Source organism: Trichoplusia ni, chromosome 8 (genome assembly GCF_003590095.1).
Source record: "Trichoplusia ni isolate ovarian cell line Hi5 chromosome 8, tn1, whole genome shotgun sequence".
In the NCBI taxonomy this organism is placed as follows: Eukaryota; Metazoa; Arthropoda; class Insecta; order Lepidoptera; family Noctuidae; genus Trichoplusia; species Trichoplusia ni.
Genome location: NC_039485.1, coordinates 14116547 through 14337015, shown reverse-complemented (window position 1 = coordinate 14337015; position 220469 = coordinate 14116547). Strand labels below are relative to the sequence as shown.

General features: G+C 35.6%; 20 protein-coding genes across 35 annotated transcripts; 8 read left to right on the top strand and 12 right to left on the bottom strand.

The window, feature by feature from the left end:
• The first annotated feature begins 202 nt into the window (after positions 1-202).
• Positions 203-2484, top strand: LOC113497028 (60S ribosomal protein L13). Its single transcript, XM_026876463.1, has 5 exons — positions 203-287; positions 418-682; positions 1009-1158; positions 1491-1643; positions 2340-2484. Exons 2-5 carry the CDS (start codon positions 440-442, stop codon positions 2457-2459), a joined length of 666 nt encoding a protein of 221 aa, XP_026732264.1. The 5' UTR covers positions 203-287; positions 418-439; the 3' UTR covers positions 2460-2484.
• A 1002-nt stretch (positions 2485-3486) lies between these two features.
• On the bottom strand, positions 3487-6632 carry LOC113497027 (protein ALP1-like). The gene is made up of 2 exons (XM_026876461.1): positions 5742-6632; positions 3487-4839 (listed from the first exon to the last, which is right to left on the bottom strand). Exons 1-2 carry the CDS (start codon positions 6029-6031, stop codon positions 3957-3959), a joined length of 1173 nt encoding a protein of 390 aa, XP_026732262.1. The 5' UTR covers positions 6032-6632; the 3' UTR covers positions 3487-3956.
• A 92-nt stretch (positions 6633-6724) lies between these two features.
• Positions 6725-12751, bottom strand: LOC113497025 (zinc finger protein on ecdysone puffs-like). Of its 4 annotated transcripts, none has more exons than XM_026876457.1 (13): positions 12569-12751; positions 11653-11883; positions 11287-11364; positions 10048-10397; positions 9586-9697; positions 9349-9501; positions 8943-9272; positions 8280-8397; positions 7916-8019; positions 7568-7754; positions 7375-7491; positions 7161-7269; positions 6725-6975 (listed from the first exon to the last, which is right to left on the bottom strand). In XM_026876457.1, exons 1-13 carry the CDS (start codon positions 12734-12736, stop codon positions 6852-6854), a joined length of 2181 nt encoding a protein of 726 aa, XP_026732258.1. In that variant the 5' UTR covers positions 12737-12751; the 3' UTR covers positions 6725-6851. The 4 variants fall into 4 exon arrangements, with proteins under 4 accessions (XP_026732258.1, XP_026732259.1, XP_026732261.1 ...); XM_026876458.1 differs by having other exon boundaries at positions 9586-9694; XM_026876460.1 differs by having other exon boundaries at positions 12586-12674.
• A 2281-nt stretch (positions 12752-15032) lies between these two features.
• On the top strand, positions 15033-20627 carry LOC113496594 (exostosin-1). The gene is made up of 8 exons (XM_026875865.1): positions 15033-16197; positions 16598-16799; positions 17003-17122; positions 17803-18120; positions 18207-18328; positions 18855-19035; positions 19599-19843; positions 19971-20627. The coding sequence occupies exons 1-8, from the start codon at positions 15278-15280 to the stop codon at positions 20149-20151; spliced, it is 2289 nt and encodes a 762-aa protein (XP_026731666.1). The 5' UTR covers positions 15033-15277; the 3' UTR covers positions 20152-20627.
• A 937-nt stretch (positions 20628-21564) lies between these two features.
• On the top strand, positions 21565-27606 carry LOC113496345. 6 transcript variants are annotated; one of them, XM_026875519.1, is made up of 6 exons: positions 21565-21687; positions 24678-24790; positions 25307-25432; positions 25554-25625; positions 26698-26841; positions 27509-27606. In XM_026875519.1, the coding sequence occupies exons 2-6, from the start codon at positions 24710-24712 to the stop codon at positions 27578-27580; spliced, it is 495 nt and encodes a 164-aa protein (XP_026731320.1). In that variant the 5' UTR covers positions 21565-21687; positions 24678-24709; the 3' UTR covers positions 27581-27606. The 6 variants fall into 6 exon arrangements, with proteins under 6 accessions (XP_026731320.1, XP_026731324.1, XP_026731323.1 ...); XM_026875523.1 differs by lacking the exon at positions 21565-21687 and adding an exon at positions 21697-21853; XM_026875522.1 differs by lacking the exon at positions 21565-21687 and adding an exon at positions 21862-22026.
• Positions 27607-27695: 89 nt separating this feature from the next.
• LOC113496341 (probable leucine--tRNA ligase, mitochondrial) lies at positions 27696-31524 on the bottom strand. The gene is made up of 6 exons (XM_026875513.1): positions 31182-31524; positions 30613-31065; positions 29027-30377; positions 28715-28950; positions 28143-28379; positions 27696-28065 (listed from the first exon to the last, which is right to left on the bottom strand). Exons 1-6 carry the CDS (start codon positions 31284-31286, stop codon positions 27838-27840), a joined length of 2610 nt encoding a protein of 869 aa, XP_026731314.1. The 5' UTR covers positions 31287-31524; the 3' UTR covers positions 27696-27837.
• Positions 31525-32210: 686 nt separating this feature from the next.
• LOC113496344 (FUN14 domain-containing protein 1-like) lies at positions 32211-35610 on the top strand. Of its 2 annotated transcripts, none has more exons than XM_026875518.1 (3): positions 32211-32484; positions 32734-32929; positions 33677-33978. In XM_026875518.1, the coding sequence occupies exons 1-3, from the start codon at positions 32342-32344 to the stop codon at positions 33755-33757; spliced, it is 420 nt and encodes a 139-aa protein (XP_026731319.1). In that variant the 5' UTR covers positions 32211-32341; the 3' UTR covers positions 33758-33978. The 2 variants fall into 2 exon arrangements, with proteins under 2 accessions (XP_026731319.1, XP_026731318.1); XM_026875517.1 differs by lacking the exon at positions 33677-33978 and adding an exon at positions 35191-35610 and having other exon boundaries at positions 32213-32484.
• Positions 35611-35694: 84 nt separating this feature from the next.
• LOC113496342 lies at positions 35695-37656 on the bottom strand. Of its 3 annotated transcripts, XM_026875515.1 has the most exons (7): positions 37588-37623; positions 37408-37534; positions 37077-37240; positions 36762-36920; positions 36340-36435; positions 36095-36184; positions 35695-35952 (listed from the first exon to the last, which is right to left on the bottom strand). In XM_026875515.1, exons 2-7 carry the CDS (start codon positions 37510-37512, stop codon positions 35736-35738), a joined length of 831 nt encoding a protein of 276 aa, XP_026731316.1. In that variant the 5' UTR covers positions 37513-37534; positions 37588-37623; the 3' UTR covers positions 35695-35735. The 3 variants fall into 3 exon arrangements, with proteins under 3 accessions (XP_026731316.1, XP_026731315.1, XP_026731317.1); XM_026875514.1 differs by having other exon boundaries at positions 37408-37655; XM_026875516.1 differs by lacking the exon at positions 36095-36184 and having other exon boundaries at positions 37408-37656.
• A 474-nt stretch (positions 37657-38130) lies between these two features.
• On the top strand, positions 38131-40527 carry LOC113496540 (nuclear speckle splicing regulatory protein 1). The gene is made up of 5 exons (XM_026875795.1): positions 38131-38417; positions 38507-38651; positions 38858-39055; positions 39533-39698; positions 39781-40527. Exons 1-5 carry the CDS (start codon positions 38404-38406, stop codon positions 40359-40361), a joined length of 1104 nt encoding a protein of 367 aa, XP_026731596.1. The 5' UTR covers positions 38131-38403; the 3' UTR covers positions 40362-40527.
• Positions 40379-44059, bottom strand: LOC113496539 (negative elongation factor D). Its single transcript, XM_026875794.1, has 13 exons — positions 43908-44059; positions 43543-43610; positions 43119-43344; positions 42882-42991; positions 42652-42759; positions 42383-42532; positions 42166-42296; positions 41809-41996; positions 41486-41726; positions 41054-41264; positions 40795-40935; positions 40546-40675; positions 40379-40462 (listed from the first exon to the last, which is right to left on the bottom strand). Exons 2-13 carry the CDS (start codon positions 43600-43602, stop codon positions 40431-40433), a joined length of 1728 nt encoding a protein of 575 aa, XP_026731595.1. The 5' UTR covers positions 43603-43610; positions 43908-44059; the 3' UTR covers positions 40379-40430.
• A 2313-nt stretch (positions 44060-46372) lies between these two features.
• On the bottom strand, positions 46373-82128 carry LOC113496519 (potassium voltage-gated channel subfamily KQT member 1). 4 transcript variants are annotated; one of them, XM_026875757.1, is made up of 17 exons: positions 81970-82128; positions 81123-81178; positions 75055-75228; positions 73781-73915; positions 71611-71693; positions 69269-69444; positions 61664-61792; positions 61421-61531; positions 61002-61189; positions 60508-60659; positions 56907-57005; positions 52777-52847; positions 51096-51223; positions 48894-48990; positions 48444-48748; positions 48154-48260; positions 46373-46670 (listed from the first exon to the last, which is right to left on the bottom strand). In XM_026875757.1, exons 1-17 carry the CDS (start codon positions 82012-82014, stop codon positions 46420-46422), a joined length of 2307 nt encoding a protein of 768 aa, XP_026731558.1. In that variant the 5' UTR covers positions 82015-82128; the 3' UTR covers positions 46373-46419. The 4 variants fall into 4 exon arrangements, with proteins under 4 accessions (XP_026731558.1, XP_026731560.1, XP_026731561.1 ...); XM_026875758.1 differs by having other exon boundaries at positions 46400-46658; XM_026875759.1 differs by lacking the exon at positions 56907-57005.
• A 6244-nt stretch (positions 82129-88372) lies between these two features.
• LOC113496415 (survival of motor neuron-related-splicing factor 30) lies at positions 88373-90597 on the bottom strand. Its single transcript, XM_026875610.1, has 4 exons — positions 90377-90597; positions 90029-90291; positions 89181-89330; positions 88373-88846 (listed from the first exon to the last, which is right to left on the bottom strand). Exons 1-4 carry the CDS (start codon positions 90416-90418, stop codon positions 88576-88578), a joined length of 726 nt encoding a protein of 241 aa, XP_026731411.1. The 5' UTR covers positions 90419-90597; the 3' UTR covers positions 88373-88575.
• Positions 90598-91470: 873 nt separating this feature from the next.
• LOC113496414 (solute carrier family 12 member 8) lies at positions 91471-96659 on the bottom strand. The gene is made up of 11 exons (XM_026875609.1): positions 96300-96659; positions 95700-95880; positions 95374-95519; positions 94907-95162; positions 94597-94801; positions 94280-94514; positions 93473-93666; positions 93219-93321; positions 92837-92983; positions 92580-92758; positions 91471-92322 (listed from the first exon to the last, which is right to left on the bottom strand). Exons 1-11 carry the CDS (start codon positions 96486-96488, stop codon positions 92160-92162), a joined length of 1998 nt encoding a protein of 665 aa, XP_026731410.1. The 5' UTR covers positions 96489-96659; the 3' UTR covers positions 91471-92159.
• Positions 96660-100087: 3428 nt separating this feature from the next.
• LOC113496528 (lachesin-like) lies at positions 100088-163899 on the top strand. The gene is made up of 9 exons (XM_026875772.1): positions 100088-100935; positions 151405-151508; positions 158474-158681; positions 159023-159181; positions 159263-159391; positions 159471-159764; positions 159839-159934; positions 161612-161722; positions 162318-163899. Exons 1-9 carry the CDS (start codon positions 100773-100775, stop codon positions 162386-162388), a joined length of 1335 nt encoding a protein of 444 aa, XP_026731573.1. The 5' UTR covers positions 100088-100772; the 3' UTR covers positions 162389-163899.
• A 28845-nt stretch (positions 163900-192744) lies between these two features.
• LOC113496648 (general odorant-binding protein 83a-like) lies at positions 192745-195539 on the bottom strand. The gene is made up of 5 exons (XM_026875926.1): positions 195042-195539; positions 193834-193909; positions 193395-193483; positions 193107-193209; positions 192745-193014 (listed from the first exon to the last, which is right to left on the bottom strand). The coding sequence occupies exons 1-5, from the start codon at positions 195108-195110 to the stop codon at positions 192809-192811; spliced, it is 543 nt and encodes a 180-aa protein (XP_026731727.1). The 5' UTR covers positions 195111-195539; the 3' UTR covers positions 192745-192808.
• A 7218-nt stretch (positions 195540-202757) lies between these two features.
• Positions 202758-206186, bottom strand: LOC113496379 (GILT-like protein 1). Its single transcript, XM_026875569.1, has 4 exons — positions 205757-206186; positions 205113-205298; positions 204846-205019; positions 202758-204770 (listed from the first exon to the last, which is right to left on the bottom strand). Exons 1-4 carry the CDS (start codon positions 205868-205870, stop codon positions 204540-204542), a joined length of 705 nt encoding a protein of 234 aa, XP_026731370.1. The 5' UTR covers positions 205871-206186; the 3' UTR covers positions 202758-204539.
• Positions 206187-206425: 239 nt separating this feature from the next.
• Positions 206426-208853, bottom strand: LOC113496378 (splicing factor 45-like). The gene is made up of 7 exons (XM_026875567.1): positions 208505-208853; positions 208248-208428; positions 207801-207919; positions 207511-207717; positions 207212-207362; positions 206930-207024; positions 206426-206714 (listed from the first exon to the last, which is right to left on the bottom strand). Exons 1-7 carry the CDS (start codon positions 208658-208660, stop codon positions 206442-206444), a joined length of 1182 nt encoding a protein of 393 aa, XP_026731368.1. The 5' UTR covers positions 208661-208853; the 3' UTR covers positions 206426-206441.
• A 435-nt stretch (positions 208854-209288) lies between these two features.
• On the top strand, positions 209289-210558 carry LOC113496380 (MICOS complex subunit MIC19-like). Its single transcript, XM_026875570.1, has 3 exons — positions 209289-209466; positions 209737-209973; positions 210369-210558. Exons 1-3 carry the CDS (start codon positions 209338-209340, stop codon positions 210468-210470), a joined length of 468 nt encoding a protein of 155 aa, XP_026731371.1. The 5' UTR covers positions 209289-209337; the 3' UTR covers positions 210471-210558.
• A 299-nt stretch (positions 210559-210857) lies between these two features.
• On the top strand, positions 210858-214948 carry LOC113496377 (serine/threonine-protein kinase greatwall-like). 2 transcript variants are annotated; one of them, XM_026875566.1, is made up of 12 exons: positions 210858-211092; positions 211162-211410; positions 211489-211717; positions 211793-211936; positions 212044-212162; positions 212474-212655; positions 212816-213025; positions 213101-213314; positions 213463-213620; positions 213831-213955; positions 214202-214414; positions 214811-214948. In XM_026875566.1, exons 1-12 carry the CDS (start codon positions 211000-211002, stop codon positions 214855-214857), a joined length of 1983 nt encoding a protein of 660 aa, XP_026731367.1. In that variant the 5' UTR covers positions 210858-210999; the 3' UTR covers positions 214858-214948. The 2 variants fall into 2 exon arrangements, with proteins under 2 accessions (XP_026731367.1, XP_026731366.1); XM_026875565.1 differs by having other exon boundaries at positions 211793-211969.
• A 329-nt stretch (positions 214949-215277) lies between these two features.
• On the bottom strand, positions 215278-218095 carry LOC113496792 (mast cell tryptase-like; the record flags this gene model as incomplete). Its single annotated transcript, XM_026876115.1, is given in 14 exon segments — positions 215278-215450; positions 215453-215468; positions 215557-215702; positions 215913-215961; positions 215964-216053; positions 216142-216277; positions 216401-216567; positions 216645-216731; positions 216804-216856; positions 216859-216888; positions 217006-217145; positions 217301-217443; positions 217846-217998; positions 218075-218095. Coding segments are annotated over 14 exon segments (1404 nt in total), but the record flags the coding sequence as incomplete, so codon positions are not given.
• Positions 218096-220469: the final 2374 nt, after the last annotated feature.

The window sequence follows — 220469 nt, the reverse complement described above, 5'->3', positions numbered from 1 at the left end:
TACATAAATATATTGCGCCTATTAGGCTTACTAAAGCAATTTAATGCATAATACTTGTCGTCATCGTTTTTTAGCGTCGTGAATGGATTATTAGCATAATTTATATTAAAAATCTTCAGATTTTTAAATTCAGTCTTTCCAAGTTAAACATTTATTATTACATTATATCATGAATCTGACTCAAAATAATTACGATGTTAAAGTTTATTTATTACACAGCAACACTTCTATCAAGCTGTCAATTTCTGAATATACAGTTCTTTTTACTCAACTTCTTCCTTGCACCGGTTAGTGTCAATGTTAAATCTTATAATTTCATAGAAATCCTATAACCAAATACGTGAAATTATGTGGATCTAGGTGCTGTGACTATTGTGCTAGACTTTCATATTGTAATTTGTGGTTATCGTGTTTTAGGTGAGGTTGTGGTTATCTAAACATGGGGAAGGGAAATAATATGATCCCTAATGGCCATTTCCATAAGGATTGGCAAAGGTTTGTTAAAACTTGGTTTAACCAACCTGCGAGACGTTACCGCAGAAAGCAAAATAGGATAAAGAAAGCCAAGGCTGTCGCGCCGAGACCTGCTGCTGGACCATTGAGACCTGTTGTTCGTTGTCCAACTGTACGTTATCATACGAAAGTTCGTGCTGGTCGTGGCTTTACTCTACGTGAAATCAGGGTATGTGAAATCTGTTACATGATAAAAGCTTTTTTCTTATTTACCCATTTCATTTCTGAAATTTATTTTTTTGTTTGTGAAACTATATATTTGGGAAACTAGTTATATACTTACTTATTAGTATAAAAGCTCGGAAAGCTCGGAAAAGGATTTCAAACTCGTTTCTAGATTTTGTGTTTTCAGTCGTCAGTAACAGTGCACTGAATGGGCTAAGCCTGGGCCATTCAGTGCAGTTTAATTAAACAACTTCATCAATGTTTGATTAAGGCCCTGAGATATCTCTAGGTTTTGTGAAAAATGTAATGTTAAATTTACTACTGTTTTAGGCAGCTGGACTAAATCCTGCTTTTGCCAGAACTATTGGCATTGCTGTAGACCCTCGCAGGCGTAACAAATCAGTGGAGTCTCTGCAAACCAATGTTCAAAGACTGAAGGAGTACCGTGCAAGGTTAATACTCTTCCCGAAGGGCAAGAAGGTATTTGGTTTTTTATTAAATTATAATGAACTTTTTTCTATGTATATAAATCTTATCTTAATTAAGAGTATATATAGTACTTTCATTGATCCAAGAGTTTGTGGTGAAGGTTAAGTGTTTTGGTCTTGTAGAGGTCTTTTAATTCTTTGTTACTGATGTAAGTTATGTTCCGACTACACCTAAATCTATTTTCATTTTAATTAGTCAAAAGTAATCATATTATATGCTTAAGGAAGCATTATTTAACAAAGTGATCAACCTTTCATACGATTTTCACTTGTACTCATTATTCGTAAACTGTTTTATTTAATTCATGTGTTTTCATTCTATAGGTATTGAAGGGTGAAGCCAATGAAGAAGAGCGCAAACTGGCCACACAGTTACGTGGACCCTTGATGCCAGTGCAGCAGCCAGCACCTAAGTCTATAGCAAGGGCTATCACTGAGGAGGAGAAGGACTTCAAGGCTTATCAATACCTCAGAGGAGTAAGTTGCATTTGAAAATATGGTTTACCATCACTTAGTCCCTTCACATTTCAGTGAAACTCTTTGTGGAGCAGATTTAGAATTTCTAACTGATACATTCATAAACCTGTGCATAGTTAGTAACTCTGATTGTTATTCAATTAATGAAAATAGGTGCTTGATAAGAGATTTTTTCTGGGTATTTACTATGTGTAATTTGGTAAGACACCACTTGAATCATTTTAATGAATCTAATTCTAAATTAGACCCAATCCAGGTAAGCAACTAAAGTTGAAACTTAACTGTTGACAAAAACCTAGTATAATATAGTGAACTACAATAATTGTCTTGAGCCAATTTCAGCTGCCATTTAAATTGTACCAAAGACAGCAGTCTTGCCATATAAAATAGTGTCATTGTTAAATATATACATACATAAATATAGATAAATCTCTCTGCTACTTCCAAGCAAGACATACAATCTACAAAAAAGCATGCCTGATTTTGAAAACTGGATTTCACCTCTAATCACTATCATTAAGACGTGGTGCCTATTAATCTAACTTGTGTAATTAATTGACAAGCATTATAACAATGTTCAATGTTTTGTTATATAAATGTGTGTTTTGTTATATAAACCTGTACAATTCTTTTTAAGAGATTGATCAATCAGCACAGTAATTAAATTATTAAATCTTTTATTTTTATCTATTACAGGCGCGTTCTATTGCCAAACTGGTTGGTATCCGCGCCAAGAGATTGAAGGATGCTGCAGAAAATCCTGACGACGTCACTAAAGCTCCTACTGCAGTAAAAGAAACTAAAGCTAAGAAGTGATGAAATAAAAGGTTAAATAAAGATATGTTGACTGTTTTATTTTAAATCTTAAGCTGAAAGATATCTTTACTGTACCATGAGAATATGCCTGTCGAAATAATTATATTCATCGACACAACTCGCCATTACATAGACAACTGATAAACATACTTATATATTTCTAAATATATTCATATGACAAAAGGCAGGTACAAAAAAAATGATAGAGCTCATCACATAAATATTTATCGTGGGTCCCACCCACGATAAATGTATCTAATCGAACCCACGAACTCCGGTACAGCAGTCAGTGTCACTAACCACTAGACCAAAAGGCCAGTCAAAGTAGATCCAACTCGGAAAAATGGCGGCAAGCTCCAACATTATTTAGACAGGTTTCACAATTTCACTATAATCTATCGCCTATTCTTATTGCACGTTTTTATCCAGAAAATTTAATGTGATCAGAGTGGAGGAAAACCTGCGACGGCATAAACGTTTATTTGGACACTTACATGACGGTGTTGCATTTAACTTCCAAATTCCTTTGGGCCTTTTAAAATACCCGTAGGATAAACCTTCAATTGCCAGACAATCCTGCAAGAAATATGTTCCTAGCGTCAATCACGTATTTACTAGGTCAACTAGTGCTATGGCCCAATCCCTACTGCAAACTATATTCTAAGGGTAACATTAGACGTTTTACGCATTTCTAATTTTTGATTCATTATCTTCATAACGCGCGGTAACGGCGCGCGATGCAAATCGCGCGGTTAGACCGCGCGGATCTTATTTACATTAGCGCCTATAAATTCGTTCATACCTGTCCGCGCGGATTGACAAACCGCGCGGCTACCGCCACTCAACCGCTAGAAAATGAATTCGCGCGGTTGCCGCTCGGATCTATTTACTTGACGTACGTAGAGCGCGTTCAGTTGCTCTGCGGAAGCCGCGCGTATCGGACGGTGACAATGGATCGCTTCGACACCGAGCTATTCATCGATGAGGTGGAAAAGAGACCTGCTTTGTGGGACACCCAATGTGCAGAATATTCCAATAAAATTATTAGAAACGGAGCTGGTGGAGATTTTTGGAGAAAATGAGGATTCTTTGGAAAAAAAGGTTCTTTTTGGTCAGTATGTATTTAATTTTACATTTATCAGGGTAGTTTACATATTTTGTAATTGACAGTCCACCCCAAGTAACTAAACTATATAAAAATGTTGTTATTGTGATTGGAGGTAAGTATCGGGCCCGGGAAAAATATCACGTTAGCATAGTAACGGAGTAGCTAGTGACTATGTGCAACCGACGCGACGCCATCTTGAGTTTAGTTATTTGGCGCGAACTGTAACAAATTTTAATTTTGGAACGAAGTTCCTTATCGCGCGTTGTGAAAGGGGGCTAGACGGAAAAAAATCTCACGATTCTCACGCACGCAAACACCGCGCCTCGCTACTCGCCTCCAGTGAGGTCAACTTCGTTCTATCCGGGTGTCCCTTGACACCTCTCAAGTTTTTATATTTTTGTGTCTTGCCATTCTACACGACCCTCATTTACAAAGTAATTAGCATATTTGTCTCTAATATTTAATGATGACGGTGTACCCCTTCCTGCATGTAATGTATTAAGATTACTCATTGGCCCAGTATATAAAGTATCTTCAAACTGTATACCATCTCTAGTTCTAACAAAATTGTGTAGCACACAACAGGCCTTTATTATGTCTTCGGCAAAGTCTATATTAACGTTTATAGGCCTATGAAAAATGCGCCACTTGTTTGCCAGAATTCCAAAAGTGCATTCAATATAACGTCGAGCTCTTGATAACCTGTAATTAAATATATTTTTTTCGTATGATAGCCCTCTACCTGCATAGGGTCGCATTACAGTTTCGGATAAACCAAACGCTTCATCGCCAACTATGACGTATGGCAATGGCGTAGGATCTGTGTTAGATATTGGTTTAGGTTTTGGTATGTGTAATGACTTTTCTATTAATCTTTTATAAAATACCGAATTTTTAAAAATTGCAGAATCACTACTTTTTCCATATGATCCAATATCTATGAAAGAAAAACAATAGTTACTATCACAAAGTGCCAACAGCACTATGGAAAAAAAAGTTTTGTAATTATAATACAAAGATCCAGAATCATTGGGTTTTGTAATCCTTATATGCTTGCCATCTATGGCGCCAATGCAATTGGGGAAATTTGCATATTTTTCAAAATCTGTAGCTATTTTCTTCCATATATTTTCGCTGGGTTCAGGCATGACATTTTTTGCGACTTTTTCCCACAGAGCTTCACATACTTCACGGACAATTCCTGTAATTGTAGATTTGCCAAGACGAAAGTTGTAATGCAGTTCTCCAAAGGAACAACCAGTACCCAGATATCTGAAACAATATAATCTTGATCTGTATCGTTTTGTTTAAAAAGTTGCAAACTTTTCATTTATTAATTATAAGTCGCGGGCACCAGCTAGTTTAAAATAATGAGTGTCAATTATTTTATTTAAAATTTTTCAAATTTTTGAGTGTCTTCAATTATTTGACCGCTCCTGTATTTATAAGTCTACAATTTTGTTAAAAATACTGATTTCTGTTCCAGGTGTAACATTACAAAAAAAGTGGAAGAATATACGGGATGCTTATAATAAGGAATTCAAGAAAGGCAAATCAATTCCTTCTGGTTCTGGTGCATGTAAAGGTTCAAAATACATGTATTTTGACCGGCTTTCTTTTCTTCAGAAGACAGTAGAAAACAAAGAAACGACATCAAACATACATGAAGCCAAAAATGAAGGAATTCAAAACATTGACCAAAACCAAGATAATTTTGTTAATGCACGTGAAATACAACCAATAAAAGGAAGAAGACTAAAATTACTTCAGAAGAGCGATTGGCTGACATATTAGAAAATAGCATTGAATCAAGGGATAAAATACAGAGACAATTACAAGAAAGTATGTCAAAGCAAGATGATGATGATAAGCTTTTTTGTATGTCATTGTATAAAGAGTTAAAAAAAGTTCCAGAAAATAAGCGTTTGGCTACTAAAATTGAATTACTCCAGGTAATACAGAAAGGGCAGAAATTACCAGCGCCTATTCATATCACGAGCCAGCAGAACACGCCTAATGAAGTATTTTGGCAAAACCAACAATATTCAAACCCACAAGGATATTTTACAGGATATTCTACAATCGTACCATCGCCTTTATCATGCAATAGCACTGACGACTCAGTCTTCTATAGTACAAAACATATATTCTGATGTATAAAATAAATATCTTACCTTAATGTAATCACGAGTTTTTCTTCTGGGGCCACGCTTGACCTCATATGGGTATCATTAGATGCAATTTGTTCACTGATCATTTCTAATAATTCATCAAATGAATTTATCGACATTCTCAAATAATTAAAGAATTTTGGTTCAAAACTTCTTAATTTTGGATATAAAGTCTGAAACTGACCATGAGTGAGCCGATCACGTAATATTGGATGCACCCAATAGTGCCGTTTCTTCTTTCTTTCTTTTTTACGGAGCAACAAGTACACACATATTGCTTCTTCGACTTCCATGATTAGACTAGAACGCTGTCACTCTATGCGGATTACGGCACTCCGCATTTACATCCGCGTCTGTCTGAACACTTGCGTTTAGAACCGCGCGATTTGCATCCGCACGGATTCCGCCATGTCTGAACTAGCTCTAATACAATTAAAATTACAGACATCAAAAATCCTACAACCATGTACATAGACACTGCCAAAGCTATGATGGTGTTCAGTTCATAATTCTACCAAGTTCGGCTTTTGGAATCCCTTTTGTTGCATTAAGTAAATACAACCCCCGGCTAACGTTAAAGGTAAACAACAACGTAAATAGTGCGAGAAGTGACATTATTTCCGGTTACCGATTTTTTTGCTCAAACTATGAATACGATCTATTTTTGTGTAACATCTATAAAATTCCCGTGTCACGATGTTAGTTACCGTACTCCTCCGAAACGGCTTTATCGATTATTATCATTAATTGGTAAATACATTTCTCGATAAATGCAATAGAACCAATACTACTTAAAAATGTCTTTTTTAAGCCTCCAAAATACTAGAAGCTATCATATGAACAATACTTGACCACAATTAAGGTAGAATTACATACTGTGCTACGGCGCCAGGGGCTCAAAAATGATATGTTGCTTATATAGAACTGCGGCGGGTAATCGGTTAAGAAGGACGAAAAGGATACCATAAATTATAATAAAATACTCATTTGCATACAAGGCATAAAGTCATTTTACTAATTGAAATTATAGACTGCAATTATTTATTGCAAGTTCATTTAACAATTAATGTTAGCAGTTAAAGATTATTACTTAAAGTTTAAAATATACATATTTTAAGCAGGTGTATTACTTATTTCCGTATTGCTTTTCTCAATGGGAGCATCTGCAGTATCCACTGGATTTTCACCATTTTCAGTAGTCTTGGTTTTCTTGTCGCTCTTCCTGAATTTATCGTACCTAGGCAGATAAATGCATTGTTAAAAAACTGTTATATGCCAAAACACAAATTTTAAACATTTGTTCTGTTTAAGAAACTCAAGTAAAATTTAGAAAATCCCATAAGTAGGTCCAGTATATTCCAATCCCGTTTTAAGGGTAAGGGCAAAAAGCGCTCGTTTGTTACTTTAATTAGGACTGTATACCTTCCAAGGTCTTCCTCATCATCACTGCCTTCATTGCCTTGGGGATCTACTTCACGCAGTAATTCTCCAATATCCTTGTCCACATCAGCCCACAGTTTATCCTCACTCCCTAGAATATTTAATAAAACTAAGAAATAACAATTAAATTGAGATAAGTTTAATTGAGATCATATCAACAGTGTTGCCACAGCCTAAAAAAATATGATTTCCATACCAGAAGCAGTAGAATTATCAGCACCATTGTCAAGCTTTTTCTTATTTTCTTCAGCAGCTTCAGGTTTTATTGACTTTTTATCACCAGATTCAGAAGTGATTGTTTCTTTCTCTTCTTCTGAAATAAAATTAATTTTACTTGAAATTTGATGAAACAACTCCTTTTCTATGAAATAAATTGCTTTGAAGCTTACCTTTTTGCTGATGCAACTGGCGATGAATTCTTTCCGCGTGCTTGCGTAAAGTGCGAGTGTCACGGTGTTGCACATAACGACCAAGATGAATTCGTAAGCGACAATGGCGGCGCAATGCTTCAGCTTCTTCCGTGCCGCCTGTTTCGACGCGCGGCAAGTACACTCTGCACAATTCACACCACCAGACCTGAATTCATAAATATATACTCGAATACTTATAATGAATGATAATGTCTTCGAATTACACTTAAGTAATTAGATGTTGATGATCAATCAATTTAAAGTTATTGTTTATATATAAGAATATGATATATAATATCACGAATACTCGTCAATGCCCAAACGTACCTCCATTTTTTTGATATGTTCGCTGCCAATGTTTATTTCAACTTTTGTTTTTTTAGGAGATGCTTCATCTTTCTTTTCGCCGCCGGAATCGTCATCTTCTACCTCTGCGATAGAAGCGAAATTTCTCTTACAACAAGGTAAATAAGGTGTTTGATTAAATAAAAAAAATTGGTAAGGAACATAATATGAAGAAAATAACACGTATTAAATGGTGAAATGTTTGGAAGTGGGGGGCTAGTATTGCCACTAATCGTTAGAAATACTACTTATAACTGACATCACATGAGATTACAGCTAACTGTATTAACTATTTTTTTTTATTTACGTGATAATTTGTGGATTAAAGATGCAAAAATTTTCTTACCATCAACATCTCCAACTGAGTCAAGAGTCATAAAGTTGTCTAAATCCACATCCATTCCTTCGTCACCGCTTGCTTCAGCCTTTGGGCTTACACGTCTAGCTGACTGGCTGGCTTTTCTCTATAACATAGAAGTTAGTTAGTGGTTTGGATTTATTAATGAATAGAATCACATAGCTCGCCGGCGTTGCCGGTTGTCAATTGATTAGTGACTTGGTAAAGCAAGAAGTGTACGCCAATACTAGCGACAAAAATTGTACGAATCTAGATTTCATATAAATTAGACATTTTAAAAGAAGCACTTACTTTCTGTAAGTTACATAACCTATTATTACCATTGCTTTCTTGTCGATAGGTAGACAAACGGTACGTAGAGCATTACTTAGAAATGTAAAAAGTGCAGCAACAAAACATTTCAACTGTCTATCACAGTTCATGAGATACACCTTGGTGACCGACGATTTTACTCCTATGGGTATGAAAAACTAAAACAGGTAGGTATTTATTTATCCAAATATAACACAGTAGGTGTTTATTCAGTTTCAAATTAACTGATTTTTTTTTTTATGAAAGAACCTGAATAATCTGTTAGCGCGCAGCATTCGTCGCATTCTGATACTACTTAACATTTTATTGGATATCTATTACCACATAAACAGTATTCACCTTGAGATGTTCCAATGAGCAAATGTGATGTTCGTATATCATGGGCGATCGGAAAGTAAGTCTGCAGATCTGGCAGAAGGGCATGAGGAAGCGCTTCATGGCGCGGTGCGTGTCGGTGAGGTTGTGCGCGTGGCGCGTGGTGCGGTGGTTGAGGCGGCACACGGGGCAGAACGTGGTGCGCGCCGCCAGCACCGCGCCCGCCGCCGTCTCCAGCTCCCGCTGCGCGCCGCGCTGCGCCACGCGCATGCGCAGCAGCTGCGCCTTGTGGCGCCGCGCCACGCCGCTCATGGCGGCGCGGTGCTTGCTGGACACCAGGTGCTTCACGTACGCCTGCGCCGGGGGGAGCGTTACTGTCGTGCACATCGATGTTGACCCGTCCCGATACCGTTACTACGAACGAGCTTACCGCAAAAGTAGCACATTTCTCCTTGCAATGCACGCAGGCTAGATGCACGTATGGTCGCGGCCGAGGCGGCGCCGTATCTGATGCGGCGTCTGGTTCTTTGTCCGTATCTTCGCCCCCTTCGACCTGTTCACTGTCTGAAACTTCTGGTTCTACCTAATAAGTATGTAGATATGAAATTAGTTAATTATCAGAAATAATTAAATAGAAAGATATTGTGAAATCAGCATTACAAAATACCTTGGGCGATTTAATTTTAGTCTCCTTTTTTTCTTCAACGGCTTCCTCTTTTTCATCTGCATCCCAATCTTCTTCTGTTGAGGATGCTTCTTCCTTGGACTTGACTGAGCTGCTTGTTAATAATGAAAATATATTAGCATAGTGCAGAATTATATATCAATAAAATTATTTTGTAAGAAATTGTGGTAGTTATACTACCACAATTCACATTCGTCCCTTAATAAACATCATTCAGAGTCACTTAACAATTTCTAATGAAATTCTACTTTCAGTGAATATCCATTGTGCCATCTTAGTAGCTCACTTCTATGGCATATAGAGCATCTCCTGGGTCAATGATTAAATGGTTGACACTTCATTTGTGAAATTTTGTTGGAGTTTTCATACTAGTTTTGTACTTTCTTTTCTTACAAAAAAAACTAAATGTAAGCAATGGGGTACATACTCAATGTATCGAATTACCTTCGGCCTTTGAGTGATCGGAACGCACGGGTGTAACCCAGCGATCTTTCGCTGTATCGCCTAGAGGTAAATGTACCGCGTGAGCGCGGGGCGCCTCGGAAGGAGGCCCGCGAGCGCATCGAGCGGCCGCGGAAGGATCGTCGCACGGCGCGCGGCCGCGTGGCGGGCCGCGCCACCTCTCGCGGCGGGCCCATTCCGCTCGGCTTGCGGTAGCTCTCTCGGTTAGGCGAGCGTCTCCGATCTTCTCCACCGAACGATCTCCTTTCGCTGCTGTAACTCTCTTGTCGAGCGCCATATGATCCGCCGTAATGGCCGCCACCATCATGGCTACGTCTATCGCTCGAGGAGCCCTGTACACAATTCTCTTTGGTTCTTTCGACACGCTTTACATATGAAATAGAATAAAGTGTTTAATGGGTGGAAATGGTAATTTTCTTCCTTTTAGCCCTCGCCCAAAGTGTTAAGACAGTAGTATAAGGCACCAGTTAACTCCTTTTACAAGACAAAGTCCAATGCAATTTAATCTAGTTTGTTCTCTAGATTTATTGTCTCGCTTAGCAGTCAGGAATGACGCATATTGATAAAAAAATAAGTGTCGCATCGCATATGTTCACATGTCTATCATAGAAGAGGAATAGATCCAAATATAAGTTAAAGGGTAGGACGGCACTTATAACTCTAACTATTCTTTATTCCTTGTGATTGCATTATCATGACTCATGGTTCACTTTTGAATAGTTGTAATAAAGTATTGTTATCCTTGTTAATTCTTGAAGTGATAATTCATGCCTGAATGCATTTCAATACTGTCTGTTTGCCAAGTTATCATTGGTTTACCATAGATCTGCTTGTCAAATCCAAGAAATAATATAGTTTAAATTTTCTCTTCTCTTTATATTCAAGATTACCAACACATGGCTTTATAAATGACTAATTCTGCCAAATTTTTCGTAAGTTTTGCCTGTCGAAATGAGAGCATTCTTAAATCTCCCAATCTGTGTTCCTTAAGTATTATATAGCTATCAACTTGTTTCGAGACTCTGTTTACAATTCTAGAATTGTGTCATTTTTACTGCACTTTTTTACAGATTCGCTCTAAGTTTTGTGACGGCCATGACTTATTTACAATTTTGCTGATTGTTGTCGACTTTAGTGTAAAACATAGTATAATCTTAGACATTGTACAACCTAAGGTAACCTGTTCTTGGAAAATACAATTCCAAATCACAATATACTGACCTCCATTCTCATTCTTTTCCGGTCTGGTGAACCTGAGCGGCCACCATAATCTCGATTAGAATAACTAGCTGAACTCTCCTGTAAATAAGGAATTTGTATATTATTGTCACTGTGATAATCAAGTTGTTTTTACTGTATTATAATTAAATAATCAGTGATTACTTATTAATTTATCACAAGGCTCATTATAATTTATTACATCAAAAACTTTGATGCAGATTTAGTTCTATTGTATAATGCACACTGCATTGTGTTTTGAATGAACACAAATTTTCAAATGAAAATGTAATGTAATAGCATCAATAATATTTTTTTTTGTTTTTTTCTATAACTTAACATTATTTACATGTTTAGCTAATAACTCACAGAACGATAAGCTTTTTTATAATCCTCCATTCTGTCACGGCTGGAATTGTATCTGCTAGCACTGCCGCTAGTGTATCTGGATTCATTGTTATAAGATGAGTATCCACCGCGACCTCCGCGACTTTCGTAAGAGCCTCGACTGCTACTCCCTCTATATGATCCTCTGTAAGTGCTTCCTCGTCCCCCATTGTAACTTCCTCGACCCCCATAGCCTCTGCCTCGGGATGACATCTGAAGTTAAAAAAATCCTAGCATTAAAATCTTAATTTTCAGAAAAATTACAGGCACCCTCCAAAACTTTCTACAAAATAAACATAACCTATGAATCTAAACCAGAACAAAAGCTATGATTCGCACCGAATGGATGAAGTTGATTTATGTTTTTGTCATAACAAAAACATGATTCTGTTACTAATTTTGACGTGTTTATTTAATTGAAAATAAGCCATTGTTACAGCAAACTAGACCTTAAGTTGCTTTTAGGACCACCTAAATTTAAACTTACAATCCGAAACATTATAACAATCCAAGTAACAATCATTGGTAAGATAAATTAGTGCAATAAGTAAATTACTTGAGAGATGACGAATACATCTATTTCGTTATTAGAAATATCATGAGACATTTTCGTTTTCAAATGCATTAAAATTTAGCTATGCCACGTTATTCAACCAAAAAATGGAAAAAATATAGATTTTATACCACACATATCTCTGTAACTTTGATAAATTATGGGGATACGTGTAGTAAAGTTTTAAGGTTTTGCAGACGCCGGCGGCCGGCCACAAGGGCTCACACGGCTTATTTAAAATTGCGGAAAATGGCGTCGTTTATTCAGCAGTATAAACCGATTCCGAAACCAATGTTAAGTTTGCTGTAACATAGTAAAAATATAATATGATCCAATTTTACTAACTATGCAGTAATTAATACCGATTATTTGTTGCACACGTTTTACACCTATGCAGCTAAAATTTATAATCGTCAAATTTTCACTCTCACTCGTCAGTCGTCGACAACGAAACTCGTCTTGCTCGCTGTTCGACCAGTTCGACGTAGGGATGCCCGTTACGAGACGATACATCGCTATCGGTACAGTGCTATTCGATAAATCGATTTTTGAACCGATATTTTGACCATACGATCCGCTTCGATATATCGCATTCTTATAAAAATATCACATTAACGTATCGTATCAAACTATACCGGTGATTAATTTGTATAATTTTAAAGTTCCTATTACATCATCACTAAACGATGATAGACAGTGCTATTAAATATATTTTTTTTAGTAAGTAACGTCGACAAAATTGTTTATGGAAAAAGAACAGCCGGCTTTTGTTTAGACTTGGAAGTAGATTTTAATAAATCTTTGGTCGTTGTAGTACCGTCAAATATGATTAATAAATATTTAGTTTCAGTTCTCCTTTTTTTAACAAAACTTTTACTTCAATATCATTTCAAATCAAATGAGATAACGGTTGAGACATACGTTTGTAAAGACTAAAAATAATACTACGAATTTTACGCGAGGCATGCGATTACGATACGTTTACGATACGATATATATATATAAAGGAAATCGAGTATATCGCGTATCGATACAACCAAGTTCGATAAACTTACGATGCGATATATCGGTACAATACACTTTTTTATGTATCCCTCGTTCGACGTTCGTATATCCGGCAACCATAGATATATTCTTTGTCTTTGTATAAGCCGGCAGCAAGGCAACCGACCGAGCGATACCGCCCGTCACCTAAGAGAATTCTCATATTTGTCCTTAGTATTTGTCGTAAAAGACCATTAAACACTATTTTTGCTTTTGCACCAAAGTGCGAAGAATTCAGACACAGTAGCAGACTACGTTTAGATTTGAGAAAGGATAATGACAAAAAATGGAGTACTACAAAAAGTCCCTTGCTAAAGTTACTGACCATACTGCCAATGTATATATTTCTAGGCTTTCAGAATTATTTAATTTTAGAATTATACAAAACTAGCTGTTGCCCGCGACTTCGTCCCCGTGGGTAGAAGATATAAGTTATGATTTATACCTGCCCTATTTTTTTTTCACATTTTCCTTTGTACCTTCGCTCCTATTAGTCGCAGCGTGATGGTTATAGCCTAAAGCCTTCCTCTATGAAGAATTTTTCAATTTGGACCAGTCGTTCCTGAGATTAGCGCGTTCAAACTACTCTTCAGCTTTATATATTAGAGTATAGATATAGATTAAATTTGTTTCTGAGGTGGAGAAATATCCTTGCTTATATTATTATAACTTAAAGGAATATTCCAAAAAAGAGATAATGGAAAAAGCTTTATTAATATCCAAGATTTGCTTAGCTTAAACGAACGGCCTAAGCTAAAAATCTTAAATCTCGTATCAAATCTTGGATACTACTGTTGTATACTACTTTAGTATCGTGTCGCGAGTATCGAGTAGCGCACGGTCCGTACACACGGCATTGAATCGCAAGACGTGAATTACCTATTTAGCCAATACTGCGAAAAATAAAAGCTTAATAATGAAAAAAAGTACTACCAATAAGTGCTACCTAGTATTTTACTACAAATACATTCCTGATTATATCGAATACATGATATAAAAAGATACCAGCCGTTAAATTAACGGCATTTCCTACTACAACCCAAGCTTTTTCCATTATCTCTTTTTTGGAATATTCCTTTAAGTTATAATTATATAAGCAAGGATATTTACCCACCTCAGAAACAAATTTAATATTCAATAAATGCTCCGCCATCGTGAAAAACGCTGCGACTTTTGTGGCGACGACCTCGGCAGGCAGCAGACCTCGAGCCTCAATGAATTTGTATGGCGGGAGTCGCTTGGAGACTAAAATCGTCGAGTATCGAAGATTTGCGTAGCTTAGTGTACGAAGGGCCTTAGATACAATTTTACAGGTGATTTATTTCAATTGCAACTATAACAATGAATTCAAGTCAAAGTTTAGCAATGTTACAACGGTGGAGTTGGTTTGTTACTCATACAATTTGTTTTCTATAGCTTATTAGTACGGAATCCTCAGTGTCGCGAGTCAGATCACACTGTCTTAACTGTATTTTTTATGTTTTTTTTTATTTTTTATATGAACAGAACATCGCTTTTATTTTTCGGTTTATGTACAAAACTTACCTGCTACGGACTCTGTGATTATTATTCACTTATTTCTTTTTTACGCTTCTTTCTTTTTAATTCTATGTTGCTACTAATTCTGTGATTATTATTCTATTTATTTATTTTTTCATTTGCAATGCCCTAACGGCCCTACTGGCAATGGAGTATATAATGTCTTTGCATGGTCTTTGCCTACTGGTCAGTACCATAGAGGAATAATGTCAGTACACGGTACTGGTAAACTGACAAATAATTGTCAATGTCAAACATGTTACAAAGTTGATTGAACATTTTGTTGTTTGAAATAGTTGAAATAGCAAGAGGCATAAATAGTCAATAATCGAGTTGAACATTAATTTATTAAAAAACAAGAATATTTGACACCGAAATTGGTGCTATAACATCTCTTTTTGTTTGTCCGGTTGTACTGTATTTTATTATAAATGATTAAAGAGAAAACGAAATGTAAATTTAGAATGAATTATGGACTGTATTATAAACAGAAATTCAGTATTGGTTTGTTTTTCATTAGAAAGTGATAAAATGCAAGCAAAGAAACGTTTTATCCTTCTTTTTTTAACCTGCGTATTCTTATTATATTGCTATATTGGCACCTATAGTTGGAAATCGGAATCTAACAAAAGTAGACTGAGTCAACTGCCCAGTTTTGCAACATTGGAAGATTTATCAGGCTTACTTTCACTACCTCATATAAAACCAACAGTTGGAAAAATACCATGTCGGATGGACACTTGCTTTGATTTTTCAAAATGTGGAAAAGATCCAAAAGTGTATGTTTACCCTAGTGATGGAGCAGTGAGTGCATCATATCGTAAAGTATTATCAGTTATCCGCGAATCACGATATGCCACAAGGGATCCCAATGAAGCTTGTTTCTTTGTGCCTGCAATTGATACACTAGATGCTGACCCACTCTCTCCAGAACATGTCCCTGACGTATCGTCGCGTCTCTCACGATTACCATATTGGAAAAATGGACGCAATCATATCATATTTAATTTATATGCTGGAACTTGGCCAGACTATGCCGAAGATGCCCTTGGCTTTGACCCTGGTGAAGCGATACTAGCGAGAGCTAGTGCATCTGAGACCATTTTCAGAGATGGTTTTGATGTTTCATTACCTCTCTTTCACAAAGAGCATCCGGAGCGTGGTGGGGTACCACCTGCAGCTACTAGCAATCCATTCCCAGCACCACGACGCCATCTGCTAGCATTTAAGGGTAAGAGATATGTGCATGGTATAGGAAGTGAAACAAGGAACTCACTTTGGCATTTACATGATGGTAATCATCTAGTCTTAGTTACAACCTGTCGGCATGGAAAGTCTTGGAAAGATTTACGAGATGAAAGATGTGATGAAGATAACAAAGAATATGATAAGTAAGTTCTAGTCATACTAATACATAAACCTTTTTCTGAATTTGGATTACACTTACTTGTATTTACCATAAGTTTGTACTATTTGAGATGACAGCTATGAAATATTGTTCCCTAAACCTTGAATTTAGAAGGACAGGTTGCTTGAGTTATAGAAATTAATAGTTTGAGTTATACAGCCATAAACAAAAATGTATAAGTCAGATTTTCAAAAACTTGTATGGAACATACTAATCTATATAGTTATCATTAATAACACTTAGCAGGGTAGTTTATTAATAACACCACACTGTTTGTTATACAAATAAAATAGGCGTAAGAGAATTATTTAAATAGATTCTAATACTGTTAAAATTAAATGAGCATTTAGCTAAGCATATATAGAATAGCATACAATTTTCAGATTTGACTATGAACAGTTATTAGCAAACTCAACATTCTGCCTTGTTGCGCGAGGACGACGTCTTGGCTCATACCGTTTTCTTGAAGCACTGGCTGCTGGATGCATACCTGTGCTTTTGAGTAATGGTTGGCGGCTGCCTTTTGATGAAAGAATTGATTGGCGCCGCGCAGTAATTTGGGCTGACGAACGCCTTTTATTACAGGTTAGCATGAAGTTTTACATGTCATGTCATGTCTATTTTACAGGTACAAGAAGATTAAATTTATTTCCATACACTTTTCTATTGCATAAAATACTATTCCATAAATATTGTGTAGGTATACTTACATTCATCATTCTGATTATGTATGACCACCTCCTTGTATATTTTGTAGCATCTATAATTTTTGTTACTTCTCTTCCCAGGTGCCTGAGCTTGTGCGCTCCGTCTCGCCTGAGCGTATTCTTGCTCTACGGCAACAAACCCAATTCTTGTGGGAGCAGTACTTTTCGTCAATTGAAAAAATAGTTTTTTCCACAATAGAGGTAAATATAATCACTGTAAGCCGGAGTAGACCAAAGGTATAGTCAGTCACTGAATCTCTGAGCAAGGTCACTGTAAGCACTAGTATCATCATTGGCCTAGCCTTTTCCCAACTATGTTGCGGTCGGCTACCAGTCTAACCGGTTTCATCTAAGTACCAGTGCTTTACAAGGAGCGACTGCCTATCTGACCTTCTCAACCCAGTTACCTGGGCAACACGATACCCCTTGGTTAGACTGGCTGTCAGACTTTTCAAGCTTCTGACTACTGTAACGACTGTCAAAGATGTAGGAATAACAGCCGGGACCCACAATTTAACGTGCCTTCCGAAACACGGAGGAACTCGTTATGACAGAGATGGTCACCCATCTACGGACGAACCGCGTCAAGCATAGCTTAACCTGTGATTGTTTCACTTATGCGGTTATAGCTTAGCCACGAGCTCCTCCTGCACTGTAAGCAATAGTATGAATAATAAAATCATCGTTATTTTTCGTCCTCATGTCTCAATAAGTGTTCCTGGTTAAGAGGGATGGAAATATTGTATGGAAAAATTAAATTGACGCGTAAAGCTCGCTAACGGTCGACGGCTACATTCACCTTCATTTGTCAACGGCCTAAAATAGTGCAATAGGCACTATTTAATGTAAAGAATTCAGATAATATTTGCTTAAACTTACAGATTTTGTTGGAACGTGTGTTGGAACATAGATCTTCGCGACAACGAGAAGCTTTGATTTGGAATGCATCCCCCGGAGCTCTGGGCACTTTAGCAAACTATGGAGATTCCCGCGCGCACCTACCTATCGTGGCTCCCATTCTGTCTGCTCCCCCCTGTCCCTCAGCTCCCCTCGCTCCCTTGCCCGCACCGTCCATGCCTTTGGCGGTGCCGCCGCCCACGCCGGGTAATACTTATACTGCATTATTATACGTTCAAGCTACATCACCAGCATTACATAAACTGCTTGCCAATATAGCATCTAGTGCGTATTGTGAAAAGGTAATTTGTAAATTAACTCATCGCGTTTTAGGAATAGGCATTACATAATAATGATTTTATTAAACACGATTTTATTTAATCCGTAGGTCGTGTTAGTTTGGGACAGTGAGCGTGCAGCACCCTCACTCAAATCTTTAACGCGTGTAGCTGGTGATACAAGGGAGCCTCTACCTGTTTTGGTTGTTGATGCAACAACTCACTATCCTGGGTAATTAAAAAAAAAGAAACATAACTTAAGAAAATTTGCCAGAGTATGGAAATAGAGGATATGCCCAAATTAATCCAAAAAATATGTAGTAATAATTAAATGTAAAATTCTTGTGACAGCACCCTTGTCTAATAACCGGACAGGTTTCTCCTATTGTGCCCTGGTCCCCAATTTCGCTGTTTACAATGGCAAATGAATTATTATGTTGGAAAAATGCTTAGTAGTACAAATAGTGTTATTTTAATCCAATGGCCGATGAATGAATGAAAATTGGCTTAAAATGACACTTCGTATTCTCTTAAGCATTTTCCTTACTGGGATTATTTGGAAATTTATTATGGGACGCTACACTCAAGGTCAATACACTGAATTTCCAATAACTGTGTTGGCATAATCATTAAGAGAACAGGAATAATTTCAAATGTAATCCAATTTCCATTCATCCATCGGCCATTGTAAATAGCGGAATTAGGGACCTGTTTTCTTTCCTTTCCTTTTGTGCTAAAATTATCATGAACAAATTTAGGGAAGGAGTTTCGGCTAGATGGCAACCGTTATGGGCAGTCCCGACAGCTGCTGTTTTTTCATTAGATGGCGACGCGCCATTATTAGCCGAAGAACTGGATTTCGCCTTTCATGTGTGGCAAAATTTTCCTGAGAGAATTGTTGGATATCCTGCTCGTACTCATTTCTGGGACGAAGCAAAAGTAAGTTTAAATAAATACTCTTAAACTAATGACGGCTATAAAATGCATATTAGTAGTTAAGTATCGTGGTAGTAAATAAGATCTAATAAATAAAATCAAATAAAATATATTATAATAAAAAATCATTTATTGTGTAAAATAAAATTTGTTAGTAAGTAGCAAATTGAAACGACTTAGAAAAAATATAATAATAATATATAATATAATACCTGTTAGATTGGTAGCCGACCCCAACATAGTTAGTAAAAGGTTAGACCAATGATGTTTGGATCTGGTATTTATTGAGGCCTGCTATTTACAATGGCCGATGAATGACTGAAAATTGGCTTAAAATGACACTTCGTATTCTCTTGAGCATTTTCCTTACTGGGATTATTTGGAAATTTATTATGGGACGGTACACTCAAGGTCAATACACTGAATTTCCAATAACTGTGTTGGCATAATCATTAAGAGAACAGGAATAGTTTCAAATTTAATCCAATTTCCATTCATTCATCGGCCATTGTAAAATAGCAGAATCGTTGCCCAGGTCAGAACATTATGACACTATGTTTCCGCAGGGCGCTTGGGGTTACAGCAGCAAGTGGGGCTCGGCGTACTCCATGGTGCTGCCGGGCGCGGCGCTGGTGCACCGCTCGGCGCTGGCGCAGTACGCGGCCGGCGCGCCCGCGCTGCGCCAGGCCGTGCGCCGCACGCGCAACTGCGAGGACATCCTGCTCAACTGCCTCGTGGCGCACCTCACCCGCCGCCCGCCGCTCAAGCTTGCCCAGCGACGCCGTTATAAGACAGCGCATCATCGTTACAAGTAAACTCTTCATATATGCACATAAAAAACACATCATTGCCCATTCATATTACTACTAACATAAACATTAAACAAAAGTTTTATGTCGGTACACCAACCTTCATCATATTGTATATTTTTATTTCAGATCATCTTGGAGCGATCCGGAGCATTTCGTGCAGCGACAATCATGCCTCAACACTTTTGCCACTGCATGGGGCTACATGCCGCTTATGCGTTCGGTTTTGAGATTAGACCCAATATTGTTCAAAGATCCTGTATCGACACTTCGAAAAAAATATAGAAAAATGGAACTAGTGACTTCTTAATCTACCGAATTATAGATCATGATTTGATGTAGCCCATACATGCAGTAGCAATATATGTATAACACTATAATGTAGTTGTGCGTTTACTCGTACGAAAAATATTTGTTTTATAACGTCAAATGTTAGGTAGTGTGTAGATTAATGAAGTAAAGAGCATTCGTCAGCAAAATTTATGCTTCTTTGATGCACTAAAATTTTTGTGTATCGTAAAAATATTTTTTAATATAAGTTACACGAAGTTGCTTTAAAGCTGTTTAGCCATAACCATAACTAGTTAGAAACTCATTCTGTGATTAGTTGACTACATTTACGATCTTATCAACTTATTTATTCGAAAAAAAGTGAACTGTTTAAATAGGCCAGTATGGTGTCTGGCAGACACATTCATAATGCATTTATATTTCTTATAATAGTATAAGTGGAATAAATAAATGTAGTAAACAACAAATAAGTTCGTTTTCTTCTATGAAATAACATCATCATCGGCCTAGCCTTTTCCCAACTATGTTGGGGTCGGCGACCAGTCTAACCGGTTTCAGCTAAGTACCAGTGTTTTACAAGGAGCGACTGCCTATCTGACCTCCTCAACCCAGTTACCTGGGCAACACGATACCCCTTGATTAGACTGGCTGTCAGACTTTTTTCAGCTTCTGACTATCTATAACGACTGTCAAAGATGTAGGAATAACAGCCGGGACCCACAATTTAACGTGCCTTCCGAAACACGGAGGAACTCGTTATGACAAAGATGGTCACCCATCCACGGACCAACCGCGTCAAGCATAGCTTAACCTGTGATCGAATCACTTATGCGGTTATAGCTTAGCCACGAGCATGAAACGTGTATGAAATAACATACACCTAGTAAATAGCTTTTTAAATAAATACGCGTCTGTTGAGTTTGCTATTTCTGTGCCCCAATTCCGCTACTTACAATGGCCTATGAATTTATGGAAATTGTATAAAATTACACTTTTGTATGTGTTCCGTATTCTATTTTTTCCAATACAATATGCCATTCATTCATCGACAATTTTGGGCTCCTAAATGGGCTTTTTTAGGCTTCCCTACTGCACTTATAATCGTTTGGAATCTCCCACATCTAAACGTTTTGCAAGTCGTATTCGCATTTATAAGAAAGGTGACACAGTATACACCGGACTTTCATTACAGTTCTTGTTCAACGTGTAAAATGAAATTTATTTATGATGCTGTTGTTGACTATGAGAATATAAAAAATCACCTATAATTAAAAGTATGAAGGTAAGTGCAAGCCATTATTAGGTAAAATTAATGAGTGGGCCATCGAACTGCACCGTAATGGTGGGGCAGCATTGCATAAGTAGAACACAAGCTGACATAACAAATGACTGCTTCGCAATCAGCGCCAGCGATGGCCTTGGCCCCGATGATACTTGTGCGCGGGCTTCGTGCGGTTAGTGTGAACACAGTGCTACACAGTGCACTCGCCAGCCTAGTCCGCGGAGCCGGTGCGCAAGCGGCTCACCTAACGCCAAGTGTTCGTCGCGTTGTTAGGTAAAGGCAATTTTATATGCGGTAACTTGAATTATGTACAATTCAACAGTGCTAGATTTATATCACATTTAAAATAACGATTACGGCGAGCAGTTGCATTGGTTCATAGCCTCTATACCTATTATCAGCAAAAGTTCATGTGCAAAATATGTTAAGTAAATCACACGTAGGTATATTGAATGCACTTACATTGTTCATAGCTATAATACTTATCGTTTACTGTGTGCATCGTAAATTTCAAAATTTGGGTACCTTGAAGCAGCTGTTTGATTTAAAAGCTGCTTAATTATGTTTTGTGAACCTGCAAAGACGTGGAAATATCTCAGTTTAATATTTAAAGTGAGCTTTTATTATTTAACTCGTACATCCTTATATCGCGGTAAGTTTTCATTTAAGTAGAGTTACTGGCGGTCACTTAAAGAGTAAAAAAAATATATCTAAAATGACTTATTTAGACCTCATTCAACACGGACAAAGAATCCCTGACTAATCCACCTGGAGTAGGTAATAAAATAAAGATGTTTTTATATTTATTTAACTGAATTGGGTTTACTTTATTGTAATAAAAAAATAGTTCAAATTAGTTTTAATAGAAATAAGTATTCCTTTTTATTAAGTAGGTACCTACTTAAATTGCATGCTTATTTTACTACAGCAGTCAAAATAGATTTTCATTTTTTGGTGGTGGTGACCTCGCTGTTGAGACAAGTTATATGTAGGTAATAATTCTAACAAACGGTGAGGGAAAACATCCTGAGGAAACCTGGAATCGGATATCGCCAACCCGCAGACAGAGATCAGCGCTGAACCCGTCCCTATAAGGGCGAAGACGCCTGATTCTAGCAGTGGGACGTACCTATGTGAGCTGGTATTATTTGATGCATGAACGTTTTGACTGTTTTTTTTTTAATGTATTGCTGTTCATTTGATTGAGTTGTACAATTACATACATCTTACAGCTACTCCGCGTTTTACCAATTTTTTTTTTATTGTACCTAGGTTCTCGTCTTTCGTGAAGAAACCATAAATATTCGGTCTAAAAGTAGTCTAGTAGTATTTGGTGTCTCCATACCAAATTCGTAAAAAAGTGGTCCAAACCTTTGAGCTCAAAGAAGTAACAAACAAACTAACCTACAGGCTCAAAATTCTTTCTATAGTAGGTACAAAAAAAATTTAAAGGGGAAACTGTTTGTAAATTATAAGTTATGGGAATGAGATAGAAAGGTTTAAACAAAAGGCCTAAAGGCGTACAACGTTAAAGGGGTTACAACTCATTGCAAATGTAATGCTTAGGCGAATTCATTTCCTTTGAAAAAATACTGTTTATATTATTCCGGATCACTAAAGTCCAATGACATATAGGTGGATAAGTAATTTTCTAGCGCAAAAAAAAGTAGGAGCAACATAGCTATTGGTAAACGATGCGATTACGTAAATGCTTAATCAGTTATGCGAGCTTTTTTATTTGCTGCATTAGCTACGTACTTTGAAATAATAAGTAGGCAATTAAACACATTCATTGTACCTACCTATGCTTTTACGGTTGTAGTTAACTAAGTGTTAGAATCATAATTATCTAAGTTTGAGGTTCGTATGATGGGCAGGTGTGTACGTTATATGTTTGATATCACTGGCATAGAGTGCAGTGAGAGCTCATTATTCTAAACACCAAAATTATTAGCGACCCATTTTTTTTATCGCAAGCCAACCGATGTCACACCAATGTTATGCATTTCCTGAAACTGTCTAGTTGATACATTATCTACGCACTATATAGTTTGTAACTGGCCTATTTCGTATCAACTGCGGAGTAGCGGAGTTGATCTTGTAAGACGGGTTTTGGTTTTTCCGCATTTCTGTGTTACGAAAGAAATTGACCGTAAGCTACGTAAGCATGCTCACGAGTGTTCTACCCACATTTTATAAATATACATTTATAGTAGAAACTTAGGTACCTATCTATACTTACTTATAATAAGATGAAGTTAACTTATATATTAGCTGAGTAAAAAGTTTCTAGGCCTTTCTAAATATACTTACTACTAGCTGACCCAGCAAACGTTGTTTTGCCTAATTTATTTTTCTAGTTGTATGTATTTTTAATGCCACATTATAAAAAAATAAAAACAAAAAAATCGTCCGATAAAAAAATTGTGGTGTGAGCAACACTTATCACTTAGGGGTATGAAAAATAGATAGGAGCCGATTCTCAGACCTACTGAATACTCATATAAAATTTGGTAAAAATCGGTTAAGCCGTTTCGGAGGAGTACGGTAACTAACATCGTGACACGGGAATTTTATATATTAGAGATACACTTTAAGACAGAGTACCTTCCTACATAATAATAGGTAACTCAGTGTTAGCTGTTTAGGAAGTGAGCAAGCTTTGCATGCCTAGGTTCAAATTGTTAAAATCTAGTTTGGTACCCAAGGGAAATTAAATACAATAGGTAGCTACATATTTTCCAACAACCATGTGTGCGACAAAAAGCTCTTACAACACTTTGACGGAGGTAATTTTCTCAAGCAATATCGGTACCTATACACTTCCACAGCGGTTATGAGTTATGGAAGTGAATGGCTTCGATATTTTATCATAAGAATGGGTGCAATCCCTAACTTAAATTATTACCTAACTCGAATGTTAGTTTAAAATTTAAAATCAATAAAACCTACTAACCTATCTACCACTTATCAACACTAAACGCCCTCGTCTTTCGACCTTGTCCGAATTTACACACTTAAATACTAATTCTACGAAGGGTTCGAAGTGTATAAATAAATACTGTTATGTCTTCGCATCAGTAAAGAGTGAAAGAATTATTAAGAAATTTAACCTTATCTATTTTGTGATTGGTTCCTCTCAAGCCGTTGCGTTTGCGATCGACTACAAAATTTTATTTATACTTTACTGTATTTTACTTGTCTAATTGGTTTCTAACTGAATCATTGTAGTGTTGATAATAAAAACCATTTTGGTTATTTAGGAAAGGCGCCATTACTTGATCCAGCTTAAAAAATGGCACTTGCAGCGCGACACTGGGCTCTAGTTACATTTGTAGTAATTGCCATCATAATTCCCACATTTATTGCTCAACCAGTAAGTAATAAAATATACCTAAAAGCTTTTTTATTTTTTGTTTATATGTAGAAGAAAGCAACTATTTAGCTGTAACCAGTGACACTGGAATCTGGCCATAGCATTTCTTGAATGAGAAAAAAAGATGCCAGAAGCCCCAATCGAGGCCTAGCACAGGGACCCAACTCCGCTATTTACAATGACCGATTAATGAATGGCTACTGGATTAAATTTGAAACTATTCTTACTCTTTTAAGCATTTTGCCAACACAATAATTTTTAATTACTAAATTGACCGTGGGTGTTCCGCTCCATACGGAATTTCTTATTATTGTGTTAGAAAACTGCTTGGAATAATACGAAAAGTAAAAATTTAATCCAATTTGCATTTATTCATTGACTATTGTTAATAGCAGAATTGGGGCCCTGAAGTGAAAAACAGAAATTATGGTCTGATTGAAAAAAAAAGCAGCATGACAAGTAATCGTATTACCACTTAAATAGTAGTAGATACAAATATCTATGTGTTCGTTGCAGCCAACAGCACATGATGCAATAGAGAAAGACCGAGCTGCTAGACAAACAGCGATTAAAGCTGGTAAAAGTATTGCTTTAGCTCCAAAACGAGGATTTTTTGGAACCATTTTCCATGTTATATTGGAGGTACGTATTCTCACATAGCCATTTACCTGCTTATAAAAAGAAGTTTCGTGTAATTTATTGTGTGTTCAAGGCATAATTATTACGATTAGAATAAAAAAATGTAAAGTAATTTTTTTTTCAGCAAATCAACGACACCAAAAGCGCTTACAATCAAATATCAGAATTAGTTAACAATCAATTTGCCGATGATAATGTAAGTACCTTCGACCTCGAAACCATTGGATGAGAACCTAAGTGTATGTTCTCATACCTCAAACATAAAGTGAGGTAAGGCAAGATCAGTGAAAAACCCTAGGGGATGCCTAGACTTTTTTTACATACTATTGGTACATCAGTTTGAAATAAGTACCTCCTGGCTCATTAGTTTACGAGTGTTACCAAAATATAGTAAATGGCGCGATAAGTTAATCATGCTCGTTTTGTAAATGCCTTGGTTTTTGATGATAACCTAGAGAGGTAGGTAATAAGTGTAATGTCTAAAGAGTATTTTTAATGAGGGATTTTAAGTGGACCTATTTATTTGCAAAACATAATATAATGAACCTAATATTAAAGCAGCCTCCTATTATTTAGCTGCTTGTACAAAAAAATCTAGAATGAAAACCAGAGAATGTTAGGAGTAGTAGTAACACTCTAAAAGTATTTTGGAGTTGTAATAAAAGCGATGTTTTGAGTGTTTTAAAAGAACCTTAGTGTTTGGATATTATGATTGTACGAAAAGTCATAAAATGAAATTGAGATTCTATAATATATCTTCTAGCATTAACCGTTTTTTACCAATAACGTGTGCGCATGTAGATACATTTCACAAGCGTAAATAAATGCCGCTGTCGAATGAAGCAAGTGTCTTTGGAGCGAACAGTGAGTGACCTTTAGCACAAGACTGGCTGTTACAATCGGGTCGACTAGCCACCAAGTAATATGCACTCGACAGAAATGTTAATTTTAAGCTTTTCAAGGGCATTTTGAATGTGTTATTTTTATGTACCTAATAGTTTTGGCGAATTCACATTTATAACGCATGAGTAAACGAGTAGGTACGCGGAGATTTCGGGATCGCCCGATTATTTACGGGCGAAGGAGGCAAAAGTTCTAAGTGACGAAGTTGCACTGTGGTAATGGCGCGAAATAAACCAGATTTAATCGAATCATATTCAATGATTAGATATTACTGTGACAGTGTAGGAAATCATTTAAAACTTACTCTATATGAAGTAATAATATGTGGATTATATTATATATCTTTGTTAACAATGTATGTACAGACCGTGACAGCACCTCCGGATCCATCAAACAATGGAACTACAGAGACACCTAAAATAACAAGAGCAGAGTTCCTAAGAATACTTGACCGTAATCTCAAAGGACTGAATCGACTTCGTAATCTAGAATGGCGAGAAGCTAAAAAGGTAAAACACAAGTACCTACCTCAATTATCAGATTTTATCCACTTATTGTATCGTATTTAATAATTGATATACAACGTACATTATGTACCTACTAAGTGTACTCGGGCCGGATTTCACTATAAATTACCTACTATTACTCTATAGAGACACATATTTCTGCAAGTAATAAACGTCGCATCTTTTTAAAAATTTTGTCCAATACCTTAGATAGTGTTCAACTTCTGAATAACGTAGTTTTGTTTATAAACCCAACTAGATCTTGGTTAAACTTTGTTTTTAAATTTGATGTGTATCATTTTCATTGTGCATTTATTAAAAGGACTGAGCTAAATACTAGTACCGCGTTATCTGGTATTGTATTTCGCCTATTTTTTATAGCAATAGTGCAACCAACGTATTTAATCCGTCCCTGAACACTACTTCTTTTTTATGTCTATGACTTTAATAATTTTAAAGTTAGAATAGATCAGTCTCTTATCTAAGTAATCAATAAAAAAGATCCTTAAGTCCAAAGGGCTGAAGATTATCAAATACAATTGTTATTCTAAAGTGGGATATGTAAGCAAAAAGACAGTATGACGTATGGAAATAGTTTATGAAATATGACATTTTTACCTATGTATCTATTTTAAATAATAAAATTTACCATTTTTATATTTTTTTTCAGGATTCAGCAGCGAATTTGAAAGCCTACAAGGACGAAATATTTCGAGCAAAAAAAGCTAGAAACACGAGGTAGCATAATGAATAGTGGAGAGTTTAACATTAATAGATCACTTTTAATAAATTATCGTTAAATTACGTATGTAATACAGTTGTGTATTCTTGACCAGGTAGCCGAATAAAATTTAAGGTTGCCATTTCAAAGAGTTTATTAAGATTTATATCTATGACAGAATTGAATAGTTCATGACTGGACCATTAAGCCCTTTTTCCAATCAGATATTAAGTAGCAGTTCTAAATTTCATTTATTTCTAACCTTAAATGACTACTTACTAAGCTACTCCTTCGTCTACTTGCGCAACCTTTTGTTTCTTTTTCGGGAAAATGTGTAATATCGCACGACAGTCAGGATACAGTTCAAATTTTGTTCTGTGTATGTCCGTTTTTAGTCTTTTTTTAACAGAATCTTCGTTAAGCATAATTTGTAACGCCTTTTCGTGGCTGAGATTTGATAGATCACGAGCTTTTATTTTAAGTTCACATCGGTCCGCTCCGTCAACCTGAACCAATAAAATAATGAATGAATTTAATTATCACGAGCTTAAAAACAAACGAAATAATTTCTGTGGAAACTTACTTTACATAAAAATGATAGTTCAAAATCATCATCAACCTTGGGCCACTTCTGCTCAAGGACAGTCTTGCTCCAATCAATAATATTTTGCGAGTCGCATATTCTGTTAGGTGCCAACAAGAAACCTGCCCACAATTCAGAGCAGAAGTGTGGAGTCACTGGCGCCAACATTATAATTAAATCAGATAACGCTCTTTCAAATTCTTTGCTTTTAGCTACAACTTCTGGTGGTATTTTGTTCTGTAAAACAAAAAATGTTTTCAACATCTCTTATTGTAAATAAATGAAATTCATAATTGTTAATTTTATTTTATTTTTCTTTACACTATATTGATCTCAAAATGATAATATGTACAATTTTATTTATGTCGATAACATAAAATACCTTGGTTGTTTTTTCAAAGACTGACAGTGACAACAGGAGACCACATACAATAAGTGCAGACAGTCGACAGCAGATCATTAATAAACAAACAGGGTCAGTACCTACATACACGAAGATGTACCAGACACGGTCTTTAATCTTATACTTATGTTTTTCTTATATTTATGTACATATATTTTTAAATATTTACCCGTAAAACACTGGTTAAACTCTGTAATCTCGATATACCAACACTGAGCTTTTGTGTGTACTTATAATGATAGGTTGTGGTTGCTATAAAATAATTTCTTGATTCCCAAATTTTTCTTTCATATTTATTAAACTCTTCCGATGTTATTGAATGAGCAACGTTATTATTCCGGTGCTTTAAAAACTCCCTTATAGTCATCCACAAGCGATGTTGCCAGTTTAGTACTCCAGGTAGCGCTATAAAAAGACGAAAATTAGTAATCGGAATATAAACGTTGATGGAAAAAGTGCATACAATAATATAGAAACTCACTCGCATCTGACCAGCGCCGAGGCGTAGCTGGCGGAACATCAGCTAGAATAAGAAGTCGAGTTGTATCGCATCCATACGTTGACAACAGTCTTTCAGGGTTTTCCCCATTGTATTTAGATTTACTCATCTTTTCCCATTGGGTTAAGACAAGTTCACCAGTACTGATTTCTTTATATTCATTTCCAACCTTTTCAACTTGTTCAGGCGGTACGTATTTACCTGAAGTTTTTAATTTATAAGATTGTCCCATAACCATGCCCTGTACTACAAGTTTCTTAAATGGTTCTTTCTTTGGAGTCCATCCAAGTGAATTGAAGAAATAACTCATAAACCTTGCATAGTATAAATGCAAAACTGCATGTTCCTTGCCTCCAATATAAATATCGACAGGCATTTGATTACGAACATTTTCTACCGAAAATGGCATTTCCTGATTAGCTGGATCCAAAAAACGATAGTAATACCAAGAAGAGTCTACAAATGTATCCATAGTATCAGTTTCTCTTCTGGCATTGGACTGACATTTAGGACATTTGCAATTGACCCATTCATCTATTTTGTCTAGTGTTTGTATACCACTCTTATGAGAATCAGATTTTGGTAACTGTACTGGAAGTTCTTCATATGGAACAGGAACTACACCACACTTCTCACAGTGAACAATTGGAATAGGGGTCCCCCAATACCTCTGTCTAGATATAAGCCAGTCTTTTAATTTTGAGCTAACAAAATGACCTCCTACATTTTTATTAATAGCTATATTTATGGCTTTTTGGTTTTCACCGTCAACATTAATTTCATATTGCTCATTGCTAACAGGTATATTTAGTGATACAGCGGTGTTATTATCATCAGTGTCAAATATAGAACATGCAATTGATACATCCTTTCCTATTGGGTATATAGCATCATCAGTGATATAAATTGGCAGATCACGGTTTGTTACAGGGTTATGACAAGTAAGTGAATTACTCATATGGCATTTCAATTCATGGATCAATGGATGCCTAGGACTCATGGTTAAGAAATTTCCATGAATAAATTTATATGGTTCAGAAGTCCATACATCAAAGGTTTTAACTTGATTATTTACAGACAATTTAAAAGTAACTGATACTCCATCACATTCTCCAATCCAATGCTTTTGTAAATTTATGATATCTTTCCAATTTTCTAACTCTTCACTATCAAGTCCATCAAACAAGTCTTTGGCAAACTTTGTTGTTTTAATAAACCACTGTGTTAGGTACTTCTTTTCAACTTTAGCTCCAGATCTCCATGAACAACCAAGGTCATCTACTTGTTCATCTGCTAAAACAGTTTTATCAACTGGATCCCAATTCACTTGTTCCTGAAATTTAAGCAGATTGTTACATTTAATCTCAAAATACTACAACACCACTTAAAAAGTATTACAAACTGGTCTGAATGAATGAGTTATGCTTAGCCTATGTTCAGATGTGATGGCACTAGTAAGATACAAAGTATGCAGTAAGTATAGAGTATATGTATAGAAAAACAGATCAGATGGGTTTCACTCTCGGATTTAATTTGTTTTGTACATAGGAAAACAGAGTCATACTCACTTTACTTTGGTATGCCAAGCCCTTTTCAAATAACTTTAAAAATATAAATTGGGTCCATTTATAATAGCTGGGGTCACAGGTTGATATTTCTCTTTCCCAGTTGAAATTAAATCCCAGTTGCTGTAGTTGAGTTTTCATTGAATTTATATTTGTTTCTGTCCATGTATGTGGTGGGATATTTCGTTCTATAGCTGCATTCTCTGCTGGTAAACCAAACGCATCCCAACCAATAGGGTGAATGCAATTCTTGCCATTCAATTGCTGGAATCTCGCTAAAGTATCTGATATAGAGTATACACGTACATGTCCCATGTGCAAGTTTCCTGATGGATATGGGAACATAGGAAGGATATAGTGAGTCTTCTTCTTAAAATTGTTGGAAGGTTGATTTAAAACAACATTTGACCAATGTTTTTCTATTTTTAATTTAATTTCAGTATTGACATCTTCTTCCTGAAATGTGAAGAGCATTCAAGGCAACAATTTTAGCACAAGGTTTTCAGTACACCATTTGTATACCATCCAAATGCAAAATTAGATGGATCAAACTGAATGAATTTATGACTTACCCATAACCTCAAGCTGCTTTTGCTTCTATGCAAGTAACACATTAAATTCCGCAATAATTTTGGGTTTGGATAGTTCCGCGAAAGCGCCATTTGTATAGCTGGCATTATAGTAAGAAATATGCCGTAGTCAGATCGAAATAAAGGTGGTCTAATCAATGAACACTAGTCGGTCTGGCCAAATACAAACTTACGTACACTGTTCCTTCTTAACCTACGATTCGATCGTTACAAAATATCTAACGATTTTGTTCAAATTAAAGTACCTATTTTATACATAAAATTAAATTATTTAAATTTCTTTTGATTTCCCATTTTCACATTCCTCGTTTAGCCATCAGTAAAGAATCAGCTGTTTAATTCTGTCTGACTTGTTTCAGCTGTCAAATGCACATGTCAATAACATAGAGCTTGATCGAAACCTTGCGATTAGAAATTAATTTTATTTATTTTTTTATTAATTATTTATCGAGCCCCGCATAGGTACAGTAACCGTAACTTGTTTTTATTTTTGTTTATTCATCTTTGTTTCACACAGATAAGTACCGTAAGTACGTATAAATGGCTATTTTTCATAAATCTTTGACAGTCTTTACAGGTACAGAATCTCGAAAGTCTGACCACCAGTCTAACCGAGGGGCTATGCCCAGGGGTATCGTATTGCCCAGATAATTCAAGAGCTCAATTAAACACTAGAACTTAGCTGAATCCGGTTAGACTGGAAGTCGACTCCAACATAGTTTTGAAAAGGCCAGGCCAATGAGATAAGTATATGTTATAAGTTAAGCCCCTAGTTCTCGTATTTTGGATTATGAATGGTATAATATATCTAGTTGGCTATCAGCCTCTATCTTTTGCAAGATAGAATATTTATTTAGTTCAGTTAAACAATCTATAATCATAACTTCTAAGAAAGTCATCCTGGTACTATATGATATTATGATACCATCTAATAAGATGTTCGTAAGCCATTTGTAATCTGTATAAGATGTACATTAATTTTGTCTATGGTTATTCTTATTGTTTGTCTGAGTGAGTGACTTTTTATTATTCATTTTCATTTCAGTCCATCTCAGTATCCTTTCGAAGAGTTTGGCTTAGCTGGTGTTACCGTACTTATTGTGATAAATTTGTAGTAAGGAGCATAATTTCCGATACCAGATATGGCGAGGCCAGGTAAAGAAGATGCTTCGGAGGATGCTAAGAAAATAGTAGACGATGCTAAGAACTTTATTGAAAAGGCGATATCAGATATCGGAAAGACATCAGCAACAAAGCAGTTAATTTTAGGAACTGCGTCAGGATGGTATGTCACTTTTGTTTTACGTTATTATCATGTATAAAAATCCCATTGATATTTCCGAATTTAATACAAATTGTTAGGTAATAAAACGACGAAATTCTGTATCCTTGGTAAGGCCTTATTAAAATCTGTGATTCATCAATATTAATCTTGAGTTTATGATCTAAGAGACATGATGACTTCTTTACTTACTCAGATTTATATTTAGTCTTGTAATAATTTGCATTAACTGAAGTTGCTTAATATTTACAGGATAACTGGATTCATTTCAATGAAAATTGGGAAATTCGCTGCTGTTGGTTTAGGCGGAAGTGTTATACTGTTACATATTGCCAGCCAAAAAGGGTACATTGACATAAATTGGGACAAAATCAATAAGAAGGTTGATAAAATCACAGACAAAATTGAAAAGGAAGCCACAGGACAATCACCAGATTGGTTTGAAAAAGTAAGTACTTTCACTAGTATCTACCTATTATTAAATATACCTATAAATATATATAAAGGAAGAGAAAATTGTAACATCATTTTATTAAAGCAAAGGTCTTTTAAGAGATCTGGCTGCTCCTGATGTGAATCCTAGGTGCCTTATTGCTCAACATTACTTGTGTTATATCATGGATTATAGACCTTTATGCTTCAAAGTTAATTCAAAATACATACAATTATTGCATTTTACTTTTCCCACTACACTGATAAAAACGTGTTGCCTTGACCTTGGTTCTTGTAGTTGTTTGGTCTATGCAAACTGCAAACTTATGACTCAGGCTTACAACACAATCATAATAACTGAGTAATAGTAGACAAGACGATAAACTAAGTTTGTACATGACACTATTAGATCTTAAAAATCATTCTTGGGTTGATTAGGAAATTGTCTAGGAATCATTAGATGCAATATATTATGAGGAAGCAAAAGCCAACTGTTTATCTTAATGTAGTGCAAATGATAGTCGGAGTGCCAAAACCCTTTGTTTACTAATACTATCTTGGCTGGATATAAACTGATGTCATTACTTATGTTGTTGCTATTAGAACTTTCATCAAGACCAGAATAAAAGAGCAAGCAGTTTTTATAATAAAGTAAATTCTTGCAAATCTGTAAATTACACATATGTGTAATTACATAATTCAATGACCCATTAGTTATTATGAGGCTGCTATTCATATTTCAACTGCACTTTATTTGTTGCAGGTAATGTTATTTGTCAGGAATAATTCCTATTATTCAGCAGGGTTTACTGGAGGATTCTTTTTTGGTATTGCTTCTTCATAAATGTACCTACCTAAACTATATTTTGCTGAATTATTTGATTAAGTCTATATCTTTGTATGCATATTTCATTTTATATATCTCTTATTAAATAACTATATATTATGTTATGTAGATAGTATGAGATAATTTCAATTAGGATTCTGTAATTATTCAATATAAATAAAAAATAGTAAAATAAAACCTCCTTATTGTAAAAGATAGAAAATATAATAAACGCAAAATTAATGGCATAAACATTTGTTTTTTTAAGTTTTGGAATCACAAATATATCCTTGTCTACTTGGATTTATAGTGTCATGTGCATACTTGTATCCTTCATTAACATGAAATATTCTCAGGGTCCACCTCCTTAAATATTATTACTATGATTGACAAAGTCCTTCACAACCACACTAATACTTCAATATGTGGCTGTAGGAACGCTGATCTCCTTTAATTTGACTTTGCCTTAAACAAGTCTGTAAATAATGCTGAATTATACTATCTTGTAGTTGCAGTTCTTAGTAAAACATTTTCTCAAGGTTAATCATTCATCTGGTTAGGTGTATTAGTCATAAATTCATAAATATTTTATCCAATTATGGTTATGATATTAATGGTCATGGAAGTCATGTTCAATAATAATACATCCATTTATAAAAAAAGTATAGTGTATAACAGTCTTTATTTAAAAAAAAACATGTTACTTTATCTGCACCATTTGTTTGCTTATTTCTTTTTCCTTAAAACCCTATATTTATTTTGACAACCAAAATTTTCTACTAGATAGTTGTTAGACTGGTCCACCTGTAGTAGTCTACATATTACATTTTGTAAAGCATACAACAGTCATGACTGGTGTGTGCTTTACTAACTCTATTAAGAGACAGTGTAACATTTTAAAAAAAACGACTTCCGCATTATGGAATTTAATCCATGTGTCGCGGGGGGTTTCACAAACATTCAATTCACATGCACAAAGACACCCAGACTTAAGACAAGCATTACTGGGTCACGACTTAAGACGTCGACTTAAGACAACATAAAAAGGACGAGGCGATGCTAACGCGTCGTTCGCTGTGTCACCGAATATCCAATCACATCAGATACTTGGTTCCCTTCTTCACATTCACATACATTCTAAAGTGTGAAGTCATACTTTGGAATGTATGTGTTCTATGGTGTTTTCAGCCAATGGTGTCGTAATTATTTAAAAAATTATGTATAAGTACCTAAAAGTGACTACCTATAGCATTAGTTTTCGCACAACCTCAAAGGCAAAACCTGGGCTAAAAAATCTAATAGTAATGGCAATTTAGTTTTATTATTTAATAATTATTCATAGATTAACAAAGGGTTCAAAGGAAAGACAAACGTTTTGTCTTCCTTTATATTATTTTTAAATGTTCTTAAACTTTTTTACAATTATGTCGTATTCTTTCTTGATTTTATAGGTCGAGAGGTTTGTGGACCGTAAATTGGATAAAGCCGAAGATTTATTAAAGAAGAAGGAAGTGAAAGCTAAACGTTGGGTGCACAATTTGAAAGGAGATGAGCACTACAGGGCCACAGAGTCACACGTATTTTTGGCTTCATTTGCTGCTGGCATGGCTATTGGGCTCCTGTGTGGAAAATAGACCGTTTGTTATTTATGTGTATAATACACAGCAAAATAACTTAAAACTGCATTGCATTACTAGATGTTTCTGATATTTTTCAAACAGTATGATTGTCTAGTCTGCATCTAATGTATGCAACATGTTATTATAGAATCGAAATTATGTCCAATTATGTATTATGCTTTTAGGTTAGTTGTTAACATTTTAAGATTTAACCCTCATTAATAAACTATATTTAAATATCTTAAAAGAGAATCGAGTATCATTTTTAGGCCATAATAATTTTTCGTTTCTGCTTTAATTAGCGGAGGGTTCATTACTATGAATAAAAAAAACACCTTTTCACTTTTGCAATTATTATGGGAGGTAAAACAATTTTATTATGCAACTGTTTTATGGTAATAATTAAATAACTCCTTAGATGACAAACTCTCTAAATATTCCCTATATTTAGTTAAATAATCTTTTTTTAATAAACATACAGCTCGACTATACTGGTTCTTCTCAAACTGAGGTAATGAGACCCAAGTTATTTTATCAGCTTCATCCTCAGAGTATGTGCAGGTATTCAACATTTGAAATAGGTCCTTCCCTGTCCTGAAAGGAGATATAAGAAATAAGAAAAAGTGATGCCAATAATAATAACAAAAATATTTTATGTATGTTGTTATGTAGAAAAAATTCCTAGGCTCAAACAATGCAACCCATTAAAAATATGTCACACAACACAAATACTTACTTGAAAGTTGGAGGTGATGGTTCCTCTAATAAAGCTCTTTTATTATTTTCATTTCCATCAAATGATTCTACTGTGTTTTCATTTTGATCACTAAAAGACAATATTTAAATAATAAAAAAAAACATGGCAAGCTTAAACTCAAATTTATAAAAATAAAGTTATTTATTAGATAATGCAACATGCTATGCAAACTGAAGCAAATTAAAATAAGGGAATAATGTGGCACTCATATCACATCAACTTACTTAAATGGTGGAGGTAAAGGTTCTGCTATAGAAGTTCTTTCATTACCAACATTAAATCCTTGTGTGATCACACTTCCTTCATTTTGAACTTGATTACTGTAAGAAAATTTCTAAATTGAATCAATTAAAAAAAAATGAATGAGCCCATAGGTAAATTGCTACAGAATATGGGCTTGAATAACTATTGTACTACTTAAGAATAGGTTTTAAGTAGGCAATCTCTTATCTATGCTTACAAAAGGTGAAAATTCTATGAGAGTTGGCCTTAATTTGAGAAATTATCACCTCAAAAATATAAAAATATAAACTTTTTACTGGGTCTACCACCAAGGGGAAGGGACCAGTAAGATGGAAGCCTGCAACTTGAGAAGGCAATATGTAGTAAATTGCATCAAGTAATCTGCTCCTATAGAAAACCTTACATTGTGTCTTGTTCATCATAAACTAAGTCAAGTTCTGTACTTTGTTCTAATTGTTCAGGTGGTTCTTCTTGAGTTTCCAACTCTTCAACATTATTTTCATGTTCCTGATGAGGTAGTAATACAGTTGAATTTGGAGTTTCTACTCTTGAATTGTTCAACCTAGAAATTAAAGGTAACTTAGTAAGTATCTATAAATAAAACATATTGACTTATTACTATGAGTTTTCATTTATTCACATTCAAGTTATTAACTTTTATCTCTAGATGCAATTTGTAAAGTTTAGTAAGACTGAAATTCACAAATTGTACATGTACCTTGAGTCTTTTGCCTTCATAAAAGGCTCTGCATTTTTTAACTGATCTATAAAACGCAATTTATATTTTTCTTGACAATCATTGTATTTTGCATTAACTTCCTGTTTTTCCGACTCACTTAGAGACAGCCAAGACTTTGTTGCTTCTACTAATTTTGAAGTATACTATAAACAAAAATTAAACATCAATAATCTGCACCAAAATATTTTATCGAATTATATCTTATGAGCTGAGAAAAAATTCATAAATTAGTAAGTTTCACCAGTCAGTAAAGATTAAACGGTTGGAGTAAACCGTTCGAAGAAAATTCAGCAACTTTAACAACATTTACCTTAGTTTTCGATGATGATTTTTGTTTACAGTAAACTTTTATATAAAATGCTAAAGCAGTGGCTGGAAACTTTTTGGATTTCCTTTTTCTATTATTTACTTCCATTGTTCTACTATTATGTTGTAGAATAGTTCAAAATATTTAGTATATAAAAGTAGTACGCATAAGTCTATTTTTTATTTAGTAAACAATAATAAGTTCTAATACAGTGTGTTCTGTCAATTCTGTCTGAAACCAGTGAAACCCCGGAAACCCGTATGTCTTATGTCAACTGCGGTACTTTATAGGTATATAGTCTGTGAAATAGTGAATGCTAAACTTTTATTTTTTAATTGCTGCCCTAACTAAATATATAGGCTATTTTTGTGAATAACTTGTTGAGTTGTCGGTTTCAAATACAGCACTGGCCTGTTGGTCGTGGGTTCGATTCCCACCCAGGACAAATGTTTGTGTGATGAGCATGATTATTTGTTCTGTGTCTGGGTGTAATTTATCTATAATATTATGTATGTATTTAGAAATATATAAGTATGTTTATCAGTTGTCTAGTAAATGTCATAATACAAGCTTTGCTTAGTTTGGGACTAGATTGCGTTCTTGTAAAAAAAAAACGTTATTAAATATTTTGCTATAATACCTTTAATTTTACAGCAATGCCAAGTGTCCAAAGCAAAATAAAACTTATTGATAAACGTTGGCAATGTTGACATTCGACTGACGGACAGACAGTTCGCTGTTCCACTGGTTCGACACAATTTGTTGATAAACTTAGATTATATACCTATTGATAAATGAAAGTAGAGGTTAATAAAACTATTCTGTTATATTTGTATAAAATTGAGAAAGTTTAATATATAACGTGGATAGATTAAGTGACTGCGAGCAACTTTGTGTCTGATATAGTTTTTTTTCCATGTATTCGAGTTTGTGATACACCATCAGTTGTTTTGTTTACGTGGTTGTAAAGCTTGTTGTGGCTTCAAGGAAATACAGAAAATGTCGAACAAAAAGTATGTTAATATTTCAATATCAATTAATTCTATGAGAATTCCTTCTAGTCAGGGGCGAAGATTTAAACATTTGTTACTTTTTGTTACAGATATGGTCTAATACTGGCAGAAAAAGGTAAAAAGCAACCAGTTTTCCAGGCTTCGCGAAATGTATTTGGGAATGAATCCGATTCTGAAGACGATGCAAATAAAAAGCCTGTTTTGCTTAGACCAAGCGATAATACAACAAGACAGGTAGGTACTAGCTTGAGTTCATAAATGGTATAGTTGTAGTAATTTAAATATCTGAAATTACCATTTAATAGCATTTCATTTTCTTCCAGGTCAGTATCATCATCCCTCTTTAATAATTATGTATAACTTACAGACAAAAAATTACCTCAAGTCCTTTCTAGTCTCCCTTGTGACTTTTTGCTGAACGAATTTTTTTATTCCCATAGGCAAAAATAACCCAGGAGAAAGCCCTAACTGAAGATCCAACAGTTTATCAGTATGATGAAATTTATGAAGAAATGGTAACTAAGAAAGAAAAAGTTAAGGTGAAGACAAAAGAAGAAAAAAAGCCACAGTATATAGAAAACTTGATGAAAGCAGCCAACAAACGCAAAATAGAGAATGAGAGAAGAATTGAGAGACAAGTGAGTAAAGGAAAAATTTAAAATCATGTAATGATCTCATTGGTCTTTAGGTTTCTGTCTGTTTAGGTATTTAAAATAAAGTAATTTTTTTTTGACAATACTGAATTTATAACTTAACAAACACAACATAATAAAAAAAACAATTTATTTCACGGGTATATTTGATTTTGTTATCTTTGTTATTTTACAGACAAATATAATGTGTATCTTTTTTAAAATACCTAAACTAACAGAGTATACTTGCTGATTTGCTGGGCCAGACTTAAAGTCATGGCTGTGGGATTGAATTTCTGAAGTTAAATTGATTTTCGATTTATGTTAGCCTTGTTTTCTTCTACCTCATAGTTTACCTATTACTTGTGATATGCTGGCAAACCAGGTGAACACTTAGTGTATAAATTGCAACCTTTTCTCTAGTGTTAGATTTTATTAATAGTTCTTATACATATACTTACTTTGATAACTTTGACATTATAGGTGCAAAAGGAAAGGGAATTGGAAGGAAGTGAATTTGAGGATAAGGAAGTCTTTGTGACATCAGCTTATAAAAAGAAATTGGAAGAAATGCGTTTGGAGGAAGAGCAGGAAAAACGTGAAGAGTATTTAGAGAGTATTGGAGATGTCACAAAACAAAAAGATTTAGGTAATTATAACTTTGGGGTTATTGCTTTATTTTGTTTTCTTGGGGACTTTTTAATGTGACCAATACAATCTTAATTTTTAAGGTGGTTTCTATCGTCATCTTTATGAACAAAAATTGGGTAAGGAAAAAGAAGTAAATGTAGATACTCCAGAATTGGCAAAGGAAAAGACTACTCAAAGGCCTAAAACAACATCTGAGTCTATTGATACTCAAAAGAAAAGAAATTATAGGAAAAGAAAATCGTCAGATAGTAAAACCAGATTATCTGAAGGAGAAATTGAGGATTCTGATGAAGAAATTAATCGCGTCAACCTTGATGACATCCGAATGGCAAAAAGAAATAAACAAGAAGAAAATATTGATGCTGACTCTGACTTTTCAATTGATGAATCTAGTGATGAAGAAGGTAATAGTGAGGAAGTAAGCCAGAAAAATAAGGAAAAAAAGCTTTCGAAAAATGGTACCATAAAAACAAATACAATAGAAAAAGAAAATGCTGGTAGAGATAAATCACCCAAGCCGGAGAAACAAGAACTCAAGGAGAATAAAGAAACTATAGAGCCTAAACCAAAAATTGATATTTGGAAAAAGAGGACTGTCGGTCCAGTTTTTGATGAGGCTCTAAAGAGGTATTATGAAAGAAAATCTGCAAGGGGCTGCTAGAAAAACAAAACGTATTATTGTTCTAAAGATATAATTTTGTTTTCAAGTCTTGTTTTATTGAATGTTTCCTTAAACTACAACATAATGAGCCTTGCAGTGAACTGAAACAAAAAATAAAGTGTGATTAGGACATAATACAGAATTAAAGTAATTATAAAACAGTGTATTTCGTTGAATTATTTACCAATAAATTCTGAGACAGGATCATTTTCTCCTTCTGCTCTCATAGTACCAGTAATTTCTTCATTCTCAACCATAGGTAATACCAGTTGGACGAATTCTGGTGTATAAGGGGGCGCAATGGCGTCCAAAACCTGCAGAGTAAAAGTTACAATAATTGAAATCAGGTAAGTAGGTAAACAAGGTCTGCCTCTATGGTTAAAATTACATAAATATGAATATAGCCATGATTTTATGAAAACGACGATCTTACCTCGGTGATAAAGTATCTGATCAAAGAAATATCAGTGTCACCACGTTGCCAGCACTGTTTTATGTAACGCAGGACAGGCACGACGCATCCTCGGCTCAATAAGTTAACCATACGATCAAGTAACATTTTCTTCAACTCCAACTGTAAAACGATAGAGCCATCAAGTTATTTGTTTGAAGTTTTGTAAAAGCTTACAGGTACATTATCCGAAATAAAGTTAGGCCCTAATTACATGGATTGAGGTGATTATAGGGTTTACCTGTACTAAAATTTCCAATTCATCCTGTGGTGATTCAAACAGTTGCACAAGCAACCTAAGCAATCTATGATGCAACAACTGATGACAGGATGCAACTTCATCCAACAGTGCCAAATGTACAGGGCAATGTTCTGTGCATAGCTTGAAATACGAAGGCTCTGTCACCACACATTCGACCCATACTAGGACACCCATTCCAACGACTGGAAACCTACAAAGAACATAACATTTAATTAGGAGGTAAAACGAAAATTTACAAATTTCATACTAGCTATATGTTTTAGACACCATACATATTCAGCACGCTGTCGATATGTATAACGAAAAATCATCAGTTTTTGTTTTCTCAAATAAAATATTTTTCTAAAAATTTTTGATAGAGTTCACCATATTCACAAGAGCACTGCGCATTTTGAAAGTATTCATATTTACCTTATACAATGATATAATGTCGGTAATTCCGCTATCAATTCACTTGAACTAGCAGAACTGCTGCACACAGCGTGTACTTTTTCGATAGCTTGCACAGTTGCTTTCAACTCGTCTTTGACAGGCCTACCAGGTGTTAGCCCTTCACATACACTTGCTGCATAAGCCAATAAATACATGTATTTTGATTTATGTTCAGGATTTAATTTGCTTCCTGATTTGAATAAGGAGTCTACAAGAAGTTCTGAAAAGACAAAACCGGGATTAAAATGGTAGTACTTGATGCAAGGTTTTTATGTGTAGAGGAGTAAAAATTACATAGGTACCTAAAAACTGAGGAATTCTAAGCAAATGTACTGGCGGCGGTTCTTGCTGCGTATAAGCTCTGAACAATACTGAAATGTCAGCTGGGTTGAGTGCACCACGCGACAGCATGGCCGCTAACGCCGTGCGAGCATTGCGCCAGGATTCTCCAGCTGTTAAGGCCAACGTAATTGGAGTCACATCATGGCCACTGGAAAAAAAATGTGTTAAATACAAATTATTACCATTATAACTGCAAAACAAATTAAATTGAAATTTGTTACAGCAACTTGAGAAAATCATATCGACTTTATAATTTCATAGGTGTCTTACTAATAATTTGGAGAAATTAGTCTTATTTTCTATTAGGATAAAATAACCTTTGTTGTGCACAGCGAGTTATTTCTTGACCAAGTCTTTTCATGATTGCCCCACCCCTGGGCTCTTGCGACAATATATGTACAATAACTTGACTGTATACATATGTGTGTGCACCGTGACAAACCATTTTCTGTAATAAAGATTTGAATAAAATTACTGAACAGACCTAAAAAACATTTCATAATAGTAATTTATGTTAACAAAAAAAATACATACGGCACATTCATTGACACTGTTTTGCCAGTCATCAGAACTTTGCAAGAATCCAACTATCGCCGATTTTAGCACCCGTGAAAACACTTCTATTTGCTGAGCTGCTGTTGATATGCTCGTAATTTCTCCTTGGAAGCCAGCATCAGATATTAACTAAAACAAATAAATGTAGCTGGTTAGTCTTTTCAAAATATAAGTTCAATGTTAGGTCCAGACACAAATACTAACCAATTATAGAAAAGTGATTATTTTATTGAAACAATAAGCCTTACCTTAATAGTAAAGTTCAGCATGAGACAATCTGGATACTCTTCTGCTAGTCTATAAATCAAAGACCGCCAAGTTGGATGCTCAATCATCTCAGTTAACCAGGCTGGAGTCTAGAAGAAGAAATATATGTAATAGGTTGCTACTCTACATGCAGGTTAAAGTTTTGTCTATTTTGTTATTAGAATTAAAACTAAACCCCCTGCGACACAAGGATTAAAAAAATATTACTTACTTCACCTTCCTCTGTGAAAATAGTATCTGCTTTTTTTGGGTCAAATGTTTTTAAAATCATATCTTTTAAATGGTTTTCAACCATTGCTTGAACCTCAGTCACTTTGACACCTGTGAAATTGATTACATTATAATAAAATAAAATTAAACAGTTTTTATTTAACCATTGCACATATCCTGTATGGATGTGATGACTCATAATATTATTTGAAACCTAAATTGAATCTCCTTAACATACCTCCGAGTATGAGCCACTCTGCTAGTAAATTTGCCATTTGTGCTACAGCACTGTAGTTGATTGACAGCTGTTCAATAACTTGTTCTGGATTCCCACCAGCTTGGAAGTATTTCTTAAGTTGACTGAATATGCCTGGTTCCATGATGTAGTCTGAAGTTTTAAATTTGTCAAGACATTCATGTAAGACTTCCTCAGGATTTTCAATAACATCTTCATTTCCATCTTCCTAAACAAAGATAAAGGTTAATTATTTAATGACTTACTTATGTATATTTTTTACTTATGAGTAGTTTAAGTTGGCACTGAGATTTCTATGAGGCCAACTGTCTTGAAAATCTGTATTAAACATATTTTCTCTACACCATAGTCACAGCTATAAGTTACTTTTTATAGTTTGTAAATTAATAGCAAATATTGCTCATACCTCATATTGATTATGATTGGGAGCTTCCCACGTACGCTCTTCTTCATACTGACTCGGCATTTTTTAGTCTACAAGAACAATAAACCCATTATCAAAAAACTGCTGGCCTTCCTTAAGTTGTATGTTTACAACACCCGTTTTTCCGCCGTCCTTATCCTGTCCGAGACTACTTTTTTAGGTCATCGGAAAATGAACAATGTAAATAACACTTTTTAATTAGTCATTAATCAATTCATAATTAATATGAATACTGAAGTAAATAATCTTATTACGGCATCTATTTGTTGCCCATACGAAAGGAGGCAATTCAATTAATGTGTTTATTTTTTAGTAATTTACTATTCCTGATCATTTATAGTACCTACCTTTAAAGAACCACTGTGATGAAATAAAGATTTAAGGTTTATTCCCTCAATTTTAAGTACATTTAATATAATAATCTCACAATCATCGAATCCCTGGCTAGTATTTCTCAACTCAGGTCTCAGTTGTGATTGTTTCATTGCTGTCAGATTGACAATGACAAGCGTTGAAACCATCGACGCCATTCATCCGATAATAGATAATATACAATTACTTATGTTACAGTGATGTCACATTATAAAGTCAGGGATACCTAACACTTTTAAAATGATATTATGTATTTTACTAATACAGCAATACATTCTGTATTATATATTTTACATTTTTTTTTATCATAAAATTAAAAATCGACGTGATGTTCGCCGTCTGCCGCCAATCGTGGTGGTTTATAGGGGGCGGAGGGGGAGGGCCACATGTAGTGTATCGCCAGTTGGCCCTTAGCAATTTATTTACACTATCATGTGTACAAAGGTAGTTTTCCGGCGAATCTTAGGATTTTTTTTAATTCTGCACTACTTTGAACTGTTGATGATACCTGTTGTGTTGATGGTATCTGTTCGCTTCCCATGAAGTTATCTCGTGAAAAGAGATACTTACGGAATAAATAACTACAAACTTAACTGGGCAGATTTAGTGTACTTCCTGAGGATCACTCTCGGTTAATACAATTAATTTCAATTTAATCTTATTTCCATTCATTCATCGCTCATTGAGAGCGGAGCGGTCACCTCGCGGTTGGTACAGGAACTAGGACTGAGGAGATCTGCAAACGCTGCGGAGTAGATGCAGTGAGCGTACAAGTCCATGCTGAAGAGCACTAGCTGTGCCACTGCTCCTGTGAGCTTAATGGATCAGTTCGGGTATAATAAAATTCAGTTAGTTGTCTGTGATGAATTTATTTGTGCTGGCTTGTTGCTACTTGTGTCAATTAAAAACAATTGAATCGGTTTCGAATAGTTTCGATTATGTTAATTTGACAAGCGAAGGGTTTTTACGTGCTTTAAGTCTAGAATGTCCGGGATTTCAAGGTATTGTTAGGCCACATCCCGAAACAATTTCGTCGGTAATGCCCATACATTACTGTAAAATACAAATTAACCCTTTGTATAAAGATTTACTTAATTAGGTAGATAGAATAATCGTGTAATAAGTTTAAGGAATGAAATCTTAAAACCATCTTAAAATACCGTTTGATTTGAACTTTTACAGTAACGTACGACTACCTTGGTAATATTGCCAGTAAAACGTTATTTTCATTTATATACAGTGTAAATTGACTTAGGTAAGTAAGTAATTCATAAACATATCACAATTCATAGATCTAACAGTTAGGCAATAGTAGGTCCCATTTTATTTATTATTTTACTGATCTGATGATTGATTATACTCGGTTTTAAATTAATACGCTTTTGAATATTGTGTATAACCAGCGAAAAAGTTATGATGCCCATTTGTTGCGGCATCGGTGACATGACATGATTTTGGTCTGGTATACATTTTAAGTAAATATATATTATAGGTAGATATTAAATATATATACCAATCTTTATAATCTTACTTATTTATTTGATTTTCAGGCAATAATTTACCCTGCTTTTATTAAGAAACATATCTAAAACGTTAAAATTGGTTCAAGAGTTAACTAATAAGTAAAAATATACATACAGCTTGTACCGAGACGATCTACATGTGCGCCTACTTCATGTAGAGTACTATATGTATGTAGTCTGTTCTGTAGTGGATACTATCAACTATAGCTCTGTTCGGCATGATGGAAAACTGAATGTCTATCACAGTTTCTTTGTCAAATATGTTAATGTCACCTATTTGTATAGAATCAATATAATTATTTGTATGTAATCCCTACATTATTTGCAAACGTCATAATCCTGGATGTTCCACTTATAAAACACTAAGTCGTAGGTATAAATTTTTAGTTTTAGGCATTTAATAATATCTAGCCTATCTATCTTTCAGCATTGATGATTTATTCGGCTTCGTTAATTGCGAATAACATTTCCTAAATAACATTATAGGTCTATATTATTATTATTAAACAACTTATTACAAAAATATGTACAACTTAACATTAGATATAGGTAAACTTTTTAGAAAGTAATGATCTCTATTTATAGGTACGTAAACTTCATATAACTTTTAAAGCAATAATTAATTAAACAATTTAAGCGTAATAATAAATATAAGGTACATACGGGGTCTAGAAATCCTTGGTCTTTATACAAAAACGAGTGGAAGTGGTTATCACAACATCAACTCGTTGTATATTTTATTTATTGGAGTTTCACAAGACACTTTATCCACTACCTACTTGTCCGACCTATACTATGATTGCTCATTTCTCATTACAAGCACCTATCTATAAGGAAATTATGTGAATGGACAGCTTTGTGTCATTTTTCTTATTGTGCGAACAACGTAGTACATATTTACAATCTTAAAGGCGTTAAATATTTGTAGGAAAGCCTATATTTAAACGGATGCTAAGAACGCGACTCAGACGTCGGGTCGTAACAGATGGAGGTCGACAGCCACGTCCCGCCTCTGGTTGCGCATGATGCGGGGCTGCAGCGAGACCTGTGCGGAGTCGCCGAGCAGCGCGGCGTCCTCCGCCAGCGAGTCGCCGGAGCCGTAGCCGCGCTCCTCGGCGGCGTCCCCCTCGCACCACGACGCCGAGCCCGAGCTGCCCGAGCGCGGCTCCGTTTCCACACCCGCTGAACAACTGGCGCAAACTTCTGTAATCATATCTATACTTAAATATTTCTGAAATTTATTTTCAGGACGTAAAAAAATGGTGTAGGAGTTTCTTTGTATTTTGGATAGCTTCAAATCATTTCGATAAGCATCTGAGACAACTGAAACTTTAAATATTGATGTGAACGCGCGTGTATTATTTTTTGTCAATGTGTAAAAATATTTAGTACTTACAAATTAGATTAGTAAAAATTTAAACGAATATTAGGTAAGTAATTTGAATGTTCATTTGCTTGTTTTTACTAACCATATTGATAAAAGGTGTTTAAATAAAGAATACCTAACTGCAGTACCTGATACTTTATCAAATAAATGTGGACGTCTTGAAACATCTTTGCCGGTAAACCTAAAAGCTATTTAATACTTCAAAACGAATCTACGTTACGAATACATGCGAAAATAGATGACATGTGTTTAAGAAAAGAAAAAAAAATAGCTTCAGAGTATTCTGTAAACTCATAAGAGGCCAAAGCCACGCTTTGATAATTATATTTCAAATTAATAAATAGGTACCCACTTATACAACATGCAGCGTATTTTTAAGATCTGGACTAATAAATAAAATAAGAAAAGGAATGTAATTAATCGACCACTCCAGTTATCTAAGCTAATGTACTAATTATTACATTTTATTTCTGTATTTTAATCAATAAATGGGTACCTACTTCATTCTAACATGAAGATGACATGATTTACATTTAGAAACAAAATAATCATAAGACGATCATAAATAGTATACATTATATAAAATCTACAACACCTTTATAAATAGGTACATTAATATGGTAAGAGTAAACTGTAGGCGGGTCTAGGAGGACACAGAGAGAACTATTAAAACATTCCACACATCGATAGGGGTAGGGTGTAGGACTCACTCAGCCGGCGGCGGCCGTTTACTATGGGGCTCTCCCATGTCGTCCGTCAGAGAGAGGTGGACGACGAATAATCTTCATAAGATGCTGCAATTTTGTAATATTCGCATATTTATACCTATGGCAACGACGGTTAATTGGTTAAGTGGGCATCATATTAACTACACGCAGCAGTCTATTAATAAGTTTTCTAATCTACGTTACAGAAATCAATGTGGCTCGGTGTTTCGATGTCGATTAGAATGGAGGAGCTGTGAATTATGTAGAGATTGTTCAGAGCTAGTGTAGTGTTTTGGATGAGTACATCATTTTGATATGTGCAGAAAATGATTAACTTACACTTCGTTGAATGAATAGTGCTTTATATCAGATACTTACTATATGCATATTTTAATTATGACGTCACCAATACTAGACAGCTAAGGCGGTCTCCAAACAATTTCTACAAAATATTTTAAATATTGCGATTGTCATTTGATTGATGTATAATTACAAATTTTATCTCAGGCAAGGTAATACTCCTAGATTTGTTTTTAAAATTATATACACACATATAAGTGATTCGGTAGGTATACTATGTATTTATAAGGTGAGGGATACCAACCTGAACTGTCCGTGACGAGCCGGGGCGGCGTGTCATCACGGTCCGTCGGCACTACAATTACTACTTCGTCGTCTCTCGGGGAATCACCGTTCCGACTAGAAGATGTCCTGTAAATATTTATTATTCAACTGTGCATACATTCAAGTGGAAATTGATGAAAGCTTCAATCTGCTGTTTATTAACAAAACTAATTTTAGAAGGGTTATAAATAAATTATGAAGATGGCCCCAAATCTGAAATGATCTTATGGAGAAATATTTTTGGATAAAATTCTGAGAAACAGATCTTACTTTACAATGACTTTCTTTTTCATGAATCTAGTGCCTAGATCAGAGTATCCTCTGTTCATGGGACGCTTGTAGGGCACGAGAGGTGCCGCGGCGGGCGGCGGCGGGTCGAAGGTGCGCGACACCGGCGAGTTGGGCTCGGAGCACTGCTTCTCCGTGAGCGCTGGCCGCAGCCGCACGCACGGCCCGCTCTCGCCAGACGCGCCGCCTTCTCCACTGTTGGCCCCGCTGCCTATCCTTCTAGATCCTCCTCTGTCTTCTTTGTACAATTCTAATAAATGATCCAACTTACTTTCTATATCATCTACCTGAAAATAAATAGGCATGTGTTAAAAATTGCTACTTAACCTGCTTCTATTTTAAACAGGTCGTTTAGTATTGCTAGTGTAAAATTCATTTATACTGTATGATAGTTGACTGAAGTAGTAATGTATGGCGGAGATGGGCACTTACTTGTCTTTCAATTTTAACTACTCTGGAAGCTAAGCTGATTTTTGATGCGTACACATCTTTAGCTTTTGATCCTTGTTTTCCAAGTATTTGGTCTAACCTGTTAAATATTAAAACAATAATTACATCATTTTCAATGAATTTAAAAAATTGATCAGGCCTAAGAATTCGTACTTATTTGAAATAACAATATGATTTCTTTCTGTATCATGGTAAGGTAATTCTTTGCTATCATTGCATACTCAAACTTATACAAGTATGGGCTATTCCCTAAAAATAGATTTTTAAATAATTTGTTAATGAAGTAATCTTTTTTTTTTTAACGGTGGGTTAGCGACTTCGACTGCATACTTACGTACAATAGCATTTTTATTAACTTAAAATTACAATCGGAGGGTAAAGGTTGTGTCCATGAAGCATGAATTTCATCGCGAACAGGTGACAAACTAAACGCAGTTGTTTCTATATATCTACTCATCTAGGCAGTGCAGAATTTATTACAGTACCTAATTAATTAAGCGTAATAGGCGTAGCTTAAATTGCCTTTTGTGATTTTTATTAAATAAAGAACGTGTAAGAGTTTTAAGCTAAGTGCATTCAATTTAAGTTTGAAAAAAATCCAATAAAATCTACTTTTAAGCACATTTGAAAAAAAGATTGTTCTTGTTTAAGAAAGTTGTTGAAGAAAGGTTGTTCTTATTTAGCTTTGATATAATATTGTAATTGTCAGATTTACGTATTCAGCAAGCCATTCGGTAATCGGTACTTAAAAGTTAAAAGAAAAATCAATTAGGAGCACCTGAGCTATGTCAAACAATTGTTATTACTTTATTTTTGGTCTTAGTAATATTAATGCAGCTCTATAAGCGTTAATTTAAAACATTCAGCATAAAAATGGTATTATTTTCAGCGAGTTAATATAATTACAGAGCTCCTACATTTAACCAAGTTAGTGACTAATTTCATTATTGCCATCTGCTTCCAGAGAGAAAACATACCATATTTTAAATGATATTCATCTAAAATTTTAAAAACTCTACCATATTTTAATATGCTCGTAGTAAATTTTATACAAATAGTATGTGAAGTTCCTTACATTGTTTTAAGAAATGTAATATTATTAAGCTTCTGCTTTTATGTAGATTGTAAATATAATATTATTTCATCTGATGACTTATTTTTTTTAGTAGATGTTTATTGTAGAGACAGGAAAATTTGGTGTGTTCTCTCCTTGGCTAAAAAACCTTTTTCAGGAATATACACATTATAAAAGTGTGTACGTATTGTAAAGGCATAATAATTAATGCAGGTACTGTGCATTTAATCAAATACATGCATGTGATACATGCATACATGTGATGCATAATATTCGAATGAGTGATTTAAACCGCCTTATTCCATACGGTTTATGTTTTGTAGTTAACTGGTAACGTAAACTTACCTATTTATAGGTACTTTATGTGAGCAATTTGATGTACGGGTATTTAAGAAAAACGTATGAAAATGTCAATACAATGCAGATTGGTTGAAACCTGGTTTTCAATATTTTGTACACGTATGGTCGAGAAATGTATTAATAAGTAAATACATTTCTCGACCATATCTACGAATGTTTCTTGGCGAAACCATGAAGCTTGGCATCCTTGCCTTAGCTAGTTTTATTTTATTGCGTCAGTATTTTGTTACTAGGGTGTAGCTAGTTTACGAGTACGTTCCAGATAAATTCCTAGGAATAATAACAGAACATTGTATAACGAAATACTAAAAAGAAAGAATAATCAAGTAGCACTAACTTGTAAATACACAATGAGTACAAAATAAAGTAACACTTAACATTTCACAACATCTATAGAATTTTTTACAATCCAACTATTATTAAACTGTAAAACTTTTTTACATTCGACATTGATGTGATCGTAACTACAAAGCAATTCAAGTTTTCAGTTACACAACATTGAGACAGTTATATACAATAATTAGGTAACACAGTACTGAAATGTCACACTTTATTTACGTATACCTACGTGGCTCGGTGGGCATGTTAGTTATGATCAGATGTCTCGTTATAGTCGGTAAAGCCGGCGTGGACTGGAGTACGAGCATGTAGCGAGTGGCTTTACAAGTAGCTGATGATGAGTGAATGAAGTAGCTGCGGCGCTAACCGTCGGTAGTGCGAATGGCCAGCAAGAGCCTCTCTCGTCTCACCTGTACTGCAGGTTCTTGGTTCTGTTTAGCAGGTCTGCGTGCCCCGACGAATATTGCTCTATCACATCTTTCACGTCGTATGGTTTCAATGCTTCTCTAAATCTCTTGCGTGCCACAAAATACTTGAGCTACACGGAAATAAAACACACCCTGATAGCTGAAGTTGGTAATAAGTTTAACCTATTGTTTGTATAAACATATAAGGGCGACGTTTCGAGTGGTGTTACATTACACAGAACTGAGGTAACTACAACACTTACGGGTGTGTTACGTTTGGTTTTGTATGGATGTCAATTGTTTTAGAAATCATCCTATGTTTTTCTAATTTAAAGGGTACATTCAGGATAACCGATGTCATGTAGCCCGTATGACATGACCTACAGAATACAGGGAGTTACTATGATTTAATCAGATATACAAACATGCAGTATTCGGCAGTTAAGTATGTGGCATTATTTACTTTTGGTTTGATTGTAGGCTAATTAATTTGTTATGGTGTAGGTAGGTCTCGTCATGAACTATTATGCATTAGCTATTATTATATATTTTGTGTTTAGACCGAATCAAAATCGCTATAATTTAGATGACACACTAAATCTTTAAATAATTTAGATAAAAAGAGTACACGCTTCCATAAGAAAAGTACATGCAACATTTTTGTAAGTGTAATATAAGTATTATCACCGTTACCTTAATATGTCTGTACAAACTCAATATGTATAATGTACCTTATAAAAGAAAAGTTATTTTAGTCTCCTAAATAAATGTAAACAACATTTTATTTTATAAAACTCCTTGACGGGCGCTAAGATGATACTGTAAGTGAGGTACATCACTCAAACGAATAAAATACAATGGAAATACGTGTTTTCTTAAGTGGTGAGAAAAGAGATTCTAGCGATTTCGAGGCAGCCACGTAATGTACTGTAGTTATGCATTATGTATAGCGTTGCACTCACTAACTACTGAGGTAGGTAGTAAAGGTATTAAGTTCGATGCCAAGTTTGACTACGAAGACATTACAAGACACAGTCCAGACGGAAAGTATAGTAGGTATGTAGAAAGTAAATGGCAGTGCATGGTGTAAGGGGCGAGCGCAGCTGAATACCTAGTCTGGACGTTTTTCACTCGGCCCAGCAAGTCCACGTGGCCCGCGGAATACTGTTCAATAACGTCCTTGACGTCGTAAGGCTTTAGCGCTTCTTTAAACTTACGGCGGGCAACAAAATACTTCATCTGTCAGAATATCACAATTTAGTTACGAGTTGATATTTAACAAAAATATTTCTGCCATTATATCAATTCCCAGGTCTATCAATTGTATAAAAATCTACTACCGTATGTCATCGTCTTAGAATCATATTTGAACAAGAGTTGGTGGTTGTGCAATTTTGTTTTATGTTATCCTAGTATTATGTAAGGTCCCGTTGGATTAATATCGAGTAATGAATATTACTCACGGGATGAAATAACTTCTAATTCCTTCGTGTTTTTATTGTTTTAAAGTTCAGCGTTATCTGATATTGCAAACGTTAAACGTTTTTCAAATCGGAATTAGAGTCTTTGTTAAAAAAACCTAAAATTTTAAGCGCTAATCGCGAATAAATATATTAATAATGAAGAGCAACATGAGTTATCATATTGACCTATATAATTAAAGTTCAAAGGAAACGCTACGTACCTTTCTTATGAATCGTATGGCAGCTTTGTGTCGTGAAGTCAACGTCACGCAACGCGGCTCCTCGTCCTCGTCTGCACAAACAAACAACGTATAATTTTGACAGAAAATGAACGATATGAAATAAAAAATATATGTTATTAAACGACTGATCATCATCGTCGGTTATAAGCGACATGGGCGCTGGCTATGTTGTTCCTTCATAAATAAAAATGCAAGGCTAAGTATGACAAACAATTCTGCTTTAATTAAGTATTACCATATCAAACAGTGTTACAAGGTTACAATGCTAAGGTAACGCGTTCTTGGCACTTCTGGCTACCTAAATATGATGGCGAAGTCGTTGTATTTGGCGAACCGCATAATTGACCCTATGACGTATAAATACAAACATATAGGCTGTTTAAACGCAATGCGGTTTATAGATTTTAGCTATTGACTTTAGAGCGAACTTCAGAATGTTGGGCATTGAAGTGGACACAAGTAATTAAATTTGATATAATCAAAATTAAAATTAAAATGTACAATTGTACACTACACCAATGTTTTGTCTTTTTAAATAACACACGCACTTTGATTGATTTTTCTATTTTAAGCACTTTTCCTATGTGATAAAAATCTTTGCATTAGTATTTATCATTTTAGCCGACCCCAACATAGTTTGGAAAAGGCTAGGCCAATGATGATGATGATCATTTTATTATTAAGAATATCCGGAGAAGAATTATTCTTGTCAACATCATAATATATTGACAATATCTAGTAATAAAATGCGATACGTAAATTAAGAAAATTAACCTAATGGCTACGTCTATACTGTCTCTTATGACATAAGTTTACCGTCTGTTATCAGCTGTCATAAAAACAAGCCATTCCCTCGTACAATCTCGAAGGAAATCAAGTTTCATTGGAAAACAGCGTGTGTTCGTCCGCGCTCTACTTAACTTGAAACTGGGACTGAAACAACGCTAACTGAAACAGTGTATCTGGCGTTGTCCTATCTAATTACTCACTCACTTTATATTCTTTGTCGCTTGTTTACTCTATAAGTGTCTGCTGCAAACCGAACGGATGACAAGCATATTAACAACGTAATATCTAGTTTATTAAGCGTTGTGTTTTCTTTACATGTTAGGCGCGGCTTCATAAAGAAAACATTTTTTGTTCCACACAATTCATATTCTGTTTATCTTATCTTCTATGGTGATTGCCTTACTTTCTAAAATGTGTCATTAATAGTAATCAATCATTCCCAATCAGTGATGTTGATTTTGGTTCTGGACTGAACGTAATAGGTACAAACGATGATATCCGCCTGTGAACTTTCATTCCCCGACACTGAATGAAAAGTATCGTAGTGTCGTGGAAGTGGCAAATAAATCGCGGTAGTTTGCCAATTCGTTTCCTTCTAGCCCCTTCTAAAGGGAGGGCAGAAGCACTCCGGGATTTTTATGGGGAGTCCTGCATACCGCCCGCCCTCCTCTAGGGCGGTAGAATGCCATAAGAATGCTCCAAGAAAAATTAGAGCGACAAATATAGAACTTTCAGCTAACGTTTAGCGCGCTATTATTGGATGCTTGTAATACGATCTAGCGTCTATTAACAGCGTAGCGCTTACAATGGGATAAGTAGGCGACGCTGCGTACGATATTTGATATTAATTATGTGTTCGGTTTAACACGAGGCGGCCTTGAGTGACCCCGTAACCTTTCAGGGAGCGGACGTTATTAGTATTGCTACCTTTTCACCGGTGCGGCAGTAATTTCTTACATGCTTCAAAGTTTTGAACAACACCCAAAGGAAATATAAAGCATAAGATGCTTATACGCTAGATAAGCTTTAGGGTAAGTATGGTCTTCAAACTCAGTTAAATGCATAAATGTCTATTTTTGCTTTTGCAATAGTTTCACATGGTATTTTGTTTATGATTACCAACGTTGTTAGTATATTCACATATACTACTGCGCGACTATTGGGTTTAGATTTTTTTTGTTACCACACAGCCACCTATTACGTAGGTAGGATACCAATGTTGTGAATCACCGTCCAAATTATTAACTGTTATTTTAACCTTCTAAGGGTAAATCAGAAAAAACCTTTAACATAACGGTTCAATTTATGAAGCGTTAACATAATAATGCGTTCTAATTCTAAAACTGGGGCAAATTGTATGTATGTTGACAGCAGAAGTAAACAAACTTTTATAATATAAACATGTTTAGCGCAATGGAAGAGACGGACAGTTAATGAAAACATGAGGAAAATAGAGAATATTATGACAAGGATTATTAAATAGACAAGATACAAAAACGTAATTCACAACGCGGCAGCGCCTGAAACTATGAAGCGGCAGAAAAAATGAGTTTACACAAATGCTCCCCTTGTCGAGAATTAAAGCCCTCGAGCACCGCTTATCCCACGTCCAACTGTATAAGTAAGTACTAGCAAATATATCAAACCTATGATAGAATTGTAGAGACGACTATAAAACGTTAACAAAGGGTTTATGTTTGATATAAATGGGATACCGTTCCGGGACAATGCCATGTGCGAGGACGGTACAAAGTAGATTCGTTTAAGGGTGACAGCACATTTAAACACTGACTAATGCTTACACTGTTTTGTTGAAACATCGATAAATTTCAAACGTTTTGTAAACCTCGAGCAGTAGGGCTCGGAGGAGCTTTTTAGTCGAGTCAATCATAAATATGGGAGTCGCCGTCGCACATTGTAAGCATATTTATGCCTATATTTTATATCATTTTAGGATCTTTTTTGGTCTCTCTAAAATATTATTCAGTGTTTAAAGTTCCTAGCTAGAGAAATTGTATCTTCAAAATCAAAAAAATGTATTAATAGTGACTCAATCGACCGTCGCGTCGTCTTTTGCCAAATTTGTAGTCACTAGCGTTAATGGAAAACGCTTAATTGAATGAAAATGACAGTTTGTTTCATTCCTCGTTTCACGTGACTTTGATTTGTCATTTTCATACATTCGAGGATTAGATATCTATTTACGATTACAATGTTGTAATATCACTTTGCGAAGGAGGCTGGTCGTTAACGTACAACGTAAAAACTAAAAACTACGAGTATATTACTCTGAGGCTCCCAGTATATATGAGTAAGCTTCAGTCTCACTCATAGCATTCGCAGTGGTAAAGTTTCATTTGATTTTATTCTATGAGGCATAAAGGTCGTATAAATTAATGAAACGTAGATAAGAGGATATTTTATTTGTTTAGTTATTCCGAGTAACAACATAAAATGGGTGAATGTAATCAACAATTGGTGATTTTGCCGCGTTTACGAAATATTCTTTATAGGAGGGGAGAATAAGAGATGTAAGATTAATAGGTAGAGGTTAGGTTAATCAGTTAAAGGTGGAGAAAAATGGTTTTGAATATTCACGTTCACAGTTCACACATTGCATTTCCATATCGTAACATGCGTTATTGTGCCTAAGAAGATCAATTGTACCATGCTACATATTAACAAAACATTTTGATAAACACATTAAGTACATACATAGGTATTAGCCTAATTCACAGAAACAATTAATCTATGTGACAATTTGACAACACTTTATACGTCATACGTACATTAGATATTTGTATGTTGATCAAACCTGAGTTTTATTATAACTGACTTATAAAATGTTGTTCAATGCAATGTTCTAGGAAACTACACAGCTAAGTACATTCATGGACACTGTTGTGTATGTTTTGTATATTGTAATACTTATGTTACAGGTGCATCCGATAGAGCTGACAACAGTTCTAATATATACCAATACAAGTTATATCAATGACATTGATTTCTAGACATTTACATATGTATAAAGCGCGTGTCGTATAGCTATTGAGTTAGTTTATACACATCTTATACACAATCCACAGCTCTAAGTGTAAACTTTTGTGAAACATTACGCTGAAAACTAGGTGGCGGAAAGTAGTGAATGTGTTTGAAAAATACAGTCTTATCAAACGTCATACACTACATATGTACATACACCTAGTGAAGAAATGTTAATCTACTCGAAAGCGACAGTAAGAGCATCTCAACAGACAAACAGTTTTGTCTAATACGAAATACAGCTAGTTGTAGATATTTGTTGCTTTTCCACTTCTTACCATCAGAGTTTTTCTTGGAGAGGGCTGTCTCGGCCACAGAGTCCTCGCTGTGTGACGGGTTGACGGGCCGCGCGCGCGCTGGGCGCCCGTTCGTCGCGCCTGCCACACACACGCTCACTTCAACACTGGACCCACACCCACTTATCTACCCTTCCTAGACTTACTTCTGCCACTGCGACCCTACCCTGAAGCGAGGCTCACGCCATCTGAATATTGATTATACACTACGTATCTTGGCATAATATTTCATACCAAAACACTCCCAGTGATTGATAGTAATTACAGCTTATCCCTGTCTTAAATCACCCGGTTGTTTTGTGCCATAAACACCAAGCCATCTGTCCGCCTGCCAGCTGCGTGTTTTTATATTGTAGGGTAGCTGGTGGGGACGACATTAAACTAGAATATATTTATAATAAAACTGCCAACTCCTAACACACTTCGACATAATATAAAATATGAATTAACAATTTAAACATCTCAAATGTTCTACAAATAAGTCATTTTATATATATATTGTAAGTAAACAACGATAATATTGATTTATTTCTAATGTGTTTGGTTTTTCATTATTCCATAACTTCTTTTTTAAATGTCATCTAATGCTAAATGCGCTTTAATATCATCCTTTAAATGAAATTTTCCGCGCCGTATAGCTTATGCTAAGTAGGATTCGTCTTTCATCTTGTTTTATATTACAGGGCTGTGGAAAATGTCTCGGGGAAAGAATCCTTTTATATCTTCTCTCAAGAACAACCTACTCGTTAGTGGATACGACGTAGCAGTGATTTTGCGCTTAGTCACTGGTCGTACGCTTTACTTTGAATTGAAGGCAGTAAGTTAATTGAAATGTTTAACCTTTAAATAACATAAGTTTGTTCTTTTGAAGTTAATAATATAATTCTTTAAGCTGCATTGAAGAAACACCTAAATAATGAGGTCAATGCAGCGGTTGCCATTTAATGTCTCGAGCAAACTATCGATCCGTTCTTCGTCTCTTTCTGACTAATGTGCAAACGCTTTAAGAATGTAGCTTATTGTACTTAAATTATAGAGGCACAGCGATTCCCTAAATTACTGACAATTATCGTTACGCCGTCAGTGGACTACATCAACATAATTATAATTTTGTGATTGATGATAATATTGGAAAGGAATATTATTCATGTTAAAGGTCACGTCACAATACAATTGCAGTACAATTCTAGTACAACGCGTTATTTTTTTGTTTTCACTGAATGATGGCAGATCTGCCGGATAGCGGCCAGTTATCAATTCCGTGACACGGGTGTGAGCATTGATAAATAGTGGGTATTACCCAGTAACGTGGAGAAAAGCCTATTGTATAGTAAAAACAAATAAAACGTGCGAACTGTAGAGGGAATGGAGATATAGAGACTAACTGTTTTTATGACAGCAAAAGTTGTTTACTTACAGTGAAAGCGTTTCTTGTGCTTGTGCATTAGACGGTTATAATATTATCAATTTAGCTGCCAGCACAGACCCGGTTTACTTGATTGCACTGTTATGCTATGTCACATTAATCTCAATATAATTGTAGGATCTGATTAAATCGAGGCGTGACATGATCAAACATAGGACGTGCGGTTAGTAATTTTGCAGATTAACGGATAAGTAGCGGACTTATTATTGAGAAATTAAACCTACCGTTTAAATAGAAAGAAATTCAAAATTAGCCTAGTAATTATGTAAACATATCAGTTCAATTGTAAAATTACAATAATTAGAAGAAAAAAATACGGTTTTGTGACTGAGTGAGATATTTCATAAACTAGTTCTTAAAAATATTATAATACTTTATATTTGCCTGTTTCGATATCACTGTCTAGAAAATTCTAGTATTAGAAATTGCAAGCAGAATTTAACATGAGTCTGTTGATTTCTAAATAAGTCGGTGGAGACAGGGGAAATGGGAATGTCAATACTGAAAAGATGTACCTGAACCCAGATTGTTGAAACATAAATTATAATAGACAGTGTTATGCACATTATTAAACTTACTGATAAAACAGTATACGATCATCTCTCACAAAGGTACATAAAATATCGTGAGGATAAAATACCTATAAATATGTTACAGGATTCCTATGAGCTATCTGGCATGCATAATAAAAAATGCAAAGCAGTGTAAATACTTTTAATTAATTATTATTTATTTAAATACGTAACCGAACTTAAAATTACAAGCTTATAAGAAAGCCATTCCAGTAACATGAGGTCGCTTGTATAATCTGGAAACCCATTGTGTGAACCGCGATCTATGATGCTAAATGAACGCAAGTCTTGCAGTCGGTATAAATTAACGAAATAACATTTTAGATTTGATTTCTCTAACCATAGCACTTAAAATACGCGGAAGCAAATGTTATTTGGAAGCCACTTTGTCAAATATAGGTATATGAAGCTTCTGACTGCCATACAAGTACGAGTAAGTACTGTAAAGTTTTCGAAGCGATATTTTAATCTACGCGGGTGCATTGGTATTCCAAAAAAAGTGAAAAATAATAGAAAGAAGTAGAAGATAAGTAGGATGTCAGCAATCGTGTCTGGAGCTAAGAGACGTAGCCCTTATCGCCGGAGGGTTGATATTAAGTCCGGGCTCAAAGCTACGTCAACATGTTCGCTTTTCGTGTATTCACATATTTCTGGAAAGTATTTACTAATAAGAATCAAGAAACGCAGCGGAAGTTTATCGACTGTAATATTGTCATGCCATAGTGCCGTCTAAAATATTTATAACAGAACCTTTAAAGCAGCTTTTCCAACAATGTAGTAGACAACACGCACGGTCCCCTCCCGACGTATGATTATCTACGGAACAGGGCAATAAATGACATCACACTCCATTCCAGCGAACTCTTCACATGTCACAAACACTGCACAACACTGCGCTAATTAAAACGGCTCGTCAATTGAGAGTGTGGATGAATATTTGTTCTTTTTGTTGTGTTACCAACTGAAAAAGTTTGCGATTGAAGTGCACGACGTTTATGGCTTGTATGTGGAGGAAGGATGTGGCAGCGAACATTTTATTATGTGCTTTATATTGATTTATTACTCCCAACTTGTTTATCTGTGATCTGGTCTCTACGCTCGTTAGCCGATGTGTTGTCATTTGTTGTCTGATTTCCCTCTTCATTTAGTTTTGACGTGATGTTTTGTCTCGAGGTTGTAGCCAATCTGATTTCTTGGTGATATCTTATTAGCCTGCCATAGCAATCCGAATGCTGACTGTATTAAGTAAGTTTTCCATTATAGTTGTTTAAAAAATCTTATGAAAAGTCCATGCTGTGTGTCCATTCTTAGAAATGAGTGATTTAGTGCGAATCCTAATAAGGCTTTCCGTGTTGGTTTATTGAAGTAAGTATATACTAAAGCTATGTTTGTCATTATTAAATGAATTTAAGTTAATAACAATTATTCATAAATGTATATTTTTTAGTTCATAATGTACCTAGTAGAGTTGTATTAAAGTAGGTTAATGGTGGTCGTAATTTTCTTAAATTTGTATATGATAACTGCTTAAAAATAAAACTTCGAAGCAGTAAAACTTAAATGAAAAGTAGAGGTATATTCTTACCGAGATTTTCAGCACTAGCATTGACGTCGTATCTGTGCGCGGGCTTGGAGTGCGGCGCCGGGGAGTGCAGGGACGTGCTCTTGTGGCGGCGGATCGTCGGCAGCCGCGACACAAACGATGCATTGTTCTTGAACGACGCACTCATCACTCGGCTGTCAAATATACACACGCTCGTCACTGGTGACTGGAAATTCCTCACCCACGTATTGAGACCAGGGGCGTGCAACGCTCAGTTAAATTTCAGAGTTGCACTAATCCACAATTTTCGTGATGAAAATAGCGCATAGTCATCCAATTAGACAAAAACAAACGTAATTTTTATCAGAGCCTTCTACTATTTCATCTTTTATGTAGAAAATAGTTCTGTGTCCTCTCATACAGAGCACTATACTACACAATGAATTAATAAGACAGTATAGCAAGTGCAGTTGAATAGTTGAGCATCTGCTGTACGTGCCTACTTGTATATCATAAATAGAAATGATTGAATTTACCTGGGCTGTGGGCTGGGGAGTGGCACTTGGTGTATTTTCCAAGTAGCCACACTCATTGAGTGCTCGTCGGCCGCGTAGCACCTCCACAGTGCCTGGATAAGTGTGGCGGCCGGCTGACGTCTTCGAATCATATGTTTTTGTCGTTGTTGTTGCTGTACTTTAAGTGCAAAACCGGAACCCAGTATACCCTGATTATAAAAAATAGGAAAATCATTTATTTTACACGTTGTATAACAATAATAATGATCGTGATTGTAGCAATCTGGAGACTGACTAATGTCTTTGTTTGTTATACAAGACCAATAAATCTACAGACACGACGGTAATAATAAATGAATCACTAAACAAATAAATTAGGCGGATCCGATACATACTGGAATAGATTGCATTAGTCAATTAGATATGTAAGTGATTCTCACGGCAGGCAGTGCGAAGAACGAAATTCCCAAGAGCGCGCAGAAGGAGGCAATGAATTTGCCCTGCCAGGTCTGAGGCACCATGTCGCCGTACCCCACTGTGCACAGCGTGATCTGCGATTACGAACGACATTATAACAGCTCCACATCTAAATACACCCATCAACTCTCTCTTACCATACTTCTTACGAGTAAGGCAAAGAAAACAATGCAATAACTATTTAAAGCGAAAAAAAATACACTTACTACGCCCCACCATAAGGCTTCCGCGAAATTTTTGAACTTGGTGTCAGCGACGTCTTTCTCAGCTAGGTAAACCAAGAACGATGCGAATATCAGTCCTAGGAACCCAATGTATAAGGTAGTGATTAATTCCTGGAACAAAATACATTATTTTACCCTATATTTAAAATCAACTTACAAAAGAAATGAAAATAGATTTTGTTATACCTACGAATAAAAAAAACATCGGAAAGCATTCCGTTTTTATGATTTCCATACAACTGATATTATTTCAATGTCCCTTATATCTTATCATTAATATTACATTAACGTTGCCTTCTCCAAACATTAAGTTCTGGCGAGAGTCTGATGGGGTCCAATTACTTTAGCTTTTATTTTCTTTGTAATGGGTACTTACGAGGAGGTCGTTTATTGGCTGGGTATTAAATACAGTCACTGTAGACGTTTAATCCAGTTTAAAGCCATACGTACACATCACAAAACTGCATCTTGTATTGCGAAAATTAAATGTAAAAGTGAACAAGCAAGTAAACATTTTTGTTTCAGCGATTCCTAGGTATTGGATTTTTAATTTTGTACGAATGTTCTCCTCGCTACCTTCCTTTGCCTCTGCTCAAAAACATTAACTTACATACTTCATGTGTATTTGGATTACACTTCTATATTTTGCAAACACTATAGTTCGGGCACCTGCTACCTAGACTCTTAGGCATCTGGGCAAAGCATTTATCATATCCTCCTTGGCGAAGAAAACATTACAAGGAAATTTGCACGTCTAAGAAGAAATTCTGGAGCACGTAAAATATGTAGGCACGTTAAGAATGTTCTATTGTGCCGACCGATGTAAGAAGGTATAGGGAAAATACGGAATTCTAAATACCAAGCTTCCGACCAAGATGTCTGTTATTTACTCATAGCTATGGCATTTAATGGTATCTATATTGTGATATTTTTTAATGTACCGTATCTCGAAGCTTGGATATTACTTTATTCTATACAATTTGTCAATTCAACATCTAGCATGTTCATCATGCTTCACAAAATCTCAGTAGATATTCGCCTCAAGCCCGTTATTCAATTTACCACAATTACTACAAAAAGTTTTCCTACTTCGAATGATACTGAAATATAAGTAAGTGAATTTATGAAGACAAGAAAATTGGAAATAAAACCAAATATTTACAACCATTTCCTGACCAAAACACCTTTCGAGCTATAAAGTCAGGAAGGTGAATTTTTGCGGATGAAATTGTTACTTACACTAAAATATTGTACGAGCGCAAGTCAAGTCCCCTGTGGATAGGCAAGTCTCGTAGACGTATAAACTATTCAAGACGTAAACAGTCAAATAAAAGTCCCACGTATTAATGCTAATATTAGAAATTAAATTAGCACCCGTCTGCATTGAAACGAGATGGTAGCATTTGTGCTTGCTTAAGAACGAAATGTTCCAAAGTCAATAATGTAGCAGGAGCGAGCAATGCGGCAGTGGCTCCGCTTTATTTGCTCTGCATTGTGATCATGCAACTTTAACCTTAAGCAATTGTGAGTAGATATTGAGTCCCTCCGTTCTTGTAGCTATAGCTACACAAACTCAACCATGACTTAGTAGGGAGGAAATTGCGGCCAGATCCAAGGAAATGCTTACTCAGCAAGGCGAAACTTACATAACACGTTAATTACCTCCTTAATCTAAAAATGTGCGATATAATAGGACTTTTACACATTTTCTTTTTACCAGTGTTGAACGAAACATACTAGTGACTTGACCTACAATCCTATTATGAAAGTAGTTTACAGTCGGGTTGTTTGAGATTTTATTCCACCAAGGGGACTATTTTGTTTCAGAGCACAGATTAAAGCGGCACTGATTAATTTACATCGCTGTTCTTTTTAGGGTTATTCCGGCATGAAATGACTTTTTAGTTGCTATCTTGTGGTTATTTTTTGTTGTCCGATGCATGTTGAATGATTATAGTAGGGGTTTAGCTTCACTTACTTTTAGAATTACATTTACACAAACAGGATGCCTTCAATTTCATAAAGATGTTAAACATGCCACTCACGAGTGATCCGTTATTTGGGGATACATAACGCAAGAACTTATTTATACATGTCAAAAATAGTGATCTTCGATTTACGCAGTTGCTTTCAGAGAGAAATGATAATCTTAGCATTTATAATTAACTTGTCTCATCAAGAGATCTTTGATTATGCTCAAACATTGCACAAAAATATGCCGTGAAGTGAGTAACGTTTATCTTGCATGACTAAATGGATTTTCTAAACGATTTTCCAACTAAAACACAATCGTATTTTACATAGCAAAAGCTAAGAGCAACATTAAATCTATTACTGTGTCTTGTAAACGTATTTATCGACTAGTAAATTGTTCGAAACCAATTTATTGAACTCTAAATTGTAACCGACCTATCAACAATTAAAGAGCGAAGACGCTTTAATGCGTTTTTTTTATTTTGTTTGTGTATTTAAATTTAAGATTCTGATTTTGATTTTATCACTTCCATTTGCGTTCTTTTGATTATACCCACATAAGTGATTAAAACGCAAAATAAGATAAAAACTGTATCTATTTTTATGGAGATGTTAATCCCCGCTGACTGTACAGATTTAAGAGTAGGTCACCAAGCCAATTAATACTGCGCGCCGTGCATCGGGTTCATACCTCGCATGGTGCAAAAAATGCATGTTACACAAATTTTGGTTCAAAATCTGAAATATATTTTATGTTCGGTGGTAAATAATGTAGGAATTGTTTCTTTTCATTTAAATAAATTTAACATCTGTAGAAATGAAAAAACCGAATCATTATGAATAAAATATGTACGAATATGAACATGTTACTAATTATAAATGCATTTGTAATATGTACGTCGTCAGATATTATCATGGAGTGACCTACTTATTATAAATTACAGCTTCAATAAATTATGGCAAGTTAATCTTGAATAATTAAGAGTTTATGATTAACGATCGTGGCGGGCTACAAGGATCAGTAAACTATAATTACGTTCATTTATAAACGCAAACAAGAAACTTTTCTACGATTTACAAACTAACAATAATATCTAGCTTATTTGGTGACCTCAAGTCTAAGAGGAATGAATAAAAAAAAACTGGTGTTGCACATAGAACTGCTGTTTGATAAAAGCATGAAAACATGATGGAATGTATATCATAAAGAAAACATACATTTTAACGGACATAATCATTTTATACATTCCATTCAAACAATTTTAGGGTCTTAATAGATATATTGTATGCTCGAGCAGGATTTGATTTGATTTGTCCCTGTTATCATTTCCAAAAACTTTAAAATTGCAAGAAAACCTTTCGTTACGATTAGGGCAACGTATATTTTTTAAATAATTATTGATTCAGTCCAGTATTGATGTTGCGTAGGCAGTATTTCTGTTGTTGAACTGGACTAATTGATTATGAAGTCTGTATAAAGTTCACTAATCAAAGGAAAGTAAATCAATCGAACTTTACTTGTTCTTTAATTTTAATTAAGTAAGTTTATTGAAAGTTAATGTTGCCTCAATTTTATTTTAAGAGCTTTCAATACAAATTGAATTTGTAACAAGAAAATATATTTCCCAGAGAATTCTATTTATGAATTATTCTTATTTGTAATAGGTTTATTTGCGTTTACCCACATTACAAACTAAGTAAGCTACAAGTTGACGTCCTTTTATTTTTTACTCCCGTTACTTCACTATTAAATGAATATATCATCAAGCCAAAGCTGCGAAAATAGAAGAGTATACGTTCGCAGATAAAATAGGCATATATTTTTGTTAATAAGCTCTAAAACTATTGAACTGATTCTAAATTGTTACATCAATACATGCTTTAGTAAGGATATAGGCTTTACGCAATCACGCTATCGTCAATAGAAGCAGAGCTGCAATGACAAATGTTGTGAAGCCGGGAATAAATTATCACTTTTGAGCGTGTGCTGCGTCATCGGTTAAACTTTTGTAAAAGTAATGGATGATGGAATTTTTCCTCTTAAAAAGTTCCAAAAAGAAAACGCGGCGACGACGATGTCTTTTCAGGTTGAAGTTTTATGAAAATACATTTTTTTTAAAACAAAGTGTAGTTTCGAAGATTTAAAAAAAAAACTTGATAAAATGTCGAATCCATAAAATTCGAATTGATATTCGGGCTTATGAGACTGTGGTAAAATGTCATTTCGGTGCAGTAAAAAAAGGTGCTACGATAATAGGTCAAATGTTTTCGGGAAAATGAAACTCGTTCAAACGTTTTTAAAAATTGTGGTAGGTAGCCATGCAATTGAGCAAGTTTTTTTTTAATATTTTACACTTTTGATCGCCCTTTAAAATAAATGAAAATCGAATCGCTGTGTTCGCTAACATACAGGTCAACATTGAGTCATAAATAAGTCAGGACCCAGAATACTGCCTCGTGGCACGCCATCGAGGACGCATCGGGGCGAAAAGGTGAGAAGTTACTTTTAGGTTAATACTTGATAAAAAAGCAGTTTCAGAACAAGTTTGACATTATTACGTGTGATAATTAGTCTGTTCATCATTTCCCGTGTAGTTTCTTTACCAAAAATTACATTGGAAGCGTGTTTAACGCCTCTCACATGCACAGTTAAAATACTATACGCATGAAATAAGTGTATTAAAGTGCCTACCAAGCTATTTAGATAAGCGACATTATAATGAATAATATATGCAATATGCATATCGAATCTAAAAAGTTTTTGTGCTCAATTACGGCACACATTGCGTGAAGATTTTAATAATGTAACTGACTATGAAATCGTATATTCAAAATATAAATTTGTCGTTTAACTTTCTGCATCTTGTGGATTAAAAGTATTTTGGGAAATAATCTACGGTTTATACCGTCAGGTTAAGAAAGATTTGTATTTTAGTAGTGAACATTGAAAAATAAGTGCCCAAATACTTTTCCACAAAGTCAAACTACGTCTCCATTTGCAGCTTTGCATTTCGTAAGTGTTGTGATAAATCATTCCCGTCTTATTAATAAAGTTTACAAATCTTCTATGATAACGTTTGTGATAGTTAATTTGAATAATCAACAACTTCGAGTAATTATAACAAACTAACATCGTTTGTCTGACAAACTATAGCAACATTTTCTCAAGGCTACAGAGACTACAGTTTCTAGAATGATTAAATCTTTTTACCAAATGCTAGATCAAACAAGCTGCAATATAGTTAGCTAATGAAGTGGCTGGCGGAGTGGATTCTGACATCACACACGTTACAGACAATATTATTTTTAAAAGGGTAAAACATTTTTCCGACGGTATCTAAGTATGACCTTTAAAGTTCACATTAACTGACTAGTTATAATAACACCTGTAGGCACGTACAGTTACAATTAATTTTATAATTCTGTAAATCTGTCTGAAATTTTTGCAACTTCAAGTAAATTTTACGAAAAGGGATGCCAAAGGGACACAACGTGTGCCGTAGTAGCGAATTTCGCTTTACCTTCGTCACTGCGAGTTATAAATGTAACCTATTGTACCCTGAGTAGACTAGATTACGGTTCCCTTCGTTTTCCGCAGTCGGTCGCGGCCTAGCTATGCAAATTTCTTGAAAAACGTGCGGCTACAACAAAGAACTTTACCTACACCCATACCTATAGACACTCAACAGCACTCTAGACGTTCTGTACTTAGCGATTATGATGCCTCTTTTTGTTCGTATATCGAGTATGATTTTAACAGTATTTATATCACTTCATACATGATAAATTAAGGAAGCTCATTTTTTTTATTTCAAGGCTGTCCGTAACTTCATTTCTTTTAAAGTATCCACGTGATACCATTTAGGGGCGCATAAAGTTGGGCTTTAGTGCCTTATCGTAGAGTAATTCAGGTGAAATCCGGTGAATTCCCCTTTTACAACGGCGATTGTCGGAACACAGCTTTCGTGTAAACTTTCATTATGTTACCCGATGCAGTAAAGTGAAAAATAAACTAAATAAAGAATAATTGAGAATTAACTCGGGTTTAAAGTTATTGAGTCACTGAAGTAAGTTAGACTTTGTAATAAGTTTCAATCGGCTTATTTGTTATCAAGTACTTAACTAGGTGGCGTGGATTTACTGTTAGCCACAAGAATAATGTCTTTCAATCTCGCTCAGGAAACAGTTTTCAAGACACTAGAATTAACAACTTACTGTGTTATTTAGTATCAAAGATTCTCTACATGTGTTTCGGTGAAGCCCGGTGATGTTACAAACGCCACATCACTGCATGTAAATAAACACTTTCTGTAAGAAATAATACGTTGATATCGAAAAAAACTTCTGTTCTTATTATGAACGGTCCCCTTCTGTTCACAATCTACATAAATGATATAGGGGACTGTTTCCGAAATAGTAAGTTTTTATTATACGCAGATGACCTTAAAGTCTTTCACACAGTTAAAACAATACAAAACGCACTTCTCCTACAAGACGACCTGCACAGGTTGTCTGATTACTGTGATAAAAACAAACTTAAACTTAATATTTCTAAATGCAAAATAATACGCTTCACCAAAAATAAAAAAGCTATTAATTTTGATTATACCCTGTGCAACGAAACCTTACTCAGTGATTCGACTATCAAAGATCTTGGTATCCTCCTGGACAGCAAACTGCATTTAAATTTACACATCGAAAAGATCACCGCGAAAGCCTTTCAAATGTACAGTTTTGTAATGAGAGCCACAACCGATTTTAAACGGCCCGCCACTTATCTCTATCTTTTCACATCTCTTATCCGCCCTCAAATTGAGTACGCCTGCGCTATATGGGACCCCTATTATTCCAAATATAATACCGCGATTGAAAGGATACAGTGCAAGTATTTAAAAGCTATGCAATATAAATGCCACATAGGTTGCTCATCATACACTGACATCCTTAAAAAGTGCAAACTACTCCCGTTAAAATCCAGACGTATATTGTTACAAATAATGTTTCTTTTCGGGCTAATACACAACAACTACGAGTGTCCCGAACTAGTAAATAACATTTATTACATAGTGCCTAGAACAGTGATCAGAAGGGAAGCACGAACGTATCCGCTATTTGCTACATTTACAAGTCGCTCAAATGCGGGAGAGCGAGCACCCTTACAGAGAATAGTTAAGATCTATAATGAGAAATTTACCGACATTGATGTTTTTGCCTGCAATCGACAAATATTTAAAAAAAGAATTACGGACAGCCTCAGCATATTTGATAACCTAGATTAGTTGCTTTTACTATGTTTTGTAAGTAAATCATAGACTAAACATGGATTGTACCTTTACATTTTGAATTTGTAATACGTGGAAACGTCGTGGATTGTACGATTACCTATGTATAATTTGTAACTTTTCTATTGTAAGACACATTGTACAATTGTTTGTTTTCCCAATAAAATAAAATAAAAATAAAATGAGTTGATGAACCTTGTGAAACTTTTTCTAATATAGTATGTTTATTATCCTGCCCTGAAGAGGTATATTCACTCTTCTCACAGGTATATCATACTTAAAATAATCTTTAGTGGATTAATATAAAAATAACCTGATAATAATTTCGTACCTGTCGATGAGCATAAACGACGGAGCCGAGAAGTTTCCAGGTCCCGCCACGTCTGTCCATGCGCACCATGCGCAGGATCTGGAAGAAGCGCAGGCCACGCAGCGCGGACGCCGCAAAAACCTGCCCCGACGACCCCATGCCCAGCACCACCACAGACGCTAGTATCGTCGTCACATCTGTACAACGAAAACAATGTTTAGACTTTTATCGTTTTTGGGGAAAGGGCAAGGGCTTAGATAGAACTCATTTTTCTTGTATTGGTTAATGTCAAATTTATTTATTTAAACTTTTACGTACAATTGTGCTAATGCAAATAGAGCTCTCATTTAATTTAATAGAAACCTGAAAGATAAAATGAATTGAATATTGAAAGAAAGTTTTCGTAAAATTTCTCAAAATACAGTTTTCGCGTTATTTTTTCTTAGCTGTCATGGAATAAAATGAACCACGATTTAAGAATTTTTATATTTTCGTTGTCGGACAGTTCTGAAAACTCGGTTCATTTTTCTTGTTCTGAAATGAAATGTTCTGCTTCAATTCCTATTCTTGTAATGAATTCTGTTTTTTTTTCACAAAGGTTTCACTTCAATTTCACGTTTAGTCCAATTTAAATTGGGCTCGAAAACTGCTACGTCGTAGCATCTCGTAGCACTTTTGAACTTTATTGACAGCAACTATATTTACTTCACAGCTTAATTCTTTTATTCGACGAATAAGCCATCTTTTGAGTTTGTGCCAGGGACAGATTTTAGCATGTAAAGTTAAAAGGAGATTCGTTAAATTAGGAAACGTATCTACCAAACATGAGTTTTAGTTCTCGATCAGTTTTGCCGTTGATTTCCTATTAACCGTTATCAAATATTAAGGAACAATGTTTTCGCGTTTATGGTATTAAGATTGACTATTAAGCTTCGTTAAAATTAAAGCTGCAACGTTAATTGGTTTTGCAACAGAAATCACGTTTTAAATTTTATATTTGAAACAGGCCGCAATCGTTGGCCACGCGAATGGAAGTACTGCAACATTAATATATAATTGAGGGGCGATGGCACCGTTCATTTTATTGTCGCCGGCAGTAATGTCGTGCGGGTATGTGTGACGGTTAGTACGGTCTCGGGCGGCCGGCTCCCTGGAGAGCGCAAAGCGGTCACACGAAACTGGTGTCAGGGGAACGCAGCCCGAAAATGCGAAGGTCATAGCGGATTGCTCGCACCTGAAATAGGGTCACTACGTCACGGTTTATACACAAAACGTGACTTTTACTTGGAAATGTTGAAGATGAAAGTACATAGGACACAAACCTACGACATTTTTTCCAACTCCCTTCTTTTATGATATTTGTTCGGCATTCGCGCAGAATTTCCTTTGACGATTCTTGGAAGACGTTTTAAATTGGGTCTCCTCTGTTGCTCTTTGTGTGTTTGTTTATTTACGTCCTTAACGTGTAGTGTCAACGAAGTTTGTTCTTTGTTTTGTTGTTTTTTAACCCACCATTTGGTGATCCTCGTGCAACGCAAACAAATGTTAAAAGTATAGTCTTATATCAAAGATCTGCACAATATAAAAAAAAAGATTTTTTAAAGAAATTAATGTTTCATTTAATTATATCAGCCATTTTCAGCCATTATTGTGTTGTATTTGTAAAATCTTAAGGATTACCTTTCAACACTCCCGCTGCTTTATAATTGGTCAGTATTGCCGAATTATTTATACATTCAAATTAAAACACAATAGCCAATTATTTTCTTAAGATCTTAAGCAATTACGTAACATGTTGTACCGATACTCGTTTAGAATCAAAGTATTTCTCGTCGAGAGTTTCGCGTTAGTAAGACATCGCCAAGTTACAGGAAAATGCTTACAGGAAAAGTTGAGCGGATGAGGACGAGAAAGTAATTTGCGAACATTTTACATATCAATACCGGAATATCTAACAAGTAAAGCAATTTATAAAAAATGTTTCCCTAACTTTTGTGCTTGTTTTTAAATAGGCTTTAATAGCTGCTCAGCAACTTGAAAAATTAAATCGTTAATTGAAATCTGGGGATTCTAGTAATGAATAGCGGCCATTACTGGAATGATTTTCCGATTAATAGGCTGATACTGGTTAAGTGAATTGATCAAAAACGGTGTTTGTATTGGGTAAGGGTATTTTATGTTTTGATTTTTATTTTGTATGTTATTTGTTTGGATCAGTTATTATGATTTTGTTATATAAAGCAATCAAAATAAAAAGAAGGTTTTGCTAATTTGCAATTTACGAAAATTGGGTTGCGGTAAAATGGCCACGTTTAATACTATACAGAACAGAACAGTTCACTTAGTAAAAAAACATAACTTACCTATTATACAGAACGGTCGCCTCAGGAATTTGAGGCGACCTATTGAGCCTTGGTACCGGGACCTGCATCCTGACGACCATAACCTATGGAACAAAAATCAGTTTAAAAAAAAACAAGGTACACTTATGAACACAATTTGAATTTAAATCGTGACGTAACGAAACTAATTTTTAGCACGATATCTCAATATTAAACTGTATTGGTAATGTTAATAATAACACCAAAAAGGGAGACGATTTAATCTGACATTCTATATTTTTTGTCACTTTGGGTTTTTTACGGCCCTTCGTATTTCCCGCATAGGCGCAGTTTGCTTGCGTCACGACACTTGATATTTAACCTCCCGTATCCTGTGCAATTACGAGGTTATCATATTTTACTACGCGAGTAACGTACGTGGTAATAAAAATTCGTACGAAGTTTACGATTGATTTTATAAAGTGCCTATTCCACACAAAGAGGGTAATATAGTATATACCAGATATCAATAAAAAATATTTAATATAGCATGTAGGAATAATATGCTCTAAAATAAATAGTGGATAACTAATAATATTATAGTTCAAATTATATGTCTGGGTATTTCGTTAAAAATACCCAAAGATATATACTAGATGTGGGTAGAAACTATTTAGACACTTGCTTTTGCAGCTTTGTTCGCCTGAGACCGTTTGAGATCACAGGTAGGTGTCGCAGCGATCAAGTGTCGGATACCCGGCGTCAGCTGCACGTCGACTATATTGAGCTAACTTTATACCACACTACACACATACTGGTGTACAAACTCGTACGTGTGTGGGTGTGAATATTGATGTTCGAGTATAAGATTCTGATGGCGACCTTTACAATGTAGCCAATCATAAAAAAGTTTGCATTTGACATTCGTGTCGTAAAGAGTTTCATGGAGTCATGTAATACCAAGCAGCGTCGTAGCATCTCAACTAAATCATTTAAAATATTAAAACTCTTTTCTTCAACTAAATTTACAAACAATCTCGCGTAATTTGCAAAAGCAAGTCAGACTGAAAATTTCGTTATAAACAATTTTCGTTTGTCATTTTCCACGGAACTCGTCAAAGTCAAATAGTTAACGACGACATGTACTTTGGCCCTCTTTGTGTTTACCACAATGCGCCGTGGTCGATATTTTCACACAATGCCTGTTTTTGCTGTTAAGTCTGACGTAATTTTATGAACACTGAAAAATTCTGATATAAAATTATTTAGTTGTTACCGAATATAAAATCATTAAATTTCATACTATGAAAAGGCTTCTATTTAAAGCTTTTAGTATTATTTAGAGCAATTTACTTAGTAAGTTTCCACTTGGTTTCCGGCCAAGAATAGGCTAACTTCTTCCCGACGGACTCGGGGTGTTGTTAAAGGCGATTAAGAGATTATATCATGAGGATGGGCCGCAACTTCTTTGATGTGTATTAAAAACAAACTTCAATCAACATTTAATTAGTTTCGTAGCATCGAAAGTACATAAGATCACTTAAGTTTGTAAAAGCATAAGTACATTAAGTATACATGTTAAGAGTTACCGGCACACCGTTGCGAAAATTCTTAAAATTTATTATCGCTTTATATATTTCTATAAAAATGTATAAAACATGGCTATTTTCAGTATTCAATTTTTATTAGAATATTTCCCACAAATATCACATCAATGTTACGACGCATACTTATCAAGTGAAATATCCCCACCCAACTATACCCTCGCATAAAAAGTTACGGCTTTTATTAGTCGAATAGAGCAAAATACAATAGAAAAAACTATAAAAATAATAATGGTCTGGAAGTGTACTGAAGCCAGAGTAATCTGTCTACGTTGAGTGACGAATTACTAGGTACATCACGCGCAAAGCTCTCAGACCAGTATCTATGAGAGTGTTATTTACAGTGTGGTCCCGCGTACAAACAAAACACGGCCGCTGAAAAACGATAGCGGAATTGAAACTCGAGATAGACAGTTATCGCGCCGTGTAAACTATTGAAATGGATATTTATAAGCGCGCGATTTCTACGAGAATTCTTTTAGGAATACGCAACCTTTTTTCGGATTCAATAGTCTCTTTGAATATATATCTGTGCTATTTTAGAACATGGATTGATGTTGTATTTGGAGGATTGAAATTGTCCTAAGTAACTTAACATCTAGACTCACCTTAAAAAGAACTCGATAGCGAACCAAATAACAACTACTGTCTCCATATAGAAAAGGACAATTCCTGCTTTTGCTTCGTATTCTTCAATTGTAGAAAATACTGACAGCGATAAACACATGAACACCATCAGAAACCTGAACAGAAAAATGTTACTTTAAATCTGACGTGACGTTTGTAATGCCAATAGAATGCCAGAATGTTGACTTAACTATCAAAATCTGACGTAATTGAATTCGACGATAAATACGTTAGTTAACATCGAATGGGATTAAGCGTGTTCCTATTTAACTCCCACGATTTCATTTGCAGCTGTTGTGTGGAATAAGATGCGTGTGATTTCATAGAAACGTGTATTTATATTATTATAATAACCGAAGAGCTAGCTAACACAAAAGTCTGTGTCTGGCTATAATACTAAGAGAGATTGAATCGAGAATCTTAATTGCGTGCGTTATTTTAAACGAAACGTGTCGTTTTAAATAAGTCTATTGAGCATGAAGCATTTCTTGTAAAATAACCTGCGTGTGTTGAGCCGCACGAGAAAATATTAATATAATTGGTACTGGCATATGGTATGCGTATAAGTTACAAACACGAGTAGTGTAGTCTAGGGCCCAGTAGTGGCATTGACTTCGTCGAACAAAATTACAACGAAAGATTCTTTCATTGGCATGTTGGGGACGCACGCAGCAAGTCGTAGCCTCGTAGCAAATCATAGCGGGTCGCCGGCTACGACGCCGGATGCCGGAAAATATTAATGTTAGGTCGTTCATTACAGAGCTCTCTGTTCTGTTTACGTAGCTACAGTCGTGTGTAAAGGTCCCGTTTATTACACGGCATACGAACGATAATTCGTTTGAAACTGCCACTCGAGTAATTTTCGTCGAGAGTCGTTTCCTTTTGGCAGACTATGTCTACAGCTTCATATCAATTTGCGTATTTATATGAATATTAACTAACACATATACCATTTTGGACAAAAATACAACAACTAAATAGAGATTGGAGCCTTGTATAGATGATATTTAAATTATCTGTTACTGAAACTACAAACTACTGTCGTATTTTGTAGATATTGTTATAAGTAAGAAAAAACTTATTCTATCACGTAATGTATATAAATAGATACCTGTACCTATTAATATTCTGATTCCGAAAAAGGCAAATGCGATTTGTAATGTCATCTGTTTAATATAACGCACGTACTACCTGCCGCCAAATTTATTGTTTCTGATATTGGACTATTAAAATAAGTTGTTCGAGGGCCACTTACACGATCATATGATAGAGGACAGCCTTGACGCCCCTGGGCCGTTCGAGGAAATTGTAGAACTTGGACTGGAGGCGGCGGTAGCGCGCGTCGCGTCGCGTGGCGCGGTAGCTGAGCGGTTTGCCAAGCAGCGACATCCGCGGCGTCGCCAGCCGGTCGCCGCCACTCTTACACTCACTGCAACCAAGCACACCGCCACTACGCTCAACCGAGCCACATCATACTCCACCCTAAATGACAGACCATGTGCCCAAAACCAAGAACTCATTTATTGGGATTATTCATTGACCTGTAATAAGGACAGCAATTTAATCCATTGCGTGGTCCATCTTTCCTTACTGGCACTATTAACTCTCTCAAAACGTCAAATTAATATATTTTTTACATTATTTGCCTCAGATTTACTACTCATACACGTTAGTTATATTAGTGAGGAGGTTTAGAGTCTAGTTATATTCATTTAATAATTTTAGTTATTTATTTAAATCACTTTTCTACTCTTGTTACCAAGTTTCATTTGTTCATCATGTGGTATGAGTAATATTTGTTTATGATATCTAATAATCAAATACAAATCTTTCGGGTGTACCAGAAGACGATTAAATTTTTAATCTGGTTCCACTTTTTATGGCAACTTTACAAAATAACGCAATAGATTGCTTCGTGGAGATTTTGGTTTAGTAGAATGTAACAAGTATTAATTATGGAGTTATTTTTGCATAAACTGACTAATTTTTTAATTACATTATTTAAGGAGTGTACATATTAGTCCCATAAAAAACACAGTAGGGAAATGTAAATTAGTATTTTCTTTGATTTAGGTCGAGTACTTAATAGAGCTTATAGAACTTTTAATTGCAGGATCTATTTAAGTAAGTTAATTCAGAGCGAGTATCATGCTTTCTGTGAAGGCTTGTGCATTGGAAATAAAGATGGACAAGTGTTTGTAGTTCATGGTGTATGTGACTTAAACTTTGTAGCGAGTAGTGAAGAAGAGGAAGGAAGAATAATACCAAAGTAAGTGGCAAGAGTGTGCTCCAATAAGGCGGTAGTTTTCAGGGTAAATGCAATATAAAGCGACATATTATTGTCGACACGCTGCAGAGAGTAATAAAGTTAGCAGCTGCCTTGTAATAAGTCCATCTAGTTAAAAATACTGACATGAAATTTCCCTTTGCAGCGCTAACTGCTTTTTGCAGAATGAAATTCAATAAAATCGCGTGCCGTGGAAATTCGAAGTGCTTTGCTCGAAAACAATTTTGCTGGCTCTGTGCACGACAAAATATAAAACAGAAAACCATCGTTTTAGTAATATTATAACTACTAAGCAAATATAAATACACAACACACATTCAAAAATGCTTTCCTTACACATAGATCTAAGTTTACCACAATATTTATGAACACAATCTGTGACAATTTGAGATAAAACGGTCTAAAAGCGAGTAAAAACGATTACTACAGTTACTTTTACCATACATAAGCGACAATTAACATATAGTGATAAATGCAGTGTGCCATACATCGTAAGTTACAGTTAACTAGCATTTTGTATACTCTGTTCTTGGCGCGACTACGGTTTCGTTTATCAACACGGCGGAAAAGCGATGAAATCGCGACGATAAACTTGCCTTCTCGTCGTCGCTCCGCGCGCCGCTGGGAGACGTCCTACCCACAACATCGTATCACTTCTAGCTACAACCGCTGCGAGCCAGCTTTCATTTCGCAAAATTGGATAGTTGCTACCATTTACGAATACGTTATGTTAGCTATAATAAAAAACTAAGTTCAAATGAAATACTTTGTCTGAGTCATGTTTATATTATTGTGATTTAATTGTATAATTATTGTATACGTCAATTTTTTGTAATAAAAATAATTGATTCAAATTGAATACAATATCGGCTGCTATTAATACAGAGTTCAGTCAATGATACTTATATTACGCCTATGCAGCGTGAAAACGGATGTGCCTACAAATACTTAACTGTGTTTTTGTAACCGATGTGTAAAATATTATGCGCTCTGTAGTAGCACAACTATAGATTAGTTCCAGTATTGTAATCAAATTCTAATTAATATACGCCGTGTAATATCTGCAAGAACTTTATGCATTAGACAGAGAGCTTTGTTTCATAGATAGATTACACACGCACTCAATCTTGGCCAACCTGTCTATTAAAGCATGTAGATGTATGTCGTATTTTCTGCTGTAATGCCAAATGGATTTACCAAGTGTTTTATTGTAGTGATTTACGTATAGAGGAGTTTTAGTTACTCTCCAAGGGATATTGTGTGAATATTCCGCACTAAACGTATTATAACGTGACCTCAATGTCAAATTGAGCATACGAAATAAGGGACCATTATGGGTTAAGTAAAAGCAATTTTCATGACATTTAACAGCACAAATTTATTCAGAGGTGCTTACTTAAATATAGTTTTTTTTTTCTAGTAGTAGTTACCTACAACATCACCCGTTTGTACAAGGGAAATGGGCTCATTCGACTTTTTATTGCTATGTGTATTCAAATGTGTTACAATAAACCGAGACACTTATAAAATACACTTAAGACAGACAGATAAACGAGTAATCCTTGTTGGTGAATGACATCTTAATGCTTAAACAAGACGTTATAAGACGAAGAAGGTATACTTGCCTAAGCCGACATCAAAGTCCGTGTCAAAGTTTCCCCCTTAATTCTGCTTACGATGAATATAATATCATGTATACCTACCAAGTTAATTACCTTGGCGTGAAAATTAGCCTTGCTGCTAAATGAGTTTCACAGAATTTATGCGTGCATATGTTGTTGTTTATTGGGCAAGTCGATAATGCTTGCGAAGAAGTTTTTAAATATTATAAATGTGCTTAGGCGTAGAGGAATTCTTGCAATAAGCATTTTCAAGATTATTGTGTTTGTGATTTATTTTAAGTACGTGAATAGTTTTAGTAGTAGAGTATTATTAAAGTCCAGTTAATATAATAAAATTAACGGAAATTCAGCATTCATGCATTCTTTGGATCGACTTTTTTTCGGGAATTTCCGGTACTGATACGTACGTGGAGCACTCTGTCAATGACTCAGTTTGACGGGATAGATCTTATAGACTTAAGCAATACATTGTAACAAAACATACACGGCCCTGTATTGGCTTGCCATGTTGTATGATTAATAGTATTAAGGTGTGCGCCTATCTCGAGGGATTCGACGCCGTCATGTGCAGACTATGTGGCCTGTGTGGCCTATGTGCTATGCGTACATGTAGGTCAGCACACCTCGCAGGGCCCGCAGGGGACTGAACGACAGATATCATTTTATTGCATTCAATGTAAGCCTTTCGTCGCATCGCAATTGTGTTAGTTTGTTGTATTCATATAACACATTGTTCATACTTATCTATCGTGATATGATTTGTCAAAGAATAAAAAATACTCCGTCAGCATTGTCGTAAAATAAACCATGTTATTAGTGGAAACTACAAAAAGGTGAAAATAATAGATTATTATCTGTAGTTATACATTAGGGAACAGAGTCAAGGCGTAGGTAGTGATAAAACAGATACGAGTCAATGGCTGTAATGACCTCGTGCCGGTGTTCTCCACAGGGATCACGTTTTGATCCAATCTTATTTTTACTATCCATAAATTATATTAGATATCCACGTTGTGCTTGCCCGCAATAATTGTTTGCAGTCATGCTGTTATTACGATGTGGCCTTTTATAGCCAGACAATACCTATAAGCTCCGCAAGGTTAAGTATGTTTAGAGTACCTACCTATCCTATGTAGGTTTTCGTGTGCAATCATTTTAAATTAGTTTTTTTAACTATGTACATACTCACTTTACCGAGGATGTAAAGTGTTCTTGTCTTAAAAAGAAAATAGGGATAATAGACAAATAATGGGCGTAGAGTTACATTGGGAACATTGACAAGCCTTTATGAATAAAGTAAGGCGTGATCTATAAGGAGAAAACACAACAAAAGTTTAAATAAGTACGGAACAAGTCCATTCAAAATGGACAACAATTGATTGTGCTCGTATCTCAACTGGCAATAGGATCGATTGCTCGAGAAAGTTTTCACTGAAAGAGTTATTTTCCTATGGCCGAGTTAAAGCTAGGGGTCGCCATTGAACGTTTCCTTCTACTTTGAACTGAGGCTGAGTGAAACACAATCTGAAACGACATAGCTTCTCAACTAGATCAAAATGTGTTTGAAACGAAGGATGTTACAACGATGCTACTTAAAAGAAAACGGTTTAGCTTCACACTTTTAACTATATTGACAGAGATTTATTGATTGTACATTTTTTTATCGGAACCTCTACGAACGTACGTCGATAAATTATACCTGTAGCGAATAAATTGCTCATCGCCAATTGAATTTCGATTAACCGCTCACCAGTTAATCATTTACAAATAAGATGGCTGTGTAGTTAACCACGTGCTCCGAGAGCTGAACGAACTAATTCACGGTTTCATGTGACTTACAGCTTCAGGTTAGTACAATTAATTAAAGTAGCTATTTCAAGAGTCGATTGAAAATGGCTTTTATTTTCTCCACCCTACGGCTACATGCTACCAATTATTCGATACAGGGAACTTCTTTTTAAATGACAGTTTGACATTAAAAAATTGCCAATTATATTTTAATTATCTGTAAAAACGTTTCTTTGTATTAGTACGATGCTTTTGAGATTGAAAATTGTCTGTTATGTTTAACTTACATATGAAGCACTCTTCTCTGTAATGTAACTACTTGATACAGTGATAAGTTTACATTGTACTCATTTCTACTAAGTGATGCAGTAGGCAAAAAAATTAACGAGTAAAAAGATTATGATTGCGCTCTCCTAAATGTATATTCCACATTTTATATTCTATTTGTATTTCATCCATGCAAGCTATCAGCTATCGAATGACGTTCATAGAGCTATTATGTCTACATGTCACGGAGAGTTGAATATTTATTTATTGTTACTATTCACGCCATTTTAATTGACTAAAACATTTATAAAAACCGTAATATCGTGATTGACGGAACAAGTGCTTTTTTAATCAAAATTACTGATATCTTTCTATGCGATCTCCAAATAGATGGAACTAGTAAATTAGACTACGTAAAACTAGATTAAAGAGAGACACGTTTTCATTAATTATTTGCTTGTCTGATTTTATATGTTAAAATATTACTAACTTTTGTTATGCACTTTGTGATTGGATTAGTTTTGTGTATTAAAAACGCCACAAATTTGTATTATATACAGTAGAGTGCTAACAGGGAAAGTGACCAGGAAATGTGCGTTTGTAAGTTATAGAATAGTATTGTAGGTAATAGTGTGTTCAAACCCAGGTTTCGAGGCATTCAGTAGGTACCTACATTTCCGTTAAGTTCAATTGAAATTATGCCAATTGAAATTTGATAGTTTCTATTAAATATTTAAGTGACAGATAAAGTATTATTTCCTTACGGTATTAAACAGTATATTACAGAAGTTAGAAATTTAATAATAGTTCTATTATATACATAGTTAAATTTAGCTACGTAAATATATATTACAAAAGATGGACAAGTTTCTGGAACACAGATATAATCTGCTTGTTATAAAACATTTACAAAAACTAAGTTTTATTTTAGGAGATTTTTCAAATTTATCTATTATTTTGATTGTAACTGATTACATAATGATGTCCAGTTACGTAATTAAATGGAACCGACACATGGGACGGAAACATTTAGAAACTATTTAAGGACATTTAATTAATGTAATCATGTCAATGAAGTCCTAGCTTAATCATATTGATCTTATTTATAGGATTAGGTACTCTTTATGTAAACACTTATTAGCTTGTAATTTATATTTTTACACTAACTAGTTATTTACTGAAGCAAATAAAATTATTTAGGTAGAAGTTAGGCGAGAGAATTATTTTGAAGATTTATAGTTTATTAAAGAGTATAATTTATCTAAGGACAAAAATAACTAAGGTAGAATAAATAAACAGGTAGGTAGGTATCTTGTCTACGCAAGGTCTACGAAAAGAAAATAAAGGGTAATATATTACCTATGGCGTATAGCATCTTCATGTACCCGAACACGCCTTGTCGATTTCATTTTCACCTAAACATTTTATGCCAATGAATGAATAATGTTATTTAAATAACAATGAAAATTTTATTTTTAGCTATGTAATGCTTTTGTGATTCAAATTCATAACTCTATTACTGCTAATTCGTGTGGCGAAGAAACAAAGACAGCGATGTAGTTGTGTGGGTTATGTAGAGTCACGTTGGTATGTAGTATTTGTTTGTTCCTGTTTATCTTTACCTCGGCAGTTCAATTTCTTAAGTAAACTTTAATATTTTATATTACCATAGCATTTAAACAGTGTTGCTGATTTTATTTTAATTAATACAGAGCTCTAAAATATCCAGCAATAACACATCCCAATAAAATGTAATAAATAAATATTAAGCAGAAAATATAATATTTGATATAAATCTACTATCAATAAACCTACAACGTAATATAAAGGTTTGTGATAATTAATTAAACTTTATGAAGGCTGTCAATTGTTATGAATATCAATTTGGCGTACTCGCGGCGGCGCACTGTCGCTTGCCGCCGTCATATTTTAATCACGTAATGTAATGCGAAAAATCTGTTCGACTAATGCTACCTACCTTTAATGGTAAACTATCGATCCAAATATAGAAGGGTACTTCGAACGCCATTAAAATCGAAGTCATAGTCAGCAATTATATACAAAGGCACAAAGCACAATGCGATATCGAACAGACATGCTATTTATTTAATTTTATAATCGACCCATTTAGTTTAATCAATCGACACAATCGTTTCTCTAAATACGTGTCGTGCAAAAATCGAAACACCAGACATTAGTTACGTACCTTAAAATTCACAGCCAATCTAAACAACTGAAAACTGACATCCATAAATATTTACATTCCGGTAGACGTGAGACGTGTAATAGCGTGCGTTATGGTGTCGGCGCTGTAGACGGTGGTGTGGTGCAGGCGCGGCGCGGCGGCGGAGGCGGCGCTGGCGGCGGCCGGCGGGCGCGCTCGGGGCGCTCGGGCGGCTCGTGCGGCGCGGACCATAATCCCCGCCACTCATGAGCTCGGCACGCGCGCGCGGCGACTGACGCGGCCCGCGGACGCCGACTGCCGCGCGCCGCCCGCCACCACGCCGCCACCGCCGCCGCACCACCACCGCCGCCCAGCGCCCGCCGCCGCCGCCCGCACTCCTCTAATTCTAATTGTTGGCCACCTCTGACGATCCAGGTCATCGTACCTGCATGTGAATTTTTTCCTGAACGGAAAACTCAGGTCGGTCCTACATATTTAATATTGTGATTCAATTCAAGCCGAGATTACGTACCTACAGTTTCATAAAAAGTTACTAGCAAATAACTTAGGCGGGCAAATTTTTTATTTAGCTGGGAGGTCCCTACAAAATATTTAAAAGAAGAGAAACATTTTTTATAGCTACCTAAGTAGACTATATAAATTGTGTGCCAAAATAAACAATCGCATGTGTTACCCAAGTTTGTGTGCTCTACAAAAAATGTGTTAATAGAGAAAGGAAAACCTCATGGGACTGACCCCCGTCCTATCTACAGCGATGTACAGCTGTAGGGAGTTGAAATATTTGACTTCTACGTTTTGTGTATGTAACAGAATAATAATAACGCTCGTAACAGTTGTATCGCACGCGTTGTGGTCGTAGTCGTAGCGCAACCTAGCTGTTTAAGTTACGGACTTAAAAGTCCGCGCTTTTATAATTAATTGCTTACCTACTAAAATTTTCTTATCTTGATTAAATAATTAAAAATGTATAAACCTTTTAAAATATTACTAACTTTTCATTCTTAAAGTAATAGGTAATTATGACCGATAAAGTCATCGAAAGTCTTGTTTAGCCTTAGTTGTCACTAAAGCATAATTGGAAACGAGATAATTGGAGATGAGATAATAAGTGTAATAAAGATTAAAATTAATTTTGTATTACCCAGCTAATGGTGAAAGCAGTTGTTCGATGGAGGGACTTTATTAGCCGCTAGCGTAGAGTTTTGGCTAAACGCCTTCCTCTGTAACAAAGGTTTGATAATGAAGTTGATTAGAGGAAACTTTCGACTGGAGGCCTGTTTTAAAAGACTGCCCGATTACTGATAATGATATAATCATTCGTGGTTTTTGTAAAATGACCATAATCAACTCGCTGCGTAGTTTCGTAGCACTCGTAGCGCTCATGAATTGGCTGACTTGAATTTTTATATTCTTGAAAAGTCGGCGTGATGTTCTATTGAAAATATTTTTTTCTAACTATAAATTTAAACACTACAGGTATTTAAATCATCATCGAATTAACATAACATGCTTCCCAATAATTGAATGTATAACTTGCAATTTTTTTATATCAATAACGAATGCAATGTACACAGACTGAACATTCTTGTGAGGAGATTTGATACAAGCCGTAGGTAGGTACTAGATAAGCAGGGTCAGAGCTATACGTAGCTCTACAAAAACATCAGTAACCCTTTTCTTAGCCGAGGTTTACGACTCGGCCCGAGAGATAAGTTGCTGACATATTGTGTGGTTCATTCCTACATACTTCAACGCATCTCTCGAAATAAACTTGTTGTTAGTGAAGATATTTCCCAATTCTTATTGCAGATCAATAGGTAATAATAACCGGAGTGGTGTTTAGAGTTACTTACGGGATTACTTTTCGGTCTGCAGGTATAATAAGTAATTATAAATTTAATGGCTTATTTGCCCAGGAAAATTCTAATGCTTTTCCGCCCTATTCCCTGAGGAAAGCGGTAGAGTATAAGAGGCTAAAACCACCAAAGTAACACTGTCTCTCCATTATAGGGGATCAGCGGGACAGAAATGCAAACAGCCGCTGAGTTTTGAGAGGGTTGGTAAAAACAAAACAAATACGCAATATGAATGTAGGTAAGTATGTAGTAATGAAGATGATGCCTACGACTGATATCCTAGTCTTTTATTTAAAGATTAAAAGTAATAACTGTAAAATATGATGGCGTAGTTACGGTTTGAATTGAAGTGGTACTAATTTACGGCTTGTATTTGTAAACATCGAGGCGCACATGACTGATTTGCTTACATTAACGCCTACGCGCGTGCCGTATATTAGTAACCTATTAGTAAAAGTTACGTGTAGTCTGTGTTGCACTGTGATTACACTAATCCGATAATCAAACGACGACTAATTGCAGTCCGAACGAACTAAAGCTACAGTACATGTTACTCAAGGAGGGGTTAACTTTAGTTTTAGGTTACACGCTATCTTGCGATCAGTGTTCCGATTTGTTAGATGAGGAATTAAACTGTAGTTAGTATGAACTACGTTTCATGTCGCTTTCAAAGATAGTTTTCATAATTACCTACCTTCCTGTACAATACACATTTTTATAAGGGTTCAGCACCCAAAGGGTAAAACGGAACCTTATAGCCAAGGCTCTGCTGTCTGTCACCAGGTGATATTTCATGTGCCCTTGTAATTTTCATCATCATCTTAGTTTAATCAAATAAAGATGTACGAGTAAGAATGCAGGCTATGATACATTTGTATTCTTTGTCGTTACAGTGTGATCGTCATCAATCAGCTATCAAGTTATCACATTGTCGGAATAGCTGAAAAGCGAGTGGTTCACCCGCAGGTATCTTTGCCCAAAAGTACCTAAGACTTCAAGAGATGACTGGAGGCTTGACGATACTTTTCAAACTGGTGGCTTTGTGAAGCGCGCTTTCATAGTGAAATGTATTATTTTATATATATTTATGAATGCCACGGACACGATTTGTTTTACAGCGGAGGCTGACGTGTATTCAAAGCGGTTAATCCATCAATGTTATTGAGCGCGAGTATCCGTTCATTGTTATATTTGTAAAACTAGAGTATGTTCGAAAGGTATATTTTGTATGAACGCATTTTTGACATATTTTTTGCCTTTTTGTTACGTCTTCTCGTATTATTTTGGTTTTGTTTACACGTAGGCATTGTTATCTGAATCCTGAAAAATTTACAGTCTTATGCAGTTCTAAATAAATATATACTTATACGTTTGGTGACTTTTCTTTTCTATACGGTTTTTATTTAAATTATTTTGCCTAATAACAAATTTGGTATGAAAGCTAGGCAAATAAACGGATTAGGAAGGTGGATAGGTGTGATCTTTTGAGTTTCCACATAATCGTAGGACTATTGAAAATCTTTCATTGTTATCTGTGTTCCATAAGCAGAATCATAGTATGAGTGGTATGATATGGGTTTACGGTTTGAGTGATAATGCAGTAAAATTTCCGTAGCTCTCGTGTTTAGGTAACGGAATTTACTGAAGTAATATTAAGATAACATTGTTAACTCCATCACCCCATATGGCTGGCATATCCGTCACAATTTTATATGAAGCAAAATCCTAGAACGGACTAAGCAATGTAAACCGATTGCAACAATCTATACTAATATGTAAAGCTGAAGAGTTTGTTTGTTTGTTTGAACGCGCTAGTCGCAGGAAATACTAAATACTAAATTGTATAGACCATTCACCGAGGAAGGTTTTAGACTATATACCTACCATCACGCTGCGACTAATAGGAGCCAAGATACAATGGAAAATGTGGAAAAAACAGGAAAAATTATTCATATTCGAGGGCTTCCGTTCAAAAAATCCTAACTTACTATATGTTCTAACCACGCGGATGAAGTCGCGGGCAACAGCTAGTACTTTATAAATCCGGTGCCTGTGAGCATGGGTTAATAATGGTCCGGATATAATATATCTTTGTATTACCTACATAATGAATGATGTACAAATAGATAATATAATTAGCTAAGAATATGAAATAGTTGGTAACAAATAGGTAAGCAACAAATTTGTGGTAGGTGCCTAAGCTTTCAAATATCCGCAGTAACAAGTAAATGTTAACATAAACAACCTTATGTGAAACCGAAGCGAATAACAAATAGCGCATCATTGGGAATGAGCACTGACCCGAAACAAAACTTGGAAAACAAACCCAAAACCTTCAAACTCAGCAGTTAGAAGTGTTGTTTTCGACCACAAGATCAAAGAGGCAATCCCCGTGATGTCTGACATACATACCTACTTATTTTGATGACATAAATTACTACTTACCTACATATAATAAAACGACTATCAGTGCCTGCTTGAAGTAGGTACCTACAGCCTATAGCAAAATAATTGTAGGTATCTTGATTGATTGTACCTAAGCCTAAATTATTTTCTTTGTATGTATCTAGCTGTGTTAAAACGGTAACAAATACAATTTGAAAATAAAGTGTAATTATGTTTATTTAATTAAAAGTAAGACTGGAGCAGTTGGGGAAGTTGCTAACAAGCTCGCCCCCAGGAAAATTAACGGAAATTGGTTTGATTTCTCTGTTGATCTGACCTGTTTGATCTCGTAATATTAGATTAGAAAAAATATTGCTTGTAGAGTGATTATTTTTGAGCATGGAAATTATATAGTTAAATACTTAGTTGTTTAAGTGTTTTACCGCTAATGTCTACAAAAACTTACAGAATACTTGGAGTGCTCGTTATGTCCCTCCTTCCGGGCATTGCCTCAACTGCCAGCGTAAAAATGATAATGTCCACTATTTGGCAATATTGATCGATTAGGTGTAGGTACAGATAGCAATCTTAGGTCTTTATGATGAAGCATTCGAAGAACTTGAATTTTAGAAAAGTTGTTTTTATATCTACCCAACTATTACAGGAAGACTCGTTATAGCACAGGCACTGTCTTTCGTTTAATCACTATGGGCTTTTAACGAGCGTTTTTGGTTTCTGGGAAAAGCGAGCGATCCACCGACGCGTGACGTCGCTAATCGATCTGATAACAGTTTGCGTGATCAACTTACCTACGTAGCAGCAATGGATAACACCGTTCTTTGGAGGAAATCCAAAACTCATTGCCACTACAGACTATGCATAAATATTTATATAAACATGTAATTGTGTTAATAGCTCTTACATTGTTTAGGTTTTTTAAGTAGATAGGTAGACAGACACGTATATAGTTGGTACCAAAAAAAAGCAGACTATTTGAATGGAATAACCTTACCTACTCTTATCCACGCGGTACAACTAAATTGATTAAGAAAAAATAAATATCAGCAATATAAAATATAATCTACAGTCGGATTAAAGCCATGACTGCGTTTGATTGCGTTTTATTCGTGTCGGATTCGATTTCATTACGTTCGTTCATGAGCGACTGGAAACCATACTTCCTTGTAACATATTGCTGCTGCTACCATATCATCTAATTACGATATGTACACGTAAAATATCCTTACCCGCGATTAGAGGAAGAGATTAAGGTCCATACCCTTAATCTTGAACGCCGAAGTCAATATTTTTAATTTTAACTCTTTGTTTAGTTGGAGTTACATATTGACATGGATAATTATTACCCTGTTTGGAGAGCCTCATGTTGTACACATGTACACTGGTTACGTTTATAGAACGGAACCTTTTAAAAGTGTTCCGGAAAACGAATCCTGTAACCTATTAAGTATATTTATTACAAGCTTAGCGCCGCGATTTACGGCTGTTTCACCCTCATTCCGTAGACAGCAGGTATCCAATGTGTTAATTCAGGTTGATTTAGATGCGCGGCCAATTTCTTTTAAATCGCTTCTGACTTTGCGTGAAAAAGCATCCTCAGGCATTGCCACATATATTATGATATACTTACTTATAAATCAGGTCTACAGCAATCGGGTCCATATGACGAAGTGATGTTGAATAAGTAATTTTGAAATCTAACATTCGTATCCCAGCAATGAGCTTTCAATGGGGTAAGAAACTCAATTCCCATTAAATAGGATTTTAAAGATTTTAGTGAAACAAAGGTCAGGGGTTATAGGGTGCGGACAACAAGTCTATAAGAGACAAATATCGTAAACTTTTACGAGCGTCAAGGAGTAAAGAAGTCAATGACCTCTATTTTCAGGACAACCGTGGGTGGCTTGCGATGACTGTCCATCATGTTTTTATGTACTTACAAAAAGAAAACAAAATCGTTAAGAACTAAAAGGGAGTTCTTACTCTTAGGGTCTCTTTCACCACCGCTACATAAGTTTCCGTTAAATTACTTGACAGTTTTTTTCATATGCAATGTCAAATTTTTCAATTTATCTGCCAGATAGCGGCTACTCAGTGATTGTGAAACAGGCGCTTAATGTAACATATATTATGAGGTAACATTCAAATGAGTAATACAAAAGGCATATATATAACCATAAGTGTTTTATTACATGAATTCATTAATGTGTATGGGCACAATTTATTGCAATATCTGAAAATCTGATATCCTGTTTCAAGTTTTTGTACATAAATCACACAATCCCTTCCAGTTATGTAGAACTACAGGTTTGGAGCACAGTGTTGGATTTAGTAAGTCTAACTTATACTAACCACCATTTCACATTTATTATCCTCCTTTCTTCCACTTTTCTCCTGGTGTGTACTCAGTCATAGGTTTTCCTGATATGCCACAAGTGCCAATGCCAACTCTGCCAGTTAAATTGTCTGGAGAAGCAAAAATGCTCTTAGTCCTAACACCTGGTTTTTTGGCAGCTTTGGTGTGAAATGAGAGCCATTTGTTCTTTTCACTTTCTCTTTCCTCTTCAATTTGTTTAAACCTTTGTTGTTTTTTCTGCTTTTTCTTTTTCAGGTATTCTCTGTTGTAACCTTTTCCATGTCTGTAATAAGAATAAGTTAAAGATTTCTTCATAGAGGTAAATAAACAACAATAGCTTAAGATTGAAAAAAGCATTTTTATAGTGTCAAATAAAAGCAGGAGTATTTGAAATATTCTGTATCAAACACTGAAAAAGCTGTTTTAGCGAAGATATTAGAATAAGGGGACAGAGAGAGCACCTGTCTTGGCACAAATGTGTGTGCACAAGTGCTAGCAACACTAGCCACCTAGCCTAAATCAGTCAGGACATTATTATTATTGGACAACAATAAGATACACAAACATCATTAAAAAGGGGTAATTAGATATTATAATTTTACATGATTCTAACTTACTTGCTTTCATCTCCGCTGTGTGGTCTCTTAGTGCCTGAGCCTGGCAAAGTCTTAACATCATTAACAGATACTACTTCTAGACTACTGTAGCCATCAAACTTTACTTTTAAGTTTTCTTCCGTAACATCTTCAATAAGAGCTTCATAGAATCTAAAAAGACACATTGTTTTATTAATGAACATTCAGTATCATGGTGTTTTGTATTAATAAATGTAATTTAGTATTGACAATCTGTACTCTGTAATTTCAACTTAATGTGTGTATGGTATGTGAATATAGATTATAGGTTACCTTTGTGCCAAATTTCATTCATCCAAACATTCAGTGGTTTTAAGCATGAAAAAAGAAACAGACATCCATCCTCACAAACAATTAGGTTTAGAATATCAGATCACTTGAAGGTATTTATTATAATATTATATTTTTGATCAATATTGGTTACTTTCTTTTGGTTATGAAAACCATTACTTCCATATGAAAAGTAAAAAGTATCTGGTAAAAAGAATTTTAATGTATTTGTGTAACAACAGATCTGACATCACTTATTCAAATGGAATACTTCTTTTTTTGAATTATAACAAAATATAGACATACATAATTAACACATGCAAATATCGCAAGGATTGTTAATCATCCAGGTAATTATAATTATTTACAATTAATACATTCCTGATAATGATTGGTTTTAATTGTCTTTTACTTCAGTAAATTTGCAATTAGCAATTTCAATATGTATTCTTTTAAATGTATTAGTGAATATGCATGCTAACTAATGTTTTCAAGGTTCCAGGTTCTCGGAAGGATAACCGGTCGTGTTGTTGAAGAAAACCAATATAAATTTTACTCACTGTCCATCTGATCTCCACTTAGCTAGACATCTTTCACCAACTTGCCAATTTGAAAAGAACTTGTGCGTGGTTTCGTCATCCTCGGCCGCCAACAGGGAAGCTGTAACATCATGATCATTACTAGAACCATGAATATTAGAAACTTTGGAGTCACCATCTTGAGTTTTTATAAGATCTTGAGTCAACTCTATTACTTCCTCCAAGTCAGTTTTTAATTTCAGCAACTCCTCATTCTGAGCATCCGTAAGTAACGCTGCTTCCACCTGGAACGATCAAAATTAACAACATAACAAAATGCAACAAAGACAAGCCCCGACATAAATAATGATCGATAAATATGTTTCTGACCTGTTGTAGTTGCAATTTATAATTTCTTAAATCGTCAGCCATTTTAAGAATTCACTAGTTCTCTTCTTTACCGATATCAGTAAATTAATAACATCACAAATATAGTTTTATTGTGCCTTGAATTTCTCAAAATATATTTTCTCAGCAACACGCTATTGCAATAATGCTGTACTATTTTTTTTTGAGAGAGTACAGTCTGTCTCTGTCTGTGCTCTTTTACCACAGATTGTAAATCTCCACAGACAGCGACAGCTATGAAATAAGTCGTCATAATACAGATTAAATATACAGTTTAGATTTTTATATTTTACCTGTTCATTAAAAATTAATAAATGTCTTTTTTTATCAAAGAGTAGGTCAAGAGTAGGTAGATCGAATTCCTAAAAACGCTGATAAAATAATAGACTCTTAGAGTGTATTAACCCTTTTAGTTACTAAAAACTAAAAAACTATCCCGGCTCCACACGACTTCGATGCAGTTATTCTATGCACTACAGAATTTCGTTGTACACATTTCTATACAAGTTTTAGAGTGAACGTCGGAGCTTGATTCGTAAATAAGTGTTGTTGTGACATTTAATTCAATCATAATTCTTTTGAATACCTTTTTATTTTTTTATAATTTCGTAGAAGCTTACTCTTTTATCACTCGTATCACTGCATTAGAATCTGTTTCGCAGTTCTATAGATTCTAGCATATGCATAAATATCATATAGATATCAGACAGCATATCGGTATCTTTCCACCCTTGAAATTAGGGCTTAAAGAAAATGTTCTAACCGTGTTTTGCTTAGCGCGGCGTAATAGAATGAGTCATGCACATTGTCTCTACAGAGCAGCAGATCTTTTTGCTCGATAAAATCATATTTGCCAAAACATGCTTAAACCAAAAGGTACAACAAGGTAATTAGGGGCACATGTAACGCTAGGCTACGTTTTAGTTGCACAGACTAAATTACTTAACTGATTGAAAAAATCGTTTTGAATTCAGTCACTTCGATTTAGTAGTGGGCGATTGCATTTTTCCAGGAGTGTAGAACACTGTTCTAGTATATTTTTAGTCTTTATTTTATTGAAATGTAAAAATAATAAAAATATAAAAATAATTTATTAATAAAATGGTCCAATTAGATATTATCTTACAAACGTAGAGTACAATTTATAATAAATATATAGCTTTATTAATAATTTCTTAATTTAAATCTTAACAAATTCTAGTGGGGACATAAATTACAAAATAAATTGTTATGTACAGCTTAGATCAGTCATACGTTACAATATTGTTAGATAGTTTATCAGCAGTTTAATGACGCGATGTCGTTAATCATTTAGAACATTTTTCCTGAAATAACTAGGGTACTTATTATTGTGCGGAAATTTTACTATAAGTAAAAATAAATCTTAAAAACATTATATAAAAAGCGTCAAGTAGATAGCTAGTCACGAAAGTATATTAAAAAATTTAATGAGAATAAGTAGTTCATGTTTTCATTAGGAAATTTATAAATCGTATTCATTAAAATAATTGTCAAAAAGTATAAAGTATAAATGCAGGTGTATAATAAGCCTAATAATCACAATTTAACCGAATATTGGAATTCTTCATTGTCTGCAGAAGACGATAATTTAAATAGCAGAATATAATAGTCGGAAATATAGAAGACTGGAATTGAAGATACTTAGTACAAGAGCTCTATTTGATCGAATATTTTAGCAAGTTTTGATTGACGTATTGTGTAAGCTTACAAGTAGCAATCTCAATATTTTAAAGCCATAAAGTCCTTAACTATCGACGCTGACGAGATGGCTTTGAAGGGCAGTGGACTGATGGTAGCGGCGGCGTGATGCGAAGTCTTCGTTGTCATCGTTCAATCGCTCCTGTTCTAGAGTTATATCTGCATGCACCGGGGTCACAACCAACTGTTCGTATTCTAAAGGCCTCTTTCTGTGACGTAAAATAATGAAATTAACTTTATTATGTTCATTGTTTATATTACACATCTCATTTACGAACGAGTAAATTTTTAAACCTGACAAAATCCGACTGCGAATCTTGGTACCTAACAAAACTTTAAAGAGTTGAAGAAATATACATATATAAAGGTCAACATAGAGTGTACATGCATATTAATGCCTTCTGACGCAGTTGGGTTATAAATATAGTCTACGATGGTAGATACTCTATTATCAAAAATAGCTTACCCTATTAATTGTAGGAAGGAAATTTTCATCCAATGGAAAAAGCGGAATTCGGATGCTCTTCCTGGTTTCAATGCTGGGTTCGCCGCCCCAATGTAAAGCCAGAACAACCACAAAATAATGAGGCAGCCGAGAGCGTAGCCCCAATGGACAAGAAACATGAGCAGTAACTTTATTGCTACCTGAAAATAAAATAAATGACGGGTGGTTTTTTTCTTAAGTCTGAACCTACTAAGTATCTCTTTTCTTTTTTCACTTACCCCAACAAAGGATAGCCAACGGTTACATAGGTGAGAGTACCAGTTTTTGTTTTTGGAATGAACGCTAATACTTGGTCGTCGAACGCCGTCTCCGTTAGACATCCGTCCGTTCATAATTGCAGAATCCGTTGGTGAAGGTGTGAAGTCCTAGAAGAATTTGAAAATTTAATTATAATTATATACTTATAACATGGTTTTATTTATGCGGAATTGTGTTTAACTGTAATGGTGTTTATACTGTTTTACTTGTAACTGTATTTATTATGCTGTTCTAAAGTAAAAATGTATTTAATTTGTTATTAACATTGTAGGAAAAGTATTGACGACTCTCGTTCTTATTTTCGCCACTTTTTTAAAGTAAATAAAAAAAAATCTCTCTTACCCCAACGTTTTTATGCCTTATTCTTTCCGGGAACAATAAATCCAGATCGCTTCCAGTGGCGCCGTACACTTGAGTGTCACGTTGTGATGAATGACCTTGATACCTGTTTACAATTTTTAATTTTATTAATATGTAAGATTGAAGGACAATAGTATTCGATCATTTCACAAACTTAAAATTATTGCAGGGTTTAAATAATACATCTAGGTTTTACCTGAAATGTATAATGGTAAAAAAGAAAACAAAAATCATACCTCATTTCGCGTCTATGTTGCAAATCAAAAGTTTGAGCGAGAGCAAAGTACGAATAATCAATGCAAGCATATGTGAGGAGGAACGGCATAGTGACAATGGGTGCAAGTTGGTTGATGTCACCGATTATGATGAATGTGACTGTTACCACGGCAACTACCACCATCGAATATACTGGTACTTTGTTTGGACCTCTCTGTAAATAAACATGGCATTATCTAGACTTATTTGACTCGTTTTCTATGCTTTGGTATAAGTCTATTGTGGAAGTTGAGCTTGAAAGCCTTCGCGAAAACTAGTATCAGACAAGGTCTTGCCTTTCCTAATAAGTAAATAAACTGTTTGAAAAATATTTTTTTATAACCAAGTGAGTGAGTATTACGTCGTTTTAAATTAACCTACTTTATTTGAGTACATACTTAACTTTTACTTCAAATTACAGTAACTAACGTTAAAACTAGTTTATATTAGGTGTAAAACACAATTTTGTAATAGCCGGTATTTTTTATTTCTTTATGATCTGATGGATGAATTTGGGTTGGGTATACAACTAACTACCTAGCATTATAGATGAGTTATTAGTTACATTACTTAAGGCCGCGTTAAACCAAATGTATAGACAGCAAACTATTGTTAGAGCATAATTTTATGTTACCTATTGATCTTGATTCATCATGAGTCTTACCAACTAAGTGTGTACAAAAAAGTTAGGGCATGGCAATACAATTTAGTTCAATTCTGATAGGGGGCAGGTTACTAAACATTTGGTTTGAACGCTGCTTAACAAATATTTCCTTTTTTATATTTACCCCATGTCCAAGAAATTCTAATCCTGGTATAACTTTTTCATTGGCAATGCTTTGTAACACTCTTGGTGTTCCGTACATAGCGCCCAAACACGAGCTCATGGAGCTGACATACAATCCAGCAAGCAATAAAACAGTCACAGCTGAAATATCGGCTGTTATCGATAGGTTTTTAAGCAAACCTTCCCGGGTAACTGTAGCTGCTAATGTTACTATGAACATCAGGTATAAAAACGTCCTGAAAAATACAGAACAGTATTTAGATGTATGCTCATATGAATGCAAAAGTGTAATTCAAGGATTTTTCTAATCTAACATACCCTGTTCCAATTGCAGCCAAGGAGCCATTTGGTATGTTTACAGAGGGATTCTTTAAATCTCCACTCATATTTATTCCAGCTAATATGCCAGTGATGGTGGGGAAAAACACTCCAAAGCATTTGAACCATGTGTAGCCATCTTGGTAGGCTGGCCATGTATTATTAGCTGCAACACCACTAAGCCATCCTTTGAATTCAAGCTGTACTGTAAGAAGAGAGAAAAACAATACAATAATGTCATTTATAATTGGGTAATTTTTATAGCTTTTTAATGTATCAAATTTAGTCACTGAATTATTAGAACACTTACAATGAGGATCTGTAGGAACAGTGGTGAATGATCCCACAAAGAAGTCTAACGCTGCTAACATTATGATCATGAGCAGAGCAAATTGTAACTTCACTACCCATTTTACACCAGCCACATTTATGGTACCCAATAGTAGTAGAGCAGCAATAGCAAAGCCTCTTGACACCCACTTGTGTGTGTCACTCAGCGGGTCATCAATGACAAAACCAGCCATTGATTCACCAAAACCAAACACATTTAAGGCACAACCAACAGCCTGAAACAGAAGTGATTATTTACAAATAACAAAACTAATTGTTCAAATTCAAGTAAGAATAAATGGAAATTAATCTAAAAGAACCTAAACTGAAACCTTTTTCAAGACTCTGAGATAAATGATTTCATAAGAAACCATTTGAAGTAGTTTTGAATATTTTTTATTGATTATCAGGAAAGTAACAATAAAATAATTTATTTATATTTCATACCTGACCAAAACAATAAATCATGCCAAGAGCTCCACCCATCCTAGACCCTAAGGTGTGGGCTAGCAAGAAGTATACTCCACCACTTTCTATTCTGCATCGTTCACAAATTCCCACAGCTGACAATACTGAGATCAATGCTACAAAAACTGCAAAAGAAACATCTCAGTTAAGTATGTATGTAGTGAGGTCTAATGTAAATAGATTGCAAACTGATAATATACTTTAATATAGACTTGAATTTATCAAATAAATCATTGTTTAATTAAATGTGAATTTTAATTTTTTGCTGTAGCTGTATTATTTTAATTTTAAGTCTTGCATTATACCTGTAAAAAGCACTATAAATATTGCATTTACTAAGCCAGCTTGTCCCACTATCCATCCTGATCGTAAGAAGACAATGACACCAAATATGTTTATGAGACATGATGTGAACACCCCATCCCAAGTGCCAAACAGTACTGGCTGGGATATGAAGAAGTTTGACTTCCACCATGGTACATCACCCTGAAACACAAGTACACAAGCACTTAGAAAAAGAAGTATTGCATATCATTCTTTTAAATCTTTCCATTCATTGATTAGATAAGTGTGGTATTAGTATTTACATGTTTATAGCGATTGCCATCTTTTGTTAAGCAAATATAGGGTTAAATGAAAGTAAATGAAATTCGTAAATTAGTCCAGTTTCAATGTTATTATAATTTTATCTTCATCAGACTATTACTAGCATGGATGAAGCAAAAAAAAGGATGTGATTATGTATTTAAATTAACATTATTTTGTTAACCTTCATATAATTTATTGTGAACTCAAAACTCGAAACTTAACGCAATTGTTTACATTTGCACAGCAGGCACTACAATAAAATAAGAACATTATATTTAGGGCAGGGCACATTATACAAGTTTGTAGGAACTTATTACCTGTATGTCTGCAAAAATTTCATTAGCTCCTGAAGCTTGGTGTCCACCTGTACCATATTGTGATTCATTGCCCAAATCCACGAAGCCTCCGGATTGTCTTCTCATACGAGCTCTATCAAACCCTGGCTCTTCACTTCGAAAACTATCTATATCTAAATCATTTCTCCTTTGGCGATTACTTTGATCCATTGTAATTTAAATCTTAAAGATTACGTATGAATACTAATATAAAACATTGAGACACATATCTCTAGCGACTGTTTACTTATCATGAAAAGTTACAGCGCGTACACTATTCAGGTGTTGCAAAACGTCATTGATGACTAAATAGCAAATTTATAAAATTGATGAAATTACGGGAAATCTACTTTCTTTGTTTCACAGCCGAAACAAGCAATAGCGAAAATTTTAAGTAGTAATTTGTATGCTAGAATTATTACATTACAACCTGGAATGCTTCACTGTCAATACGTTGACATTAAGCGGAGTGACATTGTCAGAAAAATGTCAAATATTCATAGACACGCAAGACCTTACCATTAATTTACTGATTGGACATCTAAGTATTTTGTCACAATAAACTGAATCCGCATAAAGACTTTTTTTTGCATATCTTTCAAAGAAAATTATCCGTGCTATATGTAAAAATTCGTAAAAATATTAATGGAACAATTTATTTGAGAAAAAAGCAGCTTCCTCACTGAATTTAAACCTTGTATAGTGGGGGTTTAACCGATATTTAATTTACATACACAGTACTTATAACCCAGGCGTAGAATAAATATCAATAAACCATATAAGTACTTGTCACTCGCAGGCGGCAGGTATGGAACAAGCATAATGTTGCATAAAATGGTCATAAGCGTGGAGACATTTTCTCAGCATATTAGTGGAGCTAAATCTAAAATTGAATCATGCTATTTACTTTTACATAAAGCAACATTACATTATATGGTGCAAGTATATTTAATTTGGGAAGTGATTGTTAACATGATTTATAAATTAAAATGTTGGTAACTTATGATCGTAAAACAATCACAGTTACACGCTTACACAATTACAATTCATCAGACCGTAACGAGGTTATCTTTTAAACAGAAATACATTTTTTTTAACCGACCAAATCGAAATTACTGCGCTTTAATGACATCCAATCAGAATTTGACGATGGAATGAAGAGAAGTTGAGGACAGAACCTACAACTTTACAGGAACTTTTTCTCTGTTAAAGAAATTGCAGCAGGCTAATCTCCAATCTACTACTTTTTTAGACCTCTGCATTTTCCATCAACATTTCTATAGAAAGAGCTGTGGATTTTTTTATTACTACTCAAGTTTAAAAGCATATAAATAGGGGCCGATACTTGTAAATTTAAGCTTTTATGTTCCTTTTATGTTGTTTAGTGGTTTAACGTAAGGCTGGATCGATTTCGATGGAATTTGGAGGGGAGGTATCTGCCACATAGGCTTTTTAAATCCGAATTCGTTACAGAAGGTTTAGGTACTTCTTTGCAGCTATAACCGACATCTATAGAAACGAAGCCGCGAACAACTGCCCGTAGGCAAATAGAAGACAAAATTAACAGACCTATTTCAACTAATTAGTTCCTACTTACCTATTTCTAGATTTTTGCAAAAAAAGCCGTAGGTATCGAAAGCAGATACACTTAAGTTAGGTTTTGTAATTCACCATTCATTACGAAGTTACCTACTTTGTCAAACTTAGATTACGGGGAAGAAAATGTTGAATGCTACTGAAGTTCTTTTATTTTGAACCAGATCGAAGTAATGTGGGAAGTTCAAGTTGTGAAGAATTGTGAACAGGAGAGGGCGCTAAAATGTACACGTCGTCGATTGTATTTTGTTTACCTCCCCACCCTGCCGCTCTCATACCTCAGGCACAGATTACTAAATAGTTACTACGTAACCTCAGGTTGTAATTGGCACTTACGCAGATTATATAAATCTATTAATAGAAAAGTGTAAGGTAAGTAGATAAGTCGCATAAGACGATGTTAGTTCGGGAATGGATCACAAAAATCTTCTGCTTACATACAACCCAATATGATGCCATAGGTTAAACGACTTCGAAATGAAACTACTGAGCCAAACTTGATGGTGGTACCAAATTACCGCTATTTTACGTTAAATGAAAAAAGAATCAACAAAATCGGCTTATCCATTCCGAAGATATGAACACAAAAAAAAAAAACAGAATACGGACGAATTCAGAAACTGCTTTCAAATTTTATTTAAATGCTGCATTAAAAAAAAACTTTCCTTTACTCTTATGTTGGACTTATGATCCTGTACATAATACATAAATACAAACTTTTAATATCTGACCTGCAATAAAAAAAGGAAACACATATTCGAATTTAGAAAATATTAAACTACATAATATGAAGCTATCTTAAAACCACATCTATATTTTTTTTGTCTCAGATACCTACTTATCTACAAAACTGAATTACTTAGTGCAAAAAAGTTCGTAAGTTACACTTATTATATCATCGAATAGCTTAACTTCTGCCAAAGTGTATTCCGAAAACCATTAAAACTTCTGGATATTACTGAACTGTTTCCGTGTTCTTGAGAAATGCCGGTTTTATCCGTACTTATATGCGAAGTTACAGGTACCTTTCTTTTAGAAATCTCGGTCGACTTTTAATTTACGATGTTCATCCAATTAAATAGATACCATTCCGACCTAAGGACTTTGAAAAGATCTTGCTTTAACATTATGAAACAGTGTCTAACTACTTTTCGTTAACGTTAACTTTATATGTAAGTATTACGCTGTTATTAGTATTACAAATTAAATTAATGAGAATAAAGCATCAGATAACTTATGTGAGCAATAGAAAATGGATGAGGCTGAAAAGAAAATGTCATTGAACCTAGATTAGAAATTAAAACCTACCTTTATTTTAGTATTATGCCTCATTTAATAAAATTCTTAGATTTTTTTTTGTATTTGACTTATAAGGTCTAATCTCACTTATTTTTTTCTTCTGTGTTTAAATATTTTTCTCCTGGATGGCAAAATTATTTCAAACCTGACCGTCTTTTGTTATTTCTGAGACAGAAATAACAACATTTGTTGTTTTAATGACAACAACCTTTAAATAACACATATACACATTAAATGTATACAGGTATTTATCTACTTAGGGAAAATCAGCTTTGTTTTCCAGAGAACAGAAATTCCATCAATTGACCCGGTTAAGTTAATTATTTCATTAAGTTTGTTCCAGGGTCGAAAGTTCGGTCAAGGTTGGCAAATAAGCAAAATATTATAGGTATTGATGTTTTACAACGAGCGGGAATAACACAAGTTCATAGTTTGACATAATATTATTTGTAGGTACCTACTTAGATTTGTCTTTTTTGTATGTTATATGTATTTAGGATTTTAAGTTACTTGGTATGAAAGGTTTATATAAAAATACACTAAATTAATACCAAAAATACTAAACAATATTTTTATTAAAATTTTATACTAATTACCTATACTTCAAAGTTTTTGTACAAGAGATAACTCTACTTTCTTTTTGTATTATGATAAATCCTATTTTGTTGTCCGCAGGTTTTCACTACTCTACGTCAGCTAGAATCAAATAATAACCACTCTAAGCAAGTCCCTCAAATAACGTGATTCAAGGAAAACCGTGTCACCCCCCAACCCGCCCCCGCCCTAAAGATAAGTGCCAACCTGAATTAAATTATATTCCGGTACGTATTAAAACAAAATAACAGTCAGATTGCCCTAAAATGTAGAGTACAAAGTAGAAAAATGTCTTAGCCGTATTTTACAAGTTAAGCTAAACCTTACTACAATATCTTAAAATGTATTCAGGAATATTACAATTTACCCGAAAAGTACATAACATTGCAGAAAGGTAAATTGGTAGGTGAAATAGCCGGGAGTTGGGTCGGTACTTCGACATGGTTCCGGGCGCTATCTTAATCGTCCAGCGTTTAAGCATATTTATGTAGCAATAAGTTATCAGGAGCCTAATTACGGCCGCGAAACCACCTGTCCGCTATCATCTGTACATAGGCCTTCGCATATACTTCCGTGCGTCTTACGCGCGGGCCCTCCCCCGCGGCGCGATTGGTCCGCGAGGAAGCTGCGCGCGCAGTGGCCCTCCTCGCGCCGGGTGTGAGACGCGGCGACTTCGAAGGAGCCGGTCGCGGCGCGATGTGCAGCCGCCGACAGTACTGCCGCGACCGAGTCGCCACGTTGCCGTCGCCCGCCGCACACGATACGCCGCCGCCGACACCGACGCCGCGACGCGTCCGCGCGATACGCAAAAACCATTTTAAAACTTTTTCTATAAAAGCTTTAGTTCATAGTTACTTTAAATGGTTGAAACTATACAACTGTTATTATTTTGACAACTTTCAGAAACTTTAATAAGTTTTGTAGTGGAAGTAAATGTTTTAAAAGAGATTTAATTGGTGATGTGATATGGCTAGGCGGCGACAGCTCAGTAATTGCGTAGGGGTGCAGTGTGCCCGGCTGGTGGTGGCCGGGTGCGCGTGGGCATGTGCGCTCGCCAGCGTCGCTGCTGAAGCTCACGCTGATGTTGATACGTCCACTGGACTCGGCGACAATACACTCACCAACTCAGGTACACTAGCTATATTGAAATAACTTATGTACCATAAAAACTCAAAATTAAAGCCAAAAGTTTCCAGCGAGAGATTACGGGTGTAGCAAATAGTTGTGCTTCTAAAGATAACAGGCTTAGAATGTTACGCTCTCAGCTTGTCGTCGGGTCTTAGGGTAGCGGGTTTGAATCAAACGCTGAACTTCAAACCGTCGAGAAATAAATACAGCTCAAAAATATTGGACGCTGATTTTCACTTTAACACAAAAATAATACCCACCTAACTTTTATTTACGATAGCTACGGAGTAATATAACTACTGCTCATATTATGCTGAATAATGAAGTCATTTTATTATCAGCGCACTACTATAAATAATAATATTATCAGCATATAACAAGTGTCAAAGCGAGAATTATAATCACAATGCGCAGAAACTACTTACAACAATTTAAATGTAACAAATAATTAATAATTTTATACGAAAAAAATTCTCTAGCTAAATCTTCGGTAGGTAGGAACAGTCTCGTTGTAACAAAAAGGGAAGAAAAATATTAAATTATACAATGATGAATGAATGTACATAATTCAAAGAAAATACCTACAAATATCTGCCACTGAAGTTATAAAGAGAGAATTGAAAGCCAGTCAATCTTAAAGACAAAATTGGATTGAAACTTGTTTTGTGATGAGGGGTAGAGTTCTCGATTAATTAATTTTGTAAAGCTTTTAAAGATCTATTTCTTGTATGGAAAAAAGCTGGCTAGGATCATGAGTTATTTTTTGTTGTAGCTAATGGAAACATATTGCGCTTTTTTAACTCTGAGAAAAGCGATTTTCTCACCGTCCTGGGTTAAACCACAGGGGAAAAGATACCCCGGGTCACGTTAAAGTACAAGCTAGAGTTGATGGGCGTAGTCTCTATTTCATCAAATCTAAGTAGTTAACCTGAAGCAAGTTAAGGATTTTTTTACGGCCAATCTTTAGTTTCTTTTTACTGACTCTACACTTGCAAGCGAAGTTACTTAGTACTTACTCCAGGTGACTTATATTTCTAGTAATATAGAGTTCCTATAAGCGTGATAAACTTCAAGTAGAGAATCATTCATAATTTTATAAAGCAGATTAAAAAAGTAGAGAGCGTAGAATATTCTTTCGCGGAAACTTGTTAAATACAATTGATTCTAGGAAGCTTTGCTTCATTTTTAACACTTAAACATACCATGGTTTTTATTGCATATCGTGAATTATACGTTTTTATTTATTTTAAATAGTAAGCTCCTTAAAAAATGTTTAGGAGATACTTTAGGGATAAATTCTTTAAATAATTTTCGAATATTTTTGTAAAATAATACACGTACTCTATAAATGTAATAGAATCGCACCCTATGTAACCTTAATCTCAATGGGTGAGCATTAGTTAGAGCACCAACAGCTCTAGCGATCCCTCTCGGGAATACAAATGTGATGGTTTAGTATTATATTCTGTTATCGTAATAAAACATGTTTTACACAAGGCATAAAATATCACAATGGTTCGAACCGCACATTAACCACAGACACTTTTTTATACTTAGCGGGACTTTGTACACATTATAATTTTTGATGTGTAGATTTAACATGATGTTTAAATAATAGCCGTTGGATTGTGCCTCATATCCTATGCAATATTAGTTGCACTAGTCTATTGTTCCGCATGCGAATAAAAGGCGTTGTATAAAATACTGTGATTTGTTAGCTAATTAATATTGTATTACTTTGATATCACGTTATTGTATTAATTTATATGGAAGTTTAGAATTCAGGTTTATCGTAGCTGTTCAGTTGTAGGGGTCGAAATAATGATTTCTGTGTATTATCCGAAATTGAAGTTACTAACAGTACAGTACACCGTATAACCCATGGTGTAAATGTAACTTAATCACATTCTATCTTAGCTCTCTTGCTTTAACTAAATCTGGCTTAGATTTAGTTAAACTAAAGAAATATGACTATAGTAGAGAAGGTTTTTCTCTATCATAGTCATATTTATTTAGTCAGGTGGTCACTTTTAGTTAATGAATTTACTGCCGTGAAATTTTGGTGTTTGAGAAAATTGTTAATTGGGAGTAGGTAATATAATGTATAGGGTGCGTTATGTTATTAGCTACATCAGCCAATATCTAAGCGGCTAATTAACACTAAACATTAAGTTGAATAAATTAAAACCTAACGTTGGCAGTTTAAAATTTGTTTCGTCATCAGATTTTTTCTCATTAGGAGGGTTTCAGGTAACCTAGATATGTGAGGGTTTTTATTTATAAATATTTTATCTGCGATGCATCATGATTTTAAACCAAGGACCAAACCTAAAAGAGAAGACGCCTACGCATTTATCAGGATATAGAAATAAGTCGTCTAGTTTTCTATTAAAATACAGCAAAACATTATTACCTAGATAAAAAAGTGTTTAACTTAGTTCATTAATTGAAGAACTCTCTACGTCACAATGTCACAAAGAAAAAAAACGCAAAAGAGAAATATATTTTGTCATTATTTAATAATATTGAATATTGTCTTCAAATATTTCTGTTATTACCATTTCAACGTTCTTCGTTAGCGTGACGGTGGGCGGTCTCAAAATAGAACAACACCTATTATGTACTCCTTACTTATGTACGACGTCTTTTAATAAATCTTCACTGCAATAACAATTTAAATTGTTTTCCTGGCATGCGTTACACAATTTAAGTTATAAACCAGCTGTATGTATGTAAATTGTATGTAGTAGCGGTAAATATAATAAAAAATCAAAATATTTTAAGTATTTGATAGAAATCTTAAAGATAATGTTTGAAGAGTTATATTTTTTTTTAAATCACCAACCTTATTGAGAGGAATAAGTTCCTGTGTACGGTTCTTAACCCGTAAAGTACCTTTTTTTTTAATCCGGTGTTATCGCAACTGTTTTAGAGCCACTGATGAAACTATTTAGTTTTCGGTCGAAAATTGATTTTCACCAGGCCAATAATCAGTGTCTTTGTAACGAGGACACCATGTGTAAGGCTTTCCTATTTTTTTTCTATAACTTTTAAAAATTACTTTAGCGTTACAAATATTTGGTAAAAGAGGGTAGGTTTGTATCATTTCTTACAGCTGTGATTTAAAACTTAGAATTCAATCTGGGTTGGAGAAAATCTGTTTCAGATTCTTCAGATTTTTTGGAATTAAGTTGTTATAAATTGTCAGTGATGGTATAAATTGTATGATTTTTGTTTTTTGATCTTGATTATTTGAAATTAATCAATCTCATGGACGTTACAGACGAAATAATGGTGTCTGACTTTTTGCGTATCTTCTTCAATTTTAGTGTTGCAACGGACTTTTAAATACCTTTATTAACGCTTCTAATATGGAATATAAAGATTAGCTTGAGGAAGTCCTGTTTGCAAAATTACTTTAAATATTTATTCCATCAGATTTTAATATATCTCGACCCGTACAAATATCAAAATAACTCCTTAAATCAATCAAGACATAATTTTAATTACAATGCAAACAACTTAAAATAATTGCGTTCAAAGTGTAGTAATTATACAGATGCATGGTTACATTAACATTACACGAAATCGCGTTAACAGTTAGGGCCCGTGCATCAGATAGTCGGAAATAGTGATGCCAGTAATTTGGCCAGTCATAAATTACTCGTTTAACTGAATTACGCGAGTTGAAAGCATTCCGCCACTGTCGAATGCGAGCTGTTTTCATTCCCGTTCTACTCGCACGACCACTGATACGCAGACATCCGATGCACTTTACAAATGAGCTTTGAATCAACAAAATTTCATTTGCGAACCATTTGCCGTCAATATTGTGTCAATCTTAATAAACAGTACGGGAATCCTATCAGATAGCTGGACACATGATACTAACTTGGTTTGTCAAGTGATTTCAACAGCAACAACGTTGGAAAGGAAAGCTTTTAGATAAATCGGATGACGCCTGGACGCATGCGGCCTTATTTCGTTCACGTATTGAATTTACTTTTTAATTCTGAAAGGACAAAAATAAAGTAACTGTGTAAAAAATAACAAATCCTATAGCCCTTTGCCTTATTAACTTTAAGATTCTGTTTGGTCAGACACACACCTATAATGAGCCAATAATATTATTATTCAGGAAGCATGGTACGTTTAATCAATCCGATTGCTGAATTGAGTAAATCGGTAATTACAATTCAGATTGCAAAAGAAAAACCTTTTAAACATATTGCTCAGCGCGAACAGTTTGTCGTAATTAAAAATGTTATTAATGCTGTTATTTTTGAAGCTTGTATTGTGTGTTGGTGAACTATGAGGTGGAATACTGTTTTATTTCTGAGAACGTTGAGCATACCAGAAAATATTTTTTGTTTTGATTAGTCTAGCTTCATAGAGCTACTTTTTGATAAACTCTTTATTTATGAAAAAAATACCCGCCAAGTGTTGACTTCACCTCACCGACGGCGCTGACTATTGCTAAACTTAATTTTTCTTGTTATTTGCTGCAAGAGCGGTAAACGTATTACAACAACTTTGAAAACTTCAACTGCTTAGCTATGAGGGTTTATGAGGTAGTCTTGGTAACATATACGTGGAGAGGTGATAGACAGTGGAGCTTTAGTAATAGGATTCCAATTTTGCTTTTTGTTTACGGTCCCTTAATCGATAACTGCTCATTTTTAGGTACTGTCATAAGTAGTATTTTTGTTTTTGCTTGGTAGGTACCCAAAGATCAAGAAGCGTTTTTGTATCTGTTTGTCTATCAACAGGCTATCAGGTCTCTGTGAACCATGTGTTTCTGTTTCCGTTATCGTCATAAAATTTATGAGTTTAGAAATTAGAAAAACTATTTTTCTCAAAAAAAAAATAGTTTTTCTAATCTATTTGTACGAGACTTTAAGGTTACATTATTTGCTTTTTTTTACAACAATTGATACCAATCATTTGGCCAAAGTTCTGCTAGGTATTTGCTTTTCCTTAATAAAACAATTGACTTCAGATCTATACGTAATTAGCATATCGTTATCTGAGATTCCTCGGTGTTAATTTGTTGTAAACTACTTAATGACTAAAGCGCCAAGCTTCATAGATAATGCTAGAGCGATACTGGGATCAGATTTCTGGATCGACTTAAACGAACCCTGGCTGTATTATCTTAATTGTTTGTGTACATAAATTACTAATTAAATAAATAATACTTAAGTAAAAAAGGAAGCTATTAAAATCTTGTAATTGCATAAAAAATAAAACATTATGTATGTGAAAAAATCAACCGTTAAATTATTACGGTCCGTGAGACATAGTCTGGTGACAAGGTGGCAAAAGTAAAGACGGTGGAGTATAGGATTAGATTCCACTTTTACTTTTTGGGTGTGAATTAATAAAAATGATCAGCTGACGTTATTCTTGCTAAAACGACTTGATCAATTATTTGGTTTGATTCTATTTTGTTATGGGGAGGTTTACATGGGCCTTTCCGTTTGTGCAATCAACTGTTTTTGCATCACAAGATCGGCATTTCTTAAAACTTATAGAGTTTTAAGAAATGCCGATCTTAAATAGTAAGAACCCAGAAATTATCAATTTAGATATTCGTTATACCTACTTCTTGTTGCATTACAAGCCATCATTTGATACCCATATTTAGAGATATGTAAAAAGAAGGTAATGCGCTGCCATTTTATTGAAGACCATATTTAATTTTGACTTTCATTATACAGTGAAGAGTGCTCTGGCCAAGAAGGAGACGGACGTGTCGTCCTGCATGTCCGTTCTTACGAGGAATGAGGGCTTGGCTTTTAAACCAATCTTTCGGGAAGAAGTCCAAAAGGACATAGGCCGGTCAGAGTCGCGCTGAAGCATGAGCAAGCGATCCCGTGGCTCTGGCTCAGGCAGTTGAAGGGGCCCGGTGTGGTTTTAGTCGGTGGGAGTCCGACATATCCTCGTTTGTGATACACCCCGACACAAGGATTAGACCTTAGTGCGGGAGTGTTTTTAAAGTCCGACTCACACTTGACCTATTTTTTAACAAGAGTTGTGTCAACTTTTTGGTTCAACTTTAAATAAAGATTTTGCCTTGTCCAAATAAACTCTTCTAATATATAAAATTCCCGTGTAATATGTAAAAAATCGTTCTAACATATAAAAAACCACGATGTTAGTTACCGTACTCCTCCGAAACGGCTAAACCGATTTTTACCAAATTTTATGTGCGTATTCAGTTGATCTGAGAATCGACTAACATCTATTTTTCATACACTAAAAAAAATATTTTAATTTTTTGGACGAAATTGTTTGTTTTTTTATATAATGTGGCATTAAAATACATATAAATAGAAAAAAAAATATATTTCTACCAAACTTAACAATACTAGGTGCGTCAACTAGCGTCAACTCATTATCTCAATTCTCAATACAGTAGATAATTAAATCAATCATCTGTTTATGAACTAAGTATACTTGGTAATATATACTTATTGTTTCATATAAATATAGTTTACTTTCACACTCATTGTATTGGATTTCATCAATTAGAGGTAATTTTATATCGTGGATAGTGTAATTATTTTATTATTATGTTAAAATTAGATTTTTCAATCTCTCTGAAATAATAGTAAGTATCTAATACGATAAGAACCAAAACTGTAGTATTATGAACTGGTATATGATTTTTAAGGCGGCGTATACCTTGTAAAAAGTTGTAGCTGTCATAGATGTTGTATTTCTGCTGCCGCTCTAGCAAAAAATATCTAAACAGAATTAAATAATGATATCTATATAAAATCCATTCTATATTGGGGTTCCTATCCCAGATACATGTTTTTGTAGATACCTAATGGTACGAAATCTTCATGCGCAAGATAGACTCGAACTTTTTTTATTGTAGGTCTTTGTTACTATCTATATTTATACAAATCGATGCCTCAAAGAATAAAACTATGATCATATGATAACAACATTAATCACACTGTTGTCAAAACTTCAAAATAGTGAGAATTTGTACCGTGTTACAAATATTCTTGAGGGTTGCGATAATTCTACGTCATGCATAAACGACGTTTGAAACTAACCAGATGCAATTTATTCCACAACTCAGAGCTTCCATTCAGCGAAGTTCCTCGGCCTGAACTACCGATAACCGAGAATAGTGTAACGAATTAATCAAAATTTCACCTCGGGGCCTAATATGAGTCATGATTTCTGGTAGCGAACAATAGAGGTGGAGGCGCACTCGAACTGAAGTTGAATCACTACGTACATTCGGAGAGAGTTCCTTTGTTACGGAACCGAGTAATGAAAGCGCTAGCTGATAATAATTTACGAACAGCAGAAGTGTCGCTGTTTAATGGCGAAAATAGGGGTCCGAGGAGCATTCCAGCGCGGGAGCGGGCGCCGGTGCCGACTGACAACCACGCCGACAGCAAACTAAAATAATTATCATCATTGTCCCTGGCCACGGCGAGCGCTTTAATTGTTCATTTACATTTGCAACGATGATACCAGTTCCGAACTATTTCGCTCGGCGTTTATTTTACTCTCGCCCGTTCCGCTGCCGTGTTATTGTTCTGAGTTAATGGCCTGAAAAATAGAAATGATTCGCAATTTGTATGATGTTATTGTTGTACGTAAATTATAGCTATAACTTCATTTCCCTGCATGATTTATATCGGGAACTTTTATGGGCATTACAATGGATAAGTTTGTGATACTTGTCCTGCTTATTCAACTAAGGAATATCTTATATCCAGTTAATTTACATGCGATGCTACAGGTTTGTGATCAACTGTGGGGGGATCTAATATGGTTAAAGGCTTTCTGTCATTTAAACATTTTATTAACCTACTCTCGCAGCTAAGTGTTTGCATAATGTAATTAAATAAAGACATTGAGGCATGAAATGAAAAGCAATATCATCTTGATTTCTATCAAATTGTAGATAAACTTCAGTACCAACTATTAAGGACGTTTACCGTTACATACGCTGTAACAGTTCCGCAGTGTGTTAGGGGCACATTGCTAATACAAAATGAAATTACAAGAGATGTTCGCGGAGTCCTCCCACGGCATTAATTTGTATCAAGAATTTGTAGAGATTTAGCTTGAGCCGGGACGGAGTGTTCATCGCAGCCGGCGAGCGTTAACACTTATTAAGGGGGTGCATCCCTGCGACAGATGTAGGGGAGGGCCCGCCATTTGCGTAATGTCAGGAATGGTTACACTCGATTTAATAAAACTCCGACAGCATTTCATTCTGAAGAATTTAAGAGTCAATTCGTTTTAAACGCCACTGTAGTATAGCGAGAAAAAACCGTGAGCCGAAACGTGCCTCGAATACATTGCCAAGGCTTGGATTTCTTATCGGTAGCAATTGAGATGAGTACTTATGGCTTTTCGAGTGGCTCGGCTTCGTTTAATTTGTTGTTTCAGCGTGGAATTTATATTACCGTCTCCCCTCACTTTACATTTTTAGGAACGTGTTCCTTATTGGCAAGTCAAGGTGAAGACAAACTTTGACTTCGTATTTTTGCTTTACTTTGAGCACTTCTCCGCGGAGGTTGTGAATAGTAAATAGATCGATGACCACAGGTTTGCAGCATGTAGTTTGCGGTTAACCTGTTGACTCGTTGTGGTTGCGATGTGTACCACACGTACGTACGTGTATAGTGCGAGCTATTAGTCATACCAGCTGCGGATAACTGGTCCTCGTTCATTATTCAAGTTCAGTTAGTTTCTGGTGCGTACTGCGTCTCAAGTTGCGTGAGCCCGCTCAAGACATAACTCTCAGCGTTCGATCGTCTCTGGCTGGGATATAACATCGTTATTTTATATCTCCATCTTTATTAGAAGCGTCTATCAACGTTCACACAGGGATTTTTCCGCAGGCATCATAATAGGACTGTATAAAATTATAGTGCTATACTCATTTTACTTGCAAATATAATCACATTATGTCCAAGCTTTGTGAGTCGGTTCAGAAATTAATAGCAACACAGAGCGTGTGTCGATCGAAAAACACAAGGGGACCACTCAGCAGATGCTTATCTGCACACGCGTTCTCTGCGCCAACCGAACTCTCTTCCCACCGAGTAAATATCTTGTTATTACTTCGTTCAATTCACGACCAATAATATTTTATAACAAGCATTGGCAACATTAAATAACTTTTGAAATTGAATACCAAAAATATATTATATACCTATACAAAGGTGTGGGTAGCTTACTAGACGTAAATAGTTTTGATAATTTATATTTCATAAGTATTGTTTAAAATTGAATACTCTTTATATATAGCCTTGCGCCTGCTGACGGACTACGATACGTGTTTGGATCAACCCTGTACATGACGAGGGTTAAGGCGTGCTGCTGCTATTTCTAATTTAAATGTTATTTAAAAAAATGTAATTCTTTTGAAACAATTTTAACCACTTTGCGCTTGAGTTTAAATATTTATAGCATGCAATTTACATTCACTTTGATTTCACAAAATAGTTTTTCTTTCTTACTTATTAAAACTTCTTCGTTTACAACAATAACAAACTATTATTATAGAAGAACTTGAGCTTTACTATGTAGTTTTATGAATAAAGTTGAATAAAATAAAACGACACATATGAGTGCTAACAGATTTACATAACGATCATAAACGAAATATATTAGTAGTATTGTCAGCATCCAGAATCTAATTATCCATAAATATGTGAGTCTGTACGTATAAAATAATATAAGTAGGGTTCTAAAGGGACATTACACGAGCGTTTCTAGTAACATGTGGCGTGTAAATGTGACTAAACGTAATTAATGATCGATTGTAGCTTGTCGACCATAGAGAATGGTCCGCACCCTCCGCAAATCTTTACCGCTTCAAAATGGGACTCCCCAGAGACTACAGCGCCTTTTAATTTGCCAGTATTAGGGGTGTACCCCGTATCGCTACCGTTATTCCAAAGATTATTTTTCTAAATTACATATTTAAGTTCGTTATTGATTAAAGTAGGAAATGTTTTAAAATAAATGTTTTTAAATATTTAAATTGCTGGTATTTAGGTCCTTGTAAAGTTTACAAACAGAGTAGTATGCATTACAACAGCTGTTGTCAGTAATAGCTAGTTAAAAAAAAGATATTCTACAACAATTATCAATATATAGCAAACCCTAGCGGTTACAAACTATAGCTTTTCAATTTCTTTATTTCTCATTGAAGCACTATAACATTATAATTCAGATGCTTAATATTGAATTTCTTAAAAAATATGTAGCATTTCCAGTAGGCAGTTATCCCTATACGCTTAGTTCAGGCTAATGGGAATAGATGGCGCTGCCAACCACAGCTGCAAAATGTACGATGTTTTAGAAGAAAATATAAAACGATTAAAAACCTATGCGTATTTTGAAATCTGTACGATAAGAAAAATGATTATTTAATTTTTTAAAACATAAATCATAAATAATCTTATTAGTACTCTATCCCCCGTAGCTCTATAACAGTTTTCCAGATAAAAGTAGGTGTTCCTACGTTTTAATTCAGATTGTTAGTTACCTGCATACAAACGCCTATAGAATATCAACTGACACGTTTTTTGTTAATATTTTTTTTGTGAGCAGGTTATTTAAAAGTAATGATTAACTTTCACATTTAAGTGAAGATTAGATACATTATTTTCAAGACATATTATGATAGTAAAACGTACCTATGAACAAAATAAGACTTCAAAAAGCACGTTCGGAACATCCGTTTCGAAAATCTTGAGACTACGCCTTAGGGTTTAACAGTCGTGTTTCTACAAAATACACAGCCGTTCTTGTCGAATTTTTAATCGTATCGGTTCGGGAAAATATCATTTGTCCTCCTTGGTCGCCCCGGGGTGTCGGGGTTCCCGGCTCCTAGCTCCCAGCGGTGAGTGACGTAGCCGCAAGATTTTAAATTCATTCCATCCTGCAATCATAAATTTTATTTTGGTATCATTCTTGGATATTGAAAACAATAACATTTATATATGCTTGTAGCATACTAGTTTTTAATGATCATTTAAAGATTTGCGTAGTTAATATTGGACAAGCCGAATTTATGCGCGCTGTACTTTACTATACTGTACTATAATTATGGTAGATAAATGCAATCATAAATGTATTTGCTTGCCAAAAAAGAATGATATCGTTATTGGTGTACCGGCGTGCGGCTCTCTGGGAATATGAGAAGGCAAGTCCGGCGTAATGTTTATTTGATACAAGTAATCGCCACATGATGTATGGAAGCGATCGGCCGCGGTCGCTCGCCGCTCACTCACCGCCGACGCCGACGTAAGGTTTATGATGATTATTCGATCTAAATGATGATTTATTACAGGATTAGGCAGGCACACGGTCCATTTTGTGGGGAGATTGGCTTTATTTATATTATAATACCATCCTCACATTAAATCGGCAAGAAATCGGCTTTACTGAATATTAATCACTGAGTTATTTGTAAAATGTTTGTAGGGGATTTATGAAGGAAAAAATTGATTTATAAATGTCAATGTTGTTAACTGTGCTCACTGCTCTGTAATTTCATTTCCATGTTGTTATCATATAATATGGGAACGTTTTTTTCGACTTTATTTAAAGTTCCCCAGAAAAGTAAGAGAGATATTGTTCGTTTTATGTTCGCTTATTAGAAGAAAATAAACTTAAATTTAGCGGGTAGCATGTAAGACATTGTTATAGTACAGAAAAAACGATAGCAGATAGCAGCATATTAATCGTTCTCTTAAAGTTCAATCGATATCAAATCACCTGAAACAGCTAAAGAAGTACATTTATTCAGCATCTTGTAGTGTTTTCCTTCAAAACAAAGTTGGTAATCTTTATATTATTATCGTTACTCCAAAAGGCAATTTAATTTACCTTGTTCCCAAGGTTTAAGAATTTAATATTGGCAGCAGCTTGTTTCAATGGACGGATGCTTTTTCATTCTCATAATTTTTGAACGCAAGATAACAAATTAAGATTTTATAAAAGAAAGTGGTCTGAGATTCCTTGTTCAGATATTGTCCCCGGCGGCCAATGTAGTAAATAACCATTATAGCGAAGGACATCCTCAAGCTTGTATCCAAGACAAAGGTAATCACATTATAATTTCAAATTAACCTAGTTGGAACCGACTTTACGAAACAACAATATAATCTAAAGTTGTCATTTTAATTTGTTGACAAAAACGTTTGTTTGTAACAAGTTCGGTTTTCTTGACCTAGTGACATATATAATTTACATAATTACTATAATTAGACATAAGCGGGTGAATTATTTTAAAAGATCTGCTATATTCATTGCATAACTGACCGTGAATTCTACGTCCTAACCATTGTTTTTATTTTCAAGTTATAATCATGTTTTCCATTTGGATTGCGCAAAAATGCAAAATGCATAACTTTTAACTTTGGGCAAAGAATAACAAAGACGCCATTTAAATTACTTTAATATAAGTTTGTTTCTTTGAATCGCGATGTTGAGGGGAAATTTTCGGAATTCGTCTTAAAACATTTCTTGGAAAGAAGAAGCTTCCAACGTTGGCAGGAGTTAGACGGGCCTCAACATGTAGAAAGTAAAATATGAGGCTACAAATAAACTTGCAACAAACACCGCACTAAAATGTGACCGGCCACTGTTCATTGAATATTTTACAAACTTGCTAAGAAATTACCTGACATGATGCGACTGCATGAATACGAACTTGGCAGTTGGACTTCCAACTTCAATCCTAATTACTTTAAAAGAACTAACTTAGGACGAAGATATATCTTCATCTGTACTTTCATATGCGTTTCGTATAATTACTTAATATGCTGAAGCTAGTTAGGAAAACTATTAATTAATTAAAATAATCAAATAAGTTTCCTTTTTCAGACGTAACACTTGAAATACTTAGTATAAGCGATTACGTAAAGCCCAGACAGTTAAAAAGGATCAGAACTGCAATCGTCGATAATACAGTAGTAGGTAACATGCCCCGCGGCGACCGTTGATTCAAAAGAAAGACAAGTAGAAAGTTTCCCGCCGAAGACATGAAATCATAGAACGATTTCTTTTACGACTTCGGTTTCAACTTCATAGCGATGAATTATGCAGAGAGGAGAGAGATTTCCTGCGATAAAAGTCGTAACACCCAAGAGTCTTCTAAAAAGAACTCTTAGAATATGATAAGGGAACGAACATAAAATATTTAAATTTGGATTTTTTTGTCAGAATTACTGTCTACCCTAAATATTGATATGCGTAGAATATCTAAATATATCTGAGTAAAAGATAAATATGTTGTAACTTTCCGGCTTTTAGAAATGTTGATATTAAAAAAATAACCACACCATGCAAATACCAATCGTTAGAATGTGTGATGACCGTTGGGGTATTACTTACTACTTGTTCAATTTCAATTATTAGTTGAATTTACTTATATCTATGGTATGAACATAGGTAGAACTTCTCTAAGTCCAGCAGACGTTCGCAACACTAGATAGCATGCTTCGGTATTCTTTTAATTGGTATTGCAGCGTGGAATTGAACCGAAAGCGAGACCGCCGCAGTCGCCAGACGCAGCAGTGAGCGGGGTGCGCCGTGCGCGTCCTGAATACCTAATTGACTAATATTAGTTGTTCCGAGGGGGAAGTTCCTTAGAGGTGAGCACAAAACTTGAGACAAAGAACACGTACGAGCCCTGTAAGGGCTACTTTTTAACTTTTAATACGCGAACTTGATCCATCACTATAATACCATTACTGTAATATGAAAATGATCTAATGATCAAACCGATTCTACTTTTTTTTCTGTCTTTTTAAAACTAGCTCAACTAAAACTGGAAAATATAAACCACCAGCATAGGAATGTTTGAGCAACTACTCTTAAGACTTAATCAGTACTTACATACAAGCGGTAAAGTTTAGCACTCACTTGACTGAAAGTTAGTTCATAAAAGCTATATTGTATCCCTTTCAAGTTGCAATAAAGTGCCCTGAGCTCATAGTACGTACTTCGCAAGAACGTAGGTTTCAAATGAAATAAATTCCATTAGCGTAATTGGTAGCAAAAGCGAGTTATAGGCCTGTTTCTCGAATCGCAGAGCGAGCGCTCGCCGGTTTTTAGTCTACGGATGAAGCCTTTTAATGCCACAATGACAGAACAATCATAAAAAATGTGTCCTCGTTAATTCTCTACAATATTGTTTAAACTTTGGAAATAAATAAAGCACAAGATTTGTGAGTTGCAAAAGGCAACGCATTCCCTGAACACAGTTTCAGGTTACTTTGTTATGCTAATCTTCATAATTCTTTAGGCGGAGAAAGTTGGGGCGACTTGCTTTTTTGAAAATAACTTGTAATTCAGTCGTAATTTGTTACGCTGTTGAATGTTTACTTACTCGGACGAAGTTAAAACCCGCAGGTTTACCGGTATCTTATTATTTAAACTTTTACATATATGTATCCTAGTATTGATTTTGAGATGCAAAAGTCACACGAATGTTTATAGTTATTAACAATTTGTACGTTTTCCTTCTATCGTAATTATAAACTCAATAATCAGGGCGCCTTGTTCCTGAAACTAACCTGACAGTTTTGTAAAGCTCCTGCCTTGTTCAAATTAACGAAGAAAACTTCTCGATCAAGTCCGTCTACCTGAAAACACAAAGTAAACTCCGTGCCTTCGCAACTTATCCATTAACTTAAGTAGTATCTGTAGACAGCATGGGAGAGAATAGTGCCTCCGCCGCCGTGTTAGAGATAGTTTGAGCGTTAAACGAAATTTATGATATTAGATTGATTGGTTAGTATGTACATGTTTAGTTAGTGGCCTTTTGTCTTACTTGTTTACTTAGTATTTCACTTGGTTCAAACTATTTGTAATTTATCATGCGCATAATTTGATGTGAAAGAAATGGCTGTACGACAGTCCGGAGTCTCGAGTCACCCTTTATATTGTGCTGTTGTTGAGGAAGCCTGATCAAGCGTAACATTTTCAGAATGTTAATGTATATCTAGTAAAAATTTATATGACAATATTTCAATAGGGTTCTGATAAAATCACAGAAGGGTTTCTTAGCGGATGGTTAGTCAAGGTTTAAAAGTCGTGTCATGTTCTCAATGAAATCTTCATTAATTTCAAAAACTTCCAACAATTTCCTTTTGACTCGAGACCCGAAAATGAAAAATTATTTCTTGAATTTTTACTTTACTTAAAATCTGCACAACGTTGTAGTCGACGGCCGCTTTATTATTTATGACAAGGAACACGAAACTCATCTCGAGTTATAAACTTCTTGGAATTTCTCCTGAAGTAATACAGAGCTATTATTATGATGTCCCCACAAAAAATATTCGCTGTGTAGCGGGGCCAGGGTCGGGCACGGGGGAGCACTGCCGGCTGCCGACTGCGGGTGCCGGGTGAATGTAGTCCCGCAATGGAGTTCAAGGGGGACAGACGTCTCCGACACCTATTATGGAAAACGTCATTTCAATTCAATGCTCCCGAAATACGTAATAACAAGTTATCTAATAAAATTGTCGTCATAAACACGTAAGATGATAATGGAATTTATATTTTTAATTTGATTATACAGCTAGAGGCCATGAAACTATGAATACCCATTGTTTCTTATCGCAAAATTACTAAATTGTCTTTAAAAAGGAATTAAAGCACATGAAAAGGTAACCAAAAGAGAATAGTCGAGATAATATCGATTAGCGTAAGATTGCTCACGAGACGTGTGCTTACCGAGGATTTGGGAATGCGCTCTCTATGCGGTGATCTTTTTACGACTATTCGACAACCGTAAACTTTTATCGCATTCCTTATCCGGGAAACACTGCATTCTAAGCAAGGCAAGGGTTCTCTTCCCCTAATTGTTGATAGCTTTTAAAATTTATGTAGGTTTTATGAGATCATATCTGCTTCATGTTGTGAATTCTGTTTCACAATTGTTCATATTATAATTGTTCGCTTCGGTCATTTTATTTGTTGCACAGCAATTTGTCTGAATTGGATCTTTTTTCTGTTGAATTTTTAGATAATTAATATCTCATTTGCAATAGTTCTAATCACTTAGTTTAATGGGTGCTTAGTTTTATTGTTGTGTCATTTTGATAGGTCACTTAGCTTTTCTGGCGGGTGTCAAGATTTTGTAGAGCCTATTTTAAAATTTAAAGAAGTAACGTCTTAATGTACTTATTTATGAGGTTAGAAATAATTAATCTATACTAACCATTGTTCTGACGAAACTCAATAGAAGTAAACATATTTTTATCTTTCTTAACTCCGACGTTACCTATACAAAAGAAATACATACGGCTTAAATGGCTTACGACAATAAAAAAAGTTTTTGTGATGTTTTTCTTCCAAACCACTTAACAAGGTTGGCGCACGTAGACATGTTTGTGTCTTGCTTGCATTATGACACCGTGTTACTATAAGATTTAGAGGGGACAAAAGTGAGGAGACGCGGCGGCGCCAAACATGTTGCCCACTTTGTCATAACTACTGTACACTGCGTAAGTGTTCTAATGTCTAATGGAACTGATCCACACAACTCATTCCGGGATGTAGTGTACTCTTACTAAATGGATCACGAAAAAACAAAGATTTGTTCGGCTTTTAAGTCCTCAGACTAAGAGAGCTGGAAGGACGTAGGTGATTGCAAAGAAACGTCCAACTAAGGGTATTGCAAATATAGGACACAAAACATAACAGAAGCAATTGGTATTTCACACTTACCTAAATCGATACAAAAATGTCCTGGATTTATAATGTACTAAACTGAATAGAAAATAAACAAAACAGCTAGTAAGATATACCGATAACCTAAGAAAGGGCTGGTGTAAACTGCGGAAGGCGGGAGGCCAAGTGTTATTGCTTTTGTCGAACACTAAACTATTCTGCGCAAAAGAATATTTTATAAGATTTTATGTTATAACTTTCAAACCTAGTTGCCCCTAACAAAACATAGAGTTCATACATGTGCTTTATAGTTTTTGCGTCTTAAAGAAACTTGACAAAGACACGTAGTTTGAAAATAAGCTTGAGTAAACTGCAAGATTAAAATCGTGTTAGGTGTAGATAGGTGCGGTCGTTGCAACGTGACAGTTACTGACCGCCTTTATCTAATAGAGCAAATATTACGTACCGAGTATTAACTTGTTTTTTTTTCTTTTTTAAAACGTGACTTTATTTGCTACTCTTTTGTAGAAGAAAATGCAATTATTATTTGGTTAAAATATTAAAATGAAACTTTAAAGTACACTTTAATATCTAGGAAACCTATTGTTATGAAGAAACCTCATCTAAGGAGTTCAGTTTGAATAATAAAGTATCGGTAGAGACGTCAACTTGGGCAAGGCGAAGTTTCCCTATTCACTCATTACGGCGGGGACCTCTTGTTGCAGGTTGTTGTCATAAAGTTAACTCCTGCGCACTTCCTCTATTCGAAAAATAAACTTTTAATAAGCCCCGGCGACATAACATGCTTTGTTTAAGCTTCCTCCTGAAACTATAAGTACTTACATTTCAAATTAGTAGCTGGTAGATTCGCGTAATTATCATAAGAGCTTCAAAGTTTATGATAATACAGAAGTTGTTCTACCGTTTTGTTTTTGTTACAACTGCGACTAATTTTAGTGTAACGATGAAAAACGCACAAGTTAACATAGTGAAACTGAGTTAAGAAGCACGCAGCGGGCGATGTCTCAGGCCGGCGTAATATACGCTAACGGCCCGGGACAAGACAAATGTGTTTTCTCTCGCTTGCTATTAGAAGCTTTCCGCTGGCTCCGCTCTCGTGTGCCCCCTGGATCTTGATTGAAAACGGTAGCTTATTATTGGATTTTTAGACAATGTGACAACAACGTTTGTGTCGAATTGTTTGCTTCTGGCGCCATTCTCGTCGCCTCAATATCGTTTGCCGCTGTTGGTCTTTTCATTTGCCTTATAAAACCTTAAAAAAGATTTTATTTAAAAGCATGTATGAGTGGTGCTCGTGCGTAACTAATGAGATGAAGTTATATTGATATGATGTTCGCAACTTTACATCAGTTTTTACACAGGTATTTTTCAAGAAATACCGGTTTATACTTATTTAATTTAGAATTCTGAACAGTAGATCAGTGAGTGAGGGTATATAGACACGGGAGCTAGTGACTTAAATCGTTATACAGATATAATATAAAGACAAGGGTGGCAGCATTCACGTCGCAGCTAGTTAGCAGGGCAAACTGGCTCGTCGTCGACGCTCGCGTAAATTAAATTTGTCTCGAATGCTCTGTGAGTGTGGAGCCGAAGTCCGCCGAGCGGCCGGAGAGTGTCGCTCGCGCTCGGCACCGCGCCGGCTCTCGCGGCCGTGCGCGGCGCCGCGGGCCTTAACCGCCCGAGTCCTATGCGCTCCCTCCCATTACTGTCACACTATTTGTCTATCGACGTAAGTTCGTACATTACGACAATCTCACAAGATAAAACCACATTCAATGTGGAAAACTTTGTGTTTCATGTGATTTTAGCTAAGTAATGGTGGATTTGCCTGTACTTTAATGAATTTTGTATGATTTATATATTAGATTTCTGACCTTATGATTAATTTATAAGGCTTTTGAGTACACAGAAGGAAGTGGAAACTTGCAGATGATCAATCTGTGGTGTAAAGATAAACAGTTTGATGGTTGATATCTTATAATAAATTCCACCGCAGTAGTTGTAGAATTTACAATACCTACATAACAAAATGTTCGCTCGAGAGGGGTGTGAGTATAACATTGTAGCATGACTTGTGCGTTTTATCGAGTGTTGGCGAGATTAATGGCGGCTCGTCGCACGCTCGCGGCAATTACACGCGCAATGTGGCAGGCCCGCGCTCGCATCATGGTTTTGTTGCGTTCATCAGCCGAATGAACGTCACCGAAATGACGCAGCCGACACCGACCCGGGCCGCATTTGCTTTACGATACTCAATAATGCGACGAATTCTCTGCGGACTAAGAACAGATTGTCTACCAGCAATTGTACAGTTATTTTGCGTTAGCAGAGAATGCTTTTGCACCCTAATTTATTCACGAAAATATCATTCCATTTGATATTTGGCTGCGACACAAATGTATATCTAAATAAAATTGTATCTTTAACACCGTTTCTTAGCTCTACTAGCTTGTCCTAATATTTCGACAAAAACAGAACACGTCGGTATGACATGATAAATGTATTCATTAGGAATGCAAATTTATATAATTTCCTTCTAGTAGCCACGCTCTCATACATATGAAATACTCATTCATAAAATATTCAAAATGGTTTCATGCTCCTTAATTATCTGTGTTTGTACGTTGGCGAAAAGTTTCATATGTTTCACGCTATTTGTGGCAGCGTTGCATCTTTTGCACTTAATTAAGCACTATCTCTGGCAATAATCAGAAAAGTAATTAATTATTTGTTTTATTATGTTATTGTCTGCATGTAAAACGTTTGTATTAAAAACTCTAAAGTGTTTAATCAGACTAAAGTAGTTGCAAAATAGTGCCAACAAACACTGTTTTTTTGTAGAGAATGAAATGTTAACACAATTAACACGTACTAAAATATCAAGAGACAACAGACTACGATAACTTTTTGTATTGTTTGCTCAGCGCAACAGCAATTTTCCGTGGACACAAGTACATAACGAATGTTTGCACAAGTTCCAACGGTAATGCAGCGGCGGCGTGTTTCACGCCAACGCTCTTTACCCGCACAACGAAGCCACACAATGATCACACAGCCTTTACAACCGACTGCTAATACCGGACGATTTCCAGGTACAATTAAAAACAGGTCAAACAGTTTGCAGGTTTATAATAGCCGAAAACATTATTAACGTTGTGTGGTGTTGGCAAAAACTTTGCATTTTGTACGAAAAAATAACGTGTATTCATTAAAATATTAGATGTTTCGCCGAATAACTTTTTATTTCATTTAATTTGTAGGTGCAGCTACTTTCTGTGTGCGGTGCTCTGTCGTAGCATTTTGTAGCGGTCTGTAGCTCGTAGCCTCGTAGCACGTGTCGGCCGGTCGCGTCAGTTGTGCGTTGCAATTACCCGCTAAATGACGACTAGTGATCTTGTTTGCTTGTACATTTCGTAACATGCAACTACGTTCGAATTGTCGACAACGTTATAACAGTTTTATTAAAGATATTATTCGTACTTGTAATTGCTGTTTTAAACTCGGTGACTCATGCCGCTAAAATGCCATACAAAGGCAAAAAAAGAGACATAATTATAATATTTGTTGAAGAATTTGCATGCCAATAAAATAACATACAAAATTAAACAAAACTACTCTTAATACCTATCACGTTTGATTTCAGAAATCTGAGTACTAGAAATAGCTATTTTCTTGTAACACGCAATAAACGAAAGAAAACCAACATAACAGCCACAATCCCACAACACTTTTTCGATCCCATTCAATAAACAATTCGGAGAAATCTAAACATACGTTTACCAAATCTGCTAAGAGGCCCATCTTGCCGCTACGTGACTGAATCGAAACGAATTTGTCCTACTAAAGCCGCAGCTTTTTTCTCACATTCGATGGACAGATAGAGATAGTAGTCCCTTCCAACGAATGGTCACACTAAATCCTTAACACTCAACTTCACTGTGACTTGCAGCACTTTTCGTATCATCCAATGTTTACAAAAGAGATCAGATAAACTGAAACTCACGAAACGGTTTTATTTAGCTCTTAATAATATAATCTTATTATCTAGGTTTACACTACTTGCGTTTTTATAGGACAAATAAAACCCTAAAATAAATAGCAGCATAAAAGTATAAACCATAGGGAGACTAATAAAATAATGCTGGTATGTACTATTTCCTTGCAGTTTTATGAAATCAGAGAAAGAATAATGGAAAAGATTCGTCAGGCAGCGAGCGAGGCAAACGCGCCTCGCGAGGCTCCCACCAGGTGCAAAGATGTTTCATGATTTAATTTGGGACTTAGGGATCTGCTCTATTGAATCTATTGAACCGTACAATCTTTTTATCTCAGTCACATTCTGCAAGCGTTCGCTTGACGTCTTCGCGTTTATCGGGAGATTTATTAAATCATCACTTAACGTGATAAAATTGTTTACCTGAACAAACAATCAAACATATGAGTACTTACCGGATACAGTTATTGCACAGACTTGATCTAAAGTATTTAAGATTTAACCAATTATTATAAATGGCTAATCAAAATTCATACTACTGTTTCATTTCAGGTCTAATGGTTTTCGAAATATTCAAATTACCGCAACTCACAGACACTGAACAAACGCACAAAAACAAAATCACGCATGGCTGGGCCCGCCGCGAGCCCACACAAAAATGAATGGGTATTTTGCTATAATGGCGACCTCAGACAGACAATGCGCGTTCAGTTTATACACAAAAATTTATTGAAATATAAAATGATGCTGAGCGGGAACCAGTTAAATTAATTGTGTACATATTGTTTGTACTATATATTAGCTTTACTCAATTCAGGATTTTAAAGAAAATACATACATGATGAAAATGGCATGAAGTTATTAGCTACAATTAATCTATCAAAAGTTTAACTAAGTACATCACCCTACTAAGTGACACCTTGAACAGTAAGAATTAGAAGTTGCAGCTTTTGATAGAATAACATTTTCGTATTTCTTATTACCTAAATAGTTTACCAATATCGTAATAGTTTAAGTATTATTTCTGTAAGACGATGACAGCGTGTTATTGCAATGTGTATAAAGCTAACTAACGCTGGGGCAGGCGCGCGCGCGACGCATACCAAGCAGGCGCTCCGGCAGCCGGCTCACTTCCTTGCCAGGCCTCAGCTAATATTGTGCTGACTCACATACCTTTTACTAATGTACACCCTTTATCGTTTTATTTCCTTTTTACGTCAACGCTGACGTGATGCGTCGTAATTAGTTCTAACCTGTTTACCTGTATTTATTAATTAAACGTTATGGATCGGCGAGAGAAGCAAGAAAAGTTAGTTTTGATTAATATTGGAACCAATTCAACATTCATTTGAATTTAAAGATTTTGTTTGAGTCGTCTGCTGTGCGTTCTAATTATGATAGTCTCGAGGTAAATAATTTATGTGAAATGCCATTACTGCAAAAATCGTCCAATAAATCACGAACTTTGGCAGAGTTCATCTCCGTAGTAATTGAGACTACATCATAATAATACTGGGGCGAAAGGTAACCTCAATCGCACCTATAGCTAACTACATTCGCAGAATAGATGAGTTTGAATCAATTCTATGTCTATATATAATAGGTATATCTACCCAAATGATAGGTGACAGGTACGCAATTTGATTAGCAATATTTGAGTTAATTGGTTAGGAATTCTATAAAATCTCATTGTGAGTAATTAAACAATTAAATCATTAAATGTATCAGTAAAATAACGATAAATGAAGCGTAGTCATGCAGTCATAACACCTCACAATACACTCAGTTATAAAACCCTATGTTTACTAGAGTAATCAATAGTTAATAGTCAGTGGTTCAATCAATCCGAATAGATGTTCGATCAAGTTTGCCATTAGAATTTGAAATCATATTCAAATAGGACGTAATTTACGTATCAACAGTATGTGTTTTGATATGCGAATTATGTGATTATAACTCAATGCATCTGACGCGTGCAGTAATAACATTGTCTGTAGATATTTAGACAGATGTATGGCGTGACTTCGTTGTTATTGCATCGTACTGGCGCGGTGACATACGTAACGTGAATGAAAACAATGTCATATGAGACATTGTTGTATGTTTCCCATAAATATTTAGATATAGATACATACGTTAATATCAAGCTTGAATGGTTTACTCATATAATACGTATAAATTTTATTGTATTGGTTTTGTTTCATCTGAAAGGAAACGGATTTTGTTTTCATTGAAGTGTATAGGTGTATTGAGTACTTATTCGCATCAAGAATTTGATTAAACAAGTATTATTCATGGCCATTTATATCGCGTTAAATCAATATCGTCTTAAAGTAAGTAGGTACATAAAAGAAACGCGCCTAACCGTGCGTTAATCCCGGGGAGAATATAGCCAGTGTGTAACTTCTCGCCCCTTTATCGTACCGTTGAAATCGTACTTCTTTGTGAGTAATCCCTCCACGTCCCAGCCATGTCGCCGACGAAGATAGAGCACGATCTTCACAAATAATGTCACATGCGATTCGTTTCAGACGACGTGACTCGCATCACCGTGGCTACCCGCCGTGCCGTGCATAATGGGATAAATATGCTGCGGTTATGTGCCCACACATGGCCCTCAAATTAAGTGAGCGCTATTTAGTGCACGCGGCGGAACTTCCTTGCCCGCTTGATTAACTAGATTGTGTTTACCTTTACTGCTGCCTTATTAAATGCAAGATGTTTGCCACGATGCGGCCGCCGCGACGCCGAGCACGCCGCCTGGCGTCATGCGCCACCGCGTCTGCGAGCATTACGGCGAACGTCAAAGATCACGTTCTGAGTACAGAGTTAAGTGCTAAGGTGCTAACGCATTGAGGAATACATTTCGCATAAATAAATGATCAAAATTACAAAAGAGCGAAATGCAAAATTAAACAACTTGTTTGTGTTAGAAAATACAGTTGACATTTCTCATAACTCATTTCCTAGAAAGATACAGGAAAATTGTTTCAGTCCAAACCACTTCACACATTTAACGGATCTAACACAAAATAACTTTTTGAGTTCTAATATGATAGTGATGCTTCTAATTTTTCTTTAAAGTCTTTCACTAATATGTGTGTCGCGAAAAAAGAATGCAATTCCAGGAACGTCTCAAGTAAAATATGTAATTTGAGATAAAGCGGCATCCCATTCCAGATAAGACGCAGCACGACCCACGTCGAGAGCCATCCGACTCGTTACGAGCCGCCCGAAGCGAGGTGTGATACAAAATCATCAATCTTTCCCGAGATTGTACTATTAAATGCCTCTTCGCTCTTTTCCCTCGAACTCGAGACCAGAAACAAATGTAAAAAGTTGTGTGATAAGTTCAATTTGAATTTGTAAAGCCCCTTTCAGCGTTTCTCGCCTGTTTATCTCGGCGAGGAAAGAACGGAAAATACAAAAGTAAGAGATAGGAAATGAAGAGGCGGAAAAAAGTGTCGGGCTCGGAACAAACGCGGGAAAGTTGGCGTTATCCGGGAGACAAGTTAAATCGCAATTTATTAGGGCGTACCAGCGGGCTTAGCACCGGCCGCCGCGAAGCCGCCGCCGGAGCTGCCGCCGCCCGATCATATCGCACGTGTTAACCGACGCACAAACGCACCAACCACGCACTCGTGTGCTCTTATCAAATAAAACAAAATTATATGAATCTAAACATAAGTTTCTTTAGCCTCTGCTTCGGTCACATAGAAAGTTTAATATTGCTTTTGTTTGCATTTAATTTTCCATAAATATTATTTCTACATGGTACACATTTCGTCGACAAAGTTGCACTTACATCACATGGCTGCAGCACGTGCTTATGTCGCGGTTGGAGTATCACGCATCTCCCAGCCTCATTCACAAATCTTTATTCATGCCCCATATTTACTTGCAGTACACGGAGAGTGCGGTCTGGAATATTTTAACATACTTTCAATCTCAAATGATTGTAATATAAAATAACAAGCGTTGTTTTAAAACATTTTGTAAGTATTTGTTTTGTCACATGTTAACGTAATTTTGCTAAGCCATTATTATTTAAAAATAATAGTCGTTGATGCACACATTTAATTTCATGATTGTCACAATAACATTCATTTTATTTGAAACATAATGTTATATCTCATACCTGCTAATTGTGGCAGAAACTAATCGGATCTCCTTTCGTGTGCAGATTTCATTATCTGTAGGATCGTGTCCACCGGCCCATACATATTCATACGCGGCGCTCGACGAGTCTCGCGCTTGCACGACTAAATCACCGTCGTTATGATCCAATTTTTATAATGACATTTCCTTTTTTGTCTTTCACGTTCTTTCCGTCTATTCTTGTATTGGGCTTGGAATCTATTTCTCAACAAAATCAACGCCTACTCTCGTCGATGTTGCTTCCGTTTGGAAGTTCTAGTAACAAACTTTTTAATTAGTCTGCGAGAACAAACAAGCTGTGTCTCTTAGTTTCTTCGATACACTGTCTTCGTAGGTACATACTTGTCTTTACAAATAGGATAACTGCCTCCGTCTGCTTGGTTATTTTAGGTGATTTATCGAGCAATCAACCGCATGAATATTCGAACAGCTTATTTATAACATTAATTAACGAAGTTCAGGTATATTTTACAGCGAAGTTGTTAATTAATTAACCACATAATTATGTGCCTGTATCTGAATCGCTCCAACTATGCAGGAAATCTAATAACATAACAGGATTGTTTGTCTTACGGCGAGATGCTTTAATGAATAGTCAACACACCGACAGCGTCGCATTGTGAGCAGATCGTCATTGTTTTATTAGCGCTATCGCAGCATCACGTAACAGCGTGTTAAAGCGCATTGTGCTTGTAATAATACCGCCTACGGAAACCACGCTCCGACCGTACAAGGGGCGGGTAACCTTCGACATTAGAGAGGCCTGCTCTGAGCCGGCAGTTTTTAATAATACACTGCTAAGTGATAATTAATTGGTGTTGAAAGCATTGTAATTATAGTGTTAATTTGCAAGTGTCGGCGAGGTGGCGGGTCGAGTAGCGCAGTCGCGTCGCGTGGTGGCGGTGTGGGCGCAAGCCGCGACTGCCAGGCGCCACAATTACACAAGCCTCCGTAAATCATAAACATCAACCCTCCATTTAATCCAAATAGTCCGTCGTTAGTCGAGCAGGCTGCGTCTAATTTGTCTCCTGTAACTGTAGATTAATTTATTAACATTAATTACATGACAATACGCATTACCTTGTTGGTTATTAGTGTAGGGAGTTATGTGTAACTTCTTTTCATCTCCTGCGTTGATGTCGATTGACACTTTATATGGATTGAAGCAGTGTCATTTTTAGGGATCCGTACCTGAAGGGTAAAAACGGAACCCTAATACTAAGTCTTTGGTCGCTATAACAAGTAATAACGGGAGCAAAAATTGAGTTTGAATTTTTTACAGAAAATTTTGACTCTACTGAGTGATCAATTTCTTTTATATTTTTTTTTGCCTTTTTGTACGGAACCTTGATCGGTTCATAAAGGAGTTCTGCTTAGCAGTTCCTAAAAAACGATCATAATATGCGTAAGTATCTTTAACGTTTATTCGGTACTAGTCTTGGTTAAGGGATCCAGAAATTATTTTTTCTTGGAATATATGTTCTTTAAGCTATCAACTTGTAAGATGTTTCTGTGGATACTTAAAACAGGAAAATATACTTGCAAACAAAACGTTGATATTACAAAAATCCGGCCAACTTTATTCCCTGTTTTATTAATCTTCTTTTGCAATATGTTGCATCAATTTCCTAAACTATAACTGGCTTGGATGAAACTAGATTGAGCATAACTTTTTATGAGGCTTTTTGTTACGAACTCTTTTAATAAATGTGGTTATTCAACTTTATCCAGTGAGACAAGAAGCGACATCAGTCCTTTCCTAGGTATATAGTAATACGTGGTATTGATTAACTGTAGGTTTACTGATGTTATACAAAGCAGCATAGAGCTTTGTTAAGTTTTAAATATAAACAATAGGTACTGAGATAGAAATACCAAAAAGTAGCGATGCGACGGCATTTAAAAAATTGTGTCAGTGAAAATTCCTCTCGATTGTTTGAATAGTGCGTTGCGACTAGACACGTGCATATTTCTGCGATTTTCGTAGGCATGTGTGTCAAATAAATAATGTAGTGCGACTATGAAGCATTCCACATTGAAACGAAAAATATTTTGAAAGTGCCATCAATACATTTCATTCAATTTGCATGAATTTTTGTCCACTGTAGAGTGCTTTAGCTTTTACTCACTTTTGTTGCTACCTTTTAGATCTAGTGGCTTTATGGCACTTTTTCGCTATCTATATTTGATTGAAGTCTATAAAACAGGAAAACTTTGGTGATATTTTAGTAAATATTTGACGAAGCGTAAATGCTGCGCTACCAGTTAATAGATAGAAAAGTGTTTATGGCATAGGATTGAGCATTTAGGCCACAGATGGTATATTAAAATACTTATTTCATTGTATTTTAAAAGTTTGTGCCGACACATTGAATGCCAAATTAACAATACGATTCAAGTTTTAAAAGAAAAACAATCTGTCGGGCCAGCATTATTCATCACAACGAACAGTGTTATGTACATACAATGGACAAACACAAATTCTGTGATAAGTCCGCTTTGAAGGTTTGCATTTTGTACGGTTTAAATAAAGGGCGAGGGCAAAGCGGTGCTGATGGTTGTTTGGGAAATTGTGGAAAATTGCCCGCGAAAAAATTACGTAGAAGAGCGGACGGCGGCGGCCACATGGCGCGCGACGATACGCCCTACATAACTGATGACTTTTCAATGGCCATTCATTCGCGGACACGCCGACACCGGCCACCGGCCGCCCTTAGCATCACACATAAATTTATGAAATCGTTCGTGTTTATGCGATACAATTACCTCCGTACCGGTATTGACTTGCCCATAAATATGCAAGGCGAATACTAATTTTGAATGCCTTTTGGTTTAATATTTAGCGATTGATAAAACTCTAACCGATTTTACAATTATGCCAGTTTTACAGGGGCACGGTTGATTTTTATTCTATTTTTTCTGCTTCCAGCAAACTTAGGAGGCTAATTACGGCAAAGACAGAAATGAAAACCTCTTTACAGCGTAGTTCTTGTCGGACTCAAAACATATATTATTTATATTCAAATGTGCTATCTCAAATGTATTGCCTTTAAACTAATTAAAAAGTTCAAAGTTGATTCTTGAACGAGAAACATCGATCGGTCGAGACTTCAATACGAATTCGGTCTCGGTGGATTGGTATTTTCGTTTAAACGTTCAAGATAAGTTAGTTGAGATAAAAGAAATAAACTTACTGCATTGAGAGTTTTCATTAGATTATAAACGTAGATGTATTAAACATTGACTTAACTATTTGTAGACGCAACGAAGGAGCATTCATATAAATTTAATCTAAAATCTTTCTCCATATGAAATAGAGTACCAGTCTGTATAATAAAAATTTTGTATACCTAATAGAAATATTAGTCTAGTGCTTCTTACTCATGCAGTCTAAAAGTAGTAACCAGAGTAATGCTTCAGCAGACTCATCTAAGACAATTTATTGTTAAAACCTCTTTTGGAACATCAATAAACAATTTGTAAAACAAATTTATTTGTAGTTAGAAACAAAAAGTAGATTTCAATTCCTGTCGAGTTATTGTAGCAGCACACAATTGAAGACAGGAATAGAGGTTGAATAATTTATTTTAGGTACAGTTGTCACGTGTTTGAACAGGGTGAAACATGGCCGATTCACTCAGCCAAACAGTGGCGTACAAAGCAAGAGCACCGGCCATTCACCCGCTCCGGTGCACCGTTTTTCCACCTCTCAACCTTTTAATTGAAACAAAATCGTACACACCGTTCAAATTGCATTTATAGTACCGGTTCAACAAATATCACTAATGTAATAAACGCTTTCCAGCAAATTAATTTAACGAGAAATTGATTATTTTGTCTTCTCCAGACTAGTGACTTTAGTATTATTTGATTTTACAATTAATAAATGAGTTGTAGTTTACACTACACGTGGCTATAGGAAAAATGTAAACATAATTAAAAAATGTTTGTCCATTAATTGAAAAAATACTTTAGTGAAGCAAGAGATACATTAACATAAATCACTGCTGGTTTAATATCGTATTTTAAGGCATATGTAATGTTTGACGTCGGCCTTGTAAATATATTATACGTTTCAGCTTGCTTAAAGTTGATACTCAATTATATTTTGTGGACCGATGAAATTACAAATACAACATTATACATGTATTTTACTCATTTTATTCAATACCAAATTTGTTTTGCGGCTTTCTGTACTAAAAGTATTTTTACAAAATCAATCTAAGGACATCGTCTGGCTCTCAAATAACCTTAGGTTTACTTGACAGAACGGCGAGACGAGAGATTTATGTGTAAAGAATGTAGCTTTTCTAGTTTGCACCGTGATTTTATATTCAAATTTTTTACCACGTTCTTCGTGCGTTGGACTTAGACTGATTTTAGGGTTACAGTTTTACTTTATTTTAAACGATGTTATTACATTTCCAATAGAGTTAGTTTTAAATGTTTTTTTTACATGACAAAAGAGTCAATAGTTATTCAAATGTTCCGATGTGTTAAGTAGTGGGGAGCACGGGTAGTCGTCGACGCGGCCTCTCTCGAGACCGGACGCAGGCGGGACTCTTTTGATAAATATTTTATACTCCTCCACTGTACAACACACACATAAACTAAGATGTTTCTTTACGGTTCGATTAAAACACTTCATTTTATATACAAGCTGACCCTTTATTCAAAAAGCTTCTCTTTGTATGGTCAAAAACCTTTCTCAATATTTGAAAAGCTATTAAAAATACCTGCGAGTGTAAGTATAGACAGTCCATTATGTGCTAAGTTTAAGGTCTGTGCTAATCCGGGTTCACAGTCTTGTAATTTTTGCGAACTTGTTTTGAAAAGGCAGGGAGATTACAAAAAGGAGAGGGGTCCAGTTGAAAGAAGACCGGATAAAAAAAAACCTGCGGTCGGAATTTGTGGCAAGGAGGGTGGCTAGCAGAACCCCCTAACTCAAAATTACACGTTATCGACATTTTGGCATAAAGACAGCCAGAATGTATTGAAAAATTCTATGCGCAAAGTAAATTACATTTTCGACTCTAGTTAGGTATATTATAAAGTTCGAATCTATTCGTAGATATTTGTTTGTGTCGAGTTGTGCTAGCAGAAAGATGTAGGTACCATACAGGAAACTTGTTTGCGATGTGAGTCCGCTATCAGTTAAATAAATTAGATAAGACAGGAAATTCGCAGTTGCCAATGAAGGCACTTAGCAACTTTCTCTGGAGTCAACACTTTTATGTGGCAATTTAGTTAACTTATTAGTCTGTTTTACTAATTGCAATTAATACTAAGAAGTTTTCAAGAATTAGCAGCTAGCTTAGGGTGTGTCCGACACATTAGCTGTTGCCCGCGAATCCGTCTGCGTCTCCCTCAACGGCGTCAACACTAGTGTAGAAGTATGGATATAACACAGGTATTTAAAGATAAATTACATTTACTTCGTTTGATGTTTACAATAAAGTAAACAACATTGTTACATCAAAACATGGTCCATTGAACAAGCCATTCCCGGTGTATAGTTCTGTCGCCGACATTGGCACTATTTTGCATAAATCAGGAAATCAAAGTAACATTTTTTTCTTTTTATCGTTTCCTCTTGAAAGTCCCACAAAGCTTAGCTACCGCAGTGCTCGGGGAACAGACACGGAATATTGTCTGCCTGCACGCTTCGCATTTCTAAGCTCGGACGCTTCATTTAATCAAAACCTCGTTCTTTGAGTGTTTATTTGACAAAAGTATCTGTAAACCGCTTGGAATTTTTCCATTTGGTTTAGCCATGCTAATCCATTAATGTTACTATTTAAGGGCATGTCCAAATAACATTTTTTGTTGGGTACAAAATTGTAAACATAGTGTTATAAAAAGTATTAAATATAAAATTCCAGATTACGTAATTTCAGTAATATAATCGATAGAACGAGTCACTTGTAAGAAAAGTTTTAATATCTATTCCGATTAGATTCAGTGTCAGGAAGGAACGCAGATAGCGTCGGTGGAGTTGGAAGGAAATATTAGATGGATCGGGCTTCGAATACAAATATGGGGAGATAGGGAAATCGGATTTGCCAGTAGTCCCAGACGTGTCGTATTATCGGACTCTTTTTGTGAAACATATCACATTTTAATAAGACAAGGTTCCAATACGACGTATATCATAACCGCGGTATCTTGTCGACTAAAATGGAGTGAGGGAAAAATACTAAGGAAAGTTAAAAAGTTGTGATTAGTTACTGACTTGAGATCAAAAGAACACCTAATACGTATGCGTTTGAAGAACATAATATTTTAAACGGGTATACAGGTACTAACATTATCTCTCCAGCCATTGCCATATTTTATGTTGTCAAAGTTACATTTGAGTATACAAATGTGCCTACATTACCGTGAAACGTTTCAGTCTACATTGAATCGTCGCTTAAGGGTGTTATAAAAACCGTTTCGGGAATCGTATTAGATCTTTATTTGAAAAACGAGACTTCGTCCGTGCGTCGGTACTATCTCAAGGGCTGACCTTTAGATCGACACCCTTTCCTAAACCGTTTTACCGTTCCGTCACCAGATTAAGAACTTCATTTTATACTTTGCAACCTAATTTGTAGTCATCGGAATTGCTATAAATAGGAACAATGTTGTACGCTACGTTTTTTGCACATTTCGTAAAATAAACGACTTTATATTTATTAAAGTCTTCTTTAATAGAGAAGGCAAAGTCAAGTAAAATTTATAAAACACAGCAGGGATGAAAAGCCAACAATTACCTAATTTAAATTTTGAAATATCTTCGTTTGCTATTAGAATTCTATTTTATTCGCATCTTAGAGATTTCAGTTGGTATAAATCGTAACACGGCGGCGCACGGCGCTGCGCTTCACGGCTCGGCACGGCGTGCAAAAGTACGGCGTAGAGGTCCGCGCCGCCCGCGCCCGCCTCGGATTGTTCTCTCACTAATTAAATCTCGCCGACGACGACGCGGTTTCAAACCGACAGCCTCTTAATTATTGTTCCGGCTCTTAACATCTGTCTTAATGTCACTTTCTGTTTAATTCCCAAATTCTTTAGCTTTAGATATGTTATAAATGTTAATTTCTTCGTGTAAAATCTTAATTATAATGAAAGTAGTAGCTTCGGTATTAGGTGTACTTTCCATTAAATAAATCTTCCAAAATTTACAGCTGAAAAGTATTTGGTAATATGTAAATAAATGTCCCCATCAGAAATGTTATTTAAATTACTTAACCGCCGACATCTGAGGGGTGGCTACCTACAACCGTGTCGAATTGCTAATCTTCTTTTCAAGTCGGTTAAAAAAGCTTTTATTGCGTTAAGAAGGTAACTGCAAAAACATCCGAAAGTTTTTAATTTTCTTACTGGTATACAAATTGGTTTCTGAAGCTACAAAAGGAGCACACGCCCGCTTCTTGGGCGCGGGCGGTCCGAGGGCCGAATACAAATTAAGAGGCAGACTTCGTTCGCGCAAAACTAGTTAATGTGTGCAGCGTCTGGATTCGAGATAGTTCTAAAAGCAAAGCGACTATCTAGGTAAGCTAATCATTCACTTAATGAGATGCTTTATGTTTCACTTCAATTTTCTTGGACAAACAATTATTTTTAAGCGAATCGTTTTTCTACTGTTAACTTTTATTTTAAAGAAGTTTTTTCTTAAATGATGTTATACAGACTCAGGTCATTTTAAATGAATTAGTACGGTTTTCACACGTAAGACCTGATACAGATCTGTTTTCAAAATGCGTCTCCGATATTAAAATAGACTCGGCAGTTATAAATATAAGCACGGCTAAACTGTTTTACGTTGTAAATGTATATTCAAGTAGTATGTGGTTATCTTATAAATATTTGAATTTAAGAAATGAATAAAAACTTGTAATTAGTACTCAGTTGGGAGAAGTCGGGGCGGCTGCGTCGAACGCTTTCTTAATTATTTATGCGCTGCAGGCTGAATAAGGAACACATTTTCTTCACTGCGCCAAATTAGCGGAAAAAAATCTATAGACAGAGATTTTTTGTATTCAAAAAGCAAAGAACGTCTAATTTTAGGGAGTACCTACAGGGCAGACATGTTTTTTTTTCAGTACCAGATACCACAGAAATGCAAAGCTCTTTTAATGCTATATGCATAGTTCATTTTGCTTCTGAATCCGGAAGCTAGCATATGCGGACTACCGCAGAATGAAATTAGTTGAATATATTTTAAAGAAGTAGATCAGATCGGTGGCGTCATACTCCCAGCCGCTCTCCAGTACAAAGGGTCTGAGTACAGCGGGCGGAAAGTTTTAATATCCCTCCGATTGGATTTGGCCGCAGCTAGGGACGAAGGTATATTGAAAGGAAATTCGCATTCAACACTAATACGTACATCCAATGATAAGGAAATCGACCAAGACGGCTTACCTCATTTTGTTATGCTTTTGTTGATATCTTCTACAACATTAAATTATAATCACATATCCTTCATAACCGTATAATGTTATGATTGATTTCCTTTTTACAATTTAAAGGATATGATTTTGATTTTTTAAAAAATATAAAAGGGTTTTAAGCGGTACATTTTGTAATACTATTCGAAACACCAGTAATAGATGTCAATAGCATTCACAGCCAAACTCTGACAGGACTACGTTAGACGTCGAACGATAATTTTTCGGCTGCCCGACTACGTCGCTAGGGCAGGAGGGTGCGTCGCTGAGTGGACGAAATGGGGAAGTCTCTAAATCCATATTCGATCAGAAGGATCTGCACTGAGCCGATCTGACAAGCTGCCGATCTGTTTTGCATTTATATAAACAGCTTTTTACCTTTCTTATTGGTATTTTCCTTCTCGATTTTTTTCAAAATGTTTAGATGTCAATTCAATAAAGACTAATAACTTTATTTTGCTGATGTAGTACTGTTTAGAAATGTCATCATATGCGAAAAACGTTGGCTGACTTCCAGACTGTAAGTTATTAACTATGACATTGTGGGAAATGCAGTAAGTTTTAAAACTTCATCGTAATGGCAAAGCTTTTAGTTCATAGCCCGTGTATTGTTTGCATCAACATGGTGACTAATGTACGGATAAGGATTATAATAGTTTACAAGATGTTTTAGAAACGAGTATGTTGCATGTAAAGGTCGGTTAAAGAGTTCCACGTAGGTATGTAGCAGTTTACATATACGATGGCTGACAGGAAGCGGTGCGAGGCGGCGGGTGCGGCTGGACCTTCATCAAGCGGTTGACTGGTATTAGGGCGTGCAATTGTTCCAGTGCGCCGCATTCCACACTCTATACAACACATATTTCACTCTGTGATTTCACAAATTAGCACCCATGTCTGGGATGGGCCAGAATCGTTGAAAAAACTAATCATTCATCTGGACGCTGAGTTCTTTACTTTAAAACTTGGAACACTTTCGACCACTGGTACAATTAAAATGTTGGAAATCTCATGTTTTGTTTTCGTTGCGTATCATGGAACAAAAACTGTTTGTTTAAAAGGTGTAATTACAAAGTCCCTCGTGTACTGAATTTTCCGGTATTTTCGCGCGGTGTACGAGTACGTGCCGTAAAAATAATTCGACGCTCCTCGGGGATCGTTTGTAAAACGTCACGCGTAAAACATATTATAAAGCCAATAAAACGTGTTTACAAGGGTGAGTAGAGCTCGCCGTCCTCGGGGCGTTTCCTTTCCGCGCGATATCCGTAAACATTTTAGCGCTGCAATAAATTTAACATTATCCAAGTCGCGAGACATTCTGTTTTCTTCCGTCCCGGGATCAGTTGGTTAACGGTTGTAATCTCGGCTGTCTCGGATTTTCTGCTCTCTGGTAACAGGAATTATACAATTATGTGGCTTTTGCATGTTTCTTTTGCTCAGATTTATTTATGGGGAGTTTTCTACTCCTCGTTTTTGTCGTCATCCATTCACGGATTATGAGAAAACGCCTATGCTGACATTTGCGTCAAAATATATAACACGCCGTCACAAGATGATTAAACCTATCCAGTTGACTATTTTTAATGCTATGATTTTAATAAAAAATCAAAGTTTTTGTTTTATAAGCCGCTTCGGTTCAGAAATTATTATATTAAAGAAAATGTATGTGAAGATTTATGCAAATTCTAAAAGAGTTTAACACAAAACTGTGTTAACGAGTAAAAGTCGTTACGGTGGATTAGCATGGAAATCCGCTTAGAACCCGTGTCTTAACTTCCTTACTTCAAATTAGTAGGAGAAAATAAAAAGCAGGCTGTTTTTCTCACCGCGCTGACAGGGGGCGCCTCGAGTGGCCGTGAAGCACACTGTTTTGGTCAATGGACGCCCATCTGCTCTCATTATGTCGTGAAAACACTCTTTTGGAATTTTATGAGCCTTATAAATGTTTAACAATGCGTTTATACTCAATCCCGTTTTTGTGTGCATCTCACTTATTATTCAACATATGCACTGAGCGTATGTTGGAGTTTTTTTTTTCGTGGCAGTACCTACGTAGAACTTATGAGTCACTTCAGAAATTGATTTGAAAAAGTCTTCATAGGCGTTGAGGCTTCCTCTGCCTGTACCAGAATTTTCTTTTACCGTAGTGTTTGTATTGTAAGTATACCTACAACAGATTAAAGAAATCAAAGAAGACAAGAGCTAAAAATATACTTCAATACCTATCTCTAATTACCCTTAAGAAACGAAGCAAATCGAATACCTACTGATTTAATTGTTGTCTGATCAGCACTCGGTTAATCAAGAGCCGGGCATCAGATAATAATTTCACAATAGATTAATCAGAGACATGTCTGCTGTCTGCATTGCAATGCCCTTTTGCAACGCTGATCCACTTTTCTACGGATGCGAGATTAAAGGGGAGAGTAACAAAATGAGAAATGGAACGATTTCAGGACGCATTGTTAGACGGCCGCCCGTTGTCGGATTTATGACAAAGAACAGCGGATGATTCAATCAAGCCGGTTCTTTAGTTTGTTATATTCATGTTACAGGAGCCCATCTACGAGCCTTATTGTTATCACAGCGTTGTCTTTTTGCTCCATTTGCGAGTTTTCTTTCTTAAATTCATTTTTGCAGAAAATCTTAAGTGGATCGAGATACCCATCTATTACGTTTATACAGGCTTAGTTATAGGTACGGATTTTTAAGCTATTAATAGCTGAATGAACGTTTGGTCTAGCCTTTTTATTTTGGATAAGATTGCTTACATTTTACTACTAATTATAGTGAAATTCCTCTAGTTGCAAGTGTTTTAGTGACAATATTTATACAAAATTGGTTTCAATTAAGTTCAAAATAACACTAGCTACATTTTTTAATAAAATTATTCTGTGAAGGTTGCTTCTTTTAGGATTCCATAACCAAAGGGTAAAAACGGATCTGATTACTGAGGTTCCGGTGACTATCCTTCTGACTGTAGGTCTTTCACCAGATTATTTCTCGTTAATTGAAATTTTCACAAAGAACATACTTATGTTGCCGCTATAATACCAAATAAAAATCGACGTTAAGCAACGGTTTTAAGGATAACAATTTGATTAATAAAAAAAAAATATTCGTTTTTCTTGGTCTTATTTATACAGAACCCTTGTGTCGAGAGTCAGACTCGCAATAGACCGGTTTTTATGTAAACACAAATGTAAGTTTAAACGAAACTTGCTAAGCATATTTGAGTAAAAGCTTAGTCACAATAGTCGTACATAACATAAGTTAATAATAGTTGTAAGAGAACTCGGTATGTTTGCAATAACGGATGTTCGGTTGCGATGGAATGTCATGCATCCAATACTACACAAAATTAGAATTTCGGAATAAGTTACATATGTGGGTGAACTTAAGTTCTTGTTTAGTTTACTTCACAAACTAACAGGAGTGTATGATATTGTTATTTGAACAAGATGTGTGTTAACTGCCTTTTCAAGTTAGCGCGGTGATTGTGTAAAAGGGCAAACTTTCAGTAAATAGGTATTCAGTGCAGGAGAGCAATTTACAATTTAAATATTCTTAATGTCTCCAAGTTGTCGCAGCGAAAGGGGGCTGGAGGCTCATGCCGGGGGGAGGGGGGCGAGGCACGGCAATACCAGCCACTTCCACTACATCAATCACTCGCGGACGCTGCGCCTGAACATTTCTAATTATTCGCCTCGCTTTGAATAGCCGAAATTCTTATTAACTCAACATTCACATCTATATCACCATTAAGACTTACATGAAGCAGCAAGCAATGTGAGGAACTTACAAAAACAAAAAAATGAAGTGCATACTTGTTTTATTACGTCGTGGCACTTCACAAATTTCTAATGAAAGTGTACAAAGCCCCTATGAGCAGACGGTGCTCATTCCTGACTTTATTTTGAATAACATAACTGAACAGGAAGGTGAAACTTAATTTAAGAGCGCGTTCTGCATATTTTGCGAGAGGCGTGTTTGCTCACAAATGTCGCGAGGGTCCGGGGCTTGTCTCGAGTGGCCCTCGAGTTCGACGAGGGCTCGAGGTGACAGCCGCCGTCTAATCTTCGAGCTTCAAGTTTATCTCATTGATGTACTTGAACCACTTCCAGTAACAGTTCACTGATCAATTACCGCCAGAATTGTACATTTGGTGTATTAGTTGGTGTTTTATTTAGAAAGAGTAATACGAGTGCAGGGTATTGCTTTGGTAACAAATATATACAATACAACACAAACGTTTGCGGGGAACGAACTTGTTTTTGGCCTGGAGACCTGTTACACTACTTTGCCATCTGTGCAGTCAATTCATCAATAATGAATTTATCATTGGGTGAATAACGTTGTTCAGTTCGGCGTTGATGTAAAATCTATTCTTCGGTGAATTAATTACTTGTTCATTATGTATTCTGAATTTATAACGATGACGCCTATTAACAATCAATTTGTCAACAATTTGCACGTACATTTGCTAGTCAATGGAACATCTCAAAATAGGATAATGCGAATATCTGTGACGCTATTTTTCTGTCCAGTAAAGAGTAATAGGTATGAAATATAAGGATCTAACATAAACCACTTTAACTATTGGAAGTAAAATAAATTACGTTACTGAAATTTACAAATTATAAAAACGCCGCAAAAATATTTTGGACTGGCCTTTTTCTTTGAAGTACGTTCCCGGAATAAAACAAATTAAAATGTTTGCTTATTTTAAATAAACAATCATATTTACAACTAAAATTTTAATTATTTTTTCGCATTTGAGTGCTTATAATAATACAGATTTAATCTCCCGTTTAAATTAACAGTGCCCGATAATTAATACTCTCCTCATTACCTTTAACCAAACCTTAATTAATTATGTTTTAATTGTTGTAATGTTCATAATATTGAATCATAATTATGAACGTAGATGAGAACACCTTAATTTAACAAAAATACAAAGTTTAAAGAAAGTTTTTCGGGGAATAAATTTATTTTAAAGTTTTACGCTATTTATGTAGATAACTTCGTAAAAAACATTGATTGATAAGTATGAAAATAAAAAAAATGTTTCGGAGATGAATCTACCAATTTAATAAAATACAAATACTTAGCTAGAGTGCACGTCTATGCATATAATATAAATCATCAAAAAACGTGTGTAATACACTGGTATTTTCTCGTCCGTTGAACGGCTAAGCACGCATAACAAAAGCCACACAAATAATAATTATTCACAACATTTTCCCCTGTGAAGGGTGTGAGCATGTCGGCGACACAATAGATGTGTTTACAGGAAATCACAACTGTGAACGTTCTCTCGACCGAAACATTCCGAACTCACACTTTTTATATGAATCCTAATAAAATGAAACTTCGTAGAATAACGTACTAGGTTACTGTGTCCTCACCCTTCTGAAAGATCATTAAGGTTCCAGAATGTAGACTATGTCTTTCCCTGAGATTTGAGCTTAATTCGTACATACCAAGTTTAATCGTGATTAAGCCGTGTAACCTCGGTATTATAGCGTATGTATACACTTAGAGTAAGTTTCACTTTCACACACACACTGATTTTGGTCTGCCCATGAATGGCAGCTATGGCGGAAGAAATAACCTATTCTAACATTAAATAATATGATATAAATTTTTGAGCACAAATGTTTCTCATACTAAAATCTGACAACCTGAAAAAATTAACAGAAATCCATAATTTTCGTAAAATTTGCATCTTTCTTCAGCTTTCTATTTCTGTTCATTAGTTAATATGCCTTACTTTCATTCATGTTTTTATAGAGGTCTGGCGACCAACAAGTAGTGAACCATTTATTTTTGATGTAATTAAAGACGTTTGGCGCGTCACCAATGGCTTTTCGTCGCGAGCATTGAAATGATTGCGAGTTCAAAGTGCTCCGATAGCTGAGGGTTTTTTCCAGTGCAGTAGTACTGTTAGTAAAAATGTATATTTTTACCGTACATTTTATTACAGATATCTACAATTCAATTATTGTAGTTTACTTTTCTTTGTCTTACAAAGTTTTAGTCATAAAGACCAACTTAAGATGTAATATTGAGTCTTAAACTGTTTTTAGTGACGTTAATTTCACAGATTAAGTATACATACATCAGTATAAACCATTGAGCTGTCTCTTAAATACGATAAATAGGTTGTTTTTAGAGTTCCGTACGTCCGAACAAAAATCGGAACACTCGTAGGATCACTCGTGTATCTATCTGTTCGTTGGTCTCAGTCAATTATCTACTTACTTACTTATCTTATTACTTGAGTTGAAATTTAGTTCACATATCACGTGTGTCTTAAACGCCGAGGTTTGTGACATATCAAATGGACAGCTTTGTTTGGTTTATTTCAAAATAATGAATTTTGAAATTACTCAATGAAATAGCCAAAAATTACCCTTATCACCGAAACTGAACAAAAAATATGACAAAACTGATACTTTTTTATTTAAAGTTTTTAAAACTTTATAACATAGGTTATTTTAATGGTCTATTTAATGGAGCCTTCAGTGTCGTTTCTTTAATGTATAGATTTTGTTTGATAGGACACATTTTTTAATTATATACGTTGCATTAATAGTAAATGCTTATGTTCAGCTGACAAAGTTATTATATAATGTCTGTAAGAGAAAAAATACCCACTGTCGAAGAGTCAATAATAATCACGATAAATGTCACTAAAGTTCAATACAGTTACCTTTGTTCTTACTTCCATTAATTATAAATCAGTGCTGGCTTGATCACAAAAATCAGTCGCCTTGCAGAAGAGGGATGCTGTATTTGTATTCATTCACAGTTTGAGAAGGCGTTATGAATAAGTATGGCATGTTGGTGGCATTATCTGCGTGTTCGGTAATATATTCAAATATGTATCAAGCCCCATCCGCACCATGTTGGCGTTGTTATTTTATTTCGCACGCGTGACGCCGTACATACCAGCTTTATTTTTTTCACGATACGAGAATATCATATTGTCCTGCCGTCGTCTGATATTTTTGCATCGACACCTCTCAACACCATTTACTTACCGCATAATAATTTAACGTGTTATTTACGAATTTAAAACCATTATCGTTGGAAGATGACAGAATATAATTTAGAAATGTAACATGTGAAAAATAAAATATCTTTTCAACTTAATATGTTACGTTGGTTGACCACTGAAACATGTTTTTATTATTTTCACACAACTTGGAGACTAGACTGGAGATATTGAAAGAAAAATTGTTGAACATAGGACAGTTGTGTCCGTGCTCTCGGCGTTCAACGGATATTGATTACTTGTCTGTAAGGAATACAAATGTATCAAGGAAACTGTGTTCTAGCGCTGTTCTGAACGCCATCCTTTGTACTGACATCTAACATTAAACTTCATAGCCGACCCTGCGCTTTATATTACAGTAACGACACTTTATACTGAAGATGTAGGACATAGAAAATTATATTTATAAAATAAATATTTACGCCAATTTTTATGTAGCGCTTTTCACTTAAATTTTATAGTAGCTTGTTATGATATAGAAACCGGGCAGCTAACATAGCACGGGCAATGAGTGCCCCAGGCAACTAACTAGCAGGTGCACGTTAGCAAAGAAAAATGAAATAACGCAAAAAGGAGAAGTCGAGTCGGGCGAAGGGGGACGCAGAAACCGTTGGGGTGGTTCTTTCGTGGAAAAGCCAGTTTCCTTTAGTGGAAACAGATAACGATCCGCTGCCGACGACAGAATACGTAACTGCACTCACTAAGCATACATCTACATACTAACGGAACGCTTGCCTATCAAAGGTATCTCACACAACAGATTCCCTTTATTGAGCAAGGAGAAAGTGCTCAGTCAGTGTTGTCGTCGCGATCATATTCCGCTCCATTCACTCTTACTGTATTCGAACCACATGAACGTACTGCTCTCTACGCCAATTAACTTTCTTGATAACATAAATACAACTACGTAAATATATGCTTGTCAAATAAATTTTGAAAGCTAGAAAATTCAGGGCTCGTTCCCGATGAGTCGCTTTGGAGTTGCGATGGGGTTGGCGGAATTAGCGGCTGAACGAAATCTGTAAAAATGGCTACACAAACATATGCGGCAAGCGGAAGGGATCATTGATTCCTAAGAGACGCTGCGTCATACATCCGTGCACCGCATTGCAATGCAAAATTCACGACATGCCGCAGGATGTTGAAGGCAAATTAAGGAAATGTAGTTCGACATTATGTTGGCTGATAGTATGTCAATCCAAACCCTTTCAGTATTATAAATACTTTCCCATGTTTTCTGTGTTTTTTCTACGAAATTATTGTCTGAGCGGAATTAATTATTTTGTGGAAAATATTGAATCTGAAAAAAATATAAAGTATATTTAAATGTGCAAAAACTTTAATACGCGAAAACAACATAGACACAAGAACATTTGATTGTAACACGTAAATTTTTTCTTCGGACTAAGTTGATTTTGTGAAACTAGGTACTTTTTTTGTTTGATATTTTTAAAAAGTTGTTTTTTATACCATAACCTGATTGTGATAGAATACTTTACTAGTGGAAAAATTTGGTTTGCTTATTTGACCAAATTGTTTTAAGGCTGTTCGTTCATTTACCACATAAGAACTTTGACGTCACCCAGTAGACATAACTCTTAGTGCTCAAGTGCTAAGTGCTTCAATATCACTTAGGTTCACACGGACACATAAGTCGTACGACATTATTGTTCTTTTGTTATAGTTGTATAAGTATACATGCATTATGTGAATATAGTACATATATGGACTTTGGATCATTTAATCGAGTAGATAAGTGGTTGGTTCTTTAGGAATTTTCTTAGAAACTCTTTCATTTAATGCTACTACTAATATTCGCTTTTCACAGTAAAATTGCCTAGGATCCTGCATCACATCTTCGACCTTCGATATAAAGATATAATTAGAGGAAAAAGCTAAAGACGCGGAATGGGCAAAATGTTTAGGTCAACCACTCTCTACAAACTCAATATTAATTTAATTATAAACCAATCAACGCTTATTAATAAATGCGCGTCGCGTTGCAACGTTAAATTGTTTTCGAATTCAATTCTTTTGTAGTAATTACCTAATATTAGTTAACAGGGTGCAATATAATTGTCCAACGTGTTTCGTATGTGGTATGCTTGTGTGTGTGTAGTGTTGCGTGGACCACAGGCGCGCGGTGCGGGCGCGCTCGTGACCTGCATCCATTGCGTCGTCGATACGGCGGCGGCGGGACGTGCCCTCCATTCTGTTATATTGTATTGCCAATTTGTAAACATACGGTTTACTACTATCGAGACCGGAACAAAATATTACACAAAAATATACGAACACATGAAAAAAATTGCCTTGAATTTTAATTCAATTTATTAATTGACATTGTTTGTTAATGATTAAGTGAATATGGTTTAATACTGGTATTCTTACCTGGTGGTGTATGTTCCATACACTAACTACCGCATTCGATGAAATAACTGCCATTCAGTTTGCTTTCACAGTCATCCCACTAATGAATCGCTAAAACGAAAGAGCGAACAATTAAGTGCGATACTTTAACCAATGATCGAATATAAGGAATTCAAAAATGAAGTAATAAGTTGGAGATACAAGGGCGGGCGCGCCGCACAGTGCGCGCTTAATGGGCGGCATTACCATTCCAAGTCGGTAGGTGAGCGCGCAGCGGTAACCCGCCCGACCGCCTTGTGAATATGCAAAGTGAAACACGTTAAATATTGAACTACCGTATTGTACGAAATTGTGCCTAAATGTGCGCTTTAATTCTAAACTCCCCTCACAATCTACAACTTTTAATTTGTGTATTATTAAAGCCAAACTGCGCAATTTACCATTACACTGGCTACATGCCAACTTTAAAACTTCCGAATTAGAACAAATTAGAGGTTTATTATAAAGTAAATAAAAGAGATCTTTCTACGTACCTAGAATACAATTAAAACCTTGTTTTTTTAACCTTCTTACTTTTGTAAAGTCTAGCTGTCTGACGCTGTCTTCTTTCTATGACAAGTTTCACTGTTACAAAATAATCTCGAAGAAAAGGAAAATGAAATGAAAGTGTTATATTATACCTCCAGATAAGCAACAGTTGAGACTTAACTTGTAATTCTATTTTAGAATAACTTGGTTGCGTCTGCAGTTTGCGACAAACGGCTTCTCAGAACTTGGCCTTTATGAAGACATCTCGTTGCCCGTTATGAAATAGTTAATTATACTTTGGTTCTACAGGGATATGCCACAAATATTACTAATTATCGTTGAGTTCGTTCTAGAGTTTCACAATCTGATGAATCTAAAGTGCCTGTAGTCACGATTAGCTAAATAAACTTTACAAATTCACAAATATAAATAGCCCCAAAATAAAAGTAAAATGCATGAACACGAACATTATTACGTTACGAAGAACATGTAACGTAACAACTAAATATAATAATTTATTCACACGGATGTATTATGAAAGTTGTACAACATGCCGTAGATATGAACACGTCATTCAAGTACAGAATACGAATCTAACGTGAGGAGAATATAATAACAGTGTATCCGCATAAAATATTTCCCGATAAACTGATAAAAAGCACACGCTGGCATGTCAGAGCAAAAATTGCCAGGCGTCGCGTCCCTCGCCGCGCGGCATTGTGCCCGAAATGACACGCGAAAGGCGTCAAGAGCGGCGCGCTCCCGCCTTCACAAAAGGCTTACAGATGCGCGCACCAGAAGATTTTAATGAGGCAACGACTCTGTGTGATTTTATCGCGTGTGCCGTAATGAGAAATAACCAAGCGCATCCTCTTTGACTGCGCTCATACGGCGCAGCCAGCAAAAATGCTACAAGTGACATCTGTGCCTCCTAATTTATTACGAGTGCAGTAACTCACATACAAAGACTGTCACTTACTGACAAGTCTGCAGAGCTATGAATACAGCTCTTTCATTTGAGCAAAGTTGTCTCTGTGCTCAGTGGTACTAGTATACATATCGTCAGTTACCTCAGTATAGATTACCACATGTAAACAAATCGTGACTGCTATAAAATCGTCTCCGTTTTACAAACGTAATAAAACAAATTAGGCGACGAAGTAAGTTACGAGGGCCCGGTACACTGGCCAATTTTCATCAATGCAAATCACGTTGTCGACTCGTCAACCCAATTACCAAGAAGTGAATTTAAATAAAGATAAGTATCGCCCTCGAAGAGACAATGCTAATAGGAGGCGGAGGCGCGATAATAGGCTCCGACTGGGGTTGAGCGGCGCACCGCGGTAGGTGCTTTAATTAGATCTCACGACTTACGCCGCCAGCCCCGAAACACTTGTTCAATTAGTGATTAACCTGAAGAAACTTTATTTGTACAACATTTAGTACTCTTCTTTACATGATCGTTTTAAAACCTTGTTGTTTGTTAATTTGTATGTTAATTAAGTTATTGTTAGTGTAGTAGACATCTACTTAAGGTGTACATTATGTTGATACATGATATTATCTTATGTTATTTGTCTCGAGGCCGATTCGCAATTGATTCGTTTATTGTGTTATAACGCAAAATTTAGAAACAGTATATCATACTGACAGGCTTTGGTGTGAAACAGAACGAAACTAATATGTTGTTGTAATCGTGAAACCATTCAGTTGGCACCCTCATAGAATGTAGTGAAAATGTTAACAACACAATATGAATGAATGCAAACCAATGTTATATCTACATGTTGGATTCACAGACTTTTTTAACATTTTCACCTTACTACGGATTTCATGCCAAAAATATTATTTCATATTGCACCGGATTCCAAGGAAACCATGTAGAGAAAATCTTGTAATACACATCTGAAGATGCACTCTTATCTAAGACTATAAGTAAAATGGACACAATGTGGTTGACATATACAACAAAGGATAAAGATATACGATGTACTCTGCAGAGTCTTGAGTATATATTTATGATTGAGCAACAAGATTGAATGGCTGTTCCGGGCATCACAAGTAAGCACCGGTGACAGTAGGGGAGAGCGGGGCGTGTAGTGAGGGGGGAGGGGGCACCGCGACCTGTCAACATCTGCTTCCGTACTTCCGCTTAACTGACCGCGACATGACCCGGCCTCGATGACCCTAAAAACATGTTTCTGGCCAACAAAACATCGCTAAAACAGATTAACTTGCACTCATGAAGGTTTTACCTTAGTCTTTGAGTTGCGAATGTTTTGATTCATGAATATGTACTAGTGTTATGAGGAATTGCGAGTAGTATGCCTGTCATGTCATGATTATTGATAATTAAGGATTAACTATTACTAAGAATTATTAACTAAAATCGGCTCATAAACGAGGAAGTTAATGTAAATAACATAAAAAAGCATATTTACGGTCAAATTGAGAAACCTCCTTTTTAAGAAGTCCTTTTGAAATACTAACCAGTTACCGGAATTGTATGTATTAAATGTATTCTCCCAAAACTTATAGTCTAAAGATTCAATACAACCTAAGCCTCTATAAGTGTTAACGTAGTTTTAAATTATAATTAAAAAGTTACAGTATTGACAAACAACTAATAAAATATCACAATAAAAGGAAAGCAACTCAAATAACAACAAAATTGGACCTACATCATTTTTTCCACAATCCGTCTACTAAAACTAATATTATGTATGTTACTTTATTTCTATTTTCTGTATTCACTCAGGGTTTATGTATCTCGAATAGTCACGTCCGTGTCCCGGCGAAGGGTAAAGCATACAAATAAGTGAAAGTCCGAAACCGCCCAAACACCCGCCGCCACGTTCTTTATCTGCGGATCTCTTAAAAGAATTTGATCGTATATGAGAATATTACGAGCAACATCTGTGACAAGGGACGTATAAACTTAAATATTTGGCTACAGGACCTCACTTACCATAACAAAACTTTATATTGATTTTGTTAAACTAATAACTAAGTTGTGCCAATTAAGTTTTACTAGCGCACAAGTTTACAGCAAGGAATAGGAGCACTATGATGAAAGTGCAGTATTAAGATATCTAAGTGAAAAGCGAACTTTCATAAATTGTCTTTAGATCCCAATCTATCATAACTTACAAATACACATAATACTTTTAGTTTTCATACGGTCTTAGATCATTGAACCTAAGAACAGCCGCTATTATTGACATAGGTAGTGCTAAAGGTCAGGGCACGGTAGGCCAGGTTTACATAATCCTTTAATTCCCTTTAACGATACACTTGCAGGAACTTAATATAAAGGAGCTTATACAATAGCAAAAACTTTTGAATTTTTATGTTGTAAGATCTTGATCAATATTATAGTGACCGCTATTATATGGCTGCAATTTTTTAAGAATTTTTAAGAATTTTCTCAGAATGTAATGGTTCAAAAACAATAATTGGGTAGGCCTTTCAAAACAGATAAAGCATAGAACGATAGATAGGCTATTTGTCACGACGTCGCGTCACTGGTATTATAACGAGGTGTCTGTGTAGCCGCAATCAATTTGGCGGTGCGGGCCCTGTCAATTTGCGGCGGGACCGAAGTCGCGCCGAAGCCGGTCCGTCGCCGGCTCGTCTGCGGCCCGTCCGCAACCCGTCCGCGCCTGATGACTTCCGACTGACCGCTTCTCATTTGCATAAGGGCCAGCTTTAATATGAGATTATTCCCGAGTTAGGAGCGACGAAGCGGTCCCATTCATTATTAGTTTTGGAGTATTTTGTAGACCCAATCCCGGACGTAATTATTTGAATTGCCACTCGTATTCGACATGTTTGTTGGTAAATGCAATTTGATTAAGTGCTTTGTATTTATAGCGATTTACTGAAAACGTATAAAAAACGGGCAAACTTTGTTTTTTTTCATTTATTATATTTGTTTGTACCCAATCATATTTTCGACGTTCTGTAGGGATCAATATCCTGAAACGTTATATTTCAACATTCAGAGCAGATTTGCAGGGCATTAATCACCTTCATAACATAACTAAATGAAGCCATTAGCTTTGAAAAGATCAATCATAGGTACGTAGGTATAAGGCTTAATGCAGCATAGAGGTATTACAGCATGTAGGAATTTAATCGACACGATGTACACGTCGCTACATTGTAATCACAACAATAGTACAGCGTGTAGCCGCAGCGGAGGCAGCGTCTTGCCATCGGTGACAAAGGGATTACCCCCCTCCCCCGCACCGCTGTCTGCGGTTTCTTAATTAACCCCTAAATACCCTTGCACGCGCCGCACTGCCTCGTGCGGTATGTAAGATTATTGCCAACGTTACCCTTGTTAATTTTAATGTACGGTATTATTGAAACAAATAGAAGTCCTTGCCTCTTCGAGTCTTATTAACTTAAACGTGCGCATTACTCGTACGTTTCCTCTCAGTGGGGCTCATTAATGGCATCTTATGTGTTTAGTGTTCACGTTTAGTATAACACTGAAACTCATTTTACAAGTATGAAATAGTAAGGCAGACATTTTGATGTAGATGTACTGGTTTTGTGATTTCATTTTGTAATCTACCCATATATAGAGAACATTGAACATTTCATAAAAAAGCAGCTTGCTTAACCAACAAACGTTATAGAAGCCAAAAATACTTTTGTTGTTTGTCAGTGCGTTTGTGTTAGATGTAAAGGCTTATCCGATTAAAATTTTTTTCTCTGATGTATTGGGGTTAGCACTTAACTAGTCAGAAAATTAAAGAGTTACGCCAATTTAGCGAATCATGATATATCCCAAAAATACTTCACAAAGTCACTTTTTCAAGCGAACGGAAGAAGTCACTAGCGTGACTATTAGTAAAATTATGAATTATATTTTTCGCAATCTTACTGTGCATTGTGGCTTTAGTAAAGTTTTTGTCGAAGTAGTAATCTAAAATTAAATATATTTTAATCAAAGATAATAATTTTTAATCAAATCTATCATCATAATTTCTATTCTTGAAAAATGGCTCATCCGAGTTTAATAAAACATGCCTAAGAACCACGAGCCGGGCATCTGTGTTACGAATAAATCGAAGTCGAATTGGTCCACTCGTTTAAACCCATCAATGCAATACCACACGCGCACACGTGTAGTGGTGAAACTCATAACACTCCTGTCGGGGTTGAAAACAAGGATAAGATTCCGTACCCTATTATTTGTATAGTTTCCTTCAAATGTGGATAGTAATTACACGCCATACAAACGATGTCACAGTTTTTAATTTAGATCGATTCATCAATTATGGCGCGCCACTCCATTCCTGATTGACTGCGTAACGATCTTAAAATTAACGACGTGTTTGGAATATCGACTGTGTAACAGAACTTCACAAATGAATACCGCGGAGCTTTACGTAATGAATACGCGTCATCGTTACTGTTATCAATAACGTTACCATTGTTACGATGGAGACTGAGCTGAGGTAGAGAAACGCATACACAGCTAATAGGGTGCGTTATAGATGTTAATGCGCGATTTACATCGGTTGAGTCAGGGGCACCCGGGTAGAAAATGGAGCGTCGTGCTTAGAGCTAATACGATCAGGTGAGCAAACACGCAACAACCGGAGCTTTCATCTTCAGTCGGGTATCTCTTAGAGCCATGTTCGTTAACACAAATATAAGTAGGTAAATCTAAATGTTGGCACTGTGGCAAAAGTGCTTCGTCGCCCTACAATATTACACTAATGTAGACTCTATTACGTGGATAATTTTATTTAACAGATTTTACAAAGTAAAAAGTTATTCTGTTAAGTTGCTTACACATTTTCTATAACATTACGGTAATAGGTATTTTTAATGGTTTTATATCGTGTGTTTTATCAGAGGCTTACAATAATCTTTTCTATCAGTGTCTAACTCACCTTCCCAGTATTCTGTCCGATGCCTCGGCAGTTCCCGCATTTCTGCGTGGGCAAACATGTGGAAGCTAGGGTTAATTAATAGTAAATGACTGTTTAACTAAGTGTTAGGATACACAGTCAGACAGACGAGTAAACACTGCCTTATGTGTAGATATGATACTCGTAACTCTTGAAAACATTTTCAACGCTTTAGTCTCCACTTATAATATTTATTTATAGAAATTATAAATAATAATTGCCGCGAAGTATGTATTATGATGTGCGAACAGTATACACTAAGAAAAATGTTTGTCTTTTGGGGACATCGAATCTTAAGCACTGATTAAAATTAAATGTTAAATGTGAAATATGTTCAATTTTCAAAGTTGTTATAAACTTTTCATGTATTTATTTTCCTTACAACTGACAGATAAATCCATTGTCTGAATGCAATAGTGATATGTAAACAAACGGGGAGTAGACTAACTATCGCCACTGAACAAGTTTATTCTCCAAACACTAACACAGACACATTCACGTAGCTAAAGGCTTGTTCAATCGGACCGACTCGACGATTCATGTTTATGCTCAAACAACAAGGTTAGTCTTTGCGCCACAGCTAAATAAACCCTATTGACTCCTCGTCTCAAAATTTTGTATTCGCGACATTAAACATCCCAACCATTAATCAAACACAGCACACTGAATGCGAGCGTTTGACTGTTCCTTGACTCAATACTGTTGTCGGAGACATCGCCCCGATCTTTACATAGATTCCACCTCTCCTACGGGATGACAAATGTTTGCTTGCTTATTCAACCCCAGTATAACCTCCTTCCTCGCCCAGTTCAACACTTTCAGACTTCTTCTGATCGTGTTTTCACCGCGCAATCCAATACTTAACCATTCCGCGCTTCGTGTAGCGACATAAAAGTAAGAACTTAAGAAGAAAACAAAGAACGCCAATTTGGCAAGTCGAAGACAAACGCATTTAAAATGGGCAGAGCAGAGCAAGGGCCATCTATCTTGGAGCTTGATAAACGACGACATTATTCCTTATCGCCCACTCAATTTGTTTAAAAGCGTTCTGCTTTGATAATTTGAGAATTACAAATCGTATCTCCTGACACAAAAATGTCCTCATAACTGCAAAATCTTGCCAGCTTGATAAGGCTAAGGGGAGATCACTTCAATTTATCTAAATTTATATCTTTGGAATAAGCCGCGACTACAAAGGACGAAAATATTGGTCTTATTAACTTTTACTGAATGTTATAAATGTTCGGAATCATGATCATGGGATTACAGAAGTGAAAGTCCTTTTTTGTTGCAGTCGTAGAAGAGCCGGAGTTTACGGATGTCATCCAGAACGTGACAGTGCCTGCAGGTCGCAGCGTGCGCCTCGCCTGCTCTGTCAAGAACCTCGGCTCCTACAAAGTAAGTAAATTCCTTTATCTTGATCTTACTACTTCCAAAAAAGAACAACAGGTTGATTCATAATGCATGCACCAAACAGACTACTTTCTTTCCAAACCGAGTTATTTATCGCAAACACAAATACGGGCTTCATCGAGATAGCTTCAGAGGCGGCGCGGCCGGGACGCGACGCCAGCGAGCATGGTGAAAAGACGACAATATGCGTGGCGGCGAGAGGAAACATAAAATAAGAAGCATTTTATCATTTGATTTAGAACGAGCCGCCGTAATAAAGTGTCCATATAAATGGAGGAAGATATGATTTACAACCTCTACGCCGAGTTTGCACCTCGCTCTTGCGGCTGAGTGGGTTTAAAAACTACAATATTTTCACGAAGCAGGAAAGCTCACTATAGAGTCATTTAACCACTACTACTTTGTCTACTACCATTACATCTAGTTTCTTTTTTAAGGATTTGTACTGTTTAAACAATTAAACAAACTTTTTATCTATCTGTATAATTCTTGACCGCTAATGTAGTAAGTACTATTAAATTAGAGATATTCAAATGTTTCATCTAACACTCATCGCATAAGATGAGAGATTAAACTTAACGACATGAATTTAACGTCGGCGTATATCTGTAACGAGTAGTGGTGGTAGTAAGTAGCTGTGGACGAGCGGCGACAGGCGGTGCGCGGAGCTCGGCGTTCGGCGACCGGTGACCGGACGGCCGATAAGCCGCAAGGTGACGCCGCGCCGGCTAACTGCCGACGCGCCCACTCCCGCCGGGGGCTCGGTTCATTCGGTTCCCACTGAAACTCCCTGCACCCTCTGTTAACCAGAAACGTAGATTAGTCAGTAATAGCCAATCCGTAGGTAAATACTCTGACGTCTGGTGTCTACGTTCGTTTAATTTATTTAGTTCTGACTACAAATCCAAGAGCAAAGTTTATTACAATACTACTATGAATAACTCAGTACAAGTCAAACAGCAGAACATCAATGGATAATTCCATCGATTTCCGTTTGGCCGACTTTTTTATTTTATTGCATTTACTTGTGAAGCTGTCTACGGTGCGGGCGCAATAAAAGCCGAGATAGTGTTCTCGTACTTCTGAAATAAAGGCTTAACTGGGGGAGCCATCACGGTTGCCTTGTATTGACAACAAGAAGCGGATTTCACCGAAAGCCTCGCCTGTGCCATTAGTTTCCCGCATCGGTTAAAAAGATTTGCCTTTTCGCCCGTATTTTTTTAGAATTATTGACTCATGCGAAATATTGCGATAAAATGACGCTACTTTTTGCACGTGCTGTTATATTTATAACCGTACAGCGGCGTGGGAAGATATAACGAAGCATTTCAGAATCTATGACAACGTTATTGGTATATTAGGTTTATAAAAAATTGTTCAATCACCGACGATGTTTTAGTAGTCTTTCCAGATGTTTTTTATTTCCCGATGGTGGACATTGGCATTATCTATTACTAAGATATAAAGCTGAAAAGTTTGTTTGTTTGTTTGAACGCGCTAATCTCGGCAACTACTAGTTCAAATTGAAAAATTCTTTTTGTGTCGAATAGACCATTCATCGAGGAAGATTTAGGCTATAAACCATCACGCTGGGACTAATAGGAGCGAAGATACAATAGAAAATGTGTAAAAAAAATAGGGCGTCTTCTAACCATGCGGACGAAGTCGCGGGCAACAGCTAGTTAAAAATAAAACTAAAATTAGATAATCTAGAGAATTTCTGCAGTATTTTACATTAAAAAACTACTTCTGCACTGGGGGAATTAATAGTTGTGTTGAGGAGGATTTCACAAAGATTCAAGTCATATACACAAAGACACCCAGTCTCAGGACTAGCAGTCGTTGATAACATAAACGCTGGTCCTACGCAGGGATAACCGACGATAACCACGACGGTATTTTATTTAATCTTATTAAATACCGTGAATTCCTTTTTTAATTTAAAGTACCATATTTTTTATCTACGGAACATATTCAGAGTAAAAGAAAGTAAACGTCTACTTTAGAAGTTAAAATCTTCTGATAAGGTAATTCAACATTCAAATAAGCGATTCCTATGTAAAATTTTATTCATGACGCAATTCGACGAAAAGATTTCCTATTTTATGCAAATGTCTGTAAGTATGCGCACGTAGCCGGTTCATCGGCATGAAATGTCAGATAGTCGGCAGTAGCACGTATGTGGGTTTGCAATAACATGCCACAACGAGTCGCAGCAATGTTACACTCGCGCCGCATGCGAGCGCCGCCTGTTCAAATTCTGGCATATTTCTCGTGCCTTAATACTGGGGCTCGCATGAGCAAACTGAGCGCAAGATGAGGGGAGCAGAGCACTTGTTCCGACGACCGACCAACTGCGGTTCTGCCACTATAATGATCGTATTCACCACGCCACTCCAAATTATACCAATTCTTGTTTTAATTAAAAATATTGTAGATTTTTTTTATTTCAATAACCTCGCGTAACGTATTCTCTTCAACGAGGATTTAAAATACTTTTACTGTAGCGAAATCTTCTTAAATTGGAAGTTACGTTCGTAAAATGTTTTCGATCAGCACTACTTACATGAGCCCCAAAATAACTTATTGGCCGAAGATTCCGTGAAAACTTCGAGAGCCCTCGGCACAAATCCGCAGCTGAAGAGATCTCTAAGTGGGCTTTTAGCAGAACTAAGCTAAGCCGTCTCGTGCAAGATGTTCGCTCATTTCTGTCTACACCATTGCATTAGTGTGTCAACCCTACTAACGTTTAGTGACGTGAAGCGTAGAGCAAAAATCGACGAACAACGGACTTATTGAACAGCGTTGAACTAAATGTACTCACTCTTTGTTTCTGTTTATCTATATTTAGTTTTTTGGTAAGATTTCTATTTAGTTCTTTTTATCAGTTATGTTTAATTAGCTCTTAATATCATTCTTATTTTCAATATTTAATTCATGAATCTAACAGATTTTTTTTATAAACTTTGACAAATAAGTTTATTTACATCCACTTCTTTCGTATGATTGTATGTAAAATTTCCTTTTATGAATACGTAACTCTCACAGCTAGATATTTATCATATTTATGAAGGTTGTATCAAACGCGACTGCTGGGCAAATCTCTCCAAAGACCAGTAAAAAGTATCTTAAGTAGTTTTGCGAGCTTTTATCTCTTTTTGCTTTGATCAGAATTTCACAATATAGTATTCCATTTATCAGATCATCTGATAGAATATTGCAATGAATGTTACTGATTGTTTGTTTAACTTTACTGCTACAAGAATATTTTTAGTGTCCCGATTTAGATACTCGTAGTTTTATTTATGAGTTCTAACTTCGTACCTCAATTAAATGGAATGGTCGTAATATTGTCACAGATAACGGTTAAAGGAATGGGTACGCGGAGAATATTAAGTTAAAAAATGTGAACCATTCCGCAACTTGAAACAAACAAAGTTAGGATAATAGCGTAAAATGAAGCTTCTTAAACGTTCCATAATTAAATCTGTCGTAATATTATTAAACACGTCTACGAATCATCTCCTGCGGCGATAGGATCCGTCGTTAAAGAGGTTCGGTGCGGTGCGCGGTGGAATGGGCAAAGTTTGCAACGAGTCCATTATAAATCAAACGATGCCTTCCAGGCATGTCCTGAGGGACGAGAGCGTCTCCCGCCGTGCCACCGAACTTCAACTTTGCCTCCTTAATGTCTCAACAATTAAGATAAAAAGAAAAAAGGGCCTAAATTAAAGGTGGTTAAAAGATAACGAGTTAATAGGCCGCTTTAACTTTACCACTGAAACGTTGAAACGAGGATTTTCAGTGTTGAGTAAAGTTCTACGGTGCCTAAAATAACAATAGTCTACCTAATATTGTTATTTTAGGGTTAAAAATTTCCTCTATCTAAAACGGTAAAAATTTCAAATGAAAAATTGTAAATTTAAAGTCCTAAATGCTAAATTAAACTGAAGTCAAAAATGTAACAGCAACCTGTCCATAAAATTTGCGGTTAGGTGATTTTGCATATTTGACGTAATGGGCCGCATGCCGGCAGCGGTGCGAGCGACGGCAACAACTCGCGTAACGACGTCGTGACCTAACTCGTTTAGGATCCGCAGACGAATGAAATTAGTTAGCCGGTACCGTTATTACGAATATCATATTTTCATCTGCCACTTCCTCCAGCTTCATTAGTCACTTAGCTACCTACGTAGTTATTAACTGTTTCGCTTTGCTCTTATCCAAGTACTTACTAAGATGAAATTAATATTACGTTTGCTTCAATATTTTTGTTAAATGAAGATGGTGTATGAAAAGTATAATTTCAACGAACTCCAAAGCGTTTGCGTTGTAACTGGTTGTAGCTGGAGCGGGCGGCTGGCGGCGAGGCCTCGCCTACGATTGCCGAACTTTGTTAAGTTCAACACTCAACGCTTATCTTCAGACCGCTTATAAAATTTTGATTCCTATTTAATTTTATCTTAATTGTTCGAACAGTAAAAGAGAACTTTGAGCAATATCTCTTGGCGTTATAACGGTTTTAAGATAACGACCTTAATCTTTGGTTTCGAGTAGATGTACGTTATGGCAGATTCACGTTTAACGGTTTGAATGATTTAATATTAATGTAGTTCATAAGAATATCGATGTGGCCAAATTACTTGAAAAACTGTCCATCCAGCCGGCGACAGCAGTGCGCGGCGTCGCGCGTCGGCGGCGCGACTCGACGGGCTGCGGCTCGTAATTCAATCAGTGCGGTGCAGAGGGACACACCGTCGTGATTAGATTAGACGCCGGCCACAATTACGCAGATCAGATTTACATCTACCGTCGCCGTCGTCGCTGCCGCCTGCGTTACATACCGCCTCATTATTGCTACTAGAAAAAAATACACATTTTATGCTACCTACTTTTTTAAATACATTTGTAGTTATTCATGTCAAATAGACAAGTCTTTGAAAAATAGCTAGCTATACAATCGTACTTAAATATTTTGAATAAAATAAACTTCATATAAATCGCTGGAAATATAACTAAGCCTGTTTAATATCCTTGAGCTCCAGGTTACGCCGACAAGTCAGGTCGCCGTCATTAGAGGGGTTACCGTCCCATTGCATAATAAAATGGGCGAAGTTTGCTCAAGTCCATTATAAATTAGACAGCGGCTGAGAGCCGCATCACTTAAGATAGGTAAGATGTGACCCGGCACGAGTTTTAGCTCCCAAACTTCTCGTATATTGCCTTCTCGATCTTGATAATAAGAACTACCCATGATTCAAACTTAAAGGATTAAGAGATAAAGAATGCACGTCGAACTTTTAAAGCTCAGAAACCACTTTACTCGACTTAATTTTTCTTGTTATTACCGTAGTTTAATTAATGGTGTACGTGTAGTTTCTATAGGAGTTTAAAAATATTCGAAAATGTCCCTTAATCGTGGATTGTTAAAAGTTGTGGAGCGCTCAGAAGTTTAAGCGCGCTGTCTCTCAATAAATATTCTCAGTTGTAGATTGCCTTTTACGGAAATTGTTTACTTCAAGCTAGAAGAGAATTTTAAAAACAACGCCATTTTTTATATGAGCGGCGCCGGATTAAGTATTCCACAGACTAATTGAAAAATTATAATAGTCTCTACTAAATTAATGGCATGTTCGAGCGAATTATATCTTTTTTCTTCTTGGGGGAGATTACAACTGGCGATTGCTCGTAGCGAGTATAACAATCTCGGTAAAATGCATTTTAAGCGCTTAATGCCTTGGAAATTGGTGCGAAGCGAGGACGCGATGGCAGCTCCGAGCAATTACACAGATGTCGCGGAGACGCCGCGCACACTAGACGTCACGCGCCAAACGCAACATGCTGGCCACATTCTCAGTTCAAATACACAATGAATCAACTAACCAAAACCTTTTTGTTCAAGGTGTTACCACCTGAATAGAGTCTCCGAGCTCAATTTATGTCTACTTACTTAAAGTATTCAGGAATGTATATTGTTAGAACGTAAAAAAACCTCAATGATAAAAAAAAATCTGGTAAAAATGAATTACCATACCTGATAATGTTTACAAGATTTATTATTGGAAGGAGGTGGGTAGATAAGATAGTTAGCCTATCGCCTATTCCTAGAGAGAGCCGTAATGAATTTATCCTCTTAATGGTATAGAGGTGACGACACGTTTAAGTTGATACAGTAATTAGCTTATGATTAGTCCAGAATATTAACCCGGTCATGTCATTAAAAAACATGAAGGTAATTTTTTCTTACAGGTATTAAAATTTTGCAAGACTTTTCGTTGTACCTTTATTCTTCGAAATTTTCATTTTACTGTTTGGAAAAAAAATTAATTTTACTTTTAAGGTTAATAAATATTTCACAAAAAGATCGAATATTAAAATAAATAAACGCGTAATAAACGAAATAAACCTGTATTACGCACTTGGTGACAGGTGAATTATTTTTGACATAAACTCGGTACATTTATTTATAAAAAAAATATGTTCTCGGAGAGGTCTTTAATTTCCGTTACGTCACTCGTCCAATTGGGAGAGCGATTGGAAATCATTGAGGCGTACTCCACACCCTAGTTTCGACGTTTTACATTTTCTGAAGGTAGGCGCTTATTTAGGGGAGTCTAATATTAACATCGTCTCGTTTTCAAATCAAGAAATGTAGCAAATGATGACTAAATATTTATTTGAAAACAATTAGTATCAAAAGCTTTACCTACAACTAATTTATTTAATGGAAACTTTTGATAATGTACTGAAGACCTTAACCGAAGTTTGAAAATGTAGCCTGTGTAATATTAAACATTATTTATGTATACCCAGAAACAATAATATTGAACAGTATTTTTAAACAGTTTATATTATACAAGCTCTCGCCATAACCGGCTTCCCGTATCGCAAGCCAATATCTATTAAAGACTTAACCACGGGAGTATATCTTAACTATTATTTTTAAACAGGTGGCGTGGATGCATTTCGAGCAGTCAGCGATTCTGACGGTGCACAACCACGTGATCACGCGCAACCCCCGCGTGAGCGTGACGCACGACAAGCACCGCACCTGGTTCCTGCACATCAGCGACGTGCGCGAGGAGGACCGCGGCCGCTACATGTGCCAGATCAACACCGTCACCGCCAAGACACAGTTCGGATACCTACATGTTGTCGGTTAGTCGTAAAACCCCCAAACAATCACCAACATGATGAAACATTTTATTTCATCAATGTTCTATTTCAGTGTGCCTTATATCGATATCGCTCAATCTGTTTGTGAGCTACAATGCCACAGACAGACACGTCAAACTTAAAAAACCCAACTATTTGCGTCGGGTTCCAAAAGGAAAACTCGAGCTCCGCTCCAAACAGCTGTGTCTGTTTTTGTTATTAGTAATATAAAATGATAACTTGCTTACAATCTACATAACTGAAAATAAATAAACAAACAATTACGTCAGTTAAACGCTAATGAAAATAACTGGTTGTCTAGTGGTATTAATGTTTGTTTATAGTGCCGCCGACGATCGACGACTCATTGAGCTCGAGCGACGTTATCGTGCGAGAGGGCGCCAACGTCACGCTGACGTGCCGCGCTAATGGCTCTCCTAAGCCCACCATCAAGTGGAAACGGGACGACAACTCAAAAATCTCCATCAGCAAGGGCCATTCCGGTGACACATCGAATAAGTTCATAATCGATATAGATTTTAGCTTTAGTTTTTTGTTCTGACTTTTCTATCGTTTACTTTTAGTGTCTGAATGGGAAGGCGAGGTTCTGGAAATGGCAAGAATTTCAAGATTGGACATGGGTGCTTATTTGTGCATCGCTAGCAACGGTGTACCGCCAACTGTGTCGAAACGAGTTAAAGTCAGCGTTGATTGTGAGTCGCACAGAATAAACTATTTTAATAGCAGACATTAACAAGTGAGCTTTTTAATTTAAATATTTTTTCTTAACAGTTCCACCGATGTTATGGATCCCTCACCAACTGGTCGGTGCACCACTGTACTACAACGTGACTCTAGAATGCTTCACGGAGGCCCACCCCACATCTTTAAATTACTGGACTCGAGACGACGGGCACATGATTCACGAAAGTCCGAAATACCACATGGAAAACACAGTAGGAGTACCTGCATATAAGACCCACATGCGTCTTCTAATTAGGAATATTAACACAGAGGACTATGGAACCTACAAGTGCATAGCTAAGAACCCAAGGGGAGAGTCAGACGGCACCATCCGCTTGTACAGTAAGTACATGAACGCAATAAATTGCATGTTGTAACATATTGGTCTGTATTAATAACTGGCTGTTAATGCGCAGCGTCGTCGCCGCCGACCACGACGCCTGATCCTCGCGCTGTCACCTTGCCACCGCCCTCCAGGCCACCTCGCCGTGACACTCCGCTCACAGACAAAGGTACAATAAACTTTCATGTATATTTTGCAATCAGCTGAGGTCTGATCTCAATTATATTGAACTGAATCACCAAGTTCACATCACAGAGAGCTTTCACGAGTGTGATAGCTAACTATGTATACGTACCAGCAAGTGTGTGTAGTGCGTATGCCCGGAGAGTAATTAATTACACCTCGCAACGTCGTGGTCGAATGAGTTTATCAATATCTGATATCAATACCAATAATGCATTGAAACAACATTTTTATGTCGGCGATTTCGTTTATTAAGAGATAATATCACCTTTACGAGTTGTATCCCCCACGAGATCGTTCAGTTTGTTTTCATTGTATGCTGCTGTTTCAGTTATTATTAGTGGCCGTTATATTTGTTTATAGACCGTAAAGTATTACGACGATCTGCTTGTCGCCAGCCGGTAGTTTGTTAACTGGCTCCGAATGTTATGAACCCTCATAAACCATAACCAAATCGTTTATAAACAAAATATTTTATGAAGTGCGGCTATTATTCGGCCGTTGTAAAATTATTCTAAAATCGGTTTATGTTAAGTTAATAGGTGTAAGGAATAGGTGTCTACACAACATCATAACTTGATTACTATCGTGGAGTTTGATTATTACGGATTTTTTTACACGCACTTAAAAAGTCTCTTCCTGACAGAAATGTATTATTTGAATTATACTTCCGTGCGGAAAGTGTAATATATTAAGTGTAATAATCTAGTGTAGTATAATACATTTTTTTCTGAAAATACAGTTATCATTTTTATACGAAGAACTTAATAATTGGTAATGATTTAAAAACAATAAAATGTTATTTCAACACTCATCCAAGACTTCCAATTTACTTTTATGGTTTATTTATTTACAATAGATAACTCTTTGGAGCTATAAAAAGCAGTATGGTTTACGTCTATTAAGTTTTAGTATCGTGTATATTTATAGTCGACGGTTGGTTGTTAGTCATTACGTTAGAAGCATCGATGTACCGTCTGTATGCATTGTAATATCTTGGTGTCGTAAGTTGTTTGGCTCGCGTCATTACTCCGCCGTTATTGGGAAGTTGGGCATTTTCCCGGCCACGCTGCCGCCGGACAACATCTTGCGCCAACCTATTACAGACAAGTGTTCACCCTCCTTCCTTGTTGCAAACTCTTAATAAGCTTTGTTAACACGATAAATTCAAAATGAGAATCGACTTTCTATACATAATGCGCTCGAATAGCTTAGGATGAAAAGCGGCAAAGTGAGTTTATATCAAAAAGATATCAATAACTGTGTATGGTATTACAATATCTGTGAGCTGAACGATATCATTTGAACATGTTCGCGCGAACTTGAAAATCCCATTTAGGGGCTGCGACGGCACGAGTGTAAGTTTTGCGGCTGGTTGTTTTTGCGCGTGGCGCGGCCGACGGCGCGTCGTCCACGTCGGGCTCGCTACTGTTTTATTTTTTGCAACCATTACGAATTTACGGCTGGCTCCGGCTACTCGACAATATTGCGCAACTTTTCAATAACTGTTAGCCGACCGCCCGCCGACGGCCCGTCCCTTGCCATATTGAATCCTTTGCCCAATCAGTTTACTTTGTCGTTTTTCCTTTATAAACTTTTTAGGGTGATCAAAACATTTTCGCCTCTTAGCGATCTTTGAACTTATATTTTATTTTTGACGCAGGTACTAAGTATCAGTCGAACCTCAACGAAATCGATAAGGGAAAGCAGAAAACAGATGAAGGCGGTGGGAAGACGCACCTCAACTGGGTCGGAGGAGCTTCGCAGGTTACAGGTGAGCTAAATGTTACGTTCTATCCAAAAAACTTATTTACATACATTTTTACTATATAGACATAAACAAGTCAACTCCTCACCTCATTGTAAAGTGTGGAACCAAGTTCTGTATAAACAGGATTAAGTCTTCATCGCATAAACTTGACCATCTCGGTTGCTAACTGTATCTTACAATAACCCTACATCTACTTCACCAGAAACTTTCTGAGACTGTTCCTTAGTTCTCTACACTGCAATAGAGTGTAGTCAGTGTCCGATTTCATTTAGGAATTATATTAGATCCGTTTCTTTAGAAAGATTTATCCTCCTTAACCGCAGTTCATTAAAAGTTGTTACGAATAGCGAATTCGTTTTAGCCTTTTTTATTTTAACATATTACTAAAACACAATGCCATACACATTATTAGTCCAAAATATTTGTGTTTTCATGGAGTTTTATTTTTATTAATTTTTCAAAATACAAAAAGTAAACACGTTTATATGGAAATGGAAAGAGAAAATTAAAACGACACATAGGGACTGTTTGTATCAAATTAATAACAACTAGAATTACCAGAACTTTACTAGATAACTAATTTCAATTTTTGTTTTAGGTGACGCTGACTGGCGGAGAAGTTCCATGTGGGTAGTACTCCCAATAATCACGGTGCCGTATTATTTTTAATTCTGTTAACCCATTATTATTTGTCCACAACCGTTACACAGTTGTGATCGAGGGTGAACAATGTGTAGCGGTGTAGCGTTGCCCGAGCTTGGCTCGACCGATACAGTGCAAATTAAAAGGAAATTGTTTTATATCGCTCCCATCCTCACGCCATTTAATATAATGACGTCAGAACAAGTTAATAAACATGTTTATTTATGTAGTAGTTTAATGTTCTACCGTAATAATTTGTGTTTAATAGCTGAAAAATATTTTAGAGGCAGCGTACAACGAGCTTTTATGTATAGCCGTAATTATATCACATTTAAATAAAAACCGGATTATTTTGCAACATTTTACGGTACTTATATTTAAATAATAGCAATAAGCTCATAAATATTGTAATGTCGGTCCTTTATTCATGTAGCGTTACTGAATTTATGTCTTTCGCACACATGAAACATGTCTGCCTAGTGTTGGGATATTCTAACATCAAAACCAATTTAATCGATACTCGGCTTTACACGAGACTCATTTCAGAGCTTTTAAACGTTGAAGCTATTTACTAATTTGTTTTAGGCCCCACATTAGCGATGCTATTAACTTCTGTACGTTCAACATTGTTACTAGTCCGAGAACTATATTAATTCCACATATTCATTCATATTTTTATATTTTTTGTGTATAAGGTTGCATTGAATCCGGTTTTTATTATACTCCTCCCTTGATATTAATATAAAGGACGCATTTAATTGAATATTAAAATACTAAAAACAATATGTATTCGACAACCAGCCGATGCCGAATTGAAATCGAAGTTATCGTAACTGAGCTTAGAGCTTTGACCAAAGATCAAACAGATACCCGTTACATAAAAAATAACACATACCTACTTTAGTAACACTTATGAATTTATTGTCCTTGGAAGCAGGTAAACTAGAATAAAAACAAAATTTAAAAACGTAGTCACATCGCCGTCGTTATAATGGTACCATAGTTTAAGAGGTTTAGGTTTCATAACCAAATATTCGTAATTACTGTAAGAGTTGTTGTTAATTATATGAACTAAAAATTGTATGTACGACAGTTCCTCGAACTAATATAATTCACGGTTTAGCAGAATTGATCCGTGTCGACAAACATTTATTTTCGCGAGTGACAGCGCGCTAAGTCTGCTCAGCCGTGAACGTATGTAATAAACAAATTCACTGCACACATATTATTATTAATATATAATACAAAGTGCACTATTATCATAGTTATTGATTTTAATATAAACTAAGAATATAAGAATTAGATAGAGTAAGACTGAATGAATTATAAAATTGTGTCTTTAGAGGATATTTAAAGTTTTATTATTTGTTGTGCTTATGTAAACCTCATATTCGCTGTGATAAAACTTTAATTGAATTGACGACATTTCAAAATTACAAAATTATACATATTATATAGTTTCCTGTATCGTGCCGTAGTAGCGTAGCCATCTGTATTCCTAACGTAACTCCTGCCTGCCCTCGACTATATTTCCAAAATTGAGGTAAAGTAATCTTGTGATGCGTGAATAAAACTTATAAAAATTGCACGAACATATATTTTGTGCTACTATTATATTTAGATTTCAATACCTTCGGGTATTTTCTAAAGAAAATATTTGGATTTGTACTTTATTTGAATGTAATGCTGATTTAGATATAATTTACACCATTGGTCTTTAACAAATCCAAACTTCTTCTGTCAATTACCTACACCTAGTTTATACGTAGTATCATACCTATATTATGTAAATGTTACCGTTATCATGTTGCCAAATTGCTATATATAAGATAACGCCACATAGATAGAAATGTTGTAAATATATTCATTAAGCAAAAGCCACTGAGTGTGTTTTTAATAACAGAGTGTGTAATGAATGTTCATAAGGTCAGTGTACGAGACGGACGATTGTAACGGTGCGACGTAACCACACGTAACGATGCTGAGAGTGAGTAGATAACAAACTAAATAAAGCTTGTTTTAAATACTGATCTTTTAATAATTTATATATCCAACTAGCACCCTTATTAGTAAACTTATATAAGAACTTTCGATAATGACGATGAAATTAAATTGATATTTTGTAAATAACAACAAACAGACGAATTTTTCGTATAAACTCTAATGTTTTATAGCTATAAAACCGCTGTAAGTGTCAAAATAATTTACGAAGAGAAAGTTTCCCCCGTCATATTTTGATGGACCAAAATGCTTGCAAACAATCTGCGGCGAATCTTTGAAGATTAGGGCCGGCTTTGAGGCGCCGAAAAGGCTCCAACTACGTATGGACGAACGCCAACTTGTGTAAGCCAATCTAACTTCTTTTAAATGTGTTTTTGATATAAAGAACACATTACCGTACGCATCGCTTTCGACTTCCAAATCCAGCACCAAATTAGCTTTTGATTTATAAGGCTTTAAGTTGTTCAAGTTTGTAAATTGTCTACGCGCCAACATACTTACACTTTATGAATACTGATACTTTGTTTGTGATACGCACAGCCCAAACTTGAGTGCTTAGAAGAGGGACATTTTACGAAAATATTCTTTTAATGAATTCTTCAAACTGTTTCACGCTCATTTATAGAAGCATGTCTCTGGACAAGCGCAGAGAAAGCACAAACATTTTCCAAATAATATCGTCGAGCTCGACGCTCGGCTCCTCTACATCTCGGTCCGGCCAACTCGTCCTACAATAACAAGCCCAGATCTCAAATTATAATGGAGCATAACAATGGATTTATTACAACAGCCACAGTTTCTCTTTATAATCTTAGAAGGCTAGAATACTTGATTATTATTTAATTTAAAACATCCAATATTAAAACCACTATCAAATTAAATTGTCTTTACCTGTAAGACGAAATCTATGATAAGAAAAAAATCTATTACACTAATTAATATAAGAAGGAGATTAAACTTTTTCCTTCCTTCATTGAATTAAGCCATCACAAAATGAATCTTGTCGATTTTCAATTATAAAATAGTCAGCTGATACCGCGACAGGTCGCTCCTTGTATCAATTGAGAATTAACTCTATTCTCTTGGGTTTAAAGCTCAAAATGCAATGTGCATCGAGTGATAATTTATTGCCTTTCATCTAGAGTGCAGTGTTTGTAACAGTAGCCTCATTACTTAGCGGCGGCGCAGTAGGCGTGTGCTTCCGTCGAAACCGGATATCGCAGGGCGTACAAATAAAATTAACGCTTATTGCCATTCACTAAAAGCACCCCAAATTAAGAGGTTCGCTTTTCATTGGCTTCCACTTCGAGGTTTACGAATGGAGTAGTTATGTTGTTTTCTTTCTTAATTGTGTTGCTGAATCCTGAGTGTTTTGTTTCTTGTTGGAGCTAAGTACAAAACAGGTAAGTTTGTTCTGATAAGATGGTTATTTCTCCGGTTGTTTGGGGTAGTGAGCTGTCCAGGTGATTGCTAGTTAGTGTAAGACAAGTATGACCCGTGTTTCTCATTCGCAACTCATTTGATGCAAGTTATGGTTTACTTCTCAAATCTTAAGGAATATCGTATATCACGCTTCTCACGCTCTTTACAAGCAAAATGTTATCCTTAGATTATTATCAACTAATTAAATGGATTTGTTTATATTTAAAGACATTTAAACCTAGTTAACTGCGGAAACAGTGACGGTATCTCATAAAATTAGGAACTCCGTACCCAAAGGGTGAAAACGAAACCATATTACTATTTAACCTATTACTAAGGCTCCGCTGTCTATTCGTTTGTTCATCCGCCTCTCACAGGAGTATACCTCATAATCCGTGTTAATCAGACAGTTCGTTGACAAATTCACCAATACAACTACAACAGCTGGAAACTATTTTGTCATGTATCATAAAATACTGTCGTAAGGATATACAATTATTTAAATCGTTAACGTATAAGTATCAGTAACGAAAGTCGACTTAATCTCAACACATACACAAATAATGATAAGCCAAAGCAAATCCTATTATATCCCGCACTAAAGGCACACCCTGATTGAAGACAAATTCACGGGGCGTACAAGTGAAAACAAAGCAATATTCTCCGGGTCGGTGATCGTTTCGGTCTACATAGAGCCTCCATAATTTTCAGGAGGCAAATTAATCCGAGCACGGCTGGGCTGATCGGCGGTCAGCGCGTCCTCGCATACTAATGCTATTGTTTATCGAAGGGGCTAATCTGTGCGTACCAGCCGTCACTGTCCACCCTCCAAATTATAACGGATCACTTTCGGCCGCATCTAATCCTACGCCCCGAGCCGTCTCGATCGCCAACGTGGCTCGAGTATCCGACGATACATGTAATTTAATTTAAAAAGGGTTCACTTATTCATATTTTTATGAAGTTTGCTCTAAAAGAATCCCTACGGAATATTTATCTCAAAATATCAATCTTAATCAAACTATATTAAAACAAACAATCTTGAAACACTGTCTTGAACACATCCTGAATGCATCTCGACACAGCTCTTAACAGACTACGAACCAAATTTCAATTTGCAACTTACCTACTGACACAGTAAGTATTATAAAAGAAGAATAGTAAAAGTATTCCTAAACTATACCAACACCACTAAGGCTAAGATTTTCACCATCACATTCATTCAGAACTATAAAACAGCTCAGAATAGCATTCCACGACAATGCAGAAAGAGGTCATTTTAACGGTACTACATGTGTAAAGTTGTTAAAGAGTCGTCCCACTCTGAGTGATAATAAAGGTAACCCTCAGCGGCACCTTTATCGTTATCGAATAAAAATAATCCCGGGATTTTTGGGATGATCGTAAATTATAACGGGATTCACAGGGGTGGTTAGAGTAGACGGCCGCGCGAAGCGACGCCTCGCCAGGACTCGCTAACAGCTTTTAATATTGACTTATATTTATATACCTGTCCAAGAATGGCGGTTTATGGATATTTTTTCCTAAACAAAATCTACCCTAATTTTGTAATTCTAAAGCAAAAGAAACAACAACAAAAATAAAGCTCCTAGAATCAAAGATGAAATCAAAACACTATATTTAAAATATGTATAAACAGCCGCCTAAACAAGCTTTTGCATAAGCTGAAATTTATTATTCTGTAAATAATTCATAAAACGTCTCTCCACGATACGACACATTTAAAATGAACGAGACGGTAAAGAGTAGAGTCTAACAATAACCAGACCCCAACGCATATTTTTGACGGTGTGAAGCGCTGAAAATCCACCGATACCAACAAAAGTGGCAACTGAAACTAATGAATTATTCATACCGGCGGCGCGGTGCATGTTCTATCACTGTTTTATCTATTGCGGGGCTTACGGCGACCGCGACCCGCGCCCCTCGCTCGCGCTCGCCCGGCCCGCGCAAGGGTTAACTACCTTGCAACCAACAATTTTAGTGCCGTTTGAGAAGACTAGATAAGCTTCATGTTGGAAATAAACATTAGCGTAATGCGACCGCTAACGCAGTTACTGCTAAACAAGGACCGTTCGTTTATTTAGTTCAGTATCTGTTGTCGATGCCATATTCTTGGATATCATTAGATTACATAGTTTACCTTTATGTTTTCTTAGATGTAGCTGAGTTAGACTGTGTTAATATCAACGATTTGTTACACAAACAGATTCCATTTAAGGTAGGAATATAAAAGAAAAGTATAAAAGAAACTCTTTAGTCTATGATGAAGCTAGCAAATAGATAGTGTCAAATAAACAAGGATAACAAAGTGGCAAGTTTTCAACGTGCACAACATGTCGGCGGGCGCGATATTGCTTGTGGGCAGACGCGACGACACGGCTGGCGGCGGCCGCGCCCGCTGCCGTAAACAAGATAAACCCGGAGCGGGATTCCACAGCGGCGGCGTGCGGCGGCGGCACGGGCGCGGTGCGAGCGCGGCGCGGCGCGGTGCGGGTGCGGAGCCTGCGCCCGGTAACGCACCGCCACACATAAATCTGCACAGATTTCATTGCCTTGATTCACGGTTCCACCGGTAATCTTCGCAAGGATTACTCCCATACTTTCGAAAAAAACCTGTCTAACATTTTAGTGACCCAATAAAATACTATCATTTATCTGACGGTTTCCTTGAAAATTAGTTTAACTTACCTATTAAGTTAAACTAATAAGTTAAATAACTTATTAAGTTTATATCTTAATAAGTTATTTCAATAAGTTTATATTAAACTTTATGGGCAATAAAATAAAAACTTAAATAAAAAACGTTGGACACTACCATGGAAAAATGGAACTTTACATTTAATCCTTAGTAAAAGTTAAAGTGGCAATGATACATGAAAGCCTATTTTACTATTAACACATTGATTAATATTAATTGAATTTTATAAACACGTTGATTAATTTATTAAAATTGGCATAGGACCCAAATTAATTTCACACCCTGCTTTAGGGTGACAAGGGCTGTAAACGAGTACATAAAGCACTTGAGTTTTTGCTTCTTTTTAATAATAATGAAACAAGATAATTCACGGATTATTTGAGAATGGTTTGACTAAATGTTATTTAAAAACATGTTTTACGATATACAAATATTATTAGTCTACAACCAATCCCACTCTGATTCAGCAAACGTTTTAACTAAAACAGTTTCGTCGCTTCCTACACGATGAAATCGATAGTTATTGAGACGGAATTGAATAAGCAAGTTAAGGAACTGTTAGTAATTGTCTGACAGACTACAACGTGGGGTCCGGGGACCATCTCGCAAGAGTCGCCTTGCCGTCTGCGTACTATAAACAACTTTCGCAATTAAACTTTTATTCGGTACATCGATATTACTCACTCCCGTTTATATTTTGTTTATCAACGAAGTTCAACTTGGAGTTTAAGTTAAAGGACGATCTTTGACTCTTAGACCTGAATGATCTTTTGACCCGAATATACCCGAAATTATACGCGGTATAATTACGCGGTAAGGAATACAAAAGCCGCTTGTGTTCGTGATAATAATATGATCGAGCCCACTTCTGGAACTTTTCAATTTTCCAATACTTGAGCTATATCTGTCGCTACGTCTTAATTAATGGACAATATTTTTTGTTCATCGAACACAATAACGACTTTAAAAGTCTGTAGTTTCCAATAATAGTCTGTGAGTCTATTGATAAAGTTTGCTTATTACGATTTTATGTGAATATGTTTGGGAATCCACAAACTTGTTTACATAGAATTCAAATTGAGTTTTTAGTTTGAATTATACAGTCGCAGTGGCTGCCAACTGAACACTGCAATAATGTAATGTTTAGTACCCATTTGTTAAGGTTCTTAGTTTTTGGTTCTACAAATGAGTTTGGAACTGTTTTATTTAAATCGAATTATTAGACTAGTGAGAACTCGATACTAAATCGAAAATACTCCACTTTTTGTAGTTTTTGTGAAACAGTTATTTTATGTATTTAAATTTAGTTCCGCTAGCTTCTTCATCACGTAACAAAATGTATAACGCACATATTTATTTTACATCGACAAATATTACTGCGAAAGGTATTTAGATATATTATGAAATTAAGTATTCAGTACTTTATACCGTTTATGTAGAAAACACGAATACTTACAATCTCTTACACAAATCGCCATATTATTCAAGCTTAAACAAATCTTGTAGGTTAATAAATAAATTACACATGTAAGAGTTCAGTTAACAGCTTACAGCGATAAACGCAGTAAACGTTATATGGTGTACCACGAAAGCCTTCACTCAATCTGTCTCCGCGAAATGTTTTACAGCCTCTTATTAATGTGGGATAAGGAAACTCAAATGTTCATGTGTTAAGGTGCAAACTCACTGAAGCGCACGCAATGCACGGGGCGCTCGGTATCTGCTTAGTTTCATTTGTTTGTCGACGTGCGTCTATCTTTACACAGGAACATAACATGTACAATGGCAAAAGATGAGCTCTGTGTCCATCAGATACAGTGGCAATGATCACAAATATTTTCTTGTGTGAGAAGATTCACATACGTGCGTAACCTCCGTGTGCCGCTGTGGGTTGCTGCCTTAATCGAATATGGGGTAGAGTCGGGTAGAGTCGTGTCGCGATCGTCGCCGGTCTCGGGCCGGAGCCGGCACGCGCCCGGTGCCCGCACATAAATCTCGCCGGCAATATGAGACGCCGCAATATCACAATAACCCCTTCCTTCCAACCCGTCCTTACTACACACCAGTCACGAGACCTGCTCAAATTGAAATTATTATAATATAACATATCCAGTCGCACTTTTATGAATACATGTATGTATTATAATTTTGGTAATATTTTGTGCCGGATATGTATGTCGAACTCTATTTCAAGGGGCTTATTAAATATTGTTCGATGTTTTTTTTATTATAATAACTGTATTTATACAGAGTACATATAAACTGTCCTAATTCTAACATTAACGTCAACAAAGAAAGATTATTTTTTTTTAGTTTCGAGAAATGAATATCTAACTTATACTCATTTTTCAACGACACTGTAGTGACCTACTTATGAAACCACCTAATCTTTAATCTTTATACGAAAGTGTTTTGCCAACAAAGTTTTATACAATAATGACACATCAAGCTAACTAGTAATGGTTGTCTGAAAGAGTTCAGCAGATTGCGGTGAGGTCATCAATTTTACTGTTCCAAGTTTCAATGATGAACAATAAAGTGCTCACTTCATGAAATGATATATAGTTACATAGCAATATAGGTATATTTTTTTAAGAAATCCATTTTCGGTAAAGCAACATACTCTTCACTCATAATTCATATTGTTTTTCATTTAATAATTTTCTTCGGTTAAGTAGTTTTTAGTTATTAAAAGTAAACAGGTTTATACGAGTTTTTCGATCCTCGTCTTATACTAGGAAACTTATCTTGCGACGATAACTGGGTAACATACCCAGATCTTAACAAACCGATACTATACCTTTATCCAATATTATATCAAGTGATAATACGTTTCACAACTGAACAACTCCGATAGACATACAAAGGCCGAATTGAGGAACTGAGGGAACACGTTCTCATTATTCAAATGCATCGAAGCAAATTATGGTAATCTGGGAAACCTGTTCTGTTTGACTAATATTAATAGGTAGACAAACATCGGCGCTCACTGTGCGTCCTACGAACGCTACGAACGGCCAGCTACGAACTTGCTACGAATTCGCTACGAGCGTATCGCTTTGCTCATTCAGTATTTCACATCGCCTTTCGGCAGTTGTTCGATGACTCAATAAACAAACAGGACACGTATTTACCTATTTAGGCATAAAGGCCTATTCGTGCCAAAAGCTCTGTTTGCCATTTTCTAACTTTAGCCCTGTGTTTTTTGACAACGGATTTTTAAATTAACGCTTACAAGCAGTGTTTGTGTTAAATGTAAAAGATTTTGAAATAGGTTCATGTAAATCAAGCATATTACAAACAAAGATAGTTCAATAGTATTCTATATTATATTCACATGCAGACGAATGTTGTTTGTATTCCGAGCCGCTCATAAAACAGGTATATCTCCAACCAACGCAAACAACAAATATAATAAGGACAACACTTAAACAAATAGGATTAGCCTACGATTTGCAACGTTCATATGACTTCGAGCTCGTAGTAGTTGCTACGACCGGAGCTGTTGAGCAAACAATGCCATCTCTCTAGATCGATTATAAGATACAATTTGATTGTGAAAGGGATGTTGTGAGAACACTCGATAATGTAATTCAGGCTCTTATTTGCGTTACAACAACAAATAAGTTGTGAAAACTACAGTGACAGATGGCAGAATTAAATAAAGCAATACTATTTCCAGATGTCACGTTACATATGTGACGTGTTCATCGACATGGCGAGTACGAGGCGCGAGGCGTGACGTGACGTCACGATTGTGACACCGCTGTCACGCCGCGTCCGCGTCCGCGCGGCTCTGTGGCCAAACAATAACAATACATTACTTTTACATGCGGTAATATTGCATTCATTCGTATTCGAACATATGTAACTGTGTTCAGCGTTTAGGTTGTAATTACTATGTTACATTTATTATCGTGGAGTGCAAATATATGTATGTATATTGCCTACCATTTTGTGTAAAAGGTTAATAACACTGAAAGAATAATAAATAATTATAATTCGCGAAATATGTACTAAAAAGAGATAATATAAGGAAGCACAGAAGGAACGATGACTTAGCGAGTGATGTGATATCACTCGCTAACGAGCATCTCAATGAATAAAACAACACCTTTCTCGAAAAAATATAAATAACCTCTTGAAAAATGGTTGCCACAGTCGGGTATATTGTTTTTAAATCGTGATATTACCTCTAGGAAATTGTCTTATCGCGACGTTAAAATTGATTTTAAAAACGATTTGAAGGTTTATCCTGAGCATGCTATCTAATATTTTTAATCGTTTTATTTTATGCTATCGGAAATTTCATTCGGCTAAAGTAATTTTCCACGAGCATAGAGCGGAAATTACCACATAGTGTAGTGACGTGTTCGACAAACGTCACGTAGCCGGATCCGAGCGCGCAGATCCTTATATCCAATTTCCGGCCGTTTTTGTTGGAAATGAGAATTAGCTGACGTGACGTGACGGAAAGTTAAATATCAATGTCGATCGTATCAATACCGCGGCGGACATCGGTGACGGTGCGATCAGCTTGTTACGTAACGCGAGGGGACTCGCGAGATAAACGCCCTCCTGTCTAACAGCTACCATAAATGTTACCTATCACAAACATCTATATATTTTATGTCCACCAGTATACGACTTTTTTACTCATAAAGGTGGACAAATACATACATACACAAACGATAAATACAGTCGTTGTGTTTTTATATAACATTCATCCACGAGCAAACTTCTGACATACGTGGATACACGAAAAGTTCTTTGAAACGGATAAGTGTGTACAGGTACAATAATTTGCTGAGATGTGAACGATGACATTGCAATTTCATGTCCTCGCGATCTCGTTGAGAAGTTGAAAAGGTATGTATTTTTATTTAATACATTTTTTTGCGAGTGATATTTGGTTGTGGAGAGGCTTCGGTGTCACTCGCGGAGTCAGTGGAGCGTTCGTAACGAACTCGGCGTCTGCGGTTCGCGCCGCCGCGCGCCGCCGTGCTCGACCCTCGCCAAGGGTCGCTCTCACCTCGCAAATAACTCGCCTATAATTTACTTCCTTCTGTCAACCAGGTGCATTGAGTGCAGAATACTCGCGATTTTACGGGGTTGGGATTTATTTATAAGTATTTCCATGATGACAATTTATTTTAGATGTTATGTTGATTGTACGTAAAACCTTAGTATGAATAATGGACTTGCAAAAAAAAGATATAGCACAAAAACAGAATACCGCAGTCAGTTTCTTAGTTGTGTTTGCGAGCGATATCGTTCTGAAGATATTACTACACATCTCAATATTTATGTGGTATCTAATCAAATTTGTTCCGGGTCTCTGAGTTTTAGTGACTAGCGCAAGAACCTTCGAATTCCTTATGTTATATGAACGTGACACAAGTTCTCGGCGGATTTTTAGGTCATTACTTACGTCTTTCTGATATATAGGTATTTCACAGCTCATACTCGTAAGTCATTAATTCACTCAAACATATTTAGAGTCAATACACGATCCATTAATATTATTGCAAGTATGCACAGAATTGTAACCTGCGTCGGCACTCAGTTGGCATGTTATTGAAAACCAGACTCGATGCTTATGAAAAATTACTTTTTCGTCTCGTGCCGTACGTTCTTGGGCTCCCTTTCGTTCCGGGCACGGTCGGATGCAAATACGAGATTCCTTTACTCGAACACAATAGACGTAATGCTGAGCTCCGCCACTGGAAAATGTTGAGATAAGTTATTTGTCTGTTAGCATTTTGTGCGAGTACATTATCATTTTGCGACGTAAATATAGAATGTAATCATTTGTCAACATTTTCTTTCATATTATGTATTGAAACGAAAATATTACAAGTCCATTTTTCTGTCAATCTAGTCAATTTTTATATTCAGTATTAAAAGAATATCATCATTTATGTTACATCTATAGAAATTATCTAGACATGTTAAAATTAAACAAGTTAAAATTAGCTATTGAACATTAAAACAACTGTACTCACACGATTTTAATGAACTTCACCAAGACCCGATTAATTGTCAGGACCCGTCACTGTTTCTAACGTTTCACGATAGTTTTAAACAACATGTGAGTTATAAAAATAAACATAGGTACTCTAAAAAAATTCACAACTATGAAAAAGTTTTTAGAAGAGGTATACACAACAAAATAATTCATTAATTGTTCGGTGACAGAACCAATAACACTTAATCATTTATAGAAAGTAATTGGTTCTATAAAAAAACGTGAATTTTGTGAACACGCACAATGCATTGGCATAAAATATTGCTTTTAATATTTAACAATAGACTTTAACGCCAATGGATTTTTTAGATTCGACCAGATGCTGAACGTTATTTATAATTCCTAGGTTAGTTTCCAATATAATTGATATTTAGTGAAAAGAATCCAGTGGTGCAATAAAAAGCATAATTTATGCAATTTGTCTTCAGACTTAGTACTTAAATATTGCGCGTAAGATATTTCAGTAACAACATCTCATACATATGGCAACCTAATGCGCAACGTAAGAGAAAATTGTTGCTAAGCAATCGGCAAGGAAAAATCAATGAAACTCATTGGAACACTGACTCAAGGAAACGAGTTTATCAACAATTCACACTTCTCTTTTATGAGGATAAATTTAATTACATTGAAAGCATTAATGAAGCTTCAGGTATTAGTAGTACGGAGCCAGTTAAAGCCAAGCTTCGTCGGTTGGTTAATGTGCTAAGGGGTAGGAAAACTTTCAGGTAAGCGTCTTCTTTCGTGAAACGTGATCTGCCTACAGTATGCACAGAGTCTTACTTGTGTTGGGTACACGCTTGTCCCGTTTACGCGAGAGATAAAAAATACTGTCACCATGAGTTAGAAACTTTGACGGTGATGAGAGGGCATAACGGGCTACTTCCAAAACATAATACACTTTTTCAGCACGTTTCCTGAATCCAATAGAACCAGTTCCCAAAACTTAGACAAGTTAAGAAATAAGGGTGTAGGAAATTACATGCCTGCTGTGGAGGGATGACATCGGGTGGCGTGGTAATAATATTGACCGAATTGAATAAAAAATATAACAAATATTTATTTAATGTTGAACATGACCCACACAAAAAGCCTACTAAATAAAAAATCTAAAAGATCTTGCTTCGTACAATCTACCAACTCTGAGATGAATCAGAATACTAAGATTTAAACACGTAAAAATTCAACGTTGTAGGATGTTATATTAGGTACGCGCCACAGCTCGCTGTCATGGGACCGACTGAAGATGAAAATATAATAATAGAGGCGCATCAAACGTGATGTTATTAAGGGCTTCCGTGACCGGGGTTGCGATGGCGCGCGGGGCGAGGCGCGGCGCGGCGCGCACGCACTACGCGTGCACCGCATACAGACCCATTCACATGCAAAATCAACTCCTTACCAAAGCCTACGCGACGTACCTAAAGCAAAGCGGACCATAAATCTGCCAGTCTAACAACTACATGAGATTGGATTCCTTTACGGCGGACATTTCTGTAATAATGTTGCGGACGAACTATTTCGATATTTGAAAGCAAAATAAAATGTGGCTTACGTGCTACAACATTTAATTATAATTTGAAATCGAACTTATATCTCGGCATTCTTTTGTCTTACAAGATTCTTCAATTGGCGTGCAGGGGAAAAATCTTTTATTTGTTGTAGAAGAGAAGTAACGCCCGTCGGCGCCTAATCAAGGAGTTGGCCGGGACTTGCGCCGCTAACGAACAGGTGTACCTATAAATACTTTCCGGGGCGATTGCTTCAGGCTTTAATCAGCGCCGCAGCACCACTTTACCGCTTTTCATTGACTCTCGACTGACCCGCTAGTGCCGATTGGAAACCTACACTCCGGGGAAATACTGCCTCAGGAAAATTAACGCGTTTTTCGGGCTTTGAGTTTTATGTTGCTAAATTGTAAGAGCAAAATCGAATTGAAGTCTCCTAGAAACTAGTTCTAGGAAGATATTAATTAACCAGGTTTTTGCTATCAGAATATTGGTGCACATTTATTTTCAAAGCTTAGTTAATCTCCATGAAATATAAGTCAGTTTAACTGTGCATCATGTAGGAAGATCTATTTTATCTGATAAAAAAGTGCTTTAAAATAGGTGATTATTAGTTTTTTTTCGGTTGGATCTCTTACTACTGATTTGTAAGTAGGTTATATTGTTTGATTGATAAAACATGTAAGTACCTTTCTTCTGAGTGGTAGCAAGATGGGTCTCAAAGTACATATTATAATTGATAATAATAGTGAATATATCATACATTATTCAGAATAACTATTAAAAGAAAAACAAATATAAATGTAAATAAGAGATTGATGCGACTATTCACCGCACGTCGCAAGCGCACGCTTTGTGCCAAACTTCGACGTATCGAATTAAAAATGAATGCATGCGCGGTGGAAACTACTAGGGTTGGAACACCGCATACAATTACTTAACACCCCGGGACAGTGCTTCATGTTTCAAGAAGACAAGTCTACATTTTTATTTGAAATAGTATTAGATTCACGATTGCAACTGCTGATTTGTTTTTGCGATATGTTGTGTACTGTTGAAGTGGTAATGTGTAGATACATGCAAAATACACTAAGTCTGTATATGTATCTATATATCTTATAACTGCAATACTGAAATTCACTACGGAATTTCTTCGCTTAGTTTTGTTATAACTCTCTTAAGACTTTACAAAATTAAATGCAGTAAAGAACACATTTACGTAAAATCGATTACTTGTCACGGTTTAGATGTTTATTTCGATAATGATTAATACCTACCATATAACTTCGCAAATAAGAGTTGTTTTAGAAAAAATATGGTAAAGTTAGTTAATCTTAAAAGACCCCCTTTTTGAAACATTGTTCATTGGTGCTCCTATTGCCCATCTAGCCTTTTTCGATAAATGGGCTATCTAACACTGAAATATTTTTTCAAATCGGACCAGTACTTCCTGAGATTAGCGCGTTCAAGCAAACAAAGTAACAAGCTTTATAATATAAGTATAGATATATTCTAATGCGAGACAACCCTACGCAACGACGTCATCAGAGTATTCCGCAAACATTACGTGCTTCGAACGACCTTTCAATAGGAAGTAGACTCTGCTTTTAATTGGATCCGCACTGCTTCTCACTATCTGTCCAAACACCACCTCAAAAATGAACAACTTTTATCAAACTGTTGCAACTAATTAAAATTTGCCATCGCAGCTTTTATAACTGAGCGTCAATTTTACAGTCGAAGAATCGTAGAACTACACCTGTCTCTATTGTGGTACTCAACATAGTTACGTAAAATAAACAAAACACTCGCGGCATTGTACAAAGAGAATTTATGAAAGTCATAGAAACCAAAATTGTTTTTAACGATATCCATATTTAGTTATTAGTAAAACTATATGGGTATATATTTTAACATGGAATCGTTGTGCGAAAGTGATATGAAAAAAAAAATAACTTTTTTAATAATCCCTAACCACTATCAGAATGCTACGTCGAAATTTTTATCAATGAACTCATATCTGTAACCACAAGTTGGATTTAAAAAAAATTGTGTTACTCTACGATTAATAGGAGTAGAGCAGCCATGAAATATGTAAAAAGAAGTTGAAGAAGTTGCGTGCGCTGTGTCAATGGTTGAAGCTACTTGAAAGTCATGCACGACGGAATAGTTGCCTTTAACAAGTTGCAAAAGAAAAAGAAGTCACATATCTTTTGAAAACTGTTTTTTTTTTTAAGAAAACTATGTTTTAGGCTATAAACTTTGTTGCTATAATCAATAATTATTTTACTTAATCCCTACCGGCATAAATACGGTAATCGTTACAAGTAGCAAACAGGTTGATAAGTATTGTGAAGTTTTCTTATCATATTTAATATCTATTCTATTTAATATCAAACACTTTGTAAGCAAATTTCAGACAATTTTATTCATTCATTTTATCATATAATTATGACCGTGATAATTATAACTATGCAACAAAAAAAATATTGATGGTGAGTTTGAAAGTTATTAAGAATATTTGTTTTCAACGAATGTTAGATGATAACTATAAAACTAAAAATCGGATATTGCACGCCATTCTTACAAATTTTAAACAGCAAGCACAAAAACATAGCAACAATATGATATAACCCTACTATTTGGTTATTTACCAATCACGTAACCATAAACAGAAACATTTTTCTATCTGTATGATAAATAAGTCCCTTTGCAACTGACCGCAATCTTTATAATAACCGGGGCATGCCTATCTCCGGTAATGAATACAAATAAATCAGAGAGAGCATCGCAAACTCTTCGAGTAAATTAATATAAAGTTGTGCAATCCTACGTGCATTAGTATTCAGAGTCTACGTTCATATAATACGGAAACGAAAGATTTTAATGAAAGCCTGACATCGCTAGCCTGATATAGAGTTGATGATTCATTACCTATCCACTAAATAGCTGTTTCCGAACGCTGTTTAACCCTTTTTGTGGTTTGTTCCATGACACAATTATACGGAAATACAATTGTTAAGTTATATGTGTTTTTATTGTGGCTTAGGGAACAACAAATGAAATACCAACATTTAAACAAATGAATAAGCAAATTGTAGTCGACTGATTAAATATCAGATTCATTGTTCCAAAAGCAAATATGTTGAGGTTTTGAAACAACGTCAGCAACTATTCTGTGGGTTTTATCAAACCCAAAAGATCAATTTAAATAAACAGTATATTTTACTAACTATTATAAATAGGTACATAGTGTGGCATAAATATTAAACATCAATAAGTTTTTAGTTCACACGACCTAGTGCCATCATAAAATAGTTAATGTTAAGCAGTTATAAAAGCGTGGCGTCGCGCTACACGGCTTGATGCAGCATCTCTCGCGTTCTTCAACTGCAATAATGTTATTACAGAATCATAGGATCTAGTAGAAGTCCTAAGTTTGACTTTCTTCGGTGTCTTTAGTTGCAACTATCTCCAGTTTAACAACGAATCGTTTTATTAGGAAGAACAGTAGCGGGCCAACAAGAGTTTCACAATTATTCATAATCGTTATTCCTTCACTCCAAGAGGAAAAAATAATAATCTGAAATATACGAGTATTATCTGCTCTCAGTGTGTCCGTGCAAGAGCTCCGTTCGCTCGCGGTGCGCGCCGCGCCACGGCGGCAGCTGTTTCTTCAGTACTTCTTCTGCGGCCGACCATCCGATGTTCGCGCTCATCTTCATTATTTGCTATACATGAATAGCTAATAGAGCCTCTTTATTTAATAGCTCATTTGTATAGTGCAAGGTTTTTGAGTAGGAAATGTTTTTTTCGTGTGTCTCTTAATCTCTTTGAAAATTGTTTTTATTCATCAGTTACTCAAAGGAACAAAGCTCCAAATTTTTACGAATAAAGTACGCGAGACATCAATCTAAGATTCCTGACATCTGCCAATGTTAAAAATATCTGCGCCCTTAGGTTGTTATATTTATGTATACTTAAGTACATTTATACCACTGAAAAGGGTACGTTTAATGCTGAACATTTTACCAACCTACGCATATTTATTAAATATCGTATTAATGTCTATAACTAAAAAACAACTGAAGTTATTCCCAGTCATCCGATCTTAAAATCACTTAAACTTTTTCAATGAAAAAATTGTTTAAAGACGCCAACTTTTTTTAATGAAACAAAAAACGTTTATTGAAAAACAAAGAAAAGAAAACGCCGCTGGCCCAGTTTAAAAATCGAACACTTGAGGAGTGGTGTAAGGTGGAACTGTTGCTGGAAACTTTTGTTAATTAATTTTATATTTCTCTATAGTTGTTTTAATAGTACTTATAATCATTTTTATTCTTTTTTAATTTAAAGCATTTACAAACAGTGCTACTGCATTTATATTGAAGCCAAAAGACAGGGTTCTGGATTTCGATACATCTCTGTCTACGTCATACTCCTCAGGGGAAGGCAAGTTCAATAGATAAGTAAGTATGTAACTTAAAGCTTAGAAACGTTATGTTCGTGCCAAAAGCGCTCTTGCTGGGTTTTAGCAATTGCTCCAGGATCCATAATAATCTACAGCATGCAATACCGAGATTGTTTATCATACTATAGGTGACTATAAATAGCAATGCATATGTTTAATCAAAATAATTTAAAATAAAACAATTATTAAGCCTCACACAAATAATTTGAAAACTGAAAAGCATTTTATATTATAAACTATCAAAAGCATTGTTTGTCACTGAGGTTAAAAACAGGTGTGCTTTTAATCGTCAATAATTATAATTAATACCTATATAGAATTAATTATTCCATCAAAGCCTTTTACCAGTCATATAGATAATAAGTACCACAAAATAGCAACCATTCGTTTTATTTATTATCATCAGTTCGTCTCACAGCTATCAGTTAATAATAAATAAAATGCAATTCAAATCGAATCACCAACACTAAGTTTAAACATATATAATAATTCTACTTTACTTCGTGACGTACATACGTCATAATTATATTAACTACTTTTTAACTTCTTTATATATTTGTTTGGCGCTTCAGGTGGTTTAGACTTACAAAAAACGGTTTAGTGTGAGTCCGACTTGCGACATTGAGGTTTCCGTATAAGTAGGCTGAAATAAACAAATCAAAATGAAATAACAAGTATAATAACAGTTGCTCCGCAACCTCTTTCTTTAATTTTACAGCCCTATTGAGACAGATCTGCGATGTCTTGTCTCAAAAATAAAAATAAAAAATATTTCAAAATAAAAACTAATGATATGATTACATTACTTGTCTTTAATTAATATCTTAATATGACATGATAGGATATCAAAGATAGGACACGTATGACATTCCAAGCAATTAAGATTCTTAATTTCTTGGAATGACATGCAGGACATCAGTCGGGTCCGCTAGTATATCTATAAAAAGAAAAATGGTACAGGTAAACCTAATGTTGTATTAATTGATGAAATTCATTCATCATGATGTATTATGACGCAAATTTTACGATATATTCCACACGAGAAAAACAATTTTACACGGAGTTTAAACATACACACTATGTACTAAAAACTACAAAACCCATCAAAGAAGTCAATGTAAGTAGGATACAACATCAAGCGGCACCCCGCGCAGTGGCGACGCGCGGTGCGACTGTCGAGATCTGCCGCGCGCGCTACTCCGGCCTCATTAAATCTTGCTATTTGTTTAGGACCGCAGCTCAAACACGCCGTCACTCCGCCAGGACTAACAGATTTTACGATTTAAAATATTTAGGTAGCAATTTTACCTCGGTGCGTTTATGACAACAAACATTACGGTTTGTTGTACTCTAAATTGATGATAGGCAGAAATGAAAACCTAACAGCTGGTGTTTTCACGAATTATTTAAAGTTCAAACATTTTGTTATTTATAACTGTTCATAAAGACAGAACTGATTATACATGTGGTGGCTTCATGCGTACAAATGCCTAGACCGATTAATTTGAGCATAAACACAATCTTCGTTCAATCCAATCCGATTTCGACATATAAGATGCCTCTACAATGCAGACTGCTCAGTAACGTAACAATGTTCCTGGAATATGTCATCGGCGCTTAATACAACCACAACAGTAACTCGACATATCCACTACACACTCGGATAGCATTAAGTTCGTCGGAACGTACCGTTTCCAGCCAGATGTCACTTCACAATACCAATGCACGTTGACACAGTAAATTTTCATTGCAAATTCTGTCATCGTGCGACATACTCGGAGAGGCTGCACAAACAGTTGACTTACAAATGTCAAACTTAAACGAACCGGAATGTGCCCCGTGTCTAACAGTGACTCGCGTTCTGCAAAAATGTAAAGGATTATGTAGTCATATGAGAGTGCCACTGTCAACTATGTAGGTTAGGATATGAATATTAAATTCATACAAAGTTACCATTGTATTGTTCGCATGCAGTTTCCTGAAAACTTTTTTCGGTTGTCCTCTGTTTATTCCGAGCCCAAAGCGCAGTCACTGTTCAAGCCGGATTCCGAGTGACGAGTAACGAACCACATACATACGTCTCCGAAGCGCACAATCGTTCTACATAAGCTGCAGACACAAATATGGCGGTAAAACTTCTGAAAAATTGAGTCGTACCTTTTTATCACTTGATAGTTTAATTCTAAATAAAAAGTAGGATAAATGTTAAATCAAACTTAAATAGCTAAAGCGACACTTTTGATATTGAATATAATTGAAAAACGATTTGAATTAAGATTCTGAAATGATAGCTGTTAATTAAAAGTTAGTTAAGCACGCAGTTGTATACACAAAACACGAGATGTGATATCAGGCATTCTGATCATGTATTCAATTACTGTCATATAATATCATTTTTCATTTGGTTGAGCCACCTGCCGTGAGATGTATTAACAATTTTCACTAGTTTATTGAAAGGGATAGCGACTTACCGCACGTGCTATATTCAATAAGGATAACTTTAATAATATACCAGGATGATATCTCATTTCGTATTTAAATAAATATGTATACTTTTTGTCAAAAGGTTTAATGCATAGATACGTCGAGACAGAATAACTCTTCCATCATTCATTGAGAAGAAATAAATTAATACGTCATGAATGTTTTGATTTATTATTGAATCCGATTTGAATAGTTTTTAATTATAAAAAAGATACCAAAACGCCATGGCTTTTACTTCGACTTTTTGAGTTGAGTTCAGAACAGAGATAGTGGAAGATAGGAAACTAACTACGTCCTTGTTTAGAGTTAATTCGGCTATCGTTGCACAGATCTAAGACGCCACATTTCATGACAAACTCCTGGGCAGAACGCATTTATTAGAAGTTACATGATAGCTTCTTTTGTCAGTTTGGAGAGACTCCTTAGTTTTTTAAAGATGTTAAAGAACAAAACCAATGGTCCACGTTCATATTACTATTAAAATGGACGTTAGTCGGTACGTAATCAACACATGTATCGAACTCCCCCAAGGATTTTAAATTTATTCTGATCAACTATTAGATTGTGACTCTAGAAAGTTTTAATAAACTAGCTTTTCGCCCGCGTCGAGGTCGGTTATATCGCGTTTCTAAGAGAACTTTTTAAAGGTCCGGGATAAATTCTATCCTATGTTCTTTCTCAAGGTCAACTCTATCTCTGTACCAAATTTCATTAAAATCCGTTCAGTGGTTTAGACGTGAAAGCCTAATAGACAGCCAGACAGACAGAGTTACTTTCGCATTTATTATATTAGTAGGGATATGGTTGACCTAATTCACAGGTCCTAAGATTTCTTCTCATATGAAGTTGCCGCGATTCAATCAATCCCAATATCACAATTTATTGGTATTTTCATTTTTCTTTAAGTTGAAAAATATACCTTGGTTTACGAAAATCGGCGCATACGACTGTAATGTGTGATGTCATGAGTTTCAAACAATTAAAAACACATTCGATGCGTAACATACTGATCAGTGTGTGCTCAGCTATCCTTATTTACCAAAATTATGAATACAACAAAATAAGTTATCAGAGATAGATATGGCGTATAGATCGAGTCATTGATGCGACAACAATTTGCCGGTCCGCTCGGCTCGAGTGCTGCTATGCAAATGCCCGCGCTCCATTTTACGCTCGGGCCGGCGGCGGCTGCGGCGGTGCCGGGCGCCGGCGGGGGCGCGGGGTGCGGGGCGCGGGCTCGGGGGCAAGTGCATGCCGGATGTTCCGCTGTCGTCGCAGGAAATTGAGAGCGTTGCATAAATCCTGATCCTACAAACCAAATTTGATTCGACCTAATCCGGATATTGATACGAAACAAACACAACTCACGGATATTTTAATGACATCACAGGTTACTTTCACTGTATACAACATCAAGGTTTGGGTAATTGAGTTTCTTTAGATAAATATGTTTGGAGACGTTCTTGTGGAGACCTCGCAAAGTAACGAAGAATGCCGTCGAAGTGAAATATTGCTAAGAAAATTGAATACGTGCAAGCATTCAGAGTTTTCGATACCCTGTCGGTGGGTATTCACGGATCTTTAGATTATATCGATGGCAATGATTATTCACCTAGTAAAAAGATAATTTACTTGACAAATTAATTAGTAGATCTAAAGACTGTTCTTACTTATAAATAAACTTAAATTTAATCTTCAATTTAAATAAATCTTTTGTATATTACTCAGCTATTATCACCAAGTGAAAGAGGATATTTAAAAACCAGGTACAAGCCCACGAAACAATTAAACAACACAAAAAGCCTCAGACAAATTGCTAATTCTTATAAAGCAGGATAAACGAAGATTAATCTGGATTCGTTTGAAATACACAAAACAAATCTTCTGCGAAATTGCCCGAATGAAACAAATATTTTTGTACTATTTGCAAAAAAAAAGATGAATTTGATAAGAAATTCCAATATTAAAATTGCGCGGTGGCTCTTCCCACCTGTTCTCTGTGATTAAAGTGCGTCTCTTCCAAACACTCGAAACGAAGACGACGCCAAATGCAAATGTTAGCTTAAAGAAACCTTTTGCGGTGAACCGAAGGAAAAAAATTACGTGCCGTCTCATCTAGTTGGAATGTCATTTACGTGTTGTATAAATACGAAACATCAAAAGGAACTCTTTCAAATAAGCAAACAGACTTTTCTTCCATTCACTCGAGCAAGCGTAATTCAAGGCACTTAGTTGGTAGACACATAGGTACGTACGAGTACACGGACATCAACACACACTGTAATGTCTAACAGGTCCAAGTGATTTTATCGACACTGAATAGAGCTAGGTACGGGGAGGGTACATTAAATTCAATAACACGAGTTAGGGAGTTCGACGCTCGCTCCGACCGTCCTCAAAATAAGTAAAGAAGGAAAGTTTCGAAAAACTCCGCTCAACTTGTACCATGTTGTATGTATAAAAAAATGTGGGGAAACTAAAATAATATGTTTTTATCAGTTCATGTTTTAGGTGCTTGTTATTACGAGCACATGTAATATTTATCCAGATTTACAGTTATTAATAATCACACTATACAAAATTTTGGTGATGTATATTGTTTGGGAATACTGATTTTTGTGCACTCTCAATACTACAGAACATTTATTTTACACGAATGTACTTCTGGTTCAGTTAAGTGTGTGACTACGACAAGTGTTTATGTAACGTTGTTTAGAAGAGCGATGGAAGGAGAGAAGTAAGAGGGAGTTGGTCTAAAGCACTTCGTGTTTCGTTCATGCAATACATTGTCATGTGTTGCAGACTCAAAATACATTTGTTAGTACATTTTCATCTTCACGAGTTGGGTCGCCGCTGTGTGCCTATCAGTAAACTACTAAGTGTCCCGCAGTTTGCTCTCGGATTTCCACTTGCAAACATGTTAACATCTAGTTAACCAGAAGTACCTACAACTTCCACACATGCACTCGAGTCGCTTCCTAAGCAAACAGCTCTCTTATAAGATCTATTAATATTAAGTTAAAGCTACTTGTAGGTACAGGGAACTGGATTTGCCTTGTGTATTGTTTAATAAGGGGGAAAAAACAAAGTTCCGTAGCTATAAGATGACGAAACGGCAGCATGACTTGTTTGATCTGCATATGTAAAATATTTTAGTGAAGGTCAAGAGGTCAAGGTCAAAATTTGCTAAAATCATTTTTATTTTAGCAAATTTTGATGTTAAAATGTATGTATGTCGGGGCAAGAAGGGCTCGCGGCGCGGGGCGCTGCAGCGCACTGACGCGGCTCTCATCAAGCCATCATTATGGACGCGCCATGTTTTTAAAATGGCTTTGGATTGCGCATAGCCGTGATCCAAATTAATCCCCTACTACAATGTTGTTACATTAAATTGGGATAATCTGTTTTGAGGGAAATATGCTTCGTTATTATGAAAAAACTTCACAAAGCTTCGATATTAATTATTCCCCACTGAACCTTTCCGTCAGGTCGCGACTTCCGTCGTGATTTTGCATATAATTTTCTACTCAATGAACGTAACCCATTGTGTGCTAAGCCACAGTGTGAATTATGAAAAATGTATCACTTTTGTAGAAGCCAGATAACGAAAACGTTATAACTATCTAATCAACTATTTATACTTGATAGAAAAAAATATTGAAAAATAAATTTACTTAAGTACAGCAAACTTAAAAACTCATTACTATTTCCTGCTTTTCTTTATTTTATCTTGAGCTCTTATTTTTTAAACATGAGAAAGGCAATATTAGCTTACCTTAACCTTATGTAAAAAAAATATTCGATAGAGAAGAAAAAGCTTTTAGTGCCTTTTATTCAATTACTATCAAGGTGATAATAAAAAATCCGGGTTTAATTTACAACATTATGATTTAATAAAACATCATCAACCGGGTATCGAGTAAGGTAGACGCGTAGTTTGAGCAGTACGAGCGGTTCGTCGCGGGCGGCAATAACCGGCACAATGCGGTGGTACTAACGACGAGAGCCGCCCCTCGCCCTCCCAAACCGGGAGGGTAATAAAACCACGCATTCCACTTGCAAGTCACGGACTAGATTACCGCGGGACCCGCGACATCCTTCGATGCGATGTGCGATGTGCGATGTGACGATCACCGCGCCGGTTGTGCTCACCTCACCAACATTCATATTAAACAGCTGGGTGTAATTAACCGGGAATTTGTTTCATTTCTATTGAAAGCTGGATTGGCGAATGCATGAGGTTGGTTGATTGAAATTAGTTTGATTAAATTGTACTTTGTCTACTGTGTGTGCATAAATATATTGTTTACTTAGATTAAAAATTGTTTACTTCACTTGCATTAAAAATCGATCAATTTACGGATAGGCAGAGAAGATAGCAAAAAAAATACTAAGATGTATTAATATTGGTATATTGTTTGGAAAGCTTCGTGCCGTGACAAAATCTTTTAATTTCATAGACATTTTTAGGGCGTAGCATATTATGCCCACTAAAAGAAGAATTCATGAATCGTGATAACTTTTTGTAGACAAAAGAAACAAGTTATAGAACTGACAATACCTTATATAGGAACATCCCCTAAAAACTAATGTAAACCAAACGCGAAGTCAATCAGAAATCAACGCAGGAATCGATATAAAAGCGGAACGACGACAACCGTTTAATATTTGACCATTGTTGCGAGCACGAAGCAGAGTAAATTAAGAGCGAACAAAGAAAAGTGTGTGCTATCAATAAGTGGCGGTGGAACTGGCAAATTGAATTGAATAAAACACACAAGTCCGCTAACGAGCCGGTGTTTACCCAAGTGGACACTAATTGGCTTAGCCAGCGGTCGCCAACGCGCTTGTGCGACGGAATAAAGAAACTCGAACACAGTTTTGGTAAGGACGAGGCATTTCACTACCTTGTTACATGAAGTATAAGTATTTTTTGAGAAGGTCACAACTTTGACTTTCGATTTGTGTATCGCTGTACTAACGAGTAATTAAAGTACAATTACTTTTTTCAAACTCAAATGTATTTTTGTACCAAGCCAATATTGAATCAAGTAAATTAATATACAGAGATAACTACGAACAAATTATATCAAACTTAAGTAACTTAACTTGAAAACAAAATTACAACCCACTGCAGTGTCAAGCAATCAACTTAAGTGAATAAATAAAAAAAGAAGAAAATCAATTTACAGACCCTATGGATATCAAAAAACCTATCCTAAAGCACCGTTATTTTACTTAATTTGTAAGAACCAGCAAAACAATTATACATAATGCCACATCTGACTTCTATTCACGTATCGTTAATTCCGTTCAGAATTATTCGCAGGGTGACTTCAGAATGAAGATGCAATCACTGTGACTGGCGACATGGCCTTATAAACACAAAACTGACCTTCGTTCTACAAACGATTAACAAAAACAAAAGATTGAACAAAAGAAAAATAAACTATCTCCGTAAGAAACGTTCAAATAAAAAAACAACGTACCTGCGAGCGGATTTTTAATTTGGCTGAAACAACAGGCTCGCCCGCAAGGTAAATTTAATACAATATTTATTTTAACATTTTTCTGAAGTCTTTAAAGAAAACAAATAATTTGGATTCTGCTATTAATAAATATTAAATACCGCTGAAATACGAGTATAGAGCTATGATGATTACTTTTTTTCATTATACTATATAGGTACTTATAAATATAAACAATTAGCTTTGTAAATTCATTTTGTTACAGTATTATTGTTACAACAGTTAAATAAATTTGTATTTGGAAAAAGATTTGGAAAATCAATGCCTTTTCGACACGAATTTTTAAAAATCTTCATCTTAAATCATCACCTTCTTTGAAACGATAACAGCCATACTTTATAGTCGATACCGTGTAGTATCAGCTCAATACATTATTTTAATATGATGTGTATTACCAATACAGCATGAATATTCTGAGCGCAAAAGTAATTTTAAAGGCTATCACAGAAGGCGGGCCGGTCGGGAGCGGGCGACGGTGGCGGGGAGTCTAGCACCCACTGACATCAGTGGCTTGTATCTTGTGCTGAATTTGCATATAAATTGTATCTTCTGGTCACGCCGACCAAGATGACACGCGTCTATGATGTGACCGCTACGGTACACAACTGCATATTTAAGCTAACTCTAATCAACAATATTCCATATTGATATACTGCGGACAGGTTCAATATTTCCTCATTTTATGTTTTCTGACGTGACGTTTTGTTATAGGCATGTATGGATAATCAAAATGAAGACTGTAATATCTAACTAATGTAGAAACAATGCGTTGTTTTACTTTTACCCGCATTTTCAAACCTGACATAATAATACTGTTATAATATTTCTTGGAATGCATAAAATTTGATTATTTATATAATCCGTCAAAATTTGTCAACAATACTAAGGCTAAACGCAAATGAAGAATTAATAAAGCTATCATCATCTACAATTTTAATGACCGATATAAATCTACGTTGATCGTTACGAAGCAAAATTAAAGGTTATATTAGTCTTCATCAGCGCGCTTCCGAAACGATGCAGGGCAATAAAACGATGAAAAGAAGCTAATTTTTCAGCAAATCATCTCCGGACCCCATGAAGTCATCAATATTCATTTTGCGGCGCGCCTCCGAAACAAACACCTTTCCGAAGGAGCACAACACTCTTCCTTTGAGCGAACCACGCCGGGGGCGCCGCGCCACACCGCGCCACACCGCACCACACCGCGCCGCCACGCGTCACGCAGGGAGAGAGGCTAACTCAATTTATTTGGATAATTGGCTTGTTTCACTAACGTTCCCAACTCACATAAATTATTAGTTTTTTGATAACATCATAAAATAATTTGTTTCCATAACAACTAGTTACATTATTTATAGGCATACTTAACTTTTATTTGTTAAAGCATTCGGTAACTTATTCTTTGGATGCATCCCTTGTTAAGAAAAAGTACTAAGAACTTTCTTGTTACAAAAATACCTCATAGTACATATACGCTCATAATATACCAACAAATCTTGAAGCTTATTCCGTAGTGTAAGTAGTTAGGATCGTGTGTAAATCAATTGTTTGTTTCGATGTTAGGGATTATCAAATCATTATGCCATTATGATCAGACCTATTAATATTCCGAATAGGGAGCGGAATAATTTGGGGTAGGTCTAGCGTTCGGCTACGGTCGCATTAGTCAGTCTATCGGCTACCTCTGTCCCCACCGAAACGGAACTCTAGTCGTAGCGTACAGTCGTAGCAAGTGTGCGTAGCAATTCGTAGCAAATGTTCTATTTTGGAACTACAAGGGTTACGCGGTATGTTGTTTTGATCATAACTACTCTGGATGATTGTTATTTAAGTTATCATTAAAAATTATCACACGAAAATTATACACGAAAAATAATGTTATTATAAAATTAATGTATTTGTCACGCAAGCGAGGCCGGGGGAGAAGTATAATTTTGTAATTCAAGAACGACAAAAAATTCTAGAATTACCATTTTATTACACCGTTTTCTCTTGTAATTAATTAACAGAACGCCAAATTATCGGCCATTGTTTTTTTACTGTCAAGCCGTCTACCATTAACGACACTTAACCGAACATCATTAGAGTTCAGAAGACACATAGGGGGGTACATTCACTGAATGATTCCTTTAAATAAGTCCAGTAGAATTTCAGTAGATTGTAGCTATTTGGTGTAGCCAGTGCACGTACGCGACCGCAACGTCCAAGCTAGGCCGTCATTACTGCGGCTCAGCGCCAAATTGCGATATCCGCTGCTTTTGCCGAGTGACCGCCTTCAGCTCCCTGTCCAGGTAGTTCGTGCAATCAATTTTATCATTTAAAATTAGAACAACCTGGATTTTATATACAGAAAGAGTCACCAAAGAGTTTGTTTGTTGTTGTATTGTAAAAGTTGTATAATGTCTGAGCCTCGTAGACAAGTAGTTCAAAAGTAGAGGTTGAAGGTGAAGAGTGTCGTCTTTGTGTAGCGACGGCCGCGCTGGCGCCCCGCCGCGCTCCCCACGCTGTCCACAGTAACAAGCCACTCCTGTTTATTTTACCGCAATGAATTTCCTAGCAATATTTTCTTCATTTTTTAATTTTGAATACATTTGAGCACAATTCTCCGTGGCGGTTGTGCGCCCCCGGCAATCTCCAAATTGCCTCTTTATGTGCAGATGTTCCGACCCTCGGTTTTTCCGTCTTTTAAATGACGTTTTGCTGTTAAATAACCTGCCCTCCTATTGTAATGTTGGTTTGTAAGTTCACTTTCTATTTCTGTGGCCATTGTCAGCACCATTGTAATGCATTAAAATGAAACCATTGCGCAAAGAAGTTTTGAAGACGCATAGTTAATTCTTTACAACTCTTTTGTTTAAAGTCATTATAACAATCACGATAAGATTAACGTTTAACATAACCATCAAAAAGCTAATTATATTTACAGTAATACCCTATTCACAGTTTAATTTTGTTTTTGGTAATACTTTATTACAGTCGGCTATTCACAAAAATAAAATTAAGGTTAAGGAGCCACAAGCGCTACCCAGAACTGCTTTCATTCTAAGTCCTTTTAAATTTAATTTCGGTGGGTCACTAAAGATCACAATTATACGTTTTACAAGATTGCAACTCATTTATTTTTCCGCGAACAAATTATATCTCGTGAAGCAAATTAATTCCTTAGCATTATACTTCTTTCAAGATCTGAATAAATTTGAACGAGATTTTATAAAAAAATAGACGATCTCAGGGGCCTGCGGCTAACGCCAAATTACGTCTTTATTTACAAGTACCTAAACATTTTCTTCCGCTACGGAGAAGGAAAGATGAGCGTTATTTTTAATAGAACCGGAACATAAACATTATGAACTTTGTATGTGTTTATTTGCTATTTACGTTTGTAGTAAACTAATGCATATGGAATACAGGCCTGAAACCAAACTTTTAACAATAGATAAGTAAATTCAGTTTCAGTTACCTATATTTGCGGCAGTTATATTTTCAGTTATGTTTCAGCTATAATGTAATAGGCAAAATACTGATCTTTTCATGAGTTAATGTTAACTACGGACACGTGGTGTCAAGAAAAGCATGAAAGAGACTAAATGATGTAATATCACTATTTAGAACTCTTCAGAAAAAGCCATCTTGCTTTCACAAATGTTCTTAACGAACCTTCCTACCTTAAAGTTATTTTGGCTTAGTGTTAGAGCACAATATTCTTTTACCATTTCTGTCGAAAGAGTTTAGAGAAAATAAAAGGCCAGTGTAATACACTTAGTTAACTTTATTTCTATAATCGCAATCCCTCGCCAGTTGCTTGCTCACAGCTTAGAATAAGAAGTATAGCTGAAAATGAATTGGACGAGTTAAAGTTGAAAATTAGTCGAGTAACCTTTTAATAACACAATTAATTACTATTACCTGCCGATGTATTATATGGACTTATCGCCATGACATTTCAAGGTAATAAAAAATCGAACTACCACAAATTCAAAATAAAAGGGAAGACAAATATAATTTGCACCAAAATCAGATATAAGAAAGAAGTTAGAAGACTAATATTTTACAGAGAATTTGTACTAATTATAGGCTGCAAATTCTCAACTTCCAGTTTTAAATTTAAGGTAAAAGCACCGCAAAAGCATCTAATTATTATATTAAAAGAGCTCAGTAGCTACATGCCTCGGGCTTGTCTTCGGTATGAGATTATTTTCTTTTTCAATTACTGAGCTCTCAGAGACGGTAAATAATGAATTATTAAATCTTGTCTTAACTAGCATCTCCGATAGTAATACTTAAGTAAAGCTTTTATAATTATGTTTTGTTTTTATTAACTGCAACCAATCATTGTCTCTTGTGATGTGGAAGAAAAGAGTCTGCAAGTGGTCTGTTTTGGCCAAAAATAACATATTATGTCCAGTGTTACTTACTGCGGGATCTTTATCGTAAGAACATTTGTGCACGTCAAATGCTCTTTGACATTTATCTTTGTCCGGTGTATCTTTAAAGAGAATATTAATAAAATGTTATTACAAAATCTGTAGAAATACCTATCACTATCTTAAAATCGAATACACAAAAAAAATAACTTACCGAGGTGTTTACATCCAAATATCATGTTAGAAGTTCTGTCGTAGTATTCATCTGGGATCAAACTGACCAACAAATCATAGTCCACTACATCATTCTCGTCAACCTAAATAAAAAAACAATAGTTTAAAACAAATTCTGTATTTAGTTACGTTAAACGCCGCATCTGTGTACATGTTTAAATGCAAAGCAAACAAATTGAATTAAAAATAAATTAAATGTCTGTTTGTATCTAATTTCGTGTTCACGGCAAGGGTGAAGAGAGAAACAAACAAAAGGCAGATAACTCACGAGACTCGCTTCCTCCATCAGGCAAAACATATAGCACTTCAATTTCACGTCCTCCTTAAATATGCCGTTTTCGCAATTCGTTATATCCTCTGGGGGCAAGTAAGAATAAAGACTCTTTAATGTACGCAAACATGAGACATTGTATTTCAAAACAATGCTAGTGGAATAAACACAGAACATTCGCATGGAAAAAATATAGAGTACAGCATACGTAGATTATTACTAAGTTATGGTATTAGATTTGAAAAGTATTTGAATTATGTAGTAAAGTATGAAGTGTTTTATAAGTAGTTGTAAATAGTAAAGTGTAAGGTGCCCTTGTCTGTTCGTGTATAAGCCTATGGTAGCAGGCTCAGAGCTTAGCCGCGCCGATTGCTCCGCGTCATTCGCATGCTAACATAGAACAAAGGAGGAATAAAATTTTCTTTTGAACACTTACCCTCGGCAACCCCTGTTTTACTGACACACTCGTCGTGAACAGTTTGTATTATTTCTTTGATTTCGTCACTGAACACCTGAAATTGAAATATAGTTATTATAGTGGCTTATTGAATACTTCTTGCTTACTGACCTACTTTTGGTGTTACAACTGAAAAACACCGTTAAATCCTCAAAAAAACAACATGTTATTCTTAAAACCAGAGATTGGATGTCTCCAATAAGAAAAATAATGATACTTAACATTTTTTTATGACTGCATTTAGCAAAATGTACATAAACCAATAAGTAATTACAGTTTGTCACATCAAATCAAATCATTACATTTTTTGAATTATTAAGTGTAGTGGCTGAGACCGCGGAGAGTCCCCGGCCTCTTGATCTACGCGACTACCTTTGAGAACAACGTGGGGGAAATAAGTCGTTTCAATATTAAAAATGAGATAACATTCTCAAAGAAAATATTAAGTCGCTGTTCCCCCGAGTCCAACCCGATGCGCATCAACTTGTATCATAATGTTAAATATTAATTTAAATGGTACGAGACTGTCTCCATTGTACTTGTGGATTTACCGTATACGTTCATGAAACCCTAGTGGAGTTACATATTATTAGCTTTTGATTATATTACTTACAAAATATACAGTTAATACATTCTATACTAGACTAGGTAGACTGCATGTTTAATAAAAACTATGGTAAAAAAAAAGAGATAATTTTCATTTTCAAGAAAAAATCGTATGCCAATCTCCACATCACTTGCCGTCATTTAATATCTATTCTTCAGAACGTATGTAATTAGAGCTAATATAAAAACAAACGTGATCGTGTAAGTCGTGGAGTCAGGACCGCAGGCCCGACGGACGGCTGCGGCGCTCGCGATGCATTACATATTCTTATTCGACGACGTTGAGCAATAGTGTCGCGAGTCGTGCGCCGACATCCATCCATCAGTCGGGAGATGCGACTCCGCAACCCACACACTTCATAAACTTACACAAAGGACAAATTTCCCGACAGGAACCAACAAGTAAATTTTAAATTAGATTACAATCTATGCCGAGTTACTCATTCATACATGGTGGTAAGAAATTAAGCCCATAATGAAATTTAAAACCTTAATTGAATAAAGCAGAACGTATCATAACTATATACCTACATTTAAAACTATAGTTGAACATTAAGGTTATTAAGATTAAGGCAGCTTACCGGCTTGTCTTTGCCGCCATTAGCATAAGCGACCAATATGAGTAAGAAGGGCAGCGTCCCCGTGAACATGGCGGCCGCTGCCTTCACGCCACTGGACTCCCGGCGCAACTAACTTGTCTTATATTACCGCGAACTCCACCCCAACTAAATCACACGGTTAAGGCGGTAGTTATCCAAAGCCAGCAATTAACGCGTTAGAGGTGTTACGCTGCAGTACAAGCGGTAATCATGAGGCGGAAACTTTTCCTACCATGAATGAGTAAGCAACTAGCTAAATACACGTTGCAACTCAGCCTTAAGATAACTTATTAGGTATTCTATTCAGCCTGAAGAGCTGTAACTATCAAACAAACTTTCTTTAATATAGTAAACTTATTGGCTAAAGTATTTTTTTCGAGCGTGGTGTATATTTTTAGCAAACACATTTTTAATTTAATAGAAAAATTGCTATAATTACAATGAAAAATCTTTCAGCCACCTTCCAACTCCAAGGTACTTACTATTAAACATTCGCACATATTAATGTCAACAACAATTCCAGTAGTTCATGTCTCCAAAAAGCTCGCAGTATAATCATAAAAGATAGAACTTTTAAGCGCCAGTTAAAGCAATGAGTACCCACATGAGCTTGGTTAACTCATCGTTTAACTCTCATGGTAAACTGGATTAATGGTTAATTAGCATCCTCATATTTTTTCTGTCATGAAATTAATAAACAATTACCTTTTTTGCATTTGGAACATTAATTTGGCCCTGATAGTTAATTTCCCAAATAATTAAAAACATGTCTACAACACATATAATGCAAAAGCGACTACCATTTTAGCACTTTAATAAAATACTAGCACATACACAGAACCCGATAACATTGGCTCGTGGAGAATATATTCTGATAATGATTGAATAACAGATGTAATTAATAACATGTTAGTGGCAACCGTGCCACAACTCATTGACTAGTTATCAAATAATAATAATAGGCTACAGCCATATATTAGTTAACACGCAGTTGTTCTCCTTGAACACCTGTATACATCTCCAGCTACTTATTAAGTATATCAGCATGACAACATTTTATTTTCATGCACATATGGTATGAACTTAAAGTTACTCTGATGATGATGAAAAAATACCTTAATACAAACGTACTTAAAAATTTTACTTAAAACTTGTTTGCAATCTTTCAAAATTTATTTATCCATTTTTTGATAAGAAACAATCCCCACACTAAAGAAATTAATCTCCATCGCAAGAGGTTTCAAAAAGATTCAAGTTACATGCTTAAAATTTCGACAAAGACGTGGCACTATTATGCACGGTACCAATTAGCCCCATCGTGATAATAGTTTCCGAACGGGTAACAACGATAATTCAGTTTGAACCAACCAAGAGTGACAGCTTTCCTCGAGTCATTTTCCAACTTTGTAACAATCTTTCATTGTTTTCGCCGTGAACAATGAATAGAGCTTACGTGTTTCTGTTCACCCTCGTCCATTGTACTCTGCACAATAATAATTATAAAATGAATGTCATAATTTGCAATGTTCGCCGGTAAGGCGGCCTGGCGATATCAGTCTAATGATTATTAATGGTTTCAAAACAGCTTGTGTAGTTACCGCTTAACTTGTAATGCGAGGTCATCGAACATAAATTGTTTTTGCTTTGATAGTTATAAGTAATCAGAAACTTCGACTGAATAGGTTTCAGGTATCAAAATATGGTTTACGTTACTACTTTAATAATTATTCTGTTAGTATGGACCCGTCACATATAATATCTAGAGTCTGTGTAACGAGTAGCTGATCCATAGTCTGTGGAACAACGTTTTCCCAATATTCGATTCTCTTCCACGCATTTATACCTATGCCGTGTTCAATCGACATGAAAAATCCATTAGAGTTGTTTGCGTCGGCAACTGGGCCGATAGGCGTCGCCAGTGACCGTGCCTAAGAGGATTTGTTGCTTCCCCGTCGGCTGCATCATGCATCTGTGCATTCGTTAGCTGTGCATGCGCATTCCGACAATTCAATACAATGGCCTTTCATTCCGGGGAATTTTGTTAAAACAGTGTCAACTGCTGTAACGTGTTCCGGTGACCGTGCAGGATCTTATTGATCCCATTAGTCTATTCTGATTTTTTTTTTTTTTAAAGTTTCGTCCAGTAGATTGTAGAATGTTTTAAACCAATTTTGGAATCTATTTACTAATAATAAATAGTTTTGAATTGTCACCTTTTCTTCATAAAACTTTAGATAAGTAATTAATAATTGTAATAGCTATTCATTGACCGATACCTCACCGTATTCTGATATTTTAACTTTAGCAATTATAAGTTTTTCCCTAACCGTCTCTCGAACGATTTCAATTGATATAGAGCAAACTAACTCGTAAATCAGGAATAGACAAACTTTTGGGCACACAAACAAGAGTTCCAAACTTAAAACGCAAATTACTTAGCGCACCGTAGCGTAAATATACTAGGTCTTTGACTTATCGTAACATTTTAGACTATTCGATATGCCAAACACATTTCCAAAAACGTTCTCTCGTAAAATTCAGATATACGTCCTGGCAAAACTGTTGACTAGTTTTGGTAGGAAACTTTTTACAATATTTCTATTGTATGTAAACTCGTCTGACTATTGCTGACTCGGGGTAACAAGTAAACTTTCGCATACTACTCGTAGAGGCGCGCTCACGAGCGTGGCGCACCGAAGTTTGAGCGCCGAGCGCCCAGCTGAGATAAGAGCTCGTCGTGTGCACGCGTCAACAGCGCCCCTAATAACTTACCTTGTTAATGAAACACATTCCGCGAATTATTGAAATACGTGATATCAAATTTTATGAATGACCACAAACAGGAACGTAAATCTGTCTCCATTGTGAAAAAATATTTAAAACTATATAGGTACCTAATAATACCAGCCTTTGACCATTAGAAGGATGTGAGCATTCATCACCATACTAGCTCACTGCAAATTGACGATAGTTTAAAAAATAATACCACACACAAATACCCATTGCAACAAAGACAGAGATATATTCCGAATATTAATGTTACAATGTTGTAGAGCTACCAAGTTGAACCAATAAATTCGTACTGCTGGGCCTCTAGACGACGCGGACCAACCGAGAAAGAGCAATTCGATTGTCTTCCGACCCCTGCACCCTCTGACAATAAACGTCAGCACACGGCAGCTTTCAGCGCCTAATTGTTAAATTAAGGTCAATACTTCCTATCTACTACCAGTAAACTGCTATCTAGATACAACATAGGCATAATTTAGCCGCATTTTAAAATCTTATTTACACTGGCTTTTAAATAAATATGAATCTATTTAATTTGGGTTAAAAGCAAACTGAAAAAATATATGTAAAGAAACATTTAATAAAGCTTTGATAGTTAAAAAACGTTCAAAAGCAAGTCAGACTCGCTGCACTGAGGGTTCAGTACTGATCCGCTCAAATCAATTTAATTGTCATCCAACAGTTTTATGACCGTAACAATCATCGTCTTTAATATATTTTAATATTAATTATTTGTTTTATATTATATTAGTATTTCTTGCTACACGACAACAGAAAAACATCATCTGTAAAAATTACAACTGTATAGATTTCACCTTTCTTGAGATGCAGCCTGGTGACAAACGGACGGACAGACAGAGGTTCCTCAGTAATAAGGTACAGTTGTTACCCTTTAGGTACGGAACCCTATAAAATTACTTTGGTAAAATATGGACATCATTAATTTGTAAAGCAATAATCATTTGAAGATAGTGAGGAGAGACAAGTGGCGAGGACGGAGTCGGAGAGACGTCATTACCGCAATCAAAGCACCGAACGCCGCAGAGCGAACCCCGCGCCCGCTAACGACGAGTGCTCTCGATAAAAATTAAAAACACGTGCAAGCCCAGCCTGAGGAAAGTTTTAATGAGAGTACACGGCTCGCATTCACGTACAGATACATATATCTCAGCCTGTCTCGTGTACACTGCACACCCATGCCCTCCGAACATCTGGCTATGTTTTTATGAAATTACGGCATCTTCTTAACATGAAAATCAGGATAGTCTATGCTTCCTAGTCTATGAAGGTCGCGTAAGGTCTGTTTTGTTTTATTTTACCTCTGAAGTATCAGTAAAAACATTATGTTCCCTAAGAACCTATTTTGAGCCGTGAACTTAAAACTTACCTTATCCGTACAAAAGTAAGTCACGAGTCGAATAAAAAAATGGCAGATATGTCAATTTAATACCTAATACAAAAACCTAAGAACTAAATAAAGATCATACAACAAATAAAGGGTTGAAATAAGACGTTATCTAAAATGGATTCTGGACAAACACTCAAACTAATTTATTTAAAAATCAATAATGTGTAATACTCTAAAATGGTCAGTTCAAAAATAAAACTGATTTATAACAACGAGTAAAATCTTTTTGGCAAGGTGCATTTTCCATTTTATGCATATCGGTACGCTTTCGGTCAACATAAAAAATCCATTAGATTTGTGCATTGGCTTAACGAGAGACGACGGGGGGCGGCTGCGGCAGGCGAGCCCCGGTTGACCGTGCGTACGCGGCTTTATTGCGTTCGTATCGGCAGCGATAGCCTGAAATAGACGGGTAAGCCTCAGAGGTAAAGCGTTCATAGACGTTTCCTATGTTAACTGAGATCAGAACGCTATTATTAGCATTCGTTTATGTTATGTAAGGAGATTTATATCAGATAGTTCATACAATTAAGTAGATATGATTCTACCAATTGTTACTTCAAAATAATGATAATTATAATTAATAGTTTACGGGAAAGTGACGTTAATATAAAATTCCCTATATTTAAGATTTGCTTGTTATGACCGACGAAAAACTATAAACAGGAGTCGCTTTTTTGTTTAATGTAAAAAAGGGTCCACTTTCCTTTTATCTAATTGCAATAATTCGCTGCATCTAGTTATATTAAAAGTAACATCTAAAACAAAAATCTAGATACTGTTCGAAACAAAATAATGTTATGTGACTGACAGACTTTAGATTTTTACCTTTTGCATTCAGTCTATAAGTCCATATAATATTAACGTTATAACAAGATTTAAAGGTGTTTGAAGATATAGGTTAAAACCAGATACCTGCGTAGCTACCAAGTATATGTAGGCCCATATTACATCGGTTTCGAAGAAGATACTAGACATAAAAATGGTCATATTATGTAGGCATTTCTACAATCCTACCTATTAGGTATATACGTTGTCATAATGTTTTAGTAAATGGTTAGGTACGGATTACTCAATACTCAATACTCAATTATTTATTGATTAATAGGTAATATAATTCGCGTGATTGGGAATTGTTTACAAAGCTCTAAAGATAACATTAGCCAACTAATCTTGCTTGATGTTATCTTGCCAGTCACTAATCAATACTAATCAACTTTAGTTTGCTAACAACTCATTAGATGCTTATTCATATGATTAATATTTCTGTGGGTAGGTATGTGATTCAAAAGCGTTATATCGCCCTGCTGAAAAGTTCTAAAATTTACAAATCATGACACCCCTAATGTTAAGTTTTCCAAACGTTTTACTTATCATTACCTTTACCCCACTTAATTGATACCTACAAAATAAGCTATTTTTATTAATCTCAATAACCCACCCTCCTTTGCGATGCGCAGTCGGGTAAAAACAGGAATAAATTGTGAGAATCTTTGCAAAACAATAGTTGGAAATGGTGTACGCGAGAAAAAGCCGGATGCAAATGCCATTCATATTAATTAGCAAAGCGAGACGGGGCTTTTACGAAATTAGACCGTGATTTCAGTGAAGATTTATTGTTGTGTTTGAAATGGTTTCCAGAGCAAAGGTAGCCATTTAGTCGCAGCAAATTGGTGTTGTCAGAGCGGGTTTCAAATTGAATTGACTGAAGTCGCTCGTTTGCTTTGTATACTGAGCCGAGGAAAAAGGTGGAAAGCTGCTAATTTATTGCCTTCACACACATTATAGGAAAGTGGAAGCTTGATGCAAATGATTAATGACCGTAGGCTAACGGACGCGCGCCCGTTCTCGCGGCGAGCACGTCGTTTGACAATTATTAGATAATGTGGTTTTTCCAATACATTACGGACGTGGTATGGAAAACATTATATAGGTACGTAATACTTTCAGTTTGGAAGTTATGTGAGCTGTATTTTTGCCGTACATAGACCGATTACTCCAAATGCTCATAAAGCCTTTACGGCCTTTATAACTTTTTACCTAAATTACTATCTTGGGTATACCTATACCATGAGATGCTTTGTTACCCTGTAAAAACGTATAGCAAAAAGGCCTTTATGTAAAAACGCCTTTTAGGTGAATTCAGTAGGAAGTCTCTACCTTTACTTCCCATATTTTTTATAGTAACTATCGTGAAAATGATTCATTATTAAATAAAGCAACGGTTTACTCGCGCGCATTTATCGGGATTCCCCGACTAGTTTCGGACCCAACCATAGTCCTTAATCATGGGCTGACGCGGCGGACTGTTTTTACGTTTGTTGCCTCAGAACTTCGGACAGGGTGAATCGAATTTGTTGATTTTTCATTTAACAATAACTGTTATTTAGTCCCATGAAAATTTCAGAAAATTTGGCTCAATACTTTTTATTTGAAATCGGTTGAATGCTTTTGTTTTTTTTTTTAATTATTATCTTTCGATTATAGCATGCGCACGATATTTCGCACTGTAGCGTGGACAGTAGGGTGTAACTGTAAGATAATTCGGGGTATTTCGAGCACTTAGTTCCAATAAAAAGAACAGATAAATTATCTGTAGCAAAATATTGTTATATTTGGAATAGTAGTTTATGAATTGATTTTAGTTCAAATAAAAAAATGCGCGGTAAATTATAAAATTTAAGAATACTTAACCATCATATTACTTAAGTCATAATGACTTTTGTTCCGATAGTGATTTGTTGGATCCATCTGGATAGGTGTACGTTTAAGTATTAACTAAGTGTCTGTTATAAAGAGGTCGCCTAAAACATCATAAGTAGATTAAGAGAAAAATGGTCCAAATGTGTCTGTATTCACACCTTGTTAAGGGCGTAAACATTTTTCAAAGTAGATACTGACGTATACGTAGGTACATTAACCACAATAATATTTTCATTATCTGCCTAGCCTTTTCCCAACTCTGTTCGGGTTGACTATAAAATAAAATGAAACGATTTATTCTAGAAGTAGGATACATTATTACTTTTACATGTGTTTTTTGAAAATCTAACGGCTTCTAGTATCATCGGATGTAGTTCCCGTGTTTTACGTGGAGCGACATAAATATGTATAGTATATTATCCAGTGTCGTTATTCTGGAAATACCATGTTTGATCAATAATAAATAATTAGATTAATCTGTTGCTTAGATATACAATTTTGTAGCAAACGTAACGCATCTACTAAGGTTTGTTATCAGTCAGACCAATAGTTACTGTGTTAGTACGCATATAAGTAAGTCTATAAACATTGCTTTGTTTAATCTACTATGCCACTGAAGCTTACGTTTTACTAAATATAAATGACGATCACGTTACAAAACACGTTCTTCGAAACATGTTATGTCAAATCGTAAGATATTTTTCAACATATTGTAACGAAACGTAAATGCAAAACCAAATTAGTAATAACAAAAGAGAAGTAGGTACTTTGGTTCGAAACTAATAACAAATCGATTATATGCTTTTATCAAATCTTTATTTCTTAAATTCCAAGGTACTTACACAGTTTGTTACAATTCGAGTTAATGCATAAAAGTAAGTACTGGTGTACAGGAAAATGGGGTATAACAAAAATTAATACCCGTTAAGTTTAGATTTTAACGGACGTTTTCAATATTCATAATTATGTCGTTGAATTTGGCTACTAGAGATAGTTTTGTGTCAAAATTCTGTCTATAGTCGCCAAATCGATCTATATAATAGATTGAATATTAAACGGCGTTAAATGAACAAAGTAACAAATAGCCAGCCTCAGAGCGACTATCCACATCGGCACCTGTGTATACATAGCGAAGTAATTCACACATATTTCATTATTTACATATTTGTCAGTCTACAATAAAGAAATATTTGAATAACAAATAAAGAATATGTCCTTCAAATGATATTATTATTCTTCATATAATGTAGGTAACATTTTGAAAATTTCAGGATACAGAATTTACAATACATTGTTTAGACAATTATTTTACAATACAGGTTGAAATGTCGACAAGCAGGTTTAAAAAATAACCTTAATTTCTAAAACTTGATTTCACGAATTTATGATACTATCGCTGTGATATATTATAAGTTACTATGCAAAACATTTCCTACACTAGAAACAGTAGCATACCTTTAAACACGTCTACATATTTTGTATAATGGAATTTAAAAAAATAAAACAATACTTTCAAATAAAGCAGTCGTTATCATCGGTGATATTAATTATTTTATACCAAGATTTTTAACCATTGTAGCATATATTTCAAATAACAAGACTGATAACATTTCAGTTTAATAAATTGATTGGTTAGGATGTAAAATTATATTTTAACTGAATAAAAAGCAATAGAGGTTTAGATAGGTTCTAGTATACAGTATACCCACTAGTCACTCAGATAGAAGATAACTTACTTAGTTTTTACTCAGACTTTCATTTAATATGATTTTTATTATGTTTAGGTTTACATTTAAATTATACAAATAAATGACGGAAAATTATAAAATATAGAAAAATAAAAAGTATAAAAATACAACAGCTGGAGTCTATCACTAAATGCAATGCACAACCGACTGCAGTTCCACACGTAAAATATATTTAAAATTATTTGTTCAAAAACTCACTAGATTTTTTAGGAAACACAACCCATAATTTAATAATTTAAAAGAAATTAACAACATCACACGAATTTGTATACATAATGAGAATTCGAGTTGAAGAAATAAGAGATACCACATATTCTACCTAATTTCAAATTCCCATTCAGTGTAACAATTATGTTTTATATCAAATTTAATACTTTGGTAGCCTTAAAGTTTCCAAACCTCACCACTAAAAATATAATTAGAAAAATATTTAATATAAGTAAGGTAAAAGGTTTTATAAAGACCAATACATGATGTTCAGTTCAAACTTAAAGATTATGGTCCTTTTAGTCAGTACTTGTTCCTCGAGTTTAGATAACATAGAGTTTGAACCTACACATCTAGTATTCTATAGGTGCATTACATATCAGGACACTATTTATACACTTACAACATTATAAATGACGCAATTTACACAGGAAATAATATAGTTAATATAATTAATTGGATTAAATGTTTAAAAATAATACAATTTATGTAAGTTGACTGGAATTTTATGGAAGTAACAATATGAGCAGCCTTTGAGCTTCAATTGACAAGACATTACAGTTCATAATCTTAAATAAAATGCTGAAGAATATTGTGCATGTTTGGCCGATCGAATTTAATATGTCACAAACAAGGTGGTGGCAATGGCATATCAATCAATTTGCATACTTCTAATAAGAAATTTTTCAGTATTGCCGCCTGATTACCTCGTGAACCGTTTAATGTTATTGTTGGTATGAAGGTTGGCTGCAATATATGTGTATCATCTCCATGTTTCTTTAGCAATGCAGACCCATGGTCAGTGTTAGCACAATTCTTAATAGGATCTGGACTTGTCTTCATTTCTTTAGCACACTAAAACAGTAAGATAAAAATTTACCTCTTATCATTATAGATAAAACAAAATAATTGATTGAATAGTATATTTACCCTGGCAAGAGCATTATCAGCATCCATATTATCTGAGATCATACATTCTGTTATCTGAACAGACGTTGTCATATTGGCCATGGCCTCAATGGCGCAGGCATGTATTTTGTTGGCGTAGCACTCTTCCTCACCGTGTTGGCATTGGAAGTAAAACTTCCCATTCTCTTCTTTGGTCTAAAAGGAATTATGACAATTTAGAAGTTGGGGACTGTTTCGCTAGAAGACTTATTTCAACTAATGTATAGTATAATATTCTTGGATACTCACTGTAGCCTTCCCATAAGGAACTAGAGTGACCTGAAGGAAGTCAGAAAGCTTTTCTGTCACCGGGCCCAAATGTCTCATAAAGAAGTGTTTTGAGTCAGGGCAGAGAGCTTCATAGTACACCCTCACCTTCACCTTGTCCTGTTTGTGTTTATTATAACTGTCATCTTCTAACTCCACAATACCAGCCTGTAAGAGCAACAATAATACCACAAGGTAAATAAAGAATAAGGATTTGGCTCCTAATTTAATGTGAAAGTTCCTAAGGATGGAATTCAATTCAAATTCTCATGACCTTGATACGTAAATCATCATATATTATCTTTTACTGTAATTTTTATTTCTTTCTTTTATTGGCATGTATTAAACAGACCATATTTTAGTACATTTTCTTTGGATACAGTACATAAACCAGTAACCAATTCCAAGTTCAGAAACATAATTATGTTAGCTACTTATCAGGACTCCTGATTCCAACAATAATGAATTATTATTATACATTTATGCTTAGTCAAGGTTCATTAATTTTTAATTCAAGAAATTAATAACAGATAACGAAAAATGAAGTCTTTTCAATTTGTTGCATAGTGATTGATACACAGATAAGATTAAATCGAATTAATTTAATTAATAGATAAATCGCTTACCTCTGATAATTGCGTGGCGGGTTTATCTGGTAGCAATCGAAAGAACTGCCACAATATCAAGCCAAGTAACACTATAACTACTAATCTATATCTGTTACACGAATAAAATGCCATTTTAGTTTATGATCAATTTAAAAAATGGTACCAGAATTTCATTCAATATTTTAACAAACAATGCTGTCACTGCAAGTTTCGAAAGATTTCCTATCGACGGCAGCAGCTGTTGACTGCTGACTGAGAGTTAAACAAACACTACATGTCTTATATTAGAAACATGATTTTCTTCCCATTTTCAATCTAAATTAAAATATAACAATAATATCACAACATCTTTGTTCAGCTATGAGCTGCATATTACTTTACATTCAGTCACACGAAGAAGCTGAAGTAGTAAACAATTACACTCAGATGACAACATACGTACCAAATTGACAGTAACTGTCACAGACGTAGGCCACTCTATACGGCTCTATGACTCACGCTTCGCATGCTTGCCATTTAAATAAAGCTTTTTCTGATAACTGTTACTACTTTTTACTGGCACTCTTTTAACTGCTATTTACAAAATCTAAAATTATTTCATAAAACACTGTTTCTTGATTAAATTATCTCTCTTTCTCAAACAAACGGGTAAAATTTGATAGAGGTGGGGTAAATGAAAGAAACTAGTATCTTACATAACGCTCTATTCAGTCAACTGCAGGGAAGCAAATTTTTCTACATCATAAAATCCAGCTTTAACTTGTCTCCCTCCAAAAAATCTGCCATTTAGATCTACAACAGCTTTAATAGCACTTTCGATTCTCTTGAATTCCACGAAAATCCGGACTGCTTCATCAGAAGGTGCATTTGGCATTTCAAATATTAACACTTTTATAACATCTCCATACTTTGTATTGCATTCATCTTTTACTTCAGGTTCTAGCTCTTCATCAACGTCACCAGGCCCAACCATATTCTAAGAAAAAAAACAATATGACTATGAACATCAAAAAAATTATTTAAGTTTTCAAGCCAATGTTGCAACAATTATGAATTATTATTACTATCATGTGACAGTGGATAAATTTAACCTTCTCTAACTCAGAGCTAGTCTACTTCACACCAAAAGTTGAGACACAGACAGCTAATTTCTTTTTATTTACAGTATAGATATGATGACCAAATACTTACTCTTAATAAAACCACTTTACTAGGGGATTTCATGATTTCTGTAATAGATGGTTCGTGCCTGGATCCATGTGGCGAGTGCGAAGCAGTCGGCGAGTCTGTAATATAATGACCAGAGTGTATTTTTATAAAACATTTTTATACAACCCCTAGTTTGCAGTTTCACAAGTTGGAATCAAATCTTAAGTAGTAAGAACTAATAATTGGTCTGAAACTAGTTAGGTTAATCATTACCATTTGAAAATTATTTCCACAAAAATGCAAACATTTGTAGTAAAATCATACCTGGTCCTGGTAATGAGGGCATAGCAAAACCAGGTGGCGGCATAACATTACCATCCTTCTCATGAATTATCCGACCACCTCGTTTCGAAGTCTTTTCTACTTGCAAAGCCACTGACATTCCCTGTTCTTTCTTGCCCAAACCTTGCCCTTCCTGTAAATAATACATTAGTAATATTAATAACTGTACCATATTTAATATTGTGATAGCATTATGGAAAATTTGTTGGTATGGTAGTAATATTAAATGCAATATTCAAAAAACTAAGCCCAGATTTAAAAATGTGCTTATCAAGATATACCTTAAAACCATATTTGGCCATAATTTTAGCAGCTACTGAGCTTGCCCCGTATCCTCCAATGGAGAAACCAACTGCCGGAGCTGGTGGAGGTATGCTCTGTGGAATGGGTGGTGGGGATGGGGTCTCCACTGTGAGTGAGGGTGGTGGGGCTATTGCAGCACCAGCAGACCTCTTTGAAATCTCCTCTGCCTCTTCTTCTTCAGGTTGCTGAAAACAAAAAATAGATATTATATATTTATTGATTAAAATGAAATAAAACAAAAACTTAAATTATCATTTCAACAACTTACAATTGGCACTAATGTCTTCTCTGGAACAGTATCCTCATCATCACCAAACCTGCTTTTTCGCTTTCTTTCTGATCTTTCTCCTCTATCTCCATCAAGTTGTAATTTCTTTGCTTGTAATTCTGAAACATTTTCCATTAGTTAAAGATTATTTTAAGAAATGGGCTCCATTTTGTCAGCAGTGTCTTAGAATAATTAAGTAAGCAGGTAGGTACATAAAACTGTCAAAAAGTCACATTAATACTTGCATCGGGATTCAACCTGAACCTTGTACATACTAACCCATGCATAGAGCCACAACATAGTCACTTAATGGGTTTTGCATCAAATGGAATTCGTTGAATATTCTGACCACAATATATTTTTAAATCTAAATTGAGACTTTGTTGTTTTACATTGTATTATACAGTCAACAAGCAAATAACTAATTTTCGTCAAAAATGTCCTTACCTTTTGCCACTTTTTCATAGTCGTTAGGCCACATGGGGTCATATTCGTTAGCAACATTCCAGTCAAAATCACGCACATTCAATGAGGCAGTGAGTGTTTTTCCTTGAAGTTTGGGACTGTTAGAATTAGACTCATCCTCTTCTTTTTGTTTACTTTTCAAGTCAATAACAGGAGTGAGCACCTGTAAAATAAACAAATTGTTAGGCACTTAGAAATAACGATAACAGCATGTGGCTTATGTGGTCATATTTTAATACCTGAGTAGTACGTCGTAATGCCTCTCGTTTGGGCTGCGTAACTGCGGCCTTTTTAAGTTGCAACTGGGACTGTAATAACTTAATACCCGAAGACCATCCAGCTACCTTTTCAGTAGTACGTGCTTTAATAGTATCAAGATCGTCATACAACGACATTGTTCAAAGGATTATACATGCAACTTTATTTACTTATAGAAAGTGTAATCAACAATCAAGTCAACCACTAGTTTTTAATTGCGTTTCCAGGTATTACTTAACAAATACGAGTCAAATATTCAACGATACCGATATTTAGAAACACAACACCAGCAAATTATCAAAATTTGACATATTGACATTATTCACTTTGACAATAGTCAATAGAATATAAATACTCCAACAGATGTTGTAATGAGAGCACAGGTAATAATAACACAAGATTTCGAGTATTATATTTATCTTCATGTGTGAAAGTTGTGGAATAATATGATTCTATCTTCTCAATAAAATGTTTACGTCGTTATTATTATTACAATTAACAAACTTGTATCCATACAAACTGTTAGAAAGAAATCAAGACCAGAAAATAATGAAATGGAAAAGACTTAAAAATGAAAAATGCGGTTGTAAAATAACTGATTAAAAGAGTAGGTAAACTATTTTTAATAATAATACAGGTTCATTGAAAGCAATAAACTCTTTTCTTACACACCTGATGTTATTTTCTTTTTTATTGAAATAAGTAGTCGGTGCTTTTGTAAAAAAATTATGACATCGAAATAATGACAAATTTTTAACAAAAATTGTCTTGTCCAATCAGTATTGAATATTATAAATTGGAACTTAAATTTAAAATGGGAACTATAGCTAGTAAAGACACCAGACGAATCAGTTTCGATAACAATTTTGCAATAAGCCCACCCATAGCTCTCCAGAAATCAATAGAAGCCGAAAATGTTATAGCATTTGAAAACCTCCCTCCCGTAAGTCTTATCATTTTATATTATTTTTCTTTCAGTATTTGGTTTTTTAAACAAGCTAAAACATTAATTTAATTTTTTATTATTGCGTTCATGCTGTCTTTCAAATTACTATTCTTTTATTTTAACATTTGGTGATTTGAAAGTAAAAACTGTTGCGAGCACGTAACTTTTATTTATAAAGGATAAGATAATTATACTTACTTAATTATCTTTTACGATTCCTCTCACTTGAGTTTCAAACTCAAAACATTAATTGTGACCTAATTTTAGGAACCATCAAACGAACTAATGTTCAAAGACAAAGGCGGCGACTATCTAGAAGATGGCGAAATGGATTACTGGTCCCATAGAATAGACTATCTCAAAAGGGAACATCAAGTAATCAATAAAATTATCGAAGCTGAATATGACAAAAGCATCGAAACAACAAACAAAACATTCGAGTCGCCTAAAATAACACACGAAAAAATACAAAAAATAAAACCATGCTTTGACTGGCGAGCTAAGGTACTGCCTCAAAACCTATTTAATTATTCTTAGAGAGTTCAAACTACTTAAAGTTCTGGGTTCGATTCCTATGCATGTTTATATTATTTTTATGGTCAAGATTAATAAAAAACAAGTTATTCTATCTGCAATTCAATACCACGTATCCAAATGTTCTACTTATTAAACATTGATCTTACACTAATTTAGGTACAAAGTTGTAAAGGGATTATGAGAGGTAAACAGTACACATCGTGGTTATTTGAAACATATCGCAGATTCATTTGCCTCAGTCTTCGTCCGCTGATGTCCCATCGGGAATCATCACTGCAATTAATTGTACATTACTGTGTTACTTCAAATGGCATTTTTATTTCTTTGATAAAGTTTTTAAACCCTGGATTACACATTTCCAGATATTGAAATGTTACGAAGATAATTCTCATCAACCACTGGTTTGTTCAACACTAGTGCAAGCCTTTACCAAATGCGTCACAAATTGCAGAATGGAGGATTAGTTTGTAACAATTTCTTGTAGCTCGTTTTCGATAGTAATTATACCTTGTCTTTCAACAAAACTTTCACAATAAATCATATTAACTTCCATTGAGACATTTTTACTTATTACTCTTAAACTTAAAGGAAAAGTACAGAAAGCGAAATCTACGCTACTAAACTTCTCTGTACGTTTGTTTATCCTGTGAACTAAATTTTATTTAAATATCTTAAAACTATAATATATTGTATGTCGCTAAGTCCATTTGTGTAGTAGATTAGCCAGGAATTGACACAATGTCTTGCCTCAAAAAAGGATTCTTCACCTTATTAAGCTGACCTGAGAAGCTGACTAATACAAAGAATAGCAGATCTTTTGGATTTCTGAACGAATTATCATCGATCATAACTGTCGCTTCTGTGTGACTGAGACCTGGCTGTCACTTTCACTCGTGTCGTTTCATTTGAATTCAATCTCAATTTATTTGTGTGTATGAAAATAATGTGGTGATTTCTGATTCTATCAAAACATTTTCTTGCTTTCGGGTGAAAATGTCTACAAATGATTCGAAAGATGAGGACAAATCATCTTGTCATACTATTTTAGACAAAATCAATTCCATAAATGATACTGTTATTACCAAGGTATTTTATTAGCACTAAATATTTTCTACTGAAATTAATTTGACTTGACAATGTATACTTTTATTTTAGCCACCAGATATTAACGATTTTACAATAATTAAGCCCATAAGTCGCGGGGCCTTTGGTAAGGTGTTTCTTGCCCACAAGAAGAGTAACAAAGATCAGCTGTACGCGATTAAAGTTATGAAGAAGTCTGCCATGATAAACAAAAATATGGTCACTCAGGTAGTTACTGAGAGAAATGCTCTGGCATTGTCAAGAAGTCCATTTTGTGTACATTTATTTTACTCTCTGCAATCTACTTCATCTATTTATTTGGTAAGATAAACAAAATATTTCGATTTAGTTTATTGACAGAGTTTTTATGATTAAATAATTATTTTTCTCCATTTCCAGGTCATGGAGTACATGGTTGGAGGTGATTTAAAATCACTGTTAGGTGTTTATGGGTTCTTGGAAGAATCTATGGCTGTGTTCTATGTTGCTGAGGTCACACTTGCTTTGGACTACTTACACAAACATCACATTGTTCATAGGGATCTCAAACCTGATAATATGCTTATATCTCGATCTGGGCATGTAAAACTAACTGATTTTGGTTTATCTAAAATTGAAGTAAACAGAGGTAAAACAAAACAATACAAGATAAAAGAATGTAAAAACAATACATACAATAATTTTACACTTATGAAAATTTTAGATTTGGAGATATCAGACTTTGTGAATTGCACACCAAGCTTGAACCTGAGAACACCTGGGCAGCTGCTGTCACTTACATCACATCTCTCCTTTGGATCTGGGGGAGGCGACAGCACACACAACTCTGTCATGTCTACTGACGCCTGTGAGAACCTTCTTGATGAACTTAAAGAGACTAGTATGCCCTTATTACTTAAGTAGAATACATGTGTAGCTAAATGTAGTACAAAGTATTTTTTCCCCTATTTACAGGTAAATTGAAAAGTCTTTTTGATGGAGTCAGTGCCCTGGAGTGTTCACCGTTGCTGAATCAGTCTCACATGTCTGGAATACATCCATTCATGAGTGCTGACAGTATTAATTTTGATAGTGTAAGTATAACTAGTAAGTTTTCCCAGTAATTTCATGATCTCTTCTCTTTTTAATTAAACTTTAAATCAGAAAACATGGTGGTTCTTAAGTAGATTAGATAGCCATACTGTATAATTTTATGTTATGTATATTATATTATATTCAAGGTATACAATGAATGTTTAAACTCTTAGTATGACAATGCAACTAACATAATTCTGAAATCAGTGCTGCATAAGTTTCAGACCTTTCTTGAAAACTAATTCCATGTACAACTGAGTAACATTAAGTAATAAAAATAGATAATAATAGATTCTTTCGATTGTTTTAGTCACAAGACTCTGGTTCCTACCACACTTGTGAAAGCTCTAAGAACAGTTCAAACTCTAGGAGTAACAAGTCAACAGATCCAAGCAGCAACAGTTCTGTAGGAGAGTCGACAGTATCTGACTCTATGCATGACCCATCCACTTCACCATTGTGCAGGGGACATTCACTTAAGAGAATACCTAGGTAAGTCACAATAATTTATTTACAATGGATTTTTATAAATCAATATTTTACCAACCTTAACTTGAACATTCAAAATATCTAATAATAGATAGTTTTAAGTGTAAGGAATGTGCTCTTAAAGATTAACATAGTGATTAAAAGATAACCTCCATTTTTACAGCTTCAGAGCAAAGAAAAGAAAAAGGATATTAGACTGTGATGGAGACACCCCCACAGGAGTAACAAGCTTAGCAGAGTCTAAAGAGAATCACAGTGGTCTCACTCAAGAGATTATGGCGTTAGAGTTAAGTCAAAACACACCAAAGCGCATGTCCATACATCCAACACCTGATAAATACAAAAATCCCATCAAAGGTGTTTTGAAAAAACGGTATGTAACAGAAACAAGAATAATGACGCATATAAAAAAGAAAAATACTTATTCTCAAAAGCGCTTTTTTTTCAGGTGGGTATCTCAAAACGATAGTCATCATTTCAATGTAGGAGTTATATTTTCGACTCCAGTTTCAAACAAATCACCAGAAACAAAGAAGAAGGAAACTCGGTTTAATTTACCTAAGGATGACCAACCAGCTTCAGGAATTAAGGACAAAACTTTTATGTTTGGTAAACATATTTCTACCAGTCTGGAGATATTTCCTACAAGGCGATTAAGTAAGGTAATATTGTCGATATTGGTTATCTCATTTAAGTGTTCACAGTTAAGCTTAAAATCATTAAATCGAGACACATTGTGCTTTGAGTAATATTATAATATGCAAGTTTAATATTAGTACTTAGTAAGTTTAATATGCCTGTTATTTACAGGGCGAAGGCAGTCGTTCGCCAACAGATTTGTGTAAAACGCCGCTGGCCACCGCACATACACCGTATAGAACGCCAAAAAGCGTGCGGCGAGGAAACTTAGTGTCAGACCAGAGAATTTTGGGTACACCTGACTATTTAGCACCTGAGTTACTTTTGAGGTATGTTAGACTAGTTAGTAAGACATTCGTTACTGCTTAGGTTTGACTGCCATAGTTAATGAGGTACAAGTTCTCTTAAAATATAGTAAAGTTGACAAACTCACAGGTATTTGAAATCGCATCTCATATATTTTTATTGCTGCTTCGTACCGCAATTAGTGATTTTAACCACATACACTAGTCAGTGTATAAATACTCTTTGCTTTATAGACAGGGGCATGGTCCACCAGTGGATTGGTGGGCGTTAGGTGTATGCTTATACGAATTCATGACTGGTGTTCCGCCTTTCAATGATGAGACTCCACAGGCAGTTTTCAAGAATATATTGTCTCGAAGTAAGTGATGTGAATTCATTTAATTTTTATGTAGTGCTTCCGTATTTTTATTTAGTTTTGTGTTTTTTAAGTATTAAATTAACTTATTTTTTCCTGCAATGATACAGAAGGTAAAGTCTAAATCATATTTGTGTAATAAATTTATTTTATTTTCACATAATTCACATTTATTAATTTCACAAACAAAGTCAATATAGTTTAAGGCATACAATAGTTTCTTATAAAATCAATTTTGACGTAAAATAGACATCGAGTGGCCAGAAGATGACGAGGCTCTGTCTCCTGAGGCAGTCAGTGCTATAGAGGCGCTTCTTACCATGGACCCGTCAGAGCGACCGGCGGCTGCCCTTGTCAAGTCCATGTCCTTGTTCCGTCACATCGACTGGGAGAACCAGCTGAACGTTGAGCCGCCGTTCATACCGACACTAGATGATGTACACGATACGGGGTATTTTCAAGGTAAATAAGTTAAACATGTTACCTCTAAAAGTGTGTTAGCTACCTAACACACGCAGGCGAGGAAGGCAGTGAACGATGTGAAGGATGTGAAGGAATGATTTTGTTCCCTTGTTGCGGTTGGACTTTGGACCAAACCTTAGATTGGTAGTGGGACAAGAAAATTTTGTTTTTAAAGGAAAGAGTCCATTCCCGCTAAGGAATTTAATCCTTGTGGCGCGGGCGGTTTTACAAACATTCAAGTCAGTTGCACAAATGGTTATAATAATATTAATAAAAGTAAATCTGTTTGAATAACAGATAGTAAACTATTCTACGCCTATATATATATAACATACAATTATAATGTTGTTCTCTCTAAAGTTGTCTTTATTGACTTCAGCAATATATTTGTTTCAGCCCGAAATATACTACAGCAGCTGCATGTTTCTAACTTCGATATATGATAAAGGTAAATATTAAAGTTATTTTAAGTAATGGATTATTCAGTATAGCGTGAAATGTAATAAGTATATACTTAAAATATTCTAATTATAGTTTTTTACCATCATGTACCTACTAATATATTATATATAATATGTATTTGAAGACTGATCTGAAATTTTTAGGCCATCTTATTTGTAATGCTTTGTTTATGTTGTATTGGTAGCAAATGATTTATCAATGAAGCTTTGTGATTTTTAGAAATAAATAATAGTACCTTCAAATGTTGTTAATTTTTTATTTAATTCAGAACCTTAAAATAAATTGGCACAATTTCCATACGCTTAAAATGTATTTTTATTTTGCAATCAGTTGAGAAAAACAAGGTTACTAGTTGATTTTCTCAAAATAATTGACCGTTAAAATTAATTACCGAACAATAGTCAAATTGATTTCGAAATTATCCTTCTTGTATACCCACTATTGGAGTTCTTCTGGATCCAAGGCATGAAGTAAGTGACGCGTGTGTACACACCGGGGTACTGGCCTTTACCGCAACCGATGCCCCACGATACAATACCTACTTGCGTCCAGCGACCGTTCTCATTCACCATCAGGGGCCACCACTATCACCCTGTAAAAAATCGTACAAGTAGGTATCTATCAAATATCTATAAAACGGTTTCAATTTAAAAACGTCATCTTTAGTGTTCACTACTTACACTACAAGAGTCCATGCTAGCTTTACCAGCGCACAGCATGTGCTCTACGATGCCGCCGGGAGCCGCGCCGCCATACTTCAACTGGCATTCCTGGTTCGACCAAATCGGAATCGACACTTCTTGAAGAACGGAGGGCTGAGGACCGCCTTAACAATACAAATAACAGTGAGTCATGACAGTGACTTGCATATAAATCAAACGACTACATTTAGGTATTCGAAAACAACATGAACAATAGGTATTGTCGAATGTGTGACCCTAATTATCCGAAAACATTTTAAAGTAATTTAAAATATTTGTTCCGATTTAACGCTCTTGTTCTTGCCTTTATTATCAAAATTCGGATGAATACTTACTCTCCCGCAAACTTCCCCAGCCAATGACCGTTGCGACTTTGCCCTGATATGAGCTCGACCGCCAGAAGGTAGGCAGATTGGACGAATATTGTTCGTGAAACTGACTGGCTGATCCAGTGTTAAAACGGCGACGTCATTGTACTGAAAATATGAATATCGAAAATTGAATTATATTCACAAGTTTGCTTAGTTTACTATAACTATCTATCTAGTTCAAAAAAATATTTACCAAAGTACGCATGTCGAAACCTCGATGCCTCACAACTCTCTTGATTTTTCTCTCAACATGTTGCGTTTCAGTGTTCGTTCTTATGTTGTAATCTCCAAGTCTAGCTGTTAGACGGGCAACATCCCAAGATGTCATACTGCAAAACAAATTTATTCATCAACATTTAAATACTCCATTAAGAAAATATAAAATGTAAATGGCAATTATAAATTTCAGATTCATTGTTAATGAGTTTATTTAGTAGTTCTTGGGTACTTACTGTGCCACACAATGCGCTGCAGAAAGCACATGCCGGTCATCCATGAGAGAACCTCCACAGAACTGGCGACCGGCGTTGAACAGCGCCACGATCCACGGCCACTCGTTCAGCTCCGCATTATGCCCACCAACAATACGCTCTTCGTCTTGGTACGTGCTTTCATATGTCTAAAGTCATATAAACTTTAAGAATATATGTCATACTTTAATTATTTTACAGATATCTTACTTGGATACGGGTTAACATACCTGAGTCCGTTCTTTCTGCCGCAGGAACCATCTACAGCTGCTGCAGGTACGGATGGTTTCGTTGGATACGCCGGTGCCCAGGTCTAAACATACATTTTAGATAATTGCACTAACGTTTACGAATATCTCAGGTCAGTAAAATAAAATCAAAGTACCTGTTTAGTTGTACTGGGAGGCTTCGTAGCCCAAGTGGTCGAAGTAGTGGATAGCTATTCGGTGGCTTTGTTGTAACCCCTGCAACTGTATGATAACAATAACTCGAGATTTATGTAATCATATTTATTACTATTTGGCGTGACGTACTTCTGTTACAAATATATATTTTTTCGGTTCATTATGTAATTAAGTTCGTTTTACCTAGGGAAGGCGGATGCGTGGCTGGCGTGTGATCAGGTGGGTGCGTGGGTATCGCTGGCGGCCACTGCGCGGGGATCTGCCGGACGCTGCTGTCTCCGTAGGACCAGCGTGTCAGAGCAGACAGAACTCCACCGGAGAGCCTGACAGGACGAAACGGTTAGTGGCATTTGTCCATATTATAGAACATAAAGATGTCAGAAAATATTTAGTGCTCTACTTTATTTAAATACTTATATTTGCCAATGAGTAAAGTGGTATTATAACATATTAACAGGACTATTGCATAGTGACTAACCCAGACAGAGGTGCAGGTGGAAAATGTACAGGTATAGGTGGTTGTATATAGCCGAATCGTTGCACATCAGGTTCCTGCTGCGGTGGTGTACCCACTGGTTCCGTACAACACACACCAAACACCTTCAAATTTATCAAAAACAACTCATAAGAATTAAAAGCAAACAGTGAATTCAAGTTTAAAGTTATTGCTCTACATAAATGATCGTGAACTAATTTTGTTTAAACTACTCATTCAATTAAAAACAGGTATCGCGAGTCCGCCCGGCAGGGTTCGCTGCGATGCGATTAAATCAAGGGACTGTAAGTTATATTTTAATCTGGATGCGTAGTAGCCAGAAAAAATAAAAGAAACCCGCTACTGCCTATAAAAACAAAAAAAAAACAAAATCCAGTGTACATTTGTAAAGCAGTTGCAATATTTTGTAGACGAATGCAAAAGTAAGAATACAAAAAAAAACAAATTGTAAAAGTATAATATACATGTCAAACTAGCTTAGATAAATATTTGACGGACATAGTTTACCTCATTGTTGTCATTTTGACGTAGCTACAAGTGTCATAGTGGCCCATCACCCAGCCGTCCCAACCAGAAAGGTCAGCGACCTTGAACAATGGGTAGCAGTCGCGGAAACTCTTGCAGCTTCCTTTCTTTCCAAGAGTCGTTTTACAATCCATACCATACGCACCAACAGCCTGCTAAAAACAAAATGTAATAAGTAAAAGCCTCTGACCAATGATTTACGATTCCCATAAAAACTCTTAAGTCTTAAACCTGTCTCGGTCGTAGAGCAATATCTGTCTACCCATCGGCGGTGAGTTCGAAATATCTCGCTTCGCCCGTCCCGAATAAACTGAAAAATAAAAGTCAATTAAAAATAATTACTTTGTCGAATCGTTTATGATCATTAAAATGATTAAGTAGGTATTGTTAAATTTGTTGCTGTTATAGTAAGTAGTTAGCTATAGTTGCAAAACAAAATCGTAAATTTCTGACCCTGGTTAATTGAAACCGATCAGTTATTAAAATTAAAAACCCTTTTTAATTGCTGGATAAACAGCCACGTTTCTAATTCCCTTTTATATGTTCGCAAAAGGTCTCAATAAAGAAATGAAATACAAGTTATTTTTGGAGCCGAATGTAAATAAAATTTAATTTGATCTGGTTCGTTGAACCCGATACTTAATTATGGCCAAAACAGTCTCTAATGAATTGCTCCTAACATCATGTCGCAAATAAATAACGGTAGTTTAATCATATCTTATGAGCAAGTACCGTATGTGGGGTCTAAAAAATAACTAACTAAAAATTAACCTGTTTAAACATGTATGTATACTGAGCTCATTAGCAGTTGTTACTAATTATACACAGAGAACGATTGACATGTGATCACATACATATTTCTACAAAAAAATAATATATTGTTGCCTATTTAATTAACGATGACGTAAACTTGTCAAACAGTAAACAAAACTTCAAGGAAATTTATATTCTAAAGGCGATCTAAAAGCATAGCTCAAGTACAACAACGTACCAAACATGTCGTAAACATGCATGTTATTTATTTCGGATCGCTGCATAACGGTTTCCGTTATATTCAAACCTCAGGAATTCAATATAACATGTGCAGCATGCCAATAAGTGCCAATAACGTAAATGACCTAAATACTATACTTAACAACTTAACAAGTTGTTTCAAGAAGGTCTATGCCGTTTTTATCGCTAGCCCTATTTGTTTTTTTGGCCCAAACCAGACCCAGTAGGTAGGCGTGTAAAAGAAAACTGGTCCGAATTGTAGTGCAATATAAGAAGACCTAGATGTAACTGGCACGCGTAAATAACCGAACCTTGAAGATGTTGGAAGCTGTATCGTCCCACTTACAAGAAAGGTTCTAAAAATTAAACCTGATCGCTTGAGATACCATAATAAAAATACGACCTTTAAAGGTTCCTAGATTTAAGATGACAAAAAACCGTTTAGTGCGTGTCTCGATAAAGCAAAGTAAGCTTTAAATTCCGTATCGGAGAGAATATTTTACTTTATTGGCTAGACTGCAATGGTTTTGTAAATAGCATGCAGTGGTATGCCAACTGGCGCGACACCTTGAACTGATACTAATAACAAGTAATTTAATGGTCTGCTGGGAGCAGCCTCAGAATTGTGATTTTCAGTCCGGAGTTCCGTACAGTAGTGAACTTAAAAATCTGACTGCCTCTAATCAATAAATGTCTTTGTTATGCTCTGTCTAATCAAAACAAGTTCGACTAGAGGCTTTTGCTTCTGGATTCCGGGTTCAGCAGTCTAATGCGAGGAAATGTCACCGGGCGTGATCCCGCTTCAATCGCCAGTCTCAGATCTAATTAATGTCCTCGAAGTGAGTCACAAAAAAAGTTCAACAACTGAGCAAGGTATGGACAATGAATTGATTGATGTGATCGACTTTGGATGTGTGGGCGTGTAACAATTTGCATTGAATCGGTCCCATAGGTATTTCCGAATAATAGCCTATGTTTTTTAGAACTTGTGAGTACCGAATCAATTGCGGGTTGACGATCGACATCTTCATCAAGCTTGGCATGGACAAATATAAATGTTGTTATTCGTTTTAAAATGTGCCAGTAGTGGAAGATATAATACATTCGTGAAAAGCCACTTGATGCATAATTTATAATTAATCTGATTATCGTTTGAATAAACTGGACATTTATTTCCTGAGTTTTACGATGGACAAATATCTTTGTTGCTAATTTAACTTTCTCTAGCCTCAAAAACCTCATAGCCACATGTGCCGTGCATTGTTTTGAGTCCTCGCAAAACAAACAGTGGACTTTATATTCTTTCTATGAATGAGTCGTACGTGGTAACTTTTACATTTTGGTTCTTTATGGTAAAGATAAATGTAAAAATAATGCTCTCACTTTTGTTCGTGATGGTAAAAAGTATCAATTTTTGTCTCCAAATTAGAACTTGATATCAAGACAACAATTATTGTATTGTCTATCAACAAACGTAACTATAGAAAAAAAACAACTAAGGTATTTACTATTTAGTATGAAAACAGTTTCATTTTAATAAATAAAATAGTAAGTTAAAACTAAATCCGCTTACCATTCAAAATAACCGCATCGTCGGTGTACAACCCGCCATCAGACTCCGAGAATCCATCAT

Bases quoted from the DNA above. Each gene is read 5' to 3' on its own strand.
- LOC113496539 (XM_026875794.1), bottom strand. From the start codon at position 43,602: ATGCCGAGTCAGTATGAAGAAGAGCGTACGTGGGAAGCTCCCAATCAT. The intron at 43,345-43,542 runs GTATGAGCAATA...ATCTTTGTTTAG, and splicing joins CCAATCATAATCAATATGAG to GAAGATGGAAATGAAGATGT. The intron at 42,297-42,382 runs GTATGTATTTTT...TCTTTATTACAG, and splicing joins ACAGTGTCAATGAATGTGCC to AAAATGGTTTGTCACGGTGC.
- LOC113496378 (XM_026875567.1), bottom strand. From the start codon at position 208,660: ATGTCGTTGTATGACGATCTTGATACTATTAAAGCACGTACTACTGAA. The intron at 207,920-208,247 runs GTAAGGACATTT...AAAATGTTTCAG, and splicing joins CTATGAAAAAGTGGCAAAAG to AATTACAAGCAAAGAAATTA. The intron at 206,715-206,929 runs GTAAGTATTTGG...TTTTTTTCTTAG, and splicing joins GTAAAGTGGTTTTATTAAGA to AATATGGTTGGGCCTGGTGA.
- LOC113496519 (XM_026875757.1), bottom strand. From the start codon at position 82,014: ATGGATGTCAGTTTTCAGTTGTTTAGATTGGCTGTGAATTTTAAG. The intron at 73,916-75,054 runs GTAAGTGGCCCT...TTTTCTGTTCAG, and splicing joins GTCCTCTATCATATGATCGT to GTTTCTGATGGTGTTCATGT. The intron at 57,006-60,507 runs GTAAGAATATAC...TGTGTGTGGCAG, and splicing joins TGCTAGTGCTGAAAATCTCG to GCGCGACGAACGGGCGCCCA.
- LOC113496342 (XM_026875514.1), bottom strand. From the start codon at position 37,512: ATGGAAGTAAATAATAGAAAAAGGAAATCCAAAAAGTTTCCAGCCACT. The intron at 36,921-37,076 runs GTACATGTACAA...TTTAATTTCTAG, and splicing joins ATGAAGGCAAAAGACTCAAG to GTTGAACAATTCAAGAGTAG. The intron at 36,436-36,761 runs GTAAGGTTTTCT...ATTTTCTTACAG, and splicing joins TATGATGAACAAGACACAAT to TAATCAAGTTCAAAATGAAG.
- LOC113496648 (XM_026875926.1), bottom strand. From the start codon at position 195,110: ATGTTCACGGGGACGCTGCCCTTCTTACTCATATTGGTCGCTTATGCT. The intron at 193,910-195,041 runs GTAAGCTGCCTT...TTTCAATTTCAG, and splicing joins ATGGCGGCAAAGACAAGCCG to GTGTTCAGTGACGAAATCAA. The intron at 193,484-193,833 runs GTAAGTGTTCAA...ACTTGCCCCCAG, and splicing joins TAAAACAGGGGTTGCCGAGG to AGGATATAACGAATTGCGAA.
- LOC113496341 (XM_026875513.1), bottom strand. From the start codon at position 31,286: ATGCCAGCTATACAAATGGCGCTTTCGCGGAACTATCCAAACCCAAAA. The intron at 28,951-29,026 runs GTGAGTTTCTAT...GTCTTTTTATAG, and splicing joins TCGGCGCTGGTCAGATGCGA to CGCTACCTGGAGTACTAAAC. The intron at 28,380-28,714 runs GTAAATATTTAA...TTTGTTTTACAG, and splicing joins GTTTAACCAGTGTTTTACGG to AACAAAATACCACCAGAAGT.
- LOC113496415 (XM_026875610.1), bottom strand. From the start codon at position 90,418: ATGGCTGACGATTTAAGAAATTATAAATTGCAACTACAACAG. The intron at 90,292-90,376 runs GTCAGAAACATA...TGATCGTTCCAG, and splicing joins ATAAATTGCAACTACAACAG to GTGGAAGCAGCGTTACTTAC. The intron at 89,331-90,028 runs GTGAGTAAAATT...GTGTCTTTTTAG, and splicing joins AAGTGGAGATCAGATGGACA to ATTCTATGAAGCTCTTATTG.
- LOC113497027 (XM_026876461.1), bottom strand. From the start codon at position 6,031: ATGGAAGTCGAAGAAGCAATATGTGTGTACTTGTTGCTCCGTAAAAAA. The intron at 4,840-5,741 runs GTAAGATATTTA...ATATTGTTTCAG, and splicing joins AAACTCGTGATTACATTAAG to ATATCTGGGTACTGGTTGTT.
- LOC113496540 (XM_026875795.1), top strand. The intron at 38,652-38,857 runs GTAGGTACTAGC...TTATTCCCATAG, and splicing joins GCGATAATACAACAAGACAG to GCAAAAATAACCCAGGAGAA. The intron at 39,056-39,532 runs GTGAGTAAAGGA...TTGACATTATAG, and splicing joins AGAGAAGAATTGAGAGACAA to GTGCAAAAGGAAAGGGAATT.
- LOC113496528 (XM_026875772.1), top strand. From the start codon at position 100,773: ATGGCTAGGCGGCGACAGCTCAGTAATTGCGTAGGGGTGCAGTGTGCC. The intron at 158,682-159,022 runs GTTAGTCGTAAA...GTTTGTTTATAG, and splicing joins CGGATACCTACATGTTGTCG to TGCCGCCGACGATCGACGAC. The intron at 159,182-159,262 runs GTGACACATCGA...GTTTACTTTTAG, and splicing joins CATCAGCAAGGGCCATTCCG to TGTCTGAATGGGAAGGCGAG.
- LOC113496345 (XM_026875519.1), top strand. From the start codon at position 24,710: ATGGCACTTGCAGCGCGACACTGGGCTCTAGTTACATTTGTAGTAATT. The intron at 25,626-26,697 runs GTAAGTACCTTC...ATGTATGTACAG, and splicing joins ATCAATTTGCCGATGATAAT to ACCGTGACAGCACCTCCGGA. The intron at 26,842-27,508 runs GTAAAACACAAG...ATTTTTTTTCAG, and splicing joins AATGGCGAGAAGCTAAAAAG to GATTCAGCAGCGAATTTGAA.
- LOC113496379 (XM_026875569.1), bottom strand. From the start codon at position 205,870: ATGGCATTTTATTCGTGTAACAGATATAGATTAGTAGTTATAGTGTTA. The intron at 205,020-205,112 runs GTGAGTATCCAA...AATTCCTTTTAG, and splicing joins TTCCTTATGGGAAGGCTACA to ACCAAAGAAGAGAATGGGAA. The intron at 204,771-204,845 runs GTAAATATACTA...TTACTGTTTTAG, and splicing joins CTGATAATGCTCTTGCCAGG to TGTGCTAAAGAAATGAAGAC.
- LOC113496594 (XM_026875865.1), top strand. From the start codon at position 15,278: ATGGACTGTATTATAAACAGAAATTCAGTATTGGTTTGTTTTTCATTA. The intron at 16,800-17,002 runs GTTAGCATGAAG...TTCTCTTCCCAG, and splicing joins ACGAACGCCTTTTATTACAG to GTGCCTGAGCTTGTGCGCTC. The intron at 18,329-18,854 runs GTAATTAAAAAA...GAACAAATTTAG, and splicing joins GCAACAACTCACTATCCTGG to GGAAGGAGTTTCGGCTAGAT.
- LOC113496344 (XM_026875517.1), top strand. From the start codon at position 32,342: ATGGCGAGGCCAGGTAAAGAAGATGCTTCGGAGGATGCTAAGAAAATA. The intron at 32,485-32,733 runs GTATGTCACTTT...TAATATTTACAG, and splicing joins TTAGGAACTGCGTCAGGATG to GATAACTGGATTCATTTCAA. The intron at 32,930-35,190 runs GTAAGTACTTTC...TTGATTTTATAG, and splicing joins CACCAGATTGGTTTGAAAAA to GTCGAGAGGTTTGTGGACCG.
- LOC113496380 (XM_026875570.1), top strand. From the start codon at position 209,338: ATGGGAACTATAGCTAGTAAAGACACCAGACGAATCAGTTTCGATAAC. The intron at 209,467-209,736 runs GTAAGTCTTATC...ACCTAATTTTAG, and splicing joins CATTTGAAAACCTCCCTCCC to GAACCATCAAACGAACTAAT. The intron at 209,974-210,368 runs GTACTGCCTCAA...ACACATTTCCAG, and splicing joins GCTTTGACTGGCGAGCTAAG to ATATTGAAATGTTACGAAGA.
- LOC113496414 (XM_026875609.1), bottom strand. From the start codon at position 96,488: ATGGATCAAAGTAATCGCCAAAGGAGAAATGATTTAGATATAGATAGT. The intron at 93,322-93,472 runs GTATGATTTTTG...AATTGTAAACAG, and splicing joins CAACATAGACGCGAAATGAG to GTATCAAGGTCATTCATCAC. The intron at 92,323-92,579 runs GTAAGCTATTTT...TTTACGTCACAG, and splicing joins TCCTTCCTACAATTAATAGG to AAAGAGGCCTTTAGAATACG.
- LOC113497025 (XM_026876457.1), bottom strand. From the start codon at position 12,736: ATGTATCGTCTCGTAACGGGCATCCCTACGTCGAACTGGTCGAACAGC. The intron at 8,020-8,279 runs GTAAGAAAATTT...CTTCTATCGCAG, and splicing joins CTCAGTTGGAGATGTTGATG to AGGTAGAAGATGACGATTCC. The intron at 6,976-7,160 runs GTATACAGTCCT...TTATCTGCCTAG, and splicing joins GATGAGGAAGACCTTGGAAG to GTACGATAAATTCAGGAAGA.
- LOC113497028 (XM_026876463.1), top strand. From the start codon at position 440: ATGGGGAAGGGAAATAATATGATCCCTAATGGCCATTTCCATAAGGAT. The intron at 683-1,008 runs GTATGTGAAATC...CTACTGTTTTAG, and splicing joins TTACTCTACGTGAAATCAGG to GCAGCTGGACTAAATCCTGC. The intron at 1,644-2,339 runs GTAAGTTGCATT...TATCTATTACAG, and splicing joins CTTATCAATACCTCAGAGGA to GCGCGTTCTATTGCCAAACT.
- LOC113496377 (XM_026875565.1), top strand. From the start codon at position 211,000: ATGTCTACAAATGATTCGAAAGATGAGGACAAATCATCTTGTCATACT. The intron at 212,656-212,815 runs GTAAGTCACAAT...CCATTTTTACAG, and splicing joins TCACTTAAGAGAATACCTAG to CTTCAGAGCAAAGAAAAGAA. The intron at 213,621-213,830 runs GTATGTTAGACT...TTTGCTTTATAG, and splicing joins GCACCTGAGTTACTTTTGAG to ACAGGGGCATGGTCCACCAG.